Source organism: Phyllostomus hastatus, unplaced genomic scaffold (assembly GCF_019186645.2).
Source record: "Phyllostomus hastatus isolate PE091 unplaced genomic scaffold, TTU_PhHast_1.1 phas_contig_1741, whole genome shotgun sequence".
In the NCBI taxonomy this organism is placed as follows: domain Eukaryota; kingdom Metazoa; phylum Chordata; class Mammalia; order Chiroptera; family Phyllostomidae; genus Phyllostomus; species Phyllostomus hastatus.
The window spans coordinates 4173-281257 of NW_025333672.1; the positions used below are offsets into that span (position 1 = coordinate 4173).

Below are 277085 nucleotides of genomic sequence, written 5' to 3' on the forward strand. Positions count from 1 at the left end.
AGGAAGGGAGGGAAGGAAGGAAGGAAGGAAGGGAGGGAGGGGGAGGGAGGGAGGGAGGGGAGGGGAGGGGAGGGAGGGGGAGGGGGGGAGGGGGGAGGGAGGAAAGAAGTTAGTTTTCATAACTGGAAGCACCAGTTAGGGCTCGCACCAGGCACAGCCTGACCTTAGGCCTGACTAGAACACTCAGACCCAGGCTGCCATGGCCTCCTTGGGACTTCATCATCAGGCTGGTTACTCTCAGGGGAGCATGACAACTACAGCAATTCCTTGTATCCTTATTACCCTGAGTCCACAGGCAGAATGAAAGCCTCTCTTCTGAAGCCCCTGCAAGATCTCCTTAGGTCTCATTGATTTTAATCAGATTAAGTGCATATTCCAGTGTTAGTTACTGTGAGGGCTGGGGGTTGGGGTAGTTGATTCATTTGGTTTGTGCCAACATCAAACAGTACCTATCACTACGGATAGGAGTGGAGTCCATCCCACACAATCAACACAGCCGAAAACCAGGGAGGGTGTGGTAAAGTGCCAAGTATGTGATAGAGACAATGAAAATTCAAAGAGGTCTAGAAAACTTAGTAGACGAGCCCACCGGTTTCTCCAGGAACTTAGGAAGAGAATATGAGCCATAGAAAAGTTAGCAAAACTGCTTTTAGCTCAGCAAGTGAGGATTGAAAGCAAGCCCCTTTAATTGCTAGTCATGGCCATCCTCACATTCATTCCTGCTGTTCACACGAGGGTTCATGGACTCTTTTTCTCTCCAGACCAGAAGCAGCCAGGGCTGGCAGACAGTTCTCTTTGTGGTAGCCTCAAGGTTAACTCTACTCCAAGTTTATCTGCATATACATTTTGCAAGAGATTACATGGCCCTGAGACTCTGTTTCCATGAAAACTCTAAGTAAGATGAGTAATGAGTTTATCTTTGTTGTTATGCCTGTAGACTCAGCTAATTTCTTTGTGTGTGTGCAGTTCAGCCAGTCTAGCACCTTAAATGTTCAGGCTCCGTTTTCCCTTTCCTTAGTCTCTGTACACCAAATCTACATTCATATGCACACCCAACCTGTCATACAGAGTAGGTTCTTTCATAAACAGGTTCAACCTGAAATGAGGTAAATTTTATTTCGTTTCTTAGTTTCTCTAAAAGTCAGAAAAGTGACATCCATGTGTCCACAACTGATTTTTTAAAAAGCATAAACTATTAGTCATATTTATTTTAGTTTCAGTTTGTTCAATACTATTTTCAGAACTATGAGAGTTTAGATACAGCTAAATAATCCCTAATTCCCAATTTCTTCCTTCCCTTTCTTCTGTAAAAATAACCATCACCCTGAAATTGGTATACATCATTTCCATCCTTTTTTTATTTTGTGGAGTTTGGTGACATTTTTCTCCATGTGTTCTTGAATCTCCAAGATTCAAGATTATGGCTCAATCCTAATATAGTTAGGATCCCAGCAATAAGCTGCTGACGCACTCAACGGGCTAGGGAGAGCAGGCTAACGAAGGAACTGTCGGCACAGGTATGGGCAGTATTAAAGAAGGAGACATGGTAAAACATCCAGGGAACAGAAACAGTAGGAAGCCCTTACCACCTCTGAACCTGAAAAGGCAAAGGGAGGGCGTAATGTTTCTAGAACCAGGGGGCGAGTTGCAGCAGGGGAGAGGGGTCTAACAGGAGCTTTGACCTTCACTAGAGGAACGAGAGGATCTCTGTGGCTGCCTAAAACAAGGCCTACTAGGAAAAAAACAGTGTCAGGCTCTCTTTCCTCCCCGCTTTGATCTCCTGCCTGTGCTTCTATTGGCCAACTGGAAGCCAGGAGACTCTGTCTGATGCGTCCATGAAAGTAAGTTTTTTGTTGCATAAAACAGGAAAGAGAAGCATAGAAAATGGGTCTGGGAAGCCAAACAGATAATAACACAATTGTTTTGTGTTTTAAAAATTAACATAAATATTATCATAAAGTACATAAACTTAATTTTTAAATGATGTATAAACTGCTTCCTTCCACCCAACCGTAAGCTGAAAGTTCAAGTTACTAAACTAGAATTTTTATCTCTGCACACTACAATTGTTCACCAAAATGCATTTGGCAATGAGAGAGAGAGAGAGAGACAAAGAGAGAGAGACAGAGAGAGACTGTCTTCAGAACTGCCAGGTGCTCCACCCTTCACCTTGCCCTAGTGTAAAGTAGAGATACAGCAGCTAAAACAATGCTGTTAACACATAAGCACCATTGCCCAGTTCATTTGTTTGTATTTTTAAAAACAAATGATGTAATGTAATGTAATGTAATGTAATGATGAGATGTAATACAAATACCATACAATTCACCCATTAAACGTGTGCAATTCCATTGTTTTTAGTATTTTCACAGAGTATACATGCATCAATCTCCACACCAACTTTAGAACATTTTCATTATCCCAAAACAAAATCTCATACTTCTTTTGAAAAAGAAGAGCATAAAATCACCCCAGGACCCTCTTTTTAAAATCTTTTGGTAATTTGCTATAATATCACAAAAATTAACATTACTATCTAATTTATGCAATTCCCTAACTTAGACAATTATTGGGGACCACCCTGCCTGGTCTCAGGAATCTATAACTGCCTATAACTATGGCTGAGTAAGAGGCCTCTGAACCAGGAGACACTAAAGAGACAAAACTTATTTCCCTGGCATGAACGCTGCCTGTTCATATGCCTCATTCCTTTTCATGCTTGAACGGCAGTCAATGACAGGTAACAATTCTCTCGGATAGAGAATGAATCTAAGACAGACGCGTTCACGAAGGAATGACAGGGATGAGACTTGAGGGGCTGTGGAAATAACGGGGTGATCGACATCAACCCCTGCCCCCTCGGCTTTGCCAATGCCTGAGTCCTTGAGAGATCCAAGTCTCCAAGATGCCTTTGTCTCCTCTGCCCAACTCAGGCCCACTGGAAGTAACAGGAGCAGTACAGTCCAGACCAGAAACCGCGGACTCCTGGGTAATCAGGCCTAAGACATAGAAAATGAAAGACCCTGTGAAATCTGCTTGCTGGAGGATGCTCTTCAATTAGAATATGAAGTCACGGGCAAGAAACAGAACTAAGCTTTAAATCCTATAGTCTTTTTAAATGATACAACCCGAAAATCTCTGGCTTAGGATCCCAGTAGGAAATCTGCCAGCACCTTTCAAAAGCCAACTCCTTGTAATTTGCAAACTGTATTGGTATTCGAGAATAAAACCCTGCTTGTGCAGGGGGGTGGGGCCCTCTTCCACTTGGGAGAGTGGTCACCCAGTCCCTACTTCTCCACAGAAAATTGCCTGTTTCTGTGTATATTCATTTCTCGTGTTTCAATGAGCCATCCACGGCATTGTGTGATCACTGCCAGCCAGTGATCATGCATCAGACAATTTACAATTTTCTTCTAAATTTTGACTACCAAATCTAAAGACCTAAAACAGATATATTATGGTAACCTATTGAATTACTGGTAACATTAATGTTCTTCCCTTATTTATAACCCTCAAACACAGATGCCCAAACTAATTTGTCAAACATGTTGATAACTTCATGTCTCCTTCTTACTCATTTAAATTACTATTAGATATGCTCTGAGGTTTTTAATTGACTTTGGCTAGGTTTTCAATTATTTGGGACTTGTTTCAATATTGTCTTAGGTAAGTGAAATACCATGTAGGATACAAAATTTGTATGTGTTTTAAATTATACTAATGGAGACAAACACAAAAGATCATGAAATACTTTGGAGGTAGTTCTCTTTATTGATTAATCAGAATATTTATTCATGTGTTGCCTCTAATTTGAACTCTTTCATTTAAGTACAATGTACAGAAAAAAGTGGATGTTCAGAGGGGAACAAACAAAATAAAGGATTATGAAACGGTGTAATATGTGAGAAAACAGAATTGGGTGTTTGGCATTGTTTCACTCTGAAGAGGAGAAGGCTGAGGAACAACTTGGCTGACCTCAAATTTAGAGAGAGGATATTAATTCATCTCCATCTCCACTGATGCCTGCTCTATACCCTTCCCGGACAGCATCATACACTTATACTTCAGTTACCACTTATGTCCCACATGTAGATTCTGGATTTATAGCTCTGGCCCTAAATCTCTCCTTTGGTTCTAAGCTTACATATTTCATGGACATCTCTTGAAATGAATGGAAAGATAGAAGTTCTCAACTGAGAAATAGAAACAATAATACTAATTTTTTTTAAAAAATGGGAATTTTTAAACAGAAAAAATATTTCTGAAATGAATGTCAAGAAACTCAGAAAAACCTCAAACATTCTCAGGAATCCACTGCTCCACCAAGGTACTCAATAGGATTAAAATGTACCATAAAATTCTAAAGGTGATTATGTGGAATGAAACAGATCTTTCCTGAAGCCAAGTGAAGTTTTTCAGGGGTAGGGTCAAAGGCTTAAAACTTCTAGATATTATATCAATGAGAAAATACTGGGAAGATAAAAACATTTTGTTTGTCATTTTATTTAAGTTTTTAATATTTGCCACAATTTTTAATTACAAAAGTGATACATATCTATAATTTTTTCCAGTAATACAGAAGTGGATAAAAAGTAAAGAGGAAGTTATCCCTTATCTCTTAACTCCAGTCCTGAAAGTAAATACTGTTAACAGTTTGGTATCTATCCAAGCTATTTACTATGCATATAAAATACATACATGTATTGAAAAGTCTTTCTTTTAAATATAAATAGGATCATTTATATATCTTATAATTTGTTTTCATTCAGTGATGTATTTAATGTGTACCTTTTTTATTTTAGAACATTCAAATATACTCATTCTTTTTTATGGCTGCTTAGTGTTAATGTATTATAATTACTTGACCACTTCCTATTGGTAATTGTGATAGATTAAATTATGGATTCCAATTCTTCTCTCTTTTATAGTATCACCGATGTCCTTACTATGGCTTCATGGTAGTCTTGGTATGATTTCCTGTGTCTTCACTGGGACTGGCCATGTTACCTGTTAGGCCATTGGGATGTTATCAGATGTGACACAAGCAGAGGCTTGAAAGGTGCGTTGGGGGTTGGGCTTGCTGTCTTATTTTTCCATCAGTCGCAAGAAGAACACGCTCCAGGTATGGAACAGAGCTTCCCCAGCCAACGGGTAGACATCATGAGTGTAAGAATTAATGCGTGCTTTTAGTTTTACAGTGGCTTTGTTAGGTGGCATCACTGTGGTGACAGCCGACTTACAGAATAGTCACTTAAGTGTATTCCCACTTTTTATTATTATTACAATTAATATACATATCTCTCAACTTTCAGCCAGATAAATTCCTAGAAGCATAATTGCTAAGTTAAATCTCAGTATTTTTGAAGCTTAGGTAGATAATGCTGATGCCAATAAATATTAACACTTGGTGAGCATTTTCTACATATGAGACTCTAAGTCTTTCATATGTGACAGAACTGTAAAGGGGCTGAGATTTCACTCTCCTTGCGAGCTAACTAGCTCTCCTGCCAGTTTCACAGACAGATGCTGACAGAGACCCTGGGTCAGAGACAGAGGACTCGCTGCTCACGGCACAGCATTAGTTCCCCTTGCCCAGGTACCAGAGGGGCCTCGCAAACTGGCCCAATGGATAATTGCAAATGCAGTGGATTGTGTTATAGAAGGAGATTCCCAAGTTTAGGGAATCCAAATCTGTTGTAATGATGGTAAGCAAACATGCTGTTTGCTCCAGAGGCAGACACTATATGTTCCAAGGCTGTTCCCTGTACAAATATTCACGAAAAGATAGCCCAGAACAAAGGGCAATCACAGAAGTATGAGGGACCTATGGGCAGTTGTCTCCTAGTGGTATTAACTTACTTAATCCTCTCTCCTTTACAGATATAAAAACTAAAGCACGGAGTTATTAACTTTCCCAAGTTCATACAGATAAAGAGTCAGGCATAATGGTTAATTTTTCTATAACAAAGATAGATTTCATTTTAAGGAAAATCTTTAGTATTGCAAGGTAGTACCTGAACCCAATTTTTTCATTATCATGTGAAACAGCAGTCTTTTGACTTTATTAAGCTGTTCAGTTTATCTCAGTAAAGAAATCATATCTTAAGCCCTAGCTGGCGTAGCTCAGTGGATTGAGCGCAGGCTGCGAACCAAAGTGTCACAGGTTTGATTCCCAGTCAGGATACATGCCAGGGTTGCAGGCCATGACCCCCAGCAACCGCACATTGATGTTTCTTTCTCTCTCTCCCTTCTCTCTCAAAAAAATAAATAAATAAAATCTTAAAAAAAAAAAGAAATCGTATCTTGGTAACACTAGCTAGAGAGAATGTTTTCCATAAACAGTTATTTTAAGAAAACAAGATGCTTTCTAGGAAGAGAGTGTATGAGGGTAAAAACTGAAACTATCCAAGCTGTCAAAAGTTTCGAGACAAATATGTATTTCAGAGCTAATGCAGAAACTTGATTCTATTGTCAACCAGTTTGAGTGAATTTACTGCCTATGTAGGTCTTCTGCGCTGATTGTTAAGGAGAAACAATAAAGAAAGCAATGTGAACATGGATTTTTCTATTAGCTGAGGGCCAGAAGAGAAACAATTCTACTGGGTAATATTGTATAATCTTATTAAATAAGGTTTTATGAAGATTTAGCCTTTTACCATCTAATAATTGTTTCACAAAAATGTTCAAGTGATACCTAAATGTCAATTTGAATGTTTCTAATGGAATATGTATTTATATTCTGTAGGGGGTTACCACAATTGTAACAAGGTCATACCTGTGCCCAAATATAATTAAGATCTATAAAGAAATCATACAACTATACCAATAAAGGTACAGAACCTGAGAAAGATCAGATTTCTAAATTGGTTGTTTAGAATTCAATGTCTGGGTAAAAGGTTATTTTAATTTCCACTTTTCTCACCCACCTGAAATTTCCTGTCCTGGAGACACATACCTGTTGCTCTGTTGACCTGTGGCTTATCTCAGAGCCTTGTGTTTTGAAGGGGTAGGTTAGTTTTTGATTACTATAATCAGCAGAAGTCTTATTATTTTCAAGAATACTTATCCAAATACATCACTTACATTTAACTTATCAAATCAGTTCTTTACAATATGTATTATTACATGCATGTTTTTTATGTTTTTAAGAGAAAGACAGGATTTTTTTCCCCAACAAAGAATAAAGGAATAACTCTCTTTTATTCCCTAAATAAAAATTTCACTCTATTCATCTGATTTATTGACTCATGGAATTCAAGGACATGCTGAATATCCAATAATGCCACTCGGCCTCAGAGACAAGGGAACCAAGGTCCTGACTGCAGTTATGATAACATTTCACCAAGATATGAAGTCCTAAACAACCACTTTATAAATCTTATTACTCACTAGTTTCCCATCATTGTTTAGGTTTTCTTGGCCAAAAAGTATGTGGGGGAGACTCACTGTGTTGTGTGCATATATATCGAAAAATATAAAAATGGAAATCCTCAGAGTACCCATGGGGGCACACGTTTCCAGGAACAGAAACAGAGCAGGGGAAACCCTCAGTGATGTTATTCCTCCTGATTTTCTCCAGCAAGTTGCAGTTTACTTTTTCTTCTTATGTAAGAGGCCTTGTTTGAACTGGAAAATAGGCAAAGAAAGATGTAAGTAATAAAAAGCAATATAACCAAGTCTGTGATGATAGTATTTGTTAACAAACCTGTAGGCTAGGAGTACACAGAAAACCAATCATTCAATTCTGATACATATGTTGTAGAATTTTAGAATTAGATGTAGAACAGTTACCTCTTTTTCCCTAATGAAGCTCAGGTGAATCATCAATGCTAACTAACTGACTGCTTTTATTCAACAGCATACATTGAGATCTTAACTATATGCCGGGAACTATGCCAGCTATTTAAGGAAGAACATTTATTTTTTTTAATAGGTTATACACTCAATGATTTGAAGTGAAAGCAAAACAAAAAGATACAAACTGTAAAGTTTCGTTCCCACAGAGGTTCCCATCTACCCTTTTTCTCATTCCACATATCCTAGAGGCAGTGTGGCCAAACACCCTTGTGCCTTCCAGCTTGTGGTTTTTGTCTTGGCACCCTGTTATTCTCAAAAGTATTCTGTTTTAATAATAAAAGTAAGAGGGAAAAATCAAAAGTTTGAAAACTGAAAAACATCAGAGAATATCAAATGGAACCAAAAGCTAGTTCTTTGAAAAAAAAATAAAACTGATAAACTTCTAGTCATACTGACCAAGGAAAAAAGAAAGAGAAAAAAATTACAAAGATTTAAAGGATACTAAGACTACAAACTCTATATCCATAAATTGACAACTTAGATAAAATCATTAAGAGTCACAATCTAAACTCACTCAAAGGAAAAAACAAAACAAAACAAAACCAACAATCGTATAAGAAACACAAAAATTAAGTTTGTAGTTAACTCCCTTCCCACAAAGAAAACTCCTGGCCCAGATATTTCACTGGGAAATTCTAAAAAACATTTAAAGAAGAAATAAAACCAATTTTGTATCTCTTTCAGAACATAGACAAAAAAAATACTTTTCATGCATTTTATGATGCTATCACAACCAAAGGTACTGTAATAAAAGAAAAAGAAAGATCAATATACCCCAACAAACATAGATGTAAAAATCCTCAACAAATTATTAATAAACAAAATCTACAAATACACAAAAAGACAATACAGAGTGACTAAGTGAGGATTTATCCTGGAAATGAGAGGTTGGTTCAACTTTTGAAAAGTCAGTGTAGTTCACCAGATTATCAAGCTAAAGAAAAAAGAAAGTATGATTATCTCAATAGCATCTGAAAAAATTCAACATTTCTTCACAATAAAAACTCTCAGCAAACTAAAATAGAAGGAAACATTTTTAATCTAATAAAGAATAAATATAAAAAACCTACAACTAATATCAAACTTAATGGGAAAAAGGCAAAAATATCCTCCTTTCACCACTCCTGTCCTATATCATAGTGAAAGTCCTAGCCTGTGCAAAAGGTAAGAAAAATAAAGTCATTCAGATTGTAAGGGGGGGGGAATATTTTATTTGCAGATGACAGGATTGTTTACATAGAAAAATAAACAAATGGGACCACATCAAACTAACAAGATTTTGCACAGCAAAGGAGAACAACGAAATAAAAAGCCCACAGAATGAGAGAACATATTCACTGATACATCTGATAAGGGGTTAATGTCCAAAATTTATAACAAACTTTCAAAACTCAACACCAAAAAAACAAACAACCTAATTAAAAAATGAGCAAAGGACTTGAATAGACACTTCCCCCAAGAGGATATACAGATGGCCAATAGACATATGAAAAGATGCTCAATGTAACTAATCATCAGAGATATGCAAATTAAAATCACAATGAGATATCATCTCACGTCTGTCAGAATAGCTATCATCTATAAATCAATACATAACAAGCGCTGGTGAGGATGTGGAGAAAGGGGAACGAACCCTTCTGCACTGTTGGTGGGAACGCAGATTGGTGCAGCCACTGTGGAAAGCAGTATGGAGATACCTCACAAACTAAAAATGGATCTACCTTTTGACCCAGTGACCCCACTTCTGGGAATATATCCAAAGGAACCCAAAATACTAATTAGAAAGAACATAAGCACCCCTATGTTCATTGCAGCATTATTTACAATCACTAAGATATGGAAGCAGCCCAAGTGTCCATCAGTGAATGAGTGGATAAAACAACTACTGGGCATTTACAAATGAACTACTACTCAGCCATTAAAAAGAAAAATTCTACCCTTTGCAACAGCATGGATGGATCTGGAGAACATTATGCTAAGTGAAATAAGCCAGTCAGAGAAAGACAAATACCATATGATTTCACTCATATGTGGAATCTAATGAACAAACTGAACAAAAAGCAAAATAGAGATGGACTCATGGATGGAGAGCAGGCTGACAACTAAGTGGGGAGCAGGGATTGAGCAAAAAGGAAAAAGGACACATGGACATGGACAACCCTATGGTGATTGTAGGGGAGAGAGAGTAGAAGAGGACTAAGTAGTAATGGGAAAAAATCAATAAAAATAAATAAATATAAAATTCCAAAGAATATACCCCTAAAAGTTCACAAAACTCATGAGTGAGTTTACCAAGAACTCAGGATAAGAAATCAAAAATATGAAAATCAATTATATTTCTATATAGTCACAATGAACACTTGGATTTGAATTTTTTAATACTATTTACAATGGCACCCCAAAAATGAAAACACAGATATATCTAACAAATGTTATATAGGATCTATATGCTGAAAATTATAAAATACTGATTAAATTAATCAAGACTAAATAAATGGACAGATATCTCATGTTTATGGATTGATAGACTCAATAATGTTAATACCACATTCTCCCCAATGTGATATATAGATTCTACATATACCTTATCAAAATCCTAGCAGAATTTTTTGTAGGTATCAACAAGCTGATTTTAAAATTTCTAGGAAAAGACAAAGGAACTAGAATAGCAAAAATAAATTTTAATAAGAACAACAAAATTGGAGGACTCGTTTCTGATTTCAAGAATGACTAAAAACTACACTAACCAGAGACAGTGTAGCATTGGTGGAGAGAGACACATAAGTCAACAACCAGAATCAAGAGCCCAGAAACAGACTCATGCAATCATGTTCACTTGACTGTTGACATAGGTCAAAGGCAATTCAGTGGAGAATGGGTGGAGAACCTTTCTAATAGTAGTGCTAGAATAATTGGATGTCCATAAGCCAAAACAAGAACAAACAAGCAAACAAAAAACTCCACACCATAGACCTCATATCTTATTTTCAAAAATTAACTGTAAATGGATCATAGAGCTAAAGGTAGGCATAAAATGAAACAACTTCTAGAAGAAAGCATAAGAAAAAATATGCAGGATGTTAGGCACAGAGCTTGTAGGTATGATCAATCCCAAAAGCACAATGCATAAGAGAAAAAAAACTGATCATCTGGACTTTATCAAAATTAAACCCTTTGCTCTGCAAAGGACACCATTCAGAGAATGAAGAGACAAGCCACAGACTGGGAGAAAATGTTGTCACATCCCATTTTGAAAAGGCTTGTATCTTGCCCTGGCTGGCTTAGCTCAGTGGATTGAGCACAGGCTGCAAACCAGGCATCACAGGTTCAATTCCCAGTTAGGGCACATGCCTGGGCTGCAGGCCATGACCCCGAGCAACTGCACATTGATGTCTGTCTGTCTGTCTGTCTCTCCCCCTTTCCCTTCCCTCTCTAAAAATAAATAAATAAAATCTTAAAAAAAAAAAGAAAAGGCTTTTATCTCAAAAAAATTCATTAGAGTGAAAATAAACCTCCCAACTTAAAAAATGGGCAAAAGTTATGAGCAGACTTTTATTTTAAAAGATATGTACATGTGGAGTAAGCATATGAAATACTTTCAACATCATTAGTCACTGAGGACACGTAAATTAAACCACAACAAGATATCACTATGCACTTACTTAAATGGCTAAAAAAAAAAAAATACTGACGATAGCAATTGTGGGCAAGAGTGAGAAGCAACTGGAAATCCCATGTGTTGCTGATGGATACACAAGATGGTAGAGCCACTCTGCAAAGCAATTCGGCGGTTCCTTACCAATTTAAACATACACCTACTATGTAACCTAGCAATCCCACTCCTAGGCGTTTATCCCAGAGAAATGAAAGATTTATTTTTACACAGAAACCTCTGTGAAAATGTTTACAGCAGCTTTACTGGTAATAATCAAAAATAGGAAACAACCCACATGTCCTTCAACAAGTGAATGAATAAGTGGACTGTGATATATCCATACAGTGGAATGCCAGTCAGCCACAAAAATGAATTATTGATCCAGGCCACAAAATGGATCACTCTTAACTTCATTTGATAAATGAAAGAAGTCAGACCTAAAAGAATATAACTCCCTTAATATGACATTTTGGACAAGCAAAATTATAGATATGGAAAACATATCAGTGACTGCGGGCTGAAAGGCGGGGTAGGGGGCTGACTACAAAGGGGAGGCCTGATGGAATTTTGAGGGTGAGGAAACTTCCATATACAGTTGCGGGGGGAGAGAGAAGACTAATAATTTGTAGGTAAATTAAATAACGTCAAGGTGTGAGCCAGGGTGTGAGCAAAACACAAGATAGAGTGCAGACTGTGACACAGGAATCTAACTGGATTACAAATAAATCACATAGCCACACTGAAGCAGATGAAGAAATGAGTAACCTAAGTAACTTTGGAAAACAGTGTTTTGCCTAGATACTGTAAAGCTGATCACGAAAGGAGCTGTGCCTAAGTATTAAATGATAAAACTACTTTATATGTGTACTAGGATTCAAAAACATGCAGATATACCGAAGATAATGAGAGCCAGGTCTCCTACAGTCATAGAAATAAGTTAAGGCCAGCAAAGGGAAAAGCTTAGAATAAATTGTGGTTCTGGATTAGAGTAGGAATATCCATATGAACTCATGCTTTGTTTCTTTATATATATACACATTTATGTACAAGATATGTCCAGAAGGTATCCAGTCATGTAATATGAAACACAGAGAGATTTACTGAAGAAGATATAAGATACAAGAATGCTGTACATAGGACAATGACACACCACAGTCTCCTTTAAAGTAGGCACCTTGGGACCTCACACACCTTGGGTTCTCCCTGTTGCCATCAGCTGCCCCATCATCTTTTCCTGAATCTCAAAGACAGTCTGAAATCTCTTCCCTTTCAAAGATGATTTAGTTTGGGAAAAAGTCAAAAGTTGCAGGGCACCATATCTGGGTTGTGGGGGAACTGAGTCACCTGGGAGATTTGAAGTTTCACTGAAAAACTCTGCATAAATGTGATGTATGAGTCAGCACATTGTTGTTACAAAGCTGCCAATCACCAGTTGCCCATAGCTGTGGCCTTCAGAATCATCCAAATAGCTTTCACAGAGGAATGTTTAAGCTTAACGCAAAATCTGATGCGGATTCATTGCTCTACTTGCTCAGTAGTTTTTGAATTCAACTGCCACACAGTACACATGCTCATTCAACAGCATCTACTGCACCCACTGCCTAGTACAGTGAAGTCGTCATTGTTCACCCATGTGCATTCCAGTACAGTTCTTGACTGCCAGGTTACATCAATGTCATGCAAACAGTTCTTGTTATATTAACAATGGCTGGACTTTTTCTGGACAGACCTCACATATGTAAAAAAAACATACAGAAATATAGATATGAATGTATATGCCTGGACTGGTATTTATATATATTCCCTATCTTTATTTCTGAGAGGAACTAGCAGCAGTGTTACCCTGGCATTCAGATTTTAAATGCCCTTCTTTAATTTAAAAAAAAAAAAAACAGGGTTCCTCAGACAAGTGGTTGAATCCAGCACTGGGCAGGGAAAATATAAGACAAGCCTAGAAGTCTTGCAGTGACAAAAAGTAAGGAAGTGCTTAAAAAAAAAAAAGACGGGACACACAGCTCCTTAATGTTCTCTGAATGGCCGAAAATGGAACAATTTGAGTAATAAATGAACGATAGTATTAGATTATAACCCAAAGACCAAAATAAATATACATAAACCCATACCAATATAAATAAATAAATAATTAAATACATAAATAAATTGGAAATGTATGGCACTGTCTCTGCCTTCTGCCACCCCTTACTCACCAAATGTGTGTTTATAACAAAGTTCAAAATAAATAGATAGATAGATAGGAGAAAACTTCTCTTTATAAAAAAATTCCAATTAATAAGTGAGGAAAACAGAAAGTCACCATTATCACACCATGATAACTGTTGCTGGCAAGATAAATCAGCTAACAGTAGTGGGTGAAAGTTAAGGAGAAACAGGATATTTGCATAAACACCCACATACCACTGCCTATACTGCCTCATTTGCCTTCATAAATGTATGGTGTCCCACTGCATGGAGTTAACCCATGTATTTCTCATCTCATAGTTACCAGCTGAAACTTCTGTGGACCTACTGCTGTCAGAATGGAATGGAGAATGGGTAGGAGGTGGAATCAAGTTGTAAAGTATGGGCTTTGAAGAGAGATAGACCCAAGTCCAAATAACAGTCCTCTCACTTTCAAGCCGTATGGCTCTAGGCAAGTTACTTAACTTCCCCAAATCTCAGTTGTCTCAACAGTAAAATGGGAACACAGCTACTACATCTTAAGGTGACAGCTAGGATCAAGTGAAACAACAGATCATATAGATTCAACAGATGATGTACACTGCTATTATGATGATTCAATCAGAAATTTTCAGAAATATCAGCTGAACTGTGTGAGACAATTTAAAGAGAACACATTTCTTCCTGATTACACATTATCCTATTAAGATCAAAAGAGTAATCTTAGGAAATGTAAAATAGAGCTGCAGCAACATCACCATAACTTTGACTTTATTTTTATTTGGTCAGTAGAAAAAGTGAATATACTTTACCACAAAAAGTAATTGGTGAACTGAAGTTTCAGAGACCTTATAAGAAGCGTTAGTACTGGAGACTGACTCAACTAAAGGATAATCTTCGCTGTCCTGGCCTGATTGATTAAAAAGTCAGAGGCTCCTCTGAATTCTAATCTCTATATGCAGAGATAATACCAAAAGCTCTGGACTATCCACATAAGGTGAGAAACCATTCTCATTTCTCATTATCCCAACAAAATATGAGAACTAAATTTTTTGTTCACATTTCTTTATCCACAACATACTTTTTCAACTCCAAGGGGAAGTGGTTGTAGGTAACTTTGCTGTCATTTGTGTATTTGCAATGTCAAATCATTGCCAGCTCTGGAAGAAAGTAGATGCCTTTTCCTCACCTCCCAATAAAATATACAAATATCAGTAAAGGCGTGAGACATAGCCTCTGTCGGTAGAAGTGTTCAAAATTTGTTCATTAACTCACTCACATAACAAGGACTTACCAAGCTTCCACTGTGGGCCAGACGTTGTTTGGAGTCAATAATAAAAAGATCAAAGAAAAACAACAAAATTTCTGTCCTCAAATAGCCTACAGCCTAATTAAGGGGAGATAAGACATACTGACAATTATAAGGCAGTGCAATACGTACCTTGGGGGGCAATAGAATGGCTTCATAAAAGCGGTTAAGTTTCTGTGGAACTCACCTGACTGACAAGAGGAAGGGCATACCTGGCAGAGGGCACAGAGCCCGTAAGCACAAAGACATGCCAGGAGGCTTGAATTCAAGGTTCCCTTGGGGGAACAGGTACAGATGGGCTCGTGAATTAGGCTGAAGCCATTAGCAATTTGAATTTTATCCTGTTCAGTGGAAAATTACTAGTTCAAAGGGGGAACATTTAAATGTTTTCTAAGCAAGGGACTAAGAATCAGATTTACTATTTTTAAAAATCATTGTAGTAGCTATGTGAAGATGTATTGGGAATGGCGATTGGAAAACCAGTTAAAAAGCCATATGGTGCCCTGGCCCATGTGGCTCTGTTGGTTGGGCATCATTACACAAACCAAAAGGTCGTGGATTTGATTCAAGGCACTTGCCTAGGCTGCAGGTTTGATCCCTGGTCTGGGCACATACAGAAGGTAGCCAATCGATGTTTTTCTCTCTCAGTGATGTTTCTCTCCCTCTCTTTCTCCCCGCTTCCCCACTATCTAAAAAAATAAATATTTAAAAAAATAAAAGCCTATATGATATTATAGTGAGAAAGGATGTGGTCCTCATGGAATCCATAAGGTTTCCATGACTGAAAAGATCTTTATTTTTGAGTGGGATAAACAAGTATAAAAATATTTATCAATTTAAAATCAAGGGAGAAATCAGGAAAAATCAGGCACTTAAAAGAATAAAACAGACTAGTAATATAATGAATTCTCAAGTATCCAGATTGGGTCTTTCTAGCAGATGAATTAGTTTATTGAAGACTTAAGATTCTTTTCTCTAACTCTGTAATTGCCTGATTTAAGTTATGTGTTTTGCTGGATGGCAGAAAAAAATAAATGAAAGACTAAATTTAATTGACTTGTCTACCTTACTTCTGCTTAATATGAGGTTTCAAGGAGAAGGTGAAAACTCTCATTACCTTAAAGTGTTTGGATTATCTGTGGAATGCATGTACCTATTCCTCACCTCTACAGATAAATCAGGTCATTGCAAGAGAAAATGCACATACTGAGAGAATAATTGCCTCTTTGCATTGGCACTCTAAAGCACTCTCCCACGTTTCGTATTAAAAGCTTTATTTGGTCCCTTTCTCTGAATAATGTATGCGGTGCTCATTTCTCTTTCACCGGATGGGGCTCACGTTCTGATGAAATGTCTTACAGCTGTGGTTTGATGGACATTCTTTCCTGGCGGTGGTAACTGTCCAGATACTTAAACGCAAAGCTGTGTTGTGATTTCACTGTAGAGGGCTTCTTGTTAAGTGTGAATCTTACAACAGAACTAAGAAACGACTGCAGCTTTATTTTCAATACTATTTCTTAGCTACTTACAGGCAGATTTAGAAATACCTATTCACTCACAAGGCAAGAAATGAATTTTACGGAAGAGACAAGGCAGGGGAGCAGAAGCCTTACCTTTTCCTCTCGGTCTGGTCATCACGGGCAAGAATGAAGAAGGGCTTAGTTTTTTAACTAGAAGAATGAACTCTGTATATTTACCAATTTTTATACTCATTAAATTTTTTTTCCGTTCAGAAGTGGTATTTGATACTTTAGTCTTCCTAAAATTAAAAACATTTTCTAATCCTGGACTCTCGCCTGCCGCAGAATATATGTTTGCCAAATGCCCCAAACGCCGCAGGATCACAGGGAGGGGACCAGTAACTTCAAAAGAGGACAGACCCGGACCTCCGGGAGGTTGACTGAGAGGAAACTACATATCCCGGCGTGCCCCGCTCACGCACAATGGAGACGTGTCGTCATTCAGGACCGGGCGGCGCGTTCCGGGAGCGCCGCGGGATTCCGGTCTGGATCCCGCCCCGGGCGGAGGGCCCTCCTGGGCCGGGAAAACTGCAATTCCCGGCATGCTCTGCAACGGGTGCGCCTGTCTGCGAGAGCTACGGCGCCTGGGAGCGGGTTGGTTTAAAGTGGTCTTTTAGTTCTATGGAAACCGGCCCTCCTGCTGCCGGTCAGAGCCACAGGCGGACAGATGGACAGTGGGGTGAGGCTGCTGGGCTCCGGGCGGGTGAGCCGGGAATGAAGGTGCGGGACCCCTGGGGGAGTCGGCGGCTTACCAAAGGCCACCCTCACCTGTTCCTGCCGTCCTCCCCTACCTGGCGGAGTTTAGTCTCGCTCTCTCGACCCTGATTTAAGCCATTTTTGCACTGGACGGCGGTGAAACCGTTTAGGAGCCAAGTTTTTGTGTTGGTCTGGTTCTAACCGAAGGAGGGAAGAGAGTAGCACCAAGGAAGTCCTTCAGATAAGGACCACCATCGCCTCGCCTTTTCTGTATTTATTTGTTAGATTGGAGGTCATAGGTTCCTGGGAAAGCCTTTTCGATGTTAATGAGTTTCGGTATCGGCCGTCTGTTGTCCTCCCTGGCCTGCTTATTAGAATGCGGGTGTTAGGAATTTACGTTCGTTTATTGCTATTTTCCCATTACCCGGCACTTGGGCTAGAACAGGATAGACATTTCTTAAATTTTTGTTGAATTACGCCTATTTGTAGCCACCCACAGAATCCCATGCATTGCGCTAGGGTCTGAAGATGGAAAAGGATTAAGAATGTGACCCTATTTTGGAGAAGCTCACATTAGTGTGTCTTGAACACCCACACACTCCTCATGTCCCTAATTTATCAGCCTCGGAGCACTCAGGCCTAGGTCCCTGAAGCCTGTTCTCTGGTATCGAGCCTCATGGCTTTATAAGCCACGTATATATTGACAACTTCAAAATGTATATCTACAGATCACTACTTCCTGGAAATTCAGATCTACAAGTTTAATCTTATTGAGCATCTTTCCTGTTTTAAATTTAATATGTACAAAACAACTCTTGATCTTCCCTCTAAAACTAATTCCTCCTAATAGGCTTCCATTGTCTCAATTAATGGCAACACCGTCTTTTAAATGCTTCCTTTCTCTCATATCGCCTAGCTAATCCATCAACAAAACCTATCTTTACACTATGTCTGAACTCTGACCACTTCTCACTATTTCATTGCTATCACCCAGGTCCTAGCCAGTGGCATCTCCTGCCTTTATTATTATAGCAGTTGCTCAACTGGTCTTCCTACTTTTGCTGTTGACCTACCATCCCTGGGGGTAGCCAGAGTGGTCCCATTAAAAGGTAAGCTGGATCACAGGACTTCGCAGCTCTAAATCCTCCAGTGGCTCTGAGAGTCACTGAGCGTTAAACCCAAACTTTTATAACAGCCTTTAAGGCCCTATTTACCCTTTGACCCCACCTCTCACTGTTCTCTCCACTTGTTCCTCTCCAGCCAGCCTGACAACCTTACTTGTTTTGGACCGATTGGCATTCTGACTTCAGGTCTTAGCATTTGCTGTTTGCTCTTTCTATCCACATGGCTCACTCCAGCACCTTCTTCACAGGTCTTTACTCAAATATCATCTCAGTGAGGCTTTCTCTGACCACACTGTTAAAATGGAAGCCCGCACCACAGTCTCCATCCCATCCTCTTTCTTACTTTTTCTCCACTGCACTTATCACCAAGGAACAAACTATGCATTTTACTTAATGTCTGTATTTCTTAGCTGGAAAAGAAGCTCCATGGTGGCAAGGAGTTTTGTCTAGTTCATTGCTGTACTCCCCAGTGTCTGTAAGAGTATCTGGCTTATGTAGGCATTCAGGAAATGTTAGTTAGATGTGTGAGTAAATCAGGACAAGCTAGTGACCAAGTTGTTTTCCATTGGTTGTGATACACAGCATTGGGTCTCTGGCGTATTATTTTGAAGCCAATAGCATGTAGTCGTAGCTTTTGTCAGGTATAGGAATGGAGCCTCTGTCCACAGAAGCAAGTATTCCCTTTCTAAAGTCACCTGGCTTTTCCTGGTATTAAGTGACATTGGGCTTATTCATGCTATGCTCTCAGTGAGGTAATCTACATAGGAGGTCCTTGGAAATACTCTCCCTAAACATAAAAACAGCACTGTATTAACTGGATAATGATATATTTTTTAAAGTAGTTGTGAATGAACTTTTCTAAAAATAGAATTTTATATTTTAGAATTTTGATTATTGTTACTGTCAAGCATCAGAATGTAGGTTCAAGACTGCACCATGTATTTCACTCAAAAGCTTCACCCCCTGCCCACCATCAGTCTGCCCCAGGTACCTTGAGATACCTTCCTCAGGGTAAATTTTCTATAACCCTTCTCTCCTTTACAAGCTGGGGGCCAAGTTTGTTCTTCCTTCTTGTTTGAGAGTATTTTTTCTCTCTGGAAGCCTGAGAAGCTCCAGTGTGGATCAGGTTCAGGGGGATGTGAACGATGATGACAATCTAATTCTTACCCAGATATATATTTTTTCTCTTTTAAGCAAACAAAGCAATTTGAGTTGTTTTTCAGGCCAAATGTGTACATACCCTTTAAGTAAATGTAGGCATTTTATGCATACCGTAAGTACCTTAGGGAAATAACAGCAAAATTATAACATTTCAACAATTACATGAAAATATTAAGTGGCAGTCTGCATCTCATTAAATATATGTGGGAAGCTTATATTCCATTTCCTTTCTAAAAACTTATATTTTTAGGGGCAAAAATAGACTTTTGCTGTATTTATATTAGAATTCTGTGCTTGGCTTCCGGTAAGGCAGTCCTTTGTATTGCAACTGGCTACCTAGGCCTAACAAGTCCCCTCCCGCTGGGACTCTGCTTGTCCTTTCCTTTATTTACCTCCTCCTTGTTTCTCCACCAACTACTGCCTGGGACTACTGTAAATTTGGCATGCTTTTGTTGCAAACAACAGCAACAAAAAAGGATTAAAACAAAAAATAAAAGTTTATTTTTCTCATATAAGCAGAGTTTGGAGGAAAATTTCAGATTAATTTGAGCTTCTCTGGCTGTTTCCTGTGTTTCTCAGACACTGGCGATCCATGGCTCCGTTTACATTAAGAGGGAGGCAACACATGACAGACTGAAAAAGAGCTCCCAGAGCTCTGAGCATCCTGAGGGAAAGGAAGGGCAGATGCCATAGTGCCTGTCCTTTTTATCAGAAAAACAAAAGTTTGCCCAGAAGCTCCTTGCAAGCTTCTGCCTAAGGTCTCGTGGGCCAGAATGTGTCACATGGCTGTGCTAGCTGCAAGGGAGGCTGCCGTCATGTAATTTTCATCATCATTTAGAGAGAAGACAAAGGAGCTGACTCTGTCTGCTGCAAACACCATTAAATTCTCTTTCCATACTTTTTCTCCCCACCCCAGGCCTGGTTTATTTGCACGTTAGTAGTAGCCAGACAGCAGGTGACAGAAAACAGAATGGAGGGTAAAGCCACATAGTGTTTCTCCATTGTTACTACTACATTCTCTCCCCACCACACACGGTGGGTGGCTCCCTAACCCTGGCCCTAGTTTCAGTGTAGCAGAGCTAGCCCTGGGAACTGTCTCAGAGGCTCTTCCTTCTGTTACCCGAGGAACACGATCTTGCCCCAGGTGGTAACAAAAGCAGGAGCCTCCAAATCTGGCTTTTTGTAGAAATGTAGATGAGTCATAATTCAAATCTTTGTATATCCAGAGACGCTGTCTACATACAGCCTTTGTCTTTCCCTTCAGGAACAGGTAGAAACATGAAAGGGAATTAATAGGAGAGCTTCTTCATCCCATGTCCTTAAGCTGATTGTTAACAGAAAATCTCTTAAAGAATTCAGGAAGATTTATGTGTGTCAGAAAGGTATTCTTTTTTGTAGAGGAGCACAAAAGAGAGAAATTCTGGTCAGAAGCCCTAAAATACGAGTTAAAAGAAATCGGTACCCTTTGGTCTACTTTATCCTATTTTCCCTCCCCCCAGCCACTGTCATCACAATTCTATTCTCAGTTTCTGTTAAATCAGATGTGTCTGTTTAGATTGCACATATAAGGGTTACCATATAAAATATTTTTCTCCCTCTGGCTTATTTCACTTAGCATAATAACCTCCAGATTCATCCATGTTGTTGCAAATAGCAGGATTTCTTTCTTGTGGCCAAGAAATATTCCATTGTATGTATGTACGTCTTCTTTATCCATTCATTCATCCTTTGAAGGACATTTAGTTTGTTCCCATGTCTCAACTCGTGTAAATAATGCCACAGTGGTCGTGGGTATGCAGATGTCTGTTCAAGACACTGATTTCAGTTCCTTTGGACATATACCCAGAAGTGGAATGGCTGGATCATGGGGTAGTTCAATTTTTAACTTTCTGGGGAACCTCCATACCGTTTTCCATGGTGATTGCGCCAGTTTACTTGTCCACCGACAGTGTGAGGGGCTCCCTTTTGTCCACGTCCTTACCAACATTTGCGATCTCTTTTTGATGATAGTTATCCTAATGGGTATGAGATGACATCTCATTGTGTGTGTGTTTTTAATAATTGTGGGTCTGATTTCATTTCCTTGATTTGTAATGTCGAGCACCTTTTCATATGCTTTTGCTCAGTTGTATGTCTCTGGAAAAGTGTGTTCATATTTGTTGCTCATTTTTAAGTCAGATTTTTTGTTTTTGTGTGTGTCCATTCTTTGTATATTTTAGATATTAACTTCTTATCAGATACACGGTTTGTGAATATTTTCTCCCATTTTGTAGGTTGCCTTTTCAAATGAGTTCTGAGGATCTAAGGTACAGCATGATGACTATAGTTAATAACATGGTATTGTATACTCAAATGTTGCTGAGAGTAGATATTAAGTGTTCTTACTACACACACTCGAGTTAACCATGTTAAGTTTGTGAGGTGATGGATGTGTTGATTATTTTGATGTTGGTAGCCATTCTATAATGTATACATATCAAATCATCATGTTGCACACTTTTAATATATATGATTCTGTTTGTCAATTATTCCTCAGTGAAGGATTAAAAAAGTAAAAAGAGAGAAAAATGTGGGCCATTCTCTGAGACCTGTGGCGGGAAGATAGAAGGTGCTTGGAGGCCTATGTCAGAGTAGAGCAATGCCCTCAATGGTTGTAGCAGGATTATGTTGGCAAGAAGCTCAGCCTTTTTACGAGTACAGCTCCCCATCATGCTTCTTGCCCTCTTAAATCCTGCCATCCATTTTCAGACTTCTTTAATTCCTGCTGTGGGTCCTGGGAACCCCCTTCAGTGACTTGGGCCAGAGGTCATCCCCACTTCCACTGCCTGGGAGGTGAGGGGAAGGGAGACGTGTGGTTGCTCAGCAAGTAGGGGAGAACGGTGTGCTACCGATGTCTCAAGTGGGACCTTCGTGCAAACATCCCCGTAGGAACACTGGTGCTAGTGACGGCTAAGGTTTACAGCCTGGTGAGTGTAGAAGTGTCTGTGCGGGATGGAGCTGCAGGAAGGTGTCCTTAAGTCTCCCCCAACAACCTCGTCATTGAAGGTTGGGTGCAGGATCCATTCACGTGGCGGGACTGCTTATACACTGCTCCTGTTTCTGTCACCAACACCTGAAAGAGTGGTCTCACTACTCCCATTTACTTTCATATGGTTTGGGGGAAAGTCAGAAAATTTGACTTTCCTCCCAAACCATAGGTGTCAACAGGTTTAGCAGTCTTTGCTGTGAAGATAAGTTTACAAATTATTTTTTTAAAACCACTGCTTCAGTGCAGTTGATAAATCTATTTCATGTCAGCTGCTCAGATGTCCGAGTATTGAATTTTTTTCCAGAAAGTCTGTATTGGGAGTATGTTAAAATGAAAATGTCTGGTAATGAAAGAGGTAATAACTCACTTAACCAAATCATAAGTCCTAATGTATGTCTAAAAGTAGCAGATAAGATAGACTAGACTGTAATGCAATAACAAACTACTGAACCATCTCAGTGACTTATAACAATATAAGTTTATTGCTCAGTCACAGTGGATGTCATGGATGAGTCATGGTTCTATCTCATGTCATCTTTACTCCGGGATCTTGGCAGATGCACCAGCCCTATGTGGGATGTTGCTCATCTCATGCAGAGTGAGGAAAAGAGGTGGTGAGTGACAAGGTGGCTCTTAAAGCTCCTACGCACATGTAATAGGCAAAAGCAGAACACATGACCACCCCTGAGCTCAACAGGACAGGGATATAAAGTGCTACCACAGGAAGGGGCAGTGGCTATTTTGAAAAATAATAGGATCTACTACACTAATATTTTGACTTTAATCTCAGGTGCATTTGGAAACTTCAGAATCCAGACCAGTCCTCTCTCCAACCCACATCAATGCTACAGCTTCTGAAACATTCACAGCACTTAAGCAAAGGATGAGGATAGTTGAGGAACAGACCAGTTCTTTGAGGGATGACCTAATAATGTTGGACTTTGGTGAAAAAAGGTAACAAGTGAAAAATAAACTGGATCTCTGTAGGTTGAAGAAATTTGCTTCACAGATTATTAAAAAGAAGTCACACTGTGGATGGTTTGGCAGGTGAACTAGGTATTTACAAAAGAATTGAAAAATAACAGTTTCCATTTGAACATTACCATATTTTTCAGACTATAAGATGCACTTTTTTACCACATTTTTTGCTTCAAAACTTTTTTTCCTATTTTCCTCCTCTAAAACCTAGATGGATCTTATGGTGCAGACCCCCCAGATGCACCTAGGTTTTAGAGGAAAATAGGGGGGGAAATCTTGAAGCAAAAAATGTGGGGAAAAAAGGTGCATCTTATAGTCTGAAAAATACAGTAATTAGAAAATATTTGCAAGATAAAGGGTTGTCATCCTGAGACAGAGCTACTACCACTATCCCCTTAAACAGGTATTTGAAGTGTGTTAATCAGGTACACATTCTTTGATATTCTATTTACCTTCATCTCCTGATTAAGAACAAATTAATTTTTTGTGTAATTAGAAAAAATTTTGGTTATTTTTAAAATAAAAAATAGACTTATTAAGGTGAACACCTAAACTTGATTCATGCCATTAAATGTGGTCTTCATTTTCTTTTCCCAGATTTCTTGTAAATTAAGAGATTTTAAGTCTTAAAAATTCATAATTTAGAAGGAAGAACTCAAAAAAGAATTGCTTTTTTCCTTGTGTTGCTGTTATTAAAAATTGGATTATCAGTTTTTATCAATGGCCTAAGAAATCTGGGTGCATAAGCAGCCAATAATCAAGTTTACTGGTGTGATTTTCTTTAAAATTAGATACAGGCATACCTCATTTAATTGCACTTCATTGTACTTCGATATTTATTGAATAAATATTGCATTTTTTACAAATTGAAGGCAAACCCTTCGCCAGCAAAAAGATTACAGCTCATTTTATTGCACTACTCACTTTATCGTTGTGGTCTGGAACCAAACCTGCAATATATCTGAAGTATGTCTCTGTATTTCCTGAGTGTCTCTCACAAAGACCTAAAATTAGTATAGTTGGTATTATAGCACCTATAGAATAAAGAAGTCTTCAGCAGTTAAAGAGTAAATTTGTACAAATGTTGAGTATATTGGAACAAAATAGGAATGCTTATTATGACCTTGTTTAAATATATTTTTTAAACTATGAATATATTGTCTCCATGCTAACTTTAATTCTTAGTTCAGCATTATAAAATTCAAATTTAATGTGTTTTATGTATCACTTGTTTTTACATAATGTTTGTGAAAAAATTCAAATTAAAATAAACAAGCATTAAAAAGTCAGTGACCTTTGCCCATCCAACATTGGTCCCATCCTTTTTACCTAATAGTGCTGCTATATTTAATTTTGGAGGGACTAACAGTTGCTTGTTAACTAAGATGTGTAGTTTTACTCTTAGAAATGTTACGTTGACTCAACAGTTGAGGTTCCCATAGTACCCATTGCATTGCGTAATATTGTTATATTGGGATCTTTGCCCAGAGACCATTTTGAAACTCCAGAATGTTTATCAGCACCTGTGAAACAGAACATCATCAGTCCTGTCCAGGATGAAGTAATTTGTTCAGAAAAAAAAGATCTTTTATGGAAGAACTGTGAGTTTCTGATAAATCGCATGTGCCATCTGGAGAGCCTCATCCAGTCCTTGAAGTTAAATATCTTTAGTCTGCAAACTGAAAAGGATTTGAATCCACAGAAAACAGGTATAGAGAGAAGAGAATCAGCAGAAATTTGGTCCTATATGGGTGCTTGATGAGTTTATGATTCTTTTCTTTCTTGACCTTTCAACTGCTCTGTGACCCTCCTGTGCTGTCTGGAAGCTTTTCTGAAGGACCGACTGAATACAATACAGGAGGAGCATTCCAAGGACCTGAAGCTGTTGCATCGTGAAGTGATGAATTTGCGCCAGCAACTCAGAGACATAAAAGAGGAAGAAGGCAAGGCACAGGATGAAGTGCAAAGGTTGACCACCACTCTGGAGATCGCCTCAGAGACAAAGGTTTGAGTCCAGAGTTGTGAAATGCAAACTCACTGTTACATGTTAGCTGGAGGAGGAGGAGTCAGTGGACCCATAAAACTATTAAAAATAGGTGATGTCGATGAGAGCATTCTTAACATCTGATATTTATCCATGTGGATCGCATAAATGATGTGTGCCATCACTAATTGAGTATTTATAGAGTCCTTCCCCTGTACACGTGGCTGAGGGTCCAGAGACAGGAGGTAGTCTGAGCTGTTTAAGAGATTATATGGCACCTGGGAGAACCTGGCATAGCTCGAAAAACAAAATGGAGAAAAATAAAGGCATAGAAGATGCTAACAGACAAGTATGGGACAGTAAGTGAATAGTAAAAAGTGTTTTGTGTTTGGGTGGGTTTGAGAGGGTGTGTACATCCTATCTACAATAGATTAGAGTAGGCTGTAAGAAAGATAGGAACTGGACCTTTAGAAGACAGAGTAGTGAGGTAAGGAAATGTGAGGTTCCACACACAGACCACAAAGAAGAGACTAGGAAAATAAGCTAACAATTTTGTTTTCCTGCCATGAGCCAGGCAGTAATATAGACATTCAGCATGCTATTTTGTTTAATCTTTGTAATACCTCCTGTTGAAGGAGACCATTGTCCCATGTTGATAATGCATGCCGGGGTCCAGAGAAAATTCCCTTCTCCATGGCCATACTTCTCTGTCTTCTTCCTGTAACTCGAGTTTGAACCTAGATCTTTCCACTGGGAGCAGTTAGGGGGCAATGCATTTGTTCATTGGAAATAAGTTGGAAATTAGCTGAGGATCACATTACAGAGGATCTCAAAATCGAGAATGAGTAGTTGGGGGTGATTCTATGGGAGGTGATTACAGTTTTTGATAAGGCAGTGGCATAATGAAACAGGAAAACTAATGCAGCAGGAGTGTATAGGAAAGTCAATACAAGAAGAAATTGGAGGCAGGGAAAAGAATGAGGAATCCATTGTGTTATTTGAGGCTTGAGCCTTATTAGGTCTGACTTAGGGTTGTGGCATTTAAAAAAAAGAGGGATGTTCTGTGAAGATCGATATGCTACATTATGGTACTGGATAGGGGCTGAAGGTAGGAAAGAAGACAAACACGACTTCTGAGGTTTTTACATATGTGCTGCCTTTAATAATATAAAAGAATAATAGTGAAAGTTGTGTTTTTCATCCTTAACTCCTAAGCACAAATCATCTTTGAGCCTAGAGGAAATACAGTACTTAAAAAAAATAGAAATGTATATCCTGTAAGAAAAATCTCTATCAATTATCAGGCTCTTCTCTGATTATTGAATTTTATATAGGAAGTGAATGTGACTAATTCCTTTTTATTGTCTAAAAGGAAAAATGATAGAAGTCATCAAAGTTCAACAGAACCCAGAGGGGTTCTGTTGCCCACTGCCAGAAAAAAACCCATGACTCCCGATGCCAGCGTCTTATGAAAAGGATATTTATTCAAAAGTTATACAGGTTCAGAATAATGGTGGAATTTGTTTTTAAGTCCCAAAGTCTCTGAAAACTGAACACCTGTATACACACACAGTCCTGCCTCCCCTTGCCAGACCAGGCCAGTCCGGCGTACTATGTCTCAAAAGGAAATAGAAGTCCACAGCTCAGCTGAGCAGATTCCCACCGGCTTCTCCCAGTGTCCATGCTCATCTAGGCACCTGCTGTTAATCCAGAACCGCACAGCTCCTCCTCATGGTGGGCCAGTGAGGGTCTGCATCCTTTCAAACCACATGGCCATGACAGAACTTGAGTTTAAATCCCAGTGCACATCTTCCTCTGTGACCCCATTTCTGACTCCTCCCACATAGGGTTACACTGCCAATACTCTGGTTTCTTCTGCCTTTCTCAGCTGCCATTGTTACTGTGGGCAGGCCTGGCCCTGTGACCAGGAGGAAGTGCCTCCTAGCTGCGTTGCAGGTTTGAATCCTACCTATCTCCCAGGCTCCAAGCCAGCTATTAGCATTACTAAAACACTGGCCAAGCCCTTTAGATATGCAAGGTAACTCTCAATGGCCCTGCTCCGCTTCCACTCCCACTGTACACCCCCCCCCCCCCGCCCCCGCCGCCATATTAGTTCTCGACCTCATTCCACACCTGTTACAAAAGTAATGAAGCATCTTCTTTTGAAGTGTCTCATTATAGCCCTGGACAGGTGGCTCAGTTGATTGGATCATCGTCCTGTACACCAAAAGGTTGTGGGTTTGATTCCCAGTCAGAGTACTTACCTAGGTTACAGATTCAATCCCCAGTTATGGCAGGAATGGAAGGTAAACGATGGATATTTCTCTAAAAATCATTAAATATATCCTCAGGTGAGGATTTAAAAATAAATAAGTAAATATCTTATTGAAATACATAATGGCCTCAGACTCACAATAACTATAACTATATTCAGAATAGTATTTATAGGTTGCCAGAAAAAAGTCTAGAAAGACAGTTACTCCCTATCATTTCAGATTATTTAGAACCTTTTCTTGAACTTTTAGAAGAATGCAGCCCTTATTGAAGAAGAACTGAAGACCACAAAACTTAAAATGAACCTTAAAATTCAGGAGGTAAGATAAAAAGATGCTGGAGGATGCAGAGGGCATTGGAACTGTTACAGAATAGACCAGTGGCTGGGGGTGGGGCGGGGGGCAGCAAAAAACTGTTAACAGAACCCTTTGGGAAGCCCAGATACTGGTACTGAAACAAGCCCCCTCTCTTGGGGTCTTTCTTTATTATGGTTCGTCTTGCCCACTGCCAGGTGTTAGGAATTGTGGCTCTCAAAGCCAGAGTTTGGTGAAAAGGAAAGGAACTACTTATTCAAAAGTTACACAGGGTTAGGGTAATGGCAGAATGTCGCCCTTAAAATCCCCAAGTCCCTTTAAAACAACCACACACACAGTCCTGCCTTTCCCCTTTTGCCCAGTCTGACCAGTCAGGGGTACTGCATCTTAGGAAAAGAAATAGAAGTCCGTAGCTCAGCGAACCTCCTGATTCCTCCCAGTAATCCTGCCCAACTGGGCAGGTCTCCTGCAGTCCCCAGCACTATCAGCTGTGTCGTTATGATCTCCAGTTCTTAACTCAGAACCACGGCACCTCCTCATGGCCCACTAGTGAGAATTCTTTCACCCCTTTCCTTCTCGCAAGGTCTCACAGGGTCTCTCTTCCCTCCTAGCCACCCACCTTTAGTTTAAATCCCAGCATCCTGGGACCTCCTCCATAACCCCTTTTCCGACTCCTCCCACAATCGGCTTCGCTAGCTACCACTCCCGTATTTTCTGCCTTTCTTGGCTGCCATAGTTAGTCGGGGCAGGTATGGCCCCGTGGCACAGAGCGAACCATCTGCAAGCTCTTGTGCAGGCTCAAAAAGGGGAGCTGCCTCCCAGTGACATCATGTGTTAAAGTCATGTACACCTTTCTGACTCCACTCAGGCTGGAAGGCTAGTCTGCTGTTCTTGATATGCAGAGTAACTCAGTGCCCCGCCCCCCCACCAAGACTCCCATCCCCCAGCCAGATGTGGGGGGAGGCTGGCTGCGCCCCATTACAGAATTCCAAAGAGGATGTAAAGAGAATGAACAGAAACCTTTGAAGAAGAAAATACATGACTGTAGTAGGAAGATTTTTTAAATATGCCACATGGAATTTAAGTAAAAGTGCCTGCCCTTAATTGGCATAAGACTTCGTTTTGCCTCAATATGGCCGTAAAACCAGACATTTAAAACTAATATATGCTGCCTGAGCCTGGAGGGAAATAGTTACCACAAAATTCTTGTGGCTGTCTATATACTAGAGTTAAGTGAGCACCTTCATACAAAGACCTTTTAAACTAAAGTTGTGTTTAAGATAAAAAGCTTTTAATAAGCCTGCTTATCCCATTTTACTGTGAAACCTTCATTTCAGCCAAAGTTTTGGTAGAAAACATTGGAAATTGTGAAGTAAGCGGCTGCCAAAAGTTGTGAGACTAAAAATTTGCAGCTGAAAATAGAGTCAGAAGAATTACTAGCTCAGTATACTCACAGTGGCCTAAAAACCTCAATATTCCCTGACAGAATAATAATTGATGTTAGTCCAAATCAAAAAGGTCCAATTATATTTAAAATATTCTATTATACAACACAGAGAAGTAGATATACTCTTTAGGAAAATTCTCATGCCAAATTATTTTTCAAATTACGAATTTTAGTGATTAAGGTGCTAATTGTGGCTACCTGGAAAACTTTTTTACATACTGTGCCTGTAATTACTGATAAAAGCATGCTTGTTCATAGTTGTATTAACCTTAGCACATTTGAAACTTTTGTAAATATTTCAATAGACTTCTTTTAAGAGATATTTTAAATTTATAGAAAAATTGAACAGAAAACAGCTCCAGTAAGTCCTTTCTCCCCATCCCTATGTTATTAACATTGCATTATGTGGCACATTTGTTACATCTGATGAACCAGTATTGATACATCATAATTAACAAAAGTCTGTAGTTTACATTAAGATTCAGTCTTTGCTCACTGCAGATTCATACAGAATAGTTTCACTGCCTCAAACATGCTCCATATATTCATTCCTCGGCCGGTCTCTCGAGCCCCCGGCAACCACTGGTCTTTTCACTGTCTCTGCAGTTTTGTGATAGTTGGAATCACACAGCGTGTAACCCTTTTTGACTGGCTTCTTTCGCTTAGAATGTGCATTTAAAGTTCCTCCATGTCTTTTCATGGTCTGAGAATTCATTTTATTGCTAAACAATATTCTCTTGCATGGATATACTATAGTTTGTTTATCCTCACTTATTGAATTATCCTGAACATCTTGGTTGCCTCTGAGTTTGGCAATTATGAGGACACGTTTTCAACTCATTTGGATAGATACCTAGGAGCACAGTCGCTGTTTAGCTTTGTAAGAAGCTGCCAACCTGCTTTACAAAACGGCTGTATACTTTGCATTCAGACCTGCAGTAAATGAGTTCCTGTTGCTCCACGTCCTCATGGCGCTTTGTGTTGTCAGTGTTTGAATTGTTGCCATTCTGATAGGTGTGTGGTGGTATCTTATTTTAACTTTTAACTCCCTAGTGACATGACATTGAACATCTTTTTATAAGCTTATTTGTCATTTGTGCATCTGATTTGGTGAGGTGTCTGTTAGGTCTTTCACTTTGTAACTGGATTGTTTTCTTACGTTGAGTTTTAAGAGTTCTTTGTATACTTTGGATTATAGTTCTTTATTAAATAGATGTTTTGTGGGTTTCTTTAACAGTCTTCAGCTGATCTTTGCATTCTTTTAACAGTGTCTTTTGCAGAACAGAAGCTTTCGATTTTAATGAAGTCCAGCTTAGCTATTTTGTCTTTCCAGGATTGTACTTTTGGTGTTGTATTGGGTTGACCAAAAAAGTCCGCTTAGTTTTTTCTATAAAATAAAGGACACATTTTTCATTGTCAGCAGCAACTTTATTGATTTGGATATTTTGAGTATATCGGCTATCTCCTGCATGGTATAACGTTGATTGTTCTTAATGTCTCAATTTGATCACTGTCAACTTCAGCTGGTCTACCAACTGTGGAGCATCATCCAGCAAGAAATCTCCAGCAACAAACTTTGCAAATCACATTTGACACATTCCATCAGTCACAGCACCTTCTCCATACACTGCACAAATTTTTTTTTGTATTTCAGTTGTGTTTTTGCCTTTCTTAAAATAATAAGCATATTTACTGAAAATGTTGCATATTTTCTTCCATCTTCAATACTAAAATAGCTTTATAAAAATTCATAAAAACTTCATTTGAAAGGTTTTTTTTTAAAATTTTTAGAGGGAAGGGAGGGAGAAGGAGAGAGAGAAACATCCATGTGTGGTTGCTGGGGGTCATGGCCTGCAACCCAGGCATGTACCCTGACTGGGAATTGAACCTGCGACACCTTGGTTCGCAGCCCACACTCAATCCACTGAGCTATGCCAGCCAGGGGAAAGTTTTTTCTAAATGCACACTGAAATGACAGTTGCCACAATATAGTCTAACAAATTATTTCAAATGAAGTTAAAGATAACTAAGTGCTACTAGAGCCATCTTACAGAAAACAAACTCTTTGACCATCCCAGTATCTAAAAAGTCACCGAAGGTCACCGAAATTTTTCTCCTGTTTTATTTTTTAGATGTTTTTATAGCTTTGCATTTTATGTTTAGGTTTTTGATACATTTTGAATTAATTTTTGTGAAAGATGTGAAATCTATATGTTATATTAGTTTTGGTTATATTAGAGTCTTTGTGTTTGTTCCCACACATTTGTTTAAAAGACTGATGATGCCCTGACCGGTGTGGCTCAGGTGGTCAGGCATCGTCCCAGAAACCAAAAGGTCGTGGGTTTGATTCCTGGTCAGGGCGCACACGTGGGTTGTGGGTTTGGTCCCCAGTGAGGGTGCATGCAGGAGGCAACCGATCAATGTTTCTCTCCCTCTCTTTCTCCCTCTCTTCCCCCTCTCTAGAATCAGGAAAAGAAAAAATTTTGTTTTAAATAAAAGATTCTTGGTGATTGCCATTTTTATTTTTTATTGGGAAAGTCTTAATTCTGAGTGCTATGACAAAATCCTGACTGTTCATTGAACTCTGTCAAGGACTGTCCTAGTCAAAAGCCAACTTGAGAGTGTTAGAACAGGAAGAATGTATTAGTTTCCTAGGGCTGCCATAACAAAGTACCACAGACTGGATGGCTTAAACAACAAACTTATTTCTCATATTTCTGGAGGTTTGAAGTCCAAGATCAAGGTGTCAGTAGCTGTGGTTTCTCCTGGGGCCTTGACTTGCAAATGGCTGCCTTCTACCTGTGTCTTCATATGGTCTTTTCTTTGTGAATGCACATCCCTGGTGTCTCTGTGTCCCAATTTCCTTCTCTTATAAGTACGGCAGTCAGATAGGATTAGGGTCCAGCCTCATTGTAACGTAATCACCTCATTATTTGTTAAAAAGTTCTTATTTATTTTTAGGTAAAGGGGAAGGGAGAGAGAAAGAGAGAGAGAAACATCAATGTGTGATTGCCCCTAACTAGGTATGGCCTGCAACCCAGGCATGTGCCCTGACCTGGAATCGAACCAGCATCTCTTTGGTTTGCAGGCCAGTGCTCAATCCACTGAGCCACACCAGCCAGGGCACTTAATTATCTCTTTAAAGGCCCTATCTTACAGTCACATTTTGGAATACTGGTGGTTAGGGCTTTAAAATATTAATTTTGGGGAATGCAATTTAGCCAATAGAGGGTTACACAAAGACAGATAAAATGTGGTTCTGATGAACATAAAACAGATTGACTGATTGTCTTTAATAATGACTTAGAAATAGATACCTTAATAGAATAATTATCAAATAATGATTTTCTTTGTAAAGCACTTAAATTATATCTTAAGTAAATTATACTACATAATTTGATCCAGAACATAAAAAACTATATTGAGCTACTCTATACTGTAAATTATAGTTTTAGTATCAGATTATTATAAAATAGAGCCAAAACTATGGCTATTCTTAAACTAAGATTGCAATATTTAAGTGATCATTGGGTGAGGGTAGAATTTCTAAACTTAGAAAGAAGGAAGAGAATTAAAAAACATCAATAGATTTCTCCAAATAAGGATTAATAAACATTTCTATGTGTAAAAAAGGACATGAAACAAAAACTAATATAACAAAACTAGACAAAGAGTTAAATATCTTCCATTTTAAAGAACTTTAAATTGACTTAAAAAAAACCCAAACCAAAAAAAAAAATGATGGGCAAACAATAAAATTTCAGAAAATATGTAAAGAGCTAATGCCATATTAGAAACTAATAATCTCACTAGATACCAAAGAAATGAAAAAGTGTTAAATGTGATTTTTTTATCTATTAGCTTATCAGATTTAAGAAAATGATAATACATAGTGCCAATGGGTTTTATTCAAATACTACTAATAGGCTAAAATTGGAAGGCAAATTATATCAAAAGTTTAAAAATTATTTATACCTTTAACCTAGTGATTTTTCTTGTAGGAATTTATCCTAAGGAAATAGTCATAACTGCAATAAAATATTTATTCAAAAGCATGTTCTTCAGGACAGTATTTAAAATAGAAACTGGAAAAACATAAATGTTCAATATTAGGAGTTATGATTAATACAGATGTTTCCAAAAAGGGCTATCTTATAACAGTGCTGTGCCAATACATTTATCATGTCTTTCAACTTTTTAAAAACTTTTAAAACATTATAAAATATATCATTCACATAGAAAACACATAGAAAGTTAAAATGTCCTGTGTCATCTTCATTGAGCCTTAAAAATAGAATTTCTTTTAACTTAACATGACTTCATAAAAGGAATAACATTCTGCAATTTCCATTTTCAGCTAGAATAGGATCTCCTTACCTCATGATAGAAGAGGCTCCTCCTTTTATCTCTGATTGATTTTATTGTCATTTATTGAGAGAAATAAGGTGTAGTGTACCCCAATTCTTGAGTGTAAGTTTTGTCTACTAGTTAAGTTACTTCAGTATTTATGTAGACCTTTAAATTTCAAAACAGAATTGAAACAGCTTTCAGAGTATGTTTATAATATTATGAGATAAAAATACATAGATGAGGAAATAAAAATATAGGAAAATAAGATTTAAAAAATAAAGCCAGGAAGAAATACAGAAAATACATATACTAAGGTATATTAGTGCTTTTCAAACTTCTTTTTGACAACAATTCATTGTAAGGCGTATTTCACACTGCAACACTGTACACATGTACATATACACAGACATAATGAAGCAGCACTCACCTCTTCTTGTTACTTGCTGTGTGTGCTGATGTTTGTTTGCTTGTTTGCTCTTTGTTCTTCCTTTTTCAAGTGCTGCTACGAATGAGTCTTGACCTGCAGTTTGGGAAACAGACGTGCACTGTGGGACAAGGGAAACAAATTTGACTCTGTATTTCTTTGAGGGTTATCCATTAGGGAAAAACAAAAGCATCTTTCTGAGTAGTGGTAAACTAATGAAGAGTGTTTGTGGGTGAGATGGCATGGCCGGTAAACTTTCCGTGGTAACTTCGATTTTTGTTAAACTGCTGTGTTGCTCTGTAGCTAAGGACGCAGCTGTCTCAGGAAAAGTACCTGAGGGATTCTCTTGAAAAATCTGGATCAGCTATGCTACTCAAAATACAAGAAATGGGGTCAACAGTAGAGGAGGAACGGAAACAGGTAGGGATGTTTTTCTCCTCTAATTTACATTAGGGAAGGGAAACAAAGAGAAAAGCTGTTAAATTTATGTATAAACCTATAGTTTTGATAATTTCCTCTAAATTTTTTAAGTTATTTATTTTTCTTTTACTAATCTTCTGTTAACATTCTTACTACAATTTTAAATATTTTAGTGCAAAATAAGAAAGAATATGATGTCATTCAGTCTGACAATTTCTGAATGAGAGAGCAAGAGCCAGAGAGGTTGGTTAACTTGCCTTGGGCTTTTGAGAGGTGAATGCATAGCTCCTGGGACAGCATCCTTCCCCCTGTATCATACAGTCTCTATTACAGGGGTTGATCTTAGAAGGCATCACCCTGGTCTCATGTCGTATGTATGTGATGTGGATAGAAACTAAAGATTAAACTAAGCTAATGTGTAGAGAAAAGAACACTAATAAGTAAAACAATCAGGGATGTGTTACATGGCTGTTTTCAATTCTCATTATTAATTTTAATATTTTTTCTTTATCATAGTTGCTATTTGAAGAATCTACTGTAATTTAGAATACCTTCCATTCTAAGTACCAAAGCAATTAGTAATTCCAAATTTAATACCTATAATTGGATTACATACCACTTTTTGTCATGTCTAATGCACTCCCGTGAACAATGCACACCCATGTTTTTTTCGCTCATTATACACGGGATTATTATACCCATTATTACACCCATGGGAATATAATCATGATACATGGGTATAATGACACTATATATATATATATATAATACCCATATATTATATATTATATACCCATTATATATAATGTATATTATATATAATATCATATACCCTTATATAAATAATATAACCCTTATTTTTCCCTCAAAAATTGGGGCAAAAACAGTGTGCATTATACATGGCAAAACAGTCAGTCTTTATTTTAACTTAATTATTATGTAATGTATTATTTTAACAATTATTTTAATGGTTGCCCTTCATGATAGAATTATAAAAAGGATTTTAAGGAATTTGTGTAATAATAATAATTATTATTATTATTATTTCTACTTTATTTTTTATTGTTCATTCTATTACAGTTGTCCCAATTTTTTTCACCTTTTGCCACCCTCCACCCAGCCCAAGCCTCGGTCCCAGTCATTCCCTCTGTTGTCTGTGTGTGATTCTTTACAACTTGTACTGCCATCATAGTAGCCACTAGTCACATAGTGCTATTTAAATTAGTTAAAGTGTAATAAAATTAAAAATTCAGTTTCTCACTCACTCTGGCCACATTTCAAGACTCAGCAGTCACTTGTGACTGGAGACTGCCGCCTTGAGAGCGAAGGGAAGGTTCTGTCGGAAGGCACTGCCCTAAGGTGCTGCCCCTTGTTGAGACCTTTCACTGCACTGCGTCAGTAAACGCCCTTCTTCCTCCGGAGATGTTAACATTGGAAAGTCTGCCTCACACGTGTGCTGTAATGTCGTTTATTAGAAATCTTTACCTTACAGAAAAGGAATCTTTCTTATACAATTTCAGGTGCAAATTTTGCAGCAAAACTGCACTGCCCTGCGCAGTTCTATACAGAACACCCAAGAACTACTGGTACAGGAGCAACAAAAAAAAGGAGAGTTGGAGACTGCTATCTCAAAGCTCCAGTCTGATCTAAGTATGAAAATATATGCTAGAAATTACGCTTTTATTAGTCGTTTGAGATTTTGCGCAAACGCTCTTAAGATCCCAGATTCTTGAAGTGACCAGTGTTATCAATATTTCCCATGGGTCTGAATGTAAAAAATTGCTGATTTTCTTTCTCTCTGTGGCCCTGAGAGGAGAGAATGTTGGTGACCCTTTTAATTATGAACTATATCTAGATTTTTTCAGGTTTATTTAAGTGTTTGTGGACTTAGGAGCATTTGGTTTCTAGAAATCTAGAAATCCTTGCTAACCTACTGATTCTAACCATTTATCATGTCAGACTCACCCCCCTTCAAGTTACCAGTTGATTCTGGTTAACTTGTAATTATAGAAATGGATGTAAAGTACCTTAGAGCTTAGATCAATCTTCTCATTTTACAGATGAGTAAACAGAGTCCTTAGAGGTGATGGAGGTAGGAAATGGAGAGTCTAGACTTGATTCCGGGTGGCTCAGAGTCATGCATCTTTCAACCCCTCAGCCCGCATAGTCTGAGTGTTTTAATGTGTAGTTGTAGGGCAGTTCTCAGGCAGTCTCAGCTGCAGAGATCACAGAGAGTTACGGGAGTGCAGTGCTTCACGTATGAATGCACTTCGTGGTTCACACAGAGCTTTCACCATAATGATCTCACGAAACATGTGAAATTATTCGTACTTCCCAAAGTTACAGATGGAATAAATGGTGAAATAAGACCTGAATGTAGATCTTTTAATTCCAAGCCCAGTGTTCATGCCTGTGTGTCTTCTGTGCTCTCGGGCTGTAATAGGGGCAGGGAATAGCAAAAGGGAAAGGAAAAGTATAAAAAACATACAGCAAAGAGCAATCCATTCAGTGTTCTGACTTACTGCTTTTAGCAGAAAGTACTCTTTTTCCTTATAGTTGTTGAGTAATGAATTATTCAGTGAAATTCTCACTGATGATACTCCAGGATAACTTTCTGTCTTCCTATGATTGCATGGCTACAAAATATGTTACATTTTATGGTGCTGCCACATCATCTCTTACAACAACCTGAGAAAGAAAAAATATATCCTCTTCTTGAGAAGAATAAAAAAATCTCTCTCCAAGGACCCACAGTAAAGAGGATAGCTGAGACTAAAGCACAGGTCCTTCTATCATACTAGTTCTCCTGATAAAGTGATTTTTTTAACTGTTACTTTCTCACTGGATTATTGCTTTATTTTTTAATTATGTAAAGAATATATGAGAGACCATTAAAAAATGAAGATTAAAACAACTAATCCAAATAGGAAAAGGAACCCTGTTTGAATACCAACTATATGCTTGATATTGCATAATAGAATCTTTACATGCCTGTGATTTTATTACTTTAAGATGAAAATAGTAATGTTAACTAGATTAATAAAAGAAATGCCTTTAGATACTTGCTTAAGTTAATTCAAAAATGTATTTATAGTGTTTATTAGCAATAAATATGCATATCTCATACACTAATTACAGTGATTAATTTGTTCTATCAAGTAAGATAAATAGTTTCTATTCATTCTTACTTTGATTAGTGGAATTTTCATAGATTTCATAGTTTATCTTTTTGATCCTTCACATACTTTAAATTAGAATTTACTCTACTTGAAATAAGTGTTGGACTTAGACATTCAAAAAGTATAAGTTTGCTGAGTATATCCTATGTAAGAGGTGAGTTTTTATGCACTTTTTAATTTTCTGTCTTTAGAATATTTAAGTGGAACAATACTAATAGGTTCTTACGCATTTTCTGAAGCCAAACGTTACTCAGAAAATTTTACACCTTTTGGTTACTAATGTACAACACCAAATTGTTCTGTTTCTCTCTTTGGTCTTATTTTCACTATACATGCTTTGTAGTTTCAAGTGTTTTCTTCTCCACACGAAATCATCCTCCTGAGCTCCGGATGTAATGTTACTGCCCACTAAACATCTGTATGTGGATGCCTTGCAGATACCTCAGAACACAGGATGAAAACTTCAAGTACTATAGTCCTTACTCATTCCATCCTCAAAACCTGCTTCTTGCCCTGTATTCCTGGTTAGTTGCAGCATCCACCATCCACCTTGCTGCCCAGGTCTGAGCACTGCGTGTTGTCCTTGATTCATCTATTGCCATGGTCCCACCGGGCATCCACCAAGTGGATGGCAGTTGTTCCTGCTTGTCACTTCCCAAGTCTTTTTGTCCTCTGCCACCCCATTGTCACTGCCACAGAGCCGGCTGTCATTGTTTCATACTTCATTACTGCCACAGCGACCAAACTGATCTCTCTGTCTTTACTGAGCCTCTGTTAGAGGGATCTCTCTAAAAAAAGACTTGATTGTGTGCCCCTCTGGTTTATAATCTCTCAGAGATCCATTATCATCTACGCATGGATAAAATGTGACCTTATTTACTGTAGCACATGACTCTGGACTAATTTCTTGATAATTCCTTAATGTAGTTTCTATAAAAATGTGATAGGAATACTTGCCTTCCCTTTATATCCTCAAAATACTGACCAAAAAAAAAAGAAAATCAGAGCTTCTCAGGGAAAATATACCATGTGATTTCAATGTAGTTGTAAATTGTTATTATCATAGTTATGTGGACTTTTTGTTTTTAGTTTCTAGAGATGACCTCATTTCCAAGTTGGTGGAAGAAAATAAGGTGAGTTTTGAGGTGGGAGAGTACAGAGGTGGTCTTTCCTCTCTTCATTAAGTAATACTTCCTCACTCAGTTTGTAGTCCTTCTGATTCTCCTAAAATCTTTATTTAAAAAGTTTGTGTGAGTTGTATGTTCAGAACTGTTTTCAACCAGGTATTAGGCAATAAATTATTTGATGCAGTTATTAGTGTTTGAAAACACTATGCAAACTAGTTGCCTATAAATTAATGCCTATTGCAAATGCCTATTGCAAACTAGTTGTTATAAACTTTTTAAAAAAATGTTAGAAATAGTAACTACTTTTTGGTGGTAATGGTCGCACAACAATGTGAACGTACTTAATGCCACTGAACTTAACACTTAAATGTAAACTTAAATATTCTTAAGTGAACCATATACTTAAATATGGTTAAAATGGTAACTTTTATACTTACCACAATTAAAAAATGGGAAAAATGAAATATTACTACTTTTATATCTTAATACAGTTCTAGATCAATCTCAGTGTGTAGGTCCTGTTTGCAATAATTTTTCTGGATTCTTTTCTCATCCTGTTATGTGGTAGTATTTGATTTCAGTTCCTTTGGATTTATTGAGGCTATTTTTGTGGCCTAATAAGTGATCTGTTCTAGAAAATGTTCTATGTGCACTTGAAAAAAATGTGTATTCTTCAGTTTTTAGATGAAATGTTCTATAGGTGTTAAGTGGACCTCATTAATGTGATATTTAAGGCCATTATTTCTTATTAATTTTTTACCTGGATGATCTATCCATTGATGTGAATAGAGTACCAAAATCCCCTACTACTTTTGTATTACTGTGGATTTCTCTCCTTACATCCACTAATAATTGCTTTATATATTTAGGTGTTACTATGTTGGGTGCATATAAATATTTATAATTATTATAACCTCTTCTTGGATTGACCCTTTTATAATTATGTAATGTCCTTCTTTGATGTGTTTTACCTTGTTTGTTTTAAAGTCTATTTTGTCTGATGTAATTATTGCTATTCTAGCTTTCTTTTCATTTCTGTTTGCATGGAATATCTTTTTCCATCTGTTTACTTTCAGTCTGTATGGCTTTCCACTTGAAGTGAGTCTCTTGTAAGCAGCGTATAGGTGGGCCATGTTTTTTAATCCATTAAGCCACCCTATGTCTTTTTCTGGGAGCATTTAATACAATTACACTTAGGGTAATTATTGATAAGCATGTATTTATTGTCATTTTGCTCATTGTTTTTAGGTTGTTTTAATAGTTCTCCTCTGTTCCTTTCTTCTCTTGATCTCTTCCATGTAATTTGCTGCTTTTGTTTAGTGCTTTATTTAGTTTCCTTCCTCTTTGTTCTTTGCATGTCTTTTGTAGAGTTTTGGTTTGTGGTCACCATGAGGTTTCTGTATATCGTTTGTTTTCTATAGCAGTCTATTTTAATCTTTTAGGTAAAGTTCAAATATAGTTTCTAAGGACTACATTTTTACCCTCTCCTTCATGATTTATGTTATTGATGACATATTTTAGGTCTTTTTGTGTTGTGTATCTCCTAACTACTTATTGCAGTTTTGAGTTGAGTTTGATAGTTTTTTCTTTTAACCTTCATAGTAGCTTTTTAAATGTCTGATTTGCTGTATTTATTGAATATTTAGCTTTACCTGTGAGGTTTTTTCCTTTTTCATATATTCTTATTTCCAGTTATGGCCTTTCCTTTTCTATTTATAGAAGACCTCTTAATATTTCTTGTAAAGCTGGTTTAATAGTGATGAGGTCCTATAGTTTTTCTTGTCTGGGGCAGAACAGGTATTTTAATAGAGATGTATGTAATAGCTCTTACATGTTAAAAAAGGAGAATTTTTTTCCCTATAGAATGTGCAGGTGTCTTTCAACAAGGAACATGAAAAAAATGCATACTTGAGGTCTGAAATAATATCCCTTCATGAAGCATCAGAAAAAGCACAGGTAAGTCTTCTCATTTCTCTGGATTTTTAGGTGTTATTTAATTTTGTTCAATTAAGGAATGAAGAACCAAAATTAATCCTGAAGATACACATTCATACCATTACCATCATCTAAGTTTTAGTTTTTGTAAAATCTACTTCATCTATGAAATATTATCAAATTGACTACATTTCTCATTTCCCTCTCTAAATTCCTATGTGTATGAGATACACTGCCAGATCACTAGTTCACACTGTTTGCTTTCTCATTTTCTCCTTGAATGGTATATGCCTTTCTTTTCTCTTATTCACTTATAAGCAGTTTAACATCAAGGACTGTGTCTTAGACTTTCTTTGTGTCTTCTATAGCAAATAGCATAGTAAGAACTTAAATGCTTCTGGGATTTTGGCGATGTGTGTCATCATTTTCTATGGGATAGTAGTTCCCAGATTTAACTGATGTTTTATGTATATGCATATGTATGGAGAAGAGTAATCAAACATGCAGACAAACAAGTTACTTCTTGTAGGGCCCTATGAGATAATCACTTAAAAGAACTTTTTGTTAGGACAATTTGATTACTTTAATGTTGGGATCATAGTGTTGCTCTGCTTTCTTTATGACAAATATAAAAATAAATTTGTTTATAAATATATATAGTAATAACAATAACTATCACTATTGCTATACTAATAACAACATTTACTTAACCCATTTTACATTCCAGGCACAAGTCTAAGCACCTTACGTTACTAACATTGTATTCCTTGCACTAGCACTATTATTGAAAGTATTATTCTCATTTTGAAGATAAGATCTTTAATATTCAGAAAGATTTAATAATAGCTACTAAATGACACAGTTGAAATTTGAGCTCAGGCAATAGGCTCCAAAGAAAATTAGCCCTTCCTTCCTTCCTTTCCCTAATCCTCACCTGAGGATATGTTTATCAATTTTAGAGATAAGGGAAGGAAAGGGGAGAGAGAGAAACAATGATGTGAGAGAAAAACATCAATTGTCTACCTGTAGTATGAGCCTTGACCAGGAATTGAACCTGCAACCTTTTGTGGTATATGGAACAATGTTCCAACCAACTGAGCCACTCAGCCAGGGAGACATTAGCTCTTTCTTTACAAGAAGCAGGAGTTCTCCTCTGTCTCGCCCTCCATTATTCCTTGGTGAATAGTTTGTACATCTGATTACAACTTCAAAGTGCCCCTGCGTGTATTTCTAACTATTATACATACCACTTAAGATACTCTCCAGATAGTCATTCATTTATCTTTCCTTTCTTGCTACCATTTTTGAGGGTTTTTTTCTAATGATTTTTCAGTTATTTGCCCCCATCCCTGAAAAACTTGTTCATTAAAACATAACTATTTGCCAAATATACTTTGATTAAAGATAAATATTTGATTATTAAGATAAATATTTTTCTATAGGAGTACAAATCTCAAAATAGCAAAAGGACAAGAGAAGTATAAACTAACTACATGTATGGTTCATCTGTTGCACAGAAGATTTTTCTTTTATTTTGGAAGATTAATCTTGTAAAATGATACAGTTATCTGTAGTTTGCTTTTTATGAATATATACTTGGTGATGAAGGAGCTTAAATATTAAGTGTTGTTAGCTAAGTAATTCTGAATGCTCATCCAATTTTTGGAATGGATTTTTGCAATATTGGCCAGACTTCTACATGTAAATTCCACTCTTTAGATGTCTTGCTCTATTTGACCTGCGTTCAAAATTGTAAAGAACAGAAGATCAGTAAACTGTCAAATGGTTTGGTTCCTCCACCAAACCAACAGATTTCTCTTTTAATTTAGAATTATTTTGGTTGTTGACTCCAAATATTTGAAAATATTTTATAATCTGCCCTGGCTGGCATACCTCAGTGGATTGAGTGTGGGCTGCGAACCAGGCATCGCAGGTTTGATTCCCAGTCAGGGCACATTCCTGGGTTGCAGGCCATGGCCCCTGGCAACCGCACATTGATGTTTCTCTCTCTCTCTTTCTCCCTCCCTTCCCTCTCTAAAAATAAATAAATAAAATCTTAAAAAAGAGAATTTAATTAAAAAAAGAAAAAGAAAATATTTTATAATTGAATGTAATATCAATGGGGAATAGATTAAGTAACTTCAGTTTACATATTAAATGAAATACCATGCAGTCATCAAAAATAATGGCATACAAGTAAAAGTAATTACTTGTTGGATACAAGTAATCTATGACTTGCTGTGTACGTAATCTCAGGGTTTGAATGACCAACTGACTAGAAAGGGTGCAGAGCTGAACAGCGTGTTTCAGACTATTAAAGTGGAAAATGCCAAAATTGTTGCTGACCATTAAGCCATTCTGCAGGTGTTCATTTAACACCAATTTCTGATAGAGTCAGCAGGTAACCTCCTTGCTAAGAGATCAGGAAATGTGCGTAGCCAACTGGATAAATAAAATATTTTAACAATTAATCCCAAGAAATTTATTGACTTTTTTTTTATTACTGGTTTTCAGGTTTCACCAGAGGGGACAGTTGGCCTTAGACTTTCTTAACGATTTCTTCTCAAATGTCATTACCTCATGAAAAATAATCACCTGCCCCATTATTTATAGAATCATGGAGAACACTTACGACTGACCCTAAAGTACTTACCTTTCCCCAAACAACTGTGCTTTCCCGTTTTGCTTATGCCATCCCCTCTGCTGAGAATGGACTTTACATCATCTTCAACCCTTTGAATTCTCTTTATTCTTTAAGACTCACTTTCATTAGGAAGCTTGATCATTTCAAGCAGAAGGGATCTGCTTTCTCTTTCAACTTATGCTCCTAGGACACTAAATAGACTATAATCATAACAACAGCTCTAATCTTTTTGGAGTATACGAACCATACACCAAGCATTGTGTGAAGGGTTTCACATATATGGCCTCCTTTAATTCTGGCAGTCATGGTATACTGCTGGATGCAGCCCGTGCCAGCATCACAAGTCAGGAATATTTATTGTCCCCATTTTAACAGATGAGGAAAATGAGATTTAAAAGGCTAACTTGCCAGAAGTCACCTAGCTAGTAAGGGTTAGAGCTGGATTTAAACCTGGGTCTGACTCCAGTGCCAGTGTGTTCAATTATACGTTGTGCTGCCTCTCTTCTCTGCATTCCATAGTAGTAATTTATGTGCATAACTCATCATCTGTATAACATTGTGAATTTCCCAGAAGAAAGGACGTTGTCTTATATGCCTTTGTTATTTCCCAGAGCACCAGGCATGTTCTGCACATAATAAGTACTTAATATTTTTTATTAACTCAACAAACACTTAGTGTCTGCTTGCGTATGGTGCTTGTCTAGCTAGGATTATAGTGGTGAACAAAACAAAATCCCTGCTTTCATGGAATTTACAATTTAGTAAACTGAAAAATGTCACATGTGCACGTAACACTGTCCAAACATTTTAAAACGGGAATGTTACCCAAGTGGGATTCCATTTCACCAAATGTGAAGGTGTGAAGGTTTGCTTTGCAATCAAATAAGTGTTTTGAAATGTGTTTACAAAAGTAGTTGTTTATATGTACTGTATTTGCAAAAGCCTTATAAATTACACGTAGAGAGGGTTTGTATAAAAATGTTGTGATAATTCTGAATTGGTGAGACAGAGAAGATAAATTGTGCCAAAACAATGATAATAACATCATCTGAGTGCAATTTCAGACAGTCTCGAAAGAATTTACACCAAATTATTAAATATGATTTTCCCTGGAGAGTGGGATTATTTAGGGGGGTGATGACAGCGATGGAGGGTTCTTTTCACTTTTTATATAAATTGATATTATTTTACTTTAAAAAATCAAGTATATATTATATTGAAATTTCAAAGTACCAAAGTTATTCTTAATATGAATTTTATAAATGAAAATATCCCCATTTTAGGAGTTTTATGAAGTTTACAGGAAGCTGGCTAAATAATGAATCTTGATTTTTGGCTAGTAGAGCTATAAAATGATAGAATTGTGGTAAACTCAGGGTGGAGACAAAGAAGGATGTTAAAATAAAGTTGTTTAAAAGGAGGTTTTTATATATACTTATAAAATTGACCTTCTTAAGGTATTTCAGTATCTGTGATCAGCTATGAATGAAACCCTATCAAATGGCTTTCTGACCTCTCAGCACTTAATATTACCTCTAACACTCAGGTAGAGCAGAAGAAGATTGCACACACATTTCAAGAACAAAACTTACTGCTGGACGCAGCCCATGCCAGTATCACAAGTCAGCTGCAGAATGTTCAGAATGAGAAAACTCAACTCCAGACACATCTGTAAGTGAACTGTGGGAAACTTCTGCATCTTTTGTTCTTGTGTTTGTCTTTCATATCTTAAATGAAAACATTTAATTCTGCATTTGCTGGGCCAGCCACAAAAAGACTGCCCTCAAGGAACTAGTTTTGTTAGAACATTGTGGTAACTGCTCTTGGGCAAGAGGTATGTTCTGTAAGAACATTTCATCTTTTTGTTAGAGAACTCTCATTTAGCTTTCACATCTCCTTGATCTCCTCCTATAGGGACCACTTAATCCTTGAGCATAACCAGTGTATCCAGAAAGCACAGGATGCTGAAAGGAGGACAGCGGTCCAGAAAGAGCTGCTAGAATCCACTATTGCAAGGTTGCGAGGTGAATTGGAAGCTTCATCGCAAGAGAAGACATCTCTGCTAGAAGAGAAGGAAAGACTTCAGAGAGAAGTAGGTAGAAGCAGATTTATGTTAGCTGCTGGTTGTGGTCATCTTGTTTTAAAATTGTATTTGAAGTGCAAAAGACAAGAAAGGCAACCCAGATGCACTTTGTCAGAGTTGTTCATTAAAGAAATCTTTAGGTGGCCAATTTATGTCTTTTAGCATGTAACGTAGTCTGTGCCAAATAGTATATACCCTTATACAGCATTAGTGACTATTAACTAATAATTCATACACATCCTCGTTTTAGTTGGGGGTCAGATTTTATTGATTTCTCCTAAAGGAGTGAAATAATGTAGATTAAGGGGGAACAGCCCTGTCTTCCTCATTAGGAAGAAACTAGCAGAGTCTGACATGCAGACGTGTCTTTCTAATTTCAGGGCCGTTTGTGAAGTCTGCTCTGCTTCAGAGACTCCCTGAGTGGCCCCTTTTCTGAGAGGATGTGCTATCTCTGCAGTGTAGGTATTAATTGGCATGCAGGGTATGTCTGCTATAGGAGATAGCCTGTCAGCCACCTTAACACTGACCCATTTCTTTTTTTCCTCCCCCTCTCTTGGGCAGGTTAATAAAGCAGAGAAAGAAACAGCACAAGAAAAATGCAATTTTGAAAAGGAATTAGCTAAAAACAAGGTATTCCTTGTTTTATTTCACTATATTTTATTTCACTATATTTTATTTTCTTCTGTATCAGCTGATCTTAATGACAAGGTGGGTTATTTCGGTGAACACCAGTGCATGGGGGAACAGAGAAGCCAGGAGGCTGGACGCAGCTCAGAGCACAGCCGGCACTGCAGCATAAGCCTCCTTAGGGGCACCATTCGTTTACTGAGCATCTGGTGTTTACCAGTGAGTCATCACTGCCTCTGGCCCTTCTGTTCACTGAGTAGTTCGCCAGGAATCCCCTGGGAGTGAGCTAATGGGCATGTGGGAGGCAAAGGGATGTTTCTGACAATGCTGTTTAAAAAAAAAACAAAAAAAAAACGAATACAGGCTTCTTCACTACCTATTAGCACCTGCCACTTTATCTGTGAGGTGCCCTTTTCTGGGTTCTAAAAAGATAAGACTAGCCAGAGAAACAAATACAGCTCTTTTTTTAAAAAATTTAATCTTTATTATATTTTTTCAGTTGCCATTTAGCCCCCTTATATGCCCCTCTTCCCAGAAATCACCACACTGTTGTCCATTCTTGTCAAAGTAAAACAAAAAACAATGTTTAAAACATCGCTGCTTACATTTCAGAATTTGGAGAGAATTAAGATTTATGTGTCACTGTTATCTAGAGAACGTATCTAGAGCATCAAGGAACAGCAGCCTGCTCAGGCAGTCAGCTCCGTAAGATGGGCAACAGGTGTCAATACAGACATCAAGCCTGACAGTTCCTGGGCTCTGGCTCGAACCTTGGCTCTGGCATTTGTGTCACTATATGTAAGTTAAATTTTAATTTAAGAAGTGGGCACAGGAAAAAAGCTAAATTCTTAGCCCATGCTCAAATACCATTCACCAGGGGGCTGGTGCCTCCTGTGGTTTAGTTGCTAATACTGAGAGAACTGAAATAGCTGACCGTAAAACTCATTGAAACTTCTTGTAGTAAGGACTTTGCTGGTATCAAATTTGGCCTCAAATATGCTTTTTTGAAAATTAGTGTCTATTATTAAATTTATGAATCCTATCCTTTTTGTTAGAAATGTTGGTGAATGTTACATGGCTGACATAAAAATAGTGCTATTCTGCTTGTCTGATTTATGTCTGATTAAGCCCACTTAATGTGGGCTGAGCGTAAGATGACAGCACTGAAACATCCTTACTCATTTGAGGGGTCGTATTAGGCCAGTGGTAATGCTTGCAGAGTCTAATTTTTTGGTCTAAATTGGTATTTTTAATATATGCATTCTTTGTAAAGCTATGCTTTTTTGAAGTCAGGTTTATTGACTTAAAATTTACATACAGTGAAATTTGCCCTTTTTTGTGTTTGACTCTGTGAGTTTTGACAAATGCATGCAAGCATGTAACTACCTTCACAATAAAACACAGAGCATTTCTGTCATCCCAGAAAGTTCCCTTGTGTTCTTTTGTAATCAGCTTCCCCCTCCACCTGCAACACCCCCTGGCAGCCAAGCCACTAATCTGTATTTCTGTTCCTGTGGCTATCTTTTCCAGAGTATTACATAGGTGGAATCATGCAATATGGTGCATTTTAAGTCTGGCTTCTTTTATTTAGCATAGAGCATTTGACTTCCATCCGTGTTGTTGTATTACAGTTGGTGTTCCAATATATGGATGTATCACAGTTTCTTTGCCCATTTGCCAAATGAAGGGCGTTTGGGGTGTTGCCTATATAAATACATATGAACATATATTTTTATTTCTCTTGGGTAAATATCAGGAACTGAATTTCTGGTAAATATATGTTTGACATACTGACAAACTACTCAACTGTTTTCTTAAGGATGTGTATCATCTTGCATCCTTACCAGTAATATATGAGTTACAGTTTTCTCTATCTTCTTAACACTTGGGATTGTCTGTTTTTCCTTTTAGCCATTATGGCATGTAGTAGTGTATCATTGTGGCTGTAATTAGCATTTCTCCAGTGACTAATAGTATTGAGCATCTTTTCTAACTCCCACATATATACCACAATTTGTTTATGTTAATGGACATTGGTATTGTGTCCATCTTTTAGCTGTGGTGAGTAGTGCTGCTATAAACATGTATGTGTGTATTTGTTTGAGTACCTGCTTTCAGTTCTTTGGGATATATTCCAGGAGAGGACTTACTGGGTCACATGGAAAGTTAATGTATGGTTCAACTTTCCTACATTAGATTGTGTTCCATGGTGTTAAGCCATTTTATATTCCCACCAGCAATGTACAAGGATTCCAATTTCTCCACATCCTCATCAGCCCCTGTTATTTACTTTTATTTTTTATTTTTTAGACATAGAGAAAGGGAAAGAGAGAGACAGGGAGAGAAACATTGATGTAAGACAGAAATAACAATCCGTTGCCTCTTGTATACACCCTGACTGGGAACTGAATCCGCAACCCAGACATGTGCCCTGACCGGGAATCAAACCTGTGACCTTTGGTTTATAGGACAACACTCCAACCAACTGTACCACATCAGCCAGGGCTATCATTTTTGTTTTTTTATTATAGCTATCCTAGTAGGTGCAAAAGTGGTATCTCATTGTGGTTTTGGTTTGTGTTTCCCTAATGTTAACAATGTTTATCATTTTTTAATGTGCTTATTGGCCATTTGTGTATCTTCTTTGTATAAATATCTATTTAGATCCTAGCCTATTTTTAAACTGTGTTTTACATCTTTTAATTGTTAAGTTGTAAGAGTTCTTTATACAAGAAAGGAACCCACCCCCCCAACAAATGACATTATCTTGTGGAGGGCAGGCCCCTTGTAGTACAGGCTCCCTCCGCTAGGTGAGGGTTCTAGGAACCCATCTGGTCAGTGCACCAGCTGGCTTTGCTGTGAGAGGCTGTGTTCTGCATCAATGAATTTTTTTGTTTAAAGACTCTTTCAACCGTGTTTGCCCACTTCATGATGGGTGATTTATGAGTGCACTTGCCCACACCACTCTGAGTGTTCAGCAGTTTTGGGTCAAAAACATCATGAACCCCATGTGCCACCCCCCATTCACCCTTATCTCACCCTGAGTGACTTTTTGTTGTTTCCCTGGATAAAAAAGTCCTTCAAGGGAAATGTCCTGCTGATGTGGAAGTGGTGAAACAATAAAATGGCTGAAGCACTAAAAGGTATCAAAATCAAAGAGTTCAGAACTTTTTGAGCAATAAAAAAAATTTCAACAGGTGTATTGCATCAGATGGAGAGTACTTTAAAGGCGACTGAAGTTTAAACATGTGAGAATAAGTATACATTTTCTATAAATAAATTCCAGATTTTGGGGGGTCTTCCTTGTATATTCTGGGTAGTAGGCCCTTATCAGATATGATTTGTAGATATTTTCTCTCATTCTATGGATTGTCTTTTTAAAGTTTTAGATTTTTATGAAGTTTATTTTTTCCCCTTTGGTTGCTTGTACTTTATTTTTTAAAGTTCTTTTATTGTATTTTTTCTCCACTACCTTTCAATCTCCTTATATCTCCCTCCCCGCCCTCCACAATCACCACATCAGTGTCCTTGTCCATGAGTCCTTTTTCCTTTTTGCTCAATCCCTCCACCCTAACCCCCGCTTAGTTGTCATCCTGCTCTCTATCTATGAATCTGTCTCAGTTTTGCTTGTTTGTTCAACTTGTTCGTCAGATTCCACATATGAGTGAAATCATATGGTGTTTGTCTTTCTCTGACTGCCTTATTTCACTTAGCATAATGTTCTCCAGGTTTATCCATACTATCTCAAAGGGTAAAACGGTCTTGTTTTTTTTTTATGGCCCAGTAGTATTCCATTGTGTAAGAAGGTAGCCAAGTTTCATTTCTCTGCACATGTCTGTCCAATTTTCCCAACACCATTTCTTGAATAAACTATCTTTAGCCCCTTGTGTGTGCTTGCTTCCTCTGTTGACTATTAATTGATGATAAAAGTGTGGGTTTATTTCTGGGCTCTCTATTCATTTCCGTTGATCTATGTGTTTGTTTTTATGCCAGTACCATGCTGTTTTGATTATTATGGCCTTATAGTACAGTTTGATAGTAGGTAGCATGGTTCCTCCAACTTTGTTCTTTGTCAGGATCACTGTTGCTATGCAGGGCCTTTTGTGGTTCCACACATAAAATTTTCAAATATTTGTTCTAGTTCTGTGAAATACATCATAGGAATCTTGACAGAAATTATGTTGAATCTATAGATTGGGTAGCATCAACATTTTTTTTAATTCAATCTTTATTTTTTTCCATTACCATTTAGTCCCCTTATACCCACCTCCCCCAACAATCACCACTGTTGTCCATATCTATGAGTCTATTTTCCTTTTTAGCATGGATATTTTAATGATGTTGATTTTTCCTATCTGTGAACACAGTATATAGTTCCACTTGTATCTTCCTCAGATTCTTTCTTCAGTGTCTTTTAAATTTCTCAATACAGGTGATTTATATCTGTGGTTAGATTTATTCCTAGGTATTCCTCCTTTTTGAAGCAATTGTGAATGGGATTGTCTTCTTAATTTCCCTTTCTGATAATTCATTATTGGCATATAAAAATGAAACTGATTTCTGGATGTTAATTTTATATCCTGCAACTTTGCTGAATTCATTTATCAGCTCTGGTAGTTTCTTGGTGGAATCTTTGGGGTTCTATAATATCAGTATCAGTAAAGACAGTTTTACTTCTTCCTGTCCAATTTGCATGCCTTCTATTTCTTCTTGTCTGTTTGCTATGTCTAGGACTTCCAGAATTGTGTTGAATAAAAGAGGTGAAATTGGACACCCCTGTCTTGTTCCTGATCTCAAGCGGAACGCTTGTAATTTTTGCCCATTGAGTTCGGTGCTGGGAGTGGGTTTGTCATATGTGACCTTTGTTATGTTTAGGTATGTTCCCTCTATTCCCACTTTGCTGAGGGTTTTTATCATAAGTGGGCGCTGGATTTTATCAAATGCTTTTTCTGCATTTACTGATATGATCATGTGGTTTTTATCTTTCATTTTGTTTATGTGGTGAATCACATTTATTGATTTGCCAATGTTATACTAACCTTGCATTCCTGGAATAAATCCCACTTAATCTTGATGTATGATCTTTTTGATGTATTGGTATATTCAATTTGCAAATATTTTGTTGAGGATTTTAGCATCTATGTTCATCAGGTATTGGACTATAATTTTCTTTCTTTGTAGTGTCTTTATTTGGTTTTGGAATTAAGATAATGCTAGTCTTATAAAATGACCTTGTGAGTCTTCCCTCCTCTTGTATTTTTTGAAATAATTTGAAAAAGAGAAGTGTTAGCTCTCAGAATGTTTGTAAAATTTACCTGTGAAGCCAACTGGTCCAGGGCTTTGTTTGTTGGGAGTTTTTTTATTACTGCTTCAATTTCATTAGGTGTAATCTGTCTATTCAGATTCTCTGATTCTTCTGATTTAGTTGTGGAAGATCATATGTTCGTAGGAATTTATCCTTTTCATTCATATTTTCCAATTTGTTGGCCTATATTTGTTAATAATATTTCCTTACAATCCTTTGTATTTGTTTGGTGTCAGTTGTTATTTCTCCTCTTTCCCTTCTGATTTTGTATATTTGTGTCTTCTTTCTTTTTTTCTTGATGAGTCTGGTTAAAGGTTTGCCTTTCTTGTTTATCTTTTCAGAGAACCAATTCTTGAATTCACTGATCTTTTGTATTTTTTTCAGACTCTCTTTTGTTTATTTCTGCTCTGATCTTTATTATTTCCTTCCATCTGCTCACTTTGGGCTTTGTCTGTTGTTCAAGTTACTTTAAGTGTAAAATTAGATTGTTTATTTGAACTTTTTTTGTTTCTTGAGATAGGCCTTGTAATGCTATGAATTTCCCTCTTAGGATTGCTTTTCCTGTGTCCCACAGATTTTTGGTTGTATTGTTCTCATTTTCATTTTTTTTCAAGGTATCTTTTGATTTCTTCCTTGATCTCATTGTTGACCCATTCATTGTTTAGTAACCTGTTGTTTAGCTTCCATGTCTTTGTGTATTTTTCAGTGTTCTTCTTGTGATTGATTTCTAGTCTGATAGCATTGTGATCAGAGAAGACACTTGATATGATTTCAATCTTAAGTTTATTGAGTCTTTTTTGTGTCCTAACATGTGGTCTGTCCTAGAAAAAGCTCCATGTGCACTTGGAAAGTATGTATATTCTGCTGCTTTGGGATGAAATGCTCTGAAGATATGAATTAAATACATTTGATCTAGTGTGTTGTTAAGGCCACTGTTTCCTTGTTGATCTTCTGTCTGGAAGATCTGTCCATTGAGATCAATGGAGTGTTAAAATCCCCAGTTAAGACTGTATTTCTGTCGCTCTCTCCCTTGATGTCCATCAAGATTTGCTTTACAGATTTAGGTGCTCCAATATTGGGTGCACATATGTTTACAGTCTAGGGTTATATCCTCTTGTTGAATTATTCCCTTTATCATTATGTAGTGACCTTATTTGTCTCTCTTACTATAGCTGTGGTTTTAAAGTCTATTTTGTCAGATATAAGTATTACTTCCCCAGTTTTTATTCCCTTCCTATTTGTACAAAATATCTTTTTTCCATCCCTTTACTTTTAGTCTGTGTGTATCTTTCAATCTGAGTGGGTCTGCTGGAAACAGCATATATATGGTCTTATTTTCTTACCCATTCAGCTACCCTGTGTCTTTTGGTTGTAGCATTAAACCCATTTACTTTTAAGGTGATTGTTGATAGATGAGTATTTAGTGCCATATTATTGTTTGACTGTTTTCCTCTTTTTTTGTCTTTCTCTTTTTTTTCTTCTTCTTCTTAAAGCAAGTCCTTTAACAGCTGTTGCAATACTGGTTTGATGTCAATAAACTCCTTTAGCTTTTTCTTGTCTGGGAAGCTCTTTATTTCTCCTTTAATTTTAAATGATAGCCTTGCTAAGTAGAGTAGCCTTGAGTGTAGGTCCTTGTTTTTCATCATCTTGAATATTTCATGCCAGTCCCTTCTGGCCTGACATGTTTTTCTTTTTAAAAAAATATTATTTTACTATTGTTGAAGTACAGTTGTCTGCATTTACCCACCACCACTCCCCCCAACCCCAGCCATGCCAATGAAATGTTTCTGTTGAGAAATCAGATGAGAGGCTAATTGGAGCTCCCTTGTAGGTAACTACCTGCTTTTCCCTTATAGCTTTTAGGATTCTCTCCTTGTCTTTAAGCTTTGCAGTGTTAATTATGTTGTGCCTTGGTGTAGGCCTCCTTGGGTACATCTTGTTTGGGACTGTCTGCTCTTCCTGGTCTTGTGTGTCTTTTTCTTTCTCCAGATTACTGAAGTTTTCGGTCATTATTTCATCAAATAGGTTCTTGATTTTTTGTTCACTTTCTTCTCCTTCTGGTATTCCCATGATGCAGATGTTATGCTTGTTATCCCAAAGGTTTCTTAAACTCTCCTCATTTTTAAAAAATTCCTTTTTCTTTTTGCTGCTTGCTTATTTTTTTCTACCTTGTCTCCCACACTTTGATTCCATCCTCTGCTTCATCTAACCTGTTTATTCCTTCCTGTGTATTATTTATTTCAGATGCTGCATTTTTTATTTCTGACTGGTCCTTGTTTATGGTTTCTATGTCTATTTTCATGGGATTGAGTATTATCCTTATAATAATTATTCTAAACTCCATATTTGATAAATTACTTGCTTACATTTCATTTTGTTCTTTTTGAGAATTTTATTTTTCTTTCATTTGGGGTCTGTTTCTTTATCTTCCCATTTTAGCTGCTTCTTTGTATTTGTTTCTATGTATTAAGTAGATCTGCAAAGATTCTGGTACAGACCGATGTCAGATACTGTCTGTGACTGGCCCTGGGCAACTTCTTTGGAGCTTTAAGTGATGCACAGCTTGTGGCTTCCTTAGCTGGGCTCTTTGTGTACAAAAAGAACCAGACTGCACACCAAGTCCGGCTTTTACCAGCACTGGGCCCTGGGGAGTTTCAGCTAAAGTCTCAGAGCTCCCAAGATCCCCTTCACTACTAGGCTTAATAGCCCTTTTAGCGTCCGGCTGTATTCAGCAGCCTGGACTAAGCATCACAGGGTGCGGCATATAATTCCTGCACATGGGGCTTGCTTCCCTTCAGGCTGATGCCACTTGGAGGGGTGTGCTCTGCCTGGGTAAAATGGCCTTTGCAGTATGGGACATGACTCAGCACAAGGATTCCAGTGGTTCCTTCAGCTCTCTCCCCAGAGCCAACACCAGACTCTCCTCACATGTCTGTAGTCTACTCTGCCTTCCCTCTGCCAGTGCCCAGGGTAAGTGCCAGCAAACAAAATTTTGTGTGTTGGCTCTTTAAGAGGCTTTGCATCTCTAACTATCTCTCCCTGGTGGACAGAAACCCCACTGCTTTTCAAAGGTTGATATTATCTGGGTTCCTTTTCTGGTTCTGGTGCTATAGGCTGAGGAGCCCAGCTTGGTGTTTAGATCCCACATTACTCAGGGGAACCACCTAGCTGAAATATCCCCCCACAACTTCAGCTACTGCCCATGGGAACTGAGCCAGCCCTTTTGGGCCCCATACTCTCTACCAGTCTTGTTGTGGCGAAGTGGTTTCTTCCATACGGCCTTGCTTATATGGCTTTCTCTAGCTAGTGTTCAGTTGTTTATTCAGGATGATTTTTGTATAATTCAGTTTCATCCTGGAAGGAGGTTAGTGTATCCTCCACCTACTCTGCCACCATCTTGGATCTCCAGTTGTTTGCACTTTAGGTTTAGGTATCACATCCAAGAAACTGTTGCCTAAGCCAAGGTCATGAAGATTTATACCTGCTTTTTATTTAAGAATTTTAATAGTTTTAGCCCTGGCTGGTGTGGCTTAGTGGCTTGAGTGCTAGACTGCGAACCAGAGGGTCACCGGTTCAATTCCCAGTCAGGGAACCACATTCCTGGGTTGCAAGGCCAGGTACTCAGGATGGAGCATGTGAGGGGCAACCACACATTGATATTTCTCTCCCTCTCTTTCTCTATGCCTTCCCTCTCTAAAAATAAATAAGATCTTAAGAAAAGAATTTTATAGTTTTACATATTATATTTAGGTCCATTTTGAGTTAATTTTCTGTTTGGTGTGAGGTAGCGGTCAATTTCGTTATTTTGCCTGTTCATATCCAGTTATCTCAGCACTAATTTCCTTTTAAAGAAGGCAGTTTTCTTTTTATTTTTAAGATTTTATTTACTCTTTAGAGAGGGGAAGGGAGGGAGAAAGAGAGGGAGAGAAACAGCAATATGCGAAATACATCTATTGGTGGCCTCTCACACACCCCTAACTGGGGAACCTGGGCTATAACCAAGGCATGTGCATCTAACTTGGCATCTAACCTGTGACCTTTTCATTTGCAGGCCAGTGCTCAATCCATTGAGCCACACCAGCCAGGGCTCAGCACTAACTTTTGAACAGACTGTTCTTTCCATTGAAAAAATCAGTTAATCAATTAATTGTAAAAAGTCAATCATAGATGTATGGGCTTATATCTAGACTTTCAATTCTATTACATGCATCTACATCCTTATGCCAGTATCACACAGTTTTGATTTACTGTAGCTTTGTGAGTCCTCCAATTTCTTTTTCAAGATTTTTTCCCGCTATTCTAGATCCTTACATTTCTATATGAATGATAGGATTAGCTTTCTATTTCTGACCTCTACCGCAAAAAAGAAAGGCAGCTGGAATTTTCATAGGATTTGTGTATAATCTGTATATCAATTTGGGGAGTATTGTAATCTATACAATATTTGATGTATTTTCTCTATATAATATTTTGTCATCTGCAAATAGAGATAGTTTTATTTCTTCCAATTTTGCTGCTTTTTATTTCCTTTTCTTGTGTAATTGCCTTGTCTATATTCTTCAGTATGCAATGTTGAAGCAGTGAGAGCAAGACATACTTGTTTGTCTTAGGGGGAAAGCTTTCAGTTTGTCTCCATTAAGTATCATGTTAGCTGAGGGCTTTTTGTAAAGGACCTTTATCCAAATAAGGAAGTTACCTTATATTCCAAGTTTGAGAATTTTTATCATGCAAATGAGTCGAATTTAGTCAAATGTTTTTTCTGTGTCTATTGAAATAAAATTGTACATTTTGTCCTTATTCTATTACTATAGTATATTACATTAATTGATTTCAAATGTTGAATCAAGCTTTAATTCCTGGGATAAATTTCTCTGACTCAAGTGCATAATCCTTTTATGTTGTTGGACTTAGCTTGCTGGTACTTTATAGAGGATTTTTGTATCTGTATAAGTAAGGGATATTGTTCCATAGTTTTCTTGTGATAGCTTTGTCTGGTGTTGGTATCAAGGTAATATTGGCCTCTTAAAGTGATTTTGTAAGTTCTCCCTCCCCTTCTATTTTTGGGAAGAGTTTGTGAGGGATTAGTGATAATAATTCTTTAAATATTTTGTAGGATTCAACTGTGAAGCCATCTGGTTTTTCTTTGTGGGAAATTTTTTATTTGGTCTTTGTTTTAACTGTTATTTTTTATTCAGTCTCTGTTCTTATAGGTCTATTCAGATTTCCTACTGTTTAAGAAAGTCAGTTTCAGTATTTGGGTGTTTCTATGAATTTATTTCATTTGTTATCTAATTTGTTAGCATACAATCATTCATAGTAGCTCCTTATCTTTATATATGTAAGTTCTGTAGTAATGTCCCTTCTTTCTTTCCTAAAGTTAGTAACTTGTGTCTACTTGTTTCTTTTCTTGGCTAGTACAGCTAAAAATTTGCCAATTTTGCTGATCTTTTCATGAACCAAATGGGTTTTATTGATTTTTTTTCTGTTTTTCTATTCTCTATTCCATATCTGCTGTAATTTTTATTATGTACCTCTTTCTGCTTGTTTTGGGCCTAATTTGCTCCTCTTTTTCTGGTTTCTTAAAATGGAAGCTTAGGGTTTTGATTTGAGATGTTATTATTTAATATAGGTGTCCACAGCTGTAGAACTCCTTCTAAGCACTGCATTCACTGAATACTGTACATTTTGTCATGTTGTGTTTTCATTTTTTCGATCTCAGAGTATTCCTTAATTTTCCTCATAATTTCCTCTTTGACCCATTGGTTATTTAAGTGTGTTAATTTTCCCACATGTAACTTTTGAAATTTTTATTCTTTTATTGCTTTCTAATTTTATTCCACTGTAGTTTGAGAACATATTTAGTATAATTTTGGTCCTTTCAAATTTGAGTGTTTTATGGCCTAACATATGGTAGCTCCTGGAGAATGCTGCATTTTTCTCCAGTGCTGCATGAGCACTGGAGAAAAATGAGTATTCTGCCCTTGTTCTGTAAGTGTCTGTCAGGTGTAATCGCTTCATTGTGACATTCAAGTCATTTACCTCCTCGCTGAGCTTCTGTCTGATCGTATTGTCCATCACTGACAGTGGGATATTGGTATCTCCAGATATTCTTGTTGAATTGTTTCTTCAGTTTTTCCAGTTTTTGCTTCGTGTACTTTTGGGGCTCTCTTGTTAGATGCATGTATATTTATAAATGTTATATCTTCTTGATAGGCTGACCCTTTTTCATTATATAGCACCCTTTATCTTACAGATTTTTGTCTTAATGTCTATTTTGTCTGATATTAGCACAGCCACTCCAGCTCTTTTCAGGTTACTGTTCACATAGCATCTGTTTTTCCATCCTTTTGCTTTCAACTCATTTGTGTCTTTGGGTCTAAATGTATGTCTTATAAACACATAGAGTTGGATCTTTTTAAAAAATATATCTAGTTCTGCATTAGTTTGAGTATTTAATTACTGATAAGGGGGATTTATATCTACTTTACAATTTGTTTTTTAAATATATGTCTTATATGCTTTTTGATCCTCTGCTTCTCCATTACTGCCTTCTTTCATGGTAAGTAGATATTTCTGGTGCACTATTATAATTCCCCTGTCCTTTCTTTTACTATATAATTTTTATTTATGGGTAACCAAATGAGTTACAAATAAAAAATATGTTTTTATATATTTTTTACATGTACCTATGTTATAACTTTAACCTATACTCTTTATTTCACCATGTGGACTCCGGTTATTATCTAGTGCCTTTTTATTTCAGCCTGAAGAACTTCCTTCAGTATTTCTTATAAGGCCTATTTTCTCGCCCCACAGCCCAGACCCCACCAGAGGGCAGGTGCTGGTCAATCACCCCACACAGTTGTGCTCAGGGTCAGAGAGAACTGACATTTTAGCAGTATTGAATCTTTTAATAGGAGAATAGGAATTATTTGTCTATTTTTAATTTTTTTATTTCTCTCATCAGTATATTGTAGTTTTCAGCCTATCAAATACTGAACATATGTTTTTTTCTATTTATATCTAAGAATTAAATGGGTTTGGATAGTTAATATGTTTAAATAAATGCCAAGTACCAGAAAGATTTCCATTTCTAGGAAATGTAATTTGTAATAAGCCTTCTACTGAAAGTAAGTAGAAAAGTTGAAAAAATAATGTAAAAGAGTTTTAAAAATCATCATAGAACTATCAGGTTGAAAATCTCTAAATATCAAGGTAAGAGAACATGCTCATAGATACCTTCTATTTTACAGTTACAAATGTCATTTTAAAAATAAGTTAATATTTTTGGATCTAGCATAAATATATATACTTACCTATTTATAGATAATAAACAGATTTCTTTTCTCCTTTTGTTTTTCAAAGGTAGACATAAATACATTAACCCACAGCCTACAGTCTCTAGAGGAAAAGAATAAGCAGCTGGCAGATGAGTTGGCTTGCCTAGAACTTCAGCAAGACACATCTGACTTCCATGGGGTGGGTATAAAAAGGTCAGTCTAAAGTAGGAATTAATTACTAATGAGTTAAAAGAAAAGAGGAGATCAGAAGTCAGGAGGTGGGTTTTCTTCATTTGTGTTTTAATCATTACCAGAAGTCCTAAATAACACGGGCTAAATGTGGCACAGACCCCCACGGCATTCAAACAACAGAGGATCTAAGACACCTAATAAACATCTGTCTATGCAGACAGTCTATAGTGCTGAAAAGCACAAATCTTGCTAATATTTTTAAAAATCTACTCCTCTATAAATTATGAAGAGGAAACTTGTCTGTTTCCCTATTTCCTTTGTTAGGTAATCAGTAGTAAGTTTGATTTTTAAAAGCTGTTTAACAAGTTCAGTGCATTACAAATAAATGGTAGAACTCTTAAAACATCTGCTCCAAGTGGTGAAGTGAGGGAGATTTAAAGAGATGATTGATTTGTGAAGCAGCTACTAAATTTTCTATGTGCTTTTGAATACTTGGACAAAAATTAGTCATTCCATAGAAGTCCCTAATGTGAGTCCATCTTAATCCAAGCTAAATTCTCTCAAACTGTCATAAGCTGCTCATTACTTAACTATGAAACATTACAGAGAGTAAGTGGAGGACATTCAGTCAGTGTACCACCTGGCAGGTGTCAAAGTTGGTTTTGTCTGCTGGGACCTCTCATACTAGTTGTTAAATATTTGAGTAAAATCTTTCTTACAGTGTTCTTATAAAAAAGCTTTACCAAGATGCCAGTATCTGCTGTTTTTATGTATTTCTCTAACAGCTTTGGCTAACTTTTACAGCTTACCCGAATTTTTTAAATGATTTTAGAAATCATTTTGTGGCCTTCCTTGGCAACCTGCCTTTTATATCTTAAGATAATTCTGTTTACTTCTTGCTTTTCCAAGAAGTAATATCTTTGTGTTTGAATTATAATGTATACTCTAAATATTTGCATTTTTATTATATACCGTTTCTCAGGTGATTTCTGTTTCTGTGCTGCTCTGCATATTTAATAATCTTTACAGTATATTGCTTAGACTACTTAAGCAAAGGTTAATCTCAGTTCTGCCTTCCAAAACTGAGAATCTGAGACATTCACTCATTTAAGTGGTCCTCCTGTAATTTCTGGTCTTCATTGATTCTCTTAAATATGGGGCCTTTTCAAATAATCTACAAACGGTAATTTAAGTTAATGCCTTAACACAAATTTTCCTTTGGCAACTGGTAAAAATTTGTTTTTGTCATAAATTTAAATGTAAATAAGTGACCATATGTCAAATGTCAGATTTTGATTTGGCTTGAAGTTTTTACTTATCGTTGCAGTAGCATTCTGTTTGGTTGCAAAAAAAGAGAACTTATTTTTAAAGTCTATTGAAAATATTAATAGAATTTCTTTATGCCTTTGCCTAGAAAGAATTTTATTGAAGAAAAAGGTATCATTATTTTAAAAATTCCTAGATGCCTTTTAAGAGAAACTTAGATCATCTAAGTTATTCTATAAAAATCCTTTCCACATTCCAAGAAAGCAAACAAAGTTATTTTGGAGTGTTCAGTACTTGTTACAGCTGGCATATTTTAGGTTAAGTCTAGCTCTTGGTATTTTATAAGCTATTCCTGTACTTTACAGCACATCAGGAAATACTGATTTATAGAACTTGTAACTGAATTTTATATAATAAGGTTTTACAGTTATATGGTTTAGCTAATTTTACAGCATTATTGGCCATCCTTTAATTTATTTTCTATTGAAGATTGAGTCAAAACATAATCCCAACTATAATGTTTTGTTCATACAATGATTTTACATCAGAGTTTCCAAAATAGAAACTAGTAGGGTAAGTGGGTATGTCTTCCACAGACAGAAAAATGATGATAAACTTTATGATAGTACATTATTATTGGTCTCCTATTTTTTTATACCAGTCTACATTTCCCTTAGGTTATTTTGAAACCAATATTTCATTGGTCTGAATGCTTTATAAAAAATATTTTCCTTTTTTTTAGTGGCAGCAACACAGAGATTTGTTTTAAAAAAATCTTAAACAATGGATGACTATGTATATTATACATGAAATAAATATTGTTTTGATAAAACAAATACTTAGATTGTTATAATAGTTAATAACCCATTGACACACCTAATATTCGGTATACATTTTTGTATTGAATATGTGTAATTTTGGAGTAGATGGATTACAAGGACTAATGACTCTTTCAGCTTTTCCATAGATTTTTTTCTTAAGTTTAGACTGTCTAAAATGTCCTAATTCTTCTAGTCAAAGCAACTACCAAGACAAAAACAAAATCCAGACTAGTGTGCCCCCTTTAAAAAAAATATGCTATCATGAAAATATTTTGAACAAAGGAAAGAATGAGTTACATGTTGTTATATAGTAATCTAGTTGGGAATGCATTTTTTCTTTTACTTGGAAATAGGTGTGTTGATTCACAATACTTGAAATAAAGTGCACTACAAAGTGATGGCTAAAGAAGAGCTGTAGATTCCAGTCAAGAAGGAGGCCTAGGTAAACACGGCTCACCTCCTGGCACAACCACAGCAAAAATTACAACTAGACTACAAAACAAATATCACCCACAATGGTCAGAAAATCGAGCTGTATGAAAATCTGACAGCCAAGGAATTAAAGAAGCCACATTCACCTAATGGGTCGGAGGGGTGCAGACGTGGAACAGGCAGTCCCACACCCACATCTGGTAGATAAAAACTGGGGGAGATATCTCAGGAGCGAGGGATCCCAGCCCCACACCAGACCACATTGCCCAGGTTTCCAGCACTGGGATGATAATTCCCCATGATTTCTGGGTGTAAAAACCAGTGGAGTTTGGGGCAGCAGATGAAACTAAGATTCTCAGGAGTCTCCTCTTAAAGGGCCTGCAATATACTTAGGACTTATGCACACTCACTGGGCTTTAGCACCAGGGCAATAGCTAGAAGTGCACCTGTGGCATACTGGGAGAAACTGAAGTGTCTGGTATCAGAGTGTCTGAGTGCTGGGAGACAACTTCCTCCCAGAAAAAACTATGGAGGCCAGGCAGTGGCATTGTCCCCTCTGTAAGCCCTCCTCCCACACACAGAGCCACAGAGCAGCGACATGGATTGCCCAACCCTGGTGATTACCTAAGGCTCTGCTGCATCCAGTTTACTGGTGAGCTTTTTTTACAATAGGTCACACTACTAAGACAAGGAGTCAGAGTAGCTCTCCCTAATACATAGAAACAAACACAGGGAGGATGCCAAAATGAGGAGACAAAGAAATATGGCCTAAATGAAAGAACAGAACAAAACTCCACAAAAACAACTAAACAAAATGGAGATAAGCAATCTATCAGATGCAGAGTTCAAAATATTGGTTATTAAGATTCTCAGGGAACTCAGTGGATACTTCAACAGCATAAAAAAGACCCAGGCAGAAATGAAGGTTACACTAATTGAAATAAAGAACAATCTACAGGGAAACAACAGAAGAGTGGATGAAGCCGAGAAGCAAATCAATGATTTGGAACAAAAGAAGCAAAAAACAACCAATCAAAACAACAAAGAGAAAAGAATCCAAAAATTTGAAGATAGTGTAAGCAGCCTCTGGGACTACTTCAAGCATTCCAACATTTGCATCATAGGGGTGCCAAAGGAGAAGAGAAAGAACAAGAAGTTGGAAATCTTATTTGAAAAAATAATGAAAACTTACTTAATTTTGTGAAGGAAATAGACATGCAAGTCCAGGAAGCACACAGTCCCAAATAAGATGGAAACAAAGAGGCCCACTCCAAGACATTTCATAATTAAAATGCCAAAGATTAAAGATAAAAGAGACAATCTTAAAAGCAGCAAGAGAAAAGCAGTCAGTTATCTACAGAGGAGTTCCCATAAGGCTGTCAGCTGATTTCTCAAAGGAAGCTTTGCAGGTTAGAAGGGACTAGCAAGAAGTATGCAGAGTGATGAAAGATGAGGACCTACAACCTGGATTACTCTATCCAGTGAAGCTATCATTTAGAACAGAAGGGCAGATAAAGTGCTTCCCAGACAAGGTAAAGCTAAAGGAGTTCATCATCACCAAGCCATTATTATATAAAATGTTAAAGGGACTTATTTAAGAATAAGATCAAAATTATGAACATTAAAATGGCAATAAATTCACAACTACCAACAATTTAATTTAAAAAACAAACTCAGCATACAAGCACAACAGAAACAACCATAGATATGGAGATCATTTGGAGGGTTATGAGTTGGGAGGGGGAAGGGGTAAATGGTGGAAAAGGTGCAGGGATTAAGAACTACAAATTGGTAGGGACAAAATAGACAAGGGGATGTTAAGAACAGTATAGGGAAGGGAGAAGCCAAAGAATTTATATACACAACCCATGACATGAACTAAGGGGGCAGATTGCTGGAGGGAATGGGGGATAGTAGTGGAGGGGAGCAAAGGGGGAAAAATTGGGACAACTGTAATAGCATAATCAATAAAGTATATTTTTTAAAAGAATAGCTATAACTGTCAGAGATAGTGAAGAATATCTTTTATGTAAAGTTACATCCCTACATATGCTATTTCATCTTTATCAAGTTGCCCAAAGGTGAACATAAGACAGAAGTCTAAATTCTTTGGTTTTAAATGCTAAAAAGGCTTCCTGTTCTATTATTCACTAATTAATCAAATGTAAGTCAGAAATAGTGAATTATGTCAATATTTACCAAGATTTTAAACTCCAGATTCACTGCAGACAATCCATAGTACAGCTGGTTGGCCTGAGTGATTAAGAATTTGGGTTCTCAGTCACTTTGCTTGTGTCTGTATTTATCCCCACAGTTGATCTATGAAGATACTGTTGACATAAGGCAAATAACAGTATTTCATGTAATTGAAATATAATAATGAAATTGATTATGAAGGGTGAAATTTTCCATATTCAAACACTAATATTGTTCTGAAGTACCAACAACACCCCAAATTTAATCAAAAGAAAATTCTATTTTATATTTATTTCTTCTGACAAAGACATGGAAGAATATTTTCCACAGCTGTTTTAATGATGAAAATATGTAATTTCATAAAATACGGAGCCTTTCAGTAATGTTTGTCCCAGATAACAGTGTGTTCAGTGTTTGATCAAAACCATGTTTTGAGTTTCCAATAATGTACCTCTTGTGTTTAAGAGATTTTTTTAACTGTCTTTTACTGTTGATAACTGAAACATCTCCTACTGTCCAGGTGGCTGTGATCATTTACAGCTCCCATTTTCATGAAGAACGATATGATCCTCAAATTGTACATCTGTCACCACCCCACATCTGGGTTCTATCACAACTAGGAAGGAGTAACTAGTGTAACAAAAATAGAATCAATAAACAAAGAAGAGCAAACTCTGGGACTCCTAAGGCACTCGCACCTTCCTGACCTGTCTCCCTGCATGTTGCACTATGGTTGGCTATCTCGGGAAAGACTAGGAGACAGCAGCAGTACCAATAAATATGAATCCTGATTTCATTAGTATAGAAATGGTAAAGGTGTAGATACTTGTTTAAAAAGGAAATTGATTATTTCCTTCTATGCCTAGAGGTACTGATAACTGTGTTTGTTTTATCAGGCTGCTCAACAACAGGTGGAAAAGGTCTTGGGAAAAATTACTGAGAGTAAAAATAAGCTGGCCTATGAAAAGGGAAAGCTCCAGGTATGAGATTTTATTTTCTGATTTTTGTTGTCTAACTTTTTAATGTCAATAGTCAAACTAATTATTGCTGAATTTTCAGAGAACCTAGCCTACATTTACTAATTTAATAACTTTGCACAAGCCTTTAAACTTCTCTAAGTTTGTTACTGCATTAAAATCTAGGTGACTTCTGCCCTGGCTGTTGTGGCTCAGTGGATTGAATGCCAGCCTATGAACCAAAAGGTCACCAGTTCAATTCCCAGTCAGGGCACATGCCTGGGTTGCAGGCCAGGTCCCCAGTAGGGGGTGCACAAGAGGCAACCACACATTAATGTTTCTCTCCCTCTGTCTCTCCCTTCTCCTCTCCCTAAAAATGAATAAAATCTTTTAAAAAATAAAATCTAGGTGACTTCTATTCACATACCTAATCTATAATGTTGAAACCTAAAATTTTAAAGCCAAAGTCCATTCTGTGACTCTCTAAAGTGTTATTATAATTGTTTAATGCATTCTCATTTACTGAGAATGTAGATGTTCTCTTTTTCGCTGAATTTTTGTAACATTCCTAAAAAGAAGTAGCCCTGGAAATTGGTACTCTAAGGCAATAGAATAGACTTGAGTGAATGGGATGACACTACTCTTCTGCTGCTGCCTTGGGGTTCTGCCCCTACAGGACCCAGAGAATAAGCAGCTTGCCACCGGTATGGCTAGGCCTGCCTTAAACCAACTCCAACTGAATCAGTGGTTCTTAGCTTTAGCTACATAGTAGACTCACCTGGGAAGTGTGATTCCTGAGACTGGCTGATAAGCTAGCTATAGAATCCAGTTGGGCACTAATGACATGGAACACCAGGTCTCTGGGGGCAGCAAGATTTATTTGCTTCCATGTTCTTTCCCATTTGAATGTTCTGAATTAGATATCCTGCCAAATAGGAAACTCAATATAAAAATTGAAGTGCATTATAGGTAAACATGCTATCTGACAGATTTTAGGCATTTTATTGAGTACCCCAGAGGCTGAGGTAATCTTGAGAAGCATTATGGTATAAGGAGAGAGTGTTTGCTTGGAGACATTATCTGAAAGTCTTCAGAGTTAATCAGTGCATTTTCCATTGGGTTCTATGGGTTAAGAATTTGCTTATGTTTAAAATGAGGGTAATTGTTTCATCAGTACCTCCCTTTAGAGGCAGCCATTTTAATTCTGAAACTTAACATGAAAAAATACCATGATTGATTTTTATTAATGGCTTTGGAGAGCCACAGCACATGTTTTAATACTGTACACTGTGGAAAAGAGCAACAGAAACAGGCAAATGTGAGAGAAAGAATAATCCTACTGATGGAACAATAGATATTTCCTAAGACAAAATGTGTTCTTGTGCAGCCTTTCAAAAAAATTTACTGGCATTTAAATTTTAACATTTGAAAATGCCCAGGAGCTGCAGCCAAGGGGTATTTGCCCTCCACAGGTAGGAAACAAGAAGATATCAAGAGAGGAAAAAGTTGATTTAAATAAAAAATTTTGTATGAAATTTTTCTTGATTCAAAATATAGGCCTAAGTAATGTTAGTTGTTGATTTGTATGAGAGAGTTGGGAATGAGAGAGGGAAAATGTTGAAAAACATACTATTCGGAGGTTTGTGAGTAAATATTAATGATTTTTCTCTCCCCAAATGATAATTTTCTTTAAAGGATGTGAATGGTCATTTTATGAGTTAGTTTTAAAATACAATGCACCATATACCTCCATATATTCAACTTTTGTAATTCTGTCGGTAAAAACACAAGGCCATCTCCTCCTTGCATGTTAACAATTCTAATTATCCACAATCAAAAAATGTTTTTAAATACTGGATATCACAATTCCTTTAAAATTTAAATTTATTACCTACAAACTCTCACTGTTATATTCATGAGTCATGTTAATTTGGAGTCTCCATAAGCAGTAGAAACCAAAGGAATTATCCCTCTACATGTAAATGTAGATACATTTAGGATATAGCTTACTTTTCAGCTGTTGAAATAGCAATGTATTTGAGTTGAAAGAGCATTCTTTACATGATTAGAAAACCTTAGGATTGCTTTTACAAGTTTTAAGGATTCTCTGTATAATTTTTTTTGCAAAACTTGTGACATCTTGGTTCTGGCCAAGATGGAGTCGTAGGTGAAACACTTTGCTTCCTCACACAACCAAAAGAAGGATGACAACCAATCTAAAAAAAGTAAACAACCAGATGTGCCAGAAAATCAAACTGCATGGAACTCTGACAACCAAGGAGTTAAAGAAATACTCACTCAGACCAGAAAGAGGGCAGGAGGGGTGGAGACGGGCAGTTGAGTGAAGAGGACTCCTGGTAAGGTGGTGGACCATGTGGGCAAGGCAGGGCTGGCTGAATGGGAAACTAAAGACTCAAAGCTAGCTGTAAGCTACAGCAGGGGTTGCTACTGCTGGAGAAACTCCCAGTCTTATGCAAGAGAGTTCGTTGGGAAGTGTGGCTAAAGTGGAATAAGCGAGTCACATTGTTCCCTCTCTGACCCCTCCCCCACAGACAGCACCACAACCCAGTGACGTGGGTTGCCCTGTCCTGGTAAATACCTAAGGCCCCTCCGAGGCCCTAACAACATAACAGGTACACCAAGACTAGGAAATATGGCCCAAATAAACAGATCAAAACTCCAGAAAAAGGGCTAAGTGACAAAGAGATAGACAACCTATCAGATGCAGAGTTCAAAACACTGGTAATCAGGATGCTCACAGAACTGATTGAGCTCCGTCACAAAATGAAGGAACAAATGAAGGCTACCCAAAGTAAAATAAAGCAAAATATACTGGGAACCAACAGTGAAGGGAAGGAAACAGGGACTCAAATCAATGATTTGGAACAAATAAACATCCAACTGGAACAGAATGAAAAACAAGAATTCAAAAAATTGAAGAGAGGCTTAGGAGCCTCTGAGACAACTGTAAACTCTCTACCATCAGAATCATAGGGGTACCAGAAGGAGAAGAAAAAGAGCAAGAAGTTGAAAACCTATGTTAAAAAATAATGAAGGAGAATTTCCCCAATCTGGCAAAGGAAATAGACTTCCGGGAAGCCCAGAGAATCCCAAAGAAATTGGACCCAAAGAGGAACACACCAAGGCACATCATCATTAAGTTACCCAAGATTAAAGATAAAGAGAGACTCTTAAAAGCAGCCAGAGAAAAGGAAACAGTCACCTACAAAGGAGTGGCCATAAGGCTATCAGCTGATTTCTCAAAAGAAACCTTGCAGGAAAAAAGGGGCTGGAAAGAAGTATTCCAAGTCATCAAAGTCAAGGATCTACATTCCAGATTACTCTATCCAGCAGAGCTTTCATTTAGAATGGAAGGGCAGATAAAGTGCTTCTCAGATAAGGTCAAGTTAAAGGAGTTCATCATCACCAAGCCCTTATTTTATTTTATATTAAAGGGACTTATCTAAGAAAAAGAAGATAAAAAACATGTATAGTAAAATGACAGCAAACTCACAATTATTAACAACCACACCTAAAAGAAAAACAAAAACTAACTAAGCAATCAAGTAGAACAGGAACAGAACCACAGAAATGGAGATCACATGGAGGGTTAGCAACAGGGGAGTGGGAGGAGGAGAGAAGGGGGGGAAAGGTAGAGAGAATAAGTAGCATGGACAATAGGCAAAAAATAGACAGGGGGAGGGTAAGGATAGTATGGGAAATGTAGAAGCTAAAGAACTTATGACACACGGACATGAACTAAAGGGGGGAATGTGGGTGGGAGAGGGTGTGCAGGGTGGAGGGAAGTGAAGGGGGGGAAATGGGACAACTGTAATAGCATAATCAATAAAATATATTTTAAAATTATTACCAAAAAAGGAGGAAAGAAAGTATTACCTGTAGCATTAAAAAGTTACTCCATATAAAGAGACCCAACTAAAAGGGCAAAACACATACTCTTGTTTTAACCAACAATGAATAGACTTGAGCCAGCAACACTACCCCAGAATATAAAATTTGCAGAGATCACAAATATGAAAAATACCTTTTCTGCTTTAGCTTATACCTACCTCCTGTGTCCACATGTTCACCACCTGAAAGCAATAAAGATCTGCGTGCACACCGCATTTTCCTTGGGTGTACACTTCCAAGGAATGTTACTGATATCTAAGTCATATTTACCTACATACAGACAAAACTTGAGTGGCTTCACCTGAACTCGATGGGTTATTCATCACCAAGCCCTTATTATATGAAATGTTAAAGGGACTTATCTAAGGAATAGAAGATCAAAAACTCTGAACACTAAAATGACAACTCACAACTATCAACAACTGAACCTGAAAAAATGTAAACAAAAACTAAGCAAACAAGTACAGGAACAGAATCAGAGAAATGGAGATCACATGGAGGGTTTTCAGTGGGGCAGGGGAGGGAGAGAATGGCAGGGAAGGTATAGGGAATAAGAAGCATAATTGCTAGGCATAAAATAGACGGGGAGAGGTTAAGAATGGTATAGGAAACAGAGAAGTCAAAGAACTTATATGTACGACCCACGGACATGAACTAAGAGGAAAGAATGCTTGAGGGTTGGGGGATGCAGGGTGGAGGACGGATAAAGGAGGGAAAATTGGGGAAACTGTAATAGCATAATCAATAAAATATTCTTAAAAACTTGTGACATCTTTTTTTCCTTTTGGAGTAAATATATATATTTTATTAATGAGGCTTATTTTTATTATTCTTCTGTTTTTTTCCCTAGATAAAAGTTAAACAGCTAGAAGAACAGCTACAGTCTTTCACTGAAATCCATTCACAGAATGATCACCTACGAAAGTTGAATAAGGCTCTAGAGGCCAAATATACTCAGGTGTGATTAATAGCTACAAACACATTGCTATTAAATTGTTTTAATTAGCTTTTAAGAAATTGATGCCTTTTATCCCTGCCTTACGATACAATGCCAGAATGATTAATATTCTCTCACTTAATTCAAAAAGCACTTTTTAAACTCCCTATAAGTCCATGGTTCTGCTAAGTCATAGAGGAATTCATAAAGATGCCTGGAGCAGGATTGGGACATTCAACTTGCTTGTACTCTAATTTGAGGTTTAGAAATGTGCTCAATACACCTTATTATAGATTAGAAAGTATGCCTTTGAGAAACAAAGTAGATTGTGTTATAAGCATTCATAGGAAGGACATTATAATGGAAGCATGGAGAAATGCTTTCATAGAGGCAGTGGTTTTTAAATATGAGCCTTAAAACTTCTGACAGACGTGAGGAACAAGTATTTTTGATTTTTTTAATTACAGGCATCAAGATACACCAGCAACAGACTGCTTACTTGAAAGAGCTGTTAGTAGAGCATGGTGACTTGAGATTGAAAGCCTTTCATAGGTCACATAACATTTTAACAAACGAATAGAGAAAGTTAAATAAGAAATACAAGATATTTTGTGAGGAAAATAATCCAGGAATGTGTTACTGAAAGAAAGTGATTCATTTCAGTGATTTACAAATTTACCATGTATATAGTTTTTTAAAACAATCTTTGACACTAATAAGTATGTGTAACTTCTGTACCTTTAACATTTGTATATGTGTACCTTTGGTAACCAAGGAACTAGAATGTGTCTCCAAATGGAATTCTGGTAGGGTTCTACCATCAACTGTACTGGTAAAAAAGACCTCATGAGATCCGCTCTCCAGCAGGGACTTTAAGGTCTGCTTCTTCGTTAGGACATACTTTGCAGTGTGATTTCTTCATTCTGAGAGCAACAGAACACATTCTCAAGTAGTATTTTCCGTCTCAGCTTCATTTAGAGCATTGTGCTGTTCCTTGCAGTAAAAGGAACATTCTTTGAATATAACTCTAGGTTTAGTTAATTTTGTTGTTTTTAATTGGTGATGCCTCTAAGAAGAAGGAAATCTCCAGAGAGGCCTGCATCTTCAAAATTCCCTGAAAACTCCAGACCCAATGTAAAGGAAAGAACTTCATCAGTTGGTTTACCCAGTGTTATTCCAAACTCTACACGCCGTGTGACCTTTGCACCTACCCTGACTTCTGTGAGATCTTCTCAGGAGATCGGCGACTCTAGAATCTCTCTAAAGACTCTTTTGAATGCTATTAAAACCATGGAGGGAAGACTGGAAGGTAAAATAGACATTCTTGCCTCGAGACCATGTAGTAATGATGAGCCACCAAGTTTTCTTAAACGGGATTTGGTAAGTGAAGACTACAGATTACATCATAAGTAAATTTCAGGTTTATACAATGAAGAATAGTGGTAACAACCCAGAAAGATGACGTTCGCAGGTATGAATAACAACAGGAAATTAGGTTCTTCACAAATAGGGAAAACTGGTGACACAGACCAAAACCATCATTCTGGCTATCACATAATTTTTGGTCTTGGACATAGAAAATACCAGATTTGACTAGTAGGAGCCATTGAGGTTTTCTAAAATTTAATTTTGATTTTTTTTAAATTCAAAATATCTACTTACTAATCTTAATGTTCGAATTAAAATGTATGGGCAAAGCCAGATTTTAAAAGAGAAATACATTAATGGAAGCCCTAAAAACTTGAACATCAGAAAATATTTTCCAAAGAAAACTTTTTAAAACATCCATCTTTGTTTGATACTTAAACTTTGAAAGTACTACAGCTTGTTTTCTAGAGTTGACTACTATTTGATCCTTTCTACAAACATCTTTGCTAGTAGCCTTTTCATTCGTGTGTGTGTGTGTGTGTGTGTGTGTCTTAGAAACACTAGTAAAATTGTAAAAACTATATGGTTGGCCCCTGAACAACATATGAGTTAGAAGTATCAAACCCCTATGCAATCAAAAGCCTGCATGTAATTTTGTCTTTTCTAGTACTTAAGTTGTCCTTTGGTATCCACAGGAGATTGGCTCCAAGATCTTCCATGGATGCCAAAAATCCACAAATGCTCAAGTCCCCTATATAGAATGGCACAGATTAGTGCATATAGTCTGCCCTCCACATACACAGAGACTCCCAACCGTGCATCAAAACCAGTATAGGCGCTTACCGAAAATTATGTGTGTACGTGGCCCTGTACAGTTCAAACATACTGTTCAGTAGTCAAATGTATTCTTTCTTTTCTAAAAAAAAAAGATTTTCAGAACCTAGAAGTTGGCATCCTTTGTACTATTCTTGGGTCCCTAAGAAAAAGTTGAAGTATTTTATATGTTGCCAGTGAAAAGTTGTTTTTTTTTTAATGTATTTTATTGATTATGCTATTACAGTTGTCCCATTTCCCCCCTTCTCTCCCCTCCCCCCTGTATCCCCTCTCCCACCCACGTTCCCCCCCTTTAGTTCATGTCCATGTGTCATTCTTATGAGTTCTTTAGCTTCTACACTTCCCGTACTATTCTTGCCCTCCCCCTATCTATTATCAACCTACATTCTATGCTACTTATTCTCTATACCTTTTCCCCCTCTCTCCTCCTCCCACCCCCCCCCCTGCTGCTAGCCCTCCATGTGCCCTCCATTTCTGTGGCTCTGTTCCTGTTCTAGTTGTTTACTTAGTTTCTTTTGGTTTTGCTTTAGGTGTGGTTGTTAATAATTGTGAGTTTGCTGTCCTTTTACTATACATGTCTTTTCTTTATCTTCTTTTCTTAGATAAGTCCCTTTAGCATTTCATAAAATAAGGGCTTGGTGATGATGAACTCCTTTAACTTGACCTTATCTGAAAAGCACTTTATCTTCCCTTCCATTCTAAATGAGAGCTTTGCTGGATAGAGCAATCTGGGATGTAGGTCCTTGTCTTTCATGACTTGGAATATTTCTTTCCAGCCCCTTCTTGCCTGTAAGGTCTCTTTGGAGAAATCAGCTGACAGTCTGACGGGAACTCCTTTGTCGGTTACTGTCCCCTTATCTCTTGCTGCTTCTAGGATTCTCTCCTTCGTTTTTACCTTGGCTAATGTAATTCTGATGTGCCTTGGTGTGTTTCTTCTTGGGTCCAACTTCTTTGGGGCTCTCTGAGCTTCTTGGATTTCTTGGAAGACTGTTCCCTTTGCCAGATTGGGGAAGTTCTCCTTTATTATTTGTTCAAATATGTGCTCCATCTGTTGCTTTTTCTCCTTCCTGTTCTGGTACCCCCTATAATTCAGATGTTGGAACGTTTAAAGGTGTCCTGGATGCTCTTAAGCTTTTCCTCGATTTTTTTGAATTCTTATTTCATCATGCTTTCCTGCTTGGTTGATTCTATCTTCCTTCTGGTCCACTGTATTGTTTTGAGACTCAGATTCCTTCCCTTCACTATTGGCTCTCCTCCGCGTATCTTCCTGCATCTCTTTTATGGTAACCTGCATCCTTTCATCTAAATTGCTCCCAAAATCAACCAATTCCGTGAGCTTTCTGATCACCAGTGTTTTGAACTGTGCATCTGATAGATTGGCTATTTCTTGGTCGCTCAAAAGGATGAGTCCTGGGGGACTGATCTGTTCTGTTGGATATATGTCTTATGTCTTTCCCTGTCTCTGGTCGCTCTTGTTACAGTGGGGGGTGGAGCCTTAGGTGTTCACCGGGGCTGGGCATCCTGGTCGCTAGATTGTGACGTTATATGTGTGGGCGGGAGTGGGAGGGGACAGTGGCGATAGTTTCGTTCTCCCGGGCTCAGGGCCTTCCTTGGGCTCCTGGGCTGCGAGCTCTGCCCTGGCCCACAATCGCTGCCCCACTGGGTCCGCCAGCTGCAGCTTGCACACTCAGGGATCACCGCTGCGTTCTTGCGCCCCGGATGGCTGTCGCGCCGATTTTGCACCAAATTTTCCCTGACCTCCTCGTGCCGCCGACCTGCGCCAGCCCCCCACCCGCCCGGCTCGTCGTCTCCTACCGGTCTGGATGTACGGGTCTACTTCAACTTCTTGGCTGTCTGACTTCCATTCAGATAAATCCTGTCAGTTCTGAGTGATATTCTGTCTGTAAATTATTGTTGTTCTAATCTTGGTTGTGCGAGGAGGCACGGTGCATCCACCTATTCCTCCATCTTGCCGGAAGTCTCTCCGCCAGTGAAAAGTTTTAAGGAAGTGTAATAACGTTGAGAAAGAAGATGTGGAGAAAAGACATTGTTGTTTGTTGCTGTTGGGAGTATAAAACAGTTTTTCATATGGAAGGCAATTGGCAATATTTGTCACTTTACCCCACAGTTGTACTTCTAAGACTTTTTCCAAGAGATATACTAGCTCGTACATATGACATGATTACGAGTCACTTACTCAAGTATTGTTTGTTAATAGCATAAGACAGGAAACAACCAAAATCCCATCACAAGAAACTGGCTAAATAAATCATGGTTTAGCCATGGTTTGGAATACTGCTTGAAGATAGATATTTGATATATAAGTTATATAACCTGTGCAGTTCAAACTCATTGTTCAAGGGTCAATTATATGTGTGTGTACATATATATATACACACACATATATTTACTCACTTGTAATGCATGGTATATCTCTAAAATGAATCACAATAAATTGGCAATATTATTTTTGATGAAAGAGACTGGGTGACTGGGAGATTTCACTTTACGTTTTGTATCTAAGAATAAAATGAATGTGCTAGCCATTCAAAATAATTAATTTCATGTACATTTCATTTTCAATAAAAATGAAAGTAGAGAAATGATGGTTTGTTTAACAAATGGTGATGGAGCACAATCAGATATCCACATTCGAAAACAAAAAACTTTTGAGCTCTACCTCATAGGGTATATAAAAATTAATTCAAAATGGATCAGAGCCCTAAATGTAAGACCTAAAACTACAGAACCTTCTAGAAGAAAACATAGGTGAAACTTTTTGTGATCTTGGATTACACAAAGATTTTTTTATTTGACATCAAAAGCACAATCCACTGAAAAAAGATAAATTGATAGCTTATGCTCTTCACAGACATTGTTAAGAGAATAAAGAGGTAATCTGTGGACTTCAAGAAAATATTTGCAAATCACATGTCTGTTAGAGGCCTTGTCTCCAGGATGTATTAAAAACTCTCAAAACTCAATAAGAAAAAAAAAACAATAAAAAGAATGGGCAGAGTATTGAACAGATAGCTCATCAAGAAAGGTATGTGGATGGTGTATAAGCACTTAAAAAGATGTTAAACATCAGCCAGTAGGGAAATGCAGATTAAAACCACAATGAGTTACCACCGCACAACTCTAGGATGTCTAAAATTTTAGCAACTGATCATACCAAGTATTAGTGTGGTTGCAGAGCAGCGGGAATTCTCATACACTGCTGAAGAGAATGTAAAGTGGTATGACCATTGTGGAAAATAATTTGTAGTTTCTTTAAAAGTGCAACATACTACCACCTACGACCCAGCCATTTTACTCCTAAGTAGCTACCAAAGATCAATGAAAACACATGTCTGCACAAAGGCTTGTACACAGTGTTCACAGCAGCTCTGTTTGTAATAGCTGAAAGCTGGAAACCACTCAAGTGTCCAGCAGGTGAATAGATAAGTAATTGCAGTATATCCATATGATAGAATACTGTTCAGCACAGAAAGGAATGAACTATAGATACATGCAAAAGATTGAATGAATCTCAATTACACTGAGTGAAAGAAGCCATTCAAGAAAGAGTATATACAATATGATTTCTTTTTTATAAAAATCTGGAAAATAACTGTTGTGACAAAAAACAGATCAGTGGTTGCCTTGGGTGCAGGTGTAGCAACAGGAAGAGATGGAAGGGAGATTACAAAGAAGCATAAGGAGAATTTTGGGATGATGATTACATATTAATTATCTTGATTATTGTTTTGAGTTTATATATACATCAAAATTGTACACTTTTATGTATACACAGCTTATTGTATGTCAGCTATATCTCAGTAAAACTATTAAAAAATAATGTGAATATTACTTATACAAAAGTTATTAAATTGTTTAAAATAACATTCTTGACATGACAAAACTTTGGAGATAGAAAACAAACTAGTGCTTATCAGAGTACAGGGGATGGGCTGGGGGAGGGTATGAATACAAAGAAGTAGCACAAGAGAGTTTTTGTGTGGTGATGGACGAGTCCTATATCTTGATGGTGGCGATGGGCATGAACAGTGTGCATGGGATGAAATTAATAGATGCGTGTGCATAGTCTTCACAGTCTTACCTGCCTTCTCCCTTATTCTGGCCTTCCATCAAGACTGTCGAATGTTAGGTTTGCTTGTGTTTGTTCATGCAAATTTATTTTTGTGTTGGAGTTCTCTTTAAAGGGAAAAATAGCTAATAAAACTGGTTTTATTTATAATAAGCATATATAGTTGAACATTTTAAGTTTGGTTCCTAAATTGCAGGGTCTTACTCTAACTGTTGATTTATTATTGTGCTTTCGGAAAATCTTTACTGTTCCCTTTTTTTCTACTAAGGTAAAATCCATTCTGGAAAAGAATGAAGAGGAGCTCTCACAAGCCATGAAGTGTCGTGACGCAGCACTGAAAGAGAGTCAGAAGTTGAAAGGGGACCTGGAGGCTTTGGAGGACAGGGAGAACAAGAAGGTAAGGCATCAGTCCTCTCGGAAGGTCTGTTGCTGGGGCGAGGCACTCAGGTAGTCTTTCACAAGCCATATGCGTCACTTCTTGTTACCTTTAGTAAGAAACAGTGAGTATTGATCCAGATGAGCACTTTTCTTCTAAAGAAAACTTTAGAAGCACTTGGAAATGTTTTCTTTAAAAAGGCATCATTTAACTCCCAATTTTTCAACTTCCTGTCTTAAAATAATCAAAGGGGCCCTGGCTGTTGAGTGCCGGCCTGTGAGCCAGAGTTGCAGATTCAGTTCCCAGTCAGGGCACATTCCTGGGTTGCAGGCCAGGTCCCCAGTGGGGAGTATGTGAGAGGCAACCACATACTGATATTTCTCTCCCTCCTTCTTCCTTCCCCTCTCTAAAAATAAATAAATAAAATCTTAAAACACACACATACACATTTTAAAAAAGGATGAAAAAACCTTAACAAAACAATCAAAAGAAAAAATTCTAATTTTTTCTGTTGAAACACATCTGAACTTGGAAATAACTTGCCTACTTACGCTTTACTAACATGATAGTTACTGCTGTTAGTTCATGTTAAATTAAATCACTAAGAGCTTTCTACTTAATCAATGTGTGTACTTAGTGAAAACAAGTCACATCCCAAACTTCCCCTTGACAGTACTTCCTAGATTTTGCCTCACTGAAGAGGGCTGTGAGGTACATCCTTTTGCAGCAGCTACCACTTTCTCTTACGGTCTTTAACCCTGAGATAATTCTGATGGGCTTCAGATGTGTTCTCCTCTTCTGCTGCCATCACGCAATAGCTGACCGGGGCCAAAGCAGGCCAGTCTGAGACCACCTCTAGACCCAGGAAGTTGTTGACCCCAGTGTCTAGTTAATACATGCCGAGGCATGCCAGTAGTTGGGAAGCTCTTCAGAGTTCTCTGTGGAATTCATAGGTCAGGGTCTAGTTTTCTTTTTCTTAAAGTCACAATAACTTAAAAAAATAAAATACACTTTAATTATCTCTCTTAGCATTCTGCCATGCGTGATTTCCACACTCTCTACCTAGAAGCAATGGAGTCAGCAGCAGCAGAATAACCGGAGAGAATCAAATGTCTTTGTCTGGTCTCACTTTCTATTAGGTGGGAAACTTTCAGCGACAGTTGGCAGAAGCTAAGGAAGACAACTGCAAAGTCACAATCATGTTGGAGAACGTGCTGGCTTCTCACAGTAAGATGCAAGGTGCTCTGGAAAAAGTGCAAATAGAGCTTGGGCGGAGGGATTCAGAGATTGCAGGCCTCAAGAAAGAAAGGTACTGGAGATTATTTTTCTGTCCTTGTACTTGTATTTTTATGCTGCACTACAGTAAGGAGCAGTGTGAAGTCAAGAAACCAAGTCACTTTATAGTCCTTCCTTTGCAGAAAACTAATGTTTAAACAATGAGTTTAAAGTTATGAAAAGTCTGGAATTAGAAATTAACATGACTTTTAGAAATTCAAAATTCTTATACTTTTGTAGTGATGTAAAGGAATGTGCATTCTAGAAATTCATGTGATTCACATTTCACCCTTGCTGTTTTCTATACTTTCAACTCACCCTTGGATCTGCAGGACTATAGTTGTCAAGATAATTGAAGCTAAGTGCCTACTTTAGTTTGAATTATCTATTTATTAGCATCCTATTTAAAGATTAGTAGTTATTCTAGATGAATCATTCTGAGAACTACAACTAACCATGTTTTATAAGTAAACTGCTTTAAATGTTTCAAAAATTACATAAAAGTTTTCCTTTCAAGTTAATGAACAAAGGGTCTGAGTTTAGTAAGGCCTCTAAAATACATTCTAATATGTGTGTTAGCGGTGCGTATTGCCTCTGTGTTATGAGAGGAAGAGTTTCATATTCATTGTACTTATTTTTATTTGTTACATATTTTAAGTGTATATTCTGCACTGAAAAAGAAAATTCAAGGGGAAGGTAATAAAAATGTTGTTTACCATTCACAATAAAATTCTAGGTAGCTGTTGTATTTAGAAGCAGAAATTTCGACATTAAGCCAGTCCATACAGAGGTGATACATTTCTGTACTAGTGAATGTATGTGAATGTGTGTGTGTGTGTGTGTGTGTGTGTGTGTGTTCAGTGAATATATACACAGGGTCTGGCAGAAGTAACGCCATTGAGTGTGGTTGGTGGGGTACATGAATATCTCACATGAGATGGACAGCAATTTGAACATTTCACCTAAAATGTCTTATGGTGTGCTTGAGTGTGATAGCGTTATGTTACAGATTAACATGCTTATGATTTTGTAATAAAAGATTTGTATGTAATAAGGGGCATTATTTGTACCAGACCCTGAATATATTCAGTGAATATTCAGTGACTATATATATATCAGTATATATTCATGAATATAAATATTTATAGTAATTTATATATTATTACCAGCCCATTAGTTTTTGACATGTATTGATAGCATAATGCAGCAGTTTTCAACCTTTTTCCACCTCATGGCATTTCTGTACTAGTGAATGTATGTGAATGTGTGTGTGTGTGTGTGTGTGTGTTCAGTGAATATATACACAGGGTCTGGCAGAAGTAACGCCATTGAGTGTGGTTGGTGGGGTACATGAATATCTCACATGAGATGGACAGCAATTTGAACATTTCACCTAAAATGTCTTATGGTGTGCTTGAGTGTGATAGCGTTATGTTACAGATTAACATGCTTATGATTTTGTAATAAAAGATTTGTATGTAATAAGGGGCATTATTTGTACCAGACCCTGAATATATTCAGTGAATATTCAGTGACTATATATATATATCAGTATATATTCATGAATATAAATATTTATAGTAATTTATATATTATTACCAGCCCATTAGTTTTTGACATGTATTGATAGCATAATGCAGCAATTTTCAACCTTTTTCCACCTCATGGCACACATAAACTAATTATTAAAAATCTGTGTCACACCAAAAGTTATATTCTATTTTTTCTGATTTGAAAAATAATAGGTATAATTTTGATTCATTCATACTGGACAGCTATTGTGCTGGCTGTTGTGATTTTTTTATTTGACAACCTAGGAGAAAAGAAGTCAGTGCCTCTGACTAAATAGTCAGGTATTGGGTGCTTTAAAAATTCTTGTGGCGCACTGGTTGAAAGTCTCTGGCTAAGTATATCAAGTCAGATTTGTCCCATAGATGGCACAAGTTTTTAACTCGCAGGAGTCTTCATTTCTTAACCAGAAGTTGAGACTACTAATTGTCACCTGCCAACTCTCAGGTTCTGAGCATCTGTAACCTACTACAATATGCCGTTTGAGCTTGGAAGGAAAGTGCCCTGTGACTCCCAGTGGCATCATTCCATCCACTCTTGTCTCCAGCCCCTCCTCCTGTGCTTGCACTCATAGGGCTCTGAATCAGCAGAGAGTGCAGAAGCTGGAAGCAGAGGTGGACCAGTGGCAGGCCCGGATGCTCGTCGTGGATGCCCAGCACAGCAATGAGGTACAGTCAGGCTGTTACTAATAACACTAAAGTGTTTGGTTTTATTGGGATGTTGGTATTTTGGAAAAATGGAGTAAAACAATCAGGTAAATTTCCTTTTCACTCAAGTCTGAGTTTTGGACAGTGACATATTTACAGATAGGAAGCCAGCGTGCAATCCAACAATGAATCATTTATTAGGAAACCAGGACAAAAATTATGCCTAATGCTTTTTGTCTTATATGGTTCACATTCTTTTCATTTATTAATGCATAACTGATTGAAGAAGTTAAAGGGCTTGGAGAATAACTATACCCTCAGTCAGAAGCAGCTAGAGCCCTGGCAGGGTAGCTCAGTTGGTTAGAATGTTGTTCCCATATGCCAAGGTTGCGGGTTCGATCCCTGGTCAGGGCACATACAAGAATCAACCAATGACTGCATGAATAAATGGAACAACAAATTGATGTTTCTCTCTCTCCCTCCCTCCCCACCCCTGTTGCTCCCTTTCTAAAATCAGTTTTTTAAAAAACTAGCCAGAGTGAGCCCCCTACTAGAAGGACACACATACTCGCATGTGTTCACAGGTATATGCACACATGAAAATTTATCTACACATAAGCATGTACATAAAATACCCATGGATCATTTATATAAATACTTTTTTTTTTTCTGGAAGGATATACAAGACGTAGTTGCCCGTTCTTATCTCTGTAGGCAGTGAGACCAGAAGGTCATAGGATCAGGAGGGGTAATTTAACTACTGTAAACATTTAAAAATTAGAATAAATTAGGTTGGCTTTATTTTCCAAAGCCCTCTAGTGACCAGTAGAGTAGATCCTTCCCATTGCCTTCTAAGAGGCCCCAGAGCGATATTTACAGTAAATTCTCACATATTTATTCCAGGCATCTGGAGAGATTCCTGGTTCTGTTTCCAATTAATTGTTGTCTCAGCAGCACTTGATGATGTAGGGGGAGTGACTGTACAGTGTTATAGACTTTCTGCATCTGTTACAGTGGAATTAAAAACCCTCTTCTCTCTTTCAGATGGAGCCTCTACAGAAAGCTCTAGATGTAACCAGAGAAGACAACCGAAAACTGGCCATGAGCCTGGAGCAAGCTCTCCAGACAAACAATCATCTGCAAACAAAGCTTGACCTTGTCCAGGAGAAACTGGACAAAAAAGAACTTGAGTTACAGAATTTGGAAACCTTTAAGTAAGGGCAGTATAGTCATAATAAAATTAGGGAAGAGCCTCTGGGAGAGGAAGTTTGGCTTATTCACATAAACTGTTTTAAACCCTTTCCTCCTACTGAACTAGTACTCCCAACAGAGCCGTGTCAAGGAACCAGAAGTAGCTGAGCAGCAGCAGATATTACCTGTCTTGGGTGTGTTCATTATCAACTCATGTAGTATCAAGCTTCTCCTCTGCTCAGAGATTAAACCAAAATTGAACAGATACTGGTTAGAAGGGACGCTTGCATGTTTCTCCCAAACCTTGTCTGTCAAAAGCCTATGTGTCCTTTAAAAGCATGATTTGGAAAAGGAATAGCAGGAGCCTGGATGGGCTGTTCCCATCCAGGGGTAGGGTGACTCCATCTAAGCATATGCTAAACCATTGTTGTCAGTTTTGGCCTGAGATTAGTCAGGTCAAACCCATCGAGTTCAAGTGAAGCCACTCAAATCTTGCCTTAAACCGTATGTAGGTAAATATGACTTAGATGTCAGTAACATTCCTTGGAAGTGTACACCCAAGGGAAATGCGGTGTGCACGCAGATCTTTATTGCTTTCAGGTGGTGAACATGTGGACACAGGAGGCAGGTATAAGCTAAAGCAGAAAAGGTATTTTTTGTATTTGTGATCTCTGCAAATTTTATATTCTGGGGTAGTGTTGCTGGCTCAAGGCTATTCATTATTGGTTAAAACAAGAGTATGTGTTTTGCCCTTTTAGTTGGGTCTCTTTATATGGAGTAACTTTTTAATGCTACAGGTAATGCTTTCTTTCCTCATTTTTTGTAATAATTTTTAAATATATTTTATTGATTATGCTATTACAGTTGTCCCATTCCCCCCCCCACTCCCCTCAACCCTGCACACCCTCTCCCACCCACAATCCCCCCCTTTAGTTCATGTCCATGTGTCATAAGTTCTTTACCTTCTACATTTCCCATACTATTATGGCCCTCCCCCTGTCTATTTTCTACCTACCATCTATGCTACTTATTCTCTGTACCTTTTCCCCCTCTCTCCTCCTCCCACTCCCCTGTTGCTAACCCTCCATGTGATCTCCACTTCTGTGGTTCTGTTCCTGTTCTAGTTGATTGCTTAGTTGTTGTTTTTCTTTTAGGTGTGGTTGTTAATAATTGTGAGCTTTCTGTCATTTTACTATACATGTTTTTTATCTTCTTTTTCTTAGATAAGTCCCTTTAACATTTCATAAAATAAGGGCTTGGTGATGATGAACTCCTTGAACTTGACCTTATCTGAGAAGCACTTTATCTGCCCTTCCATTCTAAATGAAAGCTTTGCTGGATAGAGCAACCTTGGATGTTAGGTCCTTGCCTTTGATGACCTGGAAAACTTCTCTCCAGCCCCTTCTTGCCTACAAGATCTCTTTTGAGAAATCAGCTGACAGTCTGATGGGAACTCCTCTGTAGGTTACTGTCTCCTTATCTCTTGCTACTTCTAGGATTCTCTCCTTCATTTTTACCTTGGCTAATGTAATTCTGATGTGCCTTGGTGTGTTCCTCTTTGGGTCCAACTTCTTTGGGACTCTCTGAGCTTCCTGGACTTCCTGGAAGTCTATTTCCTTTGCCAGATTGGGGAAGTTCTCCTTTATTATTTGTTCAAGTAACTTTTCCACTTGTTGCTCTTCCTCTTCCCCTTCTGGTACCCCTATCATTTGGATGTTGGAATGTTTGGATGTTTGGATGTCCTGGAGGTTCCTAAGCCTCTCCTCATTTTTTTGAATTCTTATTTCTCCATTCTTTTCTGTTTGGTTGTTTCTTTCTTCCTTCTGGTCCACTCCATTGATTTGAGTCCCAGTTTTCTTCCCATCACTCTGGTTCCCTGTAGTGAACTGGTTCCCTGTGCATTTTTTCCCTGCACTGGTTCCCTGTACATTTTTCTTTATTTCACTTAGTGTAGCCTTCATTTTTTCATCTAATTTATAACCCAATTCAGCCAATTCTGTGAGCATCCTGATTGCCAGTACTTTGAACTGTGTATCTGATAGGTTGGCTATCTCTTGGTTGCCTAAAAGTATTGGCTCTGGGGCTTTGATCTGTTCTTCCGTTTGAGACTTTTTTTTTTGGGGGGGGGGGGTCTGGTAGAGCTTGTTACAGAGTAAGGGGTGGAGCCTTATGTGTTCTGGGTGGGGGGTGCAGCCCAGTGACTGGGTTGTGACACTGTATGTGAGGGCAGAGTCTGAGAGGGAACAGTGGCACCTACTCTGCTGTCAGATTTCAGTCCCTTCTGCCGCTTCCCCCAAGCAAACTGGGCCTTTCTGGTGCTGATTCCCGGGTGGGTGGGCTTGTGCACGTTCTAGGACCCTGTGGATCTCTCCAACGCACTCTCCTGTGAGGCTGGGAGCCTCTCCTGGCACCTCAACCCCCACAGGTGTTTTCAATCAGTGTCCAGAGGCTCTATTTCCTGGCACTGGGACCCTGGGTTGTGTGGTCTGTCTCACTGCCCAGTTTCACCTGGTTTATCCGCATGCAAATGTGGGATTGCCCGGACAGCCAGCCACCTTGCACACAGCACTTTGCTTCATAATCGCCACCTCGCTGGGTCCGCCCACTGTGGTCTTGTGCTCAGGATGCCTTACACGCCTGGTGCCACCGCTTTTTGTGCCTCAATGCCTCTCCACCCGGCTGCCCGACTCCACCCTTCCTACCGATCTGCATGAATGTGTATATTTTAACTCCTTGGTTGTCTGACTTCCATACAGTTCGATTTTCTGACAGATTTGGTTGTTATCTTGTTTCTAAATTGTTGCTGACCTTATTTTGGTTGTGCAAGGAGGCACAGTGTGTCTACCTACGCCTCTATCTTGGCCGGAAGTTCCCTTTCCTCCTCTTAATGAGCTCCACATTGGTGAGGTTCATCTGGTAACTGATTGCATTTATTCACTCACCTTTTGGAAAGTTGCAAATTCCCCTCCAGATCTTTCTTACCTCCTTACCTTCTAAAAGTGATTGTTATCTGTCTTTTTCAAAACAGAGAACAGATGGCTGAGGAATCTAAAATGGAAGCACAGCTGCATGCTGAACGTGTAGAAACTCTAAGGAAGCAGTTTCAAACAGAGAGAGACACTGCAAAAAAAGCGACACAACGGGAGGTAGCTGAGGTATGGAGTCAGGTTTCCCTCTACCTGAATGCCTTTTAAGACCTGAACTGGCTATTGGATGCTGTTATTCTTTGGTCCTTCTAATCCCCCTTGACCAACCAGCAAGCCAGATGCAACTGAGCCCTCTCTGTGCTGTTTGTAAACAGACACCAAAAAAGTTTCGTATATACTATTGTCTGCCCAGTGAAGGAAGCCTTGATGAGAGTTTTCCCATCAGAGACTGATAACTGAGTGGGAGGGAGGAATAAAGAGACTGTCATCGGAGATGTATGTCAAATCAGCTGTCTCCTAGGCTCACGTCACCAGCATCCCAAGAGGCAGGTGGAAGCAGAAGACACGTGGTCCCTGCTCTGAGTGTGCTGAGTGACCCTTGTTTAGTTGTGATCCCCACTCTTTACATGCGACAAACAGTGAAAACATCAGAGGACTTTCCTCGGATAGCTAGAGGCTGTGTACAGTTTTGAAGGAATTTAAAGTTAGGAAAAGTTTGTTTTATAGGCTAGTTGGGTGATAGAAGAAGGGAAGCTAGATTGAGACTGGAGGAGCTGACAGATGCCCAATGTGAGAGGGCGAACAAAGCTTAGTAACAATGAGCAGGGCATGTGAGCAAATGAAAAGGGTATGTCTCTCTCTTGATCAGAGCAGATACTAGGGAATGTCTGAGAAAGAGTGGCTAGCCTGGACAGGACCAGCCATGGCCTTGACTGCCAGAATGTTGGATGGGACCTCTTAGGCAAAAGTGGAGCTCTGTGGGTTTCCGAGGAAGGTAGGGGCGGGGTGGGTGGAGGTGATGGTATGAGCACAGTTTTAGGAATGTTGGTCTTAGAGCAGTGGAGGGTAGGCCAGAGTGAAAGGAACTGGAGATATAGAGGCTCAGGAAAGCTAGAACAGTTATTTTGGACTTTAAATGGTTAGGTCTAAGCAAAGTAGTTCTATTGAAAATAGAGAACAGTTAAAAAAAAACAAAGTCATTTTAATAGAAAAAAAACATCAAGACAGACACTAAATGTTGTATCATGAGCAAAGGAGAGGGAGGAATTAAAATAATTCCAAGACTTGGTTGGGGTCACTGGTCTTTAATTTGCCAAATTTGGTACATTTAGCAATTAGAGTGTACCTTTCAAATATTTTGCCAGATTTCAGCCAGGATAGGGCAAGCAGTAAATATCCCCAACAAAAGGCACAAAAGATACCATCCTCCCAAAATCCAGAGCCACCAGAAGAAAGAAAGGGTAGGATAGCTCCTCTGACAGCTGGCAACAGTCACTGACAGCCTGGCAGCAAAGGGAGTACAACCCACATTCCTGCCTGCCCTGTCGAGCCACAAATAGAGTGGAACCCACATTTCTGTGCAGCTGTACTTTGTGAGCCCCCAACCTGACAGGTGCCGAGCCCAGTTCTCAGAACACAAAATGAGACAAACGAGGCAATGGCTGTCCCTGGTGAGAAAGGATTAACCACCAATGGATCACTGAAAGCTATTCAAGGATCCATGCAGATGGATCCTTGCTATTCATACATATGTTTTTTGCCTACCAATCTGAATTCGGAAAGGAAGGGACAATGTGAAATTTTACCTTCTCTTGAACCAGGCACCACAGGTAGGGATGTGCGATAGCTGACTTTGGTTAAGAATTTGCGCTTATTTCCAGCTTCTGCCCATTTCCCCAGGATCCTGTCTGTAGGCTCTGAAGTGAGTGGGGTGTGCCAGTGAGGTCTCATCCTGGTCACCAGAAGCCATAGAGGAGGAAAAATAATTTTCTCTCTACCCTTTATGGTGAGTGCTAGGCTGAGACCCCTTTTTCTTTGGAGCACCTTATAAACAGATGAGCCTTTCTAGCTCAAAGTTCCCCACTGGGCCACTGTGATTCAAGATTACCTTTGGTAAGGTTAACTTGCTTGTTCAGGCTTTGAACAAAGTTTCAGTCACCTGAGGCCTCAGCCCTAGACTCAGGTTCAGCTTAAGTCAGACCCAGTGTGGAAAAAAGAAATGCTGCGATAAATTCCAGGAGCCTGTAGCTGGAGAGCTGCAGAGCTAGGATCTGAGAGGGGCCCACCTATGCCTCTGACCTCCAGATGCATCGAGAAAAGAGGGGGCTCAGGGGGCTCCTGAGTAACTTTGCCTGGTTGCTTATTGTTCCTGGGGGCTATCTAGGGTCTCCCTCCATTTCTTCTTCTGACATCAGAACCGTTAAAAATTTTAATATGCCTTAGTTTATATTTTAAAAGTTGATTTGAGGTCAATTCGAATTGCGCAGCATCCAGTCTAGTAGACAGAAAGTTACAAGGAGCTATACAAAATGAGAAGAAGAGAGCAGGAACAAGGAATTTATACTTGGTGAAAAGGCAGGTTGTTATTGCAAAGTCACAATCTTTTAGGGTTATAACAGGGTTCTACCAGGAAGATTATCCAGCTAGTGTTGATCAGGTGACTCTGATCAACAGGTTCAAGAGTCCATTTCTGGGAGAACTGAAACTGTAATTAGTCTCAGTTTGGTGACGGAGCATAAGTGACTCCATTTTGGGCCTGCTGTCTTGTTTTTAACAGTAATCACTATGCTATTTTTCCACCAGGCAAGTTTCTTTAAAAACAAAAGGCAGTATTATAAAACTACATGCCATCATAGTTAATAACTGACAAATATTTATATAAACTACCATATAATTTATTTTCACTTCTCTAGACATGGGATCACAAGTGACAGAAGCTCCCCTTTAAGAAACACTTAAAGCAGGGTTGTGATCACGGAGCAGGGTTGTGTATGTGCCAGGCTCTTCATTCCTTCTATACTTGGTCTTATTTAACTGTTAAGTGAATCCTATCAAGTAGGGTCTTCACACTCTTTTTCCGTGATAAACCTGAGTCTTAGGGAAGTTAATCACCCAAAATTAGTAATTGGTGAACTGAAATTTGAACTTCAGTCTGACCCCAAATCCACGCTCTTAAAATTAAGAGCAGATGTTGAACTTATATTTACATTGTTTATCTGTCCTAAGAAAGATTGTGTTCTTTAGTGTTAAAAATTATGAAAATCACTTAGAGTGTTCCTCCACTAAACTACTTATTTGGACATTATCATTGCCTCACTTACCCTCCTTTTTAAAAGAAAGGTTTAAAGAAAACAAAATACAGGGACAAAGCTACATACATACGCTTCTCTCACTAACTGGAAGGTAAAAATGTTCTGATTGTCCCTTGTGTTCCACAGCTGAAGAAAGCCCTTGATGAAGCCAATTTCAGATCAGTGGAAGTGTCCCGTACCAACCGAGAGCTGCGGCAGAAACTTACAGAGCTAGAAAAGCTACTGAACAGTAGCAAGGAGAAAATAAAGAACCAAAAGGCGCAAATCAAGCTCCACTTGTCGGCCAAGGCGAATAATGCTCAGAATGTAGAGAGGATGAAGGTTGTATGAGAAACCGTATGCCTCCCCTCACTTCCTCAGTAACTGACGAAGACCCAGGCGGGCAGTTCTTTGGGAGTTACAGCCTCAGCCGGGAAGCGGGCAGATTGCCTTAGGGGAGACTCTCTCTTTTTCCAGCCCAGACACTGCTGTATAAATGTTTGGTTTCTCGGTAGCTGCCAGTGTCTTGTTCCAGCTCCCACAGGAGACACAGATGTATGGGACTTTGCTCTGTCAGGGTCAGTGGGCTGGGTGGGAAGGCGAGCCCAGGAGGAACTGTTAACTGTGGATCCCATGTGGGACTCTTTGTCATCCTATAAGCAAAGAGCGAGCCAGCCACTCCACTGATCTGTGTTATTTCCACATTTACTTTCAGCAAATAGAAACAGAATTGAGGCAGATGGAGCTAATTAAGGATCAGTATCAGAAAAAAAACTATGAACAGGTAGATGATTTCCACAAACTATGTTTACCATTCATATAAAATCCTGAACTTGGACACCAAGTGTCTCCCCTCTCTCCCCTCTTTGTGCCCTGCCAGTCGTTGAGTATCCAGAGATTTGTATCTGAAATGAATAATCTACAGAAAGAGATGCAGATGTTGGCCCGGAGCCAGTACGACACCTCAGCACGGAGCAAACAGCAAGAGCTGCGGCTGGAGACGGAGCGGAAAATAAGGCAGGAGCTAGAGAATCGGTGCCAGGTAAACGGTTTCCTGAGATTCATCTCAGAGCCTATCAGCAAACAACGTGGGCCCAAACGCCCAGCATTAGAACACCTAAATTTTCTAGATCTTATAGACAAAAACAAATGTATAAGTTGTTTATTTTCACTAAGTTATTAGAATCATAGTGTCTAGGAAGTAGCCTATAGCTTCAACTGTGGCACATGTTCTCAGTGTTTAACTTTACAAAAATGATATGCTTTTTAAAAAGAACGGCTGAAACTGCCCTGACCGGTGTGGCTCAGTTGGTTGGGCATCACCCTGCAAACCAAAAGTTCACAGGTTCGAATCCTTGTCAGGGCATATGCCTGGATTGTGGGTTCTGCCCCATCAGGGTGTGTACCAGAGGCAACTGATCCATGTTTCTCTCTCACATCAGTTATTCTTTCCTTCTCTTTCTCTTTCCCTTCCCCTCCCTCTAAAAATAAATGTAATATTCAAAAAAATAAAAAAGAACAGCTAAAACTCACATATGCAAAGTAGTAGTTACTAAGATTTGTGAATTTCATGGTTTTCCAGGAACTTTATTCCCCTTTAGTTCTTCCTGTAGCTCATATGCACCCATTGCTATTACAAGACTTTTCTCTATTCCCAACCTAATGAAAAGCATAACATTTTATCCCTGAAAAGGGACCTTTATGAGATCATCAAGCTCTAGCTTCCAACACAGACTCTCTGCTACGAAAAGTATCCCTCCCATTCTGGAAAGCAATGTTAATCACTTTGTTTCAGGAGAAACAAATCAAAATCAAATCATAAATCAAAATCAAAATATGTAATCATATACACATATGTACACTGTAGGTAAACTGAAAATCACTGCTCTACCTTGTATTTGGGTAGCACCTGAGGTTAGATGTCCCCAGTCACGGTTTCATAATGTGGTTGCTCGCTTACTACCAATATTGAAGCTTTTTGTTCAATGAGGTGCACTGGGACTTTGTAAACTGTTTGGATCACGTTTTCAGGAACTTGAAGAAACTGTCAGACACCTGAAGAAATGTAAAGAGGCGACAGAGAGTAAACTGAAAGAAGCCAGTGTGGAATCAGAACAGGTGAGCCAGAACCACGGACATAGAGAATTAGACAAGTTTCTTCAGACACAGCCGCCTTGAAGCACGCAAGTCAGTGTAAACTCCTTGGTTAACGTAGTCGTCAGGAGCACGACAGGCAAGAACCAGCAGCTTACTGAGTGTAGGCTCCTTTATAAAGAAGAAAGCACTTTTAGACCCAGACCGTGTGTCCTGACGAGAGACACCGGGCTGCCAGAGTACTGGCGGATCCTGGCACCCACGTCCCGCCCAGTAAGCAGAAGATGGGAAGACCAGCTGTGTGTGGATTTTAACGTGTTATTGTTTGACGTGAAAGTGGAAGCTCTTTGTTCAATCAATAAATAGAAGTGTAAAGTAGGCCTTATTAATTTTTGAATTTGCTTTTTTTGAAAGCATTTACAATCATACATTTTTAGAGCTGGAACAGATCTTTGAAATCATTCTACTACAACCACCCCTATTTTCTAGAAAAAGAAACAATCTCAATAAGCTTAAGGGATTCCAGTGATGTTGCTATCAGTTGGCCATGATATTTCCCTTTTATAGCCATTAAATTACAGGGCAATATGACTATCACAATGGTATGTTAAAAAAATACGACTGTGACAAGCCCGAGTTTGAATGCCAGTGGTGACACGCGCTGTGCCCTTAGGGAAGTCACGTTTACGTTCCCTTATCAGGTCCCATATTCACGAGTCAGGAAGTCAACGCCCCCTGGCCCGTTTTGCTGGTAGATGGCTCAGAGGAAGTTTCAATAAGTGTTAGCTGTCCTCTCGTTCGCCACGCAGGAGGAGACAGGATATACAATGCCATTTCAAGCATCTTTCCCTGCACTGCTGGTAAAGGTGCTGGAGAAATGTCGGGCTCAGTCTGGTTTGGGGGTGGGATGTGCAAACAGGCCTGGAAGATAGCTTTGTAGCTTTCTAAAAGTTAGATAGCAAGGGGAACTCTACTTTCTTACCGCACGATGTCATAGCTCCACTGTGACCTCGCTGATGCAGGACAAGGACCCGGCAGCACACTTGTTGAGGACCTGCACATGGCAGGTGCCAGGCGATGGAGGCAAGGGTGAGTGAGCCACACAGAGCCCCTGCGCTCGGGGCCCAGAGAAAATGCCACTCTCTCGGGCTTCAGAACCAAAAACCAGAAATGCCGTCTCAGAACAAGTAATCAAAGTGGGAAAACCAGTCATTTTACTTTTTATTCTAGAGGGTGTGTTCTGGACCTGTTTTGAAGCATGCTTCACATAAAGTGAACATCTATTAGCTTTCCCTTCAAAACACCAGAGTAGCCCAAATACTTAGAAAAGTGCCAGGCATATATAAGCCATCAGTAAATATTTGTCAAATAAATGAATACTGATTACAATTCACCTTCAAAGACAGACTATCAGAGGGACTGTTCAGGTCAAACAGAGATAATTTGCAAATGTGTGCTTATGACCTCAGTAAAGTGTAAGGTATTTTTATGATAAAGGAAATAAAGAGAATACAGCTTATATAGTAAGCTGGTCCAGTTTTTTATTAATCCATTCAATTTTTTCATAAAGCACAACAGAAAAAAACCTGCCTCCACAGTTTAGGGACTTTGTAGAATTATTTAGTCTTAGAAAATAAAATTTAAAATATGGTTTGAACTACCATTCTCACTTTCAGTGTTGTATTGTACTTTCATCCCTACTTCTCTCCTGGACTCTGTCTTACCCGTGTTCACACCCAGGAAACACTACCAAAGGCGTAAGCAGCAGCAGGCCTGCCTTCGTCTTCAGCTCCATGTTCAGAAATTACTGTTTCACCTGTAGGATGTGTATTACGCAAATAGGTTGCAAGGACATTCCAGTCAGAATCTGGATCTTTAATACTTCGGTAAAAAGTCTCTTGAACTAATACACAAAAAAAACCTTTAACTGTTTGTTGTAACTTTTAATGATAACATTTATATGTTCAGATAACAGCTAACCTGGAAGAAGCTCACCGCTGGTTTAAGTGCAGGTTCGATGGCCTACAACTTGAGCTGACAAAAAACCGGTTACAGAGGCTTCCCCGGGAGAGCAGGTGGCGGGAAGAGGTAGGGCATTTAGTCAGACGTGGCTGTCTTAAGCAATTCTTAGATTTCTAATTATAGAAGTTCTGTCTTCATCCAGCTATCCTCTTTACTAATCTGTAGATTTCTTTAAACTACTGCAAGGAAAGCAGTGAACTAAGTTTTTTTTCTTAAAAGTTCTGCCTCCCCCGAGCTGTCCAGACTAGAACCACCTCCCTTGTGAGTAAGTGCTGTGAAGACGAAGTGGGCCCAGGCGCTGCAGTTAGTTTTGAACAGTGTCAGGTGTGTTTCTCTCCCACAGGACCAGGTGAAAAGGCGCAATGTCATGTCCAACCAGTCTGTTCTACATCGGTGGGAGAGCAAACAGAACCTTAGATTTGTGCCCAAGAAGTATCCTGATCTAGAGAGAAAGTGACATCCGTGACAGAGGAAGAGCTGCGTTAGCAGCTACACCGGACGACCCCCTGAGCCCAGCAACCAGGGCTGGCCTGTTTCCACGGTCATCGGAACACGAAGTCTTTGGTGTGGGCTGAAGATTTCGGACCCGAGTTGATCCTTTTATGAATTCTGATATCAATAGAGAACCACCCTATCTTTCTCTTTCCCTGTTTTCCACCCAATAAATTTACATTAATTTGTTGCACGATAGCAGATGCTGTTGCATGATACTTGGCTGTTTTTCTAGGTACAGTTTATCAAAACCATTTAATGAGAGAGATACTTTATGACACAGCAACTAAGTGATACAATGTTTTGTTTCAGTGAACTCTCCCAGGCTGACATCCAGGAGATAATCTTTGGAAATAGAATCACCTGGTAATGGTAAAAATTCTTCCACCATATTTTCAACTTATACCTTTCTATGCTGGGTAATTACCAGTCATCTTTAATAAGACTAACATCTCTTTACTTATGTGAGATATCTGAGGGATCGTGAATATCCAAGGGAAGCTATAAACAAAAACGGTTATTCAGAACAGCAGTCGGCGCCACTCCAGGAGACGCCAGCTCACTGAGCTCCCTGGCCAGGGCCCGTGTAGCATACCTTACTGCATTTCTCAGATTGTCCATAGCAGGAAACACTTGCTTCAGGACAGTGGCTTACAGAGTTGGATTGGTGATTGTTTCTAGTAACACTTAAAGTTAGAACTGCATATTTACTGTGCCGATTAACTAGCTTATTTCTGTGATATTTTAAAAGTGTTTCTGTAGTATTTTTGTAGTGACTATTGCATAGCATACTAGCTTCTGTTGTGGGCATCTACTTTCACCTAAAACTGTAAAAGAACACCCAACAAAATATGAAACAGTGGTTTCTAAGAGACTGGACATCATGGCACAAAGAACAATGGTCCCTGAGAGAAAGGGAACGGATGAGAGGAGTCTTCCTATTGTTCCAGCTCACAGCCTTGAGAGAATCCAGGCCGCGCACGGAGGGGAAGTCAGGGTGGAGCTGGGTGGGTCCCCGAGTCAAGGAGCTGGGACTCAGAGTCTGGAGAGACAGGGAATGCGGGAGTGCCAGAGAGGGGAGAGCTGCACGAAGGGAATTCCTGAGATGCCCAGAGAGTCCTCTGAGCATTCCGCCGAGTTCTGGCCAGCAGGTCACCTAAGGAAACTACCTAAGGCTGGGGAAAGAACCGTCCAGCGGGGTGGAGGTAACCGTGGCCAGGACACATGCACGAAACCAGTTCCTACCCAGGCAGCGCTGGAAGCTTTGTGACTCACAGGGCGTGGGTGGGTCATACAAAAAGTTGGAAAGGGAATGCTGCTCTGCCCCTACCTCACAAATCTCAAACACAAGACCCCAAATGATGAGTTTCCAAGTAACTGTGTTCCATAACAGAGCTTAGGAATATTTAGAGGAATGTAAAAATATGATACGGCACCCATCAAAGTAAAGTCACAGTGTCTGGCATTCAGTCCAGATTTATCAGACATGAAAAAAAGGAAAATATAACCCATAATGAGAAATTCATTAAAATTGACCCAGAACTAACAAATGTTAGAATTGACAGACAAGGTCACTGAAACAGTGTAACTATTATTATGATCAGAGTGTTATACCAGTGGGTGGTAATATGGGAAAGAAAAAGGGGCAATGATTCATAACTAACACTAGAGATTTACCACATGTACAAACATCAGATTTCTAGGTGATCCTAACATAAGATCAGAAGATGCTTTGACTAATTTTTTGAGGACTATAACTGTTCCGAAGGAAGGAGGCTAAGCTGTGGCTACTGAATGAAGGAATAATGAAGGAATTTCCAAGCAATTTTTCTTTTAAAAATTGACTATTTGATAATATGTGGCATCTGTTTTCTCAAGATCACTCATTATGCCTCTTAGCTGGTGATCAGTGTCAGTCATGGAGCAAGTGGCTTTCCAGCGGCCCTGCACTGTATCATTGTATTTTTTCCACCTTGGACTTCCTGGGGCAGTAAGGACTCTGTAAGCCATTAGCTCATGTAAGCCTCCTATAACTGGTCAGAAACAATGTGTAGTATACGTAAGACTAGAACAGACTGGAATATTTTCTGCTTACGACCCCCAACAAAATAGGGCTCTTCTCTTCTGATAGTTCTAATAAGAGATCCAGGCTCATTGGATTGACTGGTCCCATGCCACCCTCAACCAATCACTGTACGTTGAAAGATGGATATTATACTGATTAGTTAGGTCTAGACGTGGGAGGTGACCATCCCTGAAGCAGGGTGATTCCCCAAAGGAAATCAAGAACTCGTGTCAGACAAAATCACCGATGTCCACCACAACAATCACAACATTTTAAGTAGAGAAAATGCACCAAGGTGGTCGGTCACTAAGCAAACTCCACTAACGCTGCAGCCAGAGACTCTGAGCAGGTGCTAGGCTCCTCTCCAGTTCCGGCACCTCTTTGCTCCAGAGCATTGACAGAGACAGCCACCAGCTGAAGCTTTAAAACCCAACTCTTCAGTAACCTATGTAGGGGACTTCCAGGTAGCTGAAGACAGTGGGAACTGCACAGCTATTTCTCTCCCAGTCCTTCACAAGCAACATGAATCAAGAAATGGAAAGTAAATTCAACACAAAACCACATTCTCAGCATAATTGGAAGGCAGACAGTGTCAAATCTTCAAAATAACTACAAAGAGAAAACTCACCAAATCCCAATGCGCTCTCTCTCACATTTCTGCCCTTTCACCTACCACAAGGCTCCGTAGCAGAGGCAGATCCCCCTCCACAAAAGTGCAGGGAAGACCGAAAAAGAAGCTAGTGCGTGGGATCTTGGAGAAATAGGGGTAAGTCCCAAGATGCCCAAAGGAGAAGATTCAGATGAAAATAGGAGTCATTGAAGAAAGGCAAGAAAAACAACCAAAAAAATAAAAATGACAAAGGAGCAAAAAAGGTCAGGGAAAAAGTGGAAGGCAGGCAAAGAAGGACTAATATTCATGCTGTTGGAGCCCCGCAGAAGGAAAAAAAAACACATTTATGTGCATGAATGCTGAAAAGCCTTTGATAACATTCAACACCACTGAAGATAAAAATACACAAGAAAATAGGAATTGAGGTTTTTCTAAAAACATGACCAAATATACAAATGTAAATAAAAATATGTTTTTCATTTTATATAACATCTTATTCCTGGCGCCAAGGCACGGATGCTCACTGTCTCCACTACTATTTAGCGCTGTCCAGATAAAAGTATTAAACAATGCAACTGGAAAAAATCAAAGGCATAAGAATGGGTAAATAAAGTAAAATTTACCTTTTTGCAGATTTCATATTATTCCTAGAAAACTTCAGGGAATAAATCTAAATAAAAGAATAAACTGGCAGGATAGACATCAAACATACAAAAATCAATAGCCTTTAGAGAGGTTCCATTAGGAAAGTAGAATTACTGTTTTAAATAGGACTCAGATCTTGCACAAGGCGGAGGAGAGTCAGAGGACGGGAGCAGGAGTCAGCTGGCCTTCCCGAAGCCCTGCTGGGCTTGCCTGGCCAGGTGAGAGCCCTGACGGGTGCTGGCGGCCCCTGTGGGAAGCTGAGCCACGTGCGGGTAGGTGTTTTACTCTGGGCAGTGGAGCAAGGCTGATGAGCTGGAGGCAGAGAAGGGCAAAGATAAAATGGAAACCACCACCACCTCTGCATTCATCCCCACATCTACTGCTGTGATTGTCACAGAGTGATGGCTGTGGCTTCACTTCCGAGTCCTCAATCTCTTGCAAGCTCCCCTGGCCAGCTCTAACCCGGGACCACAGGCTCTGGAGAACAGTTCCTGCTGAACCAGACGACAGTTCAAACCACGTGAGGCAGGCTAGCAGGATGAGCCCTGGGCCGGCTGGTTGGGTCACAGTAGAATGAGCATCCAGAGGGCAAATAAAGGCAGGAAGGAGGGGAGCCCTTGAATGTATAAGTATCGTCTCCACTATCTGGTAAAGAAAGCATTTGAAACTGCTCTCATGCCAAGGCCTGAAAGAAGGAAGAAGCTCATTAACACCTTTGGGTATTCACGCCCCACCCCCAAGGTGGCACCACCTTTGCCTCTCAGTCAATATGTTAACCCCTCAGCTCTGTCCTGCCAACTGTGTAAGTCCTCAGAACAAAGGACCGGAGGAGGGGTGAGGAGGCTTGGAGCTCTGGGCTCTCCCTGCTGCCTGCACACTTGCCACCCTGGCCTTTGGCTGCCCCTTCCCTGCTTTGCCCTGAACCTATGCCTTCCACTCCCCGCACCTTAACTAGGCCCATTCTCCTCCATGAGAACAGATCACCAATAAGCCCTACTTGCACGCTAGTAGACCTGCTGATCTGTAATTCCTTGTGGCATTGGCAAGAACCAGGGTTCTCATGGTGACAGGAGAGAGCTCTGTTTCCTGATTTGGGTGGTGATTTCAGGGCTGTCTTCACTGTGAAATGATTCACTGGCCCCTACGCTTAGGATTTAAGCCCTTTTCCCTGAGTGTATTGTACTTCCCTAAAGAGTCATTAAAAATCATTGAAATAATATGGTGCTGGCTTAAAAACAGACAAACAGATTTAATGGAATAAGACGCAAAGTCCAGGAACATTCACCACCGGAATTTGGTATGTGATAGAATTTAACGTAAAGAAAGAATTTACACAATCCTGTCTTCTTCTCCATGAGGAAAAGACCTTGGATTTAGCCCCTCCTGGCGTTATTTGCCTGGAAACCTGATGGGGCAGTATCTGCAGCGTTACCAGGCAGCCTTGCCCCTTGTAAAAACAACCCCTAATGAGTACATTGCACCAAGACCTGGGGGACTACAAACAGACACCACTGCTGGCGGAAGGCAAGGCTTTGGTGCTACAGGGTTATAAACCCCTGTACCTATGCGTGACCTTCCTTGAGGGCCATGGGCTCTTACAGGCACTGTTGATTCCTGTGGGGCCTCGTTCTCTCACGCCTGTGCTGTCACTTGGGGGCCAACAGATTCACTTCTGGGCTGTTCTCGGACCCTGATGCTGTTCTGCTGACATGCTGTTGGGTTGGCCAAAAGTCCGCTTAGTTTTTCTATGAAATGAAAGACACATTTTTCATTTTCACCAATAACTGTATCGATTTCGATATTTTGCGTATGTCGACTATCTCCTGCTATTGGCTTCTAGTGGGTAGAGGCCAGGGGTGCTGCTAAACCTCTTCCAATGCATAAGACAGCCCCATAGCAAAGAATTATTTGGCCAAAATGTCAATAGTACCAAGAAACTTCACAAACGACTTTTGACACATTCGATCAGTCACAGCACTTTCTCCATGCACTATACAAATCTTTTTTTGCATTTTTTACCTTTCTTGAAATAATAATACATAATATGCCAAAAATAATGTGTATCTTCTTCCATCTTCAATATTAAAATGGCTGCACAAAAATTCATCAATTTTTGATGTTTTTCTTAATGCACAGGATGACAGCTGTCACAATACAGCCTAACAAAATTGTTTCAAATGAAGTTCAAGATGACTGAGCACTTAGTAGAGCCATCGCATGTAAAAAAACAGACAAATGTTTTGGCCAACCCAACATAATTCCAGTTACTATCCTGCAGAACCAAGTGAGGCCAGTGCCAGGTGTGGCCGGTTGCTCCTGTGAGCATAAGTGTCCCTGAGGACCTGAGGTCACTGCTGGTCGAGCAGGTGGACACTGCCGATGCCACTTTAAAGCAGCAGGCAAGATTATTCAGTAAAGGCCACGAGACAATAAGCTAGTTAGTTGGCCTTTAGTAAAACAAAGGTTGGTTTCCACCTCTTCCTACCTCACAAAACAAGCCTTTACATTCAGGTAGATTATATATTTAAAGGGGAAAAACACAACTTCCAGGTATGTACTGAGAAGAACTGAAAGCAGGGACTCAGATATTTGCACACCAGTGTTCACAGCACTGTTCACAACAGCTACACGTGTCCACTGAAGGATGAGTGGGCAGACAGAACTGGCGTATGCACAGAATGGAGCGTAATGCAGCCTTAAAAAGGAAGGCGATTCTGCCGCCTGCTACAAGGCGGACGAACCTTGAAATGAGCCAGTCACAGAAGGATGAACACTGACTCCACCTACATGATGAAGTGCTCAGAGTAGTCAAATTCACACAGGCAGAAAGGAGGAAGGTGGTGGCCCGGGCGAAAGAGGGCGTTTTAGGTGGGGAAGATGAAAAAGTTCTGGAGGTGAGGGCGCGACGGCCGCACAGCCGTGTGCATGCGCCTCAGGCCGCTGACCTGCGCACTTCAAAATGGCTCAGCTGCGGACTTTTGTGCTGTGTATATTCAGGCACAATGTTTACAGCGGCGGAACAAAACCATAAAAGTACTAGATTATATGAGCTTAAAGTTTTGTCATCTTGTGGAGAAAGAGACATTTCTAAGAATGACACCAAATGCAGAAAATCTGAAGGGGGGGAAAAAAAGACAAGAAAGAAAGAGCCTGCTGTTTTATGAACAAAATTAACAAACGCACAACAGACCCCTGAGTAGGAGACTCCTCCTCTTCTGCTTTGCTGTGCCTCGCCCCGGTGGCCTCCCTGGCACGAGACTAACTCAGGACCCCTCTCCCGGGGTCGGCAGAGCGCCTACATGGATCCCAGCACACACCCGCGAGAGACCGGAGGCCACTCCAGTCCACACTCCCCTAGAACAGATGCCCTCACTGTCAGGAGGGCACCCATTAGCAAATGCCACCCGTCCTCCTTCCCCAAAATCCCCAAGATGAAAGTGCGCGAGCAGCAAGCCTTTGGTGAGGCAGTATGCTTCCGCAGCATTTACACCAATGCTCGTACCCAGGGTGGTTCTCTGTCCTCTCCTGGTCCCCAGAGTGGTCCTCTCACTGCCCGGTTACTCTGGACTGACCTGGTGAAATGCTGCTGATTTCAGAACTGTCTCTGACAAGACACCTGTGATACTCATTGGACCCCAAACACGTGCTCCATTCTCAGAAGCTGATGGAGCTGGGACGAAATCTCTTTGAGTTTAATGCTTGTGTAAAAGTGGTGTGTTTCACAGCCTTCTGAGGTGCATCAGAAATGGCACATCAAGTGACAGATTTCTGCCCTCCTGGTTCCTCCAGGAGTCGCCCCATTAGGCACTTGTTTCTCACGCTCCTTCACAGCCTTCCGGCACCACTGAATTGTCACCTACGGTAGGGCCACCCACTCGTTCATTTCCTAACAGCCTGGCCGCTGAGCAGAGTGGGTCTGCAGTCCGCCACCATGAGCGGCTGGTTCCCATCAGGCACTCCAGGGCCTCCTGAACTCAGGGCACCGTGGACTCACCCATCTAAGCCTGCTTATTCAGTGAGCTGTAATTCACACACAGCCCTCACCTACTGGGGACTATCGGAAATGCATAAGGACTTCACAGTTCAAATGTATAAAGACCATTAATTAAGAATTCCTTGCCCTGGCCAGTGTGGCTTGCTTGGTTGGAGCGTCATCCCGTACACCAAAAGGTTGTGGGTTCGATCCCCAGTAGGTGTGCATATGAGAGGTGATGAACTGATGTTTCTCTCTCATGTCAGTATTTCTCTCTCTCCTCCTTCTTCCCTCTCTCAAATCAATAGACATATTCTTGGATGAAGATTAAAAAAAAATTCCTTAATATGGTCCCTCAAGTCTGTATAATCCAACAAGGCTATTTCAATTATAATGTGAAATCAGTTTCTCAGTCACACTGGCCACAGTTCAAGGCTCAGGAGGTACATGTGGCTAGGGCCACTGAATTGGAAATTATGCATACACAACATGTGCATCACCCCGGACAGTTCTTCCTAGCGGACAGCACTGCCTTAACCCACGGATCTCTGACCGCACTCTCTCCAACACTCACCACATGTCTGTGCCTCCGTACCCCTGCTGTTCCCAGTTGCAGGCAACGTGCCTTATCCTAGCCCTCAACTTCCATATTAACCTTCTTTCCATTTCTAGGCTGGGTACTGGGGGTGCAAAGCACTATCACATTTTTAAGGCCCTGACCCCACCCTCCCCTGGCCTTGGGGAAACGGGGGTGGGGGGGGGAGGTCTGTATTACACGTGCATGTGAGACCGTCTTCATCAGCCTACTGCCAACAACAGTGGGTTCAGGGGCTGCTGTGATGGGCCCTGGGCCGCTGGCACAGCAGCAAGCATGTCTACACCTCTCTCACCCGACAGCGTGCCCTGGAAACGTACAGGCTCACCACGGGGGCTCCCAACTACAAGCAACCAATTTTGTTTTCAACCCCCAGAGGCCTTATGAGTATTAACTCATAGAGTGACTAATAAAACATAATTACTTGGGACCAGGAACTCTTGGCATGTCTCTCCCTGTGACACCGCTTTGTACCACCCCTCCAGTCTGGAAAAAGGCCCAAAGTGGCCTTATGGCCTGGAGCCAAGTGAAGGTCTAGGGGAACACTGGGTGGAGTCTGCTGGACTCTGTCTGGGCTCCAGGCCATCTCCTGACAACACCTCAGCTCTCCTGTACCTTTCCATTCCAAAGGGTGGGCAGTGCCTTTTGGTCTGTAGGGCCCGCCACCACCAACAAGGATTCTTGCCGAAGGAGACTCCACGATCCCAGGTGGGTTAGCCTAGTTTTCTGATTTCTACTGCCTGAAACTCCACACAGGTGTTAGCGTTTCTTCCCACACCTTCAAGGCCACCTCTGCCTCAACTGCCCCAGGTGTTGTGTTGCTGAACAGTGCTACCCCTGACATTGTTTTCTCTGCTCCACTATATATCCCCAGCTTTCCCTCCTCCCGTCAGAGTTAATAGGACTAGCAGGGGTTTTCATTGGTTTGGTTTTTGTTGGTTTGAGTTTTTCCTCTTGAGTTCCCTGAAGTTGGCCTGCAGGCACCAGCACTGGACTGCTCCTCACCCCACTGCCTCTGAACACATGGGGGTGTGGAGCAGACCAGGGAACAGGGGGTGGTGCCCTGATAAGCGTGAGAGGTGTCAGACGGGCGGGTGATTTATTGGGGTGATCACTAGCAGATTATGTGACGTCTGGTCACTGGGGTGTGCACCTGAGACCAACGTAATGCTCTAGGTCACTGTAACTGAAATATAAACAAAAGTTATTTTAAAAGTATACACAAGTTCTTCACTTGTCCTGGAGGTGATTCTGGCTTCACCGTGAGAGTGGAAACCTGTGTGTAAAGGACAGCCCGAGCTCTCTGTGAAGCCGGTAAGCGGTCAAGCACACAGGCCACATGCCCTGTTTCCAGTCCTTCCGCCACCTCAAAGGGGGGCCTTGTAAATCCTTCAAAACCCACTGTGCCCCTCAGGGCCCGAGAAGCCCCGCCACGTTTCTAGAGGAGCCTTTCCCTCGCCCAGCACCCACCCACTTTCTCCCCCAGCACCCACTTTCTGCTCCAGCCAGGCTCTTCCAGTGGCCCAGCGCTTTTTCCCAGCTTTCTGTCAGTCCCGGCGGACCTGCGGCCTGTCTGCCTTCCCTGGGATCTTCCTAAGAACTCCCACTTGATTTTCTAGAACTTTCTTACTTTCCCAAACACAATCCGGCTTTCTTTTGTGGTTTTCTGTTTGCCACAAAAGAAGCCAAAAAGATTAATTTTGATTATACCAAAATTCTTAAGTTTTACAAAAAGACAACATAAAGTGAAAAAAGCAAGGGTTCAAAGACTTAGGTCCAGATGAAATAAAGACTGCCTACAATTAAATAAGAAAAATAGGACGCACTTAAAAAATGGGCAAAGGATATGACAAAAAGAAAAACAACCCGAAAGGTTTATAAGCCAAAGGGAAAGATAGACGTTAACCTTAGTATTACTCAAATACGACAACCATTTTCCATCTGTCAGTTAAAAAGAAAGAAACCCAGGTCTGAAGGGGACACAGGTATCCTTTCACAATCGGTACAGACACAGGGAGGGCACCAGGAAAACGTCCACAGCCTACAACCTACTGATTCTGACCAGAAGCGGAGAGGCATGCACGGTTCTCTTCCCCGGCTGGGGCTAACTCAGTTCCTGCAAGTCCTACGCAGCCTTGGAGGAAAACTCTAGATCCTCGCACGAGTCACAGGCAAGACAAGCAGACCTTGACGTTGTTAATACCGTCCAACCAAGCAGAACTTCGAGGTGTCAACACGGTAAAATCCTGTCTCTTTTCTCAAGCTTACCAAAGACCCTCTGGAAAAAGAGTGTGGAAGGGAAAAGAGAAATTGGGTGGGGGGGGCTCATCCTGTCATTCACCACTCCTGATGTTATATTTTTTTTGGCTTCAATATTCCTCTGGAAAAACAGTCGATGCAAATTGTTTTTCACTCACCCCAAAGCTGGTTCTCCGCGCCTGGAGAATGACTCGAAGGCAGTGCTGCTGACTTTTTCACTGCGGCACACGAATAAAACCGCATTATTTGTGCGGCACATGGGCTTCGAGGCTGGATGAAGAGATAGATCACAACTGCATCCAGCTGGAAGCCTTCGCCCAGGTGACGTTCTGGGCTTGTCCTGCTCCCTCTAGTGGTCAGTCTCTACAGTCCTCTTCCTTTGGTCAGGTAAGGAACCCCAGGAATGGAGATGCAGGGTCACTCCTCACTCACAGTACAAACTTCCCAAGCACGTGTCCAGACAGACAGAACCAATACTGGGAAGCATGCTATTAGAGAAACACTTTCAACGGTTGATAGCAGCGATTTTCAACCTTTTTCATCTTATGGCACACATAAACTAATTACTAATATTCTGTGGCATACCAAAAAATATTTTCACCAGCCTGTCAAAAAAATTAGGTATAAATTTGATTCACTCACACGGGACAGCTCTGTTGTCTGTTGTCATTTTTTAAAAAATTTTATATCTAAGAGGTATTGCATGTTTTAAAAACTCTTGTGGCACACCGGTTGAAAATCGCTGGTCTATAGGTATGTAGGTGTGCTTAAATAAGGAATACCCATTTCGCTACATTCAAACCCCTCTGAAACCAGAGCCTGCAATTAGAATCCGCAATGCTAACTTTAGAGCGAGGAAACAGAACTGACGTCCTTCGCACCCGCTCCGTCAGGATGGACTTTGCCCGCCCTCGTTTACGCAGCTGGGAATCACTGAGTCAGTGGCATCTGTTTATTGAATCATCAACTCTCCTCTGTTCACTTGCTTGAAACACCTGACTATCTTCAGTAAAATGCCAAGTGGCCCTGCTAATGCTCACCCTAACATTAGCTTGCTTACCTGGAGTCCATGAACAGGTAAAGTTTGGGTATGATCATCAGGGTGAGCACGATGCACTTTCGTGCTCGATGTGGTTGCCTTTGTATCTGCTAACATTGATCAGGGCCAAAAAAAAAATGGACAGCTAGAAGCACACATCAGAGTTCCAACTGCCCCTCTTTCAGTGCGGATGAGATCAGCGGGAAGGTGCGGACTTTTTATACGTGACTGTTCGGACGTGTTCCCAAACAGATGTTTTTTTCCTGCCCAAGTGAGAACTAGGTGACACCTGCCCTGCGTTTGGAAGCTGCCTGTGTTCTGTTCAAGTGGCCTGGCGGGGAAGCGCATGTGGCCGAGTTTATTATCCTTTTCTGAGCCTCATTTTGTATTGTTTTGCTTATTTTAAGAAATAACACCACCACACACAAAAGTGATTAGTCACTACCTTTCACTTCTTTTCTTGGTCGGGCAAGGGGAGCACCGGGAATGCAGAGGATACAGTATTCTGCCTCGCCTACATTCATCCAAATGGAAAGGTATTCCCTCCCAAAATTAAGCTTGTTTGGGAAATGTTAAAAGCTGACATAAGTGTTAGAGGAAGTGCAATTCTGAATTGATAGGAATGGACTGCCATTAACTGCGTACAAAAACCATCACAGGAGTTAGTTTCTCCCACTGGCGTTATGTACAATCAAGCAAACACCTTGCGGTATAAATGAATTTATAAAATGATGCCACAAAAAACTGCTCCTGTACAATTTTATAGCCTTTCATTTTCTCAGCTGAAATTTTTTCATCTCCTCCATGTTACATTTTGTCATTAAATTCTATTTTCCACAACCCTTTCATTGATTTTGACATTTACATTTTGAACTTCATAAAACTTATTCTTTAAGCATTCTTTTATGGCATTCTTCTCTTTCTGTGTACACTATTTTTCTCATCTGGGGATAGTAATTACATTTTATTCTCTACTCCCTGCATCGGTTCTGTTCCCTTTGAGTGCCCCTCCACCATTTGCTGATATGAGTTTGCCACTTCAGAGGCTTTCATGTGTCCAGGCTGCTTGGCTCTCCTCCTCACCAGTGTGCTCACCAGTGTGCACCTCTCATGCTCAACACCTGCTTCTGGGGAAACCCAGCCTGCATGCTCGCGTGTGTGCAAGAATCTACTGGAAGGGTACAGTTACCTTAGAGAATCAGATGAAGAATTCACTTGTGCCCTTCCTTCTTGTGAAGATAGCTAAAAAGCATATTGCTAAATGAAAAGAAAGAGGGAATGATAGGTTTTTTTTGTGTGCAAATAACAAAAACTCAAGCACTTAGAAGTGGAATTTATTATAGAATCAAGGTCACCTTATAGGAAGACTCTAAGGATAAAAATGCCGCTTAGAAAGGTTGGGAAGAGAAAACGGGAAAACCTCCAGGAACCCAAGGAGTGCTCTTGCCATTTCTCAACTCTCCTTCTCTAATGCACAGGGCTCATTTCTCTCTCCACAGAATGGGCTAACTGCTAGCTGGCCCTCAGGGAGAGCAGACAATGAAGTCCCAACCCCCCCAAACAGGCTCTCTCGGTTTTCAAGTTCCCTGGGGAGAAGCCGGGGAAACTGTTGGGCTCAGACTGGTTCAGGTGCAGTCAGACCCCTCTGACCAGTAGAAAGTGGCTATCAGGACCCCATCCACGGCTGAGGTGAGGGTGACAGCTAAGGAAGTGATGGTCAGTTTTTAAAGTGACACACCAAAAGATGTTTTCTACAGGGGCTTTAATAGGCTGAAGACCTGGAAATCTCCTTTTTCTTTCTAAAATAAACAGGCATAAATTTTTGTGTTACTACTCTGAACTGGAGTGAGTACAGTATGTTCCCCTGAAGGAACATCTCTAAGTAAGGAGTAGTTTGCTAGTGATCTTGAACAAGTGTTTAATCTCATATGTAAGATGGAAATTATAATAATTACAAAAGCATATGAAATAATTCACTTCAATTATAAAATTTATTTACATTATATATACACAAACACATACATACAGAGGGGACAATACATTTACTTACCACATACAAATTCTGCTCCTCAACTACAAAGTTAGTTAGTTTATACAGTATAAACAGTGGTAAGAATTCCTAAAAAGCCCTCATTGTATTTTTTTATGTCTCATACTTATTTCCCGCCCACAACTGGACTAGATCTTACAATCCATAAGCATGTTTATAGCATTTATCTTCCCCTAAAAAGAAACTCTAAAATGCTATTATTAAACCAATAGTATATCTAACAAGTATTGTTATCTTATATCCAAGAACATAAAATATTTATGATAAGAAAAAGGTTTTTACCTATTTTAGTTTATCAGCAATACTTAATTCCATATATATTGGGTTGGCCAAAAAATTCATCTAGTTTTTTCCAAAAGATGGCTCTCACAGTGCTTAGTTGTCTTTAAATTCATTTGAAACAATTTTGTTAGACTGCATTGTGACAGCTGTTGTAACAGCTTGTTTTAAAAAAAACACTGAAATTGGTGAATTTTTGTATAGCCATTCTAATACTGAAGACAGAAGAAAATATGCAACATTTTCAGCACATTATGCTTTATTATTTCAAGAAAGGTAGAAACACAACTGAAATGCAAGAAGACTTGTGCAGTGTATGGAGAACGTGCTGTAAGTGATGGACATGTCAAAAGTGGTTTGTGAAGTTTCTTGGTACTATTGACATTGTGGCCAAATGACTTTTTGCTGTGGGGCTGTCTTATGCATTGGAAGATGTTTAGCAGCACCTCTGGCCTCTAGCTGCTAGAAGCCAAAAATAGAAGGAGATAACTGACATACTCAAAATATCCAAACCAATGAAGTTATTGATGAAAATGGAAAATGTGTCTTTTATGGAAAAAACTAATGGACTTTCCGCCAACCCAATACAACTCTCAGTCTTCCTAGATTCCCAGTGATCTTGAAATGGAAACCAGGTCATTTCATTGAACACGGTCCCCTCTTTTCTTTTTTTGTCAGAAAGCCCCTGTCAAACAGTAAATGCATTTTTTACTTTGCCTCGGAGCACACTGATCTGAATTAATCCCAGCCTCCCAGGTCTCAGGCTAAGATACATACAGATGAAAAGTAAAACATTAACTCAATTATTTGTCTTCCTACCACTTAACCATTTCAAATAATTTTGTTAGAGTTAAGTGAATTATGTGTCACCATCAGAAATATTCCCAATTTGTCTTTCCTTTAATAAAAGCAGCCTTTTTTCCTATGCATTTGAAAAACTACCCTTGCAGTAGTAACAGGGAACTGAGGAATGAGTGACTGACAATGATGATGTATGCAGAAATGTGATAAACTTTTCTTTCAAATAAATACATGCTCAAGTTCTGCATTTAAGGAATTACACTGGGAGGTCACATCTGCCTTACTGCTGTGTTCCAAGCACCTGTCACATGCCTGACATGTAATAGGGGTTTAACACACAGTATTAAATGTGCAGATGAAAAATTGTACGAGTGACAAATTACTATTCAACTGTCAGTTGACTCAAAGGTTACTACTGCCCACTTCAGCTCTGAAAGAAACTGCACTAAACAATGCCAAAGGAAAATGACAGAACAATACGCAAATTCTTGTAGGAATGATGATTTCTGCATATCTACCAAAAGACCATTATCACATATTAAATATGAAATACACAGTTCTAAAATCATCGTTTCCACCTTGAGGTGAATAATAAGCCTGGAGACAGAAAATGTGGATCCAGGCACAGCAGCTGCCCGAGACTCCCCCCGCGGCGGAGTGCCTCATATGGAACAATAGGTGTACAGCAGCTTCTGAGCCATCCTGACATTCCCGCTGTTCTGGTAAATGAGAGACAGGTTGTAGGCGATGTCTCTCCGCAAGTCCACCTGGTCAGCTTCTATGCCCTAGGGGGAGAAATACCCGAATGAGTTACATTTCAGACTGACAAGCAGGACACTTTTATGGTAAATAAACAGTTTTGTAAGTGCTCGAAAGGCCATTACAATTCATAATACTAAAAAAATTATAAAGTTGTGCACCTACCTTAGATTTAAATTTTTATCAGATAATGCTGATTCAGTTAACCATTACAGTAACTCTTTCATCAAATATTTTTAAATGTCCAACCCATAAATTGAAGAAAAAGTCTCACCCACAAGCCACAGCAGAATAAACTCCACATGAATTAAGGATTTAAAAGTAAAACAATGAAACCATAAAAGAAAAAAATACTTGAATAATATGATAATATAATGTTGGATAGGAAAAGCCCTTGTAAGAATAATAGCAAAAGTAGAAACTATACAGGGAAAGATGAACAGACATGACTTCATAAAAAAACATAAAACTGCTACAAGGACAAAAATAAATTATAACACAAAAGACCAGATGCGGGGAAAATACCTGTCCTGGGTAACAGGAAGGCATACAAAGAACAGGTCTGTCTAGGAGGATACACACCACACTAGTAATAATGATCACCATGGGGGTGTTACTGCCTTTTTTTTTTTTTTACTTAAATAACAAAGAAATGAACTCGACAGAGTAGATTAGATCTCTGTTTCTAATCCTCCCCATTGAAAAATATCTGCAACAAAGAAAAATGATATTTATAAAGCTTAAGGAGCAATATGTAAAGGTATGTAATAAAGAGCACCAAAGTGTATATATTTCATTAGCATAACTATAAATGTATGTATTCATTTGCTTAACAACCAAAGTTGAACAAGTGTAAGAGCAAACAGGTGAAAGAATGTGGGGATTATGAGTATAAGTTTAAAAAAGTAATAAAAACATACAATTTTCTTCAGAAATTAAAAATTAGACTTTAAACACAATTATAGTATTTGCAACAGTTTACCCTATACTACATCATCTAAAAAAATGGTTTTGCATCTTTAGAAAGAAATGTTAGTTACACTTGAACTTGAAAATGAACAAGGACTATATTACTCAATATTCAGGCTTCATGTCTGCCTGGAAACCACACAGGCTATCTTAGGATAATTAAAAGGGTCACAATCATAAGTCATATGTCCGTGTCACTGCTGATCAGGAAGAAAGCCAGGGTGTCAAAGACTGACTTGTTGCTGAACATAATTACATATTTCACTGTCTGGACCACAACACTGGGCTAAGTGCACTTATTTACATATGAAATGAAGCAGCTCTTCGGCCTTCTAAATCATACAATACCTCAACCACCAGTGGAGGGACCTCCAGGGCCTTCTGATAATAATGGATTGCAAGATGAATCAGCCCCAGCTGGTGATGGCCCCGGCCCAAATTGTAGAACGATTCCTGGCAGGGCCCACGTAGACTAAGGTATCGATTAAGAAAGGAAAAGCCCTACGAAAAAGAAAAAGACAAGTGATTTAGTAGTTCACTCATTTCACAAGCATGCACCACTGTATGTGCCGGGTGTGGGAAGACAAACATTAAAAGACACGGTCCCGCCCGGAAAGAACGCGCGTGCAGTGTGCTGCCACACCGCGGTGCAGGCAGGAGCTCTTCTGAGGGTGTGAAGGAATGGTTGCTTTTTTAAGCTAAAGACAGAAATATTCATAGAAACGTTACAACTGGCTATCAAAGATCCATAGTCTATAAAAACACAGGAGATACACACACACACACACACACACACACACACGGCTTCAAATTGGCTTTTTGGAGCCAATAAACTTTTAAACTTTTTGGTTTGAAATACATGTCTAAAAGCTTGAGCAAAACAGAAAATCTGAGCCCTCATAACGATGACACATTAGAAAGGTTATATCTCCAGGGGCAAGCTCACCTGAGCACGCCTAACCTTTCTCAGTAAGTGGTGTCTTTTGTAAGTTACTTCTCAGGACTTACCTTGTTTTCATTTAAAAATTTTTATTGTAGTTTTTTCATTACCACTTGTCCCCCTTTCACCCCTTGCTGCAGTCACCACACTGTCGTCCATGTAGGATCTTCCTTAAAAACCTCTTAGCCCCAAACTTGTCCCCCCAACCTCAAAAGCTTCTGGCTCAAAGGCTACAATAAATAAAGCCTTTGGGAGGGAGACACGGACAGTTTCAGAGTGGCTGCAGCTGCAATAATGAGGCTCCCATGGGTCACAGCTCTTCCCATGTTCACCTTTTCCCTCCATGCAGCTGCAACTTCTGTCACCCACAGACAGTTACAGACCGCGACAGTGCAAGTGTCCTATGAAGTAAGTACCCATATTTTGCTGTGTATAATGCACACTTTTTTGAGGAGAAAATAAGGATGCGCATCAAACATGGGTAGTACCTGAAGTACCTTGTATCTGTTCTTCTGTTTTGTAATTATTTGTTACATAAAATTTCTTGTATCATAATATGTTCAAAAATAAATGCTAAAATTATTTTATAATACAAAAAGAAGCCCAAGTATCTAAGTATAAATAAATGAATAATTGAATTAAAAAATTAAAAACAAAAGATTTTTTTCCTGAAAGTTTGGGTCAAAATGTGGGCGTGCATTATACGTGGGAAAATATGGTAAATAAATATATTACTGAGAATTAAGAGTAAATCAACTAATTTGTGAGAATAGAATTTAAAATGCAATTATTTCCTGGGTGATCTGCTATATAATAAATTACCACAAATGTTCCTTCACAAATAAATAAAAATTCATGAATTCTTTAAAATTAATGCATTTTTAGGGACAAAAAGTTATGTTCAATAAACAAATCATACTTCTGCATAATAAAAGAACCCATTTGTGTATGTGCATATGACCTCTACTCCACTGAAAAGCATGGTTCTCTGTTAAGTACAGAAAACAAACTACTGATCTCAGAGAAATATCAGATCTTCATACTTTAAAATGACAAACTAAAAGCCAAAATCTGAAAAGAAGAAACAGTAATACCGGATGAATCACTGCAACCCAAATGAACTTGAAGGTCCTCTGATACAATAAAAAAAAGTTACCTGCTGCATTTTAAGAAATTTTTAACAAGTTTATGAGGATAATCTTGACAGCTAAAAAAACTAATAAAATATGTTGTGATTTGCAGGAGCAAGTATAAAGGACACACGGACGAAAACCAGGGGAGGTAGAAATGGGAGGGAGGTGGGGAGGACTGGGGGCATTGGCTGGGATGGGAGTAAAAGGCAGAAAACCATACTTGAACAATTAAAAAAATATATTTAAAAAATGTAGGTAATATGGGTGTCCACATTATTTCTTAGACTATGAATCATCAAGCATAAAAACTACAAAAAAATGATGAAAACATTGAAATGGGAAAGAGAAATTGGTTCTTTTTATATTATGTTACATTTCAAACATTTTTATCACATCAATCACTATAGAGCCCAGGTATATACTGTCTATATAATATTAAATAAAGGTAGAAGTAAGAAAACATGAAAAATTTTACTCTTATAGTATACATATAAAGGTAGGAAAGATAAGTTAAAATATCTGAAATTAGCTTTTTTAGTAGGACAAATGAAAACTATAGTCCTATAGCATGAGGACATAGATTCATGAGAAATTAAAACAACTTAAGAATTGTGCTGTTTACAATAAAACTTGCCTTTAAATTTTTTTTTCCAATGAAAACTGTTTAACCGACATGAGAGATTAGTACAACAAAATCCCATCTACCCATTACTTCTTGTTCCACTTCAACTACTGAAAACCTACAATTAAACTATAAAAGTGATTTGTACTTTTTTAATGTCATTGATAGGTTGCAACTTTAAGCAAAATGACGGAAAATGAAACCAGTTTTACCATAGGCTGATATAAACCCGAGTAAGTTCCTACAGCATCGCATCATCATTATAATGAACGGATGTTGAATGCAACATTATCCAAGGAACTGAATTTTTATCCTACCAGGCCTAAAAACTACAGAATTGAACTATTAATAATGAGTTAATCCATAAAAATTTCCGTTCAATTTTTACCTATCAACTTCATAAGCTTCACATGGGCAGGCAACTCTGCCTCTGTGCTTCCTCGGCTCTCCACCCCTGTCCCGGCACAATGGGTGTTCACTACCTACCTGTTTAATGTATAAACAATCCTACATCACTTAACACAGCCAAACTACCCACTGAGGTGATTATGGAAATTTTCAAGTATATACAAGTAAAAACACTATAATGAACACCAATACCCAGTTTTAACAATTACCATCACTTTAATTTAGGGTTTCTTTTCACCATTTTATTTTTAAAAAACAAACAAAAATCCTTTACCAAATCCTGCTACCCAACCCAGCCAATACTTTCTTTCCTTTGCTAACTACTTAAAAATATACTTATACATGCATCAAATATATACATATAAAAAGTGCAATTGTAAGAACAAAAGGGTTGAAAATACAGTAGTGAGCAAGACAGATAAGACCTCTGATCTTGGATTGTATATTCTTTTCTTTTTTTAGGTTATTTAAGTAATTTATTGTTAGACAGAGGAGAAGGGAGGGAGAAAGAAAGGGAGAGAAACATCAAGGTGCGGTTGCCTCCCACACGCCCCCTACTGGGGACCTGGCCCACAACCCAGGCATGTGCCCTGACTGGGAATCCAACCAGCAACCCTTTGGTTTGCAGGCCAGCACTCAATCCACTGAGCTACACCAGCCAGGGCTTGAATTGTATACTCTTATTAGAGAAGACAAACTACAAAAAAGTACAGAGAATGAAAAGGTAATTCCAAACTGCTGTAAGAAACAAGAAAACTTTAGGAGAAAATTTGTTGGTGATGACGTAAAGAAACAGTACACAGTCACATATTTATACATTACTGTATACATATTATATTTTTTAAAACTAATTTAAAGTAAATAAATCCTTAGGACCTAGAAGACTTGAGGCATTAGGGGTTCAAGTACGAGGAGGTCTGCACAGGTTCCCCTCTGACTCCACCTGTATCTTCTCCCCACAGGATCTGGCTGTGGGCCTTTTACTACGCGGCTGCACAAGTCTGCGGCAGGAGTACCTGCAGGAGCCGAGTCCATGAGTGCTGAACAGAGGGGTAGGTGCTGGAGATACCAACATGTGTACTAAGCAGGTATTACTGTTGGAGCAGGATAGCAAACATTAAGCAAGCAAGCATTCATTCATTCATTCATTTTTAAATGAATGAATGAACATATATTCATTTTTAAAGAACATATCATCAAGTAATGAGAAATCCAAATTAATTACCTGCACAACAAGAGCATGTCTCCTTAACACATACTTCTGAGATGCCATGTGAATAAAGGTTAGGCCTATACACAGGCTATAGAGAGGTTGGTGGGGATCGGTGCGAAAGGCTTGTACATACTGGCCTGAAAAATGAACAGTGATAGTAGATGATGTAACAAGAACATAGTTCCTTATTTCTCCAACACTTATTCTAATACATTTTAAGGCTAAACAAGCATTACTGATAGTTAACATATCCAAGTGTACATTCTAAAATATCAACCAGATACAAATTTGAATTTTAAAATAGTATATAACATAGAACAAAATTAGAAGGATTTACCCATGAATGTATACAGAGCACAAATATTAAACATAAGTAACTAAAATTAATATTTTTTAAAAGATTTTTATTTATTTATTTTCAGAGAGAGGGGAAGGGAGAAAGGGAGGGAGACAAACATCAATGTGTGTTGCCTCTTGCATGCCAACTGGGGACCTGGCCTGCAACCCAGGTATGTGCCGACTGGGAATTGAACCAGCAGCACTTTGTTTCACAGGATGGCACTGAATCCATTAAGCCACATCAGCCAAGGCTAAAAGTAACATTCTTTTAGGTACAACTAGACACTTTCATGTAGAGTTAACACTTCCAAAACAAGCAATTTATCAATTGTGATCATAAATCTATCTTATGATCTTATGACCTTAAAGCTATTTTAAAAGCAATGAAGGAATATGTCTTTTGATGAATTCTTTCATAAAATCAATTGATCTGTCTTATAAAGTCAAATGTAATGGATCACAGAGGTGAAAAAAATAGTGTTTTGTTTTTAGACAATGGGTGTTGTTTTTCTAAATATAACAGCTACTTTGTTTTTCCTGGGAAAAGCTAAATGTATTGAATGATAAAGTAAGATTTTGGGGACTTCCGGCCAAGATGGAGGCATAGGTAAATACACTGTGCCTCCTCAAACAACCAAAATAAGGACAATTTAGAAACAAAATAACAACCAGAACTGATAGAAAACTGAACTGTATGGAAGTCTGACACCAAGGAGTGAAAATAGACACATTCATCAGACTAGTAGGAGGGGCCGAGTCGGGAAGCTGGGAAGAGAGGGGTTGTGACACAAAAAGCAATGGCACTGGGTGCATAAAGCATCCCAGGCGCACAAGACCACAGCAGGCAGAACCTGGGCGAGGGGTGGCAACGGGCAGACCCAGTGAGGTGGCGACCGTGAAGTGAGGCACTACACCCTAGGTGGCTGGCTGACCGGGCGGTCCACCATTCATGCACAGATAAACCAGGTGAAACTGGGGAGTGACACACACCGCGCAACCCAGGGTCCCAGCGCCGGGAAACAGAGCCTCAGGGCACTGACTGAAAACACCTGTGGGGGTTGAGGTGCCAGGAGAAACTCCCAGCCTCACAGGAGAGTTCACTGCAGAGACCCACGGGGTCCTAGTCTGTGCATAAGCCCACCCACATGGGAATTAGCACCAGAAAGGCACAGTTTGCTTGGGGGAAGCGACAGAAGGGAGTGAAATCCAACAGAGAGCGGAGCAAGCGCCATTGTTCCATCTCGGACCCTGCACCCACATACAGCATCACAACACAACCACTGGGTTGCCCTGCCCTGGTGAACACCTAAGGATCTGCCCCTCATGTGTAACAGGTACAACAAGACCAAAAAAAAAAATGCCCCAAAGGGAAGAACAGATCAAAGCTCCAAAGCAAATACAACTAAGCGACCAAGAGATAGCCAACCTATCAGATGTGCAGTTCAAAGCACTGGTGATCAGGGTGCTCACAGAATTGGCTGAATTTGGTCGCAAATTAGATGAACAAATGAAGGCTACAATGAGAGAGAGAAATGAAGAAAAATGCACAGGGAACCAATAGTGATGGGAAAAAAAACTGGGACTCAAATCAATAGAGTGGACCAGAAGGAAGAAAGAAACAACCAAACAGAAAAGAATGAAGAAACAAGAAGTCAAAAAAATGAGGAGAGGCTTAGGAACCTCCAGGACATCTTTAAACATTCCAACATCTGAATTATAGGGGTACAGAAGAGGAAGAGGAAGAGCAACAAGTGGAAAAGTTACTGGAACAAATAATAAAGGAGAACTTCCCCAATCTGGCAAAGGAAATAGACTTCCAGGAAGTCCAGGAAGCTCAGAGAGTCCCAAAGAAGTTGGACCCAAAGAGGAACACACCAAGGCACATCAGAATTACATTAGCCAAGGTAAAAATGAAGGAGAGAATCCTAGAAGTAGCAAGAGACAAGGAGACAGTAACCTACAGAGGAGCTCCCATCAGACTGTCAGCTGATTTCTCAAAAGAGACCTTACAGGCAAGAAGGGGCTGGAAAGAAGTATTCCAAGTCATCAAAGGCAAGGATCTAACATCCAAGGTTGCTCTATCCAGCAAAGCTTTCATTTAGAATGGAAGGGCAGATAAAGTGCTTCTCAGATAAGGTCAAGTTCAAGGAGTTCATCATCACCAAGCCCTTATTTTATGAAATGTTAAAGGGACTTATCTAAGAAAAAAGAAGATAAAAAAACATGTATAGTAAAATGACAGCAAACTCACAATTATTAACAACCACACCTAAAAGAAAAACAAAAATTAACTAAGCAATCAACTAGAACAGGAACAGAACCACAGAAGTGGAGATCACATGGAGGGTTAGCAACAGGGGAGTGGGAGGAGGAGAGAGGGGGGGAAAGGTACAGAGAATAAGTGGCAGAGATGGTAGGCAGAAAACAGATAGGGGGAGGGCAAGAATAGTATGGGAAATGTAGAAGCTAAAGAACTTATAACACATGGACATGAACTAAAGGGGGGGAATGTGTGTGGGAGAGGGTGTGCAGGGTGGAGGGGAATGAAGAGGGGAAAATGGGACAACTGTAATAGCATAATCAATAAAATGTATTTAAAAAATAAATAAGATTTTGGGTTTTTGTGAATTCCATGTATTGTACATATACAATCATGTCATGTCAAAAGTTTACCAATATGAAATGAGGAAATTTAAGCAAATTTTTCTTATAAAAGGATCTATAACTTATCTCATATATATACTTTATATATGTGTGTGTATATATATTTATACATACATATATAAAATGTACATAATATGTAAAAACTTCTATTCTTTCCAGCTTCTATTCCAGGAAGAATGACACCACAAAATCTCTTTAGCAGCACTGACTGGTAGACTACCATTTGGACATTCTATTTTTACCTTCTGTAAATTTCTAAATATAGAAAATAAAATTAATCCCTATTTTCTTAATATTAAACTAACAATTCCAAACAGCACACACAGTGGAGATTTTAAACATCTGATGTTCGAGGTTACTGACTGAACAATTATAAAAGCACCAGCCACACACATAGAAAAAAAGTATTAAAATCGCCAAACCACAGTTTATTCAGAAGTGTAGTTGGTAATGCTGGTTTTCAGGTAGCAGAAGATACATGTGCCTCATTTTAATTTTAAACCTTTCATTAGGTATTTTTCTACTTGTTTTCTTCTGATACCTGGATTTAATTAGAATTAGTAAGCACTATGTAAATACATCTTGATATGAAGACTTTTCTCCCAAAGGAATAAACTATCAGCAAATCTTAAATCCTTTTTTGTACTATAGTAAATTAAAATCAGGTAGCAAAACATCCAATTGAATGAAAATTGTTTAAAAACAAGCCTAAGTAGGGAGAGTGGTTTACCTTTAAAATAAATTTAAATTTTAAAAATAAAAAATAAAAAGTTTTAAATTTAATTTTTAAAAATACAAAATAAAATTTAATTTAATAAAAATAAAAATAAAAATAAAAATAAAAATAGGTTTTTAGGTTCTGGCCAAAATGGAGGTGTACGTAGAAATGCTTTACTTCCTTGCACAACCAAGAGAAGGATAACAACCAATTTAAAAACAATAAACAACCAAAACTGCCAGAATACAAATCTGCATGAAGCACCAACAACCAAGGAGTTAAAGAAGCATTCATCCAGACTGGTGTGCCATGACAAAGAAGTATGGCCCAAATGAAACAACAGAGCCAAAGTCCAGAAAAAGAGCTAAGCAATGAGGAGACAGACAACCTGCCTGATGGAGAGTTTAAAGCCCTGGTAATCAGGATGCTCACAGAATTGACTGAGCTTGGTCACAAAATGAAGGAAGAAATGAAGGCTACGCAAAGTGAAATAAAGCAAAATATACAGGGAACCCACAGTGAAGGAAAGGAAACTGGGGTTCAAAGTAATGACTTTGAACAAAAGGAAGAAATAAATATCCAACAGTAACAGAATGAAGAATTCAAAAAAATGAGGAGATGCTTAGGAACCTCTGGGATGGGACAACTTTAAACATTCCAACATCAAAATCATAAGGAGATCAGAAGGAGAAGAGGAAGAGCAAGAAATTGAAAACTTACGTGAACAAATAATGAAGGAGAACTTCCCCAATCTGGCGAAGGAAATAGACTTCTAGGAAGTCCAGGAAACACGGAGAGTCCCAAATAAATTGGACTCAAGGAGGAATCCACCAAGGCACATCATAATTAAGTAACCCAAGATTAAAGAGGAGAGAGTCTTAAAAGGAGCAAGAGAAAAGAAGAGTTACCTACAAAGGAGTTCCAATCAGACTATCAGCTGATTTCTCAAAAGAAACATTGCAAGCATGAAGGGGCTGGAAAGAAATATTTGAGTCATGAAAGGCAAGAACCTAAATCCAAGATTACTCTATCCAGCAAAGCTATCATTTAGAATGGAAGGTCAGATAAAGTGCTTCCCAGATAAAGTCAAGTTAAAGGAGTTCATCATCACCAAGCCCTTATTATATGAAATGTTAAAAGGACTTATCTAAGAAACAGAAGATCAAAAACTATGAACAATAAAATGACAACAAACTCATAAAATGACAACAAACTCATAACTATCAACAACTGAACCTAAAAAACAAAATCTAAGCAAACAACTAGAACAGGAAGAGAATCACAGAAATGGAGATCACATGGAGGGTTATCAATGGGGAGGGAGAGAGTTGGGGGGGGGAGTAGAGGGAAGAAGAAGCATAAGTGGTAGGTAGAAAATAGACAGGGAGAGGTTAAGAATAGTATAGGAAATAGAGAAACCAAAGAACTTATATGTATAACCCATGGACATGAACTAAGGTAGGGGGAATGCTGGAAGGTAGAGGGAGGTGCAAGGAGGATGGGGGGATAAAGGGGAGTAAAAAATTGGGACAACTGTAACAGCATAATCAATAAACTATACTTTAAAAATAATTTTTTATTTTTAATAGAGAAAATAAAAATTTTTAAAAATAAAAAAGACTTCAGCCTTTAGAAACCAAAGCTTCAGCAGAGAAAGAAATATTATGATTATTGCTAACACTTATAGCCACTCACTATATGTGCCAGGCACTGTTTTAAGTACTTTATATTAACTCATTTAATTTTCACAGCTGTTTACAAGGCAGGCCCAGTTATAAGCTCCACCTCAGAGACACAGAACCAGAGGCAGGGGCAGGAGAATCTGCAGTGCTAAGCAGCAGTGTGAAGCCAGGCACTGCCATTCCAAAGGCTAGGTTCTTAGCTACCCACTGTCCACACCTGACAAAGTCATGGGCCAGGACACTTACCAAGGGCGTGCTTAAAACTACCAGATACGAATGCATTGTGTCCATTTAAGACACACAGGGCATGATTATCTGGGTTTTTCAGCATTAAACGGAGACAGAAACGATGATGCCGTACTTCTTGAGAGTGCATGGTAACTTGGTTGAAAATGTTCCAGAGCTGGGGTCTATTGACATTTTCCATTACCATTATCCTAAAATTGAAGGAAGAAGGGGATAATAAAAAATAGTGTAAAAAGAAAAACTTCCTGATATCTAAGAATTAAACTGTTCAGTGCTGTCCTAACAACACTGAAACATACCACCCTCCCAAAGGGCAGAGTGCTGCAATCTATTTAAGCAAAACCTTTTACACACGGAAGGGTTTCCCCCAAAAACACTGTTTCAGTTATTATTTCTGTATCTTGTTTCTGCATTTTAACAAAACCTTTTAAACCAAAAAAAAGAACTGAGTTAAGTTTCACTTTTTATCTCCCTTCCCACTACAACTGCAGTACAATGAACACTGAATAATAATAATGTGTGCCACGCACTGTTAAAAAACTCATCATTTAACTTCCACAATAACCCTATGAACTGATAGTATTATGATGTCCATTTTATAAATGGGGAGGCTAAAGCAGAAGAGGTTATGTATATGAGTTCATGTTCTCATATATTGTCTGGGACTCCCCAAAGAATTGAATTAACCAGTAAGCAACAGGAGAGATAAAACAAAATAGCTTATTAATTCTTGAGCATGTAAGTCAAAGTACATATACAATACTCTATCAAAGAACTGAATTAAAAAAAAGTTACTGGAAAGTTACCTGATATAGTTGTATGCCTTTCTGAAATTTTTGTCCAGAATTGCAGCAGAGAGACCAAAATATTCTAGTTCTTTGCGTTTTTGTTTGTGTTCGTAAAATGAACAATACTCCAATGCAGAATCCACTAGTAACTCAGCCTCCTGAAATCGGGACAGGTCACATAAGGAGTATATGGCCTTTAGAAGGAGGTTCCACCAGTCATCTTTTGTCAAGACACTCGTGAGTACAGCAAATATTGCTAAAATGAGACCAGTAAAAATTAGTTAGGATACTGTTTTCCAGAAATAGCACTATTAGAAAAAAAATGTCATGACTGCTTTTAGGTTAAATGTAATAACCACAGTCCCATGGGCCTAAACTCTGGCCAACAACTCTTCTCAAAACAACGCACAGAGACGGCCGCCTGCTTGCAACCCTTCAACACCACCCTCCTACTCTGCCTGCCAGCAGTCTGCATTCTCAGGGACTCTCTCTCCTGCTCTGCTCTCTACCAAGTCCGGCTGCCACCTCTGTGCTTCCTGGGGCTAGTCAGAACATGCAGTCCTCTGGGCGGAATGAGTGTGTCTTCCACGACTGAGGTGGGATATGGGCGTCTGCACCAACAGAACACTTGGATGTCAGCTCAGCAAAGGACTTCAAATTCCTACTTGGAGATGCAGCTTGTTCTTCACCTTTTCATAGTCTCAATTTTCTTGCTTTTGCCTTAAAATCTCTTCAGCAATCTTCACTCCCTTATTTTTCTGTGAGATGCCTCCCTTTTATAACTCTTGAGGAGTATCAAAAGGCAGAAAATTTTTTTAGTCTTTGACTTAGTAATTTTCCTTCTGGGAATCTATCCTAAACAACTAGTTTTAAAAAAGGGATAAATCGCCCTGGGTGGCATAGCTCAGTGGATTCAGCGAGGGCTGCGAACCAAAGTGTGGCAGATTCGATTCCCAGTCAGGGTACATGCCTGGGTTGCAAGCCATGACCCCCAGCAACAGCACACTGATGTCTCTCTCTCTCTCTATCCCTCCTTTCCCTCTCTAAAAAATAAATAAATAAAATCTTTAAAAAAATAAAATAAAATAAAATAAAAGATGAAAAAATTATTTAAAAAGGGGGATAAATCTATAGATAGGGAGATGCTCACTACAGTATTACTTATAAAAGAAAATTATCAGAAGGAACCACAGATCAAAAAATGAGGAAATGGGTAAATAAATTATGGTACTGCTGTCCAATGGAATATTTATTACACATTCTTTATATATAATAGCTACAAAGAGAACAGAGCGACATTAGAAAATGTCTATGAGAAAATGGTAAGTGAAAAAAATCAGAGAACAAAGATGTATGTAACATAAAAAGGCCTAGATTGATCATCCTGTCTAGGCACACCCACGTAATGTGATCCCTGGCATAATACAATCAACTAACAAAACAACAAAAACCTTATGAGTCTAAAAAAATCATGAGTGAATCTGAAATGAGGAAACACTGCAAGAGAAAACAGCCTGGATCAGATGTAGAGAGAACTATGACCTAAGGAAACATAGCCCAGGCACGTGCTGCAGAGGCAGAGGCCAGGTCAGGCCGCTGGGATGGGCTCAGCGCCCACGAGCTAGAGGGAGGCAGGACTCAGCGAGGTCATGAGCGGTTGAGCCCTTGTTCGGGTCCTCCGACTCCCCTCCCATGCAGCACCTTTTAAATTTTATATCCGTTTGTCCTGCTCATAGATCCAGGTCTTCCACATTATAAAACCCTGTCCATTGCACACTGCCATGCTGGTAACAAGTTAATTAATTAGTGAATTAAGTCTAGTGAATTAATTAAGAATGAAATATGCCAGATATGTCCAGTTTATGGCCTAGGACTTTTCCAAAGGTCTCTAAGTAATAACCTCACCTAAGCTGATGCTTTTCCAGCCAAAATTAGATGCCTTTAAAGTTGTACTATTTGAGACTGAGTGAAGGCAATTTCTTTTCAGTTTCTATGACTTGCTACATTCATCAAAAATTAATTTAACACAGAATGGAATGTAGGTATTGAAGTGACTGGACAAATACAGTAATCTGTACTGTCATCTAATCTTCACAAATTTCTTAAAATAAGGTGTATTTTCTTCTTAAGGTCAAAATTAAAAGTTTTGTTTACTTTTTTACAAAAAAAAGGTGTTTTCCTTTGAATTTTTTCAAATTATTTATATATGATCTATTTATTGTTTTTAAATATTTTATATATTATTTCTAGGGAGATGGAAAGGGAGAGAAAAAGAAAGGGAGAGAAACATCAATGTGAGAGAGAAACATCAGTTGCCTCTTGCATGCACCCTGTCTGGGACTGACTGAACCCACAACCCAGGCATGTGCCCTGACGGGGAATCAAACCAGTGACCTTTCGCCTTGCAGGACAATGGCCAACCAAGTGAGCCACACTGGTGAGGTTGCCTTTCTTTTTTCTTAAACACCAAATGAGTTTACAACTTACACCACATATAAGAATAAACTCAAAATGAATAAAAGACTTAAATGTAAGTCATAAAACCATAAAAACCCTAGAAGAAGACATGGGCAGTAAAACCTTGGACATTTCTCGTAGCAATGTTTTACCATCATATCTCCTAGGACAAGGGAAACAAGGGGAAAAATAAATGGGACTATATCAAAATAAAAAGCTTTTAGACAGCAAAAGAAACAATCAACAAGATGAAAATGGAACCAACTGTGTGGGAGAAGATATTTGCCAATAATACATCTGATAAGGGGTTCATTTCCAAAATATAAAAAGAATTTATACAACTCAACACTAGCAAGACAAACAATCCAATTAAAAAATGGGCAAAGGATCTGAAGGGGCACTTCTCTAAACAGATCATACAGACAGCCAACAAACATGAAAAATGCTCAACATCACTAATCACCAGAAAGATGAAAATTAAAATCACAATGAGATATCACTTCACACCTGCCAGAATGGCTAGCATCAATATATCAACCAACAGCAAATGCTGGTGAGGATGTGGAGAAAATGAAACCCTCATGTATTCTTGGTGGGAATGCAGACTGGTGCAGCCACTGTGGAAAACAGCATGTAATTTCCTCAAAAAACTAAAAATGGAACTGCCTTTTGACCCAGAAATTCCACTGCTGGGAATATATCCTAAGAATTCCAAAACACTAATTCAAGAGAATATATGCACTCCTATGTTCATTGCAGCATTATTTACAATAGCCAAGATCTGGGAACTGCCCAAGTGTCCATTAGTAAATAAGTGGATAAAAAAGCTGTAATACATTTAGACAATGGAATACTACATGCAGTTAAAAAAAAAAAGGAGAAAATCTTACTTTTTTCAAAAGACTTTATTTATTTACTTTTAGAGAGAGAGGAAGTGAGGGAAAAATAAAGGGAGAGAAACAGCCATGTACCGGAGACATACAGATTGGTTGCCTCTCGCATGCCCCCAACCAGGGACCTAGCACACAACCCAGACATGTGCCCTGACAGGGAATCAAACTGGAGATTTTTCAGTTCTCAAGCCAGCACTGAGCCACACCAACCAGGGCAGAAATCTCACCTTTTGTGATAGCATGTGTAGACACGGAGAATACTGTACTAAGTGAAATAAACCAGTCAGAGAAAGACAAATACCATATGATCTCATTTATATGTGGAATCCAATAAATACAAATTGATGAACAAAACAGAAACAGAGGCATGGATACATAGAACAGACTGACAGCTGTCAGAGGGCAGGGGTTGGGGAGACTGGATGAAAGAAGGTGAAGAAATTAGCCAAAGAACATACATGCAGAACCCGCAGACACAGAGAACAGCCATGTGGTGATGGCTGGGGCACGGGGAATGGGTGGAGGTGGGCAAAAGGGGGAGAGAAATGGGGACCTCTGTAATATTGTCAACAATATTAAGTTGTTAAAAAATCAACAATAATAAAAATTTCATTTTACTTGAAAGGGGTATATTTTCAAATAGATTACTATTGTCAGGTGTTACTTTATGAATCTTTTTTTCAATGCAGCCAACTTTTATGTAATAAAGCAAGTGAAAAGTTACTACCTTTTGCATCACAGTTTGCTGTCTCTTGGTCATTGTTGTCTGATATTTTGTCTCTTGACACTTTAACAAGGTAGAGATGCCTCTCTCCAGATTTGGAGCTGGATATCAAACAGACATGGGCTCTATTCATTGCCACCTGAATTAAAGATAATTTGATATTTTTTTAGTTGTAAAATTTTTAAAGAAAATTTGTAGGCCGCAAGTACCATAGGTGTGCCTAAAATATTTTTAAGAAAAAAAGAGACCAAATTATTGTGTATGTAAACACCTAAAAAAGACTGAATAAACTTTTTTCTCACCAAAGGAATTTGGGTCATGCTACTCACTAAGAAGGCAATTCACATCAACTGTATAACATACACCCACACACACCTAACCACCTCCCTGGAAAAAAGTCCAAACTCAGAAAGGATGTCATAACCTGAAAGCATTTTGGCAAAGTGAGCAATTTCCACACACAGTTGTGTCTACAGGGCCAATAACTGATAATACTGTGATCCTCACTTTTCTATGTGCTAGCGAAGACTTTTTCACGTAATCTACAGTCAAGTTTACACTTCCATGCAGATTTTCGATTACATACCATTAATCTCTAAGTCTTTAGTCTCTGACTTTCGCTTTTAAAAGTTTGAGTTTAGTAGAGTGAAATGATAAAATAGCTATAATCGTTGTTTAAATCAAATCCTGAACACTTAAAAAGTCAACAGGGCTAATATAAAGAAAAATCATTCCCCACCTTTAAGAGCATGGCCAGCATGGTAAGCAGGGTATCCACATAGCCATACATTTTGCCTTGTGAAAACAACAGAGTAGAACGATGAAGCAACAACTTCATTTCCTAAATAAATAAGCACATGACAATCAGTGTGGCAAAATTCCTTTGCTGCAGGTTGTTTTGTCTAGAAACCAAACTTAAAAACCTCTGCTAAATCCTTCACTATAATAAACATCGAATTTTTTAGAAACTATAATTTATAATGATTAATGCATGACTGAAACTTGAGACTCGAAATCATTTTTCAAATACACTAAATTTAATACACTGAAATAAAACTTTTGGATATAAGCTGTAGAGACTCCTTAACTGAAGAGAAAGTTCTAAATATAATCCACCAAGAGAAACTTCACATTCCATGGCCTACCTGCTGCGCAGCATTCGCATCTTGTGCTAAAGTGTCTGGATCATACATCGGTTCCAGAGCCTCCAGAGCTTTCTCAGGATGGCCCAGCTGCTGCTGAAGTGTGGAAAGAGAAATTCTTGCATCCAGGTGGAAGGGGGCCAGATCAACCACTTTGCCATAGCTTTCAGCAGCTCGCTCCATATAGCCTAAGGCCTTTAAGCATTCTGAGATGTTAAAATAACATATAAGTATGAACAAAGGATTTGTAACCTTACCAAAATTATTTCTCCATTTTAAAAGAAATATTACAGCAATATCAAAAGAATTATAACAAGAAAAAATGTATGAATAGTTCTAATACTTTAAAACAACTGTTGGTTCTAATTTCTATCTACTGATTGATCAATCTAATTATTTCCTAACCAAACTCAAATCGTTCCAAGGATGTACTGAGCATATGCCTATAGTTTGGGATCCTGCTTTATTCACTTAGCATTATGCTTTCAACATTTTTCCACATCTTTGTCAGCATTTTGAATGATTATAATATTCAATTAAACAGATTATTTGCTTAAACATATAATTTGACATTTAGAGTTTTTTCCCAAATTTTTACTGTAATAAATAACACTGCAGAAAACATCTTCATGTATATAAGCCAGAGTTCACCAATTGGCTGACCAACTTAACCTACTAATGTGTTTTGTTTGGCCAAAGTGCTGTTAAAAACAATAAATTGTCTACATTTTTTTAAACTAGTGTATTTATGAAATCCAAGTTACTGGATTCTTTTGAAAAATCTGGACTTGGCAGTAGTGGTCCCCCGTTCCCGCAGGGCCCATCAGCACATGCTGAGACACAGCAGCACCCTGCGGACAGGACTCTCCAGTTCCCACCCTCCCCTGTCCTCTCACTTGCCCACTTTAATGTAATACTGTTGCTCCCTGTCAGGTTCCTGAGTTTTGTGATCCTCAACCCCTCACCTCACTCAGGTACTTCCCTGGGGTAAGTTCGAAGACGTGAGGCTTCTGAGCCCTATTCCTCAAATCGTGTGCCAATCACACATTAAGTTCTATCACTTAAACTTGAAAACAAATCCCCATAAGCATTTCTCCTCTGCACCCTAACAGCCACAACACTAGTCTAGCTAGGCCCTTAGTACCTTTTTTCCTTTTTTTAAAAAATATATTTTATTGATTATGCTATTACAGTTGTCTCATTCCCCTGCCCTTTATTCCCCTCCACCTTGCACACCCCCTCCCACCCACATCCCCCCACTTTAGTTCATGTCCATGGGTCGTACATATAAGTTCTTTAGCTTCTACATTTCCTATACTATTCTTAACCTCTCCGTCTATTTTCTACCTACCATTTATGCTACTTATTCTCTGTACCTTTTCCCCATCTCTCCCCACCATGCCCCTGCCAATAACCGTCCATGTGATCTCCATTTCTGTGGTTCTGTTCCTGTTCTATTTGTTTGCTCTAGTTTGTTTTTGTTTTTGTTTTAGGTGTGGTTGTTAATAACTGTGAGTTTGTTGTCATTTTACTGCTCATATTTTTTTATCTTTTTTCTTAGATAAGTCTGTTTAACATTTCATAAAATAAGGGTTTGGTGATGATGAACTCCTATAACTTGACCTTATCTGAGAAGCACTTTATCTGCCCTTCCATTCTAAACGAAAGCTTTGCTAGATAGAGTAATCTTGAATGTAGATCCTTGCCTTTGATGACTTGGAATACTTCTTTCCAGCCCCTTCTTCCCTGCAAGGTCTCTTTTGAGAAATCAGCTGAGTCTTATGGGCACTCCTTTGTAGGTAACTGTCTCCTTTTCTCTTGCTCCTTTTAAACTTCTCTCCTTCTCTTTAATCTTAAGTAACTTAATGATGATGTGCCTTGGTGTATTCCTCTTTGGGTCCAATTTCTTTGGGATTCTCTGGGCTTCCTGGAAGTCTACTTCCTTTGCCAGATTGGGAAGTTCTCCTTCATTATTTGTTCAAATCAGTTTTCAATTTCTTGCTCTTCCTCGTCTCCTTCTGGCACCCCTATGATTTGGATGTTGGAACGTTTAAAGATGTCCTGGAGGTTCCTAAGCCTCTCCTCATTTTTTTTAATTGTTTCTTCATTTGATGGGGACCCCTGCTTGTGGGGTCCATGTCATTATGGATGAAATGAGACATTCACACAGACTACTGAATCCAGTGGAGGAAAAGGGACAGCATGGCCTTTCTCTCAAGGAAAGCAAAAGCCTCAGCCTTTGCTTCAATGAGCTTTTATTGTCTTACTGGGCACATTACAAGAAGGTCCTCTTTAACTATGTACAGGCTCACTTTAGGTAGTTACCTTTTATAGAAAACAAAGGAGCCAATGCCGCTAATCACATCACAGAAGAGGGGTATTTGAAAATGAAAAGGCAAAAGTAGTTGGACCAGTTACACTCATCCTTGGAAGATTTAGCATGGATTTTAGGAAGTTGCTTTGCAGTAAATGTCCTTAGTTCAAGGTGAGGAAGTTTTAGCAAAAAGCAAGACTCATAGCGGCCTAAGTACATTGCAGGCCTGATTCCCCACAGGAGAACCTATCTGTTGGGCGTGGGTCCTGTGTATCTCCAAGTGGGGGCTGGGCCCACACCACACAGAGCGGCCTCCCACATTCATTCTGTTCTGGTTGAATGTTTTTCTTCCTTCTGGTCCACACCGTTGATTTGAGTCCCAGTTTTCTTCCTGTCACTGTTGGTTCCCTGTACATTTTCCTTTATTTCACTTAGCACAATCTTCATTTTTTCCTCTATTTTTTTGACCATATTCTACCAATTCTGTGAGCAAACTGATTACCAGTGTTTTGAACTGTGCATCTGATAGGTTGGCTATCTCTTCATCGTGTATTTTTATTTTCTTTGGAGCTTTGATCTGTTCTTTCATTTGGGCCATTTTCTTTTTGTCTTGGCATGCCTGCTACATTGTAAGGGGCAGAGCCTTAGGTATTCACCAGGGCAAGGCAACCCACATTGCTGTATTGTGATGTTGTATGTGAGGGAGGGGTCCGAGAGGGACCAATGGCACTTGTTCCATTTTCTGCCTGTTTTCAGTCACTTCCCCCTCTAGGTACAAGCAAATTGGGCCCTCCTGGTGCTGATTCCCGTGTGGGTGGGCTTGTGTACGTTCTAGGACCCTGTGGTCTCTCCTATGAACTCTCCTGTGAGGCTGGGAGCTTCTTCTGCCACCTCAACCCCCACAGGTGTTTTCAGTCAGAGGTCTTGAGGCTTTCTTTTCCTGTGCTGGAACCCTGGGTTGTACAGCCTGTCTCACTCCCCAGTTGTTCCTCCTGGTTTATCTGCCCGCAAATGAGCGACAGCCCGGTCCACAATCTGCTGCCTCACCGGGTCTACCATCGGCTGCCTTGCTGTGAGTCCTCTCCACATGCCTGACTCTGCCCCTCCTACTGGTCTGGATGAATGTTTCTTCTTTAACTCCTTGGTTGTCTGACTTCCATACAATTTGATTTTCTGTCAGTTCTGGTTTTTTGTTTTTAAATTTGGTGTTGTCCTTCTTTTGGTTGTGTGTGGGGGCAAAGTGTATCTACCTACCTATGCCTCCATCTTGGCCGTGACTCCTTGCACCTTTTTTCTTCTCCACTGCAATTATATCCTAAAATGATAGTTTTGCCCCCAACTGCTTTCTCAAATCTCAAATTTCTTTAGGTTAAACTTTGACAATAAAGGAAGACTACTAAATATGGATGGATCATCACAATGGCATTTCTCCTAATTTTTTATTTTTCACTTTTAAAGATATTATAAGCATTAAATTCCTATAACGATGTTTCTTATATATTGAGCTCAAATTTCTTTATAATTTTTAGATGACTCTGAGCTTTCACTTTCCACTCATCTCAAGCTACACTGGCTCAAAATGGAAACAGCATTTATCAGCAGCATGATCATAATTGAACAGGGTTTCTAAAGTGTCTGCTATTAGTAACAGAAAGCAAGCTCAATATCACAGGCTCAGGAAGGCAACAGAAATTCCAAAGCTCCATTTATGTCTTTAAAATCAAAGTACCACAAATATAATTTTATGATGGTATATTACATTTGTACTCACATTTACTCAGTAAACTGTTACCTTAATTTTAAATGTTTTCTTCGCTATTTCATATCTGTGGTAGGCCTCAAAATATCAATGCTTTTCTAATTATAGAGAACTTTCTGTCACTATATATTTTAATAACTATTAGAACTTTCTGTCATCCTGAGATATTTTAAACAGGGCTATTCAAATTTTAATGCATCTTTTATGTTGATTCAATAGGAAATTCTATTAGAATGTTTTTGGCTTTCATGTTTCTTTAAGAAATTTAGTTGTTTTTCTGAAGCTATTTTTTTTAATCTAAATGACTTATTTCTAATTTGTGTGGATCTAGATACAATATTTATTTCAGATTACTGTAGACTTAGAAATAAAATGACACAGGAACAGAACCACAGAAATGGAGATCACATGGAGGGTTAGCAACAGGGGAGTAGGAGGGGGAGAGAGGGGGAAAAGATACAGAGAATAAGTAACATAGATGGTAGGTAGAAAATAGACAGGGGGAGGGTGAGAATAGTATGGGAAATGTAGAAAGCAAAAAACTTATATGTATGACCCATGGGCATTAACTAAAGGGAGGGAATGTGTGTGGGAGGGGGTGTGTATGGTGGAGGTGAGTGAAGGGGGGAAATGGGACAACTGTAATAGCATAATCAATAAAATATATTTTTAAAAATGAAAAAAATAAAATGACAGGTAAAAACCAACATTGAACATATTTTCAGCTCAAAGAACACTGAAAAATAGATTTTTTCAAAATAACATATTGAATATAAATCTTTAAAAGCTGTTCAAAAATCAGATTGTCAGTCTATCACTAGGCCTGACAATCTACCACTAGGAACCAGAGGCTATGATTAACACAGACACAAGACAGATATCTATGATATTTTTAACAGGAATTTGTTAGTCCCACTTCACTCTGGTACCATTAAGTGAATCACTCCTCCAAAGCATCAGTGAGGGGAATCACTTAGTGATGTACCAATTTAGAATACTAACTTTCAAAAAACTGCCCTGAGATCAGAAATACTTTCTCTAAGACATCAACATGTAATAACAATTATTCCTATCTTGGGAAAGTAAGTTCTCGTCTTCTTACACAACTAAAACTTTTCCCTCCCACAAAAACTATTACCTGCATGCCGAAGCCACACGACAGCAAGGTTGTATCTTTCGGAGCAGACTAGCGCGCTCAGGAGAGGAAGTGCAGAATTATATTCACCAACATCCAGGAAAGCTTCCGCGACATCTAGGTAGAGGTCTCCCATATCTTCAGGATTCTGTTCCACGAGCGTTGTCAAAAGAGGCTAGACCACAATTTTAAAGCCTGAAGTCAAACCTTCATCACAAATGTGCACATCTACATCTAGTCTATTTCTCTTTTTAACATATACATCAATTGTCTGGGCAAGCCTAAAGAGTAAGGCTTAATAAAAACACCTTTAAATAGTCATTTTTCTGTTCACTTTTGACTCTATTGAAAAGAGCTCCTACTGCCATTGTTCACTCACTCATTATACCCCATTTGGAGGACTGTCACAGACAGGCCTGGAAGACACTGAGACAATGCTGATCTTCTGCGCCCTTCCTCTAACAAGCAAACGCACCCTGCCTCAGGGTCTCGGTGCAGTCTGTGTTTCTGGAAAGCTGTCCCCTCAGACATCAGCATGGCTCACTTCCTTCAAGTCATCCTTCCAATGCCACCTCTCCAGGGAGGCCTTTCCTGACCACCCCAGTTAAAACTGCAACTCCTCCCATCCCCGACATTCCTTGTTCTTCCACCCTGTTTGACTTTTTTCCAGGGTATTTACCACCAACTAACATTCTACATTTTACATAGTTATTATCTATCTAATCCCATTAAGACAAAAGGTCCGTGTGGGCATAGATTTGCATATTTTATTCAATACCTACCCTAAAGTCTGAAAAGTAAATGTCAAATTTTTTAATTTAATTAAATACTTAGTGTGTTGTTAGCAAAAAAGAAGAGCTGTCAGAAATTACCAATTATCTAAAAGGCTCAATCTCTAATTCTGATCTCTGAATTGTTCTCATTTTAAAAGAAAAACAAAGCTACTATAAGCCCAGTCCAAAACACTCTTACCTCTTACAGGACAGCCACACAAAGATGCTTATAGTGACTTCCTGGTTATTAAGAATTGTGAAACCTAAAGTCAACTTACAGTTTCTTGCCATCTAAAAAAAAACATTGTGAATTTGATCTGAAGTATCTCCAGCACAGATCTTAACGTTACTTACATTAAGTGGTTCAAGGATGTTGAGATGAACAAGGCAGACCATCAGCTTCACTGTGATATCTATCGGCACACCTTCAGGTATAGTGCAGGTGACGTTCTCACCAGCTGTAAATCAGACAGACAAAAAGCAAGCTTAGAATGTGGGGCACATGAAGCAAACTCCACCTTCCATGTAAGATCTCATTTACTTAATTCAAAGCAAATGAATTTGCTTTGTGGAAAGGTGGAAATGAATTCCACAGTCAATTCAAAATCTGGCCAACTCTAGCACCGAGTATTTACACTCCTTCAGTCTGCCTTTGGTAGCAATTATCCTCATAGTTTTTCCCTAATCTCTTACTCACTTATCCAAAACCTGCATAAACTCCTACATCTTCTATCAAAACTACAAAGAACTAAAAAGACAACGAGAACAAACAAAGACTTAGAACTCTTTTTTTTCCTGAACTTAAAAGTATTTTTCAGTCTTCACTACAAAGAGGCTAAGAAAGAGGTAAAATAATACTATGCTTAAGTCTAAAGAAGGATTTTTTCAATGCTTAATTGAAGTGCTAACTTGAAAAGTAAATTACGTTGATAAGCTGTTCAGTAATCTGTTCTTCCTTCATATAGCACAAAAAGGCCCTGGGTCAGTTAAAAAAAAAAAAAAAGCCACATTCAAGTGGATGTATTGAGAAATAAAAGTAACAGAAAACAATTTTTTTTAAGAGTGATAACTTGTGAGTGAACACTTGCAAGAAAAAGATGTGATATGTCTCTTAGGAAAAAAATGCTTCTTGGGAAAACTTGTTAGGAAACAGTAACTATCAATTTCAAAATGCTACATGATGAACAAGAGAGGATTATATACACTTTCCTATGAAGAAGAAACTACAACCTTTATTCTCTTCAGAAGTGCCTTCTTCTGCAGTTTTCTTTTCTAGCACGATTCCAGAAAAATCTGTAATTACCTAAAAGAATTGGGAGAGGGAGAGAGAGTAATACAGTAGGTATGTATGAAAAATCTTTTCATAATGCAAAGATCTATATAGCTAATTCAAATATTCCTTACAATGTATAAATGGGCTATGAAAAGCAATAGTAAGTCTCTTTAAAATAAGAAACAACTGTGACACAATAACATTTTTATATCATATTAACTAATGCTTAACTAAAGATATGTAATTCCTCTGTATCAAACCAATCTATTTTCCCCAACAGATTAAGAACTGAATTATAACAATTAGTCTGGCACCTTTGATAATGATGATGGCTTTCATCATATGATAACCACATTTTATATTTCATATGGAATGCATACACAATCTAGAAATAAGTTTCCAAATAGACTTTATATAATTTAGTACATAATATATATAACTAAAATGAGGAATTATCAATTTGTAAGAATTTCTAGAACACAGAAATGTGCTTCAAACCTAAAAAGAAACACAAATGTCCCTACCTCCAAAGCTTTGTCATACTGTTTGTTAGAAATGTACAGCTCGGCTGCTATGTTAACATCTTCCATGGAGACTAGGCCCTGGTGTTTCGAGAAAGCTTCTTCAATTATATTAATAGCTGAAGTAACATCATTGGCTTCATAGTAACTCCTAAAAAAGGAAATGACAAAAAGGACAAGTGCTTATTTAACTCAGATTATAAAATTCATTTCCTGGCTGATAGGCCCTCTGGCTGATTTTCATTTTCTTAAAATTGGAGAAGAGGAAAACTCTTCCTTAAAATCACAATCAGAGCTGATTCAGAGAAACATGTACAATGTCAGTACAATGTCAAGTCTCTTGCTCTCCCCCAAAGTTACCTCCCTTCCCTCCAGCTCATTCCCTCCGTAACACCAGCTCTTCTCCCTCAGTGGGACCTACAAAGCATCGATCCTTTCTTTTCCATGTCCTCACTCCCCTCCTTCTCTATGGTCCAACATTATAATTACTTCCTTATACATCTCCTCAATTCTCCTGCCCTTCTGTCCCTTTATCAAAATCATCTGATAACACTCCAACCCTGCTCAATCGGATTTTGACTACTCCGTATCACCAGCTGCCCAGCTGCCCATGCTGACCACAGTCATTCTAAACTAATGACCACTAGCCTCAAGTGGGCCCATGCTGCTGGTCAGCAATCTTCTTACAATTTCCCTAGTACTTTTCAAACTTGAGTATACATAGGGATCAACTGGGGGTCTTATAAAAACGCATATTCTGACCCCATGGTGCTGGGCAGAGCTGAGATTCCACACTTGTGACTGGCTCCAAGGTGACATAAACGCTGCCCATCTGTGGGGCTGCAAGGTCCTAAAAAACTGGATGACTACTTACCACCCTCCCTCCAAGTTCCAGCACTCTCCCATTCTCACTCACCTTACTTATTTTACAAGACAATTAAGTCAGGCATCTCACACACTCCCAACATAGCTACCTACTCACTCACACCCACATTATCTACTCCATTCTCCTTTTATCATAGGCTGACCCGTGATTAGATCCCATTCCCTCTGACCTACTCAAGGACATCATTCAAGCCATTGTTCCCCCTCTCATGAATCTTCTATATGTCCCTCAGCTGTGAATCATTCCCATTTGAATACAAATATTTTGTAATCTTTCCCAACTTAGAAATTCTCTCTTAACTCTAAAGCCCATTCCAATTACCTTCCTTTTCTTCCGCTCCCCTTATAAATTTCTCCACAGAGTTGCCTGTCCCCCAGGAGCTCCACCCATTTCAAACGTCAATACTCAGTCCCCCTTTTATGTGACCTATCTGCACTACTTCACACAGATGATCATCCTTCCTCCTTCAGGTGCTTTCTTCAATAAAATTCTAGAATATTATGTTCTCTTAGTTTCCTGCTACTGCACTGCCCATTTCCTTCCAATCTCCCTGTTTCCTCCCAATCTTCCAGACTTCTAAACACGGTAGCACCTCGGGGTTTAGTCCTCAGAACTCTCCCCTTCTCTCTTTCTCTTACACACAGACACACACATCACCTCACATTCAATATTATCAGAAATTCCTGAGAGTTCGGCCTTCAAAATACATCTAGAATGATTACTTCTCACCACCTCCTGCAGCTTTTACCTTGATCCAAGCTACCAATACCCCTTCCATGGATTACTGCAATAATTTCCCAACTGTTCTCCCTGCTTCTGTACTTACCTTCCCTTTATCTATTCTCCAAAGAGCAGCTAGAATCAGTGCATTTAAAATTTAAGTCAGATCATGTCACTCTTCTACTCAAAACCTTCCAGTGACTTCCAGACTCATTCAGAGCAGAAGCCAAAGCCCTTACAATGGCCTACAAGGGCCAAGGGATCTTTTCCCCGACATTACCTCCTGCTATGCTCCCCTTAAACCTTCAGCTTCCATGTGTCCCCTGCACATTCCTTTCATTTATCATGTCCTCCGCCAGTGATACTCATCCCTAATATCTGCTCCCATACCCCCTTCAATTCACTTTCAGGTCGGCAGGGCCACAACATAGGGAATTAAGTCCTTCTCTAACCACCCTATTTAAAATGACGCACTCCTATTCCTCAACTTTCTATCCCCCTTCCCTGCTTCGTTTTCCTTCATATCGCTTATCGACATCTGATATATTATCCTTGTATATTTAGCTGTTCATCTGCTTACTGCCTAACTCCCCGACTACAATGTCAATGCTACAAAGGCAGGGAATTTTAAAACTCACTCAGTACTGGATCTCCTGTTGTTTGTACAGTGCCTAACACATAACTCATGTTCCACAAGTATTTCTAGAGGTCAAGTGGAGACTGAGAGAAAGCCTAATCAGAACTTACAGTAACAAGACTTCCCTTTAGCAAAGACCTCTGCAGCAGTGGTAGAAATGTTTACCACCACCCTGTCCCAATAATAAAATTATAAATTATACAAGAGAAAAACAAGTTTACTGTCTAACAGTTCATAGAGTAGAAGCTCACTGGGCTAACCACTGTAATAGCTAGAGATCTGATTAATAGCAAATAACCTGGAAAAGTCCCCGATGCTCATTGCAGATATCAAAGATCAATTTAGAGTTGCCCTGTCTTAACCAATTTCCTAAAATGCTTCCAGTATTCCTACATAATCCATCATTGGGAGTACAGGGTGTGATTTCACAGCTAAGCATCTTCATGACGCAATGGCCACTGAATTAATAGGGTTAGCCCTAAGATACTATTAACATAGATTTCCAGAATAGAAGGTGTACCACAAGGCTTTACTTAGTGGAAATGTTTCCTGCTTTGTTTTGCTGTATAGCATATCAGAGAAGTAAATGCACCTGGACATAAAACTTTAGAATAAAATATATACCAAAGTCAGTAGCAGATGCTAACTATAAAGAATTTTTTTTCTTCTGAGAATGGTATTCTACTATTAGCTCCAGATAAAATGATTCAGAAGATCCCAGATCACAAAGATTTCATTTGCAACAGTTAAAATAATATTACTGCAAATGTGTATAACTTTAAGTAAGGTATGGAAAACTGGGACCTTAGTCATCCTTTCAAAACAGGCTCCATCTTTAAGCTCTGACCACCTGAAAGGTAATTGTATATACACATTTTTCCAAGCAGTCACACAGTTTGATTGGAAACATAAAAGCACTGAAAAAAAACCCACAAAAATTCCAACCCACCTTTCCACTTAAGCACAATATATTCAATAAAATACAAGAAGCAAAACAGTTCCTTGAACCTCAATATAAAATATATTCTACTTCAAATATATGCTTTTCTAAAATATGATAAATAACAGCATTTATGTACATTTCACCCCAAACTTACTTTGCCATATCTCTAGCCAACTGCATAAATCGCTCTCCATCAGACAGAGACAAAAGGTTTAAAATACGCCTGTAGCCATCCATTGCCATTTTATGGTCTCCCATCTGCTCATAAAGGCTGGATCGCTCCCATAGATAACGGACATTAGTGGGTTCATATTTAAGAGCTAAAAAGAAAAAAGATAACTTAATCATAAAAAGGAATTCATGCTACCTGGGTATGATCCATCTTCTCTTCAGAAAATATTTAATAAACACTGTAAACTAATTTCCCTATGAAATTAAGCAGGTTATTCAGGAATAAACCTACCTTCCCAGGAACTCTCAACTAAGTCTGATCTCAGACCAGACAGGACCTGAATCATATTAATCTTCATGTGCTCACTGCAGTCTGATATTAACCCTCAAGAAAGAGCTTAGCACCAACATTGACCTTGGTGGGAAAATGAAGGTTCTGTTCTTCTACTAACTTGTGCTGTATTAGCTGACAATATAAATAAAATTGCTGATAAACATGGAAACAGATGAATCCCAAATACCTCTGGTATAACAGAATACAAGGAATATATTTTAATTAACATCACCCCAAAATATCAAGTACAATTGTCAAAAACCTATTATGTAACATTTTATCAAACAAAATGATGAATACATTTTAATTACCTTTGGTGTAGCAAAAAATAGCCTGCTTAATATTGTCTTGTTCCAGAGACATTTCTGCCAATCTAACCCATTCTTCAGTGTCACTAGGATTTAGGTGCGCAGCAATCAACTCGAACTGCAGTGATTTCTCCATGTCACCTTGGTCCTCATATATCATGGCAAGAGTAGAGAACGGCTCATAAGCCAGGGGAGCTACAATGAATTAAAAAAAAATTCCATTGGCTGAGGGAAGAGGCTTGAGCTGATGTCAACCCCACGGTTCAAACTGTGGGTCTTCCTTCTAATATCTAAACTCCTTAGATAACTCTATTAGAATCATACTACTTAACAGAATTTAGAATAAACACTAGACTATATTTGCTTTATTTTATTTTCATACATTTTTGGTATTTTTAAAGCATTCTCTGCTCTAAGCAAAGTGTAATTTCAGGAAAACCCCTACTCTCCACCATGCTGCCTTCACGAAATCCCCCTTTGCTAAGGCTAAACTGCAACTGTCGATAATCCCCACAGGAAACACCTTGTCTTATGATTTCCATGCACATCAGAATTGCCTCTTCATGTTCTCCTCGAGCAAAGCGAATGTTGGCTTCGCCCATGAGACCTCTCAGCGCTCTGGGAAGTTTACTCCGAGGCCTTTTCTCCTGTACAGAACAAAAATAACATCTAGATTAAAATACAGTGACGTCTTAGATTTCAATTCCAACCACATTAATAAATATAGACTGGAACAAAACTGAAATTTGTCTTTAGTACTTTTCAATCTACATTCAGAACTAAGGACTAAATGGCTAAATTCAGTCTTGGGAAATAACAGAAACTATTCTATGATATTCTCCAAAAAAGAGCACCTCAGAAAATTAAAACAAACAAACAAAAAAAACAACAAAATTTCCTACAGTAGAAAGTTAAAGGCACAGTAAAATATTTAAAAAAAGCAAAAGCAAAGTGACCAGGAATTACCAAATTACTGATTAGAATAACAACAAATATAGAACTGGGTGCTGCAGAATGAATTTCTAGCCAGACTGACTACATGATGCAATCTACTAAAGACCCTCCCCTTCTTTCAAATCTACCTACTCAGACAGAAGTTATAAATAATACCAATATGGACTTTTTAATAGCAAAACTATAGTACATTTTGATACATGAAATAATTAAGGTTTTACATTTTAAAAATCTCTAAATGAAACAAAAGAAACCAGTAGCTGTCTCATAGTATTTCCTTAAGTTTGAATCCTTTTTCAATGTCACATTTTTACACTCTTTTTATATTACAAAATTAAGTAACAATTTACTTTCATCATTTTCTTGGTTTCACGATTGAGAACCATCTCCAGCATAAACACATCGCCTGCAGTGGGTTGCTCAGGTGTTTCTTCCTCCTCCTCCTCCTCCTCTTCCTCTTCCTCCTCATCATCTTCATTTTCTCCAAGCATGGAAGCAAAGACCTTGTGAACTGACTTACTAACGCCATCTGATGTTTCTCCTGGTGAAAGGCACATTGAGACGGGGGAAGGAAAAAAGCTTTAAAACACTCAGTAGTCAAAAGGGAAAAAAAGGAGTATTTTCTGCAATATAAATTTCTATCCCAGCAAACCTGAAAATAAAAAACAGACAAATGAACACTCCCAAAACAACCCCAAAAAGAAAGCTGTCATAAAAGCTATGTATTTTACTCTGTAGGAATAGGCGACTCATCCTTTGGGCCTCATCTAGATATGTAGGCAAAATTAAATGGAAAATCAGAAACACAGACAGTAATGGTTAAGATAAGAAAAAAATAAAAGAATTGTAAGACACAGACCTAAGAACTAAATAAGTCTGGTGGTACAGAACCAGGTGGTAAGCGCAGTGGTTACAGGTGAGGCTTCTAGAGCCAAGCTGCCTGGTTTCAAACTTCATCTATCACTAGATGTGTAATTTTGGGCAAGTCACTGAAGTTCTCTGTACCACATTTGTAAAAAGGGGTTAATGTTTACCTCACAGTACTACTCTGAGGATGAGATTTTATTGACATGGATTTAGAATAATGCTTACTTAGAATAAGTAAGAGCTTAACACTATTATTTATATTAAAATAGTATTATAATTTCAGAAATAAGACATAACATGCAAGGTCTGTCCGGAAAAAGTACAGCCATTGTTAATATAACGAGAATGGTTTGAGTGACATCAAGGTAACCTGGCATTGAAGGAAGAGTGTGGACTGGAAAGCACATGTGTGAACAGTGATGACTTCACTGTATTAGTCAGTGGGGGTGGTAGACGCCATAGAGTGAGCCTGTGTACTGTGTGGCTGTCACATTCAAAATGACTGAGTGGGTACAGCTAATGACACTGCATTAATTTTTGTGTTAAGTTTGAACATTCCTCTGCAGAAACTATTCGGCTGATTCAGAAAGCCGCAAGTATGGGCAACTGGTGATTTGCAGCTTCATCATAACAACACACCTGCTCATACGCCACATCTTGCAGAGTTTTTGGCTGAAACATCAAATCGCCCAGGTGACTCAGCCCCCCTACAGCCCAGATTTGGTGCCCTGAAACTTCAGCTTTTCCCAAAACTAAAATCACCTTTGAAAGGGAAGAGATTTCAGACCGTTGATGAGATTCAGGAAAATATGACAGGGCAGCTGATGGCGATTGGGAGAACTGTAGGAGGTCCCAAGGTGCCTACTTTGAAGGGGACCGAGGTGTCATTGTCCTATATACAATGTTTCTTATATCTTGTGTCTTCTTCAATAAATGTATCTTTCATATATGACTTGGCTCAACAGCCAAGACCTCATACTTCTTTTATATCTGAGAATACCACTACAGTCCAATGATTTTTCAAAGTTCATAGTGACAATCTTGAATGATCAAGGTTAAGTTTAGAAGCCAATTTTCTGTTAAAGCAGACATATAACATATTTTAAAAGTTCCAACAAAATATTTAAAATTTAAAAAATATGTGTATTTTTGTGTTAAAAATAAAACACTTAAGCTTATTCACTTTGGTGAAACACCTCAAACCTCAAAGGTGCCAGATAAATGAAACAGTTGAAATGTTTAAGAAAGAACAAAATTTAAAAATCCACATGCTCTGAGCAAAAAATAATTATTATGCAGTCATAACAGTTATCTTCAAGAATTCTGCATATACAAAATATAAAAAGAAATGTCTGAAATAAAATCCTACCAATCAATGAAATTTATTATAGTAACAGAAAAAAGAATAAAAATCATGATCATCTTGATACAGAAAAATTATATGATAAAATCCAACACCCCTTCCTAACAAAAATTCTTAGTCAACTACAAATGGAAGGGAATATCTTTAATTTGATAAAGCATATCTAAAAAATTTTCCACAAAAAGTTAATGGTGAATTATTCAAAGTTACTGGGAATGGGACAAATATGCCTACTACCACTACTCCTTTCAACATTTTATAGGAAGTCCTAGTTAATGTAATGAGGAAACAAATAAAACGCATAATTATAAATGGCAAGGAAGAATGAAAACTGTCATAACTGATATGATTTATGTACGTAGAAAATACAAAAGAATCTATACACAAACTGTCAGAATACATGACCTTAGCAAGGTTCCTGGATATAGGGTCAACACACAATCACTAATTATACAGTAGCTTGTATATCAGCAACAACGAACTGAAAATGAAATTAAAAGATGGCCCTATTTGCATTTTGTGTAGGAAAGCTGCTCAACAGCAAGAATTAGCAGTGGTATTCAGCAATGTATAGGAGGAAAAAGACAATGACCATACAATCCAATTTGCAGACTTTGCCAAAGCCTGTTCAAAACTGAAGCTTTTATTGCCCTGATCTGTGTGGCTCAGTGGATTCAGTACTGGCCTGACACCCACAGGGCTGCTTGTTTGATTCCAGGCCAGGGCACTTGCCTGGGTTGCGGGTTCAGTCCCCAGTTTGGGTGCACGACACAGACAGCTGTTTGATGTTTCTCTCCCTTTCTTTCTCCCTCCCGTCCCCTCTCTCTAAAAATAAATAAATAAAATATAAAACTGACCCCTTCTTTTGCTCTGAACATATACCCACACTGACCAAGGGTCTTGGTAAAGTTCTGGAACAATTCCTTCTTGGGAAACTGGGAGCTTTGTCTCTTAAAAGGACTGATGAAATTATATGAGCGGAGAATATCCATTCCTTGTGTGCCTGACTGCTCATATGGGCTAGAATTAGATTCAATCAACCCCTTTTTTAGGAAGGGCCCGTTGGCCACCTGTCAGAGTCAGCTTTAGGCAAGAGGACTGGTGGGCACCAGTGGTGCCTGCTACTGCGGCTGTATCTTCAAAGACCTATTGATGGAAGAGGTGCTCCACCCATTAGCAGATAAGGAAGGACCGCAGCTTGTTAGAAAAACTTCAGCCCACTTTTCCACCTCAGTTGTCTGGCAAGTTAAGAAACTGTAACCCCAAATTTATCCCTTTTTGTCATTTCTTCCCAACTTTTTCCAAGGTGTTAGGAATAAAGCCTGTTTATTTTCTCTGTGGAGAAAGGCTTACTTGTTTGTGTGTGTGTGTGTAGTTGGGGGTGGGGGGCAGGCTCTATTTCTACCCCCTAGGATGGACATGTTTAATTTAGTTCTCAATAATACCCTATACACAAAACTACCTTCTACTGATAATTCAGCATTACAAGAAACTTGATATGGGTAAATGGATACCATGAATTACTACAGATATTCTTATAACTAGAAAACTATATTGATCACTGGAAATTAATAAGTCTGCATACTAGATCATCAGTTAAGCTCTAATGAACTTAACTGGGTGCACTAACAAAATTTAATATCTGGACAGGTGGAGCTGAGGACTGGATCCTGGAATGAGGTAGCATACCAAGATACCTATGATGTGTGTGAGGGGCTTCCACTCTGACATTCCTATCTTATCTCCTATAGCTAAAGCAGTGTTTTGGAAGCCACTTTGCATAGAAGTATAACTCATTACAATTTTGGGGAGTATAGTTTGGAAGTACTTAGCAACCAACTGAGAGAACCAATTTAAAAAATAATTCTAAAAAGGCTCCCACACAAATAGTGATGCCAATTTGAAACACTTTTCCACAAAAAGAACCCATAAAACTAACCTTCACCATATGCAATTAACTCAACAAATATTAACTGAGCACCTATTACATACTGTACACTATGCTCTTAATAAACCAGGAAATCCACGATAAAATGCCACTGCAATTAAAAAAATGTTTCCACTAAATTATTGGGTACTCTTAACATTTAATTCAGGTAACAAGTGATCTCAACATACCTTCATTGGCATCTTTGTCCTGGGATTTGGTGGAGTCAATTCCTGATGATGATGGAACTTCAGAGTCACTTGGATTTTCTTCAGCTGATAGTTTTCCTTTTTCCTGAAGATTCTGTGATTGGAAATTAATGAATGATTCCAAAAACTAATGCGGATTTAGCTCTCTCCAGAAAAAAATAGAGCATTTGCTTCTCTTTCTATTTATACAAAACTTGAATGCTCCACACATATATTATGTAGAATCTAAATTTGAATATTGTCAAGTATTACAGAGTACTTAGGTCTCATTCTTCAGTCCAAATCAGTCATTTATAAAAAATAATAATAATATAGATTGAGTTAATTAATCTACACTTGCACCCTAGCATTTTAAATGAAAATAGCGCACTATTAGTTGAATGAATTAGGAAAGGATCTACCACTAATTTCAGAGGGTGCAATTTTATTTTCCCTTGGACTTCAAGTGAGAACATTTGGAAAATTCAGGTATTTCTTCGTAAGTATGAAAAATATACATGAGTTCAGACTGTTATCAAACAAGAAAATTCAAGGGTTTGTGTGTGTGTGTAAGACTGTATCACACCAGAACATGGGGGGAAATAAAAAAAGTTATATCATACCACTGGGAAGCTCCTCAAAAATTGAGGGAGCTCAAATGCTTCAGTTTAAAAAAAGAAACTGAGACGTAAAGAACAGGTGAACTGACCAATCAAAGTCACAAAAAGACCTAGAGGCAAAGCTAGGACTAGAGCCAGAAACTCTGACTCCAAACTCTACTCCCACTTCCCTATTTAGCCTACCAGTGTTAAGCTATACACATTTAAGAATTAGTAAATTTGGCAAGAGACAAAAGAGAAGAGGCTACAACCAAAACAAACGCTTTTTGAAATGTTTTTAAGAGCTTGGCACAGGAATGAGACGTCAGAACCCGAGTTCCGGTAAGAAGGGAAAGAAGCTCCTGGGTGTTTACGGCCCGCCCCACCGCAGCGAACGGGGTCGTCTGGGTCCCCACAGGGCTCTAAGCGTATAGGGCAACAAGACAGTGAGAAGCATTCTAGCCCAGCATCTCCTCACTTTCTTCTCGCGGGTTTTTCTCTCTTCTCTCCGCCTTTCGAACTCCTCAAAGGAGATCTTCCCTTCCAGGTAGTCGATGAGCTCGGGGCTGAAACCCGACATGTCTGCAGGGTCGAATTCAGCTCCGCGAACCCGGAGAGAAAACCGAAAAAACAACTCTTCCCACACTAAACCCCAGGCCGGAGCGCCGACAGCAAAGACCCGGCGTCCAACCGGGAAATGAGCCCGACCGCTGCCGCAGCCGCCGCGCTCGGGTTCCGCGGCAGCGACCGCCCCGGCCTCCTTCCGGAAGGTGCAGACAAGTCTTTTCCGGCCGAGCCTTCCTGCGCTCCGCCCTCGCCTGCTGCTTGGCTCAGGGATCCTACTTATTATTAGGGATGGGGAGGGGCGGGGAAGCGCTTTAAAGAGATTTTTCTTAATCTAGATTGTTTCCCTCAGCCCTTCATTAAGATTTTCGCTCCCAATTTATTTCCTTTTCGAATCTTGGTTTAATTTGATATTTGCCGTAGTGACTTTTTAATTGAACATTTGCTCTGCCACAAGCATGTTCCACTCTCCAATTTTCTCCTGACACCGAAGCTAAAATCCTCCTCCATTTTTTTACAATCTAAATCTCATCTCCTCCATTCAATGGCACCATCACTTTTTCATTCACCACAAATCCCCAAACATACTCTTTCCTCAGGCTCCTTTTCAGTCTGTAAATTAGTTTATCTGGACTTTAGTTCCACCTCTAATTCCCACCCACGTTTTCTTCTTTTCTTAACAGTCAAATGCTTGGTATGATTAGTGTACACTGTTGCCCGCTTTCTACAGTCCACGTACTATCCTATGCACCTTGCACACGTATCTCAAAATAACTCTTAAAAATGGTCGCTATTATTCCTAACGTCGGAAGTCCCATATCTAATTGGTAGTCGAGCCAGGATTTGAAGCCTGGTATATCTGACTCCAAATCCTGGGTTTGGGATTAACATGATTAACTGCCGCCTGCCTCCATGGAACTATTCTTCACCTCCTACTCCTACTCCTTTGGTTGATATTTTTACCTTGTATTATAACCTTTTCTGCTCTCTTACTCTAGAGACACCACTAGCTGTGAACATCTTGAGGACAGCACTACCTGATGCATCTTTGTGAACTCTCCCCTATAGTTTAGTAATCTGTGCTTAAAACACAGTTTAAGGGTTACATGGTTTATGGATTAATTTGGACAGAGTTGAAAGTTTGCCTTAGGAATGGGCAAGGGAGCTGAGGTATGGAAGCGCAATTCAGTGTGCAACTAAGATTCTAAGCAAGTTACAGGGAGTCTACCACTTGCCCACTGGTGCTTCTTCCTGACAATCCGGATGAGGATAAACAATAGGATACAAAGGAGCGGCCAGGGCCTGCCAGAGGGAGACTGCCAGGTGAGAAAAAATATCTCACAGCTAAAACTCGTCCCCTTTCTCATGATGAAGAATCCTTGAAGCTCTAGCAGGGTGTAGAATATGGGGAGCTAGGAGGATAGGTTGGATTAAGGTAATCCACAGAAATCACTTATTGGGAAATTCTCTCCTGTATTTCTCCAGGCAATCGGGAAACTGTACCCAAGGGAAAGTCAAAACTTCTCATACTAAGCGTCCTAGAAGAAAACAAGGGAATCAAAGGAGGAAAGGTGATCGACTGGTAAGGAGAATGCTCTTCTAAAACCAAGCTGGTTTAGACTACCTTGTTTATTGTTGGCTGCCTGGAATATGGGAATAACAATTGTGAAGATATAGATTCATGTTGTAGAGGGTAGGGAGCAGGGAGCAGGAGGTGCAAGGATAGCTTTCTTGCTACAAAACACCTTTGTGACTTGAAAGTTCTTTTGCAGGTCAGAATGTAGCAATATAACTTGAAACTGAAATCTTTCCATTCTCCTGTTCTGCACTTCCCTGTAAGAGATTTGTCCCCTGGAGAGTCAGAGGGCATCCGCATCATCTTGAGATGAAGTATGATTGTTATGGCAGTAATGAAAATAGCAAGAAGAAACTTTTTACACTTTCAGACTCATATTTTAGAATCAAATGGGATGCCTGAAGAAAGCAAACCATGGAATTTGTGACATGACAATAGAATTAAGTGTACAAAGAAAGAAATGTCTCCATTCTTTCTAATTGTCAGAATGGGGTTTGGCCTTTCTTGGGGAGATGATATTTCTATGGTTCTTTCACTTTTCTGTAAATGCTTATAAGAGCTTTCATTCTGGGCTTTTTTTTTTTAAGCAAACATCCTTGAAAAATAAAGATATTGACTCCCTCTGGGACAGAGGGCAAATTTGTTTTCCTGCCAGTATAATTAAGATAATGTTTCTCTCTGGGGCAAAGGTTGAGCTTATTTGCTAGTAGCCCCCTTGTAAGAGTGGGGGTTTCCTAAATTTAGGGTTTCTCAGCTGTGGCACAAACCCACTTGTGCAGAGCGCACACCTGGACCCACTTCTATGGCCCCACGATAGGTGGGGGATGAGGAGAAGCAAGGTGAATATAAAACTCCTGCCTGCCACACCTGGGTAATCACATCTGCTGCTTCAGACCTGGGAGTCTCAGGTGTCTGCCAAGATCTGTGAAACTTTAGAAGGATAGTATGTAGCTTCCAAGTAAGGCAAAACCTCACACCCTTAGTGGTCTTTCCCTCCCTAGTCTAGGACAGGAGACAATAGGCCATGTCCTGGGGACCAGGAGTAGGGTGCTCATCAAAGAGGAAGAGAGTCTGTGTTGAGAGACTGTCAAAGAGCTGTGTAGGGACGTACCCATGGACCCCTGGAGAGCCTGGATCACCTGCAGAATATTTATTTCCATTGGAGGAAACACTACACTTCTGCTGTTTTCCTAGCAATGGTTCTCAACCAAGAACAAAATCACTTCCCCAGTGGGCTTTTAGAAATATGCATAGGGAGGTTTTGGTTGTGAAAATAATAGTGGTGGGGAAACTACTAACAGAGTGTCCGGGGACCAAGGGCGCCAAATGGTCACACACAGTGATGACTTGACCTTCCCTGACTGCCAAACAGCATCGCCTTTAAGAAACTAGTCAGTGTGGAGAGCAATCCTATCATCAATACCTACGTGCCAATTGTGAGGAATTTTCCAGAAGGATACATGCTGCTGCTCCAAGACTTTGCAAGCACGTAGCTAAAACTTCCATATGGATGCCCTTTCTTTTCAAAGGCCCTGAACTGGTAAGTGTTCCCTTTGTGGAGGTACCAGTGCCCAGAGGGGGGGGCAGTGAGAGGAAAGAGAAAACTAGTCACTGGTACTCCAGTGGAACTAGAAAAGGTGAAACACTCCCTACCACACCACCATGTATCTGAATAGACTATATTTTTTATGAGGAATAGCTCATCAATAATTCTTTATGTATTTTAAGTGGTAAGAAACTATTACTGACATTAACTAGAATCAGCTTTTATTACTATGTGAAAATAGCAGAACAGCACACATTTATTTCAATTCAACAAGTATTTACTGAACACTTGGTACATGGCAGGCATTGTGCTAGGTACTAGAGAAATAAAAATGGCTTACAAAGACCTCCCAACCCTCCAGGGAAAACGGACTCATACGCAACTAATTCCAACAGAACATATTAAACCAGACACAGAATCTGTTCCTGCATAAATATGTTACTCATGATCTTCAGTATCAGTCATCCACACATACACCAGAAAGAGCCACAGAAAACTCACCTGGAATGTACAGACTAGTGTTATGAGGACACTGACATTTGCTTCTAGTACCATGTTCCTTTTTCAGGAACCACAGGGAAAAGGCTGAAACTCTCCACAACGATAAAAAGTCGTTATTCCAAATGAGAATGTGAGAAACAGCACAGTTCGGCCCAAGCAGGAGGGACAGAGGAGGGCTGGTTGCCACCTGCACCAGTCCCTACCCTCCCTTCTTGCGGAGTCTCATGCAGGAGAGCCAGAGCTGAGGCGTGGCCAGGATGGTCAATGCAGCACAATGTCCCCTCTGAACACAGTGACAGAGAACACTCCCAGGGACCCCCACCACTTCGAGAATCCCGAGTTTCTTTACTTTCCATTTCAACCAAAGTGTGGATAGTTATCATGTATCTTATTAGGTATGACACCAAGACTGGGAGGCCTTTCAACAGTATCTGCTGAAAGTGCGAGTGCATCTTCTCTCTAGGAGAAAGACTAAATTTAAACTCTAATCCCTAGGACATATAATAAACTAAAGTAGAAATGAGCAATATCTTTTCCAAATGAAAGTATTGATTGATAAAAAGTAATATATATGTATAAAGGAAATGTAATTTCTCTTGACTTTATGATGTTTTTGTAACTCTTGCAAATACACGCAGTGTTCTAAACTGATACTTACAGTTATAGAGTGGAAAGAACACCAGAAAAATGCACATAAGTTGCTTATGTCCCGAAGTCAAGCTATTTATATGTAAATTTGGAATAGAGTCATTACAAATTGACAAAGGGACGGGGGGTTAGCAATGGCCGCGATTGAATTTCTCTAACAAGAGACTTCATCTGTAGTGTCACCACAGCCGGACATCTGAAAGGACAAGGGGAGGCTCTAATGAAACAGAAACTGAAGACTACAATGAACAGAAAGACTGGAAGACCAACATGTTTCAGCGAAAACGCTCTTTGTTTTCGTTTTCTAATGGAGATCTTAGGAAAAGAGAGCTTATCATTATCAAATTATAGAGAAAATATTTATAAATATTTAATTATTACCTCATTCCCCACTCCCCTGAAAGTATGTATTTGATACACTCTCTGACACTTTCTGTGAGATGAGTGTCTGCGATTCACAGGTGGAGAAACACGGGCTTACCAGCAACCTGCACGCAATACTGTCCTGCATGCAAGTAGGTACTGTGGTCCTTGGGCCTAGGGCCTAAGTATGAAAAACAATTAAGGCTTCGTTAACATCTGTTGGTTTTATTTTATTTTCTCATGTAGGAGAGTTGTCAAGTGCATCTGCCACGTGGCAAGTTGCGTCTTCTCTTTAGAATAACATTATTTTTTTCACTTTTTAAATTACATTTTTCCCATTACTATTTATCCCCCTTATACCCACCTCCCCCCTGTAGTCACCACACTGTTGTCCACGTCTGTGAGTCCTTTTTCCTTTTTGCTCTATTGCTCCACCTCTTAACCCCATCACTATTTTTTTTAATTACTTCATTTAAAAGAACTGCTAATCAAAATCCTTTCACATGTACAATATAGAGCAATCACGGTATCCTCCTCACAATACCATTCCTACCCCTGTGGAAGAATAGGAATGGATTTTAATTATGATTCAGTTCTCCTCATTATTCTGAACAAAAAGCTAATAGACTAGAATCGTAATGTATTTTCTCAGAATGCACCATACTGTATTTAAAAAAAAGTGGCCGGTATTTATTTTGTAGGAATGCTAAAGTAATATGAACAATAGAATTCAAACCTTAAATAAATTTCTAGCTTTTTTCCTATGAGAAAAATCCATCTTTAATATTTTCCTTTTTTTTCTCTAGGTGAGGCAGTTCAAGTTCAAATATATACTTATTACTTCTTTCTAAAAAGAACCATTCTTTTAACTTTACTTTCTATTTAATCCAAGTACACAATTTGACATATTTCTTTATATACAATTTTTCACACAACTTAGCTACATGACATGGTCTGAAAAAAAGATATAGGTAAAAGTGTAGTATTCTATTAAATGTAATAATCCTATTAAGAATGACAATTCTGTTTTAATATATCTCTTCCCAGAAAGCTATGCCTAAAAAATCATAACTGTCATTTCTTTTTTTTTAAAGATTTTATTTATCTTTAGAGAGAAGAGGAGGGAGGGAGAAAAAGAGGAATGAGGAAGAGAAACATTGATATGAGAGAGAAACATTCATTGGTTGCCTCTCATATGGGCCCCAGTGGGGGACCAAACCCACAACCCAGGCATAGGGGGTCAATTCCTGACCAGGAATTGAATTGGCAACCTTTTGCTTTGGGGGATGATACCCAACCAACTGAGCCACACTGGTCAGGGCATAATTATCATTTCTTTTTAAAACCAGACATGAAGTACCCGCACCAAATCCAAATATTACCAGTATAGAGTTTCTTCTAAAGTAAGCACTTATTTCTATGAGGAAATAAAATTATTTCCCAAAGAATACGTTCAGAATCTCTTTGTGACTGAGCCGCATGTAGGAGAGTAAAGGGCTACTGTGTACCTGCTCTCAGAAGACACATTCAGCCCTCGAGGGAATTGGGAAAGGAGTTTTTTTGCTCTTCGTAATCGGCAAGTGCAGAGGCGAGGAGGTCTGACTGTAAAGAGAGAGGTCTGGCTTCTTCGTTCAGGGACAAAGTACTTGGAAACCTTTCAAGATCAAGACCTCTTCCCTTAAGATATTTCTGAAGAGTTCTAAAAAACTAAAGAAAGAAAATGTTAAATTGCCATATATAAATTAAATACCCAAAATACTCAAAGATGAATATTTTTCCCCTTAAATTTAGGGCTTATCTAACAGGCTGGAAGTGGAAAACTCAGAAAGAGAAGTACAATTTTGGCTACTCCCCCTGCCCCCCGCCCCACCTCCCTTGTTCTCCACCCTGCCTCCATTCTGACATTTTGACCCCACACGCGATCATTCACTGTTCTTGATGGAAGTGAGAGAGAAACACCGATTATTTCACAGCACCACTCAGAGATTTGCTGTAAACCATCTCTAGACACCATGGCAGAGATTAAGTTGAACTCCACAGTGATCAGAGCTTGGCACCTCCTCTCTGACTGAAAATAGGACCCCAGTTGCCGTCTGCTGAAATAGTTTTTATTCAGAATGGACTTTTCAGCTTTCCTTTGGCAAATGAATATATAGCAGCTGTGCAAAGGGCTATTTGATTGTTTTAATCCCATATTGTTATATTTCACATCAACGTATATAAAAGATCATTTACAAATGTAATGTGCTCTGTGTGTATGATCATTTCCAAATATAAACTTGTTTCTCCTTACAGAGACAAATGTAAATTGACTAGAGGAACCACAGGATGCCAGCTACAAGGCTAGGGAAACTCTGGCCTGGTCCCGCTGGGGCATCTTCTCTGCCCTTAGGAGCCATCTCTTCACGGTGCCTTAGGAGATGCAGTGCGCACGGATCCCTCAAGGCATCGATCACACCCACAACCCAGCGTGTCCCAGTGGAGGTTCTCACCAGATCTCGGTTTCTGGGGTTCTTGAGTGGCTTCCACTGCTCTTTGTTTCTCAGTGTGTCTCCATGGATAGGCCCGAGTAGCACCAGGGCCATACACAGCAGCAGGAATGGTTTGGGCATGGTGGAATGAAGCTGAGTGAAAGGATGGATGAGGGCAGTGGCAATAGTCACAGCTGAGGGAGAGAGGGAGAGGGGAAGAGGGAGGGGAGGGAGAGCGAGAGCGGAGGGAGAGGGGGAGGGAGAGGAAAGCGTAGAATACAAAAGAGGAAATATTCTTAAAGGGAGACAAGGAAAAAGAAATAGTATTTTGGTTCACCTGAATTTTGCAGCCTTGTTTTTTTTCCAGATTCATTTGCAAATAAGACCCCCAAAATCCAGTTGACTAGCTTAAAGGAGCTCATGATAATGAGAACATTATACAATAAGCAAAGTAATTATGAATACAACTTACCAAATCTGAGTATACCTTCAAAATGCACTGTTATCCCCAAAGAAAGTAAAATTCTTAAACAAACAAAAGCACTCAAAATCAATCTTAAATTACTCAGGAAGTAATTCAATAAGACAGCAGTCTCAACAATGATATTGTAATAACTCTGTATGGTGCCAAGTGGGTACTTCAATTATCAGGGGGACCACTTTCTAAATTATGTAATTGTCTAACTGCTATGCTGTATGCCTGATGTTAATATAAAGTAATACTAAATGTTGAAAAAAGAGAGCAGTCTCAGAAAAAAAGAAAAAGAAACACTCCAAACTGAGGAACGCACTGTACACACACGTCTGAGACAGACGTATGCCACACCAGCGTAAGTAAAGGTATCTCCCACCCCAAGGTGTGAAATGGAAGCAAAACACATCGAAAGAGCTAATAAAGCTTACCAGGAGTTTGGCTGGGCCTGGCCCTGCTCGGTTACCCTGCCTGCAGTCCACAGGGGGACACGTGGCTCCTTATAACCAGTGGATTGGCTGCAGGTGGAGTCACTGACGTGAGCAAGGGGAGTTCAAAAATAATGATTCCATTTTCAACCACAGCACAAATACCCTTCAGAATCACATCTTCAGACTTGTTCAGTGATGAACAATTTGTCTTATAAATATCGCAACCACTGACCATCTTATGGGGATTTTATAAAATACACAAGGCACTTCCAAACAGCAAAGTGGCTTTCTCCTTTCTCACTCTTAAGAGAAGGTGTATCATACACGGCAGCTGGGAATGTGATGACGATGATCCCACCTAATAGAATGCTCTGTTGGAGAGATCAACTTTTGAAATTAATAGCATTTTTTAGAACAGAGAATTCTATTGCAAGGGACAAAATTGCTCCTTATGACCTACACCTTCTATTTCTTCTGAGAACCTCAAGAATCTTGGCAAGTTTTAAATAGTGGTGTGGTTTTTCATAATACTCTCTCAAAATAGAGCTATAGGATTGCATGTGTTTCAAGGAAAAAAGAAAAATTACCTACAGCATCCTCTTGCTGAATAAATGTGATCATAGAAAAACAATAGGGTTGAGAAATTGGACATGATGAGTTGGGACGTGATTGGACTGGGGGTGGGGTGCCAAAAGGCGTGAGCCAATGCCAAGGATTACCTTGAGGTGCTAGCTTCTTTAGGGCTTAGTAACTAATCAAATGTAGTAGGCAAGGGAGAAATTATCAAAATGAATGGGCTTTTAACTTGGGTAATTAAGAGGATTTAATAGAAATTTGGAAACTAAAAAGAGTTGCTACTTAGGGAGAGAAATTATAAAATTAAATTTCAACACTGTGTTGAAACTAAGTTTGTCTAGTTTGGAGAAAACTAGTCATTGGTGAGTTAAGAAGAAAGCACCCATCATTTCTTGAGCACCTATGTGTGTTGGGTGCATTTGGTCTGTTCTTTCATTTAATCCTCACCCCAGGTTTGTGAAGTAATGTTACTAGCCATTATTTATGGGTGGGGATACAATCTCAGGGAGGCTAAATGTATTGCCCCTGATTCAGAGATACTTAGATATGGAGCTGGGGGAGCAAGTCTGCCTGGTGTGGTGAATCATCCATCAAGAATATAAAATTGTGTCCTGGCTGGTGTGGCTCAGTGGGTTGAATGCTGGACTGTGAAGCAAAAGAATATAAAGTTGAAGTCACAGAGTTAGATAAAATCTCTAAGGAAAAGTACAGGGGGAAGAAGGAAGGCTGTGGGCAGATCATTAGGAACATTTTCTTTAAGGCAAGAGGAATATGATCAGAAAAGACTTTGATGCAAAGTGATCTAATATTGATCATTGCGTATTACAGGTCTTTAGTGAAAGAATTGGTTTCACTAAACCATTCACAATATGGTTTGAATTCTACTAGAGACAAATTACTTAATTTCTCTGAGACTATTTTCTTTCTTGTAGTGTGAAGATAATAACTTCCCAATGGGATTTTACAGAGAATAAGATGAGAAACTAAATGTGGGTGTGTCTGGCCCCGGGTTCTGGTGCAGCAGGTAGCTAGTGAGTGTCTGCTGAAAGGATGCAGGATGGGTGACAAGGCAGTCGGCACCAACCCCACAGTATGGTCTGGTATTTTCCTTTAAATCCTCACCCAAGGATTGTTTATTGATTTGAGAGAGAGGGAGGTTGATTTGAGAGAGAAACATCAATCGGTTGTCTCTTGTGTGTGCCCCAACCAGGGAGCAAACCCATAACCTAGGTATGTGCCCTGACCAGGGATGGAACCCTCAACCTTTTGGTGTACGGGATGAGGCTCCAACCATCTTGAGCCATCTGGCCAGGGAGGTTGACCATTTTTAGAAAAAGCAAGGACAGAGTTGCATTTCAAATTAGGAACGTGTACCTCTGTCAGAATGGCTGTCCTCAACGAACAAGTGCCGACAAGAATGTGGAGAGAAGAGCACCCTAGTGCACTGTTGGTGGGAATGCAGACTGCTGCAGCCACTGAGGAAAGCAGTATGGAGATACCTCAAACAATTAAAAAATGGAACTGCCTTATGACCCAACCGTTCCCTTTCTAGGAACATATCTGAACCTGAAACACTATTTCCAAACAATGTATGTACCCCTATGTTCACAGCAGTGTTATTTACAATAGCCAAGATTTGGAAGCAGACCAAGTGTCCATCAGTAGATGAGTGGATAAAAAGCTGTGGTACATTTACACAGTGGAATATCACCTAGCCATAAACAAAAAGGAAATCTTACCTTTTGCAACAGCATGAATGGACCTGGAGAGTATTTTTTAAAATTAAAGTATATTTCACTGATTATGCTATTACAGTTCTCCCATTTTTTTCTCCCCTTTATTCCCCTCTGCCCTGCACCCCCCTCCCACCAGCATTCCCCCACCTCTTAGTTTATATTGATGGGTGCTTCAGTAAGTTCTTTGGTTTCTCCATTTCCTATACTATTCTTAACATCCTCCTATTTTCTACCTACCATTTATGCTTCTTATTCCCTCTACCTTTTCCCCCATTCTCCCCGCTTCTCTTCCCCATTGATTACTTTCAATGTGATCCCCATTTCTGTCATTCTGTTCCTGTTCTGTTTTTTTTTCTTGTTCAAGTTCAGTTGTTGATAGGTGTGAATTTGTCATTTTACTGTTCATATTTTTAAGTATATTTTATTGATTATGCTATTACAGTTGTCCCATTTCCCCCCTTCACTCCCTTCCACCCTGCACACCCTCTCCCACCCACATTCCCCTTTAGTTCATGTCCATGTGCCATACTTATAAGTTCTTTAGCTTCTCCATTCCCTATACTATTCTTGCTCCCGCCCTATTTTCTACCTACATTCTATGCTACTTATTCTCTGTGCCTTTTCCCCCTCTCTCCTCCTCCCACTCCCCTGTTGCTAACCCTCCATGTGATCTCCACTTCTGTGGTTCTGTTCCTGTTCTAGTTGATTGCTTAGTTAGTTTTTGTTTTTCTTTTAGGTGTGGTTGTTAATAATTGTGAGTTTGCTGTCATTTTACTATACATGTTTTTTATCTTCTTTTTCTTAGATAAGTCCCTTTAACATTTCATAAAATAAGGGCTTGGTGATGATGAACTCCTTGAACTTGACCTTATCTGAGAAGCACTTTATCTGCCTTTCCATTCTAAATGAAAGCTTTGCTGGATAGAGCAACCTTGGATGTTAGGTCCTTGCCTTTGATGACTTGGAATACTTCTTTCCAGCCTCTTCTTGCCTGTAAGGTCTCTTTTGAGAAATCAGCTGACAGTCTGATGGGAGCTCCTCTGTAGGTTACTGTCTCCTTGTCTCTTGCTACTTCTAGGATTCTCTCCTTCATTTTTACCTTGGCTAATGTAATTCTGATGTGCCTTGGTGTGTTCCTCCTTGGGTCTAACTTCTTTGGGACTCTCTGAGCTTCCTGGACTTCCTGGAAGTCTATTTCCTTTGCCAGATTGGGGAAGTTCTCCTTTATTATTTGTTCCAATAACTTTTCCACTTGTTGCTCTTCCTCTTCCCCTTCTGGTACCCCTATAATCCGGATGTTGGAACATTTAAAGATGACCTGGAGGTTCCTAAGCCTCTCCTCATTTTTTTTTTGAATTCTTATTTCATCATTCTTTTCTGTTTGGTTGTTTCTTTCTTCCTTCTGGTCCACTCCATTGATTTGAGTCCCAGTTTTCTTCCCATCACTATTCGTTCCCTGCACATTTTCCTTTATTTCACTTAGCATAGACTTAATTTTTTCATCTAATTTGCGACCAAATTCAGCCAATTCTGTGAGCATCCTGATCACCAGTGCTTTGAACTGTGCATCTGATAGGTTGACTATCTCTTAGTCGCTTAGTTGTATTTGCTTTGGAGCTTTGATCTGTTCTTCCATTTGGGCCGTTTTTTGTTGTCTTGTCACGTCTCTTACATATGAGGGATGGAGCCTTAGGTGTTCACCAAGGCAGGTCAGCCCAGTCACTGGGTTGTGATGCTCTATGTGGGGGCGGGGTCTGAAAGGGAACAATGGTGCCTGCTCTGCTTCTCTGTCAGATTTCAGTCCCTTCTGCCACTTCCCACAAGCAAACTGGGCCTTTCTGGTGCTGATTCCAGTGTGGGTCAGCTTGTGAAACTTCTAGGACCCTGTGGGTCTCTCCAATGCACTCTCCTGTGAGGCTGGGAGTATCTTCCTGTGCCTCAACCGCCACAAGTGTTTTCAATCAGTGCCCCGAGGATCTATTTCCTGGCACTGGGACCCTGGGACCACTGGGTCAGCCAGCCACCGTGCATGCAGTCCCTTGCTTCACAATCGCCGCCTCGCTGGGTCTGCCTGTTGCCACTCTACACCCAGGGTCCACCCCCTGCGGTCTTGCGGGCCTGGGGCCTTTTTGTGCCAAGACCCCTCTCTGCCTGGCTGCCCGACTCCGCCCTTCCTACCGGTCTGGATGAATATGTCTATTTTAACTCCTTGGTTGTCCGACTTCTGTACAGTTCAACTTTCTGACAGATCTGGTTGTTATGTTGTTTCTAAATTGTTGCTGTCCTTATTTTCGTTGTGCAAGAAGGCACAGCATGTCTACCTATGCCTCCATCTTGGCTGGAAGTACTGTTCATATTTTTGATAATCTTCTTTTTCTTAGATTAAGTCCCTTTAACATTTCATATAATAAGGGCTTGGTGATCATGAACTTTAACTTGACCTTATCTGAGAAGCACTTTATCTGCTCTACTATTCTAAATGAAAACTTTGCTGCATAGAGCAATCTTGGATGTAGGTCCTTGCCTTTGATGACTTGGGATATTTCTTTCCAGCCCTTTCTTGCCTGTCCTGTAAGGTCTCTTTTGAGAAATCAGCTCATAGTCTATAGGAACTCCTTTGTAGGTTATTGTCTCCTTATCTCTTACTGCTTTTAAGATTCCCTCCTTCTCTTTAATCTTGGCTAATGTAATTATGATGTGCCTTTGGTGTGTTCCTCCTTGGGTCCAACTTCTTTGGGACTCCCTGAGCTTCCTGGACTTCCTGGAAGTCTATTTCCTTTGCCAGATTGGGAAGTTCTCCTTCATTATTTGTTCAAATAAGTTTTCAATTCCTTGATCTTCCTCTTCTCCTTCTGGCACCCCTATCATTCAGATGTTGGAACATTTAAAGTTGTCCCTGAGGTTCCTAAGGCTCTCCTCATTTTTTAAAATTCTTGTTTCTTCATTCTGTTGATTGAATGTTGATTCAATTCAGTTTCTTTCTTCCCTCTGGTCTAAATCATTGATTTGAGTCCCAGTTTCCTCCCTTTACTCTTGGTTCTCTGTATGCTTTTCTTTATTTCACTTTGCATAGTTTGTGTATTTCACTTTTTCCTCTATTTTGCAACCATACTCAACCATTTCTGTAATCATCCTGGTTACCAGTGTTTTGAACTGTGCATCTGATAGGTTGGCTACTTCTTCCTTGCTAAGCACTATTTTTGGAGCTTTGATCTGTTCTTTTATTTGGGTCATAGTTTTTCTTTGGCACATCTGTTACCTGTAAGGGGCAGAGCCTTAGAAGTTCACCAGGGCGGGGCAATCCACATCACTGCATTGTGGTGCTATATGTGGGGAACAATGCTACTTGCTGGGTTCTCTGTGGGCTTTCAGTCACTTTGGGTGGGTCTGTGCATGTTCTAGGACTCCTTGGGTCTCTCCAATGCACTCTCCTGTGAGGCTGGGAGTCTCTCTTGCTGCCACATTCCCCATTGGCCTTCATAGCCAGGGGTTTTGAGGCTTTCTTTTCCCTGCACTGGAACCCTGGGTTGCACAGTCTGTCTTGCTCCCAGTTGCTCCCCTCCCAAGTCCATTTTCTCCTCAGGCAAATGTGAGACCAACCAGTCTGTCAGCTGCTGCTTTGCCCAACCCCTGGACCTGGAGAATATTATGCTATGTGAAATAAGCCAGTCAGAAAAAGACACATACCATGTGATTTGACTCGTATGTGGAATCTAATGAACAAAATAGTTTAACATACAAAATAGAAACAGATTCATGGATACAGAGAACAGACGGACAGCTGTCAGAGGGGAAGGGGATTTGGGGCTGGGTGAAAAAGGTGAAGGGATTAAATAAAGAAAAACTCAAAAAACACATGGTGATGACTAGAGGGAAAGGAGGGTAAGTTGAGGTAGAAGTGGGTAAAGGAAGGATAAATGGTGATGGGAGATGACTTGGGGTGGCGAACACACAATACAATACACAGATGATGTATATTATAGAATTGTATGCCTGAAACTTATATAACTTTATTAACCAATGTCATCCCAATAAATAAAAAATAAAAAAATAATTTTAAATGAAAATCAAAATAATAAAGAATGTCACAAATAGTAAAGATAAAAAGCATGGCGAATGAGTTCTTTTTGTTGGCATGTGTTAATATGAACATACCTTATAGAACTATTTGATACTGAAGGATGAGCTAATTTATCAATGTGAATATTCAGATGAACATATAGCTCTATAAAACCTGAAGCTTTTATTTGCACAGCATATGATTTAAGCTCACCTAGAAAGTCTATGAAAGGTGACTTTCTCTAAACATATTCAAGAGAAAAGCAAATCACTAGAAACATTTTTAAAAGCTCAACTTGACTTTATATAGCTATTTTTGAGTTAGAGTAATTATTCTTGACCTATCCCCAATATAAAATTGTATATATTAAGTATAGTAAGATGCTTTCACTCATTTGATAAGGCAAGCTGGTCTACTTTTTCTTGAATTCAGCCATATCCAAGTTCTGACTGTTCAAAACCAACAAGACACAACAAAACCATCTCTAAATGAATAAAGATCACACACACTTGCTGAACAACCCAGGGATGGGATATTGTTTCCTTCCCCTGTAAGGTGTTTTTATAAAATTCAATCAAAGAATTTAGGGGCTTTTCTTTCCCTGAAACATTTTATATTTAGCAGTTCTTTGAATTAAAACTATGGATAAAATGTCAGTAAGTATAGCAAATATGAAGAGGACTGTGTACCCCCGATATACATGGCAGGCAGACTTCTAGAATGGTTCTCACCCTCCAGTGTATACAACTTGTACCACCCCTGCCCCTGAAGTGTGGGTTGAGCTTGTGAGTACGATGGGAACGTGCCTGTGACCTCCCATGGCAAAGAGTCCTGCAGCTATGATTAAGACTGACCTTGACTTAAGCAAAAGGGAAAGTATCTTAGTGGATCTGAGCCACTGATGTGAGCCCTCTAAATCTGGATCAAAAGGTCAGAGACAGAGGAAGTTTTAAGAGATTCAAACTGGGAGAAGAATTCTGCTGGTCTGGAAGGAGCACACAGCCACTTTGTGGAGGGCCACAGAGCAGAGAATGGCATGGGAGGCCCCAAGGGCAGAGCCCCCTGGTCAACAGCCAGTAAGAAAACGGGAACCTTCACCCACAACAGCCTGAATGAGTCTCAGGACAGTAGACCTGGGTGGCACCTTGATTTCCAAAGTGTGATTCTGAGCAGGAAACCCAGTTGGTCTGTACCCAGACTTCGAGGTCTTGTTTGAAGCTGTTCATTTGTAATTTGCTATGCGGCAATAAAAAAAATGTGTATTATGGGAAAGGAGGGAAGAAGTGGGGATTGCAAAAAGGGAGAAAAATAAAGGGTTTTTGGAAAGGCCTATGAAGCTTTCATGCTGTATACTCAAGTGGCCAATAATACTGGGGTGGCTTCAAGATAATTTTTTTTTAAATTACTTTATTGTTGTTCAATTACAGTTGTCTGCATTCCCCCCCCCCACCACTCCCCCTCACCCCAGCCAAACCCACCTCCCTCCGTTGCTTCCACTCTCCCCCTTGGTTTTGTCCATGTGTCCTTTCTAGTAGTTCCTGAAAACCCTTCCTCCAATTGTCCCCTCCCCCCTCCCCTCTGGCTATTGGTTCAAGATAATTCTTTAAGTATTCAAGTAAAATATTAAAGCTTCTAGCTGTGTAATTCTCATCTTTAAAATCTTACTTTGGGGGTTATATTTAAAATATACATAATGTTAGTACTTAATATACATATATGCCCACATATTTAGAGATCTGGTTAACACAGTTTAGGAAAAAAAACTTCCAATCAATGTATAACTTCCAGTCATCTTCAAAGGATGTCCTAGCCCCCCATCCCTCTTTTCACTCCTCTTATTCATTCTAATAAAGTTTACGTCTATGCTGGCTTCTTAAACTATGCATGTCTCTTCTGGCACCTTGTAATCCTAAGGACAGTCTTTCTAGGAACGCTACCAAGTTAAATTTTATTGACTGAAGCAATGTTGGAGACTTACTATCTGGGGCACTTGTTAACACAGAATCCCAGGCCTCTTCCTTTCAGATCAAATTCAGCAGTTCTGAGAGAACTGGAAATCTTTACAAACCATGTGTAAATCATTCCCATTCTCATGGAATTTGGGAAAACGGGTGCCCAGGAATATATAATATATTGTGTTAGTGTAGGGAGAATGGAGAGTGTCATCTCTGGCAGAAATATGACTGTGTAATTCCTTAAAACTGAATGTGAACCACGAAATGTCCATACAAATGTATGTGGGAAGCTACAAAATACCAAAGTGGGAAATACTAAGTTTACCTTGTGGCCAATATTTACCTGTGATGTATCATGTTTTTCCCATCCCACATATAGGCATTCAAATTTCTGAAAGGCTGGACAGGCTATCATCAGTTTTCAGGTTGTGCGTGTGTGAGAGAGGGAGTATTACAGAGTGTATGTGAAGTGGTAAGCAATCTCTGCACCAAATGTTCTTGTTCACCAGATTTATTGTTGAACATTCAGAACACCAGATCATGACAGGTTGGAGAGAAAGCACCAAAAATTGCTACACATTAATACCTGAGCAGAGACTTAGGGCAAATATTCACCTGTTAAACCCCACACCATAATGTTGAAACACAGATAAAAACATTCACCACACTCTACAGAGTACAATAAATTGCATTTTGTGAATTACAACCAGTTAATGTCATAATGTTAATTATACACCATACCAAAAGTACACAGAAAATTACACATAAGTATATTTAGTACCCCATATACTGTACAAAGCTGGAAAAGATCATGCATGTTTAAATGAAAGAGCTGCAAGGTGACAATATTTTTCAGTATATACTATAGGACAATTTTCTTTGTACTTAAGTATTGTTACTATTCACTCTATTTTCTGGATGAGAACAAAATGATCAATTTGCAAATAAATGAACACTGAGACTATCTCAGCATAACAGTTTATCTTCTATAAACTTTTAACTGTAATACAAAAACTGATGCAGGTTAACAGCCATTATTTGATTATATACCCTCACCCACACTGCTTCCAACTCAGCTGGACTATGCTGTAAGGAAAGACTTGTTTTCTTTCTGCATACTTTTAGAGAAACCTGTATTTATGTCTTTATGGGAAGGCAGTGAACATAAAATGGGAAGAAAGAAATGTGCTATGTTTACATTCAAAATTAAAATACAAAAATACAACAAATCACAAGAGATGTGGGCTTCTTTTAGCAGAGACCATGAACATCCTATGAATGCAATAATTTGTTTCAATAGAAATTATATCCATAATTTTAAGTAAGCACTGTAAAAATGCAAGTCTTTACATTAGAGAAACAAGCAAAACTGGAGCCAGTTCTCTCAAGTATTAAAAATACTTAGGGAAGAAAAAGAAAAACAGAAAAGGGGAAAATAATATTTAAAAATATACTATATGAATTTTAGTTTACTGAAAAGTCATTATTCAGTAAAATTGCTTTATTTTACACCTAAATATAAACCTCAATAATCTGAGGGGAAAAAAGTACAGGGCATAGGGAAGAATTTGTCTTGACATTTATTTAAAAAGACAAAAAATTACACTGAAGATTAAGATTAATCTTTCTGTGTATAATAAATTCAGAACAGAAGTGCCACCACTATCTTCATAAAAAGTATTTTCATAAGCCTTTGCCACACATAAGCTTCTGTATCTATAAAGTATAAGTCAATTTTAATTTGAAACGAGAACTCTGAAAGTTAAGAGCTGCCTCTAGAGCAAAAGTTCTGCAAATACTAAGGGTAATACTTTTATTTAAAATTTTTACTTCACCAACCTCAAAAAAATAAAAAAAGGAGTTGGGGCCAATTTGGGAAGACCACCAATAATAAAATACACAGTTATAAAATTGTAGGGCATTCCTTCATCATTTTAAGGCACAATCTACTTTATCCCAAAAAGACTATAAGTTCAAGGTCACAGTGATAATATGCATTCAATTTTGGTCTGGTTTCTCATGGGTACATTGCTACATTTAGTTAGTCGTAAGTTGAAAAAACCGCAATACAACCACTTTAAAATAATATATTTAAGTCATTTTTGTATTTTAAAAAATGTAAGTATACAATACAACTTCCTAATTTATATACAATAAAAATTGGAGTTTTCCCTCCTTCACAGCAGAGGAAGAGAAGGTTATTTCTACCAATATTCAAATAAATATATATTTGATTATGTAGAAAGCATGGTTATGTTAAATACAGGCATCACCTACTTAGGATAAAATTATTCAACACAAAGGACAAACTCATTCCAAAAAACAAAGTTCACTTAATTTTCAGGTCTTGTACGTCATCTTTTTACTAATATCCAGAGTCCACACCAGATGATTGGATAAACTGTCACTAAATCAATGCTAAATATTTTCATATTTGGCTTTCTCAGCTGCCTCTGCACCAACATTATGAAGCAGAGAAACGGCAAGTGACATTAAATTAGGGGAAGTACTATAATATGAGGAAACAAAATTCCCTTTGAGAATTTGTATAGGGGAGAAATTAAATAATTTTAACCAGGTAAACATCACAGTTTTTGAGTCTATCATATTTCTACTTTTCTCTCAAGAATACAACACTGCACCAACATTAACACTTTACCATTAACACCTTGATTTTTTAAATATTTTCCTTTAAGATATGCATTTTAAAATGTTTACCTCATTGCACTGCATTAGGCTCCAGTGGACGCTTTCCACCTGTGGAGCATGTGACTGTGCGAAGGGCCGACGGGCACATGGAGAAAGCAAAGCCTACAAACTGTCATTACAGGAGCGAGACGCCTGCACTAGAGAAGGTCCGTGCGACAGATTTAAAGGTTCACATCACAGAATGAATCCAAAGTAAGGCTACTTCAAATGATTACCTCGACTAATTACTGAAAGATCATTATTGGGTAAACTAACTTTTGCCCCCCCCTCCAAATCAGAGAACATTATTCCAGAAATCAGATGAAATAGAATATAACTGTGCTACAAGTTTGATGTATTTTCAAAGAAAAATCGGGGTACAGAATATAAGTTTTGAGGATTTACATATTTAGTATAAGTCCTAAATGGAAAATACTGAAAAGTTATTTTTGCTTTAATCCCAGTACGCTAAGAAGAGTTCATTGGCACAGACAACTGGAGGTATTTCATATTTCCACTTAGCTTTGGTGGCAACGTGTGTTTTGCTAACCATATGAACATGGTTATGTTTTCCAATGTAGAGGTTTATGCTAAAAAAAAAACCAAGTGTGTCTTTTTTTTCTTAAAAAAGAGATGTAAAAAGTCCAATATGAAACAAAACAAGTGCAATATGAAATATAAAACATGCCTATCATTTAGGCTTTTGAACAGTTAATAGTTCTATGCTTTGTGTATAAATCTTTTACTAGTAACCTTACTACTATACAAATACTAAAAACCAAGATAACATTAAAAAAACCCAGCATATTAACTTTACAAAAATGACTACCTTTAGACTTCCTAAACTAAGATTAGAATTCAAATATGCAAACAAATTTACACTTAACTAATCAAAATACATCAACAGTTTTCCTCATAAGTGTTCAAAGTTACAATGTACAGAATCAGTGCAGAATAATTCTGACTCATATACATCAAGTTCTATACAAAGTCATCAGAAAGTAACTGGTTACTTGGTATTTCAAAACAGCCATTTTTGGAAGCATAACATGCCAAACACTTTTAGTAAGTACTGTACTTGTTTTAAAAAACTTCAGCTGTGGATAATGTAATCAAAATGTAGCTGAGATCATCTAGCTTTTGAAAGACATGTTACCAATTCATGTGTGCTATGACACAAGGGTAGGCAAAACTAGGTTTACATTGTGCATACATGAGACACAGTTTATTTCTGTGTATTTATTATTGTATTATTTACTTTCCAGGTGAATTACTGTAAACCTACTTTTGCCCATCCTAATATTTATACTATTAATGGACAGTAGTCTATTCTCACTATTTCCAAATTTTATTCCATTCTTAAAACTAAGTTATTAATATACAAAAGTCATTCCTCTGTATTCAGAATACATTATCAAGGAAAGTGAGTTCTTGAGCACTTAAGTACACATACTAGGATCTGGATTACCGACCTGGCTTTTCTTTCCTATCATCCGTATTAACAATAAAGAATGTGAGTAGCTTCATAGCTTTCTATTTCCTCAGGCTGTTAAACTTATTGGGAGAGAATAAATTAAAGTTCATTAAAGAATTTGAAATGTCCTTTATTCAAAAAGACTGGGGTAAAATAGCTCCCCATCATCTTACTATTTCGTAGAATTACATTTATTCTACATTTATTTACCTTATGTGGCAACCAGGTTTTCGGTCAGGGTCTAATTTCATAATACAAAGATATTTCTGCTGCTTCCTTTACCCTGGGGAGTGCCACGGTCTCCAAACTGACCCCCTCCACCCCATCTTCACAAGCTATCCTGTTCCCTTCGACATACTGAGAAAACGAAGGCTGATGATGAAAAGTAATCCACAAATGCCTGGTCATAGAAGGGCACAGCACATTTACATTTTTTCCTGATTTTAATTTACTGAAATTGCAAATGCAGCACTGTAAAGTTTTGCACTAAACCTTATAATAAAGCAAGATATTACACTAATTTAGACCTAATGTGTGAGATGAAAACATAGGCTAACGGTATTACCTGGGGGCTTGAGAATCAACTGCCCTAGTCTGTCTCATAGTCTTTGTGCTTCCCCCGTTTCTCCCAGAGCTGTCAGGAACTGAACTGAAAACAGTTTTACCTCCTTTTACTTCCCTTGGCCACCTTCTATACGAAGTGCTAATGAGCAGTGAGGTGAAATAAATAAACTATGTTACAACTGGAAATTCTGAAGTATTGGAACTAGGTAAAGAACAGACCAGACAATATGCCTCCCAGGGGTGTGTGGGGGGCAGAAATGTGCACTGTCTGCGTGGCTGACACGATAATCAACAACAAACATTTTCTAGGCCTACTGGCATTCTTTCTTTCTTTTTCCTTACTATACAATCATGTAGGCATCATAGTGGAGTTGAATCAAGGAAGAGGCTTCCATTATATATCTAAATTTATCTGACCAAAATAAAAAAAAAGATTGATACATGATCAATGTATATTGAAGAGACTAAAAAAAAAATCAATGTTCATCAGGCACAAGTGGTTTTTTTAGGGCTGCTCTTTTAAATATTTTCATTCTGGTGACAAACAAGAAAAGACTTAGCAGATCCTGTTTAATTTCTGGCATGAAACAGATCCAGAAAACAGGGCTTCAGTGATGTCCACTGTGTTATCAGGTGTAAACTTATAGAAGACTCGTAACTCTGGAGGAAGCTTTAGAAACACTGGAAGTGCTAGTGTTTCTCCTGCCCAGTCTGTTTCATCCAGTTATCAACCGTAAGGTCCAGGAGTAATTTTTATAAGCAACAAGTTATTCAGTTACTCAAAACTCAGCAAGTTCTAAATTACAATGTAACATTAGAACTCAGAAGTTTGTGGAACTAGATAGACCCCGACCACCAATAAACAATCCTCTGTTTAGTAATAACGCTGTCAAAGCCATACAGCTTTACTGTCTGACACAGGTTGTAAGCACGACAGAAACAATCCGTAATTTATATTTAAATTATGGATTGTAGAAACAATCACTCAAGTAAAACACTTTCCTTTACTCGAGTGACAGAAACATCCACATTTGCTAATCTTCAGAGCCTACCTTCTGCTCTCTGGTAGTTATTTGGGTTTAAAGTGCATCAAGACTTGGGGAAGACCCTGTGGAAATGTTTAAAAAATGTCTCTATATTTATGTATACAATGGCTAAAGACCCAACCTACTGTCATTTCTAAAATGTTTAATAAGAATCCTTTTTGCAGCTCTAAGATGAAGTATTTTGTTAGAAATAAATAAGACTTTAAAACTTGATAACTACACTCACATGAGATATGTTAGTGACAATGAGTGTGCCTTGCCTGCTGCTTTAAAAAGCTAATGTGCACTACTACTCACAAAGGGGAAATTAAAGCTTGTTAGTTACACTGCATTCATGAGCAGCACTCACGAAACACGGAGACTTCAGATCACGAAACACAATGATTACAGCTGTCAACAGGATTCAAATTAATGAGTATTTCTAAAGTTCTTTCTGTGTATAAACCTAAGTTCAAATTCAGAAATAGTTAAGTGACACATTTAATCTGTAACTTGAAGTACAATTGCACCCATGAAGAAAATAACAGATGCTATGTGTACAGAAGTTGCCTATGAGAACACGTATAAGCTCCACATTGGCAGATGTGTCCTTACTGAAACATGTGTGTGGTGTACCATGGGACAGGGGTATAATCTAATACATTCTCTTTCCTTTCAGGTACTGAACACGCAAGCATTTTGTATTCTATCCCTTTTGCTACTTCTCTCACATAAGAGCCTGGTATGTCTGCCATGAACGCTGAGGTTACCACTCCTCTTTAATGGAATTGGTGAGTGAAAATATGACTTCTGAACAATAGGCATGAAGTTGGGAAAGACAACAATGGAATCAAACAAACTTACAAGCCTCAGAAATAACAGCAAGATGCTCTTTGATGCCAAAAGAGCAAGGACCTGAGGAACAACTGAGAAAAAAAATGGAGTGACCCTGTATCGGCTGCAATGTGGGGACAACCCTCTATAGGCAGTAACAGCTGAGAGGTGCTAATGGAATCCAGATGCAATGGCAGATAAGATGAACTTGGTACTTTAATACTAAGAAGGACACAAGTTCACAAGTGCAACAGTGGAATTACTGAGATTAAGGACTTGAGAGGTTTTAGGTATTTACAGCATGTACATCTAAAGGAAGGACTCTATCAGCCAGATATACCTCAGCCTGAGTTTATCCTTTCTTAAGGCAAAGATACCTAGCTCTGTCACCTGCTTCCTACTCTTGTAGCTAAAAGTGAGCTGAAATCTGAAATGAAATAGAAATATCATTCTCTTATCTGTCAAACAGTGATCACCTTGGCAAATTAAGATTGCACTGTAAAACCTAGTGGCTAAAGCTTCCAATTTATTCAGGTATACTGTTCCTACTTATGCTATTGGTGGGGCAACAGTTTGTTACTCCATCAATAGTATAATTTTATATACCAAATGTGGTACTGTACTTGATCGTGCTAATTTTTTTCCCACAGTAGTCAAAAACTGAAAACCTGGAATTTTTCCTGACCACTGGAATTTAGTTATTTTAATAACCCGCCCGGACCTGAGGCACTTCCGGCAACCACGGGTCAACGGTAAAACTGGTAAGGAAAAAGCACAGAAAGAATAACTGGCATCTTCCAACCCCAGCAAGTCAGTATCAGTGGGGATTTTCTTCACATTTAACAACAGATCTCTGTAATAAGTCTCCTCAAATTCACCAGGAATAAAGCTAAGGTTTGCATTTGTAAAGCAACAACAAAATTTCATGAAGTTGGAAGTTTGAATTATTTCTGTCCATCGGTGTTACATTGGTTACTAAGAAAACATGTCTCCTTAGAAAAGTAGAATTTTCACAGATGGGAGAAAACAAAAGAACTATGTGGTCCGCCGCGGCTGCTGAGGACAGACGGGCCAAACACTCTTTGTGGCCACTCCATTTGTGAGAGACCACATGGTTGTGAATTTCGTCAGTCTTTGAAAACTATCTTCTCAATAAATACTGTAGCAAACACAAAGTAACCCACTTTTCAGAAGAAAGTTTGATGAAATGAGCAGAATGCTTGAGGTGAGGTTGAGGTGAGGTTACAAAAAATGCTTTATGTTTACTAGGTGTTCGGGAGGAGCTCCCTCACATGACCAGCTAAGCAGACTTGCTGACATGTGGAGGAGTCCTCAAAGACAGTGTCCTTTGACCAATTTTTTAAAAAATGAGTATTACACAGATGCCACACCACCAAACAGAACCATGCTTCAACTACTCTCTTCAAGCATTACAAAACTAATTTCCTATTTTCAACATTGTAAAAATAGACGTGTCTTCTCCAAAGGATCTTGTAGTCTGCGCTGACGGATCTGTGCAACCCCTCTCATTACTGACCCTAAGGGCCAAAATCAACACCATCATCCCTTAGATCCAACCCTACATAAAGTTACATAAGGCGTGGAGGAAAAGGGAAATGAAAACACAACATGGAACCCTGTATAACTGTGTGGACCCAAAGGCGATCACACCAATAGCCAGAGGGAGTGGAAATTGTGAAGCAGTCCTCAACCATTTACTGTAAAAAGAGAGAAAGATGTATTACGTCCAGTGTGAGCACAAATGAAACATGTTGATCATTCACACAGCTTTGAGAAAGTGTTCTAAGTGATTTTAGATGAAGTCATTTTTCATATAATGAATTTAACTGTCCAGTTTTAAAAATGATCAATCCAAGCCATATTTTGACTAGAAAAATATTTCTATAAGTAAAGAACTAGTTTTGTTTAGCCTTTAAAATTTTAACAACAGCAAAATACTGGTTGGGCTTTTATTCAGTGATTCTACCTAACTTTAGAAATCTATCCGAACAAATATAATCAATAAAGTTTACTAAGACTTAGCTACAGAAATATTTAACCTTACTTAAAATAGGAAGAAAAAAAACATACAAACCCTCAACCAAATGAAAAAGGAACCATCTTTAATTCCTAACAGGAGAATACAAGGCAAGAAACTAAGTATTTTTAAAGGAAAAATACAGATGGTCCCCAACTTATGACTGTTGGACTTAGGATTTTTTGACTTGTCGATGGTGCAAAAGCAACATGCATTCGGTAGAAATTATAATTCAACTTTTGAAATTTGATCTTTTTCCAGCTGGCAGTATGTGGTGAAATAGTTTCTCCCGATGCGGGGCAGCAGCAGGGAGCTGCCACTCTCAGTCAGCCATGTGATCGTGAGAGTCAGCAACCAGAACCCCAGGGTAGTAGTAAGTGCATTTTCGAATTATGGTATTTCCAGTTTAGGATGGGCTAATCATGATGTAACCTCATCATAAGTCAAGAAGCATCTGTACTATCAGGAAGGCCTATCACCTTTTACTTTGAAAACAGAGAAATTGTGATTAAGAGGGGTTAAGAAACTTGCCTAAGGCATATATAGAGCTATTAAATGGAAGAGCAAAGATTTAAATCCCAGGCTGGCCTGATTCTAGAATATCTGCAAATGTCTGCCAGAATTGATGGAAAAGGCTCTGAGAGGAAACAACCAGTCAATGAAGAGTCAAGTTTTATTGGGCAGAAGTTTAAACATATACCTAAGCAGACTAACAGTATGATCAACCTCATGTACCCATCACTCAACTTCAAAAATTATCAAGTCACGGCCAAACTTCCTTTACCTATGTTCCTATCCACTTCCTATAGTCTCTGGAAGCAAATCTTAGACATCATATCTTTTAAGGGTTAACTTTTTAAAGAAAAAACATTATTATATCCTAATAAGTAAAACCCATAATTAAGAAAGCAAGTATAATATATTTTCATATAAACTATATCTGCATATATACCATAATTACATTATAGCTTTCCCTTTAGGAACAGTCAATGTATTAGGCATATACTACAATAAATACTCACAATAAAGAGCATGCTTCATTCATAAAAGGGTGATTAAGACTAGGAATAGATATGAGAAAAAGAAAGATTAAGCATACCTTGATTTTATTGAAACATTGTGAGTATTTCCAAGAATTGCTATAGTTGGAATAAGGATAAATGCCAAAGGTTTACATGGATCAGGATTAAGTTTAAAGTAATACCTAAATCAAAGAGAAGAAAAACATAAATCAACAAAGCACAGCAGATCATTTTAAAGTATCAGAATCAAATTCAATAATTTTCAAAACATTCCAGTAGCAACACAGATGTAAGAGAGCTCCAAATAGTGCATGAAATCTTCAATAAATAATATTTGCTCTAAATCTAAATCATCTTTATACCCAAGTTGGGTTTTTTTTTTATCCTCACCTGAGGACATGCTCACTGACTTTACAGAGAGGAGAAGGTAAGGAGAGGAGGAGGAAAGCATTGCTGTGAGAAACAAACACTGATCGGTTGCCTCTTGCATGTGCCCTGACCAGGGACTGAACCCGAAACCTAGGCAAGTGCACTCAGCAGAGTCGAGCCCGCGACCTTTTGACTTACAGGAGACACACTCCAACCAACCAAGCCGCATTGGCCAGGGCATAAACCCAAGTTTTATATAAAAAATTATGTTCAGAAACTACTAAAGGAAATGAAAATATTCACTATAAAAACATTTCCTTTTTATAAGTATATGTCTAAAAGCTCCTATGTAAATTTTATTAAAAAAATTATTTAAAATATATTAAGGCTGCTCTATTTTTAAAAGATAAAAAAGAAAGGCTTATATAAAATAATCTGCTCCTTATCTTTCTAAAATTCAAATTCTCATTTCTTGCACTTATTGACAGGGAAACAATTACAGATTTTCAGAATCATAAATTTGCACTCCTTAAATAATCTTCTCCCCAAATGTTAACAAAAATCTGGATCTTGACTAAAATGAAGGACATAGGAAGGATATTAAAATATGGTAACCTGTGACTTAATTTATTACACTTATTTTGGTTTTGCCAATTTTAAAATTAAATACTTCCGGCATTTAGACAATCTAAAAGTTTTGTATGATTTCTGTAAACTATATCGAGTAGAGGTTCAAGTATTACTTAGGTAGACTATTTTTTGAAACAACTTATCAATAACTAAATATTCTAGAAACAATTTGGAGGGCATTTCAGACTCTTATGTGACCTAGGCTGCTTATCTGGTAGGAAAGGAAATGATGGTTTTCAGTGTTAAGATAGCTGATCATTTATTTTGCTTAGATGTATGGGACATATTAAAAGTACCCATTTCTGCCCTGGATGATGTAACTCAATGGATTGGACACTGGACTATGAACCAAAGGGTTCCTGGTTCGATTCCTAGTCAGGGCACATGCCTGGGTTGCAGGCCAGGTCCCCAGAGGGGAACATGAGAGAGGCAACCACACACTGATGTTTCTCTACTTCACTTTCCACCTCCCTTCCCCTCTGTCTAAAAATAAAATAAAATCTTAAAAAAAAAAGTACCCATTCCTTTCACTATTTCTAATATTTTTAAATGGAAACTGTTTAATCTCCCTCTAAATTTAAGAAAACATAAAACCGATCATGAATTGAAAAATAAATAGGGTGGGTAGGGCAAGGAAGAGTAATGGGGGAAAAAATGGGGACAACTGTAATTGAACAATAAAAAAGTAAAATAAAATAAAAAAAATAAATAAAGTACTAGCATTATGAAATACCTTAAATCAATAAAGCAAAGCACATTTTCACCTGTAGATCAAAGAAGGTTAAAGGTGACATATCCTTTTTTGGGGATGTTTATTTTCCCAAAGGTTTATATTCTCATGGTAAGGGAGGAAATGTGGATGTATTAAGAATAAATTTCAAGGGATATATTGCTTCCTCTGCTCAAGGTAGTATTATGGACCATTGGAATCTAGCAAGTTCCTACTTACAGATATTTATTGTTTGAACCACATGAATTATAATTATATAAATAAAACACACCTAAGGTTCTTAAACCAGTAAATTAAAGATGGCGTGCTGAGTAACACGACCCACGCCAGTAAGTTAATCACAGTACTGTGCATGCGAAGACTGTCTTCAGCATCGCTGGCAGACAAACGAAGAGGGTGTGCTGTGGAGTCTTTATGGTGATTGGATTTTTTTTCACTTTTTCTAGGGTGTTTCGGATTCTACAAACCAATAAAGTAAAAATATCAACATGGTAAGTAAAATTTGTTTATTTTATTTAGAATCATATTCAATTACTTAATAGCCAAATAAATACATCTTGCCACTATTAAATTGATATAAAATACTGAAACTACTTTGTTTTGAAGTGGTTATCAGTTATGAAACTTTTATTCCTTTGATTTGCTATTCCCACTGCTGAGAATATACCCTCTAAATAATTACTCAAAACAAAATTTAAAATATAATTTATAATAAGTACTGACAAAGATCAAATTAAACTTAGAAAATCTAAGTCTATTTTAATATTGACTAGCTTCACTTTTCTTAAAATTTTTAAAATTCATAATACCTTTTAAACACTGTAAAATCCCAATATTAAAAAAAGAACTTTAAAATTTCCCATGTTCTTTCATGATAAAGTGATGTAGAGTTTGAAAATAAAACTTACCACAGTTTGGCTATTCTTAAAATTTGTTAGAATGGCTTGCAGATGAACAATCTAGGAAAAAAAAAGACCATTTAATTTTGCTTTTATTTTGAAACAAAAACAACTATTTATATTAAAACTGAGAAGCACTGTAACCTAAAGTTTAAAAAAGATAAACAAAAATTACACACACGTGCTGTCATGGACAAAAAACAGAAACAAGATAATACAAACTTCCAGAGTATCTCAGGCCAGGACACATTGTTACACCTTTTACATTGTGGAGCTTCTAAATGAGGCCTCACTATAGCAACTTAAAGTGTCTTCTGAGTAAAAAAATTGATTATATTTAGTATAGTACAAAGAATAACATGTTTTATATATTTTAAGTCTTTGACGATCTAAACTCAATTATATTTGGTGGTAAAATGTTTACAAGAATCTGAGAAAGTCTGCAAGTTTAACTGACTAGATTTGCTTAAGTATTTGAGAAAATTTTGCCTATTGGGGGCCAGTTGTTTGAAATGATCAATTAAAAAATTCAAAATATTTCCTTTATAAGCCAAGCAGCTCTAAATGTGTGTGTGTGTGTGTGTGTGATGAAAATAATATATAATGCGTATGTACTGGGTTGGCCAAAAAGTCCATTTAGTTTTTTCCATAAAATAAAAGACACATTTTTCATTTTCACTAGTAATTATTGTTATTTTTTAAAAGATGTCATTTATTTATTTAGAGAGAGGAGAAGGGAAGGAGAAAGAGAGGGAGAGAAATATCAGTGTGGTTGCCCCTCACATGTTCCCAACTGGGGACCTGGCCCGCAACCTAGGCATGTGCCCTGACTGGGAATCAAAACCCAGGGGCTCTTTTAAACCCACTGGCAACCCTTTGGTTCACAGGCCAGTGCTCAATCCACTGAGCTACACCAGCCAGGGCCACCAGTAATTATTTTGATTTGGATATTTTGAGTAAGTTGGCTATCTCCTGCTATTAGCTTCTCGTGGGTAGAGGTCAGGGATGCTGCTAAACATCTTCCAATGCATAAGACAGCCCCACAGCAAGGAATTATTTGGCCAAAATGTTAGTAGTACCAAGAAACTTTGCAAACCACTTTTGGCACATTTGATCAGTCACAGCACCTTCCCCTACACTGCACAATTTTTTTGTGTGTTTCAGTGTGTTTTTACCTTTCTTGAAATAATAAAAGCATAATATGGCAAAAATGTTGCTTATTTTCTTCCATCTTCTATATTAAAATGGCTACACAAAAATTCCCCAATTTTTGATAAGTTTTTTTAAATGCACGCTGATATGACAGCTGTCACAATACATTCTAACAAAATTGTTCCGAATGAAGTTAAAGACAACTAAGTGCTACCAGAGCCATCTTATGGGGGAAAAAATTAACTTTTTGGCCACTCAACATTTTGTAATTATTTGGTGATAAATACAATCAAAAGAGAGGCAGGAAAAAGAGAGAGGAAAAAAAAAAACAGGATAGTTCAGTTTCCCAAACCATTAATTTGGTCTAAATTATGCCATTTGACCTCTTCATTAAATACAGCATTTGCAAACATAGTTACTGGAATATTTTAGACAAAAAGGCTCTTTTAAACCCAGAGGCATCTGATTAAATCTTTGTTTAGAAAAGAAAGAAAAATATTATCCATTCTGGTGTCCATTGTCTCTATATAAGACTAATGTGGTGAGTATGCAATGCATGACCTATATTTTCTTGCAAAGCTATCAGCTTTCTTGGAAATGTTTTTTACTTCCCCAGTAAGATTACTGGCCTAATTCTTTTTTATCATTGTCTTCTGATTCTTAAGCAATGTATGTAACATTTTATATTATTTCAGCATGACTGATAGATCAATCCTACTGACATAACTTTTTATTTTGTTTATAATCTCTGTTCATAGGGAGGTGTGAATAAAAATTGCTCTACTAAGCCCTGGCTGGCATAGCTCAGTGGATTGAGCGCGGGCTGCGAACCAAAGTGTCGCAGGTTCGATTCCCAGCCAGGGCACATGCTTGGGTTGCAGGCCATAACCCCCAGCAACCGCACATTGATGTTCCTCTCTCTATCTCCCTCCCTTCCCTCTCTAAAAATAAACAAAATCTTAAAAAAAATCTATAAAAAAATTGCTCTGCTAAAATGTTTTTAATTAGTTAACATAACTTGCAAGAGCAAGAAGCAATTTGAAACAGCATGTCTCCCCCTAAACCTTTTTTAAACAAATTATCCCAACGCAGATTAATAATTTCAGTTTTATAGTTAACTACATATTTTAAATAACTAAGATGTTTTAGAAAACCTTTACCCTTAAATTAAACCTGTTATATAAGATAAGATGACTGCAGTGGTCATTAGAAATTTTTGTTACCAACACCTACACAAAATTCTATGCCTGCCTTGATACACAGCCCAGGCATTCTGACTGCATCGGGCTGACGTACCTTAATCACATAGTAAAGATAAGTTAGGAGTATGGCCAATGCTCCACAAGTTGCCCAACTAACGATGATCAAAACAATGGTCAAAATGGTTACATCTGATGACATGATCTTGATATCTTTAGGAAGTTCTGAGGGCCTGGAAAAACAAGAATAAAACTCTTAATAGTTATTTCTACAGTCACATGTAAGAGGAAAACAATAATCAGTGCTCTGCCAGGCTTTCCTGCTTATTAATAGGCAAACACCATAAAGTAAACAGTAAGAGACTTCTTAATAAAGGCAAGAAGTGACACATATTTAGTTGTATATTCTGTTGTATATTGTGATAGCTCCTCTTTCATTTACACTATGGCTGACATATGTATTCAGGATGAAAAAATGTTGCTGAAGATATTTACGGGCCCTATGTGATAGATACATTTCTGATCTTGAGGTGAAAAAAGTTTTCTATTTCTTCAAGTCTCAAGATCACTCACACCCTCAACAGGAAGTATCACACCATAATCCCTTCTGTGACTGTGAATCACATGACAAGCTTGGTGAGGAGGAGTGGCAAAGGAAACGAGATCAGTGGTTTACCAGAAAAGCCTATCAGTAATTTCAAATTATGTCTTTGCCCCTACAACAAAACTACAGGCAATGTTTTTGGAGCTCTTATACATTTCATTTAATCTGATCCTAAATATCTTGATTGGTGCCTCTTGCCCTCAGGTTTGAGAAAATTCACATAACAAAAGCATTGCCAGTGAAATTCTTCCTCCTTAGAAAGATCTGTAACAGTGAAATTTAAAAATACTTGGATAATCTGCCTAACTTTTTTGATAGGTCAAATGTAGTATTTAACTTGCAATAAATAATTATCTTTGGCAATGACATAACTTTCAATGCTAATCCACATTTTGGTAGTTATAAATCTTTCCTGAGAAATTAGTCTAGTGAAAGCAAATTAATTTTAAAGTTCCTCATCAGAATATAATTTTTTTTCTTAATTGAGAGCAATGAGAAAGTTTTTAATCACTCATTCTTTACCTTTTCAAAGCTAGCCACAAGGAAGAGAGGAGTCTCACAGACGCGGAGGAGAGCAGGCCGCCCCAGTAGGCAGTACACGTTCCAAACAGGAAGAGAATCAGGGATACAAGGGGGAAACACATACTCTGACTAGTTAAAAAGATGGCATCTAATTCTGGTAACAAGAAAACATCCCATAATTCTTTAAACCACTTATGTCTGTGGATAAAAGAAAATACAGAATAAATGCAAAAGAAAATCAACAACTGACATTCAAGGACTTAATACCTGAGGTGTATGACCATTCACTAGAGTCCCCAAAGTACCGTGATACTTATTTTGTAATTATACTAAAACAAATTTCAAGTCATTTCTCTCCCCACTGAGCCGCTGGTCTTCCAGGATCTGAGTCCTGCACTGCAATGCAGCTCCACTGCTCTCTACTGTTCCTTGTAATCAAGCAGTAAGCGGTTTTTGTTTTTTTAAGTTAGGAAGCCAATAGCTAGTTTTAATGACAGGAGAAAAGAATATCTAAGCAATGGCTCTTAAAGGAGAACCAACTTTGTATAAATTAAGAATGGACAGTTAAGTAGGGCAGGGAAATAAAAAAATGCACTTTGTACAAGAAGTAAGAAAAAGTGATTGGGGACATTGTCTCATCAGTTTCCTGGAACAGCTGTAGCATGACCTGGGCTGAGATGGTCAAAGATCACGGACCATATACATCCCTTTGCCAATGTTAAAGGTCTGTTAAGTTTACGGTCTAAGTTTAGGTTGATATATGTAAGTTCAGTAATTACTTTTGACATGATTATACTATTCAAGTAAATGTTGATATACTTATCAGGCCTTTGTCTAAGAGAAAAATCCCATTTAATAAAATAGGTCAATTGCCATATTTGTATGAAAATTTATATTCCATTATGAAAAAAAAATAAAGTTTTATATACAATACAACATTAAAATCGTTATCATAGATAATAAAACTTACCCCAATAGAAACTTAATCATAATTACAAAAGGATCAACTTTGTAGGGTTTGGCTTCTTTATCCAACATAGTAGCATATTCTAAGCAATGACCTGGAGATTTAAAAAAATTGTATGTAGTAATTAATTCACAGTAATTAAGGATGACACATATATCCAACATTGTCTGTAAGAGCAACATATTCCACGTCAGAGAAGGCAGGGTCTCCATTACTAGCACAGAGATGCTCTTCGAAAGATTAAGTCTACCGAACAAACTGAACTAACAAGCGAAACGGAGACAGACTCACAGACAGAGGGCACATGGACCGACGGCTCTGGGACGTGACTGGGGGAGGAGGGACAGAGTAAAAAGGACTCGTGGATGTGGACAACAGTGTGGTGATTGTTGGGGGAAGGGGCATATAAATGGTAATAAAAAAATACAATAAAACATTAAAAATTACTGTAATTCAATGGTTCTCATACAAGAGTACACATTTAGTCATTTGTGAAACAAATTCTGGAAGCCAAGTCTGGGATTTTATCATCTGTATTTTCACAAAGCTCCAGAGGTGATTTTTAAAAAAACTTTACTGGATATAATTCTCATTCATACCACACAAACCATCCATTTAAACATTTAAAGTACATGACATTCAGTGGTCTTTAGTATATTCATCACACAACCATCACCACAATTAGTCTTAGAACATTTTTATTATTACTCCCAAAAGAAACTCTGTTCCCTGTCACATCCATGGCCCCTCATACCCCCAATTCCAAGGCAACCAGTAATCTGGGTTTCTTCCTCTGTGGACTGGCCTATTCTGAGCATTTTGTATAAAGGGAATCATACACTATGTGGTCCTTTGTGAAGGGCTCCTTTCACTTAGCAGGCTTCCAAGATTCGACCATGTGCTAGCAGGTGTCAGCACATTCTGTTTATCCATTCAACAGCTGAGGGGCACTTGGGTTGTTTCACTTTTTGGCTATTAAGAATAGTGCTCCTGTGAACACTGGTGTGTAAGTTTAGTGTGGGTGTATGTTTTCACCCTTCTTGAGTACATACCTAGGAGTGGAGTTCCTGAGTCACATGGTAATTGGTTAACCGTTTAAGGAACTGCCAGCCTCCTTCCCAAAGCAGCTGTACCATTTTACATTCCCACCAGCCGTGTATGAAGGTTCCAATTTCTCCACACCCTCATTAACACTTGTAATTATCTTTCTCTTTTTATTTATAGTCATTCCAGTGAGTATGGCCCACGATAGTTTTTGACAGACAGACATCCTTGGTTCAGAATTACTTAAGTGGTTTGAGACATGATCCTATACTTAAGTGCTCTAGAATAAACCTGTATCATATATGTCTGGGGTCTCTGGGAACTATCTAGATATATGAATATAAAATTTGAAAATGTTATATTTAAGTATGTTGATGTCATATTGCCAAATAATCTCTCTCTCTTTTTTTTTAAAGTTAACTTTATTTTTTTTATTTATTTTTTAAAGATTTTATTTATTTATTTTTAGGGAGGGAGGGAAGGAAGCGGGGGAGAGAGAGAGAGAGAAACATCAATGTGCGGTTGCTGGGGGTTATTCCTGCAACCCAGGAATGTACCCTGGCTGGGAATCGAACCTGGGACACTTTGGTTCCCAGCCCGCGCTCAATCCACTGAGCTACGCCAGCCAGGGCCCAAATAATCTCTTAATTAAAAGACTGGATCTGCCAGAGCTCACTGAATGTTGCTTCTTTCTTCCTGGAATATAAATTAAATCAGGTTAAAATGAACACTAAAAGCAGACGGGAAATTGTAGAAAGTCACTGAAAGGCGAATGCGTAGCTGTGGAAGGACTTGGCAAATGGAACTAGTGGGGATTTCTGGACTGCTTTTACATATTTTTGGCCCCATTTTCTCTTCCTATGTCTCGCTTCCCTTGATTACTGTGCAAACACAAGTTTGTGAGGACCTTACAAAGCTGAGCCTCCTGGGAAACTATTCTAGTTGCTACTCTCTGTGGAGGGCTGTCCAATGTACTATTCAATATATCTTCTATATTCCCCTCCAGATTCATTCTTCACTCTATTTCGCTCTGAATTTTGGGAGGCTGACTTTTATGAACTGGCTTCTGGTTAGGTTCAGTGAATGAGAGGCACTGGCAGATAGGAGAATGGAAGGAAATAAGGTTAGTGTGCTTATTTCCCACCTTCTTTCCTGCTGAGACACGGGTTGAGAGTGGCTGCAGAGCCCTGGCCCCCAAGGCTGCAGCTGCAGTGATGCCATCCTCTCCTACAGCTCCCTAGGCTTGCTCTCTCCCTTGCCCTGGTATCTACGAGATCAGATGGCTCTGCTGTTGATCTGGCACTTTATCATTTCTTGTTATCCTACACCATATGGTTCCCTGGTTAAACTCTCAATTATTCCATTCAATGTGCCAGGACTTAATTAATACAGCTGATATAACTCAAATACTACAATGAATGCCTACTATGTGCGTGATACTGTATTAGGCACTAGGAATAAAATAGAGAGCAAGATCCCCATCAGTAAGCCTCTACATAGTAAGAGGTCCTCAGAATGGAGGGGAGAAACACCAGGCACAAGGGTATAAAATGGGGAAAACAAGTAAGACATTTTCTTAGGGAAAAATGGGGACAACTGTAACTGAACAACAACAACAAAAAAGAAAAAAGAAAGAAAAGAAAAACTTAGATGATTTCAAATTCCCATAAACCTGACCGACATGAATTGTAAATGATCAAGAAATTGATGTATCTTCCTTAGCCACTTGAAAGATAAAGAGCAGTAATGAAGCACTGAGGGAGGAAGGGCGGAGGGAGGAGTAACGTTCTTACCTGCTGAGAAAAGAGAGTACAACTGTCCTCCATAGGCAAGAAGGATGTTGGCTACAACATAAGCAGGAAGAGCTCCACCGTGAAATCGAACTACCTAGAAAACAGGCAAATCAACGGACAACTTCTGAACATTATGCTGATAAAATAAATGTATATTCACATGAAAGAAAAGTGTTCTTCATTCTTTCATGACATGGTCACAGAGGTATTTCCAGTAATGGGTCTCAGAACTCTAAGTAAAATAAATGTTAATAATATATAGATATTAGAAACACAGTATCTGAATTTTTCATCAAAGGCATAATAAGGAGAATTAATAGAGTAGCAAATGCTACCAACTTTTTTATAAGGCATGTTTACTGAGCATTTACTATGTTCCAGGCATGTTATTAAACATCTTATATGCATATCTCATGCTCTCCTCCCAAAAACCCTTTGAGGCAGTTCTTATCCCTACTTTACAGATAAAGATGAATAAGGTATACTATACATATATCTTCAATTTATTTTCCTACTGCCCTCAAGCAAAATTTGTAAACAAACATGAAGGAAGAACATGTTAAATCTTTTCAATAATTTGAGAAGGACTTAACTCAATTACCACAAATTCTCTGACATGTTTAAAGTACCCACCTCTGATCCTATGATACCCACCATCCTCATTGTCTTGAAAACTTTCCATATCTAAACAAGAATTTTAATGTGTCCTTTTTTGATGTGCATATAATTTATGCTTGACTATAGAGCATCAAGGCAGACTTTTCTTGTCACTAACCTGAATTATGAGGTATCAGAATGATATAAGAGAGTACGTTATATCCTCAGCCCACACTACCATGTACAGTAACATGCCTTTTGGACACACTAAAAATAGTATAGCATGAATCCTTCCCCTATATTCCAAGAGATAATTTTTCTTAATAATCAATCCCTTAACTTTTTATTTTAACTCTCCATGATGCTATTTTGGCACTCATACTAACATTAATCTTTTCTTTCTAATGTAGCACAAAATTCTTACACGTTAACTTATAATGTTTTAATGTTTGCGAATTTAATAATAATCACAATGTAGTTCTCTTAGCTTGTTGTGAGAATCAAATGAAATAATGCATATAAAGAAGTTTCTAATTTAATTTAGATTTGTAAGCTTTATTACAATTACAGAATCAAATGACTTAAATTGAAAATATTCTGCTACGCTGGATTGAAAAACACAAGAAATAAATAAATATGAGCAACATGGAATCTTAACATGACATTCATTTAGCCAAGAATACTAATTTGTTTGAGAATCAGGGATCAGCTCTCATTCCTAGGAAGTATCAAACATGAGAGCATCCCCTTAAAGCCAGGGTGGCCAAGTATGGCCTGTGTGCCTATGCATAGTTTTTAGATTTTATTAAAGTGGAAACAAGAAGAAAAAAAGGAGAAAGAAGAAGAAAGCAGCAGCTGTAGTAGTGCTGGTGGCGGCAAGAGGCCACACATGGTCTGCTAAGATACTTATTGTCTGGCGGTTTATAGAAAAAGCTTGCTACCCCCTGCCCTCCAGTACGTGTCACAAGGCAATAAAAAATCAAACAGGGGTCTCTCTTACCTGTCCAAGTATTTGTGAAAAGGAAGTCCTAATTGTCACCTAGTTTAAAACAATCATTAAAAAAAGGTTATTGTCCCTAAAACTGCTCTAGTCCACATTTTATTAAACTGAACATTTTATTAATCATTAATTTTTATACTAATAAACCTAAAGGCACTCCAGATCTCAAAAGAATCCTCTGAATCATCAACATTTAATTTGCATCAAGCTTAATTTTGCTGTTCAGTGTATTTTCCCATATTCTAATTCTTTGACAATTGAATGAGTGCTATGGTATATACGATAACCCTTTACTAACTACAATACTTAATTAACCAGAGTTATCTCATTACCAGATCATGCAAACTAAAGAAATTTATTAAATGATTGAGTCCAGAAGCTACATGTGTTTGCAGAAAAATTAAGCACAAATTAATCAACCTATTATACAATTAGTACTTTAAAGTCTCAAACCTAAAATTGTATAGCACTGAAGAGAGTTAAACTAAACCACTTCTGAGTGAATTTTATAAAAATGGGTTTTAAATGATATAAGACCATGAACAAATAGCACATTTAGTAAAATCTAAGCCAAAATATTTTAAACAGATATTCATCATTAATTATCTCTAGCATAAATACATTTTTGATATTAGAAAATCTGAGAAAAGGAAACCTTTCACAGGCAGGTTATAAAATGATCCTATTTTGTCAAGAAAAACTTTTTGAAAATATGAAGTATTTGTAAAAACATGAACATTTTGAGAGCGTGTATATTTGGAGACAAGTTATTAACATAATTCATACTATCTCTGTAAAATATGGAGGTACAAGTTAAAAACCACTGTTTCCTTATAATCCTTCAATGTTAGAAACAGGAAGCAAGATAACAAAGCATTAAAAATTCCATGAACTCTACAATAACTCATAATACTGGTCCAACTGAAACTTGGTTGTAGGAAAAATTCTACTCATTAGACCTAGCAATTTAGTTTACCCTAAGTAAGTTAGTTCTAATAAAGAATTCAAATATTTAAGTTTGGTTTAAAGCAGCTGAGTAGAAACAAGATATTTCACATAAACCAGAAACTTGTGATGTCTCCACAAAAGTGTGCTTCACCCACTTAAATCTGGAACCCTTAGAACCTGGCATTCCTAATACAGGGAGGGACTCCTGCAGTTCATGAATCCTCAACTTAATAAAATGTTACTCTCCAGTTCTAATTCCCTCTCTTAGCACAAAGAAATCTGTGTGATATTAACACAAACACAATAGGCACTACACTGCACATATTAATGACTAACAGAGCCTAATATAATTAGTGAAAAGAGGATCCTTAAGCTTATCTAGTCGAGTTAGAAAGCAATATATATCATATTAGTTAATGAGTTTAAGCCACATAATTTGATTTCATGATGTTTTTCAATTTATAAAGGATTCTGGACTATTGGCTTCCAAACTGAAAAAGTACAACTTCAGTCTCAATTTTTATTTTATTTTCTATTACTTATCAAGATGTATACTTTCAGTGGTCCACATAAGAAAATACTGAGGTGGTGTTCATAGGTAAAATGGAGAATACTTGAAGTAATACAAATGTCTATTTCTTTTTTTTTAAATGCCTATTTCTATCTAATATTTATTGCCTTCCACATCACCATATAGCTGAAGCTAATATAAAAACATATTTCTAGTTTAGTCTATAATGAAATCTTAAACATTAAGCAGACATACAGCTTACCTCATACTGACAGTCTGAAGACGTGTACATTTTTAACAAGGCTACATAGCTGTAATTATCTGGTTGAGCAACATGAAGTTTCAGAGAAATTTCCGTTGAAGATGGAACCCTGAAAAGTAACTTAGATATCAGTTCTCAAATGGAAAACGCTGTTAAATACCAATGGCTAAGTCAACACTCGGCACTACACAACATGGCAGTGCAGAGGGCGCTGGGTGTCAGACACGTCACCAGGGACGGCCGTTTCCGGGCACATCACAGGTGTCTGAGCGGAGGGAGGCTCCCTCTGGGACCTGGGACTTGGGGGGCAGGATGGGAAAGGGCTCATGTTTTAAGCAATGAAGGTTTAAATTCTGTATCATTTAAGTGAGAATATCATATATTATATTATCTTACGGGTACAATGCTACAGAAAGGATACTTACATTTTAGTAAGAAAAACTTTAATAATTCCACTATGATTTAAATAAACTAAGTAGATTGTATATTATTCAAAAGCACAAAAGTTCAAGGTAAATTTTTTCAGATACTTACTGTGCAATGGTTAGTGAATCTTCATAAGACCATGGAATCTGAAGTTTATAGATACTAGTTATTTCACCTGAGAAAACAAAGAAAAATATGTATTACTAACCTATGTCATGTTAAATGTTATATAAGCTACTATAATACCTAGATATATAATTACTCATTTCATTAAAAAGTCAGTAAAAGTTATATCACATAATAAATTATGGAAAATTATTGAGTAATAATGTTTAATAAAACTTATAAAAGATATTAGAGCATATGGGAAGTACTAGGAAATTACAAAAACATTAAACAGATAAATCAGAATTACTACTATAGTAAGACAGCAAGATGTATGGTATTTTTAAAATGTGGATATTTAAACTAAAACAGATAAAGATGCTTAGTATTAAGAAAGGGTCTATGTTAAATTTGTTAAATCTGTGGAAACAAACAGCTTTTGTACTGTAACATTAAATTTTACTTCACATAAAATATATAGAAGCATAAATAATATAGAAATTTCAAGTGAAGACCTACAGACTCAACCATCATAAAAACATACATTGACAAAACCATTATATTTGTTCAGAAAATGCACTTACTTTTGACTGCTGCGCACTTGCTTACTACGTTGATTGTAAAACCTTGGTATATCTAATAGAGTTTGATCACAAAAACAAAAGTTTATTTGTTTGTTTAACTAAACAGTAAAGTAAAATTAAATCCTTGTTAGAGTCAGGATAATTACCTGTCCAAAGTTCAGAAGCTCTATATTATAGAACAGGCCTTTTGTTTTTAATATCACTGTCCTTGAAGACAATCCTGTTAAATTAAAAGTACTGCACTGCTTAGAATACCAAAGAATTAAAGTACCAACTGCTTAAACAATGATAAAAAATATCAACAGATTTTTAGCATTCAAAAAGTTCACAGGTTCTGACTTCTAACATGAAGAATGAACTCCTAAAAATCCAATCCTCCTTCAACAAACTGAACAGAACATTTACAATGCCTTTCAACCACATGTATTTTTCAATCCTCATACAAGGATATGCTTATTGATTTTAGAGAGAGAGAAAGTGGGAGAGAGAGAGAAACATCAATTGGTTGCGTCCTTACGTGACCCAGCTGGGGATCGAACCCACAACCTACGTATGTGCCCTCACCAGGAATCAAACCTGCAACCTTTTGGTGTACTGGGACAATGCTCCAACCGGCTGAGCAGCCAGCCAGGGCCACATGTATGTGTTTTAAAAATCAAGTACATATTTCCAATTTCAAAAAGGTATGCTTTCTTGGTAGATCTCTTACTTTATAAGCTTTCGATCTAGGATTGGTGAGTTATTTTGAAGAAAAACAGGATATTTACTTTCAAAGTATTTTCCCAAAGATACTTACAATTACAGTAACTTCACAATGGAAAAACCTGGCAGACACCACCTTAACCACGTGACCAAGGTTAACTTCACTAGGAATTCGATACAGTGAGTGATACTTGTGTCCTCTGATATGATACACTGAGAAGTACCCATCACTTCTGAGATAGTTTTATACATAACCTTGACTAATAAGAAAGCATTAGACTAATTGGAATTGAGGGATATTCCACAAAATAACTGACCAGTACTCTTCAAAAGTACTAGGAAAGACAAGGAAAGACGGAGGAACTGCAGAGGCTCAGAGGAGACTAAAGAGACAGAACGACGAGCAGCAGCATGAGAACTGGACGGGAACACAGGCGGTAAGACCAGTACAAACCCAGTGAGGCCTGTAGTTCAGTGAACAGAATTACACCAAGGCTCACTTCTCAGTTTTGGCAGCTGGGTTGTTTAAGAGGCCAACACTGTAGAAAGATGAGTGATGGAGATACATGAACTCTGTACTCTTTCTGCAGTCTAAAACTGTTTCATAATGAAAAAATTGAAAAAAATATACAGTTATGTGTATTTCACTGCAACAAAAAAAAAAAAGGAAAAAATTGTATTTAGAGAAATCCGGAAGCCTACATAGGGCAGATGGAAATATATACTTTATAAGAAGCCTTTTACAAATAGGGCCAATATTTTATATAAATTCACATGAGAAGACACACACAAACACACAACTACCTGCAGGCACATGTGATCATGAAAACATTTCCTTTGAAATTCACTTCTCAGAAAGTGACTGCTGGCCCAGCATTAAATAAAAATCAAACTACTGAGCCACATCATGTGGTTACCCTAAGAACAACATTTGAAATACATAATAATACTCTTACTACATGAATCTGCTTTATTGCAATGACCTTGCAAAATAAATCAGCACTGTTAAAGCAATTCTTAAGATTCCCCAAATCAAATACTTACCAAAGGAAAAAAGATGAGTTACAGGAAGCTGTAAGGATCTTGCTTCTCTGTTAAAGAATTCACAATCTATAGCATACTGAAATATAAAACACTGACTTATTAGGAAAAAACAGAAATTGTAGTAAAATATCTTGATGTTTGAGTGGAAAGTAAAAATCTCCCACTTTGGAGAGGGTACTATGCGTCATGCTCTCACTCCGACTATATTTGAAAGGCAAGAATTCCTTAGGCAGAGATGTTAAACTAAGAACATTTGTTAAATAAACTTAATTTAATAAATTATTAGTGGGCCACTGCCATAACAGATCTATACAAAGTTTTCTTGTAATTAATTTTAGGTGTTTCTAGAAGAGGGACATTAAGGAATAGAGGCCAGCATCAAGAGCTGAGGTTAACTCAAGATTAATTACGGATTTAGATAATATATGTACATACTTTCAAAACCAAAACAAAAACATGACTTTGTTCCTTTTTTAAACCCCACGTTTATTAAGTAACCACAGTCTAATTAGACTACAAAACGATTTTGGAGACATACTGCCATTGATCTACAGATGGCTAATGTTATTTGTATAAAGTCATTTCAGGCTGAACAGTTATTACAGTAAAAGAAAAAGAAAAAAAAGGTTTACTATGTGCGAAGCAAGAAAAAGAAATGCTATCTCAAAAAAAGTAAGCCCGAAATGTGACATCTGCATTGTTACAGTTTTTTTTGTAACGACATTTCTTTTCCATACGGAACTCTGCTCTCAGATGTTTACTACAAGGGTGGTTTCATTCATGCTTGGATCTAGAAGAACTAAAGAAAAAACGAATCCGATGCCTAACTGTAGCTCCCAGATAGTCTGCTGTCTACAGAAGGCAGAACACTGGCGGGGTCTGCCCTAGGCTTTCCTGATAACTGCACCTTGGATTGTGTTTGAAGCAGTGTCACTGTGTTTGCCTCTTGGGTGAGCTTTTGACTCTTCTGAAAGTGAAGAACAGATGAGGGGAAAAGCTATAGTACATACATAAGGGAAGTTAAAAAAACACATTAAGGGATTTTGCTTTTATTTTCCTCTCTTTACTTCCAAGGCAAAGTACACAGCTATTTTCATTATAGAAAACTTATTCAAAGATTAGAGAAATGATTTATTAAACAGGATTATTCATCATATTTTTACAAAGTATTTTTGAGTGAGCCATTGCCTGGATAGGGAAAAAGTTTTAAACTGCTTTTTGCACAGGTATATAAAATAATATAATTTTGGTGTAATTTATTGGGGTGACAGTAGTTAATAAGATTATATAGGTTTCAAGTGTACACCTCTCCAATAAATCTGTACATTGCATTGTGCATTGTGTGCACAACATCTAAAGTCAAATCTCCTCCATCACCATATACTTGACCCCCTTTACCTTGGAGTACCCCTCATCCCCCTTCCCTCTAGGAATCGCCACACTGTTGTCTGTGTTTTTGTTTGTTTTCTTGTTTCTTTATTTGTTGCTTTCAGTTTTATATCCCACATCATGCTAAATGAAATAAGTCAGACAGGAAAAGTTAAAATAATGCAGTTTTATTATTTCTTTAAAAATTTGGCCATGCTTTTTATAGAATAAACCTTTAACCAAGAAAGAAAGGAACCAAGGGTTTCTTTCTGAAACACTCAAGGTAAATCAAGTCCTAATGGATTTAGTTATTTTGTTTTGTGTCATAAAAAATGCAGATTAATTCCACATTTGCATTTTGAAAACTGTATCTTCATTTGACTCAAAAAATCTTAAGCTGCCTATTTAAAAACACGTAGCCTCGTGATGCCGGGCTGGCAAAGGTGTGCAGGCGTTGGGAGAGACCTCGGTTACTGTACCACCGGGTGAGATACTGTGTACAGCAGCGGCCACACTGATACTCCCTGAACAGCGCCGAGACACAGTATCACACCTTTAGCAGGCTGCCCAGACTATCTGCTTGTCAAAAGCTCATTAACTTGGCCTTTCCAAGTTTGGGAAAGATGTCAAATTCATTCAAAACTCATTTACCTGACAGAAAAACCCTTAAAGAGTGTTTTAGTATTGAAGAGGTTGAGTTACCTCTCACTTGAGCTAAGCAAAACAAAACAATGTATCTATTACAAGCTCCTTGTGAGACTCAGTCTTTGAGATGACTCCCAAATACATACCCAAACCCTTTAAATTTTCCTAATGATTTCCACCAAAAATCTCATCAACTTTCTCATTCAAAAAACATTTGAATATTTATGTGGAATTACCTAAAGGTTGAAGATGCAAAGTAGAATAAAATATATCTTGTTCTTACTCTGAAAGAATTCAGAGTATGGTGATGGCAACAGAAACATAAATAAATTACAATTTGATGTAATAAATCGCTCAAAGAAGTTACAAGCAAAGTAGCAGGGGAGTAACTAAGAGGTTCCTGAAGGAGTATAGAGAAAGCACACAGGGACCACGTAGGCTGGGTCTTGAAGGATGCTTTCTCTGGGTGAAATGTGGACGGGGAACAGGATGTCTTTTACCTCCACCTCTTCCTTCCCAATACTTCTCCCTGAAATCACCACCCCTGTATTTCTACTTCCACTTCCCTAGGACAAGCTCTCAGAACCCCCTAGGAGGTACCTATTCTGTTTCTAATCCATCCTATACATTAAATAGAGTCATCTTCCAAAATAGCTCCGATCCCATTACTACTATGGTAAAAAAAACTTTGTCCCCTATAAACTCCTGAATACTGTAGAGCCCTCAATCCTCCAATCGCAGCCCCCCACAATATGGCCATGAACTACTTTTTCATATGTTTCTTCCATTGCTATTCTCATGGTGGCCATCCTTTCATAATTACTATTTACTTATTCTCTGTTTTCTAAACATAACCCCTGCTTTCACAGTTCTATACTCGGTCCCCACTATTTCTTTGTCTCCACAGTGTTGCTCATTACAACTTTCTGCAATGTCACTATTTAGCATCTTGAATGTTGCCAATACAATCAAGGAACTGAATTTCCAATTTTATTTTATTGTATTTTAATTAACTTAAAATTAAATAGCTACATGTGCCAGTGATCCCCATATTGCACAGCACAGGTCTAGAATATTCATTCTAGAATATTTTTATAATCCTAACTATTAAAAATCATCTCATAGTAAAACCTTTCTTAATTTTACCCCCTTTTACACTTTTCATTTATTTGCTCTATTCTGATTTGTATCATATACTCTGAGTATCTCTTTTATTCTCACTCTTCCTCCTGTTTCCAAATATACTTCTTTCCCTCTACCTAACAGGATATAGCTTTCTGAGAACAGGGTTTGTTTCTCCCTCATCTGTGTGCCTCCTGTAATTCCTGGCAGGGACTCTTACATATAAAAGGGGCTCAATAATTAATAGATTTTGAAACACTGATGTTCCCACTTGTAATAAGACACTCGGGTTTATTTTGCTTAGTTCAAGTTGGAGGAGATGATTTTCGATGGATCACCAACCAGCCACTGTCTTAGATAAGCCCTATGCTGAAGAACGCATCTCATAATAATTATTTAGCGTATCTGGGAAACAGCCTTAATCCATTTTTACCTTACTTCCAAGAACAGATGGTACATAAACAACAAGATGAGACAAAAATGGATAGTCTTGAAGTCTTAACGTCAGAGACTAAAAAAAAAAAAAGATAAAAGTAAAAGCTGATTTTATTTCTTAGGTTATACAGAGCTTAAAGTACATTAGAAGAAAAACAAATAATATTACTATTATTACTATAAACACTATTTCTTATTTAATAAGTTACAAAAAAACAGATTTTAAACTCTATATTCAATACAGATCAATATTCCTGCTGAAAGTCAAATTCCTAATAATTGTGTAAATATGGATCAGCAAACAATCCCTGTATCCCCTGAACTGTATCCCTTCATGTAAAACAAGTGATGTTTCAAACTGAATTTAAATATTTTACATCATTTTCAGATTTGGTCTTCACATAGGCTTAACAGTTGATGAATGAATGGATGCTAAATATGGTGGAAGAACTGGAACTTAATCTCAGATAATTCTGATCTAGCCCAAGTAGTAAAGAGTTGCTGGCTAATGATATGTATGAACATCACACCCTGAAACTTGTTCAGTAAACAACATGAAGAGTCAACACAGCTAATAATGTACTTCACCAAATGAACATCTAGTCTCTTCTAGAAATTAAGACCAGATCCTATAGTCCATTTGTGAGGAATAAATAGATAGAAGACTGGTCTATTTAATGAAAAGCCAAGTCACCGAATACGGTTTTTGCTTTTATTTTACTATTTCATTTTTAATCCTCACCCAAGAACATTCTTGCTGATTTTAGACAGAAAGGGAGGAAAGGTGAGAAACATCAAGGGGGAGAGAAACATCAAGGGGGAGAGAAACATCGATTGGTTGCTCCCATCGTATACGATGATGCTCAACCAACCGGGCCACCTGGCCAAGGCACCAAATAGAGTTTTTTAAACCCACTTTTTTTTTTCTGGAAGTACACATAGGGGTGGGAGTGGTTATATGTTGTAACAATTTGTATTCATTAGCAAATTTCTGCATGGAACTTTCTTTATTGTTCTTCAGATACACCTATGTGAGCAAATCCAGGCAGAGGTCCTGAAGCTAAAGAACTCTCTGTCAGCAAGTGGCCACCTAACCACCTAACGAGATTCACTTGGAAGTGTCTGTCAAACTCCTGGGCTTCACCTCAACTTCCTCAGGCAACTTTCTGCAATATACATAGCAGGTTTGTCCATAAAAAGTCCAGCCATTGCTAATTTAACAAGAATGGTTTGTGTGACATCGATGTAACGAAGCAGCCAAGGACAGTGGACTGGAATGCATATGCGTGAACAATGACAACTTCACTGTACTAGTCGGGGAGGGGGGCAGTAGATGCTGCTGAGTGAGCATGTGACTGGGTGGCCATTGAACTCAAAATGACTGGGCAAGTAGGGCAACGAATCCACATAAATTTTGCCTTATGCTTGAACTTTTCTCTGTGGAAACTAATCGGATAATTCAGAAGGCCACAGGTATGGGCAACCAGTGATTAGCAGCTTCATCACGACAACACGCCTGCTCGTGCATCATGTCTCATGCAGAACTTTTTGGCAAAACAGCAAATCACCCAGGTGACTCAGCCCCTCTACAGCCCAGATTTGGCACCCTCCAACTTCTGGCTTTTCCCAAAACTAAAATCACTGTTGAAGGGGAAGAGATTTCATACTGTTGATAAGATTCAGGAAAATATGACGGGGCAGCTGATGGTGATTGGGAGAACTGTATGACGTCTCAACATGGCTACTCTGACAGGAACTGAGGTGTCATTTGCCTATGTACAATGTTTCTTGTATCTTGTACCTTCCTCAATAAATGTCTCTTATCTTTCATAGCACATGGCTGGATATCTTCTGGACAGACCTTGTATACCCTAATATAAATGAAAGGGCCTTAAATATACCCTCAAGATAAATTTTAAAAATTCATTTACCTCTTGGTATGATGCTATAACATAGATTTCATTTTATTTAGAGCATTGTTAACTTCCTAATTTTTACCTCTGAAAGTTAAAACAATGTTTTTCTTCACGGAATTCATTTCTAGGGAAAATGTTTCTAAAATGAACATGAACAAATCTCAAATTTATTTAACAGCTACACGAATTAATAAAATGACATACTCTAAAATGCCCACAGGCCCCAGTATTTTTCACCTACACATCAGAACCCTAAAGCCGTACTTCACCTTGAATGTCGGCAGCAGTTCGGTTTTCCACGACAGATCGACCCCTTGCTGGCTATGAAATGTGATTAAAGGACAAATACATTAAAGAATTATAAATTACAAATAAGCTTCAGAGGAAAAAGAAACCATCTCTAGAGCTATCAGAGTTCTAATGAAATGAAGTCTATTAAGTCTAATCCAATATTTTCTATCCACGTAGTAGTCCTTTAGGGACAAAAAAAACTGTCTTTCCTAGCAACCAAGTACATTTACAAAAATGACTGGTATGTTAATTTTCTTTATTTTTCACTTTCAAATCAATACTTTAGTATCAATACTTTAGTATAGCATCAAAATGAGCTTAAAAATGTAAGAAGCAATTCTGACAGTATTTAACAGTATGTAACACAATATGCTTGACAGTATATAACACAATATGTGGGTGTGTTTACACTGAGAAAAATGAATAATGGAAGGCAGATTCAAAAGACTTACCACACAATAGTGGTGTTTATGCAGCCAAAAACCCAACTATTTGTGTCCTGTTGGTTGATAAAACAAAGTACACTAAATAATGTAGAAAATAATTATGTGAAATAGGCATCTTCAATATTTTACTGTTATATGACAGGGTCTGTAGGCACAATGGAAACATAAAATAGCAACTTATTACTTAGAACATATCCAAGATGGTCTAAAAGCCAAAAAGCTCAAGGGCAGGCTACAAAGTGTTGGGGGCAGGGATAAGCCTAAAGCAGGCTGATGCAGCCAGAGATGGAAATTGCGCATACATTACAGGACATCTGTGGTCAGAAGTTTTCTGCACAACAGGATATCTGTGATTAGAAACATTGTAGGTGCCTAGCCTAAGCGCACGGGCGGCCCACCAATCAGTGCCTTGATCATGCGCCTATCATGCGCCCCTAGCCTATCCCAGTTAAGAGCACGCCCCAAAGCTACCAATCAGAGCTACTTCCCTATCTGCCTTCCTCTACCCTCCTCTATATAACTCCCTCCATTTTAAAATAAAACTGGCAGCTTGATCAGAATCCTTTGACTTGCTGTCCTTCTTTCGCGCCTCCTGTCCCATCCCCCATCCCCTTTCATCCGTTACAGGTACTTCGGCGGACCCCGTTGACTGCCTCGCGGGCCGAGGCAACAAAGTGTAATGTCAACAAAATAGGCAAGCAAGTAACCTAGAGTAGCAAGATGAGAAAGAGTAACCTGATTGATGGGTGTCTCTCCACAATGCATTGCCTAAGCACTTCTAACTTTTGAACCCACACTTTCATAGTTTGGCAATGCCTACAGTTTAATCGGGTAGTTACCTAGTAAGTAATCTACATTTTAACAAAAACAGGAAAATGAACAACCAGAGGTAGACTTTCACACAAACAAACAAAAAAATCCACAGCCAAGTGATTAAAAATAACAATCAATCTAAGGATAGCCTTTCTTTGAGTTCTTATTTGATTACCAGGTACATAATTTCCATGCAGCCGAGAATGTGTTTGGATTGAAACACAGTCCAAGACAGAAGCTAGTTATGACTTTATCAGCGCAGCATGGAAATATTACAGAGATAGTTGTGATATTTTAACAATATTATGTATTTAGCTCCAGTCATTTAAGAGAGCTATGACCTAAGCTCACTCCAACTTTTAAGGAAGTAGGTAGGAGCAAAGCTCCAAGATCTGAAATCCTACTAGGGCATAAAAGGATGAGAAACACTTGTCAGATAGCCAGATAAATTCTTCCTTAGTATATACACAGGACAATGTATCCTGGAAACATACACAGGAAAATAAATCCTTTAATAAAACTAATATTTATAATTTATAAAGTCCACTCCAGGGCCAAGGAATTATGTCCTCAAGGAAAAGGAGAACTCAGGCAGACATGGTCTTTGCTCTCAAGAAACTTAAATAAATTTTTAAGGCATTTTTCAGAAATACAGAAAAAATGCTGAAAGGAAACAAACAAAAACGATATGGTATTTCCCTGGTTCTCCATTGCTGGCAAACTACCTGTGTGACTTCTGTGTCACCGATGCTTCTCAGGACGGTAATGGGACACTATAAAGCAAGGCACCAGAAAAGATGCGCACAGTCCAGACAAAGACAATCAAAGACGTCTCCAGATCCAACCCAGTTTCCTAATGGGTTTTTGCAGCTAATAAGGGAACCTATCCTTAAAGTTAGTCCCCATTATGAAAACTGCCAATATTCCACACTACTTACTTTAGTGTATATGAAATTCTGACTCATTCTTCAATGAACTGAATGAAGTGTTATTGAAGCCCACCCTAAAACGCCATTTTGATATAACCTAGGTATTAAAACAACAGTTTCAGGATATCCAGGTAAACATCCCTGACTAATTATTAAAACTGTATTAAAATCTTAGAAAAAGTCACCCCAAAGTTGCTGACTAACTCCAAGAAGTATAAAGAAAAGAAAATGCTACTAGATCACAAAATGTATAGTTCTTAAGAAAAATCTGTACACAGTCCTCAGTGGATGCTAAAATCATTAGGGGAAAGATCATTAGGAATTTCACAATGGACAGATATGCTGATACCACCTAAGTCCACTGACAAGTCCTTCTGTCACTGAAAGTGAGACAACCAGATGGTATACACCTCCTGGTGAAATAAGTACACAGCTCTACCTATAAAACATTTCTACCACACAAAATTAATCTGAATCTAATCAAGACTCTAGATCTAACTACCAGCGTACAGAAAACACAAGGGATATAAATACATGTTAAAAGATACTACAGGAATGCAATCATCTAAACTCACAATGTAGGAAATTTGCAGAGTACATAACCTTTCTCCAATAAACAAACAGAAAGAAATACGGGCTATCATAAAAGAGACTTAAGATCCACAAATGAAATGAAATGTATGTACTTTACATTCTGATTCAAATAAACCAACTTAAAACATAATTGAACACAGCAAAAATGAACATGAACTGGATATGACATGATACCAAGAAATAAGTAAAAATTTCGGGGTGAAATGATGGCATGATGGTAATGTATAAAATTCTTATCTGTTAGAAAAAAAATATAGTGAAGTATTTATGGGTGAAAGAATAAAATGCCTGAAATTTACTTTGGAAACTTCTTCAGGCAAAAAAAAGTGAGGAAAGGACACATGGTTAGGAGGGCAGAACATTAACTGTTAAAGCTGGCTGTATCTTCTCTACTGTTGTGTGTTAGAAGATTTCTATATAAAAATGAAAAAGATTTTAAAATTTACCATGTGACCTTATGCTAATTAACACCCATGGACCTTAATTACAGAAAAGGAATCCTCCAATAAACCAAACAGAAAATTTACACTTTGGCAAAGATTTTTCTCAACACAGGTATTTTGATTTGAAATTTAACTATTAAATATGGGTATATTAAGCCATCACTCTTGGGGTCAGATTCTCTTGGGATAAACTGCCCACCAGATTTCAGGCTGAGAGATGCTAGTCTCCGTGAGAGATGCGAGACTTGATAATACCACTAAAAATGGTGTTCATTCATTAGCACCTAGCCCACAATGCCTGCCCACCACCTTTTCTAAAGGCGCTGTTATCAAATTTTAGCATCTACCAATTAAGTGATATATTAGATCCTGGGATATTATCAGCTACAGAAACATTTTGATGAATACTTTTCAATCAAAACTCTGTTCCAGACAAATATTTTTCAACTAATTAGCTTTAGTAATAGTGCATAACTAAATATGAGATTTACTAGAGATATTAGTTGAATCTGAAAATTGAACAGTTAGCCTTTTAAATTTACATAAGATGTACCGATCATCTTACCAGTATGGTGCTCTGACAATAGGCATGAGTGTGGATTTTTCTATGGTGTGCAAGAGGAAATGTAAAATATAATTTTTCAGATTCCTAAGAAGAGAGGAAAAACACAATAAAACTATCATGAGAATGAATAATTTCATCATTTAAAAATACAGCTAAGGCAATCAGCAATTATTCTAATTCTATTATTTCTGGGGGTGTTGAGAACCAATAACTCTAGGAGTAGGAAGAAGAGACAGATACAAGATAGAGAGACCAGGTACAAACCCTGTAGTCCTGAATGTGTCTTAAAAGTATCAGCATAAATGTATGTGTTTTGTTTTGATTTGGTTTTTGACCTTATGATCAGGATACAATACAATACCATTCTTAGCTCTGTCCATTGAAAAGGCCTAGAAATGCTAACCCACTAGCCATAAACATCTCTAGTGCCCAGATTATGGGTTTTAGGTGCCATTTCCCAAATGTTGGAAGACTTCCTTAGAGAAAGAAGCTGATTCGAGATCTGGTGCCAGAGATACACAAAATGAGCTGATATATCTTCTTATACTAGACAATGAGGAAAATTATCAAAGACATGGTCCTGGCTGGGTAGCTTAGTTGGTTAGAGCATCGTCCTGATATGCCAAGGTTGCCGGTTCAATCCCCAGTCAGGGCACATACAAGAGCCAACCAGTGAATGCATAACTGAGTGGAACAAAAAAATCAATGTTTTCCTCTCTCCCTCCCCCCCAAAAAAAGCAATTAAAAAAGAAAAAACTATCAAAGACAACTAAAGAGCAGCTATACCAAAAGATTCTGGACCTTAACTTTGGAATGGCTTACACTGGTCAAAAACAGAATTTTAATATCAATTTTATCATCAAAGATAGAATAATTTTAGTATTTTAGTTTATTTGGATAGACAAATATGCTTAAATACATGAGTTCATAAGAATATTGGGGGGAAGCCCCAAAACCTCTTATGGTCATGAATGGAGGTTGTTTGTGAACCAGCTCAATATTCTGAAAACCAGTACATACTAACATCCAAATATGTAAGTAATTATCATTTCTTTCCTTTATGATTTGTTCTAGTTTTTAAAAAATACTCACACAAGGATATGTTTTCTTGATTTCAGGGAGAGAGGAAGGGGGAGAGAAAGAAAGAAACATCAATGTGAAAGAGAAACATTTACATTGGTCACCTTCTGGGGATCAAACCCTGAAACCTAGGTATGTGTCCTGACCAAGGGTTCAACCCACAACCTTTAGGTGTACGGGATGACCCTTGAATGAACTGAATTACCCAGCCAGGGTTGACTTGTTCCACTTCTGATAAATTTACTAGATGAGTTTTTCTAAATAGTATTCCAGTTAATAAATGAAGAAGAAATAATCAAATTAGAGTATCATCATTTTTGCATCCTCCCTAAATGAATGACACTAGGTATTATTCCTCAACAGCTGCTAACAGGACAAAAAGAGAAAGTCTAGCAAAAACAAAAACGTGAATCTGACTGAACATCTCAATCTAACTACTAAGTCACAGGAAAACAGTAGGCACCAGAATATGTTGAATGACACCACAGTAATGCAATCAGAAAGTCAGGACTGAGATACTTTATAGGACAAATGACTTGTTTTTAAATGACTTGTTTTTTCAACAAATAAACTGCAAGGAGAGAAAAGGTAGTTAAGTAAGTACTACAGATTAAAAGAAAAATAAGAGACATATCAACAAATACTATGTGGACATCGTGTCCTGATTCAAACAATTTGAAAAAACAAAGAAACAACAAAAATATTGACAGTTATAAAACTAGAAAACTGAACATCAAGTAGATATTTATTAGTAAGGAATTATTATTAAATTGTTTTAATGTGTGAAAATGATATGTGGTTATCTTTTAAAGAGCCTTTAACATTTAAAGATAAATACTAAATTTTTTAAAGTAAAAAAACTCCATTGTTGGTGTACTTACATTGTAAGCTACATAGGTCCATTTTGACACTTTTACTGGAACCCACAGAGATGTCTCTAAGGTAAAGGAAATTAATTTGTTTGGCTTGTTATTTTTTATATTAAACACTTTCTTTTATTCAGTGCTGGTGAAATACTTCTCAATCGTAAGAGGATGCGAAAAAGAAGTGGTTTCCTGAACACTGGTGATTTTAAAATAAAAAATCTAATGGATGTTCTCTACACACTCTTCACCAACTAGCATTCACATCATAAAGTATTTTACACCCACTCGCTGTCTTTAAGAAAATATCAATAGAAGAAAGTCAGTATTTCACTTTCCAAACAAGCAATTAAGTAAAGTATGATAGGTATTATATTTAAAAGCAGTATTTACCAGCAAAAGATATGCTTGTTAATCCCATAGACTGAAGAATGATACTGAGAAGCTAAGTTAAGAATAACATAGCACTTATTTTATATGATTGGCAGGAGACTAGAGACATTGAACTTTATCTTTAAAATTTTTCTACTTGTCATATTATTTTCAGGACAAAATTTTTTTTTTTACCAGTAACATCTTACAAATTGCTTTCCTACTTTTTCCCTTCCTTAATCAAGAACCTCATAAGAAACCATCACAGAGAAATTAATAAAATATAATAGGATTATATTTTAGAGTACCTGAAGTATCAGTTTCAAAGACTATGTCTGCTAGTACCCAAAATTTATGTAAAATAATAATCAAAACTCTACTTAAAATTAAAACATGCTATTACCACTAACCTGTTAAGTCAACAATTAGTGCTGGATCTTCCTCAAAGTGTTTTGCTGGGTGTCTTATAAAGTGGTGATTCAAAACCGCCAATTTCTTCTTGGGATTTTCAGTTATCTAGAAAGAACATTGGTAAGTTCTGTATCCTTTCACAACCACTGTATCAGTTCAATGAAAGTTTGCTTCAAGTAACAATGCTAAGAGACAACAGTTATGGGCCAGGTACTGTTCTAAGTGCTTAACATGTTATTAACTGTGTTTTACGTATGAAGAAACTAAAGCACAGAGAAACCAAGGTTGCACTCCTGTTAAGAGTTCAGGCCAGTACTCAAACATAAGCAGTCTGGTTCCAGAGCCCACGCTTTTAATCATTACGCAACTGTGCCTCTTCAACAATAGCTCAGAACGCAAGGTACACGTACAGAATCAGAAGAGAACTGAAGTGATCCTCTGTCTGGGGATTCCAACACACCAGTTTCCAAACTCAGACCCAGGCCAATCTCACAGCAAAGAAAGAAAATGCATACTAGAGAGTCACTAGAGAACATACAACTGTTCTTGCTCAGAAACTCCTTCTTCCTGCTTTACTTGCTTCCTTTGTATCGAAACATCCTTTCTTTCATGAAATAAAAAAATGCAAGCAGTCAATAAAATTTTTGTGTTGTCTGTTTTAAAATATCCCAGCACAATAAATGTTGGCAACTTTATATTAGTCCCTCCTTTGAAAAAAACAGTATTAGGGTACAAAATTTCTTTTAGAATCTACCACTATTTAATTCTCTAGCTTAAGCACTGAGGCTCTGGCAGGGAAGAGATTTTCTCAACAACACAGTGAGCAAATGACAAAGAAATGATAGTAAGGACCCAGGGTCTACTAAATCTTTTCAATTCCTTCGACGGCATCCAGTGTTTGTTTGAACATTTTTAACTCAGTACTTTTCAAAATACTAGATTCCAATTCTAACAATTCTCCACAGGAGAATGTTCTACCCTATTTACAGCCAGTATGTTATGTGACTCCTTGTTGCTTTGATACATAGGTTGGAGACTGCCCTTCAAGAACTTACAGATTGTTATGTCCCTCACCTAAATCAGATGTTTCTTCTACAGACCAAATAACTTCAAAAACATCAACTGTAACTATTCCTCCACTCCGCCTGCCTTCCTTCCCTGCGTAAACTCAAGTCTATTTATGTTCCCTTCTTAAAATATGATATACAAAATAGAATATAATTCTCTAGATATGTGTCTAGAATTGAGGAAAGTGAAGTGGAATGTAACTTCACTGATGCAAATTCTATACTTCAACCACTTCAGTCTAATACAAAACTAGTTTTGATTATTTTTTAAAACAGCCACATCTGACTGCAAGATATTAAATGAGGTGGGTCTTTCAACCAAAATTTCAGTTAAGTCAGACTCACCCATCCTTATCCACTCTCTAGAATATCTTCTTCTCTATAGTTTTCAGCTATAATGTGTATGCTGATAACCATAAAAAATTACATTCTAATTCTGGTTCCTTGGTACTACATGAATGACTATGATCTGAGTTCTAGTTTCGCTTGTATGCATGCTTGCTTTTCATTCTAGGCTACATGCTTCTTGAGGTGGAATCATATACTAACTTTTTACTGTCTAACATTTAGTCCAGTCCATTAATATAGTGAGTTTGTGAAACAGAACTCAGTTTCATAATATTTTAATTCTTAGCAGTATTAGTTATTAAAAACTTCTCTCTCTTGTCCCTTAAAATGTGTCTATAAAATACTTATCCATTTAGAATTATAACTTATTAGGCACTAGTATTAGAGTTTTCTCATCTGAGGATTTAATGGAAAACAAGATTTGATTTATTAAAATTAGTTTTATGTACAATATTTAAAGACTATACCTGCCTGAGACATTCCTGTTCTCTTCGGTTGATATGGGGTTTTTCCTACACCTACCAAATGTATTACAAATACAAACTGGTCTTGCAATTTTAATTGATTCTATTACTGTACACAGCTGCATTATCTCAAAACAACTAAAAATGTTTGCCATAGTTAACACATTTAAAACAATGTTGAAAACTAAAAAATGTTTGTATTCCACTACCAATTCACAATATTAACTCTATAAAAGCTTACTTACTTTAATAAATATAGTAATTTAATTATGGTACCTTGTAGCTTAAAATGCGGTAAAACAAAGAATGGTTTAGGTCTTTCTTTCATTGCATTCCTCAGGGGAGAGCTAAGTGTCTACGATTCTAAAGCAGTTATGCAGCTTTCTTAAGGGTTAAGAAGAAAAATATGACACTACCACCTCCCTAGGAGAGAATGCTACAGGAGCAAGATTTAGGACACAATAGTAAGAAAAGTATTACTTAGAGTTCTATTGAGAAAAGGGCCACACATACTAGTCTCTAAAAGAATAAGAATCCTCAGGAGAAAGAATCCAAAAATACATGGGCTGTAATGCTTTGCCATAATGAAAAAAATTACCTAATTTTCAAGGAACTTTTTCCCTAAGAGGAGAAGCCAGAGCCGCAGTTCCCAAACATGTGTCTACTGAATAGCGAGTGAGGCACTGGCAAGATGGCATGAGGGGGAAAGCTGTTTGAGATGAAGGATGGCAATGTGTTCCAAATTCACAGAAAAAAGACATGCAGGTTAATGGACAGACCTCTCTGAATTTTGCTGTAATCCTTGGTGCCCACTAATTTAACTGCTGGCAGACAAGAAAGAGATGAAAGAGTAATATGATGTTCTGTAACGGGCACCATGATTTCCAGGTGTCCTGGTAAATGAACTACTTGTAAAATCATTAGTTTGCAGAGTTTATATGTGAAATCTCATTACAGAAAAGCTTCAACTTGTAGAATTACATAATTTAAGTTCTGATGAATTTCAGTTATTCAATAAATATAGATATTTTGATCCTATCAGAAAGGTAAAGATGCGGGAAAGAAAAAAGCTGTGATCCATCCCTTCCACCGAGAACATACTTTCTTCTAAGGAACCGCAGTTGTGTGGATGCAGGTAGACTTTTTGCACTGGGATGAGTTACTCCAGCATTTCTACCTGCATGTTCCGAGTCAGTCAGGTACATCAGTCCTTTCAGCAGAACCTGCCTTAGGCACTTAACCTTTCATGGCTCAGGTGTGCCAAGACAAAAAAGAATGGCCCAAATGGAAGAACAGATCAAAGCTCCAGAACAAATACAACTAATGAAGAGATAGCCAACCTATCAGATGCACAGTTCAAAACACTGGTGATCAGGATGCTCACAGAATTGGTTGAATTTGGTCCCAAATTAGATGAAAAAATGAAGGACATGAAGGAAAATGCACAGAAATCCAACAGTGATGGGAAGGAAACGGGAACTCAGATCAACAGTGTGGACCAGAAGGAAGAAATAAACATCCAACCAGAAAAGAATGAAGAAACAAGAATTCAAAAAAATGAGGAGAGGCTTAGGAACCTCCAGGACATCTTTAAACGTTCCAACATCCGAATCATAGGAGTACTAGAAGGAGAAGAGGAAGAGCAAGATATTGAAAACTTATCTGAAAACATAATAAAGGAGAACTTCCCCAATCTGGCAAAGGAAATAGACTTCCAGGGAGTACAGGATGCTCAGAGAGTCCCAAAGAAGTTGGACCCAAGGAGGAACATGCCAAGACACACCAAGATTAAAAATAAGGAGAGAATCTTAAAAGCAGCAAGAACTAAAGAGATAGTTACCTACAAAGGAGTTCCCATAAGACTATCAACTGATTTCTCAAAAGAAACCTTAGAGGCAAGAAGGGGCTGGAAAGAAGTATTCCAAGTCATGAAAGGCAAGAACCTTCATCCAAGATTATTCTATCCAGCAAAGCTTTCATTTAGAATGGAAGGGCAGATAAAGTGCTTCTCAGATAAGGTCAAGTTAAAGGAGTTCATTATCACCAAGCCATTATTATATGAAATGTTAAAGGGATTTATCTAAGAAAAAAAAAAGATAAAAAATATGAACAGTAAAATGACAACAAACTCACAGTTATTAACAACCACACCTAAAACAAAAACAAACTAAGCAAACAACTAGAACAGAAACAAAACCACAGAAATGGAGATCACACGGAGAGTTATCAGTAGGGGAGTGGGAGGGGGAGAGGGGGAAAGGTACAGAGAATAAGTAGCATAAATGGTAGGTAGAAAATAGACAGGGGGAGGTTAAGAATAGTATAGGAAATGTAGAAGCCAAAGAACTTATATGTATGACCCATGGACACGAACAAAAGCAGGGGTGGTGGGGGGGGATGTGGGTAGGAGGGGCTGTGCAGGGCAAAGGGGAATAAAGGGGGGAAAATGGGACAATTGTAATAGCATAGTCAATAAAATATATCATTAAAAATCTGTTGTTTTTGAGAAAAAAAGAAAGGTAAAGATGCATTCTAAAAAAATTTAAACAAAAATATCTAATACTCTAGATCATGAGGTCTATAACACATTACTAAGAAAAAAATGATAAAATAGCTTGCTAGTATTTCCATTAACTAAATAAAGCTAAAAGAATATATGTATATTAATTTTAAGAGGAAGAACTGGGGGAAAATTTAAGGACTCTTCACTTTCATTGCATTCTTTTTAAAAAAATTTTTATTTGATTTACTGGAATGACATTAGTTAATAAAATCATATGGGTTTCAGGTATACAATTCTATATATATATATATATATATATATATATATATATATATACACACACACATAAAATAGAAATATATATATAAAGTACCTGTATATGGTATTGTTTGCCTACCACCCAAGTCTAGTCTCCTTTGTCACCATTTATCCCCCTTTACCCTATTCTACTTCCCCCACCCCCTTGCCCTCCACTAAACAAGGATATTTCTACTTTGAAAGTAATTATAATCAACATAAGGTATAGACTTCTATTTACATCAAAGTAAAAAAATGTATTAAATCTACCACTGCTGCAACAAAGCTCTTACTTTACTGAAATAATTTTTAGTTTAAAAATACATACTTGTTTAGTGTCAGCATCAATAAGATCAAAGAACGCTCGAACTGTAGTCAATTGTAATTGTTTGCACCTGAAGAATAAAATGTGTTACAAATGAAACTTTAATAATATACTTTTGATACAAACACACACAATTCTATTATTTAATCAAATATTTGAGTTTGCTTTATTGCTGTAAACTCTAAAACCATTTAAGAAATCATCATTATTAAGCAAGTTTTTTAAAGTTGAAGCAAAAACAAAGCAAACTAAATCTTCCTGAATGACTGGCAGTAGAACCGACAAGGTCCCTCTATGTTCCTCATCTAAATTTCCTCGTCTGCCCCAGCTGCAGATGTGGCCTACACCACTGTTACATGCCTGAGCTGTGTGGTTCTTGCAGTCACCACTGATTGCAAAGCCCGAGGAAGGTGAAAAAGAGAACCTTTAAGCCAGAACACATAGAGATAAGATACTAGGGTCTACATATTTCTCGAGCAATATTTAATCTATTTATTTATATTAAGGGTAAATCTAATTCCAGCTTGGTTTTCCATGTGATACTCTAGAATAACCAATGCTGTATCCATCAAGTCCCTAAGTTTGATGACCTGTGGAGAGAGCTCAAGAAGTCCTAAAACAAGTGCCTTTGATTCTGCCCAACTACAACAAACTAAACTTTGGATATCTGATACTAGCTTCACTTGAGACTGATGCTACTGGTTCTCAGATTATTTCATAGGTTATCAAGGGAATCTTGGTCACACTGAGACAAGAATCAAGTTTAGAGTTCGAAACTCCTAAATTAATCTGTCTCCAAAATCCTTATTTATGTATGAATGAAGCTCTCAGAAAGTTAACAAACCAATCAATGCACTGCCGAGAAGAGAGGACCACCAGAAACCATCAAAATAAATTACATCTACATACCACACAATGGAGAGGTGGTCTGTTGACACCCAGGTCTTAGGCACTGCTGTACTCTAGAAGGAAAGAAACAAACAAAAAATCAAACTTAAGAAAAGCACATTTGTTATTCTCCAAAAGGCCTGAAGTATTTACAAGCTAATATTTAGAAACATGCAGCATTAGTTTTGCTATTTTATGATGCATAGACATTTTTAAATGATGTATTCTTATCAAAGGTGATCCAAAAATAATAAGGTATTTCCTGCATAAAAAAATTTTCCTCCTGGCTGGCGTAGCTCAGTGGATTGAGCGCAGGCTGGGAACCAAAGTGTCCCAGGTTCGATTCCCAGCCAGGGTACATTCCTGGGTTGCAGGCCATAACCCCCAGCAACCACACATTGATGTTTCTCTCTCTCTCTCTCTCTCCCCCCCTCCCTTCCCTCTCTAAAAAATAAATAAAAAAATATTAAAAAAAATTTTCCTGTCATTACTGTTTAGTCACACTTATATTACCCTTTAAAAATTATTAAAGCATCCAGATTCCCTCCTGAGTTTAATGTCTCTTTATTACTCTAACAAGAGACTGAGTTTATGATTCTTTAATAAATCATAGTTTATGGGTAAATCATAATAGATATTTTAATAACTTTAGTTCTAAACAGACCAACTGATAAATTCTAAGATATTTCTTCTTAATCAGAGTATGCCTGATAAATACCTTAGCCTGAAGATATTTTCCAAAAGAAATATGCCTGATCACAATTCCAAAACTATCAAATCAGACTCTTACAAGTAGGGTCCAGGGTTACTTACTTTGAAAAAAAATCACTAGATGACTGGTATATATACTACTTGTTAGAGACACAAGGGCAAAGACTCCTAAAAAATGTAACTATTGCAGAAGGCTTCCTAACAATGACATAACACCCTTCAGTCCAGACTCTAAAGTGGGAGGAATCTATAGCTTACTTGAACTTACGAACTTATAAACATTAGGTACCTTATTTAGGAATTACTGCTGGCAGCTTAATTAAAAAGTCAAGACAATGAGAGTTCACTGTGGTTCTAAGATTGTATTGGATGCTCAGCAGAGTAAGATCTCACAGCAGAGCACTTACCATTACCAAGAACATAAAATGGGTTTACTTTCATTCAGGCTAATGAATGCACCAGAGCTAGAGTTGAAAGAGGGAAAGGCAACACAAATAATAAAGGCAGTTGCTCATGATCTTTGGTGAAAACTTCTGAATGTCCACCAAAATCCATTCTGGCCTTCTCGCACACTTGGCTAGACTACATCTCTTGGCCTCTCTTACTTTAAGGTGCGACTAATTGTTCTCTATCAGAATGTGAACAGGAGTGATGTGTGCATTTCCAGGCCTGACTGCTCTTCTTCCCTCTTCCTGTGGGTTGAAACAGTGATGATTAGAGCAACCTCAAAAGCAGAACATTCAAGAAGGGGGTGCCTACTGTCAGCCTAGGTCCCTTATGAGACTTCTTCAAAAAACCACCCACCAACTTAAATACACACCTTGGGCAATTATATGAGTAAATGTAAACCTCTATCGTGTTTAAGTGCCATCACCTGCATGAGTACATATAACAAGAGTTTAGCTTACCCTACCAATATAACTGTGCTAACTTAAGCAATTTTTCTAGGCCCAATGGATGTAAATGTCATTTAACCATTCTTGAGATAATCATTAAAAAAACTGTTATTTCTTAATGATTTTTTTAAGTGAACATACTTTAAAACACGAAAGACCTAGACTGTTTGGAATCTAAAAAACTAAATAAAACAGATTATAAAATAACCAGCTTTGAGAAAATTCCGTAAGTAAAATATTTTCATCAGAGACACAGAAATACAAGTTGCCCTGAAAGCAATACATTAGCAATGGATAAGAAAACAGGGAAACACATGTGCATGCACACACAGCTGAAAAGACCAAAGTTCTTTCAGAAAGAAGCTGCAGGATGTGGTATCAACACAGCCTCGTGCTCTAGACCGAGTCTTGTAAATAAGTTATCTCTATTTCCATGTGACTAAATAAAACATCGGCATTTACTACAGAGTTGACATTTAATGTTTTGAGGACTTCCAGGAAATGTCTGCCCAAAACATTCAACATCAAATAATATTCGTACCAACAATGAGGTTTGAGAGATTTACCAATTTTGTTCCAAAGCTACTATGGCTATACCACAACTTCAGTTACAGGAAAATGGTGGGTAATAGCAGAACTGCTTAATAATTTTTGTTCTGTGTATGGCAAGCATTCAGTAAGTACCTGCTCGATGAGTGAACAGCAACTTAAGGTGGGGCAACAGATGAACTATGCAAAGGAGTATTTATGAAATGAGTAACTACGAAAGAAAGCACTAGCTTCTAAAAAGCAAAAGGAACTATGGATTTTTTTAGAAATTAAATTAAGTTATATTGGAAGATGATGTGTATGTTGAGTTAAAAAAAGTTAACATCTTAACTGAAGATTTCAGGTGAAAAATATAAGAAATAATGTAAGCCCTAAAAGGAAACCTGAACTGACTTTACAGAGGTTATGTAAAGACCAAATACTTGATGTCCTAGCAAGGAAGAATAATTAGCAAATTAATTAATCAGGGTTCTGTTTACACTATCAATTTCTGACAGCTAATTTTTAAATTCTAGAATTGGTAAAACTTGAAGTTTACCAATCAAGAGTATACGTTATGTTTGATATTCTGCTACAAGAGTACACAGCACACCACTCAGATGGAACAAGAGGCCTGTGGACTTCAGTCCACACTTTCTTATATTTAACAACTCTAATTGATGCATAGGCACTTATTTTAAACAAGAAACAATTATTTCTCATAATTAAGATTTATTTTCAGTCTCTAAGGTCCTTTTTACTTTCTGTGAACACAAGCATCCATGCCTGTCTTCTCAGCATCGTCCACCCATGCATTCGTTCGTTCACTCACGTGCTCCCTCTCTCTGTGTCTCTGCCTCCCACACACACACACACACAAACACAAGAGCGGCACGACACCATCTCGGCAGTCACTTCCAAGCAGCGACACGTTACTTCTCCACTCATGCCCCTCTGCACTCATCATGTCACTATTTCAGTAGAGTCTTTAAAAAAGATTACCACGACAGATAAGGCACTGGCATGATGGCTTAGTTTTGGCAGAAAAGTCAGTCCTGATCGAACTTGGTAATCCCGGAATCCTCCAGCTACAGAGAGTGTGGTTAAATTTATGTGTCCAGCATTTAGAATCCAATAGTCATTTACAGTCTCATAAAAATCTGGCAGAAAATAAAAAAGACATTAAAAATTAGTAGTCACTCCATACACCATTAAGATATCCATATTAATATTAAACTGGATTTCTAAGGCATCGGAATTATCTATAAACAATGGTATTCACATTTCTCTATTTTAATACTTTATAGATATTCTGCTTACCCCATTAAATCAGATTACAAATACTAAGTGTTAACTGAAAGTATCAATAGTGAAAAAAGATACCCAAATTTTTTAGCTTGACAAATTGATATGCAAACAAGTCTCTACATTCCAAAAGGATGCTACTTGTTCACAAGCCACACAAACCTAAAAAACCTAAAATTCTTCCAAAGATAAGAGTTTACTATGCTAGAGAGTAATAGATCTTCCTAATTAGGCAGTATCCTTATTAAGGCTTAGCAGCTGTCCCCTGTAGCCAACCACCACCACACAAAGTACTACTTAAGTTCTTAAAATAAAATCTATCAGGACAATAACATTCTAGTCTTGGAACTATGCAGCTGTGGAAAATCTGAGGGCTAACGTTCTCTCTCTTTAGTGCAATAAGTAGTTCAACTGGAAGAACTTGCAGACAATTTTTCCACTTTTTCTATGAACAATGAGAAAATTTTACTGTCAAGACTTGAGGTCAGGGGAGGGGAGTTCTCATTTCCTCTTCTACTTATCAAAACAATGCATTTTTATCCTGGTATTTGATCCCATTGAGGGCTTCAAATATTTCGGAACAGCATACAGCTCCCATTAAAGATCTCAGCAGCATTTACTTAGATTGTGTCCACGCAAACCCATTCCTAATATATGCAAGGCCTAGGGTAAGAGTACCATGGGGTACACATGCCATATGCCTAAATAATGAAAAGTCAAAATTCCCACTGGCAAACTGTTAAATCAGATATATTTTCTCAACCTGGAAGGCCAGGTTCAAATGCAGAATTCTAGGACACCTCAGAGTTGGACACTGGATAATGGCAGCACAGGGCGAGCCTATCTATGGCCCATCACTGTGCCATCATCCTTCTCTTCCCATCCCAATTCCTTCCTGCGTCACAAGGTCCTCCGTGCTATCTGTACCTTGTGCAAAGCCACTGCTGGGCCACGACTCAAGCTTGTACTTCCCTACCCTCAGAACAGAATCAAATAAGAGGCCCACACGGGCCCTGGAAGTGAGCTTGGGGCATATGGACAAGAACAGTCTAGAGGCTTGGCTTCCTGGAATATGGTCTGAAAGTAAAGGCACAGCCTTCAGTGGGGAGGATGCTTGGCCTGTACATGCAAAACCCGGTGGGGAATGGCAGCACCAGCGCAGGGCCCTCTGAGTGTGGGGCTCCTCGCAGGCCTCCCCTTGCCCTAGTGAAGGGCAGAATTTCTACCAACCATAAACAGGATCTACTTCTGGAGGGGCATGAGTCTCCTAAAGACCTAAAATCTACAACCCTTGAACATTTGTTTTTACATTCTAATTCTGGCCTAATGCAATAAAAAATAAATACGGAACAAACGGGAAAGAAGCTTGCTCATCACAGTAAGAACACCGTGGCCCTAAGAAGCAGTTCAGCCTGAGCCTTTTAGAGACAGAGTATCGCTATCCATCAAAACAGTAAAACCCAAATCTCTTAAAAGTTTTTCTCAAATAATTTTAAATGTATTTTCAGTAATTCCAATTTAAACCTACAGGACTCATCTACATATAAAATGCAGTAAGGAAGAGTTCTCAATTGTGCTACAAGTGTTATGAATTGTTTATGCCTTTGACTTTTTTCTAAACCTATAGGTAATTTATAATTATTAGAGTTAGATTTAAATAACTTCAACAATAAAACGAAAATTTTTCATTAAAAAACTGCTACAGGAAAAGTGTTCAATGTAATGAGAAAAATCAAACTTCACTGTTCAGTATGATTGTATCAGATATTCCAGCAAATTACTCCTTGGACATGTCTGCTGGGACGGGTGCTCTGGACAACCACTGCTGTGCTCTAGAGTCACCAGGGTGTATTTCTCACTTAACTAGAAACACAAGTTTCTTCACAATTAAGATAATAGAAACTCTGATAGGGTAAGAAGTTGAGTAAATGTACTGATCATGAAAAAGAATTATTTCTTTCTAAAGATTTTCTTCTATTCACATAACATTGCAATAAGCAGTGAAGATAATATTCGACTTGAATAAAAAGTTGATAGGCATTTAATTCTTACTGTGACATTATCACTATTCAATTACCTGACAGCAATCATAGACGCTTACTGTTCAAAATTTCCTGCAACGTTAGAGCATTACCCATAATTTTATTTCCCTAGCAACAATGTACTCATTAAGAGGCAGGGCAGCATGCGGAAGTTAAGAGCACAGGCCCAGGAACAAGGTTACCAGGGTCAAATACTAGCTCCACTCTTTTCTCGCCAATGTAACTTTGGGCAAAACCTTTGTCTTGGACTCTTTTTTTTCCATCCATAAACATGGAGATAACAATGGCACCAGGACTAAGTGACTTAATAATACCACATAGAAAGTCCTTTACACAATATCCGAAATATAGTAAGAGCTCAATGAACATTAGCAATTCTACCTCACCACATAGTGTTAGCAGAGCTGTTTATTTTAAAACAGGACTTTTCTACCATTTTGCTTAAAAATATGCTTATTTTGAGTAGAGTACTGGGAAGTTAACAAAACACAGGAAATTTAAACACATTTTAAGAGACAGGGAGTCATCTTCAAGAATAACTAAACCTAAGCTCAAGTGCCTAGGGACAAGACATATGCCATCCATGTAACATGCTATAGACACAGGAAACTAACAGCGGCTTCATCTATGAGCCTAAGTCGAAAGTCGCAGAGAAAGAGACAGTTGGAACTGGAGGTGATCTGAAACTGAGTGGCTCCACCAATGGATGAATTTGCAGTACGCTCTAAAGGGAGTAGCTGCAAGTATTTGTTTCATTCTAAACAACAGTGGGGAGGTCCATTAGTGCTAATGTGACAGCAACTCACCTGTGATGAAGCGATCTAACGGCATCACAGGAGCAACGTGGGGGGTGGCTTGTGTAATAAGGAGATTTATCAGATCTTGTTTAAAATTTTTCAGTGTCAGCAATGCCCTTGCAACAAGGCCACCCATAGAATGACCAATTATTGCCACACTCTTTGGAGCAAATGCTTGACCCTATTAAAAAAAACACCAAAGCATAATTAATACTTAGCATCATAACAACAATACTAAAAACTTCTCTCTAAATAGAAAAGAATTAAACTATTTATTTAACCTCTTATCACAAACTACAGAAACACATTTTATTTTCTGAACCAAAATCAGAAAACTTGGGTCTAGCAAGTCATGCTTTATCATTTGTTATATTGGATATAAGAGATGTAATTTTGCTTGGTGTATACCAGGTTACTAGATTTTATAGGCTCATTTGTTTAAAATTGGAAATACTAGGAAACCATAAAATTTAGGGTTGCTACAGTGGCCTCATCATATTGATATAGCTTATCTCATCAAATTATTTCCCTATTATGCACCTGTGTTTAAAAATAAACCAACATTTCACAACATTTATTCACTAACAATTACATATTTTATTTCTTAAATTTAAGTATTGCATTTTGAAAAAATCTTTCCTACCTCTACACAGTATCCTCAGTTTCACTATCAAACTTTTGCTCATCGTCCTTCATACTGATCCTTCATGCCTTCTATGCTGTTACTGCGAATAAAATGGACCTTGTGCAGAAAACAGTTCACTGTAGACCTGAAACTGCTATCCTTAGAACGGGCTGATACAAGGCTAGCTCTGCTCTGCAGTCTGGGACCTTAGATTTTGGGAGGGTTCCCACCATTCCCTAAATGATAAGAATGTCTCACTATGCTAACACTGTGCAAACAACATCTTTTATGCTGAACACTACTGTCCTTCGCATTGGGATTTTGGTATGTGATAGGCACAGGGTGTCAATACAACCAATCATCAATAAAAATACTGAACATTGAGTCTCTAATGAACTGCTCTCATAGACACTTCACACATGTTGTTGTAGACATTAAATGCACTTGGTGTGACTCTCCTGAAAGAGGACTTCTGAAAGCTCACCCCTGCATTTTCCTCCATACTTCACCCCCATGCACCTTTTTCTTTGCTGATTTTGCCTTGTGTCCTTTCACTGTAATAATTGGGTGGGCCAAAAAGTTCATTTGTTTTTTCCCCATAAAATGGCTCCAGTAGCGCTTAGCTGTCTTTAACTTCATTTGAAACAATTTTGTTAGATCATACTGTGACAACTGTCACATCAGCATGAGCATGCACTCAAAAAAACTTATCAAAATTGGTGAATTTTTGTGCAGTTCATTTTAACATTGAAGGTGGAAGAAAATACTCAACATTTTCAGCATATTATACTTTATTATCTCAAGAAAGGTAAAAACACAACTGAAATGCAAAAAAGGGTTTGTGCAGTGTCTGGACAAGGTGCTGTGTGACTGATCAAATGTGTCAATCATGGTTGGTGAAACTTCATGCTGGAGACTTTTCACTGGACGATGCTCCACAGTCAGACAGACCAGGTGAAGTTCATATCGATCAAATTGAGACATAAATTGAGAACAATGAATGTTATATCATGAGAGAGAAAGATGACATACTCAGAATATCCAAATCAATAAAGTTACTGGCGAAAATGAAAAATGTCTTATTTTATGGAAAAGAACATACAAACTTTTTGGCCAACCCAATAAATCATAACCTGAGTACAACTATGTGCTGAGTCCTATGAGTCCTCCTGGAGAATCACAGAGCCTGGGAATGGTCGTGGGGATCCCCACAGACCTGATCCCAGCAAAATCCAAGACCACACATGTGCTCTGAAAGCTCTCTCCTTCGGCCTTCTCAAATACATCACGCCAGCAATTCTCACCTTCCTCTTGCATCACTGTTTTTCCTGTTCTACTACACCATTCTTGTTAGCATACAAATATACTGCTGTTCCCCTTCAAAAACAGACAACTCTTTTTATTCCCACTGTCCCCTTAGTGACCACACCTTTCTCTACTCCCTTTACAGCAAAACTCTTCAGAAACCAGTTATTTATACAGTACCTGCCCTCTCCAGTTTCTCAGCCTCCACACTCTTAAACCCATTCCAATCAGGCTTTCACCCCAGCGCTCCTCAAAACTGCTCTTATCAAGTCACCAAAGCATCTAATGGCCAGTTCTGAATGTTCCTCTTACCTGACCTATCAACAACAACTGACACAGCTGATTACTTCTTCCTCTGTAAAATGCTTTACTTGGTTTCCTTAACAATATACTCTCCTGGTTCTTCTCTTACCTCACTGGCTGCTCCTTTTTAGTTCCTTGCTTGTTCCTTCTCATCTCCCCTCATCTCTTAGGAATGGAGTAAGTCAGGCCTCAATCCTTATATCTCTTTCATAACTTGACTCCCCAGTGATCTCATCTAGTCTAATGGCTTTGAATACATTTAAACTCCTAAATTATAATCTCCAGACTGGACTGCTTTTCTTAAACTCTAACTCTAAACTCCAATTGCATATTAGCTACACTTGGGAAATCTAGTTAGAGTCTATCTTAAATTGAACCTGTGTTAAACTAAACTATTAATCTTCAAATCAGTCTGTTCCTCCTCCATTTCCCCCCACTTCAGTTAACAATACTTCAATCCTAGTTGTTTAGCCAAAAGAATTGGGGTCATTCCTCTTTTTCTCTCACACTGCACCTCCGTATCTGCTCTGCCATGAAATCTTCTTGCCTCCACCTTTAAGGATTACACCAATCTGACCATTCATTATCATCTCTGCTGCTATCAACTTGATCCAAACTACCATTACCTCTTGCTGGAATCACTGCAATAGCCTCCTACCTGGTCTCTCTGCTCCGCCCTTACATCCCTCTAGTTTATCCTCAGAAGCATCAAGACTGATACTGTTAAAGCCTAAACTAGAATATGTCACTCTTTTGCTCAAAGACCTCTGCAGGGGCTTCCCATATCAATTCAAATAAAAGGCATCATTTTTAAAATTGCCTGCAAGGCTCTGTACTCTGCCTTCTCCCCAACCTCTCCTTCTTCTCTGTCTACTCCAGCCACACCAGTCTCCTTGTTCTTTAAATACAGCACACACGTGCTTGCTTCATGCATTTGTTTCCTTTCCTTAAGTACCCTTTCCTAAATATGCAAATGACATACTCTCATGTCTTTTATTTTATATTAAGTGTATTTTGTTGATTATGCTATTAGTTTTCCCAATTTCCCCCCCTTTGCCCCTGTCTGTCCAGTAACCCCCCCTTCCTTCCAGCAAGCCTCCCCACAATCCAGTTCATGTCCATGGGTTGTGCATGTAAGCTGTTCCCTTTCTCTACTTCCTACACTATTCTTAACTTTCCTCTATTTTGTACCAACCAATTATGCTTATTTCCTGTACCTTTTCCCCCATTCTCTCCCTCCCTTCCCCCTCCCTACTGGTAACCCTCTAAATGATCTCTGTATCTATGATTCTCTCCCTGTTCTAGTTGTTTGCTTGTTTTTTAGATTCAGTTGTTGATAGTTGTGAATTTATTGTCATTTTAGTTTTGTTCTTCTTTTTCTTAAATAAGTTCCTTTAACATTTTGTATACAAGGGCTTGGTGATGACTTGCTCTTTTAGCTTTACCTTTTCTGGCAAGCACTTTATCTGCCCTTTAATTCTAAATGGTAGCTTTGCTGGAGAGAGTAATCTAGGTTGTAGGTCCTTGCTTTTCATTCCTCTGAATACTTCTTACGAGTCCCTTCTTGCCTGTAAGGTTTCTTTTGAGAAATCAGCTGACAGTCTCATGGGAATTCCTTTGTAGGCAATTACCTGCTTTTCTCTCGCTGCTTTTTTAAGATTCTCTCTTTATCTTTAATCTTTGGCATTTTAATTATGATGTGTCTTCGTGTGTTCCTTTTTGGGTCCAACTTGTTTGGGACTCTTTCGGCTTCCTGCACTTGTATGTCTATTTCCTTTGCCAGATTGGGAAAGTTCTCTTTCATTTTTTTTTTTCAAATAAGTTTTCAATTTCTTGCTCTTCTTCTTCTCCTCCTGGCATCCCTATGATTCGGATGTTTGCACTTTTGGAGTTGTCTCAGAGGCTTCTTATACTCTCATTTTTTGGTTATTGTTTCTTCATTCTGTTCTGATTGACTGTTTATTTCTTATGTTCCACATTGTTGATTTCAACCTTGGCTTCCTTCTGTTCCCTGTTGGTTCCCTGTGGATTTTTCTCTATTTCACGCAGTGCAGCCATCATTTCTTCCCTTATGTTTTGCTGCACTCGAGTTCTCTGAGCATTCTTATCACCAGTGTTTTGAACTCTACATCTGGTAGGTTGGCTACCTCCATTTCACTGAGTTCTTTTTCTGGGGTTTTATTCTATTCTTTCATTTGAACCATGTTTCTTTGTTTCCTCAATATGGCATCCTCCCTGTTTTGTGTATTAGGTAGACCTGCTTTGACTACTTATCCTTGCGTACCTGATACCTTGTGTGGTGTGGAGCCTTAGGTACTCACCAGAGCAGGGCAGCCTACTTCACCACTTTGTGGTTCTGTACTTGTGGCAGGGATTGGAAAGGGAACAATGCTGCTGTCTGGCTGCTGAAGGCTTGATTGGCATTTGCCATTTCCAGTCACTTCACCCCCTTCCTGTATACAACTGGCACCCTTCTAGCTGCTATCCTGGGGGTAATTCCCAGAGAGGGTGAGTTTGAGTTCATTCTAGGACCACGCAGACCTTTTAAGTGGACTTTTCCTGAGAGACTGGCTGTTTATTCCACCGCTTCAACCCCTACTGGTTTTACAGCCAGAAGTTATGAGATTCTAATTTCCCAGCGCTGGAATTCTGAGCTACATGGTCTGGCCTGGGGCAGGGGTCGCTTGCTTCCAAAGTGTCCCTCCAAATTTTGTCCACCATAGGTGAATGTGGGACCACCTTTTCTGCTGGCCGCTGTTGCATTACCACCACCACACTGTATCCTCTCCACCCTGGCTGCCCACCTCTGCCCCTCCTACCCATCTGGATACATATGGCTTCATTAAATGCTTGGTTGTCAGACTTCTAAACACTTCAGTTTTATGGCAGTTCTGGGTATTTTCTGTTTTGAGGTTAGTTGTGATCCTTCTTATGGTTGTGCAAGGGAGCAAAGCATGTCTATCTACTCTGCCATCTTGACTGGAAGTCCCTCATGTCCTTAATTTGTATTACATCGTCTGCTCCTCAAGAGGTCTTCACTGAGCACTCTTACTTATATTTGTAGTCCTCTATCCTCAACTACCTATATACACTTCCTGCTTTATTTTCCTTTCTGGCATTTATAGCATTAATTTTTCTTATTTCTGATGTTTCCTATCTGCACCTCTCTGCTAGAACATGAAGTCTATGAGGGCTTCCATTTGTTTAATTCACTGCTATATTTGCATGCAGACTCAGTGAATAAATGAGGTTTTCTCCATCTAAAATGTTCTTACTTTCCAGTTCTGGCCAAGATGGAGGTGTAGGTAGAAACCCTTTGTTTCTTTACACAACCAAAAGAAGGACAACAACCAATCTAAAATCAATAAACAACCAGAGGTACCAGAAAATCAAACTGCATGGAAAAGGTACAGGGAAGAAGCATAATTGGTAGGCATCAAATAGATGGGGAGAGGTAAAAAATGGTATAGGAAACAGAGAAGTCAAAGAACTTAAATGTACAATCCATGGACATGAACTAAATGACTGGGGGGGAATGCTGTACAATTGGGAGTGCAGAAAAAAGGGAGGATAGAGGGGGGGAAGATTGGGAAAACTGTAATAGTATAATCAATAAAATATACTTAAAAAATAAAATAGAAAGTTTCATCAAATAAAAATAAATAAATAAATAAATGAAGGAATCAGTATATCCTGACTATTGAAATTAGGTAATGCCAGTCTTCAAAAAGGAGAAGTGACCTAGTATCCCTCATCAACATAGATTAGAAATCCTCAACAGAAAATCAGGCTGTCAAATTCAGCAATATTTTAAATTTTAATACATCATGGCCAAAGAGGATTTATCCCAAGAATTGAAAGTTGGCTTAACATTTAAGTAGCCATCAGTGTAATTCAGTAAGATCATCTCAATAGACGAAAATGCATTTGACTGCATTCAGCACCCATTCATGATTTTAAAAATAAAAATACAAAACAACACACAACATAGTAGGGCTAGAAGCATACTTCCTCACACCCAAGGAATTTTACTATACATAGTATTACTGGAGGACTCAGGTCATTATGTTAAGGACCATTATGTATTTGATAAAATATTTATTGGTAAGATAAATAGGCAATAACAGTGAGATTTATTTTCATAAATGTTATTCACAATAAATGATCAAATGTCTTTTTCGGCTTCTGTCAGCTCCTACCACCTCAGAGGTCCCACCTAATACAATACAGCCAAAAGAAAACAGAATTAAAATTTAAAAGATGAATTAAAACTGTCTATAGTCACAGATGACATAAATATACATAAATATTTAAAGGAATTTAAAGAATATTATCAGAAATCATAAGTGAATTGAGCAAGGTACAGGATAAATGGTCAATATTCAAAAGTGAGTGAACAAATGGAAAGTGAATATTTTTTAATGATATTTTATTAATTATGCTATTAGTTGTTCAGATTTTTCCCCCTTTGCCCTTCTCCACCCAGCACCCCCTCCCCAGACAATCCTCCCACCATTGTTCATGTCCATGGGTCACGTGTATAAGTTCTTTGGCTGCTCCATTTCCTATACTGTACTTTCCATCCCCATGGCTATTCTGTAACTACCTATTGGTTCCTTAATCCCCTTACCTCTTCACCTCTTCTCCCACACACCCCTCCCACGTGACAAACATCAAAACATTCTACGTGTCCATGATTCTGCCTCTCTCTTCTTGTTTGCTTAGTTTGTTTTAGTAGATTTAATTGTTGACAGGTATATATTTATTGCCATCTTATTGTTCATAGTTTGATCTTCTTTTTCTTAAGTCTCTTTAACATTTCATATAATAATGATTTGGTGATGATGAACCCCTTTAATTTTTTCTTGTCTTGGCAGCCTTTTTTGGCCCTTCGATTCTAAATGATAGCTTTGCTGGTTAGAGCAATCTTGGCTGTAGCTCCCTGCTTTTCATGACTGAGTATTTCTTGCCAATCCCTTCAGGGCTTCAAAGCTTCTTTTGAGAAATCAATAAATGGTCTTATGGGAACTCCTCTGTAGGAAACTAACTTCTTTTCTCTTGCAGCCTTTAAGGTTCTCTCTTTATGTTTAACCTTTGGTATTTTAATTAGGATGTGTCTTAGAGTGGCTCTCTTTGCATCCATCTTGTTTGGGACTCTCTGTGCTTCTTGGACCTCCATGTTTATTTCTTTCACCACATTAGGGAATTTTTCTTTCACTATTTTTTGAAATAGATTTCCAATTTCTTGCTTCATCTCTTCTCCTTCTGGCACCCCTATGATGTGAATATTGGACTTCTTAAAGTTGTTCCAGAGGTTGCTTATGCTATCCTCATTTTTTGGATTTTTTTTCTTTTTTTTTTCTTGTTCTGACTTGTTGTTGCTTCCTTGTGTTCCAAATCATTGATTTGATTCTCATCTTTATCCACTCTACTGTTGTTTCCCTGTAAATTTTTCCTTATTTCAATTAGTGTATCCTTCATTTCTGACTGGATCTTTTTTATGCTGTTGAAGTCCTCACTAAGTTCCTTGAGCATCTTTATATACAGTGTTTTGAACTCTGCATCTGACAGATTTTTTACCTCCATTTCCTTTAGCTCTTTTTCTGGAGTTTTGATCTGTTCTTTCATTTGGGCCATGTTTCTTTGTCTCTTTGTTTTGGCAGCCTCCCTGTGTCTGTTTCTATGTATTAGGTAGAGCAGCTTTTGACTCCATGTTGTGGTATTATGTCCTAATGCAGTAGGTGTCCTACAGGGTCCAGTGGCATAGCCTCTTCTATCACCCAAACTGGGTACTCAAGGTGCGCCCTTCATGTGGGCTGAGTACACCCTCCTCTAGTAGTTGAGCCTTGGTTGTGGTTGGCAGATCAACTGGAGGGATTTACCCAGGCCAGTCAGCTGCAAGGACTGGCTGTGACCACTTAACCACCAACCTCCACCCTCCTGGAGGTTCAGCCATGCAGGGGCAGCATGGTGGTGCTTTGATGGGGTCTGTAGCTGTCCACTGGGTGCGCTGGTCCTGGGGTTTCCCAGGTGATGCAGGCCAAGGTTAGCCCTCACTTGTGTTTTTCCTGGGGCACCTTGCCTGAGTTGTAAAGCAATCTGAGATAGCTGCTACTTGTGCTGGGCTTGGATATTCCCAGGCATAGCCAAGTGGTGAATCTAGTCTGGCTGCTGCTAGTGCTGGGCCTGGACCTCACTGAGGCCAGCTATTATTTGTTTGAGAGGATTTAGGAAATTGTGAAGTGTGAGCCAAAACCAGCCATTCATATGGAAAAGCAGCTTGGGTGGGCCTGTAAGCTAGGTAAGGCAGAGTCTCTGGGGATCTCCAAGGCAGGTCAAATAGTGCTAGCCAGTTTCATGGAGTCTCAGATATGGCACCAGCCTGCCAGCTCTGGGTGGAGAGGATTCAGAAAAGGGATAATGGCCTCTGCTGGCCTTGATTCCAGATACCTCAGCTTCTCCCTATGTACCACTGGCACCTTTCAAGCTGCTACCAGGTGGGTGCTGGAGCTCAGAGGGAAAGTGAGTAAGTCTGTGTGGGATCTTTAAGATGAACTGCTTTGGGCTACAGAAATTTCTTCCACAGACTGCCCGCTGGCTTTTGCAGCCAGAAATTGTGGGGACTTATCTTCCTGACTCGGGAACCCTGAGCTGGGGGGCCTGTTATGGGCTAGGACTCTTTGCTCCTAAGATAACGCTCCTGAATTTTTATCCTTCACACAAGGAACTAGCCCATTCTGCATCTGTGGCCCTCTCAGTCTGGATAGATGTGGTTTCTTTAATTCCGTAGTTGTCAGACTTCCATCCAACTCGATTTCTGATGATTCTGAGTGGTAGGTGTTCTACACTGCAGTTGTAATTTTGATGAGGTAGTGTGAAGAGGCGAGCCATGTCTGCCTACGCCTCCATCTTGACTGGAAATGGAAAGTGAAATTTTAAAATGCAGTTAGAGTAGTGTAAAAATATAATTCTTTCGGATAAATTTAATGTAAAGTCTGTAAGATCTGTACACTGGACCCTTCAAATCTGAGAGAATTAAAGAAATCTGGCATAAATGGACGGACCAACTTCTCGGACTAGAAGACTCACAATTAAGATGTAAATTCTCCCCAAGTTGACCAACAGATTTAAAGAAATATGAAACAAAACACCAGTAGGTGTTCTGTAGAACTGACAAGCTTATGTGGAAATGCAAAGAACCTAAAAAGCCAAACCATCTTGCAAAGGAAGAACAAAGTTTGAGGACCCGCACCACCTGATTTCAAGACTTAACTATGAAGCTATCGTATCTAACTAGTGTGATATTCTTCTCCATCTTGAAAATGAAATGTAGACATGATGATACTTTGCATAAGCCAGCATTTTAAAATTACTTCCACAGAAGGTATTTTTTAACTTAAATCTATACTGGGTATTATAGGAGGGAACAAGCCATGTTAAGTACAAAATCTTTTATATATCTGATATTATTTGGATAAATAAGACGTGATTATAAAGTAAGATTTCCATAAATGTAATTTGCAATAAATAATTGTGTGTTTAATCTTACATATTAGGCACTTTTCCTTCTCTGTTTCTATTTTCATTTTTTCTCTGACTACATATTAAATTTATAATAGAACTAAACATTTTTTTTAATTGAGGTTTTTAGAAAGTAAGATTTCTATTACAAGTAAGTGTAATAGGGGTTGGAGACAGATGAATCTTGTTGAATGGCTAGGATTTGGGAGTGGGAAAGTAAGAACATTTCATTTTATTTTTTAAGTATATTTTATTGATTACACTATTACAGTTTTCCCAACTTTTCCCTCTCTATCCCCCCTCCACCCTGCAACCCCAATCCTCTAGCATCCCCCCTTAGTTCATGTCCATGGGCTGTACATATAAGTTCTTTGACTTCTCTGTTTCCTATACCATTTTTGACCTCTCCTCATCTATTTTATGCCTACCAATTATGCTTCTCCTTCACTGTACCTTCCCCCTCCCCACTGAAAACTCTCCATGTGATGTCCATTTCTCTGATTCTGTTCCTGTTCTAGTTGCTTGCTTAATTTTTGTTTTCATTGTTTTTCTTTTTTTTAGGTTCATTTCTCGATAGTTGTGAGTTTGTTGTCATTTTAGTGTTCATAGTTTTTGATTTTTTTTTCTTAGTTAAGTCCCTTTAACATTTCATATAATGATGCCTTGGTGTTGACGAACTCCTTTAACTTGATCTTATCTGAGAAGCACTTTATCTGCCCTTCCATTCTAAATGAAAGCTTTGCTGGATAGAGCGATCTTGGATGTAGGTCCTTGCCTTTCATGACTTAGAATACCTCTTTCCAACCCCTCTGGCCTGTAAGGTTTCTTTTGAGAAATCAGCTGATAGTCTTATGGGAACTCCTTTGTAGGTAACTTTCTCCTTTTCTCTTGCTGCTCTTAGGATTCTCTCTTTGTCTTTAATCTTGGGTAACTTAATTTTGATGTGCCTTGGTGTGTTCCTCTTTGGGTTCAACTTCTTTGGGACTCTCTGGGCTTCCTGGACTTCTTGGAAGTCTATTTCCTTTGCCAGATTGGGGGAGTTTTCCTTCATTATTTGTTCAAGTAAGTTTTCAATTTCTTGCTGGTGTTCTTCTCCTTCTGGCACCCCTATAATTCAGATACTGGAATATTTAAAGTTGTCCCAGAGGTTCCTAAACCTCTCTTCATTTTTTTGAATTCTTGTTTCTTCATTCTGTTCTGGTTGGATGTTTTATTTCTTCCTTTTGTTCCAAATCATTGATTTCAGTCCTAGTTTCCTTCCCATCACTGTTGGTTCCCTGAATATTTTGCTTTATTTCACTTTGGTTATCTTTCATTTGTTCCTTCATTTTTTGACCAAGCTCAATCAGTTCTATGAGCATTTTGATTACCAGGGCTTTAAACTCTCCATCAGATAGGTTGGCTATCTCCTCATCACTTAGCTCTCTCTCTCTGGAGTTTTGCTCTGTTCTTTCATTTGGGCCATGTTTCTTTGTCTCAGTTCACCTGTTAAGTTGCAAGGGGGTGGGCCCTTAGGTATTCACTGGGGCAGGGCAACTCTCCTTGCTGCAATGCGGCGCTGTCTGTGGGGGAGGGGCCAGAGAGGGAACAATGCAGCTTGCCTGCAGTTATAGCCCACTTTCCAACAATCTAGTGTGAGACTGGGAGTTTCTCCCACTGGGGCAACCCCCTGCTGTAGGCCACAGTCAGCTGAGTCTCAGTTTCCCATTCAGTCAGTCCCGCCTGCAAAGTCTGCTGCCTCGCCACAGCTAGTCTCTCCTGCACAGTCCGCAGCCTTGCCACGGGTTCTCTCCATCCGCCCGTCTTACCGGTCTGGCTGGTCTGGCTGACTGTTTCTTTAATTCCTTGGTTGTCAGAGTCCCATGAAGTTTCATTTTCTGGCACTTCTGGTTGCTTATTGATTTTAGATTGGTTGTTTTCGTCCTTTTGATTGTGCAAGGAAGCAAAGGGTTTCTATCTATGCCTCCTTCTTGGCCAGACTGATTTCTTAATATAAACTGCTAAGTGTTATCTCTTCCTCAATTTTCGAAAAGAGTTTGTGTAAGGTGGATATTACATCTTTCTTAAATGTTTGATAAAATTTAGCACTGTAGTCATCTGGCCCTAGATTTTTCTTGGCAGTAAAATTTTTAATTACAAATTAAAAAATTTAATAGATATAGGGCTGGTCAGATTGTGTTTCCTCTTGTGTCTCTTTTGTAATTTGTTTCAAGAGGTTTGTGCATTAATCTGAGTTGTCAGATTTATTGGTATAAAGTTGTTCATAACATTCCTTTAATATCTTCTTACCATCTGTAAGCTCTCTAGTGATATTCCCTATTTCATGCCTGATATCAATTTGTGTTCCTCTTCTTTTGTTTTAATTAGTCTAGCTATTAGTTTACCAACTTTATAGATCTTTAAAAAAATAAAAACCCTGCCATTGTTATCTGTTTTTTTCTTTGGTTTGTCTGTTTTCTCTTTCGTTGATTCCCATTCTCATCTGTATTGTTTCCTTACATCTCTACTTAGAGTGTGCTTTATTCTTCTTTCTCTAGCTTTCCAAGTTGGAAGGTTAGATCATTGCTTTTAAACCTTGTTCCTATCTAAAATAAACACTTAAGACTATTTATTTTTTCTAACCACTATTTTAATCTTACAAATTTTGGTGTGGTATTTTCACTTTAATTCCATTCAAAACACTTTCAAATTTCAACTGTAATCTTCTTTTTGACCTCTGGGTAATCTAGAAGTAATTTCCAAATATTTGAAGATTTTCCAGATATTTTTGTTGTTATTACTGGTTTCTAATTGAATCCTAGTATGATAAAAAAATACACCCTGTAAAATTTCAATCCTTTGAAATTTATTGAGACTTGTTGTATGGCCTAGTATATGGCATATTTTAATTCCATGTGCATTTAGAGAGAACACAGTTCTTCCACTTTTTAGATGCAGTGTTGTATAAATGTCAATAGGGTAAGCTGGTGAATACTGTTCTCATCGTCCATGCTTTACTGACTTTCTGACTTTTTATTTTGTCAATTATTGAGAGGATTGTCAAAATCTATAACTCTGAGGATTTACCTAATTTTTTCCTTTAGTTCATTTTGTCTAGTTTTTATTATCCTTTCTTTAAATTCAATGATCTCTGTTTTGTAATGTTCAATCTGCTTAAAACCTATCTCCTGAATTTTTTATTTCTGATATGTACAGGGTGGGGTAAACGTAGGTTTATAATTGTGAGTACATAAAACAATTTATTCTTGTATTATTATTTATTAATTATCACATTATTTTCCATACAAACTGTAAGCCTTCTTTTGCCCCACCTTATCTTGCCTTAGTTCTAGATTTTCCTTTTTGCTGTTTTTAAAAATAGTTACTACATCTATGCTGAGATGCCCCATCTCTTCCCTTATTATGTGTATTGTTTACTTTAAATCTTTAACTTTGATATTTTTTGACACTTGTATTTAAGCATTGCTAAGGTAGATGCTGGAGTAGCTGTTACTATAGGACTGGAGTAGTCCTAAATCATGTCCTTTCTGGGGTTTCACTTGAATGCCCAATGTGTTCAAATACATCTTTCCACTTCAGCTGGTCAGAACTCCTATTTCCCAGCACCGTGTGGCCTCTGAAATCTCCATTCATCTCATAATTCCCTAGCAACTGTCTTCTGCCAGCCTGCATTGTGGTGTACCAGGGGAGGAAGTGGCTCACCCAAACATGTAGTAATATTTTATCTCTGACACTGTTTAGAACTGCTGACAAAGAATGCTTTTTAGTCTGTTTTACTGCTCTTTTAAAGTTGTACCCAGGTAGGCACACCCCATCACTTCCTCCTCGGTACACCCTTGCCTTGTACTCCTTGACCTGTGCACATACAGCATAGCATTCAAAGGCTGAAAAATGCAGATTTCTAGAGCTCCTAGCTCTGCCTAGGTTTCTTCTTTCGCACACTCCAATCAGAAATCTAGCCAATTCCAGGAGCCCCAAATTCCACTCTCTGCCTTCTTTGGCTCAGTGGTATCCATGTGCTCTGCTTCATTTCCACTTACCTGACCCATGGCCTAGAAAATGCTTCCAGGCAGAAAGCCAGAGCAATTATGGAGCTCACTTCACATGTTATCTTTCTTTCAGAAAACAGTCCTTTGCCGCTTGGTTATCTAATAGTTAAACACATGCACTTCAGATATCTTGACTAGTTTCATAGTTATTTACATAAGGAAGTGGTCTATTCTAATAGTACCAGTTACACAGCTATAACTAGAAACAGAAATTCATACTAATGGTTTTTAGGAAATACACTGTACTCCTAATTTATAATAGTTAGAAGAATCTTTGCCTCTGAATTCACTGCAAGGAAGGTTTCTTATAATTCAATTATGCTTCAAAAACCACCACCAAGTTCAAAACAGACTGCCACAAAAAAAAAACCAACACAAAAAACCCCACACCTTTGAGCTATCTTTCCTTCAACTTCCATATAAACAAAAGATTTAAAATATGCTGAGTTCCAAAGATGCTAGGAGGTTAATCACTATTGATTTGCAAGCTTATCTCTTACCTTATAGAGTTTGAGAATTGCTTTAATACACTCATGTACAAACTTGGTCTGCTTCTGAAGACTCCCACCATACAGTGCCACCAGTTCTTCATTGAAATTCACACTGAAGAAGTCAAAGTGGTACCTGAAGTCAATGTCCTCTGCTTTTCTTAGTGCAATAGAGCCGATAGAACGAACTACAAAGGAAAATGGTAAAGTGCGCATTAAACAAAATTTTTAAAAGTTTCATCCATTGCTGTCTTTTAATAACTTTATCCCATACCCCGAATATAAAAACCTTTTTCAGGATATCCTTTAATAGTATCAATTTAGAAAAACAAACCAACCTAGAAGGTGTATGCCTTGTTCCCTAAATATTTTTTTTAATTAAATAAAGAGTGAACAGGTCATTCATTCTCTACATACTTTCCCTTTAGTAGTGGTGACAATAAATAAAAGGAAGGGAAAGGATTCTTTGAAGAATAAGAAATAGGGATTTTGTCACACTTGAGTGTTTTAAGAATGAGGAAATTCCTACCAAAAAAAAAAAAAGAGCGAGAGAGAGTCTGCTCATCACTTAATTTAGGTACACATGCTTGATTTGTCTTTCTTACACACGACATCCAATCCATGTGAAAATCCTGTTATGCTTCATCTTTTAAATACACCCCCAACTGAGACTTCTCACAATTTCCACCACTACCTTCCTAATCCAAGCACCGTTATCTCTTACTGGAAAGTCCAGTAGTTTCTTAACTGGTCTCCCTGTTTTCACTATTTTAGATTTAACTTTGTAACCATTTCACAGAATTTATTAATTGAACATTAATTGGCTTTAGAAGTAGCCATGTTTAGTTCAGCAATCAAAACACCATTGTTTGCCATTCCATTTTCTTAACTTGCATAGTTCACGTACTATACAACTCATCATGTAAAGTGTAGAATTCATGTATTCAAAGAGTTACACAATTATTTCTGCAATCTAACTCTAGACATTTTAAAAATCACCCCGAAAAGAAAACCTGAACTCCTCATTCCTCTTCTCCTAATTCTAGGAAAGCACTAATCTACTTTCTGTCCCTATGCATTTGCCTATTCTGGACATTTCTATAAATGGGATCATTTAATATATGGTCATTTAAGACTGGGTTCTTTCATTCATCATAGTGTTTCCAAGATTCATCCACATTGTACTATGTAATTTCTGTATCAGTCATTAATTCCTTTTTTTAAAAAAATTATTTATTTATTTTTTAGAGAGGGAAGGGAGGGAGAAAGAGGGAGAGAGAGAGAGAAATATCAATGTGCGGTTGCTGGGGGTCATGGCCTGCAACCCAGGCATGTGCCCTGAGACTGGGAATCAAACCTGCGACACTTTGGTTCACAGCCCGCACTCAGTCCACTGAGCTACACCAGCCAGAGCTCATTAATTCCTTTTTATTGCTAATATTCCATTATATGGATATATCACAGTTTATTCATACATTCATTAGTTGATGGACATTTGGGTTTTTCTACCTTTTAGCTATTATGAACAGCATTGCTATGAACATCTGTATGCAAGTTTTGGCACAGATGTCGGTTTTCATTTGTCTTGGGTTGGTATCTAGTAATGGAATTGCTAGGTCTTGTAACTCTGTATTTAATATTCTGAGGAACTGTTTTTCAAAATGGACAACCATTTTACATCCCAACCACCAATGTATGAGGGTTTCAACTTCTTCACATCCTCAACAATACTTGTTATTATCTACTTTTTAGATTAGTTACCTCAGTGGATATAAGATCACATCTCACTCAGTGGACTGAGCGCGGGCTGCGAACCAAAGTGTCGCAGATTCGATTCCCAGTCAGGGTATATGCCTGGGTTGCAGGCCATGACCCCCAGCAACCGCACATTGATGTGTGTGTGTCTCTCTCTCCCTCCCTCCCCTCTCTAAAAATAAATAAAATCTTAAAAAAAAGATCATATCTCACTGTGGTTTTGACTTGCATTCCCTGATGATTAGTGATATTTAGTATTTTTCCTAATTCCTCTCTTGCTCCTTTACAGCATATTCTCTGCACAGAAAAGCCAGAGTGATTATCTTTAAAAAAATAAATCACACATACTAGATTGGTTTAAATTTTAAAAATCTGACAATTCCAATGTTGTCAAGGATGTGGGCCAAAGGGAAGTATAATGTACTGTTCTGTGAGTGTAAGTTAGCACAACCAGTACAAATAAAAGAAAACACACAGACTGACACAGAATTGTGTTCCTATGGTTTACCTCTTCCAGAAACATAGGCTTATGTGCTTTAAGATAAAAAGGATGTTCATTATTTATAATTGTCAACACCACAAATGTCCAAACACAGAATAAACTGTGCTATAGCCATACAACACAATAGTGCAGTGTGAGGAAAATAAATGGATCACAGTTCATTAGACAACTGGACTTTAAAAACAATTTTGAGTATAAGAAGCTAGACACAAAAGAAAACATACTGAGTGATATTTATACACAAAGTTTAAAAATAGCCCCAAACGAAAAGCTTATATTAGAGTACATATTTAGATGCTAAAACTATTTAAAAAGTCAAGAAAATTATTACCTTAAAATTAGGATTGTGAACACATCTAAAAAGAGGCAAGGAGTTTAATCAGGAAGGGGCAATTTTAACTTGGTTCTTGTTTCCATCGGTATTCACTTTACATTATTTTTTAACTGAGTATCTATATTCTGTGCATTTCTCTGTATGTGTTATATTTCAAATGCAATGATTGACCAAAAAATCAGATTATATAATTTCTTACCCAAAACCCTACAAGTTTCCCATCACACAGATCAAAATTCAAAGTCTTTTCCACAGCTTAAATGATATTTATTGTCTGTGATTACTTTTCCACTGTCATCTTTTTTTTTTCACTTTCTCTAGTCTCAGGGTCTGTATCAAGACTGTTTTGTCTCAGAGTCTTCCCCCAAATAGTCACATACCTCAGTCCCTTGCTACTTTCAAGGCTCTGCTCAAATGTCATTGCCTCATAGTGGCTTTCCCTGCCTGAACCAGTTTATTCTCTAGTCCTTACTATGGTTTATTTTTCATTCAAACTTTTAACATTACTGACATATATGTTTGATGTCTACCTTCCCAACAAGAATGTATGTTTGATCAAGGAAAAGAACTTATCTGGCTTGGTCTGTTTTGGATCCTTAATACCTAGAATACTGCCTAGCTCATGGTAGGTACCCCATAAATATAAGCTAGATAAATAAACATGTAAGCAATTATACTACGTTGAAATAATTCTGTTCTCATTTAATAACCAGACAAGCAGATTAGCTGAAATTACTTCCAGATTACTTGACTATAATGCCAGAAATAACTGCTGTATCTCCAAGCCAAAATAGTCAATTTGGAATGTGTGCATATAACTCCCCACTCTTACCTTTCTATGTTCCCCTCAGTATTTCCACATCTAACTTGTTTTCTTTTGACATCCAATATATTAGTTTCAGGTGTACAGTATAGTGGCTAGGCTTATATAACTTAAAAAGTAGTTACCCAACTAAGTCTAGTAACCTGGACATCATATGTAGTTATTACAATACTATTGACAATATTCCCTAAACTATATTTCATATCCCTGTGACTATTTTGTAAGTACCAATTTATACTTCTTAATCCCTTCAGGTTTTTCACAGCTCCCAACCCCCTTCCATCAGGCAAACATCAGTTTGTTCTCCGTATCTATGAGTTTATTTCTGTTTTATTTTGTCTTTTTAAATTTCCATTGATTGATTTTGAGAGAGTGAAAGAAAGAAACATTGATTTGTTGTTCCACTTTATTTAGGCATTCAGTGGTTCCTTCTTGTATGTGCCCTGGCTGGTGATTGAATGTGCAACCCTGGCATATCAGGGCAATGCTCTAGCCAACTGAGCTACCTGGACAGGGCCTATTTTATTTTTCAGATTCCACATATGAGTGCAATCATATGGTATTTGCCTTTCTCTGCCTGACTTACTTCATTTAGCACCATACTGTCTAGGTCCATCCATGTTGCTGTAAATAGTAAGAAAGGCTTCATTCTGTTTTATGGTTGAGTAATACCTCATTTTACCTATGTACCACAGCTTCTATCCATTCATCTTTTGTTGGAGCATTCAATCTATTTACATTTAAAATAATTATTAATAAGTATGCAGTTATTGCCATTTTATTGTTTTCTAGTTGTTTTTGTAGTTCTCTGTTCCTTTCTTACTCTCTTGCTCTCTTCTTTTGTATGTTGATGACTTTTTATAATTTTGTGTTTGGACGCCTTTTCTTTATTTCTTGTGTATCTCTTAAAGATTTTTGGTTTGTGGTTCTCATGGGGTTCGCATATACCAAGCTATGTTTATAGCAGTCTATTTCAAGTTAATGGTTGCTTAGGTTCCTACACATTCTAAAATTACTCCCATTTTTACACACCCCCTCCATGTTTATGTTTTTTTTCTCATTATTTTTTACTTTCGTACATGTGTTTGTGATTCTCCCTTAATTTACTGTTGTAATTACACATGATCTTCCCAGCTTTCCCTTCCTCTCAACCTCTGGACTAGTTGTGGTGTTGGCCGACCCACTGCTTTAATTATGTGTTCACCTTTTTAAAATTATATGTTCAATGTGAATTTTTTCATTGTGATATTTTCTTATTTATATTTTTTAATTTTTTTCTTAAGAAGTCACTGCCTTGCCTTGGCTGGTGTGGCTCAGTGGGTTGAGTGCTGGCCTGAGAACCAAAGGGTTACTGGTTCGATTCCTTGTCAGGACACATGCTTGTGTTGCAGGCTGGGTCCCCAGTGAGGGGCATGGAAGAGGCAACTATGCTCTGATGTTTCTCTCCCTCTCTCCCCCTCCAGGCCCCTCTCTCTAAAAATAAACAAATAAAATTAAAAAAAAAAAAGTCTCTGCCACTGTTCTACTTGTTTGCTTAGTTTGTTTTTTAGATTCAGTTGTTTAAGTTGTGAATTTATTGCCATTTTAATGTTCATAATTTTGATCTCCTTTTTCTTAAATAAGTCCCTTTAACATTTCATATAATAAGAGCTTGGTGATGGCCTACTCCTTTAGCTTTACCTTTCTGGGAAGCACTTTATCTGCCCTTCCATTCTAAATGATAGCTTTGCTGGACAGAGTAATCTAGGTTGTAGGTCCTTGCTCTTCATCATTTTGAATACTTCTTACCAGTCCCTTCTGGCCTGCAAAGTTTCTTTTGAGAAATAAGACAGACACTCTAATGGGAACTCCCTTGTAGGTAATTACCTGCTTTTCTCTTGCTTTTAAGATCTCTCTTTATCTTTAATCTTTGGTATTTTAATTAGGATACATCTTGGAATGGGCCTCTTTGTGTCCATCTTGTTTGGGATTCTCTGTGCTTCCTGGATTTGTATGTCTACTTCCTTCATCAAATTAGGGAAGTTTTCTTTTATTATTTTTTTCAAATAGATTTCCAATTTCTTTCTCTTTTGCTTCTCCTGCTGGCACCCCTATGATGTGAATGTTGGACCTCTTGAAGTTGTCATAGATGCTGCTTACAATAACTTTGCATTTTGGGGTTCTGTTTTCCTCTTGTTCTGATTGGTTGGTTTTGCTTCCTTATGTTCCAAATCATTGATTTGATTCTCGGCTCCATGCACTCTACTGTTGTTTTCCTGTAGATTGTTCTTTATTTCAATTAGTGTAATCTTTGTTTCTCACTGGATCTCTTTAATGCTGTTGAGGTCCTCACTAAGTTCTTTGAGCATTCTTATAACCGGTATTTTCAACTCTACATCTGGTAAATTGCTTGCCTCCATATTGTTTAGTTCTTTTCCTTCAGTTTTGTCCTCTTCTTTCATAAGGGACATATTTCTTTATTTCCTTTGTCTGCCTCCCATGTTTGTTTCTCAGTAGCTCTGCTACATCTCCCAGTTTTGGCATAGTGGCCTTATATAGTAGGTGTCCTATGGGGCCCAGTGGCACTGTTTCCCTATTCACCTGAGCGAGGTGCTCCAGGGGTGTCCCTTGTGTGAGTTGTGTTTGCCTTCCCGTTGTAGTTGACCTTGATTGCTGTTATCATGTCTGAGTGTAGGATTGACCCTCCGGCTGAACAGCTTTGAAGACTGGCCATGGCTGCAGCAGGAAGTTGTTGTTTGAGGGCTCACTTTAGTGGGGTTCAGTTGCTTCTCAAGTCTACCCTTTAGGTGTGTCACTTGTGGAGCTAATTGGGTGGTGCTTTGGTGTAATCTGAAGCCAGCTACCAAGTGTGTTGGTTCTGAGGCCTCTGGAAAGGGATTTCAGTGGCCTCAGTCAGCTGAGGTCAGCTCAGGTCCACTGCTGCTTATGCCTGGACCAGGACCACCTGGTAGGAGCTACAAAGTAATCTGAGGTTGGTAGCTGCCTGTGCCAAGCTTGGAGGTGCCAGAGAGGGGTTATGCTGTGAACCAAGCACAGCTGCCACTAGTGCAAATGCCTGGGACTACTTAGTGAGAGGTACAGGGCATGCTACAGCCAGCTGCTGGTTATATGGGGTTTGTGGACCTTTGAGATTTTAGGAAGGTCTGCAGTGCAGGCCCAGGCCATTTGCTTGTGAAGATTAGCCTCTGAGAAAGGGTTGGTCTGGGCAAGTGAATTGGGTGAGGTGGGATTTCAGAGAATGTCCAGGGAGCATTGTTAGCCAGGTTGATAGAGACTCCGACTTAGTGCTGGCAGGCTGGGTGCATGGAGAGCTCAACAAAGGAACAACGGTGCCTCCTTTATGTCCCCCTGCCTTGAGTCCAGGAGAGAGGTGCTGCTCCATCCCTTGCCCTGAAACCAGACAATTCAGTTCCTTTCCAGGTGTTTTTGGTGCTTTTTGAGCTTCTGTTCCTTCTGTGGAGCTTAGGGCAAGTGTTTGAGGGCAAAAGAATTTGTGCTCAGGCACTTTTAAGAGGATATCTGAGCCTACAACAACCTTCTGTCTCACCTGAACTGAGTCCACTGCTGATTTTCACAGCCCACTGTTTTGGGACTCCTCTTTATGGCACTGGTACCCTGGGCTGGGGAGATGCAGTGGGGCTGGGATGCCTTGTTCCTCAGCGTGAACCTCTGCAGCTGAGATATCCCTCTCAATTCTTAACTGCCACACATGGGTGTACGACCAGTCTGTTTTGAATCTAGATCCCTCCTACCAGTCCCAATAGAGCTTCTTCTTTATATGCTTAGTTATAGGAGTTCTATTCAGCTAGTTGGTTCTCAAGGGTATTGTTCTATAATTTAGTTGTAATTTTGATGTGGTCACAGGAGGAGGCAAGCACAGCATTTACTCTGCCATTTTGACTGGAAGTCTAGATCTCTCTAACTAAAATAGCTTCAAAAGAAAGAGAGCAGTCTCTTCTCTGGTTCAGCAGACCGAAAACCACTGATTTACTTCTCTAATCAATACTGCAGGTTCTGTGCTCTGCAACCTCCATTTCCAATAGAAGCCTCTTTCTTCTGCTGATTCCTGAATCCCTGTATCATCTATTTATCCCACCCACTCCATTTTCTTTTTCTCCTTCTTACTTTTTACAAAGTGATCTTCAATATTCTTTTCCATGTACTTCTCACATGTATTTTTCTAGGCAAAACGTCATACATTTATGTTTCCAGTATGCCTAGCACAGTACTTAACAAGCAGTGTGTATCTGTTAAATTCTTCAACTGCATTTCATAGCTTTCAAAACTTACTTCTGAGACTTACCTTGCTTATAACTTCCAGCATTACCAGGAAGAAAGAGAACTGGAATACCCGTTAAAGGGAGAAGTTTGTGTTCTTCAGCATAGGATCCTTCTCCATAAAGATACAATTCATACGCAGGATAGCGTTTAGTCAACTTCTTTGGAAGTTCTATTTTCTGCAGCAAAATAAATAAAATTAAAAATGCAGTGTTACCCAATATAATTCAGCCACACCATACCCAATTTTGAATTATACAAATAGTACAATATAAAAATATTACTGATAATAAAACTGCCCTTAATGCACAAAACAAGTTCTACTTTTACTTTATTCCTATGGAGAATCAGTCTTAAATTATGTGAGTTTTGAACCATGTGGTCTTTGTGAAAGCATAAAATGGTACTACATGGAATTCTAATAAATATAAATTACTCAAAATAGCCACTGACAACAGAAAAACACTGGTAGATGTCAGCGAGTTACCTGTCAGTATGATTAAAATACATTTAATTTAGTATCAGTATCAATTATACTTAGAAATGAAAAGCTTTCCATTATCAAATCAATTCTTTTTTGCTATTTTAAACTGGTTTGTAATGTCTTTCCTTTTACTCAGGCCCAACTACATATTCCAGTGGTTACATCATTCAACAGAAAGCAAGTTTGTTTTATAATGCAGCTTTCTGACCTCTCAACTTAATATGCCTTTGACCTACAAGGTGCTTAACAAATTAATCTGAAACTTATAGCCAAGTCTTGGTCATGACGCATGCACTCTTCTCACCATAAACATTCCAGTGAATTAGCATCTGTTTCGGTTTTCATGACCCAGGTGCATGGTTTGTCAGCAAGCCTTAAACTGCTCTGCAATTCATATTTTTGTGTACCAAATAAGCCAGTAATTCAGATAAATTTTTTCCAACAAAATACAAATTAGGTCTTAATGCCATCCCCGAAAGGTAGGCATCCATAAAAGCAATAGTAAAGTATAAACTCTTCTGCTGCTCCTTTTTCAATGAAAGAAACCATTCAAAATGAAACCAGTTACTTTGAACAGTAGATTTTAAGTGACATCAATAGATTTAGTGATCTAGCAGTGCTACACATATGCTTAATAAAAATTTCAACTATTGAATGCACTTTTAAACTGTAAATGGTAATGCCTACTGAAAAACCTCACTACTGTAAAAAATCAGAATTCTGATTATTCATGCATATTCCTGAACATTCCTTTGAGGATATTACCATGAACAACCCATGCTAATAACATCATGGAAACACCTTTAGAGTGTGAGCTTAATGTGTCAGATATTAGCAATTTTTTATCTCCTCAAGTATTCAAAATAGAGTACAAACCCCACTATTTGCGTTATATTCACACATGCGCCTTAAATTAGTCCCAATATTGATTATGCACTGTATATAATCAAAAATGAAAATGACACAATATTTTGTTTCTTTAGGTACAAATTAAACAAAAATAAAACATGAGCGAGCCCTGGCGGGTGTAGCTCAGTGGATTGAGCGCAGGCTGCAAACCAAAGTGTCGCAGGTTCAATTCCCAGTCAGGCCACATACGAGGGTTGCAGGCCATGGCCCCCAGCAACTGCACATTGATGTTTCTCTCTCTCTCTTTCTCCCTCCCTTCCCTCTCTAAAAATAAATAAATAAAATCTTTAAAAAAAAGTGAGAGAACTCCTCCCAATTTAGTAAACCATTTGATAGAATAGTTGTATATGCATATTAAATCATTATTCTTTTTAGGTTAGTAGCTAAACCAAGTTTTGAACTAGTTGAAAATTAACTTAGAAAAACAAGAAACTATAAATATTCAAAAAAGAAATATTTAATTCTCTGGAGACAGAAAAATAAGCAAAAGAATAGATTTGATATATTTCATAATATACTATTATGAAAGAAATTTTGTAGTGAGAAAGTGTACACTGTTAAAAATATGGATGCATATAATATGGAGAAGCAAAAAGTAGAGATAAAAAAGGAGGAGGAATTAAAAAAAAAAAAGTGAAAGCTGTAGGCGAATAACAAAACTGCATTTCCAGGCAGAGTCAACACCAGGAGTGAGTGGCAGCAAAAAACAGGAAGGGTACTGATCAGATGGAGGACAGAAAAGGTACAGGCACACAAAAAGGGTGCTGATTGAAAATGGAAGAGGGTCAATAGATTTGAAAAAAAACAAACAAACAAAAACCCATATAGCAACAGGAATCCAATATATTTTAAATGGATCTATCTATCTATCTATATATATAGAGAGAGATAGATATAAATGGATATAAACAGATATATAATATATATATAAAATTAAATGAGCAGCCCTACCCCCAAGAAAAACATCTAATTAAGATCAACTACCTTTACACTTAAATCTTATCTCCACACATCATGCCCCCTGCTGTCCCTCCTCTCTGGACTCTGCCTTCATACAGGTTCTTCTCATCTCTAACCTAGATCCTTTTCCAAAGACAAACATTCTAACAAATTCCCAAGTGCTAGAAAAACACTGATTTAAGAAACTAACGTCTTTATTTTATGATATATCTCTTTTAATTGTGATTTAAAAATGCAATTACAACCGAAAAAAGGAAAACAAAAAGATTCTGATCAAAATGAATGCAGCTTTTAAGCTCTTATAAAGAGCTAGCTCTCAGCCCTTTGTCCACCCCACACTTAAGAACACTCTGGAGGACTCCAGCTTGATAAAAAGACCTAGGGACAACTAGTGTGTCTCTCCATGTCATAATCTCCCTGCTACAATGCACAGTCTCTACTGCTGTCCAGAAATACCTTGTTAAAACATATACCTATGTCTTTCTTCACTGCACATAGAGATGAGAAAGGCTGAGAGAGGGGTCCTTTAAAACCTGGCCCTAATTATTCTTCCTACTTTCTTATAACTTACACATGCCAGGTTTTAAACTTTATTTTTAATATGTTTCAAAATTCAAGATTCAATAGGATATACGCTCAATAGGCTCTGTCACACCTGTGATCTTTTGGCCATCCAGTTTCCTACCCAGAAGGCAACTAATGCCAGCAGTTTGTGCTTGAAGAAATATTTTACACATGCACATATAAGAAAACATGTTTATAGGTTATTTTCTCCCTTTCACATAAATGGTTACATACTATACATATTGCTTATGCAATGTATCCTGGTACCTTCTTCATTCACAAATATGAGTCTTCATTCCTGTAATTTTTTTGTTTTTGCACTTTATGAACTATGGTATCTGCGCTCCATGGCTCAATTCACTACCTCTTTTCTATGGCCTTTGACTACCAAGACAAACCTAAATGCTGTCTTCTGCGAAGAGCCTTGTACACACTCTTATAGTGAAACTATAACATTCAGCACATTTTAACTATCCATTACATTCTCATTTTCTCCCATTATAAAGACATAAAGGAACAAGATCTAATTCATATGAAATTCCCTCACTCATAATTAGTTACTAAAATATACTGGACACATAATCACTCAATAAATGATTTGCTAAATAACAGACTTAATAACAATATATGTGATTTGTATTTTCCAATGTCTTTCCTTTCAAAGAGCAACTGTTGGATCACACATCTGAAGACAGGCAAATAAATTACTCTAATGGAGAAAACAACACAGATGTTTCTTCTCCAGTTCTATGATTTGCCCAAAACAGTTTGCTACCGTATGAAAGCACTACCTTGCTTTCATAAGGTGAGAAACTTTAAAGGCTAATGTGTATTTTGCCTGGTTAGGTTGGTGAGACATTCAGTTAACTCTCAATAAGCAAATCTAGGAAAACCAAAGGTAGAGAATGAATCGAGGTAATCAAACAGTTTTAAATTCAAAACTTCATCTTTTACCAAGAGTTTCAAATTCCTATCCTGCCTTTTATTTTTCATATGGAAAATAAAATTGAGTATGTTTCATATATTGCTCATTTCCTCTAAAAGAGAAGAAAACCCAACAATTAGGATATCCATCTAATAAATAACAATCTGTGAACAATTAGAGAGGTTATTATAAGATATAATTAAAAGGAAGCAAGATAAAATAAGTTTAGAACATTTTATTTATTAAAAACCACTGGTTCTTAACAGAATGACCTCAGCTATCCATAAATCTCACTACATTCAAAATGACTCATTTCTGTAGGTTGGTTTTAACTTATTTGTAAAATAACACAGCCTAGTGTGTACAATAAAAGGGCAAACATAAATAGTGTAGTGAATTAACACAGCTTTTTGCATCATAAAAATCTACCAAAAAACATGGATCAAAAACTCCTGCCACTGTAATTATTATTGTACTAACAAATTATTAAGAGTGTAAAACCTCAAAAGGGCGATTTGAATCAAAATAAGTAAATACAGGCAACAACAGGAAAAAAGCCAAATGGCTCTTTTGCAGTAGCTACAACTAATTTTCAGTGTCTTTCTAGTCAATTTTCTGAGGCACGAAATGCATCTGGGAGGTCCATATGCTTTGTTCAACACTGAGCAATTTCTACCACTGCAAATATTAAAATAGCTTCAGTAATTGTGGGGAATCTAAAAATAAATGGGAATTAGTACACTGTTACAAAATAATTGTATTTTAACCAAACTCTTTCAATGCAGTACAAAACTAAAGTGACTTCAATCCATTCGGAGTTTCCTAATTATTAAATCATATAAAAATCATAAGTGATTGATTATAAGGGCTTTATTTCAGCTTTATGAAATCTAAACTAGAAGCCCAAATATTTAACTATACATAGACTCTGATAAAAATAAACCAGCATATTTGCTTAGAAAGTAAGAGACAATAGTAACATTAAAATCTTCTCCTTCTACAGAATTTGGTATCAAATGCTTCAACCCCCTTACAAGCACTGATGCAAAATGAAGGTAAGAATTTCAAAACAAATAAAATCTAAACTAGAATTTTGACCATGGGAAAGGAAGCTCATCAGCAATTTAAACCTTAAGTAGTTTTGATATCTAAATAGCGGCATAATCAAACATGCTCCTCCATAATGACCTGTACCCAGAAACAATCACGATCGGCATTCTTCATCTTAAAGAAAAAATCTGCTATCGTTTTAAAAGTATACTACAAATACATTTTATCACTAGGTATTATACATAGATGTATATGTACGTATAATACATATGTATTAGATGTATATGTATATAGTGCATTTACATCTTATGGCAGGAGGCTATTATAATATGTATTTTGTAATTAAGAGATACGCTTAGAAATAAAAAAACCATTCGGGAGAAATATCTTCAGACAGTTGTGTGATGTGTCACCACCTCTTTTTACAGCTGGTTATGAATGAAATTCTAGATTCTTTTATGCTGAACTGATGAAACAATTGTGATTGAAAATGTTCAAAATGAAACGTAAGAGGTGGGTGCGGAGGGAGAGAGAAGAGCTGGGTCTCAAACAGCAAATTTAGAGAGAAAAATAAAACTAACCCCATAAAATAGATTTTGGACGTAGTTGGTAAGAGGCGACATGCACAAACACAGGAGTGCTGGCACACGCAAGGACCTGTGAAAGGTCCTACAAAACAGGAGACTCCGCAAAATCTTTACAGGAGGGAACCTCAATAGTTTTCCATTTAATTACTCACCGGGTTAGCCCTTCACACAGAAGTAAAACCCTGGAGTCTCTAAGGCAGCCCTGGAAACTACCCAGCCAACAATACACTCTGTTGAAGCTCGGTCCCTTTCTAGAAAAGCAAGGACTGACATGTACATCACTGGGCGAGAGGGGAATTTAGATGTGTGGGAAGCAAAGGAGGATCCAGGGGCACCTGTTAAGGTAGGAATGCGGAGAAGACGGGGTTTGGATTTAGGGAGAAGGGCAGAGACTGCGTTTCTGGGGATAAAGGGGGTTGGGCGCGACCAGTCTGAAAAGCCTGTGAATAACATTTGGAATCCGGCAGAGGGGCAGGGGAACAAGTGCGAGTGGGGACAGAAGGATGCTCAGGAAAGCACCCAAGAAACACCCCACCGTCAAGAAAGGACACAAAGAGCAGGTGAGGGGAATAATGGGGTCCTGCAATCTTCCAGGGCGGAAAGACACAGAGACGAGGTTGGGATAAAGAGGTCTGAGAGGCGCGAGAAAACAAGTCAGAGGAAACCCATAGAAGGTCCAAGTCGGAAGGGCCTGAATTTCGGAGCGCCCAGGTGAGAGGGCGGAACCTCACCTGATACTCCGGGTACTCAAACATGTAGCTCATACTGCACTTGTTCTCCTCGAAGCCGAAAAAGACGTCCCACAGCCCGAGGGTGGCCATGAAGATCATGAAGGCATAAAACGCCAGGTTGCAGAAGTTGACAGAGTGAAGAAACATCGTGCCGCCGCCGCCGCGAGACCCCAAGCACTAACTGAGCGAGCCGAGGGCTCCAGGCTGCCCGCGCCGGAGCCGAGCCGGAGCAGAGCCGGGGCAGCGCGCGCTTGCGCCGAAGCTCGGCTCGTCGGCGCTCCCGCAGCACAGTGCGCCTGCGCGCAGCCAGCCCGCTGCGCCTTCCGCCTGGCCTCTCCCTGGGAGAGCGGAGGTGGTGATTGCAGCTGGACTGCAAATCTGAGCCGAGAGGGAAAAAGCGGAAAGCGGGTGGGGCTAAGATGCGGGGTGATGGGGAAAAAGGGAGGAGCGAGGAGAGGAAAAAGGATGAAGGAGTCAGGGAAGGGCAATGCGAGGCAGGCTGGAGGGAAAAAAGGGGGAGGGGAGACGAGCAAGGGAAGGGGGGACGAGGAACTGGAGGGGAATGGGCGGAGCGCCGGAGCCCTGGAGGCGAAGAGGGGGAAGGGTTAGGAGTGGGTGTCGGGTGGGTTAACTTGGAGAGGCGCAGGCGATTGCTGATAGTGAGCTGACCCGGGCAGGGGAGAGGGGACAGAAGAGGCGCCCTGTCGCAACACCTCTCCCTTCCCGTTCAATTTTGAAATGGCTCGGGCCTCTGCAATTCGGTTCTCCCAGCAGTAACAGCACGTTCCCAGCTCATAGGACCAGAGAGCTGAAGCGGGGAACAAATGGTTTCCCCCACGCCTTTGACCGTCACGTCGGCCCAGTGGGTAATAGCGCATAAAAGCACCGGCTCATAAAAAGCCACCGGCAGGTCCACAAGATTCTGTTCTTGGAATGAGATGAAAGCCTGGATCACAAAAACCGTCGTTAGTTTTTTAAAAATGTCCCCAAAACTTCCACTAATACTGACGCCTCCAGCAAGTACCTGCGTAATCAGTTTGACGCTGACTGCCTTGCTCCCCAGAGCCTCCACCTCTTGGGAAATTGGTTCCAACATTAACGTAGCGAAGCAATTTAGCTCAAGCTTGTACTCAGACTCTCAAGTGACTTAATTCATCTTGAAAAAATTCGGTTTGGTTTTGCACAAAGGAGAGGGTAAAAGCATCTCAGAGACTACCCATAATCATGTATAGGGTCATCAAACACCGGGATGTTATGAGAAAAAATGTCACACTTTAAAACTGACCCGAGAGCGGGTGGGTGTGCGCGCGCGCGCAACTGCAAAATTCTCCATAGAATTGTTTTTGGCACTGATTGTATTTCACGCGGGCTGATTTTCGGGGGGGCGGGGGCGTTCTGTGCAGAGGAAGTTTGGCTATGCTACAAAGAATTTTAAAACTAAAAGGAAACTAATAGTTTATCTTAACATCCTGATACTGAGGTGTGAGAGCACCTGGGATGTGGGGTGGGATTTGGGAGGAGTTAGTACCATGGATGACAAATCATTTGGGGAACGATTTAAGTTATACATTAAAAAAAGGAATACTGTATACAGAGCCTGGGAGTTTAACCATCACAGACAGAACGTCTGCTCCTTGTCTCTCCTAGCATATCATGGCCAGCACAGAATAAAGGGTGAATCTGCATTCTCTCTTACCAGTGCTTCTTAAATGTAATGTGCATATGAGTCGCTTGGAGATTCTGTTTAAGAGCAGATTCTGATTTAGTAGTTAGGGAGTGGGAACCAAGATCTTGCATTTCTAACAAGCTCCTGAGTGATGTCAGTGATGCTGGTCAATGGACTAAGCTTTGGGGAACAAGGATATAGCCCGCCTGAGGACTCTGCTACATGGAGAAAACCCTGACTTGAAGATGACAGAGTTTGCCCTTCTCTCGTGGCTTTCATGAGTGTGGCATCCTACTGTGTTTATTGTCCACTCAGAAAGGAGCAGGATAGAATTCGATGGATTCTTCCTGTTTGTAATTTTTGTGTTCCTACTTTTTAACTCCCCTCTCCACCCCCCATCCATCATTATCCCCCTCCTAGCTTCACTTCCTTTCATATGTAAACTAACCCTACAGATACTACCTAACAGATACTCTGCTAGTGCTGTCAACTTCCTGAACTCCCTTTCAATCCCACTCTGCTTACAGGCTTCCAACTTCAGGTAAATATAGTCTGCCCCTGAGCTCTGACACTAGTGTATCTAAGCTCTGCTGGAGAAAATGACAAAATTATTTGAATTACTGTTCAGAAATACATGTATGTTTCTGATCGACTTTCTGTCCTTCAAACCACCTGTTTTTAAGCTCCCTAAACCATCTCTTTTTTTAGCAGATTATTAGTATATACCTCTATCTTCATATTCACATCCACAGAGATAATTTTTATTTTCAGGTGCACATTCCTTCAACTCTTAATTCCCAAGTTATTCAGTTAGTACATCTAACATGCTTAGAACGATGCCTGGCACTATTATGTGATCTGCTGTCCTTAGAGGACATCAAAAGCAAATCCCTCTGGTTATGCTTTAGTGCCCATCCCCTCATCTCTCTACAAAACTAGTTCTATCAAGTTAAAGTCTCTGCCAGTCCTCCTTATTCTATCCTCCATCACCTGAAGCATATAAACACTCTTAGGCCTTATTAATTTTAAAAAAGAAAAATCCTTCCTGCAACTGTCACCTGTAGTTCTTGCCTTCTCATCTCAGTCAGGGCTCCTAAAGTGGAGCCCTGGGTTTTAGGAGCCCAGGGCTCCTAAAGTGGGAGCCCAGGGTTTTTAAACTTAAATTAATGCAACCTTTCAGAAAGGAAAAGACCATATAATCATTTGACAACCACACTTCAACCAAAATATGTAGTAACTTCATTATATAACAGTTTTTCGGAAAACCTATTAGGTTTGTTTAAGCTCCATTTAGTTTTTGTTTGCTTGCTTTATTTACTGGAGGTAAAGACTGTCTTTTCCACACACAGTAGCCACCCTCATATTACCTGGGTTTTGTACAGAGAAAGAAGGAATTGTCTGTCTGGTGTGTTAATCTAGTTGTTTTCTAAAATTAATTTCACTAAATTATATTGGTCACAGTGAACTACCCTCACAGTATAGCTTTTAGAATAAAACTTACTGTTTTCCTTAAAAAACAAGTATATAATAGATTGACTCTTGAAAACTTATTTCAATCAATTGGCTCAAAACCCTTTCTCGTGCTTGTTGGTTTTACCTACCACCTACTGCCTTACATGTAATAAGCATTCATAACTATTTGTTTTTTTAATTTATTTGAAAATAAGAGTCTACAGATTATAGTCATAAAACCTCACCTTTTCTTTGATGCTTCAAAGCTAAAGAAAAAAAAAAGAAAAAGAAAACATCATGCCAGCAACCCTGTGGCTGCCAGCTCTGTTTCCAAGGAAACAGAGAACAGATCATCGAAAACAAAATAGGGATTTTCAACCTGATTGCCCTTTTTTCACTAGTTCAGTCTCCATTGCTGCAGAATGAAAGGCAACATAACCTCAGCCTTGCAATCCACATTTTTAATTGTATGTGCTGTCTCTCACCATTAAAACCAGGCCCCTCAAAATTAATCTTTTTGGTTGTTTATTGGTTTTCTGGTAGACAAAGTTAAACTTGTTCGCAAGGATAAAGAATACCTTTTAAATATAAAGCACTGTGTATATTTGCTAAATAACCTAACATATTTTAACTTTAGAATTGTCAAACGTTTAAGTTATTGAATCTCAGATTTAACATTTCTTCGGAAAATATAAGAAAGTAATGGGACCATAGGAGGTCTGTCTGGAAAAGTCTAGCCATTGTTAAGATAACAAGAACGGTTTTCATGACATTGATATAACCTGTCAGCCACAGAGAGTGGACTGAAATGTGCATGCCCGAACAATGACGACTTCACTGTGCTAGTCAGTGGGGGCAGTAGACACCACTGAGAGAGCATGTGGATTGTGTGGCTGAGGCATTCAAAATGACCAAGTGAATAGAGCAACAAATCTGCATCAAATTTTGCATTAAGCTTGAACATACCTCTGCAGAAACTATTCAGATGATTGAGAAGTCCAGAGCTGTGGGCAACTGGTGATTGGCAGCTTCATCATGACAACATGCCAGCTCTCATACATCATGTCTCATGCAGAGTTATTTGGTGAAATGTCAAATCACCCATGTTACTCAGCCCCTCTACAGCCCAGATTTGGTGTCCTGCGACCTCTGGCTTTTGCTAAAACTAGAATCACCTTTGAAAGGGAAGAGATTTCAGACCCTTGATGAGATTCAGGAAAATATGACAGAGCAATTGATGGTGACTGGGAGAACTCTATGAGGTCCCAAGGTGCCTACTTTGAAGGGGACTGAGGCATCATTGTCTTATGTACAATGTTTCTTGTATTTTCTATCTTCTTCAATAAATGTCTCTATTTTTCATATTACGTGATTGGATACTCCGCTGGACAGACCTCATATAAGTAAAGGATAAAAACATCTAAAATGAAGTGTTTTATTTAAAGAAATAAGAAAGAGAATAGGACAGGTAGAAAAAAATATGGGAGTCAAAGGAAAAACAATTGGACTTCCATTCAATAGAGCAAAGTACCACTATAACATTGTTCTTTGTTCCACAGATTTATTTCTACCATAGATATATGATCCTGAAAAATAACAGCTAGATATAACAAAAGTCTGGTTTAGCATTATTATATTACCTAGTGGTGCTATGTGTTTTACAAAGACAATATTCCTTTCAACATGTTTTATACCTTAAACTTATATAATGTTATGTGTCAATTGTATCTCAATAACACTGGGAGAAAAACAAAGCACTGTTTCTCTGTTTTAAAAATGTGGTTAAAACCAGAGGATTCTCTTTGGGGTGAAGTGCACAACAGAAATTTGCTTCAAGAGAAGTACAATTTAAGAGGCTTTAAATGGCATTTACTATTTTCAGATAATGAATTCTGTACTTCAGATAATAATTCCAAGGGGAAGGAATGATTAGTGTGATCATTACTGGGGGTCTTCCTTATCAGTTCTCTGCTTATGTGTCTATTTCCGTCAAAGGGTTCTATCTCTTCAAAGGCATGGGCTACAAGAGGTTCTTGGTCATTTTTAATACCTAAACCCAGTACAAGGCCTTGCAATTAGAGGTATCCTGTACAAGTTTTTGAATACTTTTTTATTTAAGTAATACATTATCTTTAATTAAAGGAGCTACATTTGTGCCTTTTATTATGAAATGCAAATTTTGTGATATTCAAATACACTTGTAAACAGTATTAGCCACAGTAGACTACTTATTGTAAAATAACTCTTAATTGAAAAAGTCTTTGAAAAAGACTTGGAGAGGAAAATTGGCTTAGCTTCTGCATAGCAAAAGAAACCATCTACAAAACAAAAAGGCAACCAACCAATTGGGAAAGGATATTTGCAAATGATATCTCCTATAAGGGGCTAATATCCAAAATATAAAAGGAACTCATGCAACTCAACAACTAAAAATACAAACAATCCAATTGAAAAATGGGCAGAAGACCTGAACAGAAAATTTTCCAAGGAAGATATACAGATGGCCAACAGATATATGAAAAGATGCTCAACATCACTAGTTAAAAGGGAAATGCAAATCAAACCACAATGAGATACCACGTCACACCTGTTAGAATGGTTGTTATCGATAAGACAAGAAATGACAAGTGTTGGAGAGAATGTGAAGGAACAGGAACCCTCGTATACTGCTGGAGGGAATGTAAATTGGTTCAACCACTATGAAAAACAGTATGTTATTTTTGAGGAAGTTTTCTGAAAAAATTAAGAATAGAGCTACCAAGTGACCTAGCAATCCCTCTCCTGGGTATCTACCTCCCTCCCCCCAAACAGTACTTACTTGTGAAGATATATGTACCTTATATTCATTGTAACATTATTCACAATAGCCAAGACATGGAAGCAACCTGAGTGTTCTTTAATGGATGATTGGACTAAGAAGATGTGGTACATTTATACAATGAAATACTACTCATCCATAAAGAAAGATGAAATATTGCCATTTGCAACAACATGGATGGATCTTGAAAGTATCATGTTAAGTGATATAAGTCAGACAGAAAAGGATAAGAACCATATGATTTCACTCATATGTGGGATATGAAACAAAAAGCAACACATAAACAAACAAGCAAATTCACAGATGCAAGAAAATGGTGGTTAGCAGAGGGGAAGGGGGTAGGAGAAGGACAAAGAGGGTAAAGGGGGTGAAACATATGATCACAGGAGACTAGACTTGGGGTTGTGAGCACATTATGGAGTATATGGATGTTGCATTAAAAAGTTGTACACCTGAAATGTATACAATGTTATTAACCAAGGTTAGCCCAACATATTTATTTTTTAAAAGAAAAATAGCTTAGCTAACATAAAAGACTTTATGTTAAAAGAGAATAGCAACATGTGAAATCAATATGTACTTGTCTTAAAATGATAAGGCACATAGGAAAAGATGGTAAGTTCTGGCTAAGCACATGTTCACATATTTAAGTATGGAACTTGATAATACCTATGGAAGTATTAGCAAAGGATCAGGAAATGTGTCCTCATCTATATATTGAGGAGGCTGGACTCACAAGATATTGGTCAAGAAATGTTACCAATGATGAAATAGCAGAAAAGCTTAGGCTTTAAGTATAATTCAACTTTAGCCTGTGCATCAATTTAACCATAGTTCTACCTACTTAGTATCACTGTGCAATATACATGAAACACTGTGATGTTGCTGGATGGACTGTTATGACTAATTTTATTAATAGACCCATTTAAAATAACTAATATATTTCATGAAGCACGTTCAAATATATATGGATATAGGAAATCTCTGTAAGGAATTTAAAGGTTAAATAAAGACTATAAACTTTTCAGAATTTTAAGTTACCTCTTAAAGAGTTAGGGAACAAAGTAACAGCCATGAACATAAATATGTTAGGACATTTACAGAGGGACAAATGCCTATTTAAGATACAATCTCAGTAAGGGATAATGGTGGAAGCAAATCGACATTTCTAGGAAGAATTATTATGGGTATCTTTTTTCAATGATTAGTTAGCTTTTTAATGCTGAATTACTTATGACTCGGTAAGAAGAGGGGGTTTCCAAGGAGTTCACATTCCAAAACAAACTTTTCTCAACTATCAACAAAATGTCAGGAGGCCTGGTTCAGTCTTAGTTCTATTTTTATAATTTGGGGAATTAATCTCTTTGAGCATCCGTTTTTTTCATCTGCAAATAAAGAGAATAATTCTACCCTGGGGATTGCTAGGAGGAGTACAGATACCTGTTTCAAACGCCCGATATGTAATCGGCACTCCAGAAAGCAGTTGTTATTACTAAGAGCTTCATAGCACTTTGGTTATTGAGAATAACAAGTACTTGCCACAGTATAAGACTTTCCTGGTACAAAAGGGAGAGAAAATGGAAGGACAGTCCACTGAGTACAAGGACCATCATTTTTCTACCTGTCAAAGAGGCTGACATGATGTGCGGCACAAAATTGACGTTCAGAAGTACTGAGTTATTAAAGAAGGTGGGAAGTCCTTAAAGGGAGAGATGCGTATACTTTACTTACAGGTAACAGAATATAGGAGAAGTGTTTGTTTTTGTTTGTTTGTTTGTTTGTTTGTTTGTTTGTTTTTAAGGGGGAGAGAGTCCCTCCAAGGGTAGCCCATTCAGTGAAGGCATGAAATTTCTGTGGCCAGTTGATTTTGAACTCCATTACACCTGTGGTCTGAGGCAGCTGTCCAGCACAAATTTCTTTTTCTGTTTTGTGGCTCTCCCTAAAGCCATGAGGCCCTTTCTCCCTCTGTTATCGCAAGGCCTACCACAAACCTACAGCTGCTGCTGTGCTTCTTAAGGCCTCTCTGAGGGGTAATTGCCTGCTGCTAAATCTCTGCTGCAAGGCCCCCGAGATAGGAAGCACATGGGAAGGCTGCAGGCTCGCTTGCTGGAGGTTGCAGAGGCCAGTGCCAAGATGGATACACAGAAGGGTGCCTGGCTCTGTTCTCAGAAACCGCAATTCAACAAGTCACATTATAAAGGCTGTAGGAACTCCCCTCTTGAGAGGCTCTGCATGACTAATACCCACTTGGCTTTTGAGCAGAGAGAGAGCCAGCAGAGTCTGTTCAAGAGGAGTTGGCTCGATTTTCAAGCTGTTACTTCTTTGCCATATCTTGTGGGTGGGTCACATGCTACGGGCTTCAGGCAGACAGGTGTGTGCTGTTGCCCATGTCTGCTCAGCCTGGCCCTGCAGCTTCCACCCAGTGTCCTGAATTCCCCTGATGCCTACCCAGGTGGAGGGTGGGAGATTCTCCTTCTTTCTCATAACTGGTGCTGAGATGGGTCCCTTCAAGTGGTCAGTGGAAAAAAAAAATGTCTGAAAAGTAGAGATCAGAGACTGAAGTGACAAGTTGTCAAAGTTCAGTCAGTCAAAGCAGAATGAGGAGAACAAAATCAGGAACCAAGGCAAAAACCACAGACTCCAAAGCTGAACAGACAAAAAGGAAGAGAATCAGAGTTGACGTAACATAATGAAGACAACTGCTAGCAGGTGCTGGCAGACAGGCAAGAACAAGAGAACTAAAAATATACTTGTGGTTAAGTTGGCTCTAGACCAAGGGTGTCCACCCTGAGACATGCAGCCCAGGATGGCAATGAATGTGGCCAATAGCAAATTGTAAATTTACTTAAAACATTCTGAGATGATTACGTGTCACAATGTATTTAATGTGTGGCCCAAGACAACTCTTCTTCCAGAGTGGCCTAGAGACGCCAAAAGGTTGGACGTCCCTGCTAGAGCATTCCACTGTGGTCAGATGCCATCATATCCTAGAGACACTAGACACACTCCTGTGGGCCTTGCCTATTATCCTTCCTCCTCTGTGCATGACTCTTCATCCTAAGTACAGGGAGCACTCATGGGTAATAGTGCTGGTATGATGTGCATAAGTGGGTGATGGTCCTCAAACAGATATTTGTACACCTATGTTCACAGCAGCATTGCTCACAATGGTCAAAGGCAGAAGCAACCCAAGTGTCTGTAATAGATGAATAGATAAGCAAAATGTGCATAAATACATGTGCAGTAGAAGAGTACTCAGCCTTAAAAAGAAAGGAAATCCTGGCATAGGCCGCAACACAGATTAACCTTGAGGACATTATGTGACGTGAAATAAGCCAGTCACAAAAAACAGATAAACTGCATGGTTCCACTCAGATGAAGTACCTAGAGCAGTCAGATTCATAAAGATGAAGCCTGGAATGGTGGTTGCCAAGGGCTGGTGGGGTGGGGCTGGGGGAGTTGTTAAGAAGTAAGTACAGAGTTTCAGTTTGGCAAGACAAATAGAGTTCTGGAGATGAATGGTGATGGTTGCACAATAATGTGAATGCACTTAGTGCCATTGAATTGTACTCTTAAAATGGTTAAGAATGTAGCATTTATGTGTATATCACCATAATTTTTTTAAAGGGGGTAATTGCCTTGGAGGGTAATCACTTTGCATAGTAGTGGGTAATAGTGTGAATTATACTGAATCCTGTCCTCAAAGCATTTTCGCCATGACTCTTGTTCTCAGGAGAAAGAAAGTATAGAAAGATATTGTTAGGAATTGCTGGAATTATGTACAAACGGAAGTGTCTTCATTTTGGCACCACCAAGAACCCAGTATTTTTCTGCCAAAATGGTAGTTTCCTGAGGAGTTATTAACAGCGTACACTACTATGAGAGAGAGCAAAAGGAGGTGGATTAACACAATGTGCCATGCAGAGCACAGCACGCTCAGGAAAAATCTGTGGGAAAAAGAGCAAGAAAAAAAGGGGCATGGAGATAAATGAAAAGTAGAAAGCAACATAAAATCAGAGGATAAAGAAGAAAACGTAGCAACAGAGCTTACTGAAGCATAGCAGCAAGCCTAGCAACAAGGACTGTGCAACTTCAAGGCACATGGAGCTGTCAGCAGAAGAGCTCATCAGAGAAGACGTTGCACAACAAAACAGGAGAAACTAGAGAGAAAAAAGTGGACATGGCCCTCAGCCCTTGTGAGCTGCTGTTACCCTCTGTAGGAGAGAGGAGGCTCAAACAACGTCTACCTACTTCCTCCAGAATGGTGCTCCTTAAATTTTTGCGTGCATCAGAAATACCTGGAAGACTTGTTAAAACAGAGCTTGTTGTGCTGACACCCAGAGAGTCTTCCTGAGTAGATCTTGGCTGAGGACTGAGAACATTTGCATTTCTATTAAGTTCCCAGATGATGCCAAATGCTACTGGTGTGGGAACCACATTGTGAGAATCGCAGCTCTAGATATGAAAAGATATAGGATATAAATGATTAGTTGTGTGGGGTTTTTTAATGCTTAAACAGGAAAGCCTAAATCAATCCCCGTAGTAAGGGGCTGTATTGAAACTATTTAAATCCAGGTAGACTTTGTCCACAGTTTGGTCTCTCAGTGCAGTGGTTAAGAGTCTGAACACCAGAGTCAGACAGACTTGGATGGTGTCACTTTCTAGCAATATACCTTTGGGGAAGTTTCATAACCTATGTCCTATTTATTTCATCTGTAAAACTGGGATAATATAGCACCAAGCCAATGGGGCTATGGAAAAATTTACTGATTGATGCATGTACAAAAATTTAGCATAGTACACAGTAAATGTGGAGGCATTTGTTTTTTGGCAACCCAGACTCAATCTCTGCTAATTTTGTATCAGTTCCAATTACCTCTCCATCACTGTGGAGAGCGTTTTCAAATTTGAATCTTAGGAACAAAGCCAAGATAACAACCTGCCATACTAATCCTCCTTTCCACGGAGCTTACGATGGAAACCACTTCACCCTGTGGCAGGTAATTTATAAGGATATATATTGCCCTTTATGGAAATGTTCAATCCTTGAATATTCCCTCCATTGTTACTGGAGAGGGAGGAGATAGCTCCAGAGCTTTCCTGCATGAATTAATTAGTTTGCAGTTGCAATGTCATTCAGTATCTTTATTTGTCGCTAAGAGTGATTGTGCTAAAAGTGTTGCAAGGGAAGCAAAGGGTTTCGGTCCTTTAATTAAAGTTGAAGCTACCCAATAGGATGGAATGCAATTTTTATTACCTGTAATACAATAAAGACTATTAATTTGAGATGAGAATAATTTTAATTAATAAAACAAATAAATGACTGATTTCAGTATTCTTCTGTTAGAAAAAGTATTTATAGTACTTGAGAAATGATTGAGTTAATCATTTCTCTCAAACACATCAGAAGGGAGCACTCTGGATGGTTTCACAGCTAGTTCATATGCTATAGTCTCTTAAAGAATGCAAAGCTTTGCCCCCTGCATCTGCCCATTAATCTCTTAAGAAGACAAGCCCTGATGTGATTCCTTTACTTGAGAGTGCTCCCCAGAAATACACAAATGAGCTCCATGCTTTAAGGTTGGAGTTTGTTGTTGTTTTTAATGCCTCCTTTCCTTACTGTGTCTTTTTGGATGGCTCATGTAACAAACACCTTTAGTTGCTACCCACAATCCTTTCCTTCTTTCCTTAGGAGCTGCCCTTTCTCTTCCACATAGACATATGCTTCAGGGAGAGCAGTCCCAGTTCCAGCCGTGCAAAGGGAGGGTTGAGGGTGGTCTTTCTTACCCTAGACTGGGACATGATGAGGGACTGAGAAGCAATTCTGACTGTGACAAAATGAGGAGTCTGGTGGAGACATATGAGAAAACTTTCCTTACTCTTAAAATGAGCACACAAGAAAGAGGTGAGCTCTTCGGCTGGGCATCTGAACTGGAACAAGAAGCCGCCATCTGTAATTAGGAAGGGAGCTAGCCTAAAGATGGAAGGATGGAAGGATATAAAAATTCTGAGAGCTTGTTGTTGTCACTGAGCTGCTGAATTCAGTGACCCTAGAGGCTCCCTTCCCCAGGACCTTTGTTAAATAAGATAGTAAAATCTCCCTATTGTTTGACCTATTTTGAGTGAGATTTTTCTGTTACTTGCAGACATTATCCTAACAGTCATCTGCATGATGCCGATCCTTAAATAGGTGAAGCATTCAAAGACATTGGTGTTCTCAAACCCAGCATGGTGGTCACCTTCGCTCCGGTCAGTGTTATACCTGAGGTGAAGTCTATTCAAATGCACCACGAAGCTTTGCGTGAGGCTCTTTCTGGGGACGATGTGGACTTCGATGTTAAAACCATGTCTGTCAAAGATGTTCACTGTGGTAATGTGTCTGGTGACAACAAAAATAACCCACCCATGAAAGCAGCTGACTTCATGGCACAATAATCATATTCTGAACCATCCAAGCCAAACCAGTGCTGGACATGCACCTGTGCTGAATTGTCATGCAGCACATATTGCTCGCACATTTGCTGAGCTAGAGACTAATCACCATTTCGGGGAAAAGCTGGAAGATGGCCCACATTTTAAAAATCTGGTGATGCTTCTGTCATTGATGTGGTTCCTGTCAAGCCCATGTGTGTTGAGAGCTTCTTTGGCTATCCTCTTTTGAGTCATTTAGCTATTCGTGACATTAGAGAGACAGTTACTGCGTATGTCATCACAGTAGTGGACATGAAGACTGCATAGGGCCAGCAGGGTCACGCCATCTGCCTGGAAAGCTCAGAGGACAAGATGAGTGTCATCTCCAATGGCTGCCACCCCAGTCTTAATCAGCAGTGAAAGAATGATCTCAGAACTATTTGTCTCAATTGGTTCTTTCAATTTAATAGTAAAAGATGAATTAATGATAGCAATACACTGTAAACCCTTCAGAAAGAAAGGAGAATGTTCTGTGGACCATTTTGTGTGTGTGTGTGTGTGTTGGTTTTAAGTTATTAGCTTTTAACAATCAATATGTTTAAATGGAAACAACTTGCCAAAAATCTGTTACAGATTTTTGGGACCCATGTAAACAAAATTTAATGATAAAAATATTCTATATTTCAGCCCAATCTATTTGAAACCCCATCAACCAGGTTATAAAAAAAAACATGAGGAATCTTTTGAATGATGAATAACTTAATTTTCTTGAATGTGGTGATGGGGTCATAGGTATCTATATAGGTTACAACTTCTTAAATTATATACTTTAAATATGTGCTGTTTATTGTCTTTCAACTATATCAAAAATAACTTTCTGATTATAATGCAATTAAGTTAGAAATTAATAATAAAAAGAAAACTAGGAAAATCCATATAGAAATTGTAAAATATTTCTAAAAATTCATGAGTAAAAGAAAAAACATGAATAAAATTTACAAATTCATTAAAATTGAGTAATAAAAATAATACATAACAAACCTTATGAGATGCAGCCAAAGAGTTGCTCAGACTTAAACTTATTATGTTAAATGCTTACCTTAGAAAATAAGGACTTGGTATTATTAAGTTAGAGAAAGAAGAATAAATAATAAAGAAATAGAAGGAAGAAAATAAAAAACAAGAACTGAAATTAATGTTATTGAAAATATACATATAAAAGGAAAGATCAGTAAACAAAAGTTATTTACCTAAAATGACTAGACAAAACTCTGGCAAGTTGAATCAAGGGGGAAAAAAGAGGAGGAATTCAAAAAATCAAAAAAGGAAACAAGATCCTGTAGACTTTAAAAATATAAAGGGATATTATGAACTATTGTTGGCCAATGGAGTAACAGGAACCAGATTTATCATCCTGTCTTAAACTACCAAAAAAACCCAGACAAGATATGTGGAAAAACAATTTTCAAGACATTGGACATCAGAGAACAACAATAGTGATTCCTAAAAAATGGAAAACAAATGGGGAGAGACCCACAATTGGAACTTACCATTCTGAGAGTTTCCAGGCTACACTGCAGCGGAGGGGGAATCACAGGTCCCTGAGGTGCTAAGTTGAATGGCTAAGAATACAGAGCTTGGAGTCCAGGGAGACCAAAGAAGCTGGAGTTGGGACAGAGTACCAGCCTCGAGAGAGCTGCTCAGAGACAGAGCCTCGGACATCTGCACATGCCTACAGACACTACATTAGGCCAAAGAAAGGAACATCTGAAGGCATTTCAGGAGAGTGCCTAGAGCTCACAAAAAGCCAGATATAGTACCTGCTACCACCAGCCAGTCTAGAAAAATCTCATAATTCATGGGCACTGGATGGAGGACTCTGAAGAGATCATGGAGGAACATAAGAAACTTTAGAGGGGGGGGCAGATATGTAAATGGATGATGGTTTCATGGATATTTGCACATGTCTAAAGTTATCAAACTGTACAGTTTAATATGTGCAGTTTATGGTCTGTCTATATTTAATGCCAAGATGTTGAAAGCATTCCCTGTAAGGGAATATCCTTCCCTATTATGGCAAGGATATTCACTATCTTGACTATTTAATATTGAACCAGAGGTCTTATCTAGTATGTTAAGATTAGAAAAACAAATAAATGGCTTAAGAATCAAATAAGAAAAATCAAAACTCTCATTTGCAGATAATATAATTTCCTATGTGGAAGAACTAAGTTTCAAAAGTTTCCCAGATAAACTATTATACTTAATGAATGTACAATAATAATAAGGTTGCTGGATTAAAAACAATCAACATGTGAAAGTGAATTGCATTTCTAAATAACAGAAACAAGTTAGAGAAAGTAATTTTAAAAGTATGGTTTACAACAATAGTAAGACAAAATACCTAGGAATAAATCTTGATAATAGAGGTGAAGGCCTTTATGGGAAAATTTAAAAATTTTCATCAAAAGACTTTAAATATCATCTAGATAAAAATGGAATGATAATATATGATACTTATAGATAAAAAACTAGTATCATAAGAAGAAAGAACACAAAGGGAATGCAAAAATATCTAAAAATACTCAACTTTTTAGTAGTCTAGGAAATGTAAACCAAAATCACAATGAAACACCATTAAACCTCTACCATGCTGGAAAAAAAAAGTGGCTTATGTCTACGAGCAGCACTGAAGCCCAGAATTAGACTCACAGCCTTGGCTGGTGTGGCTCAGTTGGTTGGGCCTCCTCGTCCTGCGAATGGGAAGATCACTGGTTCAATTCCCAGTCAGGGCACAGGCCTGGGTGTGGGTTCAGTCCCCACTTGGGGTGCCAGGGGCAACTGATCGATGTTTCTTTCTCACACCAATGTTTCTCTCCTCCTCTCTCCATGCTTCCCTTCTCTCTGGAATCAGTAAAAGAAACAAAAAAGAATTAGACTGGCATACCTACCAGGTACAGACCACCACTGGCTGCCAATGTGCGGGCTAGTCCTTATAACACTGTGGCTTGGAGACAGGGGTGATTCCTCTGGGCAGTTGGCTCCCAGGAGGAAGAAAGGAAGAAGAGTCAGGCTCTGATTGTTTGGTTCCTGCTTCCAAGTCCATGGACAGGTAGTCACTTCTTAGAGTATAGGGATGGAGTAGGGTCAGGAGGATTATGCTAACTGGCATCCCTTCCACCAGAACAAAACACCACGAATGGGAAATCAATATTCCCACTAAAGATAGCCATTTTATAGTTAAGGCAAAACAAGTTACCCCCACAATAGTATAGTTATTTTTACAAGGAGGACTAGCCAGCACGTAGAGTAATTTTTATAGCAACAGCAGATTACTTGAGGTTTATCAGCACCATAACCAAGCAGGTTCAAGTTCGACAGCAGGACAGAGAAAGACGCCAGAATTTAAATAGTATATCTATTCACTTGCACTCTAGAGAAATGTTCTAAATAAGTAATCTGGCAGTAACTTTTAACATTTGTAAAATAAAACAAATACTGTGGGAATAATTATCTCATTCACATGGTACAAAATTCAAAGGATACAAAATAGAGTGAAAAATCTCTCTGCTACCATGGCAATTACTTTTAAGTTATTTTTCTAATTATATATCATCAGAGATGTGCTTTAGTTCATTTCCCCTTTCCTCTTAATTTGATGAATACAAAGTCCTCAATTTACAAAGGAACTCTTGGAGCAAAATTGGCTTGCAAGTCCCTTGGAATTCAGACTGCAAGGTAAATTTCTGTTTCTAGTTTCTTAAGGAGGCTCAGCAGCTTTCAATTACATCTCAAATGTAGCACACTTAATAGTGTAAAAACTACCACATTCAATCACGTGGTTTCTATGCCTAATGTGTTCCAAGTTTAGTGAAGGCTATGAGAAATATATCTCATTCCCTACCATTTGCCTTACTCCTAGATCCTAGCAGAGACCACCCCTCACCTCCCCCAGTCAGTACACTGGACCATTCAAGCTAATTCACAGGGAAGTGGAGACAAAAAAAATATGCCTATGGAGGTGGATGGGTAATGATGAACTTCTGGGAGGGTAGCAACATACACCATGGGAACTACTGCTGACTGGGGATCGGGCATTCGGACCACAGTAGCACCGGTAGCACTCCGGGCACGGGAGGGCACAGCACTCAGGGGGCCCGCAAGCTGTAGCTTTGCTCTGTAACACAAGGTCAGAGGTGGCAATGACTGTTGGGCTCACAGGTACCTGTAGCTTACTGAGACAATTGAAAAGTTCACCATCTACTTAATTTTATACAAATGGTACCTTTCCTCTCTCTTAATTTTAATGGATACAACTTGAAAAGGAAGTGTTTTTCATGTTTTTTTTTACTTCAAAGAAGTATGAATATTTCTTTTATAGCATGTTTCAAAACCAACTCGCCATCATGATATGTGATAAATATTTTGGCTAGAAACCCAGAAGTGGTGTATTTACAGCCTCTTACTTCAGAAATTAGGCAACTGCCAACTAATGAAGCCAGACATTTTCTTTTTTCTCTCACTCAATTTATGGACCAGGTACATTAGAGTAAGGAATATGCTTTGAGAGGAGTCAGACAGTCTCGGGGGATGAAGCAGACATGGAAATGAGCGCAGTTCACAGAGTGAGACAAAGAAAAAAGTAGTCAATTCCATCTGGAGGCTGGGGGTGGGGTTTGGAGAAAGGAGGGCACTCAAGAGAGGCTTTGGTGACAGTGACACTTCAAAGGAGACTGACTACCGCTTCTAAATTTGCCCTGCAATGAGCATGTCAACAAAGGATCGAGGCACAGAGCTCTGAAACAGCCTGCTGTGCTAGGGCACTGCAATAATTAGCTGGGGCCTGGCTGGCATGGGGAGGGGGAGGGGAGAATGTGAGGAGGCATGTCTGGGCACTGCAGCTCATCCAGGACTTACGGACTGATGCCTTGCATTTTAGCTCATCCATCATGATACTCTAGAAACCTTTTTTTTTTAATTATTAGTTTTGTTATTCCTAACTAGTTTTTAAAAAAGTTTTATAAACTTTATAAAGCTTTTCATAATTCAAACAGAAGGTTTTAAGGTGAAAAGTCAAAGTTGCTTTCTTCAGCTTCACACCTAATCACCTAGTCCTACTCATCGGCAGAATTTTTTAATTGATAGAATATACAATATACTACAAGAATAGCTCACCAATACATGTAGGTATCAACTATTTCTTTAAAATTGATTTGAGATTTGCAAAATCAGAAACAGGTTGTATTTCCTCAGGAATTTGGTTTTTCTTTTTAGTGTGCGTATATTTAAAAATACTGTATACACACAAATAAATATGCATGTCATTTATCAGTTGTGGAACCTGGTTTTATAAAATATTTTACATTATGGAATTTTTCAAACCTATACAGAAATGGAGAAAATAATATAGCGAAATTCTATGTTCAAATCAAGGAGCTACAACAATTAGTAACATTTCTTTTTTTAATTCTATACCTCACACTCCCCGACATCCTTTTTCACTGGAGTTTCAAATAAATCCTCACTATATGTTATTTCAATTACAAATACTTCAACTTATACGTTTCACAGATAACTTTTTTAATCAGGAGGGGTTTTTCTGTTTTGTTTTTAGATTTTATTGACGTATTTTTAGAGAGTGAAGAAGGGAAAGAAACGTCAGTGTGCAGTCGCTTTTCACATGCCCCCTCCTGGGGACCTGGCCTACAACCCAGGCATGCGCATTGACTGGGAATCAACCCATGACCTTTTGGTTCACACGCTGGCACTCGGTCCACTGAGCCACATCCGTCAGGGCAATATGCGTATTTTAAATACATTCACAATATCATTATTAAACAAAGCAAAATTAATACCCCCTTAGTATCATATATTTATTTTGTGTGTAGTTTAGCTCCATGATCTCAAAACTGTCTTTTATTTTGAAATGTTTGGATGAAGACCCAGATGAGATCTACACAGTGCATCAATCTGAGATGCAACTTGTATGTTTATTAAATTTCTGTCTTCACTTGAATCTGCTTCTGGATTTGCTTCCCATTTCCATGATCTTTCTATCTAATCACACATCAATACAACATTTTGTTAATTACGCAGATTATGTTTTAATATTTGGGAGTACTTCCCCCTCTCGATTCTTAGGGATTTTCTGACTATTCTTTTTGCTTGTACTTTTTGATAAAGTTTGCATTCAACTCATCTAGATTCAGAAAAACACCTGATGGTAATTTTATTAAATTTATAAATTAACTTAGGGAAAGTTTACATCTTTATGATGTAAGTCTTCCTGTCCAAGAATATAATGTATCTTTTTATTTTTTCAAATTTATTTTTATGTCATCAGGAGGGTTTTTAATAGTTTTTATTATATATATATTTACCCATTCTTATTAATTTTATGCCTCAGTATTATATTTTTGCTCCTCTAAATAGGGTCTGCTCTCCCATTATTTCTTTTATCTGCTCCCCATTTGTTTATATGAGGCTGACTTTTTAATATTAATTTTATGTCCTATTTCCTTACTAAATTCTCTTATAATTTTTATTAATTTTTCATTTACTTTTGGTATATAAATGTATAATTATGTCATCAGCAAAGAGAGAGAATTTTTCTATCTTCCTTCCAATTCTCAGGCAATTAAATGCTTTCTCTTGTCTAATTGCTTTAGTTAACATCTCTGTTTCCAGTGTTAAATAGTAATAGACATGGTGATCATCTTTGTCTTCTTCTTACTTCTAGTAATGTTTTCTCAGTAGGCAAGGAGTTGCTTTGTGGGCTGATGTATCCCTCAATTCCTATTTAATGGAGCAGTCTTAACATGAATGGATGTTGAATTTTATCAAATGCCTTTTTGGCATTTATGAAGGTACTGATCTGATTTTCATCCTTACCTTCATTAGTATGACAAATCATATTAATTGATGTCCTATTATGGAACCACTCTTATAGTCTTAGAACACATTTTATAAATATATATTATTTTTAAATATGCTATTGTTCTTTTTGCTAATATTTAAGATTTTTTAATCTCATAAGTGGGATTGGTTTTTATTTATTTTCCTGAATTCTGGATGGGATTAAATAACATTGGGATGACCTCATCTTCTCTGGCTTGGCAGATTCCTCAGCTCTACCCAGTTCTACAGAGTGTGGGACCCCCTCGCCGCACCAAAATATTGAAAGTCCTCCCCTTCCACTCTTGGTAATTCTTATCCCTAGATTTTGCATTCTGGAACCACCATAGAATATGGGGATGCCAAGTCTTTTAAGAAATGAGTATAATATTAACGCCAAACTTGACAAAGATTTCTAATCAGAAGAAGTTAAAGTTTATACAAGCCTGCTGCCTGACCTTAAAAGCCAAACAGAATTTGCCTTCTTTCCCTTCCTTCTCCTTCTTCTCCAAGATGTGATCTAGAAATAAATTTTAAGATGCAAACACAAAGCGCTCTGACAAGTCAGGTCGGAGAACTAGAAGGGAGCTTGTTAGTTATAGTCTAACAGACTCTGAGGACTATTCAGTGTTCAGATCCACGCACTCCTGGTCACAAGTGGTCCCACATTTGGCGTGAGTTTCAGCTAATCCAGAGAGAGGACAGAAACATTCAGTAAGCTGTATTGTGTCAACAGAACTATTGTCCCTGGAGCATATTTACATTTTTAAAAGTAGGATAATTTCCGTATGAAGTTATAGATTCTATTTCCTGTAGAAAAACCTAATCAAGACCACTAGCATAGATACTGACCAATTTTGGAAATGATGTTATCCCTGGTGGGGGGTAGGGGACAGGTGGAGCCTGAAGATCATCTCCTCAGTAAAAGTGATTTTAGCAATTGTGGTTTGGAAAACATTCCCAACCCCGTTTTCACTCGTCCTTACCAGTCCGTGCATGCGGATGTGGTCACACTGTACCCATGCACAAATTACAAGGGATCCAAATCTTGTCCTCTTGAAACAGGAGCTGTTTTTCTCCAAAATGACCCTGATTATTTCTGGGATTACTCAAACAAATGTCTTCCCCATGCTCACAAACCAGTCTGGCAGCTTTGCTCACCACGTGACACCATCCCTTCACTGATCTCACGTGGATTGAGAACCCACCTCGTGAGACCATGCAGCAGAGCCCTGCAGACATCTCTGGCCTGGTCCCCCTGGGCATCCAGAGCAGGTCTCCTGGTCTCCTCCGGTTCTCACGTGTCAACATTCATTGCTGGCAAGTGGCTGGGAGAAGTTTTTAAAAAATTTATTTATTTATTTTTAGAGAAAAGGGAAAAGAGGGGGAGAGAGAGAGGGAGAGAAGCATCAGTGTGCAAGAGATACATAGATTGCTTGGCTCTCACATGCCCCCACCTAGAAACCTGGCTCATAGGCATAACCCAGGCAAGTACCCTGACTGGGAATCAAACCAGCCACCTTTCGGTTCACAGGCCGGAACTCAATCCCCTGAGCTGCACCAGCCAGGGGTGGAAGAGATTTTTATCACTGCCTCCACGGAGGAAGTTCACTGTAAAACATTCAACCAAGAATGTGCCAAGAATGCTGTCCCTAATGTCCCCAAAGCCTCCCATTTTATGTGCCGGAACAATGCTGGATTCCATGGGGAGGCAGACAGAGAAAATGGCCCTCCTCAGTGTGCTGCACTCTTTGACACCTGGGCTCTAAAACAGGGCGCCTTCTTTGTGGGGGAAAAAAAATTCTATAGTTTCAGGAGCTCAAAACCAGTCCCAGGGTGCCCTGGCTGATGTGGTTCAGTGGACTGAGTGCCGCCTGTGAACCAAAGCAAAGCGACGCTGGTTCAATTCTCAGTCTAGGGCACATGCCTGAGTTGCAGGCCAGGACCCCAGTAGAGGGCATGTGAGAGGCAACCACACATTGATGTTTCTCTCCCTCTCTTTCTCCCTCCCTTGTCCTCTCTAAAAATAAATAAATAAAATCTTAAAAAAAAAACACCAAAAACCCAGGCCCAGGGGTTTAATGTCACATGTTCTCCATAATTCTATCACCCATCTCTTCTGCCTTACCAGCAGTAACCAAACTAAAGTACCCAGGCATGGCAATGAGAACAAACACTGACTTGGTGTGGGGGCTGTGTTTATATGAGGAGCGTCTGACTGCTGGCCCAAATGGCCTGTTGCATTACGTAGCATAATTTTGAAAGCTTGGCCAGCAATCCAGCATATAAAATGCAACTCCTTGAAGATTTTGCCAGTTGTTGATATTGTCTGCTTTAATTATTTGGTGGTAGATATGGATAGTAGGGACCTTGAGGTCATCTACAGCTGGGTGTGTTAGTGGGTAGAAAGTGGAAACTCATTCTTATGAGAATTGAAAAGAGTTTGGTGTGGTTACCTCCAGAAGATCCCAAGCAACGTAGAAAATGTGGTCAGGAAAAGGATTCAATTCTAGAATACTGGTTGAGAAATCATGTTGTTAGGGAGAACATGTAGCAACTTCTAAGAGCACCAAAACAGAAACAAAGACACCAGGACAATCAGAAACTGTTATTGAAAGTTTTGCTCTGAGGAGGCTGAGAATAAATTAAAATAAATCCAACCACCACCAAGTCTGACCTGACACAGGGGTGAGTATCCACAATAGCCTTGAATATTTTAAGAATAGTTTAGTACAAAAGGCTCTAAACTACTGTAAAAAAAAAAAACCAACACAGGGCTATGATGTCTGTAACACCTGACACCAAATACACTCTTTATTACTGGAGTGTGGATCGGATAGCTCACATTTTGAAATTTCCATCATTTTGCTCAGTTCCTTCCATCATTTAAATGACCTCAAAAGGAAATATTTATCAACATTATAGGTTTCTAAGACCTAAGAATAGGTAAGTTCTCAGTCTAGGACTTGAAAAATAGCAATTAATTATTGCTTTTCCTTTTAAAATGTTTATTCAGCCTTGGTTGGTGTGACTCAGTGGATTGAGTGCTGGTCTGAGAACCAAAGCGTCACTGGTTCGATTCCCAGTCAGGGCACATGCCTGGGTTGCGGGCCAGGTCCCCAGTGCGGGGTGCAAGAGAGGCCACCACACATTGATGTTTCTCTTCCTCTTTCTCCTTCCCTTCCCTCTCTCAAAAAATAAATAAATAAAGTATTTAAAAATAAAATGTTTATTTAAAAGGTAATATTTGTTATTGATAATTGTTTTAAAACACAGAGGTAAGCACATAAGCTAAAAGGAAAGGTGTCTTACCCAACCCCCACTTCCCAGAGGTAGCCACTGTTAAATCGACAGTATATTCTTCTTGTTTTTCTTCTAAGCAGATGCACCTTGTTTCTAAAATATGGAATCATACTGTTCTGTAAACTGTTCTACCCTTTGGCTTTCACCACTAAATAATTTAAATTGGATATCTTTGCCTGTCAGTAAATAAAGGCTATATGCTTTTTAAAAGTTCTGTGTGATATTCCACTATATTGATGTAACATTATTTATTTATCCAATCCTCTACTGACAGACATATGGATTATTTCCAATTTTTTATTATTACAGATAGTGCTACAGTTAACATCTTTATACATTCATATCTATGCCTTCATGCAAGCATTCTAGAAGATAATCCCTGGAAATGGAATTGTTTGGTCAGATAGCATATGTATTTTGAATTTTTTTTTCAAAGATTTTATTTGTTTATTTTTAGAGAGGGAAGGGAGGGAGAGAGAGAGAGAGAGAGAGAGACATCAATGTGCGGTTGCTGGGGGTTCTGGCCTGCAACCCAGGAATGTACCCTGGCTGGGAATCGAACCTGGGACACTTTGGTTCCCAGCCCGCGCTCAATCCACTGAGCTACGCCAGCCGGGGTGTATTTTGAATTTTGAGAAATATTCCTCGAATTACCTCTAAACTGTTTGTAGCAATGTACACTCGCATGCATGAGTATGAGTGCCTGTGTCCATAGCTGCTCTCCTTGCTGTATATCCTGGCACTGACTAGTTAAATTAGATGTAGTGATGAAGGTCTTGCCTCATACTCTTATTTTCCTTTATTTTCTCTCTATATTTCATAACTGAGATTTATTTCTAGAGAGGAAAGAAGGAATATGTTTATTTGGGTTTCAGAATATTCCTCATACATACAGACATTCTCCAAGTCATGAACATCTATCTTACAAGAATCTACACCTTACAGAAAACTACTCAAGTAGACATAGAATGTAATCACCCCAAGGTTTCTTACGACTACTCATTCACTCATTCATTCCCTCACATATGCATGAATCCATGGATTCATTTACATACTCGCATTCATGTATTCACTCTACTAAGTTCTGGGTACCATGCGAATCACTGTGACTATATGGATGAAATACAGTCTCTGCCTTCAAGGAGGTCGCAATCTAACCCTAATGGAAAAGACAGAGAAGGAGTCCAACAGTTGTAAGAGAGTAGGAAATTGCCGCTTTGGTGTCAGTGCAGGATGCCCCAGGAGCCACGGAGTAGGGGAAGTGCACACCTGAGAGTGAGGTCGACAGGGGAGGGCTCAGGCAACTCGGGGTTCTAACTTGGTCAGGGAGGAAGTGAGGAGAGGCTGGGTGCAGGGTACCCTGAAGGGCAATCACCAAGCTAGGAGTTATTTTAGCAGCAGAAATAACATTTTGTTCACATTTTGTTTGTTTGGCTTTTAGTTTTTTTAATGCAAATTATTGAGTCAATGAAATCTCAGAGAGGAAATGGAAAAGATGAGGAGATTTTTATACTGGCTTTTACAATGGGCAGGAGACACAGTGTCTCTGTCTCTGTGGGTTGGTGACTGAACTGTTGTTTCACCTTGTTGACCAACGTGAACCCTGTGGAGACAGGGTGGGTGGAGGGAGCCAAGAGCGTGAGAGTCAGCATCAGCTCTAGAATGAACATGAACCCTGTTTCATGGTGTTTATACCGAGCATGAAACTTATCCTAAGACTGTGGTTGTATATGTTTATTGATAATTTACAAGGGTCAAACTTGGAAGCAACCTAAATGTTTGCCAATAGGAGATAAATTAAATACATGGTGGTAAGTCCATGAAATAAAAAAATACACAGACATTAAAATAGTATTTTCCAAAGGTATATTGTAATGTAGAAAAATTTATAATAAAACATTAAGTCAAAGCGTATACAAAATACATATACGGTTTGAACTCACCTTCATAGTTAACAATGCATTTTATGTTTTTGTGTTTTTTTTCTCTCTGTGGACATGTGCCTGAGCCTTGGCACTCATGGCAGCCATTACCATATTCATTAGCACCCATGGCAGAGCCTTTGGATGCTAATGAATATGGCGAATGAATGGACAAGGAGGGTGTATGCAAACTTCCCTGACTCCAGCGTCCTTCCTGCTATGATGAAAGATCAGCTAATCAGCTGGCAGCTCCAACACTCAGTGCTCAAGCCGTGGAGCTTCCGTATCCAGCACGAATGCTCTATGACACCTTTCACTTCTCCAAGAACTGAGGTTTAATAAAACTGGCCATTTGTACTGCATCATTGTTTCTGCTACAAGTGTGTGATGGTGTAGAGTGCAGTGACAGCCAGCACAGTTCCAGGAGGCTGACATTCATGCTAAGACACCAGCAGTTTTACCCACTATCAAACTTGCTTTTGCACTATCAGTAGAAAAGGCAGTTAGTCTTAGAATTATTATGAAAATAGCTTTTGACCTTGTGAACCCCTTGAAAGGGTGGCTTGTATGCCAAAGGTCTGTTTGTAGGCTATATTGTGAGAGAAGCTGAAAAAGAAAAGAGGAAGAGGGTGAGGATTGGCTAGGAGGGAACAGAATCCAGGAACCTGGCCCTTGAATTGAGATTGATGAGAAAACTGGTGAGTGTCCAAACTGTTTATGACACACCTAGGTTAGGGAGACATGGAGACATCTAGATAGAATCCATCTTTGGAAGCAGGCAGTTGCGGCAAATAAAAAGGTTGGGTACCCCCACAAATGTGACTGTCCCTAGTTACTTGTGTAGGAACAACTGACAGTCTAACTTAGTTAACACGGGTTCCCAGAGCTGACTCTACGGATGACATGCCATGGATCATGAAAGAAGGACATGATAGAACACCATTTTCCTCAGTATTGCTCTGCAAAGTGTGATACTTTAATTTTGTACAGCCCAGAGCCCATTTCAAAATATGAATTTTTTTCTGCACTCATTCTTGAGTTTCCAACCTCCTGACTTCCCTCCTATTTTATAACTCATAACGGGATTTATTTTTCCTTCGAAGCCCACCTTAGTGGATTTCACCTCCACCAAGCACAGCTCTTTGTTTCCACATCACTCGTAGTTTCTCCCCTCTCCTTCCAGGTGCTCTGGGGCTTGCATTTTGAATAGTTTCCCCTACCCTTCCATGTGCCTTCTCCCCTCTCACTTCTGTCCAGCAGGCAGTATACCTAATATGTGATGGAATGTGGGAGACACAAGTAATTTAATTAGAGGCTGATTTTTGTATGTCTTTGATGCCTCCCTCATTGCATGGCAAAATTCTCTTATTACTTAGTGATTTACAGCATTGAGACTTTTAATAAAAAAGGCTTGGCTTAGAGGGTTATTGATGATAAAAACATAATTTAACAATAAAAGAAATAATGTGTATGCTCAGAACGCCTACCCTGAAAGACTCCAAAGTATTCTAGGAGTGTGCCCCGCTTCTCTCTGCTCCGCACAGCAAGCACCCTTGTCTTCCACTTTATAAGTGGAAGAGGGATTTCCAGTACCTTGCTCTCAGTAGGAAGATAAAGGGTGAATGCTCCCAGACAGGTGGACCAGGCAAACCTCTCTCTTCCCCCAGGGCAACGGCTGCAGCTCTGTGCAAAGTGTAATGCTTGGCATCCAGTGACTTGGATAAAGCACCTTTTGATCCATAAATAGTCCTTCTGTGCTCCTGTTATACAGTTGAACCATATTCTTGGATCCTGAAGGGGTTACCAGCTCTTCAGGGATGTATTAAAAGAAAAAGAAAAAAAAAGTGCAATTATGTTAATTTTCTCAAAATGGAGGATAGGGAGTGCTCAAGTAAGGGTAATATTTGCAGAAACATGATATCAGTGCCTGATTTAATTTGGCAGAAACTGGATCTTTAAAAATTAACTATGCAAATAATTGTGTGCAATAAACAATAAAAAACTCAATTTTACATGGCAACAGAAGCTGGTCCTATCATAGAATTTTATATATATGCAAAATAGATCTGCCCAGAAAGTATACAGCCATGTAATATGAAAAATAGAGACATTTATTGAAGCAGGTACAAGATACAAGAAATATTGCATGTAGGACAATCATGCCTCAGTCCTGTTCAAAGTAGGCACCTTGGGACCTCACACAGTTCTCTCAGTCACCATCAGCTGCCCTGTCATATTTTCCTGAATCTCATTGACAGTCTGAAATCTCTTCCCTTTCAAAGGCGATTTTAATTTTAGAAAAAGCCAGGAGTTGCAAGGCTCCAAATCTAGGCTATAGAGGGGCCGAGTCACCTGAGTGATGTGATGTTTCACCAAAAAACTGCACAATATGTGATGTATGAGCGGGTGTGTTGTTGTGATGAAGCTGCCAATCAAAGTTGCCCACAGCCATGGCCTTCTGAATCATCTGAATAGTTTCCATGGAGGAATGTTCAAGCTTAATGCAACATTTGATGGACGTTTGTTGTTCTACTCTCTCAGTCATTTTGAATGCCTTGGCCACACAGTACACTTGCTCACTCAATGGTGTCTGCTGCCCCGACTGACTAGTACAGCGAAGTTGTCATTGTTCACGCATGCACTTTCCAGTCCACTCTCCTTGGCTGCCAGGCTACATCAATGTCACAGAAACCATTCTCAGTATATTAACAATGGTTGGACTTTTTCTAGACAGACCTCGTATGTTGTTCATTGTTTTTGTGATAAAGTTGTTAAAAAGAAAAGAGACTGGAATACATAAATAGAGACTGGGAGGTAAATTAGTCATTCTGTTTAGTGCTAAGTTAATACTGTTCATTAGAACCAGCTCTAAGCTCTATAGTTAAAGAAAAATTAAAAAAAACAAACTTAGAGATGCTTTAGTAAAAACCCAGATATATTAAGCGTTGAAGAATACATTGTTTTAGGAAAAGTGAAAGGAATTAAACATAAACAACTCAAAGGTTTCTTCAACTGTCAAACATGGAGATTTGAGTGAGTAATTTCTCTTCTCCTCCCAGCTCTGGCATTTTTGCTCTCAGGCTAGATCCGTTAGTCAACACAGCAACTGCCAACCGCCCACGCCGCCACCGGAAGCAGTGAACTAGGCGTTCGCAGACACTGCGAATAAACGTGGTGGAAGGCTGAGGCACCAGTCATCCTTCCACCAGAAGAATCTCTTCCAGACAGAAGAGATTAAGATGTTCCCTTTCTCCCCTGAGCAAGGAAAGAAAATTAGGATCATCAAGAGTCATCTGAAAATATGTGTAGTAAAGACAGGGGTGGTTAATAGAAGACTCATTGTAAAGTGCTTTCCCTGGAGACTTTCAGAATTCAGATCGTTAACTCCTCACTCCAGGATGGTGTTAGAGAGACATCAGAGTGCCACTGTGCTCCACAGCTCAGAACTCCTTGAAGCACCACACACACAGCTATCTCCACCCGTCTGTTGTTCTGTGGATACTCAAACACTTCCTCTCTCCTTCGAATAGCCTATAGTAGCTTTCATACTGATCGGTATCGAAATTAATCCTGTGCCTCCCAGATGAAAACCAGACAGACATCTCAGACTCCTCCCTCTCCTCTGCTGTCCTTATCCAACTGGGTTTGAAGCCCTGTTCCTTCTGTGTCTTCCAAATGTCATTTGAACCAATTACGTCGTTTCCTTATTCATTACTCCTGTTTTGGCCCTCATAATGGGATGCCTAGATTACTGCAATTGTGTGCTAACTAGCCTCTTTGCCTGTAGCCTTGCCCTTCTTCCATTTTTTTTTTTCAAAATTGCTGCCACAAACTGTATTTTTTTTAAAGTTTAAGCTCTTTATCCCTGGCCTGGGTAAGTTGCATCTGGTGTGATGGTGCTTATCTCATATCGGCCAGGAACAGAGTAACTCACAGTTTAGCCCAGCTCGGCTTTTAGTCTATGCCTGTGCCTGGTTCATGTCCTGGACACAAGGCAGGAGTGGTGGGGAGGAGGAAAAAAAGAAAAAAGAAGAAAAAGAAAATTAAGCTTTTTAGCCTGGAAAAGTGTCTGCCCCATCTCTTCTCTTCATTTTCCATTATTTGCACCACTCACCCACCCTAAACTGTAGACATTTCAGAAAAGCTGAAATCTTCATGCTTCATCTACTCCTACCTTGGTGTTAGTCCTTTTGCCCAGAAATCTCTTCCTGTATGCCTTGTTGAACTGGTTTCCAGACCCACCCAGGTCAAATGTCACCTCTTCTCAAGTGTTTCCTGAACTTCTAAACACGAAAGGTGGAAATAATAGTTTCCTCCTGTGTTTCCAAGGCTCCCTGAATATGCCAATGGCAGTGCGGATCGTGTCACTTTCCATTGTAATTATTCGATTATATGTGTGATGAGGATGAAATATTCTTGTGTCTGAGCTCCTTACTTCCCACCTCCTCCCTGCCACGTGCTAAAGGGACATTTGGATGTTTTCTGGGAGAAAGAACAAGGAGTGGTTTCAAAACAGGAATGGAAAGGGAGGAGAAAGCTCTCAGGACTGAGTGAAAGCACCTAACTCTCTCAGTAAATGAAGAGCTCAGAGACAGGGAGCGCTGCCACCAAGGCTGGGAAGGGTTCGGGAGAGTGAGCACATGAGAGCCTCTGGGCGATCAAAGTCTCTGCATATGTGGGATGGAATTGGGACCCCTCGGATACTTTTTGAGAAATATAAAGAAATAATGGATTGTATTTTTAATTACTGCTTGTAAACTAGACTTTGCTTCCACTGCAGAGACTAAAACACATACAATCGTAAGATTTACTTAGTGTACATATATATATATATAGTCTTCTTTTCTACTCCATGTTTATTTCTCTAGTACTTGACACCGCCTGAATGACAATAAGTGAATGCATGAATGGCACACGTGTACGATGTTGTATCTGGCCTCTTTCCAGAAAATACTCCAAGTTTTTAAATTAGCTTTAACATGAATTTCAAAGTGGTTTTACTTTGCTGAATGCTCAAGCACCAGTGGTCCTTGAGCTCAGGCAGTTAGGGGACTGCCCACAGGTGGGAATATAGACAGAGGGGCCTGGGCGAAAGCTCCAGATGGAAGGACAATAATCAAATTGAGGAAAATATGACGGCAGTCAAGTGGATAGCTATTGATGTGATGTCAACAGAAAGACAAAGCAAAGGCTTATTAAGAGTAAAACAACCTGTGAGACGTCCAAGTCCAAGGTGTCAAATGAGTGAGATGTGTTCAGAGAACTGAGAAGTGGATATTCTTCAACCTCTTTTATTGGGGTAGGTGCACCTGTTTCAAGTCCCTGCGTCAGGCTGTGCATCACCTCCCTTCCTACTCTTCCTGCCTCACTGAGCAGGACAGTCCAGAGCATCCAAGGTAAGCTTCCTGGTGGGTAAAGCTGCCGGTGCCTAAGCACAAATCATGTTGGTGTACTGGCAGTCACTGTATTCTATACTGTCACATACTTGCAGGGAAAAAATGGTGCAATAAAAGTTGCATCTCTGGTGTAAGACACAGATTCCCTGGTTTTCCAGCCTGGTTTCTCAATTGTCCAGCTAATGGTCTTTATGGAAGCAGTTCCTGGAACCAATTTTAATAGGATCCTTGGAGAAATCAAATGTTCTCAGTCAACCCTCTTCATTTCCTCATTTGATATTTTCTATCCATCTATAGTTACGTTTCCTCTTGATATAAGTCTTTTAAATTGCTGTTGACTGGGTATAGGAAACAACATCAAACTGTGAGGATTATTTTTCAGATTCTTAATTTTAGCACTTTTTATGTATTGAATATTTATGTAAGTATATACAGTTTGTCCAGAAAAAGTCCAGCTATTGTTATTATAGCAAGAAGGGTTTGTGCGACATCTATGTAACCTGGCAGCCAAGGAGAGTGGACTGGAATGCACATGTGTGAACAATGACATCTTCACTGTACTAGTCAGTGGGGGCAGTAGATACCATTGAATGAGCATGTGTACTGTGTGGCCATCAAATTCGAAATGGCTGAGTAGAGCAAAAAATGTGCATCAAATGTTGCATTAAGCTTGAACATTCCTCTGCAGAAACTATTCAGATGATTCAGAAGTTTTTTGGGGATGGTGCAATGAGTGCAGCACAAATAAAAGTGTGGCACAAATGCTTCAAAGATGGTTGAGAATCTGTTGAAAATGGTCCATGTTCTGCAAAGCCGGCAACAAGCAGAACACCTGAGAATGTTGGATGTGTCCGGGCTGCAATCAGCAAAAATCAGCTACTGACAGTGTGAGAACTAGAAGCTGATCTGAGGATTCCAAATACTACTGTGTCCAAGATTTTGATGCAGAATCTTGGCATTAAACATGGCATGGCAAAATTCTTTTTATGGCTTCTGCTACCAGAGCAGAAGCAGCATTGTGCTTACTTTGAAGGGGACTGAGATGTCGTTGTCCTATGTACAATGTTTCTTATATCTTTCTTCTTCAATAAGTGTCTCTGTTTTTCATAGCACGTGGCTGGATACTTTCTGTACACCCAGAGCCCACAATTCTGTCACTTAATTAAATCAGTGTTTTAATTTGTTACATTCTAGTTCTTGTTCATAAACATAATCAATTTCGACCTATTTCTGTGATATAACACAATTTTTTATTTGACATTTTATATTTTCACTTGGCATTTTATGCCATGTGCACTGTTCCATTTAACTACAATTTCACCATTCTTTTACCCTTCTCACTTAACATTATGGGGCAAATCTGCCATGCTTTTGTTCATGATCGTACAACATATAGACGCCTCTAGCCCCATACATGCATTTTTTGTTGATGTCGTTTGAGTTTACAACTGTAAATATTTTACTAAAACTTGCTTTTTATAAACTATACTTATTTCTTAACCACATTTATTATTTTTAATAGCTCCCTATTCCATAGCAGGAGTTTAACAGAATGACATTCAAATTGCCTCCATTTTTTTTTTTTTACTATTCCTAAAGATTACAATAAATGTTTGGCATATATGTATCTGCTTTTTTTGAAGAACTGATGATCAACCTGTAGGGGCCAGAACAGTGTTCTGGTGGCAGCAGAGCCCTCAGACCTGGCCCCTGCCTGGAAGGCAACTGCTCTGACCCTCGTCTGGATTTGCTCAGCCTCACGGTGCAAGGCGTCTGTGGGCCAAAGGGAATGAGGCCAGTTGGAATCTGGGACCCTCAGTTGGACTATTTTTATTTCCAAGACTCTGAGATTCCCTACTCCAAGGTCCTGACCCCACTACAACGGCCCTTTTCCTAGGTCCCTCCTCTTAAGGGTAGCTTAAACCACCATTGCAAACATCTGTAGGCTTAGGGGGTGGCCAAGGAATGTTGAGGGTAGAGACAGAGTCTGGTCAGGCAGGCTCAGGTGCCTATAACTGTGTGCAAGACTCTTCTACAGGACGACGCTGGGCTACGAAGAAAATGGGGTGGGTATTAAGCCACAAGCTGAAGGCAAGAGGTCACCTTCCTGTTCTCCCATGGACTGACTTGAACTCTGAGCAGGGCCATAATTTTAAATCTGAACCCATCCTTCTAAGTTGTATGAAAGTATATTTGTCAAGGTATGGCAATAGAACATATTTTATAAGTTTTTGTAGCTTGATTTTTAAAAAGATCTTCAAGTATTTAAAATCTTGTATGAATGCTTACATTTGTATTCTTGCCCAGGACCTGAGACTGTTAAGGGCAGGCCTATTAGCTGGTGTCTATTTTGATTAGTACCTGTCCTGATTGGTAGGTATCTATGCCATACTAGTTGCTAAATATTTTAAATACCACACTTTCTTCCCTGTATTTCTATTTCTGTGCATAAATTCCCCAAAGTGGAATTGCTTGTTGAATGGGTATGTATAGTTCTAATTTTAGTGGATACTGACATATTACCATACTTCATCATTCACATTTATTGTCCCTAAAATTGGGATGTATCTTGTAATCAAAGAGAAGACAGTATTGTGTCATAATATAATTTGCAGGGATTTTTTCCTTAGCTAAAATAATGGCACATACTTGCTACAGACTGAATGTGTTTCCCCAATATTCATGTGTTGAAACTTAGCTACCATTGTGATATTATTTGGAGGTGAGATCTTTGGGGAAGTGATTAGGTCCCGAGGGCGGAGCCATTATGAGCCGACTTGGCATCCTTCGGAAAGAGAACGCAGAGAGCTACCTCTCCCCTCCCATCACGTGAGGATGCAACAAGAAGACAGCAGTGGTTTTTTAGCTGTGATACCAAAAGTTCAACTTTTGTGCCTCAGTGGACATGATTAAGAAAATGAAAAAGCAATTCACAGAATGGAAGAAAATATTTGTATATCCACTATTTGATAAGGGACTTATATCCAGGATATATAAAGAATTTTTACAAAATCACAATAAAAGAGAAAATAAACCAATTTTAAAATGGGTAAAGGATTGAACAGAAGATTTACAAGTGGCCAGGAAGCACATGAAACCATGCTCAGCATCATTAGCCGTGACCCATACATGCAAACCAAGCCCACAACGGACACCACTTCACACCCACTGGGAAGACCATAATACAGACAGAAGGGAATAAAAAGTGTTGGCAAAGATATGGAGAAATTCAAGTTTTCTTACCTTGCTATGGAATGTTTGGCAGCTGCTGTGGCATGGTTTGGCACTTCCTCAAAATGATAAACAGAATTATCATATGACCCAGAAATTCAACTCTAAATCTATACGCAATAAAATTGAAACACATGTTCATGTAAAAATCTGTACACCATGTTTACAGCAGCACTATTTATAATAGCTCAAAAGTAGAAACAACTCAAATACCCATCAATTTATGAACGGGTACACAAATGTGGCACATCCATGCACTAGAATACTATGTGGCCACAAAAAGAAATGAAGCACTGAAACATGCAAAACCGTGGGTGCCACTTGAAAACATTATGCTAAGAAGCCAGTCACAAAGTCCGTATATTGTATTATTTTATTTAGATGTAATATCCAGAATAGGCCAATTCATAAAGACGAGATGTAGATAAGTGGTTACAGGAAAAGGGGACAAGGAATGACTGCTAATGGGTTCAGGTTTCTTTCTGGGGTGATGAGAGGTTTCTGAAATTGGATAGTAACTGTTGTATCCAAGTTGCGAGCGAAAGAAATCTCCGAAGACTGAGATCAGTTTGATGTCAACTTTATTGGCCAAGCTTAACCTGCGCAGGGGCGAACTTCCCAAATGAGACCGTAGTCTCGCGGCTACGCAGAGCCGCCAAAATGGAAGTCGCGCCTGGCTTACAAACTACTGGGGCTTTATAGGGGCTAGCAAGCAAGCGAGGGTTACAGAAGCAGATGTGGCTGTTAGTCATTGGCTTATTCACACAAAGCAGAAACCTCTGATTGGTAGAGGTTGTTGTTGGCGGGCAGATCTTGGCGGGTAGTCTCTAGGGCAAAAAAAATAACTCTCAACTAGGAGCGGTTAGTTGTTTATCTAATCTTTGCTCACCCTCATTCTGGTGCACTCTGTTCCCCTGCTCACCCTAAGCTTAGGCGAACATCCTATTGTGTAGCTCTGTACTTTTCCATTTCCTTGTTTCCCTTAACCTTCCCTGTGGTTTATAGGCAATTTCGATGGATCCCACATTCCCTCCTTCTCTTCTTCATTCGTCAAACCCTTGACTCATGTTCCTCTTGCGGGAGGATTGTATAGGGCTGAGATAAGACCATGAGTTTCACTGTTTCAATCCTACTCTGAATAAAGGCTAAAAGCTTATTCAGAATTATTGGTCCTAGGGTTTGTCTGGGTCCCGACGGACCCGCCATGTCCGTGGTTCTTCTCCAGGTGGTTGGGCTGCCTTAATGTGGGACAGGTGGATCCAGTAGGGTTTCTCCGCTACTCGTACAGCGGAGGGTGTGCTCAACAGTACCTGATATGGTCCTGTCCAGCGAGGTTCCAGGTTTCCCCTCCGATGATTAAGGATCCATACCCACTGTCCAGGCTCCGGCTGTTCGGACTTCTCTTTCTGTTTTCCTTCTGATTCCAGGCGTTGGGCTTGTTGGAAGGCACGCACTTCACTCCGGATCTCTTGCAGTGCCTGTAAGGACTTGAGGAAGTTATAGTTAGTAACTTCTATCTCTTCTGTGGTCAGCTTAGGGATCAAAGGCACTGGCTGTCCATATAATATTTCAAAAGGTGCCCAACCCTTAATATAGGGGGTACATCTTACCCGAAAGAGGGCGAAAGGGATAAGCTCTACCCAATTTTCGCCGGTCTCTTCTCTTAATTTTATCAAGGTTTCTTTTAGCGTTCTATTCATTCTTTCTACTTGCCCTGAACTCTGAGGTCTATAAATACAATGGAGTTTCCAATTGATACCTAATCTATCTGCTAGTTCTTGTGAGATTCTAGATATAAATGCTGGACCATTATCAGATCCTATGGCTATAGGTATCCCATATCTGGGTATAATCTCTCTCACCAGGATCTTGCAAACTGTAGAAGCTGTCTCTCCCCTAGTGGGAAAGGCTTCTACCCATCCAGAGTATGTATCCACCAATACTAGCAAATAGCTATAACCTGACTTCCCTTTGGGCATCTCAGTGAAATCAATTTCCCATAGTTCTCCTGGGGCATTTCCCCGATGCCTCACGAAACGGGGCAATTTCTGGTTCTGGGCGTTCACCTTTGCACAGGTCTTGCACCGCGAGGTGATGGAGTGGATTATCTCTCTTAGGTGTGGTCCTAGATAATGCTTCCTGATTAGTAGTTCTAGTTTGTTCTGTCCCAAATGGGTGCTAGTATGAATGTCCTGGGCAATTTTTGTTAATACTCCTTGTGGTAGGTATAACTTTGTACTTGGGAGTACTATCCATCCATTCTTATTTTTTGTTCCTCCTAATTTGGTTCCTTCTTGCTCCTCTTCTGTAGAGTACATGGGTTTTGGGGGCAATTCTGGCTGAGGTATCAAAGGGAGCAAGTTACTCTCTGCACTCGTAGTGGCCTCTCTGGCGGCAGCGTCAGCCAGACTGTTTCCTCTTACTATGGGAGATTCTCCTTTCTGATGGCCCCCTACAATGGATAATGGCAACTTTCTTAGGTAACCAGATGGCCTCTAGGAGAGAGAGAATCTCCTCACGGTTTTTAACGTCCTTTCCTCCTGCGGTTAGGGAGGCCTCTCTCTCTATAGATGGCTCCATGGACATGGGCTGTGGCAAAAGCATAGCGGCTGTCAGTGTAAATGTTGGCAACTTTTTCCCTCAGCTATCTCTAGGGCCTTGGTCAGCCCTATCAGTTCCGCCCTTTGCGCAGAGGTCCCAGCAGGCAGTGCCCTTTGCCACAGGACCTTATCTCCTGTGGTCACTGCTGCCCCTGCATACCGCTGTCCATCCTTGATAAAACTGCTCCCATCAGTAAAGAGGGTCAGGTCTACCTTTTCATACGCCTGATCCCTTAAGTCTGGGCGGGAGCCAGTTACTGTGTCGAGGACTTGCTTACAACTGTGGACCACAGTGGAGTCTGGTACTGGCAGCAGGGTGGCGGGATTCAGGGCAGTAGTCTTGAGGAATTGTACCGCCGGAGGGATTCAGCAGCTGTGCCTGATACTGTGTCAGCCGCGCATTAGACAGCCACCGGTCCGGAGGGGACCGTAGGGACCTGTTCGATGTAATGCTCTCCTATGACCTGGATGTCCTGCCCCAGGGTCAACTTGCCTGCTTCCTTAACTAGTAGGGACGTGGCTGCAATAGCCCTTAAGCAGGCCGGCCATCCTGACGCCACAGGATCCAGTTTCTTTGACAAGTAGGCTACAGGCCTTTTCCATGGGCCTAGAGTCTGACTCAGTACACCTAGGGCTGTACCCTCCTTCTCAGCGACATATAGTTGGAAGGGCTTGGTTAGATCAGGCAGGGCTAGGGCTGGAGCTGATACTAAGGCCTCCTTCAAGGCCAGGAAGGCTTGTCTTCCTTCCTCTGTCCATGTAAAGGAGTCCTCCCTACCTCTGGTTAGGTCATGCAGGGGTCTTGCTATGTTTGCAAAACCCAATATCCACAACCTGCAATAGCCTACAGCCCCCCAGGAATTCTCGTACTTGCCTTTTGGTGGTTGGTTCCGGGATCTGCAGGACCGTCTGGATCCGTTGGTCTGACAAGGCCCTCAGTCCTTTTCTCAAGTCATATCCCAGGTAACTCACGGTTTGGGTTGCAATTTGGGCCTTCTTGGCTGACACCCGGTAGCCCATCCTCTCGAGGTCCTGGAGCAGGTCCAGTGTGGCGGTCTCACACTCCTCTTGTGTCTGAGCCGCCACCAGGATGTCGTCCACGTACTGGAGGAGGACTATCGCCGGGTGGGTCCTCCGAAACTCTTGGAGATCTTTACCCAGGGCCTCATTGAAAATGGTTGGTGAATTCTTGAACCCTTGGGGCAACCGGGTCCAGGTAAACTGTCCTATTAGTCCATTGTCGGGGTCATTCCATTCGAAAGCAAATATTTCCTGACTCTGGGGGGCTAAGGGTATGCAGAAGAAGGCATCTTTCAAGTCCAAAACAGAATAGTGGGTATGTGTTGGGGGGCAACGAGCTCAGGAGGGTATATGGGTTTGGCACAGTGGGGTGTATTGTTTCAACCCGGGTGTTTACTTCCCGTAGGTCCTGGACCGGTCGGTAATCTTGGGTCCCAGGCTTTTGGACAGGGAGAAGGGGGGTGTTCCATGCCGACTGGCACTTTCTCAATATACCTGCTTCTAGTAGCCGTCGCAGGTGCCCCGCAATCCCCTGTCTGGCCTTTGCTGGGACGGGATACTGTCTAATTCGGACCGGCTGGGCCGCACTGGTCAGCTGAACCAGTACCGGCGGTTGGTGAGCAGCCAACCCGGGCGGGTTTGTCTCTGCCCATACCCCTGGTACCTGCGTCCGCAGTTTCTCGAGGGCCTCATTCCCCTTCCTCACGCCATCCGGAAGCACCGCCAGCAGATATTCTTCGGATAGGGGAACCGTCACCTTCATGCGGGTCTCCTCCGATGTTCCTTCTGGCTCGAAGCTTATAGTGGCGTGGAGCTTCTGCAGCAAATCCCTCCCGAGCAACGGGAACGGACATTCTGGAATGACTAGGAAGGAGTGAGTGATGGTCCCTTGCCCCAGATCGGTGATTCTGGCCGCCGTCCAGGGGTATGCCTCACCCTTACCCGTTGCCCCTATAATTTTTGTGGTTGCCTTCTGAATTTGCCCCTGTGGTTGTTTCAAGACAGAAAAGGTGGCTCCCGTGTCGACCAGGAAGTTTACTGGCTTCCCTTCGACATTTAAGGTGACCATGGGCTCCTGGGAGCCGACGAGTATGGAGCCCCGGCCCCGTCAGTCTAAGGTTTGAAGCAGCACTGCAGGGCTGGCCTCTTTTGCCCTCAGCTTAGGACAATTTTTCTTCCAGTGCCCTTTTTCTTTGCAGAACGCGCATTGGTCCTTGTCTACTCTGGGCCGCTGGCCTTTTGGCTTTCTTTTTCCTCTCTTCTTTCTGTGGGCCTGCCTGGGCCGCGATCAGGATTTTTGCTACTTCTTTTGCCCTTCCTACTTCTGGGTCGTCTCTGTTCACGTACACCTTCTGAGCAATTTCTACGAGCTTGCTAATATTCTCTCCTTCAAATCCTTCAATCTTTTGTAATTTCTTTCTAATATCAGGAGCTGCCTGGGTCACAAAGGCAATGTTCAGAAGCCGCCTGTTCTCAGGGGCCTGTGGGTCTAATGGGGGTGTACACCCGGTAGGCTTCTATCAGCCTCTCTAGAAAACTAGCCGGGATTCTTCTCTCCCTTGAATTACCTCACTAACTTTACTAAAATTTGTTGGTTTCTTGGCTGCTGCCTTCAATCCCCTTAACAGAGCCCGGCGGTATTGGAGGAGCGCATCCCTTCCCCCACTCGTGTTGGGATCCCAATTTGGGGGCTGCTCAGGTAACATATCTTGCACTTCCCTCCTTCCCACCGCAGTTTCTCCTTCCTCTCCCATAACTGCTTTGACAGCTTCCCTCATTATTCTATCTCTTTCTTCCGAGGTGAACAGAGTTTGCAATATTTGCTGACAATCATCCCACGTTGGCTGGTGGGTTCTAAATATGGTCTCTAGCAAGGAAATTAATCCCTGCGGCTTCTCAGAAAACGGGGGATTCTGCAGCTTCCAATTGTATAAATCACTAGTAGAGAAGGGGACATAAACCAGCCGCGGTGGTGCATGTAACGGGGCGTCCGGAGCTGGTGGCACCTCCCTGAGTGGCAAAATGGCGGCGCCACCTGGGTGTGGTGCTGAACCTAAAATGGCGGCGCTATCCGATTTTGGCGCCAAACCTGTGCCCCCATACTGTGCGCCACCGCGGGTATGAGGTGGACTCTGTATTCCCTCTCTCCCTCCGCCCGAGGAGTCTGGCAGGGGCTGGCGATACGGGGGAGGAGCGGAGGGAGCTAACAGCGGGTCTTCTGGTACTTCGGGCAGAACAGGATATAACTTCCTCCCTCCCCCCGTTCCCCTGTCTCTGCTGAGGCCGGCGCCCCTTCCCGATCTGGGAGTGAAGAGTCTGCCTGGGTGCCATTGCCACACAGAGAGCCCTTTTCTTTCCCCGCCCATTAGATTGGCACCGGCGGATATACCCCGGACGATCAGTGGCTATGTCTACCCACACATCTATGTAGACCATCTGATCTGGGTGGGGGGGTCGCATACACCACCCGCCGAACCGCGAACAGGAGGGGCAACTCAAAAGTCCCCTCCGTGGGCCACCCCCACGTCGAAGGTCGGCCACTCAAGTTCACTGAAGGTTCGCAGGGTCTCTGGGTCGGGTGGAGGACCTCCGTAGCCCCGAGCGCGATTCTGAAAGTCAGAAAAGTTGTTTAGCAAACACTCCAGGGCCGTACTCGCGGTGGAGCCTCCTTGTCCCATCTTGGGCTGGTATGGGGCCTCTAGGATTAAAGTAGTAATTACAAAGACAACCCACGCAACGAAGGCAAGACCAAAAAAAGTCTGAACACAGCAAGGGTCTCTCACTCCGGGCATGTGATTTCTAGTATCTCATAACCACTCTTTTCACTCATACACCATCAGGCCGCGGCACACCTCAGTCTGTCCACACACACACTTCGCTAGCGCGTTCAGTCGCGGCGCAAACCGAAATCAATTGCCAAATGCGACCTAGTCGCGGGAGCAAAAGCTCCGGTTCTCGAGAGCGTCCTCTCCTTGAGAACCCCGCGGGTGGACTACCGGCGACGTCTCGCCTACCACCTCGCGGCTCTAGTGAGTCTAGACTCCCAAACCAAATTCCGCGGCAAGCTTACCCGGGTTTCACTTTCTCAGCCTCCGAAGACTCGCCTTCTATCTCGCTGGGGCCTCCAAAAATGTTGTATCCAAGTTGCGAGCGAAAGAAATCTCCGAAGACTGAGATCAGTTTGATGTCAACTTTATTGGCCAAGCTTAACCTGCGCAGGGGCGAACTTCCCAAATGAGACCGTAGTCTCGCGGCTACGCAGAGCCGCCAAAATGGAAGTCGCGCCTGGCTTACAAACTACTGGGGCTTTATAGAGGCTAGCAAGCAAGCGAGGGTTACAGAAGCAGATGTGGCTGTTAGTCATTGGCTTATTCACACAAAGCAGAAACCTCTGATTGGTAGAGGTTGTTGTTGGCGGGCAGATCTTGGCGGGTAGTCTCTAGGGCAAAAAAAATAACTCTCAACTAGGAGCGGTTAGTTGTTTATCTAATCTTTGCTCACCCTCATTCTGGTGCACTCTGTTCCCCTGCTCACCCTAAGCTTAGGCGAACATCCTATTGTGCAGCTCTGTACTTTTCCATTTCCTTGTTTCCCTTAACCTTCCCTGTGGTT

At 38.8% G+C, this 277085-nt stretch overlaps 4 protein-coding genes, 1 long non-coding RNA gene, 1 other non-coding gene and 1 pseudogene across 7 annotated transcripts; 4 read left to right on the forward strand and 3 right to left on the reverse strand.

Annotated features, from left to right (window-relative positions):
- Nucleotides 1–17123: 17123 nt before the first annotated feature.
- CCDC150 (coiled-coil domain containing 150) lies at nt 17124–91965 on the forward strand. The gene is made up of 26 exons (XM_045833755.1): nt 17124–17198; nt 23319–23482; nt 24995–25215; nt 25333–25511; nt 28016–28084; nt 34603–34719; nt 36240–36369; nt 38988–39031; nt 40889–40981; nt 45151–45275; nt 45519–45696; nt 46249–46317; nt 58985–59098; nt 64703–64786; nt 69525–69632; nt 76172–76300; nt 77419–77588; nt 79698–79791; nt 80815–80984; nt 83990–84116; nt 87326–87520; nt 87894–87962; nt 88059–88220; nt 89210–89296; nt 91241–91360; nt 91638–91965. Exons 1-26 carry the CDS (start codon nt 17187–17189, stop codon nt 91749–91751), a joined length of 3144 nt encoding a protein of 1047 aa, XP_045689711.1. The 5' UTR covers nt 17124–17186; the 3' UTR covers nt 91752–91965.
- A 13667-nt stretch (nt 91966–105632) lies between these two features.
- On the reverse strand, nt 105633–142235 carry GTF3C3 (general transcription factor IIIC subunit 3). The gene is made up of 18 exons (XM_045833756.1): nt 141950–142235; nt 140876–140987; nt 136878–137068; nt 136097–136220; nt 135577–135768; nt 134915–135080; nt 131578–131725; nt 131011–131083; nt 130135–130238; nt 129011–129182; nt 123803–124005; nt 123397–123498; nt 122661–122796; nt 118602–118839; nt 117796–117986; nt 112159–112283; nt 108179–108331; nt 105633–106887 (listed from the first exon to the last, which is right to left on the reverse strand). Exons 1-18 carry the CDS (start codon nt 142049–142051, stop codon nt 106765–106767), a joined length of 2655 nt encoding a protein of 884 aa, XP_045689712.1. The 5' UTR covers nt 142052–142235; the 3' UTR covers nt 105633–106764.
- Nucleotides 142236–142948: 713 nt separating this feature from the next.
- On the forward strand, nt 142949–146658 carry LOC123815490. The gene is made up of 4 exons (XR_006785126.1): nt 142949–143358; nt 143521–143617; nt 144984–145151; nt 146484–146658. It is a non-coding gene; the product is annotated as an uncharacterized LOC123815490 (long non-coding RNA).
- A 1328-nt stretch (nt 146659–147986) lies between these two features.
- CUNH2orf66 (chromosome unknown C2orf66 homolog) lies at nt 147987–149281 on the reverse strand. Its single transcript, XM_045833753.1, has 2 exons — nt 149162–149281; nt 147987–148376 (listed from the first exon to the last, which is right to left on the reverse strand). Exons 1-2 carry the CDS (start codon nt 149279–149281, stop codon nt 148197–148199), a joined length of 300 nt encoding a protein of 99 aa, XP_045689709.1. The 3' UTR covers nt 147987–148196.
- Nucleotides 149282–158865: 9584 nt separating this feature from the next.
- Nucleotides 158866–237027, reverse strand: PGAP1 (post-GPI attachment to proteins inositol deacylase 1). 2 transcript variants are annotated; one of them, XM_045833751.1, is made up of 27 exons: nt 236761–237027; nt 230576–230729; nt 222871–223046; nt 208577–208748; nt 205426–205583; nt 202310–202362; nt 201404–201470; nt 196396–196501; nt 195632–195687; nt 193671–193754; nt 190333–190379; nt 189859–189910; nt 187672–187749; nt 184104–184179; nt 182504–182577; nt 182358–182409; nt 181777–181843; nt 181243–181351; nt 179522–179560; nt 177925–178018; nt 175091–175181; nt 174121–174318; nt 173092–173227; nt 170653–170703; nt 170016–170203; nt 168093–168197; nt 158866–166673 (listed from the first exon to the last, which is right to left on the reverse strand). In XM_045833751.1, the coding sequence occupies exons 1-27, from the start codon at nt 236905–236907 to the stop codon at nt 166535–166537; spliced, it is 2769 nt and encodes a 922-aa protein (XP_045689707.1). In that variant the 5' UTR covers nt 236908–237027; the 3' UTR covers nt 158866–166534. The 2 variants fall into 2 exon arrangements, with proteins under 2 accessions (XP_045689707.1, XP_045689708.1); XM_045833752.1 differs by lacking the exon at nt 179522–179560.
- An 11507-nt stretch (nt 237028–248534) lies between these two features.
- On the forward strand, nt 248535–249483 carry LOC123815487 (annotated as a pseudogene).
- A 15603-nt stretch (nt 249484–265086) lies between these two features.
- Nucleotides 265087–265221, forward strand: LOC123815491. The gene has a single exon (XR_006785127.1). It is a non-coding gene; the product is annotated as a small nucleolar RNA SNORA48 (small nucleolar RNA).
- Nucleotides 265222–277085: the final 11864 nt, after the last annotated feature.

Excerpts from the sequence above, each read along its gene's own strand:
- PGAP1 (XM_045833751.1), bottom strand. The coding sequence starts at position 236,907 with ATGTTTCTTCACTCTGTCAACTTCTGCAACCTGGCGTTTTATGCCTTC. Across the intron at positions 181,352-181,776 it reads GATTCACTAACCATTGCACA|GGTTCCATCTTCAACGGAAA; the intron begins GTAAGTATCTGA and ends GTTACTTTTCAG. Across the intron at positions 179,561-181,242 it reads CTTCAGACTGTCAGTATGAG|GTGACAATTAGGACTTCCTT; the intron begins GTAAGCTGTATG and ends GTTTTAAACTAG.
- CUNH2orf66 (XM_045833753.1), bottom strand. The coding sequence starts at position 149,281 with ATGCCCAAACCATTCCTGCTGCTGTGTATGGCCCTGGTGCTACTCGGG. Across the intron at positions 148,377-149,161 it reads ACCCCAGAAACCGAGATCTG|TTTTTTAGAACTCTTCAGAA; the intron begins GTGAGAACCTCC and ends TTCTTTCTTTAG.
- CCDC150 (XM_045833755.1), top strand. Across the intron at positions 36,370-38,987 it reads AAAGCTCCAGTCTGATCTAA|TTTCTAGAGATGACCTCATT; the intron begins GTATGAAAATAT and ends TTTTGTTTTTAG. Across the intron at positions 40,982-45,150 it reads AAGCATCAGAAAAAGCACAG|GTAGAGCAGAAGAAGATTGC; the intron begins GTAAGTCTTCTC and ends TCTAACACTCAG.
- GTF3C3 (XM_045833756.1), bottom strand. The coding sequence starts at position 142,051 with ATGTCGGGTTTCAGCCCCGAGCTCATCGACTACCTGGAAGGGAAGATC. Across the intron at positions 129,183-130,134 it reads ACATCCTTGAACCACTTAAT|CCTCTTTTGACAACGCTCGT; the intron begins GTAAGTAACGTT and ends ATTGTGGTCTAG. Across the intron at positions 124,006-129,010 it reads CGTGTGGCTTCGGCATGCAG|AATGCTTAAAGGCCTTAGGC; the intron begins GTAATAGTTTTT and ends TTAACATCTCAG.